The following is a 288,358-nucleotide window of genomic DNA, read 5'->3' on the forward strand; positions in this document are numbered from 1 at the left end:
TGGCTCCCACCGTGGCCAGCAGGTCCCAGGGCCAGGGCCACGCTTTGGCGGGAGGCTCCCAGGACACCTCTGAAGCGTAGGCACAGCCACGGGGGCTGCGTTGTCCCACAGGGAGCCCTGCTCTCACAGGTCTGCACCCACTTTCGCCCGTGCCCAGAGGAAGGGAAGCGCTTAGAGGGGAAAATGCACCCGACGCTGAGCGGCGCAGAACGGGCATCCCCGGGGTGCAGAGGGTCTCCAGCCACTGGCCCACTGCTAACCAGCAAGTTCTGACTGTACTAGAAATAAACTTTTATTTACATCCCCACCTAAGTCCGCACGCTCAAAAGCTCCGTTCACACCACAGTCTGCAGCCTTCTGTCTGACCTGCTGCCTGTCAAGGCACCATGAAAGGCAGAAGGCTGCAACTCACACGCTGTTAAAAACCCCCATTATCCCCAAAAAAAGTTTGACACTGATGAAAAGAAGGATATTTAGCAGTCGTGTAGACTAAAGGAGTCAAATTCTCTGCAGGAACAACTCCGGAGTCAACTAGCATCAATGGAGTTAGGCCAGCAAAGATTTTGTCCCTGTGTGTGCATTTCCTAGACAAAGCAAACATCTTTGTCATTCTGAGCTGAAAACATCTTCTAAAACGGATACTTTAGGATGCAGTGTCTTTGCCAGAATGGAAAAGGCTTCGTTTCACTGTGGGTCTTGGTATCTCTCTCTCTCTCTCTCTCTCTCTCATAAAAAAAATAAAGTAAAACAATTTCCTCAAGTCAAGTCTGCCTCCAACAGAATTCATTATTTATTTTTTAAATCCAGAAATGATTTCAGCTTGCACCCCAGGTGGGAAGTTAAAAAGAGGGAACCGATTTGAAAGTTTGTCACAGTAGGCAGAACAGTCGCTTTGCAGCCCTTGCCTGGCTAAGGGTGCACTGCTTCACAGCTACACTGTAAAGTGTTAAAAATCATCCCCACCCACCCCTGAATATATATATATGTATAAAAAAAAATCCCCGTCCATCTCTCAGTACACAAAAGGACCTCATCACACTGCAAAAATAGCAGTACCCACTTTGGTCAATTAAAACAAACAGAAAAAGCATACGTTACTCTTTTTTTTTTCTTTTAAATCTGTGTACTTACCTATAATAACCAATACAGCTAAAAGCACTACCTACATAGGCAAAACTTGGTATTGCATAATTCGTATAAATTTGAACCCCCTCCCCCCAAATATTAATTGGAAGATGAAAAACATGAAAGGTTAATAGAAAAAACACCAAAATACTGAAAATATTGCTGGTCGATTACAATTTTTAAGCGGCAACTATACACAGCCATGATATGCTTTATAAATGTGAGATAAAGGTATAACTGTCTAAAAAATCCATGATGTCACACTTTTTCCCATCTGGAGTACAAAATATTTTGTCATAAAAATGGTAAAGATTTAAAATGATAATAAATGCAGCAAAACAAGTGTAGTGATGTCAATTTTTTTGTGTTTTTTGTTTTTTTTGTTTTTTTCCGTTTTTTAGATTTCAAGGCAAGGCACGTAATGTGGACATTATATCTTCGTGCAAATTAGGATTACTGGAAAGAGTATTTTAACTGATTATTTTTTTAAAGAGACGTAGAGGCAAAATTTGTCTGCCCATGCACATTATATATCTGTCATTATGTGAAATTTGTTGAACAAGGCTAATTTCTGAAAGCACCATGCAAGTTTTCAGCACCCTGTGATTAGACCTACTTTAAGAGTGCATTGTTTTAAATATAACGTATCCCCATCCTGGTATTCCCAGTTTGTAAACGGTAAGCTTTGCCCTTGTGGCATGGATTTGCCCGTCTCTTTGTCTCTGTGATGCAGATTTTACAGAACCAGAGGTAAAACCTATGGGTTCTTGATGCAACCATAACTTTAAATAAATAAATCCTACCCCTCTCTGGAGGCAGCAGCTAACCAACATAAATGCTGTGTTTCCATTGATTTCTTCTTCTCAAGGACATGATTTGTCTTGATTTAATGCCTTTTAATGCCCTCAAAAACTGAGGGGAAGAATAAATTTGTTCCAAGTAATTTTTCATTCTTTTTTTAATCCCCTCAATTTAGAGTCCAAGGGCTGAAGGACTTATAATGATGACCCCTTAGATACGGTTTTTAAATTGCACTTGCCTCTATAAGTGTTTCTTCAGCGGGGAAAATGTTTAGGTTTTTTCTTTCTGTTTTTACTGTTGCATGAGGAGATAACACTTTTACCTACATAGAGGCATTTCTTCCATAAAGCCCGTGTGTTCATACTGACTTTGAAAATTCCAAACCGGGTAACACACTACAAAAGGCTTGGTGAAGGGCCAGAGTTTAATAAATCCACACTGATAACTAAAGGCTACAGAGCTTATTCTTAAAACGTCTAGAAATCAGAGTGTTGAGCAAATGGCTGGCTCACGGCCCTCGCCCTCCTGCAGCGCCGCTGCTGCCGCCTAGCCTTTGTTTTGTGAGATAACCAGGAATAGTGATCCCATGCGTAAACAACAAGAATACTAAACCAATAAAACTAGCTTATCATGCAAATATTAAGGCATCTAGAAAGTCAGTTAAAATATATTGTCAGAGACAGAACATCTATTTCCCAGCGGACTTCATATAACAAAGGCTACTTAGCAGCGGCTGCATTCTACCCATCAGTGAAATACCATCGACCCTCTGTATGTCATTACAGTTTCAATCATAAGGGAATTAGTGATTGTAAGTGCTGCAATTGCTGGTCTATTTTTCTTCTTTCTTCAGTTTCGTTTCTCATCCTTTCTTCCTTTCTTTTTTCTTTTTTTTTAATTTTCTTTTATTTCTTTTTTTTTTCCCTCAGTTGCTTGTTTCTGCTTGAAGGAAAGGCTCTCCAATTATGTTCAAACCATAATTTGGGACATTTGTCGGCAGGATCGGTGTCCTATTTGATACTTGAAAAGGAACCAAGCTAGCCCAGGTACCAGGACTGTTGAAAAATGGGGAGGGAGGAGGAAAGAGACAAGGGGAGAGAGAGAGAAAATGAAACACTAATTAAGCATCTTGCAAAAAACTGAACACGATGAATTTGAATGAGTCAAGCAATAGTCACTATAAACAGCACTACTTAAGATAAAATAAGAAACCATATTTGTGAACATCAGTTGAACTTCAACTATACAGAATTTTCTTTGCAAAAGCGTAACTTACTTGAAGAAAGGTAATTTTGTCAATATCTCAATTGCAAGTAGTGTTACTATTATCTTACACTAAATTGCTTGTTTAGCTATGAAAAAACTCCAGAGGCAAGTGAGCAGAGGAGATACAGCCAAACCATGTATGTGACACCACATGGAACCACAGATATTGTTTAAGAGCTAACGAGATTCATTACAGTGTGCAAGTTAGACTGCTCTTTCAAGAAGACAAAATAAAGGTTCAGTGTTTAAGTTCTCTGTGCATTTTTCTGCTCTTGCGTACCAGCAGTTTATCCTCAGATCACAAACTGTGCCCCAAAGTGCACAAGTTCCCTGTAGAATAGACAGCTTGGACTAGAAGAGCTTTAGTATTTGGGGAAAAAAATCTTTTTTTTTTTTTTTTTCTTTTCTAGATATTTTTGGAAAAATAGCACAGGATAATACAGAACCCAGTCATGTATACAATTGCTGTCAGTGGTAGCAATGAGTATCACACATTTTTCAACCACATTATGAGAAAGGAAACCTTTTCAAAGAAACTTGAATCACCATTTCAAAAGCACCTATGTCACTGATGCGTTTAAGTCCCAATGACACTCACATTTTTACCAAGTACTCACTAGCAGTAGGTACTGTACCCACTATAAAGCATTTGCAAGATGGGCACTTGAAGAAAGAAGGCCTGAGCTGCGTTTATTCAGTAGCCAGAGCAGACCCTGAGCAGCCTTTTACTTAGATGTGTTTCTGGCAACTCAGAAATAATGGGCTTTTGAGAAAGTCTGGTCAAATTTATTCAGAAGGAAAACGGCATCATTATGTCAGCAATCATTACCAAACAAGGAAAAACAAAACTGGACACACAGTGTGCAAACACTTGCTTCCTTCACATTGTGTCGCATCGAGTGTTTCTCTACACCAGACACGTGTACAAACACAGCTCCTTTCTTGGAAATACGCATTGGGATTAGATGGTAACACCTTTAAAATCTGAAAATGCTGACATCATATTTTTGTGAGGGCAGGACACTGCAAGTTTTCTTTCTTCTGTTTCTTTGGTCACCCCTCTGTAATACCCTCTCCAAGGATGAGCCTGTACACTTCTGGGTAATGCTAGCAGCAGGCATTAAGAGGAAGACAGACCCTTTTTAACTACTTTAAATTTATATATGATAATTACACTTGCTTGGCAGGTTTATGTAATCCTTTGAGTTGCTACTGTGTGAATGCTGAAGAGAGGAATCAACTTATTTTGTAAAATCCAGTAATCATGTTCCTCAGGTGATTCATACTAAAATTAATGGCAATAGTTTCTGTCATCTACTGATGTTCAATATTCTTCACCTTTCTAAATCTCTTCATTTACTATTTTGCTTTACATACCAAAATGTGGAAAACTGGCAGCCCTGCCTGTCTCAGTCATGGCCAAACTTTGAAGGGTGCAGAACTGATTTTATCCTCAAGGAATTATAAAAAGGATGGATTCCTTAAGATGTCTTTAATATGTCTGCAGTAACAATAATATTCGATAGCTTTTCTTTTCAATTGGGCATGTTCTTGAAGATTTTCTGAAAATCCATTTTTTAATCCTTTCTTTTAACAAAATGCTGGCTGTATTTTCAAAATATAAGATCAGCTAATCTGTTTGATTAAAGATTAAAAACAATCTAGTTGACTGTTCCAAATGCAATAGTTTTTGTTGTTGAAGAAATATCTTTTTTAAATTCAAACTCCGCATTTCTATAACAAATGTAAAGTAACTGCAAAGACTTAAACCCATTTATGCATGACAGATTTGTCCAATATGATCTGATGAAAAGATTATGGTTCTAAAAAACATGTTCTATATCAGAACATCTGAGAGACTTTATTGTTCCAACTCATTCTTCATCTTCCCTCACAATTCATGTTTGAAAAGGTATTTCTGGTTCCTATCTCTTTGGATTTTAGTGATGCTAAGAAGTAAATTATGAAATAACAGCAACAACAGAAATCATTTCCAAGTACAGTGCTTTGTAAAAATAGGAAATAGGAATAAAGGAAAACAAAACAAAACAAAAAGCAGACTTGTTTGTTTAAAAGCATGCCTTACAGTATACAGTGCATTACCATCCTGTTAGACAGGATTTACAGTATTTAGCCACTTTACATAAAATATAACAATAACTAAACGAATGTAAATTTTGTGTCAGATTAACACAGTATTACATGTTAAAACATTTTTTGTTGCAAAGGCTAGATATACTGCCTTCAGATTATCTTTCTGGAGAATTACAGTGCACTTCAGTGGCTGGATGTTTATGTGTTTTTTTTTTTGTTTTAAAGTTGACAACCTTCTAATGTCTACAGTGGATAAGGGAAACCAGTTAACGCTGATAAAGAACAAATTACTATTTGTAACAGCTTTTTTATCCAGTACTTCACATAGAGGAGACAGAGTTCTTGATATTTCGGAAAGTGCTCAATAAAAATAAATTGTAGTAAGTGACTAATAGGACTGTCATTGCCATATGACTAACAAATTTAATATAGATGTTTATTTAAACCTTTCAAACCTGCCATCTTATATTATGGCCATGACAAAAATGTAGTGTGCAATAAATTTGTCTATGCTGCTTATGAATCCTCAGGGAGGAATAAATCTCCTATGTCAATGCTACGCAGATCCCAAACGAGTTTTACAAGTCTCTTACTCGTGGCGCACGGGTCAAGCACTGGGGGACACTGATGGTTGCTACGGGGCTGCCTTCCAGCCGCTGGAGGTAACGGTGAGCCCGCCTGCGCCCCCGCGGCGCTGATACACGGACACGCCGTTCCTGCGCTGTGTTTGCAAAAGGAGCCGCTCCTCAGGTGTCCCGATGTCTCTGACCTACGCTCGCCCACTGGGCAGCAGCTAGGTCTCACCCACAGCAAGGAAGGACAGGATTTTCAAAGCGTGATGAACTCAGACTGCATTTTAGGGACTAAACTTCAGGAATTATCAAATTGCATTTTGATGAAATTGCATCCTGGGACACCTCAGTCCTGGTACCACCAGCAAGTACTTAGTGCAAATTGAGGAGGAAACACCAACTAAAACTATTGATATAAACAGTACAATGAAGCACTAATCATGGCTTAGTGCTCTGAAAACTGCAGTGAGGCAAAGAATAACCAGAAGTGTAACTCAGGCTTTGCTAAGCTGCAAATATACAGTTGTCTATCTCACATTCCCACAAAAAAATTCCCATAAAAGTTATAGTAAATTTAGCTTAACGTTCAATTGCCATATGAGCCACTCCCTCCTTTGCAGTTCCCCAGGGCTTTCGTGTGCAACTGAAGACAAGGCTAGCACCCATCATGCGAGCCAGACTGACAGCATAGGAGATCAATATTCTCTGTCAGTTTTCTCAAACTTGCTCTGAAGCTATTTTCTGTAAGAACATGACAGCTGAGTTTCTACCACAAAAAAATCTGTGATTTCTCCACAGAGCTGCCTAGCAAAATCACCGGTTAATGCTAACTACAAAACAAACTCTGGTTTGTTTCCTTCACCACACTGTTTGGTGGCCTGTGTAAGGCCCAGGTAAGCTTTCAGCCCTTGGTTGCAGAGACCTTTTCTTTGTTCACTGGGTGCCACAACACAGGGGAAGAGCAAGGTGTGCCCAAGCTCTGCTGCTGCCCGGTGCAGGTGGGAGCTGGCTGTCCCAGCGGAAGCTAAAGGGACATGCATCTGCCCTCCAGATAAATATCTGTTCCTCCAGACAAAAGAAGTACTGTATGTATGATTGGGAAAAAGGTGTCTACTGTACTCCTCAGCTCATTTCTCCTGAAGAAATCTGTGGAGCCTTGGGCTGACAGAGGTTATAGTATTCTACTATACACTTGTATACACTTGTCACTTGCACATAAAATGAGATCTCTCCCCCAACACCACAAACTTTGTGATTATGTCTTGAACAAAATTACAAGAAAATCACCATCAGACACTGCTTGCAGTTACCTGTGAGATTCGGACCAGTAGCCCTTGCGAGAGAGACTGGCTCACAAGACCACCTTCCTGAAGCCTTATGCCTCAGAGTAATTTTACTAGCAGAGGCAGTGTTCTCTCACCGTATCTAGCTTATCAGTATCAGAAGTGCTATACAGGCACCATTCCTTTGTCTATCCACAGCAAATATAGTTTGTTTATCCATTCAAATGTATTAAAACAGCAAAGAAAAACTCTGCAAGTATCCTAGAGGGTTAACATTCTCTGTTACAGCTTTAACATGCTAATTCAATCAAGGTTTCTGCCAAGAGTTCCTTCTAAAGATAATAATTGCTCTTTCAAGAAGCTCTGATTAAAATATTACTGGAATGGACCACTAGCAGTACCAGTATTAAAGGCATATATAGTCCACTTTCGAGATTATAATCATATAAAGACAATAATAAAGTTTAAAAAACAAATACAATAAAGAATAAATCCAATTAGACTTCGGAAGCATTTTAATATTCTTATTTTCCACAGTTAATATATTTTCAAAATTTTCGAAAGTCTATAAAGAGTATTGCATCATCCAGAGAGGAAAGTCTCCTACTAAAACAGCAGTCTCCTAAAACAGTATTTTCCTCTTGCAACCTTACTGGCATTTGCATGAACATACCAGCTAACCCAAGGTAAACCACAACATGCCAGACCAATCTTTGGCTGAAAGAGGTAGAAATGCCTTTGATGTTGACAGAAATGTCACAAGTGAGTTACCAAGTAAGGTTATTCTAAATCTATATTAAGCAAGTGCGCCCCCACAGAAATACAGGGAACGCTACCATTTCAAATTGTTGCAATCGTATGAACTTTGGTTAGCAGTTGTGCTAACCTCTGTGCCCTAGACAAATTTCAACTCACACATTTCTGCTGAAAGAATAACCATCCCTCAACATCTACTTAATGTAATACTTCTGCTACTCTCTACGCTACACTAGTATCTGCAGCTAAACATCTGCCAAATGTCACCTCCAAGGTGGGTTTTTATTTCAAGAGATATCATATTAAGTATATCCCTGCTTAACTTAGGAAGATTTCCACAGTTGGTTAGGCACATACCATCTGTCTAGCAAATGGAGGAGGTGAAGACCTTCTGACTTATGCCTGGAGGAGGGAAAGGGAGATTCTGCTGTTGTGATGCTGTCTCTTCCTGCAGACCTCTTTTCATGACAGAGTGACAAAAAATGTAAAGAAGGGTCAGGGAGAGGCCACACAGCTGCCTGATATTAAAGTAAGTCCATAAAGTAAGTCCACAGCAGAAATAGGGCCCAGAGAAAAGCTGTGTGCCCATTCTGTGCTCTGGAGCACTTGTGCATGTGTGTTTGGAGCAAGGCTGGGGCTGAAGGAGGTGTGCAAACACATGCACGCACACGGAGCGCAGCAACCGAGGGGACACTCCGCTCCTATAGAGCCAAACCATGGAGAGTGAGTGCTTGAGCGACTTATGTCGCCTACGAAAAACAGCCTCTGCTCTTTCAAATAAGCTTACTGAAACAAATAAATAACAATACAACTACGAGTACAGTGATGGTCCAAGGAGATGACAGCTGTGGGGATGTGCAAAGGAAAGGGCCTCCCTTAAATGTCCAAACTACTTTTTTCCCCCTCCAAATCTATGGTGACTCTCTCTTCAAAAATTGCCAGCAGACATATTTGTAAACTTAATCAAAGCAGCATTTACATGTTTTTCCCAGATTTTTCAATTCCCAACTGCAATTTGTTAATTTCTGTATCTTAACACTTTAAAGAAATTAAATGTTCACTTATCTGTATACTTTATCTGCATAATTAAATGCAGATAATCCTAACTGCAGAAAAAAAAATAAAATGTATTTTTATTGCTTCAAAAGAACATTTGGAGGTAAGATGATCCAGAAGCAGAAATCTGGAGTAACCAAGGGGTTAAAGATAAAATTTACACTTGGGAATTCTCTGCAATATGCTCCTCCTTCCCTAGCAGTGCTGCCAAAAATCATCTGACAGGAAACTTAAGATTAAGTTTGTCCTACCTAAGTGAACAAAGAGTGCTCAGAACAGGCAACCAGTTTACTGCAGAGCGGGAACTTTCTAATCCTGCTGGAATCCGCAGTGCTGCTCAGAAAACATTACTGAAGTTGTTTTCTTTAACATCTTGCTTCAGGATCATCTCATTTTGGTCACACTGCAGTTTTTGCTGCCTCTCCCATAAAGGTTAACTTAAAGCTCCAAACATAATCATGTGGAAAATGGACATTATTGATTCCTATGCTTCATTATTCCCCCATTCTAAGTCCCTGAAGTTCAAGTTCAATCTGGAATTACATCATGTCTGGTTTCTCCTGGTTACCAGACAGCTTGAGACGTGACCACAGCTACAGAAAAAACAAACAGCCTTCTTCACGCTTCGGCTCCCCTATCGATTCAAACATAAACTTTTTTTCTTTCTCTCAAGTATGCTTCAAGTATGGAGCATGGTTAATTTAGAGATTAAGTTCCAAATTAGATTATCTAATGGCATCTTAATGGATTGCTGACCCATTTCCTGTGGGATGGCAGCATGCAAGTCTGGCTTGAATACAATTAATTTCTTAGGAAGTGTTCTGAAGACGTTTGCCTAGATGGAGAGGAAACATAATGTTCTGTGCATCTTTCTGTATTACAGGCTTGGGTGAAACTATTAGCGATAGCAACTCAAATTGATAAAGACAAGGTTTTCCTTTTGTGAATACTTTTACCATCAGGAAAGTTGGCATTTCTGCTCTTAAACTTCAATGCCTGAATTGATACTTTTCTTCTTAAACGCTACAGAACAGAGGCCAGGGAGGGCAGGGTGGGAGGGGTGGGGGAGAAGGCAGGGAGAACCATTGCTCTAACAGGTGTCTGCATTTGCCAAAACATGTGTGCCAAAAGCAAAGCTGTTGAATGTGTTACTTTGGTTGTTTTTGACAGATTCAAAACATATGCAAGGACCTGTGATACAAAAGCAATTCTTACCAATTTTCACTCCCCCCCCCTACTCCTTTCACAAAGCAGAGATTATTCCATTTGACTGCATTATCAGCACTATTATCATAACCCCAGAGTGGTGCTGGGGAAAAAGTGCTGCTTGCAAATTGAACATGTGAACACCCCTACAGCTAAAGCTGAGAAGGAAATTCAGCTCTGAGAATAAAAGTCCCCTCAGGAGCTCCAGGAACAAACCAGCTGTTGTACTGTCCCTATGTGTCAAGATAACAGACTGAAAGCAGGAAATGCTAACCTAGCACATTTTTGCCTGGGTAGTGTCAATGTAACATTAAAGTAGCAGTTAACTCACAAAACTAACAAAGTAAGATTGTTTAAAAAATAGTTAATAATAAAAAACTATTTAAGAAAATCTGAGTTAAAATGCACAGTTTGATATTGAAAATTTGTTTACAGTTTGTGAAAGACTTTGAAATACTCGATATGCTATAAAAGAGTTCGGTCATGCAGTCCCTTGTAAGTTGTCCCATTGGAATTAATTAATATCCACAGAGTAACAGACCACTTGAGACCTTGTCTCAAGCTCTTGTATGAGACTCTGCCCCCTGCCCCCTACTTTCTCTCACTCATGTCTTAAGTTCACTTCTTGCCTACATCCTAGCTCTCATACAGCGCCTCAGACTGTGTTTTCCTTATCGAGCCTTACTAATTCACACAGCCCTCACCTTCTGTTTCTAGGAATATAAACTTATCACAAAATTGCAGATATGCAATTTTATATATATATATATATATATATATATATATATATTTAGTAGGTTCTGGGTATCTCTTTCACCTGTATAGCAAAAATTGACTTAGGCAGTCCTGTAGCACCTGAGACCTTAATTCTAGTGATATGCTTAAACGTTGTTCAGAGTTCAGCAGATATAGTAAAATATATACCATAAATGTTACAAATAAGCAATTACGAATTTACTTCTAGATAGTCAGAGAACCAGGAATCGAACAAAAATTACTTCCAAGTATCTTACCAAATGAATAGGATTTCTTTCTCATTTTTAGGATGTTCACGGGGTATTTTGTAAAAGTATTTCCTTTAAAGACACCAACTAAGAAAAGTATTCAGCTAGCTTTTAATATAATTGTCTATTACGACTGTTTCATTTTGGAATAAAATGGTGCACCAACGACCTGAGGGGATTTATTTTATTTTATTTTATTCAAATTCTCTTTCGGCCACTGCCCATTCATTTGCAAGTACATCACCATTGTCCTGTATCCAGGACTGCAAGTGAAAATAGGTAAATAATTTCATATGGAAAGAAAGGCCCAGCAAGTTTACTTTGAAATATAGATACTACTTTTCTTGTCAAGCAAGGTAGGGAGTTAATAATAAGAAAATCGACAAAAAAAAACCCAACTGTTTTTATCATCTTTCTCTCTTCCCAAGCCTTCAGCGTATAGGTCACTGGTAATGCCCCAAGAGAAAGCTTTCATCTCGGTCGCCTCCATTACCTGATTTCTGTACAGACTGGACAGGTAGTATTCAGGCATTGCCAACTCTTTGGCCTTCTTAAGGTCAAAATTTCTGGAAAATCAGTATGCTTAACATAATTGCAAAATCCTGCTTTAAAAAATGAAACTGAGCAGCATCCTAATGCATACTTTGCAGGAATAAATTTATAAAATAGTTTTGCAGTAGAAAATTTGACTTTCTGAACAATAATATGTCTTTTTTTCTTTCTTTTTTTTTTCCAACAGCAACAATTCCTTTCCAGAATACATTCTTCCTTTTAGTGTTACAAAGGCTCACTACTCATTAATCTACACTTGAATCATTTTTGTTCTTAGATCCTCACTTACATGGATATTTGAAGAAGAATGCTATACTTCAAGGGCCAGATTGTAAAAGCCATCTACTTAGGGAGAATTACGATAACACTTCTTTGTCCTCAAAGCCTGTGCGTGTATGGTCTAGATGTGGTCAGCAGACACCCTTGAAATAGTACAGGTGCAAGCACACCCAGCAGCACTGATGTACAGGTAGGGTCAAGTAGGCAAATAGCATCTGAGCAGTTTTGCATATAAAGGTGGGAGAATCATGCAACATTCCTGCATTCATCATCAGATGTTCCTTGGTCATCAGTAGGAAACCATCTTCCCCCCTTTCTTTTCAAAATTTACACCTAATGATCACGTGTGATGGTACTAAAAAACAAAATTCAACAAACCTTGGTTCAGCACTTCAACCAGTGTAAGTAGGCAATGCTTTAAAGCAGGGTGCAGAGTGATGACTGATTTAAACTATTCAAGGATGGGCAGTTGTGAGATAATTTACTAACTCATGTCAGCGTGCTGGGAAAGTAACATCCTTTGTAGTGGGAGAATAAATCACTCCCTCTGCACTACATTAGCTCAGTTTGGACTCTTAGTAGTATATTGAAATCTGTGCCAGTTACTGCATGATGGGGATTTATAATGTGAATCACAGCCCTTGAGGAGCTGAAGTGAATCCATTAGCTAATCTTCCATTGTATCATTTAATCTATGATGGGGGAAGGGACTACACTGTGAGTTTTCACCAGAATTACTCCAGATTTTCAATATTATTACACAGATAATGCAGAAAGTGTGTGCAGTTTAGTAAGTAAGTCACCATCAACACGTCAGTAAAATAACAATGTTCACAGTATTTAAACTTCGGTTTTGTAAACAATACTTAATTTCAAATTCCATAATTAGGCCTCTGAATCAGTACCCAAAAGCCTCAAACCTTCTAGCAATCCACAGTACAGTATAGCACATTAAAAAGCTTTTTGCAAAGATTTCATATATTCACACTCACATGTACATACATACTTACACAGCCTATCTAGAAGTAACTGCACTCTCATGTGTACACAAATTTCCAAGAAGTATTTAAAATTATTCTGAGGGACCAAATAGCTAATGCTTCATTTGTTGGGGTCGTGATCTGCAGCCTTTACTTTACACGTACAATCCCCACTAAGTGCTGAGTGTTACTGAGAACCCTGCAGGTCAAAGAATTGAAAGACTGATGTACCACCTAATAATGCCTATTTATTTATACACCTATGCAGACACACACACCCCTACTATTACCATAACTGATGACAAAGAAAAGGTAAAAGATAGTAATGTATAATTGATTATTGTACCAAAACCTAAAGCTTTTCTTGCATAAAAAAAAAGGAATTGTCTTTTGTGAAGATCCAGTCCTAATTATTTTGTCATTTACTTTAAAAAGGAGAAGGAGATGGTTTGTATCTCACCTTCATGTACATGTTAGTGACCTAAATCTACACCAGCTGATTAGTGATAAGTGTTTCTATAGATAGTATGATTATTATGATTATCATTGCCCAAAACACCACCACCTCAGAAATTTTACTCACCTATATCTTTATTAACACCATCTTTTCTTTGTAGTAACAACTGATCACCGAGAAATATGACTGTAAACTCTAAAAACCACAATTTCATTCTTTAAGCCTAAAATCAAAGATCATCTGAATGTCTATTCAAGAAATGTACATGTTTTGTTCAAATGCTAACATATATTCCTTAACAGGGCTGCTAAAACAGATACTGTAGCTCAATGTAACTTTTTTAGATGTAGTGTAGGGGGTGGAAATAATTAAAATGTTACCTTTGCCAAGTAATTCCCAATGTATCCTCACTGGCACTGGGGTATAAATGCCTGCTGTTTTGATTCACGGTCCAGTCACAAATCCTCAGCTGTCAATTGAAACCTAGCAGTCAGATATGGATCGAGTACTACAGTTTTTAGTATTTAAATGAATACATGCAAACTAGTACTGTACATGGCAAAAGCCTTACTTTCCAAAGAAGTAATTTTAAAAAAGAAAACAAACAAACAAAAATAACTTAATGAAAAATAAGTGCCTACAGATTTGCTTAAGATAATGCCACTTTAATATGCTCCTCTATTAATAAAGCATAAAAGAGTAACTAGTGTTTAGCACATAACAATTAGCCATTATTAGATTACAAACGGAGCTGGAATAAAAGAAAATGTTAATATTCAATAGTGAAATATTTTAAGAAAGAAAATCAAAATGCTGTATTCTATAAGCAATGCTCTAAATAATGTGTATTAAGTTAAGGTCAAATATAATCAATATCTCAAAGCATGCATTTGGTGAAACACAGACGACATGCAATTTATAGAAAAATTGCTCGAATTACACAAACTGTATGGCCTTATCTTGCTATTTAAGAAGGGTAAAGGAATTTTGTAATTGAAGTTTATTAATTTGGTGTTACTGAGAGTGGTTTTACTTAGCAAGAGGTGATAAAATAATCTAATCTTGTTCTAGACTTGGAATAATAGCATTTAAAATATTTTATTACATTTTAATATAATAAGGAATGTATTAAATGTAAGCTGAAACAAATTCTTCCCAGATCCTCAGATCATCAGTTCTGCCTTCACAGATTGTTCAAGTAACCCTATATAGCTCTGTTTGTTTAACAGCTGCCTTATGGTGCTAGCAGATTTATTGAAAAGATATACTGCTTATTTTTAAGAAAGTAAACTTATCTGGCTTGTGAAGAAAACATATAAAAAGCATACATTTCAATCTCTGTATAGTCATGCTACATATAAATCACTGTACCATCATGTATGATAGAGCACTCTGAATTGAAAATAACTGTTGCTGAGTTTAATTGCATTCAACACAATTCAGCTTTCTCTATGCATATTCACAGTCTTCACGGTGCACAGGCTACAGCAAGCAAACTAAAATAAATTATTTTCACAGGAGCACAATTAATTACAGTCTTTTCCTGTACATATACATATGGTCAGGACAAGACAATATTGCAAATCTGACCCTGTGTGGCTGTTATACTCACAAGCTTCCTGCTGTTAAGGTCTGAGAAATGGAAATGTTAGTCTCTGATGTTTTCATAGGGATTGTTTCTTGTTTGTTATCTAAAGAACTCGAAGGGAACTTCTAAAGGCCACTAAAAGCATGACTAAACCACATGAAATTAACCAGAAAAGGAAATACACAGTCTAAAAGTTTGCTAGAGGTAACTGTGAAGAACACATTAGATGTTTAAAGAGAAGGGTAAGAAAATACTTTGTACAGTCACTTTATAAAATGGTACGGTAAATCCGATTTTAACTGAAGACATAGAAAAATGTATCAGCTCAGTTACTCAGTGTGCATTAGCTGTATTTCTGCTATAATCTTTAAGAATGTGTCATCATTTTCATTGCAGAAGTGTATTTTAAGGCCTTATAATTATAAAACTCACTTTCAGCTGAAATATAAGACCTAATTTTTTTTAAAAAAAAAAAAAAGTGTAAAATTTAAAAATAAATACTCTTTGGCCGAGCAAAAGAAATGCTAGAATCCCAAACTTAATGCTACCGAATGATTTGATGCACTTAGATTTAACTCAAAAATCTGGCAAGCATTTACTTTGCAGTAGAACCTGACTGCACTTGCAATTTAGGGGAAACAATACAGGTTGATACATCACATATTAATAAATCAGCTATTACACTCAACAGTAATACTCTTCCCATAGTTTGTACAACAAATACAATTTTATACAATTAATGTATTAAAGTTGTAATTAAAAAAGATCAAAAATGAGCTTTTCAAATCTATTTCAAAAATGTCTGTAATGGCATACGTCGTAATATACACTCATACACACCCCAACACACGAATAGCTAAATACTGAAATAATACTTATGGAACATACGTATTTTAAATACATGCTGTACAAACATACCTACAAGTACATGAAGATTCATACTATACCAGATATATAGTTAGTATAAACTATACCAGCTATGCCTGACTTGTAGTAATGACAAGTATTAGAAAAACTAGAAATCTGTACGATGTTCTGTGACAAGCCTGGGACTGCACTGGCTGTGTCGAAAACCACCTTCCCAACACTAAAATCTGATTTTTCCACACTTCTTGGCAGCCTCATATAGCTGCCATTTTGTTTTTAAAAGTTAACATGCTAGGAAAATGTTTTTTTTTTTTTTTTTTTTTTTTCTTTCTGATGTAAAATTTTCTCTCCCAAATCGCTCCTGCTTGGAGGTCAGTATGCCTAAGACAGAAGGTTAGGATAACAAACTATTTAGAAATATCACTTGAAGAGTTGGCATCACTTACATTCACTGAGTACTTCCTGGGTAAAAAGGCTGGAAAAGCCTAAAAGAGCTCTAAGACACCACCCGCTGTCCCCATCCCCGCTCTGTTTGAAGGAAGAAGACATCCGTTTGGAGCACCAGCAGGAATGCTGCCCACAGAGGACACACGGACAGCCTCGTAGGAAAAGCCTGGCAGCAGAGCCCTGACGGATGCGCCTGGCTCTGGGAGGACGTGGCGCACTTAAGCACAGTGCTTTGCACTCTGTCTGTTGTCTGGAGTCATGCTGAATGCTTTCTGGCCAGTTACAGGTCTTAGAGTAACTTCAGTGGCCTTTAAAATTATGCCATGGTGTCAGGTGCAGAGGAGAAGGCACTCTTGCCCGCAGCAACCCCTAGAAGAGTTTGTGCACAGGAGATGTGAAAAGGAGAGGCAGGAAACTACTTGTAGGCTGCCTGAGAAAGCTCAAATTCCCCGGCAGATGGACTTAACAAATAGTCTGAGCCAGATGTGTTTAATAAATGCTGAAAAACTTTACTAATGTTCTCAAAAATATGTTTTGAATGCAGAATAAATGACATGATTTGGCATGTGACAGGGTGAAAAGTCTTTCCTAGAAGGCTGCTGGAAAGGCCTGCCTTCCAGTCTCACAGCTTTGCCACTTGGAGCAAAGCAAGCCACACAAACTCTCTTCCAGTAATGTTTTCCACCCACACAACATTACTGGGTATTTTTTAATTTCTTTCTCACCTAAGCACCCATAAGCAGAACATGGAGCTGTGCCATGAGGAGAAAAGGGGGCCTGGCTTCACAGTGCACCACAAGGCCTCACTGGCAGCCGGACCACCCCCAAGACTTGGCTCTGCAGCGCTCTTTTGCCCCGGGATGCATCCTCATCACGACACTCACGAGCAAGGAGAGCGCTCAAGGCTGGCACTAAAGACTACCCAGCTGCAAGTACTTCTGCAGTGAGCCCATGCAGCTTGCTCACCCCCTCCAGCAGCTCACATGAAGGGGCCACCAGCCCATGGACCAGCCAAAACTGGACTCAGCCCGTCCCGATCCCTGTCACCGGCCACAGCCATTCACTTTCCCTGTTCCTGTTTTGCCACCAGTTATGTGGCACCAAGCACAGTCTCGCCTTGCAGGCTGCTCCAAGGCCCTGTAGTGTGCAGCTCTGTTCTGCCAGAGAACCAGACTATCACCATCACTATCTTTTCTTTCTATATTGGGCTATCCTGCAGCATTTCCCATACGCAGCTGTCATGTACATTAACATCTTATAGCCAACAGCTCAACCTCTAATCAGAGTTTGAATAATTTTAAGGGTTAATATTTAAGTGAGTTTTGTTTTCTCATATTTAAAGAGCAGTCATCTAAGATTAATACATACTTCAAGCTTCTTCGATGATTAGTAAAAGTAAACAAATATTTTGGCAAGTGTAATAGGAGACTGTACTATAGTTTCTGCCATTTGAGAAAAGCCCATAAAACTTAACATTTGCATATTGTCATTGTTTTGACTGAAACTTCCTTTAAATGTGTTTCCTTTCCAGCAAGCATATGTGAAAGGTGACCTCTTATCCATTTACATACCTTCCTCATGCTCACGTGACCAAGTTTTACGTCAAACTGTCAATTATGATAAGGCACACAATAAGAACAGCCTAAGTGTTGATAACCTGTTTCCTGGCTTTACTGAGAAGTTCTGTTAAGAGTCTACTTGTGTTCTTCTTCCAGGCTTTTGCTGAAAGCAAAAGCAACATCCACCCAAAATATCTTAAAAACAGATACTGTGCTTTCAGTGGACATTTAAGTTTACAATTTCCATGATGAACAGTATGAAGAGAATTCAATTTTGAATTGCATAATTCAGTAACTAAAGGATGCATCTGGAAAGAACAACTTCCTACTAAAGAGGCAGGGCAGTCCTGTGTGTAGGAAATAAAAAGCTATTTGCAATTTTCTCATTTTACATTTTAGAGACCTGAAGTGTTTATTATAGCTGTATACGTGGCAAAATGTCTCACTAATAAATGCCAAAGCTGTGTGAAAAACATGAATACCGCACACCACATGCAGAAAGCCCAAGCTGTAGTGAAATCCATGCAGATGTGTTAAGAAGTGCAAGGACTAAAAGAGTTTATCAGATCCTCAGTAACTAGGCCAGCACAAGTTAGCACATTTTACTAGCACAGACAGTAATGTTTGAGAGGTCATTGATTTCATGCACCTCAAATAACTATTCCATTTACAGCTATTTTTTAAATTAAAACCAAAAATGCCAGTCCCAGGCCCCAAGCTGCACTGAAACTGAGTAATATCTTGGCCAAGAAGGAAAGCATTAGTTAGTTATTTTGTTCATTCCTATAGAAAGTTGATTAATTCTGAAACCATTAATCTGTACTTCCAGTAAATCTATCTACCTACCTACCTATCCATCTATCTTTTTATGTTCTTTGCACAGCTAAAGTCTGCAACTGCTATTTCTGGCAACATTCTAGGTAGGTTTGAAGCTTGAAATAATATCAATTTATTTCTAAGTGTTCATTATTTCACAAATCTAATGATTTCATTTAGTTAAGACTATAAACATGATGAGGTTACAGAAAGATCATCTGATATCCATGAGAATTCTGGTCCACTGACCATTAAGACGTTTGTTACTGAATTAATGATTTCTCCATTAAAGTTATATAGCCATAAGAATGAAATTACAACTAAAACTTGGCACAGGGACTCTGTTCACTGTAGAAGACTGAATTTGACTAAGTTACCTCAATTTGTTGTTTTTTTCCTCTACTATGGACTTTGAAACCATGCATCTTCAGAAAGTGCACACACAAACAGTGGGTGAATCAGAGAGAGAAAGGGAAAAAAGGGATGCTGCCACCAACGTGAAGATCATTCAACCTTTTTTGAATACAAAACTCAGTAAAGATGTTTCTTAATGCAGATGACAAGCACAAAGTATTAGATTTGACTTAATAAAATCACCTTACCAATGATCAACAGCAAAATTAAGAAAAATGCCCTCACTTGGGTACTAACTCTTACCATTCCCCCTTCCCCTCACTCCACTGGCCTCCCCCAGGTACACTGCTAACACGTTACCAATGACCAACCCCTGGAAGCAGAAACAGAATCAAAGAAGATCGAGTGGTCAGAAACAACTTGCAATAGGTATTTCGGAGCAGCTGGCATTACATGACTTTTCTACAACAAAATGGTGACTGTTCAGATGCCACTCACACAACAGGCTTGTTTTGTTACTGCTACTGTTACAGTATAGAATACCTGGCATTTCCAGGCAGTTAAACCCTAGAACTACCAGGAACCATAGCAGAAAGTGGACTGTATAGTTACAATTCCTTGTTATAATCTCATCTTTCTAACTATCGATGTAGTATCCTAAGTAATGCCTGTAACACTGCTTTTTCCACAACATTCAAATCAGTAAATGTAAAAATATTACTCCCATAGGTGCTATTATACGCTATCTTTCAAAACTGTATTTAATGCTTCCCATCTAAATGGAAGTATTTCAGATAGTTTGTGCTATAAATTGTTATTGGAAGTCCTAGTAAATTGTCACTTTGTCAAAAGTTTTCCATGTAAGCATGCATTGCAAACTGTGTGATTAACTCCTACATTTATCATTGTTATTGTAATTTGTATTGGCTAAATTATGGATCTTTCAAAAACAAAAAGCATTCAATAATATATGCCAATATTTCTCATAACTAGAAAGAATAAATCTTTATAAAGCCCCCACCAATGAAGTAAAAAATGCACTGGTGACAATATTTATTCTTAAGAGGTCAATGTATATTACAGGGTATGGTGAATGTTTAAAAGATCTCTCTGGAACTAAAACTATTGACTTTCTAATTTAGATTTTCTTTCAGTTAATACAAAATGATTGATTGCTTTTATTTCATGTACCCCTTGATTTTCCTTTTCATTCATCATGGGCTGCTTTAAAACAAATGCATTTAGAACCTGCCACAAGAGTGGTCTCTTTTAAATTGTTGTAAAGTAATGAAAGGACATAGTAAATCAATCTCATTTCTGCCTTACAAAAGGATAGACTTTACTCTATTGAAGTCATTTAGACAATTTCAGTTCTCTAACCCCCACTTCCCCTGACCACTTTCTGGATAATAAATGTATATGACACTGTCATCTCTGAGATTCTTTCAGAATTGAAGAGGATGAGGGTAATTAATTCATTAGAAATTTATTTTTTGTATGTTGTATTTATATACTCATTTATGCATCTGAAAAAGTTTCATTGTTCATTCTGTTCTTGCAAGATTTTCAGTAGGACACACTATTAACCTAATAGTGTACGTATTTTTGTGTACAACCATTCAAATCCCCCCCACACACACACACACATGCATGCACACACACACTCTCTTTCCCTCTTCCTCTCTCTCAGGCAAGCATACACACACATCTCTTACATAATTTACAAAACAACAGAGAATTCACAGTAAAGAGGAAACTATGACACAATTTTTCAACTTATGATATGGCTCACTGTTCAGCAATTGATGTACCTGAATTAATATAATGAGACTATGAAGCAATGTACTTTAGAAGGGAGAACACGACATTCACACAGTGGCACTGAAGAAGAATAAATTTCTATTTATGTAGTCTATATAAGAGCTAATTTATTTTTCCCTTTTCCCTTGATCCATGGGGCCACATGTTTTATCATGAAAGGGAGTATAAAACACGGTGCTTGTAAACACCAAAGGGAATGACCCTTGAGATCACTCTCAAGTTTATATTCCTATGACACTGCTGAAATCTCCACAAAAACAAAAATATATAGAAGATGCATTAAATAAGCATTATGTAATTTACATGTGAGAAGGTGTTTGCAACTCTTTCATGAAATTGAAAGAAGGGGAAGTGGGATTAAGCTGTAGTATATTTATGGAAAAATTGTGTCTATTCATGTGCAGTGAAAAAGAACTAACACTTTTTTGTTCATCTCCAGAGTAACTGGATGTCAGAAAACTGCCAAAGAATACTGTGTAAAAACCTCACATGCAAAATTTTCCAGAAAACATATACAGTGTTTAAAAAGAGAGATCTGTGTGTTTTAGAATATAATAAACACATACTGTACATCTGTCAGGAAGAATTATATTATAGTAGTTATAATACATATAACAATATTTGAGAGGTGAATAAAGCAAAATACCAGAAAATTTACTGAAAAACCAATGGCTGGCAAAAACCACTAATTATCATTTAGTATTTTCATAACTGTGTACAGATGTTTCCAGTTAGGTTTCGCTGGTCAAAAAAAAAAAAAAAAAAAAAAAAAAAAAAAAAAAAAAAGTTGGCAAAATGTCAACAATCTTCAATAAACTCCCATATTTACGATTTTCTCTGAACTCTGCATGTGGTGACCTTTAAAACAGATATACTGCCACCTTGCCCTAGGAGTAGGTAAGGATAGGGTGTTCCATATGAAGCATGGTTTAGCCGTATCATGACAAATACAACAGGTAGGTTTTAACGAAAATGATACAGGCATGTGTACCAACTGTTGATAGGTCCCCAAGCATGAGAACAAAATCTAGTGTAATAAATAATGACTATTTAACAGCTTTTTTCTTCCTGTCACCTTCAATTTTTTTCTTGTAACACTTTACATGCTGTTAATTTCAAAGTTCTCTACTGTTAAGATCTAAGAGCAACATATACACACATCATAAAATAAGTTAAAGTTCTAACGAGTCTGAATTTATTTCTGTTACTAGCAATGTAGGATTTCTGCATTTGCATAGCCTTGCTATTGACTGCAGTTAATTTGTTTGTAAACTATCATTAATCTTGACTGTATATTTTCACAGTTTGGGTAAACACTTCATTTGCATTAAATTTACAGCATTAATGAGATGTGAAACTTAAAATGCTACTGGAAACAAAAATGATGTAAGAAACTAGAACACAAACGTGTTTTTATCACATTTTAAATCAGCAAACCAATTTAAAACTTCTAAAGGAGGAATGACGATTGGTTGCATTGAGTGTTTGGTTTTATAACCCATCTTCTGGAATCAAAATGCAGAAATGTAGGAATAAACCTCTAAAAAATACAAAATAGCTTGAGAATAAAATTTCAACAGCTTAATTTTGCTTATTCTTTACTGATTTTGAAATGAGTACTCACTGTTGTTCCTTGTGCACTTTACTCTTATTTCTAACATCCAATTAAAGGTTATATGTATGAGCTCTCGAAAAATAAAGTAATTGAAAGAAATACTATGAAAAGTCCCTTAGGATGGCACAAACCTAAGAAATATAGTATATGCTAAGCTGACATTTCTTAAAGGGCTTGTTTTTGTTTGGAATAAAGCTAGTCTTCAGAAGACAAATACGGAAAGCCTTCAGATCCCATTCTAACCCGAGATAACAGTGGCAGCACGTAGAAAAATAGTATCGCAAAAGCTTGTCTATATCATTACACCTATGTGAAACTTGCCCACCTGTTGCTGGTGTAGGAAGGATGGGTCTCTTGGGCTTAGTCCCACATATCGATTGGCTTGGGTTGTGCCTGAGGCTGTGTAGGCTGATTAAGGAAGAACAAAAGAGATTGATAAAAACGCCAACCTATCATAACTATTACCCTGTGCAGGTACAGTATAGATATGAGAGATCCAGAGTTATGATTTGCAATATATAGGATGTGTCTGTGTTTTTCTTTTATTTAAACTTTAACATAATGCAAAAGAAAAAATGGACCAAATTTAGAAAGGTATGTGCAAATTCCTATGAACTTCAATGGAAGCTGCATGTGAAAATCAAAATCAGAATCAGAATCAGAATCAGAATGATGACTGTAGTTAAATTAAAAATGCTCTGATTACTAAATATCTTTTTTTAAATCATTTAAAATAATTAAAATGTGTATTTGAAAACATTATTGGCCTGATTCTTATTCCTGTAAAACAAAAGTAAATTTACAACAAAATTTGTGGGATTATGCTGTTGTCACTGTTGAGAGAAAAGAACAAAGAAGTACTAGTGTACACTGATTCTTACTGTTGTGTGTGCCTACCACAAAACTGTAACAGAATAACAAAAATTGGAATTAAAAGCTTAGCTTACTTATGTGGCATAAAATTAATCTTTACAGTACTTTGGAAAAAGGATGCAATCTGATTAGTATTTTCAAGAGAAGGCAGCTATTTTTTTATTGTGTAACATAATACTAAACATTTAACTCCTTCATGCATCCAGAAATAACATTTACTCAGGGGGACCATTTAAGAAAATCTCTTATCCGATAACGTAGCTTAAAGAAATCCTTCTCTGATGGAAAAAGGAATGATAGCTGATGCTGGGACTGGTTAACAAGATCTGGATCCTTCACCTATAGGTTATATTTCCCTCTGACCTTTGTCAGTCATCATTAAAAGTCACGATCTCCTCATGGCTATTGGGGGCGTTTATGAAATGAGGTTGGTGGTCTTACTCCACTTTCCAGTGTGGAGGATCATACTGCAACTTGCATCATCATCATTGCCTAGGAGACAAAGCAGAACTGTGAAAACTGAATATAAATACACACAGTAGCTGGAGAGGAACTAGATGGGAGTACTTATTAAATTCACCCATCAGTACTAAAGTCACACAGCAAACACAAGTAAATGAAATTATTCTGATTCCAAGGTCTTTAAAAAGAGGCTTCTTATAGTAAACAGTTTTTTTAACTGAAAAACTGTCATAACAATGAGTTATTGGAAAGAAACTGTGGTGGAGGCCATAGGATTCCCCAGATATTATCAAAGCCTGCAGTTCTTTCTCATTAAAAACAATTCTGCTGTAGCATTTCAGAATCAAAAGCATTACCAATCATCTACCATTGCATTCTCACCAGGCAGAATGATTGTTAAAATCTGTTACCCAACTATATGTTTTACATATGTATGTATGTTGGTATGTATGTATATTTTGAAACAATATATCAATTATTGGAAATAAATTTAAAATTTTCCCTTAAAATTTATTTAGGTATGATTTTCTCCTCGGGTTATGACCTATCTAAAGAAAGGGTTTTTATGACTCATAATAGAGGATATATATTTTCATACATAATTTATGTACCAGCAGGACATGACTCTTCTTGTTTTGTTGCTTCCTTCATCAAAAAGCTATATTCCTTTGCTTCTTGTTACGTTTGTCTTCAGTTATCAACATGTTTTCGAAAGACCTTACCAAGAAGGTGCGCCATTGCACAACTGTGAAAAGCCTCTCTTTGAATATGTAGCATTTCATGCCATCTCACATGCACAACTGGCACATTCAGATAAAATTTTTACATAGTTATTATTATTATCATTATTATTAATGTGCTGTTGTGGCAGACATTGGATCTTTAGGCAACAGATGGCTTACAGACTATTTTGTAAGCGTGAAGAGGCCCTACTTCAATGATCTAAGCAGTTGTTTCAAAGGTGGTAATCAGGTGTCTCAGTCACAAAGAAATTCAAAGGAACTTGGGTGCCAACTTCTTTAAATGACCTTGAAACTTTAATTCAAACTTTTTCGTTAAGTAGCAGGACAAAAATAATGAACAGATTAGGTCTGCTTTCCTATAACAGTCTCTAATATGATTAGACAACCTGAAGCACCTCAGCATGGTTCTGACGTGGTATTTGTTCCTTCTTCTGCGGGTGTCAGAGACCCTGTTGTCATTGAAGACAGATGTTTGGGCAAGGGACCATTACTTCAAACAAGAAGTAGGATCAAGCCATGAATACTTGAAACTAGACATGAACTCACTTTTCCTGCCTATTCTGGACCAAAATTTGAGAATGTGTTTGCCACTAAAGCTAAGTCTTCTCAAAAAAAGACAGAACTGCACTATAAGCCACCAGAGGGGATACAGATCCAGTGTACTACATAATCCTTTGATCAGACCTTCTGCTACCTTAAATAAATCTATCAGTATAACTGTTAATTTACAGTTAAGTAAAAGTTTATCCAAAAGTTACTCTTATCTCTTTATAATAAAGACATAAGCAATTTTCATCCTTTACATATTGGCTGCTCACATGCATTTGAGTCTCATCTCTGCTTCATATTCTAACATAATTATTTAAACTAGCAAAAAAGTACTAAGTAGGAAGAAATACACAATTTATGGTCTCAGTTAATGATAGTTCAAAAGTTAGGGACTGGAATAAGAATTTAAATAATAAATGTGACTAAAGCAAGCCATTTTAATGTAACAGGTCCTAAAGAAATTCATGGTTTTTTATGAATGCTAAATTTTCTTCCAAGTTGTATGATTAGAAGTATTGCCTAACAGTCTTTGCCACACTGATAACCACTAGTAACACTGGACTATTCAAGTCCAAAAAAAAATCAAAGACAGCAGAAGTGCAGAAAGTAGTTAAAAAATAATCTTCTGCACCACTGGGCATAAGAAATTTATTCACAAGAGAAGAAATTACCCTTTCACAGTAATCCCCGTTCTTATTTCCAAAACTGCAATTCCATTGAAGATAATAGGATAAGTATTATGGTCCTGAACATACAGTAACAAAGAGCTTGAAGCTTAGAAGTTTTTTTAAAAAAAATAAAAAAGGCACTGCACCTACCATCCCTTGTGGCAGCAATGACAAGGAATTATAATTTTCTTTTGCCTCATCATTCATTTTTGCTAAGAATGACACAACCTATATCAGCATGCAATTGTCATAGCTCGGATTCAGTATGTGTTGTAACAAGGCTTGATTTCTTGGAGGAAAGCTCACTGAGGAGCCGATTATCCAATCTCTTTTTGGCACTCCATATGTGGGTCATCGTAAAACCTGCTGTCTGGGTGTGCTTCTCAATGTCTTAACAATGTCCACCTTAGATGAACAATCTCTTTTTTCTTGGTAACAGTCAAATAAGCAGGCTTTTCCCTTTCATTTTGGTTGTCATGTCACAAACATCAGTTCATGTAACATGATATATTAGTTGAAATTTCAGGAGGAAAAGCTTTGCAGCCAGATCACATGTTTGCTCTCCATGTAAAATGATGAGCATCCACTTGGTCAAATAGTAGGAAAAGGCGCCTTTTTCTGGCCTCAACTGAAATCACATTGAATCTTCGATGGACATTTTTTGTTTCCTAGACAAATACTTACTGGTTGCTGTAGGTGAAGATGCCTCACCTTCAGTGGATGTAGTGATGGGTTTAGTATCTGTCATGGTCAGGGTCACAGGTCGCACCGCACTGTGATGGGGAGAGGGTGCCAAAACTGGAGTAAAATGGCCAGGCACTTTTCCTACTACTTGACCACTGCTGTTAGGCTACAAAACAAAACCAAAAGAATTCCTTGTGAAATACACACATTGTGTTTAAGGAACCTACCCACCTATTTCAGGATTTTCCAGAATCCTCCTCACCATAGTACGTACATGTTGGAATATGCCATTCTCATAAACTTGTGCATTTCCATGTGACACTTCCAGCAGACAGCAGATCCTTCCATTCACAGGTAGGCACTACATGCTTAACTTGAAGTACATTTTGATAAGCTTTATTTCTCTCTGGGTGCAGAATCTATCAGATTGTCTTATACTATGCTCGCTGTTCTCACACTGACTGTGAATCATAGTAAATCCCACCATGATGAGATTCAGCTGACCAGGCTCAGGCCCTAATGTAGTAAGTCCAAGTGCAAATGAATGATGCAAAACCCCCATTTTCACACGCTGTACCACTCTGGCTGGGAGCATAACCAAGACTTGACCACAGCTGTCCACAAAGATTGCAAGTACTGGAAGGTTAACTAATAATTCACGTTTGGGGGTGGGGAGAGGGTTAGGATATGATGCACTATAATGCCCGTCTCACAGCCTCTGGCCAACAGCCACCCACCATAAAGCATCTTTCACAGAGATGTTTAATAATGGGAACTCTACAAGTCAAGAGTATAATAGGCCTAATCACCTCTTTTTCTAGATAGATCTGTGATATGTAGAAAAGGCAATCTGCATATGACACAATGATGCAGGTCCCGCATATCTGATCTTGGCAATGTGCACTAGTAAACACACACATTTGTCCAATGTATAAACCTTGACAATCTACATTACTGTAAATACTCCAACAGTAAATAACATGCAGTAAAAATCAGCAACTAGTGAACAGTTATTTCAAAAGTGGCAGATAATTTTTGTTTGAAGCTGATTGTGTGCTCCATTAAAATACAGCTACAACATAAATATTACTGCCAATCTTATTATCAGAAGGATATTGTCAAATTTTAGATTATTCACTTAAAAGAAACAGACTAATAAAGGACCTGATTCAACTGATATAAGGAAAGGTTAAAAGAGGTAAGCATGGGTATGGTAATGAAATAATAACTGTGGGCTGAGATGATTACTGCAAATATGCAGAGAGTATAAACACACACAAGAGGAAGGAATTATTTGGAAAGTACAGGAAGTATAAGCCCGGGGTAATGGAATGAAATAAAGAAGGAGGAAATTTAAGATGAATAGCAGGAAAACTTCCTGGCAGTATGATCTATTAGACTTTGCAAATGCCCCCAAGGGAGACAGTGAGAGCCTTGTTCTTTAGGACATTTAAAACTAAACTAGAAAAAAACACTAGAAAATATGAAGTGCAAACAAAGACCAATCCTGTATTCACAGGAACACAGAACAGTAACAGATTATTTCCCTGCCTAAAATCTTGGGTCCTACTATGAAAAATGATAGCAAAAATATACATTAAAGAGACATGGCCAGCAAACTGCTTCTCTAAAGGAAAATATAACCCTTTAAACTTTACTGTATGTACTGTGAGGGGACATGGGAGTGGGAAGTGTAATGGAATCCCAACATTTCATTTTATAAGATCTTGCAAATACAGGAATTGATATACAAATTTGTCAGGTGGTATTTACCACTGTTTGTTCATATTCATAGTTACATAAATGAAAAGTTACTGTCAGGAGTTTACTGACTTGGGAGAAAATGTCAGCTGCCAAAGCTGTTTCAAAATAAGAAAGCAGCACTGATTCAAAGGAATAACAATACTTTCACATTTTAGATTTCCCCAAATCACTAGTATGCTACAAAGAATTTTATTCACTGGATGAAACATAGCAGTTAGGTACATCTCCCTGCGTTGTAGGTACTCGAGATGAAAATGACATATGGCAGAATACATACAAGGCAATTTACAGAGAACAATATGACATAAAAGTTCACTCAGTATCTGCTTGCACGGTTACATCGGCCATAAGTGGGGAAGCCATTCAGTTATTACATAAATCTTTCCTCAAGAATACAAATGAAACCTTTGTATTTCAGTAAATAGTCATATACAAAATGTGTGCCAAAAACCCTATTTTCTTTAAAATCTATTTTAGCAGTGGTCTAGGGAATTTTATTTTATAGGCTGGATTTTAATGGCCTGGCAGCCTCTAAAACCAGGTGTCTTTGCTACCAGAAATCTGACTCTACTTGCCTTAGAACAAAAGGAAAATTGTAACCAATGTAAATTCAGAAAATCTCTAAGTGTCACCTAAATTAGATTCTCCATGCAAAGAATCCAAGATACTTCAAAACTTAGCAGCAAATACTCTCACTCACTGAATGCTGGTTTCCACTACAGAACTGTGGTAACAAAACCGGCTCTGTAACATGTAAAGGAGGCATGATACAGTTTGAAACATTTGTGGGGAAAACTGTTGGAAACAGAGGCAGGGCTTACTGCACATTCATCTCTAAAACTCCAAAATTCTTGCAAGCAAGCCTTGCTTACTACTTTGGACCTGAGTTTCAGTGTGTTTCTTGCAAACCTGCTGCAGAAGCCAGCACCTCTGGTGCTCAGCACGGCCAAGCCACCGCGCGGGCTGCTGCACGGACAGCCAGGGTCTCAGGGCTGTTTGGTAGTTCCTCACTCAGTCAGTGACCTGCGATGGCAGTGATCGGCTACCTTAGAAGGCTTAGTTTATCCAACAAGCTAAAGTATTGAAAAAAAGAACCAAGATTCCCTTACAACGATTACTAACTTACATTGGAAAATAAGAAAGAAGATTCCAAGGAATTTATGGATTAAAATGGCCAGTGTCATCAGCTTCCAAAAGCAGCTCTGTCTCCAAAGCCAGACTCAAATTAATTAAATGGACGCAGCTGGAGTCCAGCACTATTTACAGCCATGTATCACCTTTTACTGTTCCCTAGCGATCCGGTCAATAGGAATGCAACAGCTCACATGGACTCCAGATTAGTCTTTGTGCATATGGTCCAAACAGTGAACCTTTTCCTTGCTGAATTATACAACAAAGGCTTGCATTCCCATATAAACTATATTTTTTCTGTGTAATACTTATCAGTGGTGCAGAACATCTCCCCACTTCATCCAAAATCAGGGTGAAATCTCATCATTATTGAAAACAACAAGAAAATGCTGCTAATTTTAGTGGGCATGGTTTGTTATCCCTCAAGTCTTTGTATTTTTATTTCTTTTTTTTTTTTTTACTGTGTTCTTAAATAGTAGATATTGTTCCATATCTATATTACATGTAGAACTGAATGTAGACACAATAATATTAAATTGAGGTTTGTAACAGCAAGGGAGAAAAATAAATCCTCCAAAGTAAGGAAAGAAAAAACTCACTACTTTAGTTTGTTTCATTCTTATGCTTCCAGCATTTCAGACTGATGCACATTCAATTTCAAATTCAGTTTTAACCGTTCTACCTGCCTATTAACTGTTTTATTGTATCTTGTCACATTACCCCAATACCTCCGGATTGCATTTTGTTATTTGTTGTACTTTTACTTTTGTAATCTCTAATATTTAGTCCTTTCCTTTTTCATGTAACTTCTGCTTTCACATTTTTCTACTGGTTTGTCTATTGTTTGCAAGGATGTAATTGAATTTGTTCTAAACATTTTTCAATATTGCAAAATACTGTATATTGCAATAACTATTCAAGTGTTATTGCTCCATGAAAAAGATAACCAAAAGGTTAAGTCACGTAGCTCGATGCACCATGTCAAAAAAGATAACTTCTCTCCTACGCTGAAAGTTTTCTTTATTTATATTTTAAATTAACCTCAGTTGCATGTAGTTGTAGTTGTAAACAAGCACGTACCTATCAGGATTCAAACAAATATCTTTCTCCGTCAGTAGTCCCAGTAGATTTTTGGATGTGAACCAAAGTCTTCTCTCTGACACACCTTGTCATAAGAAACGGTACAAAAGATACTTTCTTAAACCTTGAGTGTTTTTCCTAGATGTGTTACATTTGAAAACAGAGCTCAGGAGAAACATACTCTCCAAAATTCTGTTACACGAATGTCATTCACAACAACCCTTCTTGAATCATCCATACTTTCATCTGTCTTGTACGCAGCGAATAACAGTGAAACTGTTAACAAAAAGCAATGTTTAAGTTACTGTAACTAGTTTGCAGCCTAAGAGCATAAAATAATCCTAAACAGATCTAAACATCGTGTCAAAGTTACTGTTTAGGTCTGTCTTCAGACTCACACTGATATCACTGCATTGCTTTATACCAAGTTCGCACTTGTAGGGTTATCTTTGCAAACATAAACCTAAAAGCTTTTTAAAAAAGTTTAGATTCTGCAGTATGGTTGATAGCCACAATGGGATCTCATCAGAACTTCAAAACAAATCAATTACCTCATCCATGCTGACGCTAATGTCTCTGGCACCTCGAGAAAGTCAGTATAAGCTCAAGAACGCTGCCTCTCACGCTTGCCTTAAGCCCCTGCCCCACTTCAGGTTTTCAGCGTGCAAAGGCAGACCCTCTTGGCAGAAACAGCTCTGCAAAATTCCAGATTCCGAATGTTATTAAAAACTGTCTGCTAGAAATAGCTTCTGTGCCTTGTTCTCATTTTAACTTTTGTAGTTCTTTAAAAAGACTGGTTTATGAGGCATTTTAACTCAGAAACGCCTGTCTATTGGGACAGTAACTACTTATACAACAAATTCAAATATTTATTGCATATCATTTGATACACATCCATTCTCTCCTTTTTAAAACAAGTTCTAGATTCTAGTTCTGGTACTCCCCAAAGAGAAACTAATGCACTACAGGTTAAAAATCAACTGCAATCATCAGCCAGAGCAGCAATATGTCTATGCGATGGATTCACAAACAGAAAGATGATGCCTGAGGCACAAACCTCAAGCAAATTGCATGAAGGCAGCTGTGTTAGATAAACAAGCTGTGCATTTGACAATTGGAGAAGCAAAGAGGCAAACACAGTGGAAGTCTGGCAAATTTAGCCCTAATTTATGCAAGTATACTTTTTTTTTAATTGTGTCATTAGTGACTAATTTGATTTTAAGATCTGCAATATATATTCTGGCTTTTTAAAAACACAGTAGCTTGAGTCCCCACAGATTAACCCACTCATGTGTCCAGAGCTGAAGATGCATTGCATGCACTGTCACAGCTCTAATGTAACTAAACTCAGACTAGTCCAATAAGATTAATACCTTATTGTCTGTGCTATGCACAGTTTCAGTCAACCCTTACACCTGAAGCCTCAACAGAAATTCAGAATAGATATGAATATGGACTTTCTTAAAACTGGAATTTACCGTAGCTGTCTTCACTACTGATATTTACTAAGAGATTTACAATCAGCAATCATCCAATCTCCTCTCAGATACCTGTTCACAGATTTTCCCAAATACAAGTATATTTACAACTAAGGCCTTCGGTTATATTTAAGGATAGCTTTTTTTTGTCATTTCACTTCTGCTACAAGTAAAAATAAATCTTCCTGATGCCACAGTAATAACAGTAATATCTATAGATGAGACAGCCAAACCTAACAGAAGTTTGAGATACCTATTACAATAATTTATATATATTACTGATTTTTTAAATGGTAAAATATATTTTCTATTTCAATTTGCACAACATCATTTCTTACAAACTAACTGTATATTTGGAATCTTAGATGTAAATGATTTTCAAAAAAAAAAAAAAAAAAATCAACAAAAGCCAGAAATTATCCACCTCCTGTGCAAGTCCTTGGTAGAGGTACTTAGTGTACTGTATTAGGCACTTCAGAAAGAAGTTTTCAGACTTCCATATGAAATTATGCTACTACAGCTAGTTACTATACTTGGAGAACAACACATCTGCATTCAAAACAAAACCTTTCCATAGAAATGCCATACTTCCCAAGAGTGTTGCCCTACTACAATCAGACCATCAACCTGTAATTATAATCAATCTTGTCTCACTGGATTCAGTGTGTTTGAAAATACATTCAGTCCTTTTGTTCAGTTCTGGTCCCCTGTAACGGTAAAGTCCAGACGCTAAACACCATTTCAAAACCCTCAATTTAATTATTTCATTGATAAAGTTGTAGAAGATTCTGTTCTCCACATTTTTGCTCCCCCACTTCCTGTACAAAAAAGTCCTTTATTAAAAGTGGTCTACTGACCACACCTTTTGTATAGGTTTTGTATAGGACATCCTGATGTAATGTCCCCTGTAGCCATCCAGTGGTTATGTCAGTCCCCCACGGGAGACTGCTGAATGGTACAGGAGGCAATGTCATCAAGTACATGGAAGACATATCCTCAAGTATGGAATTCATCTGAGTAATATAATACAGTATCTCTGATACTCGGGTGTTCTAAGAGCCCTACTAGGAAGACTGTAGAAGATACCATAGGGCAGTTCCCAACAGACCATGGGTTCAATACTTGTTCGTTTAACAAGAAGCAAAGCCATGCGGATTCTTTTTCTGCTGTTGGACACTACCGTAGTAACAGGAGTATGTTTTGCCTTTTTACAGCGCTGACAACCAGGTCTTCCAAAGATGAATCTCACTAGAGTCACTCGCACCCTTGCAACCACAGTAGCTGATTCCTACAACCTATTCTACACAGACCTCACTGGGAGATCCCACACAAGAGCCTCAGGTGGTGTGACATGCAGCTACCTGTCTGCTTGGAGGAATTAGCTTTGGAAAATAAAACAAGTTATTGCCCGTTCTTGTCTGACAACATCACTTCTGTATTGCTTTTTGAGAGAAATCAAGATGTTGACTTTGATCTATAAAGTTTTTAGTCTCATTCATTTGAAAAAGCACCAAAAAAAGTATCATTGGTTCAGCAACCCATGTTCAGACATAGACACCACTAGGCATTCTAGGTGAAGAGTCCTCTGCTCTCAGCCACGATTTTACCTGTAACTTCACCAAATCTAAAGTTGTTGACATGAAGAGCATCCAGCTTTTCTTTGAATATTTGTATTAACAACTGGACAAGTGCATATTACAGAAGCAAAGGAAAGGAAATCTCTTTGCAGATAAGTGTTTGAAAGACATCTTCAGGTTAAACAATGTTCATGCACTCTGGAGACTTGTAACTGTGCATTTAATAAACTAAAAATGAGTAAAGTATTATTAAAATATCATTTACAAGTGCAATTAAAACTTTAAAGCCCTTGTCAGTAGATACTGTTTAGCCAGGATTCTCTCTCTGGCTCCCAATTAAAATTAAAAGTATACATTACCTTAGTTCATCTTCATTAATTTCTTGGAAATTACAAGGACAGGCTTGAAGGAAAAGGTTGGCCAAGGAATTCAAAACTCTTAATGTTAATAAATAAAGGGATAACTATATCAAAGAAACTGCATATACATGTATTACTCGTGTTGGTTTATTCTGCTAGAATTCTTCTTGGAACAAACTAAAAACCCTGTGATGAGCCCAAATAGAGCGTTACTATATTCCCTCTTTCTTGCTAAATGATTGCAGTAGTTGTACTGAAGAATGCCAGAGCATCTGCCTGGAATCCCTTAACAGTGTGCCTATCTTTCAGTGAATAGAAAAAAAAAATAGTCAAATAAGGGAGGAAAATAAGCGGCCTCAGCAGGTTTTAGAAGCAGCTCTTCGATAGTAGTTCAGAAATTTCTGTTTTCAGACAAAGCCAAAGCCATTAAAAATATAGCCACAAAATAGCCAACATCACAACAAAGTACTTTTTAATACTTCTAGGAATTTCAGTCAATATGTGGAGAGCAGTTCATCTGGACTGTAGTTCATAACAAGTGTAAGTCATTTACTGGAACAGGAACAGATATTTCCCCAAATCAGAGGCAGTTTTACCATGCCACTGAGATCTGTATATTTCATCAATCATTTCAGGAAATTTGATTTAAGGGTAAAGTTATGTGTCTTTCATAATCCAGTCCCAAAGGGCTTGCAAGACTTTATGTTTACACCTGGTTCAGCAGAAAGGGGCAGCAGGATCCCTACAATGCTGACCTGTGGAACACCTTTCCAGAAGAGGTCTGCAAAGAAATTCTCATAGGTGACAGTATGTACTTCCCCAGGGTTCAGCTTAAATTTTTGCTTTAACATCATTTTCTTCATCAGCTTGCTTACCTTTCTTCTGTGCTTTACCACATCTTAATCACGAAACACTTCCTTTTAGCGCAATAGGGCACTAATTTTGGAACTCTCAGATTTGCCTTTAGCCACACAGATTTTATTGTGCTTGACGACATTTCTGAGATACCTGGAAGTCTGATTTTAATACACTATATTCAGGATGCTTTGTGTGCACACCTGTGTGCATACACATATGAGGCCAAATTTTCCAAGTCATATGCAAAACTGGAACATCCAGTTGGAATCATTTAAAAAGGATACAGATTTTCAAAATTTGAGACAGCTTTGGAAACTTAAAGCTGCTGTACAAACAAATAAATACTGTGGATGAATTAGACACATGCCAGCTGATTAGTTTTTGATGAAACTTACAATAAGTATCCAATATCAATTTAATTATGAATGAACTAGCACCCTGTCATAATATACACACACTCAAGATAGAAAAAATAAAATAAAAAGGGTTCAGTAGAATTAGTTAATGGCAGGTATAGCAATCCTGAAAATCTTGGGAAACTTTCAGACTACTAGTCAGAGGCAAGTCCAGTTCTATATCTAATAAGATTCATTTCTGTTCAATATATTTGTTTATTTATTCTCCAGGCTGAACAAGGGATAAAAAGCAGATACAAATGAAACGCAAAGCCAAGTCTCCCTTTTGTTTAGGATCATCCATTGTTGCACCATATTTCACTGCAGCCAAAGGGCCTGTTTGAACTTCCTGACTGTTCATCACACATAATTTGAAGTATTTAACATTATGTCAAGAAAATTGCCCACCGTTTCCCCTGTGGAAACCTATGGGAGCTCTATATCTTTAAATTAATTTTACTTAAAGTATTCTATTGAATAGCATGACTGTCTCACTATAATCAGTGCAGCAGTAACGTAATTAATCTCAAAATTGCTGTGGGGAGTACAAGACATCTCAGTTGCTTGTCGTAGCAATCTAAATTAGCGTATTACTGAAAGATGTTGGGGAGGAATGGTTCATTTTAGGTAAATGCTGTCAGGGTATCCATTCTTTCTGTTTCTAAAGCTGAAATTAAAACTATCATCATAGCTCTCTTTTTGAAATCCAAATGAATATGTTTTGAGGTGGGAAAGTATAATTAAATTTGATGTGGTATTCCTACAGATGCAGTTTTGCATTTTATAATAATTAAATTTGTTTGAATAAAAATTCATGTTTTATTTAGAAAAGAAAAACTGGTTTGGCTCAAAGCATGCCATTGTATCAGAACAATTCCCCTTTGTCACTGAAACTTCACAGACGGCTGATCTTTTTCTTCCTAGGAAAAAAACAATTATTCTTGCTATTCTACTATTTTGTATAGCCATCCTGTAACTGTTTTATTAGGAGAGATTTTTGACTGGGCATATGCATCCTCTAATGTAGGGCATATCTCAGAGGTGAACATTAAAGAATTAAATTTAAAAGAGATTCCATTAATAATAGTGATTCATGATAAAAAATTGCAGAGAACTGCTGGTGCAGATGACCTGAATCTCATATTTGGTGTTGTTTAACCCTGTGCCTTATTCTCAGGAACTAAATCAAACATCAAATGAAATGAAAAACATTACCCTAATAAAAGGTTATGAAAGGTGACAAAAGTAGTAAATCAAAGAGTTTGGCCTGTTATTCCCTCTGGTGCCACAACACAAGAATAGGAAATATTTTCAGTTTTCTGCTACTCTGAAAGCATCAGCAGAATAAAACGTGTCTTTTAAGGATTATTTTTTTTAACTGCAGATAAAAGAAGTAAGTATGTTCTCAGGAAAAGAGTTGAAACAGCTTATGCTCAATGAATACACTTTGCAATACTATTGTCAAATGTCTGAAACAAACTCAAATACTTCATTTAGATGTTATATTATTTCACTGGTGACTTGAAGCAAAATATTCAACAAATCAGAAAGAATGTCACCTACTCTGCTCTTTTAATGTATAAGAAATCAAAATGTAAGTAAAATCAGCACTAAATAATTAAAGAAATGTATAACACTAAGGGCTTGATTGAACTTTGCATATTATTTCCCTTTATAGCGCCTAATTAAGACATCAGTTAAAAAATAACCCAATCGAACTCTTAAGATTTTCCACACTGAATTAATACTAAGGACTTTTAATGGATGTCTTAATTAGACTTTGTTGTTCATGGAAATTTTACACAAATTAAAATCAGGTGCTGAATGCACTATCCCCAGCTGAGTCGCAGCAAAAAATGCAATATGGGAGTGAAAGACTTTAATCTATGCACAGAGAGCAATTTGTAGTTTAAAGCTGACATACTCTATTTTCACTTTTTTTGTTTCATTTGGATTGATATTGTAACCAACAAAAATCATTCTCTCCATTTAGAGTCTTCCCTTCAAAGTAAAGTGTGATTTTATGGGCAGACACATCTTTTCAAATGTGCACAAAGTCATGCAGCTGGTCCACAGCATTAGCCAGTGGAGACAACAGCCACAGCAACCTTCAGGGCAGCCCACAGAGATGTTATCTGTTATTCAGCACAGAAACTTTGATTCAGTCTCAAGTTGTCTTGCTGTTGCGCCTGAAATGCACACTAAAGGGCTTACTAGTTTTTGTAAACAATGTTATCGCAACAATCCCTTCATCCCTGATACGGCAGCCCTTCCAAAGAAAACTGGTTCCTGGGTGCAGGAAAACCTGAGCGCTGTCACTTCTGTTTATATTCCCAAGACTCTGCTGAAAACACGCTATAGCACAAGCTACAGGACTCCACAGGAGCACCTCAGAGAGGGCAGCAACACCAGATACCAGACCGAGCAGTGAAGACTACCTTCCACTGACACTGGAAATATTCCAAGTATTGACGGACCAAGACTCAACCGCAGCTCATCCTGTAGCGCAGATCACATGTTAACGCTACGTGCCAATGCTATCATGGAAAGCTGTTTCGCACAGAGCTTTTACAAATTACTTCTCTAATGAAAACCACATTAAATTCCCATATCAGAAACAAGTTTGAATCAGTGCAGCAGCCAAGAACTGAACTGTTGTTGCATGTTCTCCACAAAACAAAGGAAAAACCAGTCTATGGGTCCATGCTGTACTCACCACAGTCATGTTTTTGCATCTGGGCAAAGAATTGCCAGGTACCTGTGAAATAGCACAAGCATTGCCCTGACAAAGTTGACCTTCATTGTGGGTCTACAAAAACACCTTTTTGCCCACATGTGTGCGTGTGCACCTATGCACACCCGTGCACCGCTGGCTGGGCCCTGCAGCAGCAGTGCAGCGCCCGGTGGTTGTGACCCAATATCCATAGTGGACGTGTCTACTCTGCTCCCTTTATTCAACTGTGTTTAATCAGAAAACTTGTGGAATCACTTGTATTCCGCCTTGGAGCTTGCTCCAAGAACAGAGCTAGTGAGGTTCGGGCCTATGTACACATTCTTCACAGGATCTTTTTTGGAGCATTCACAGTGTTTTACAGTACCTGGCTAGTCTGTGGACTGGACGGGTCGTAGGAAGGTACATAATTCTTCAGCGTATCCTGAGGATTCAGGTGGGGAGGGTATCTGATTGTTGGATGAGAGAAGTAGCTAGATGGGGCAGGAGGGAGAATAGCCTGTGCTGGAAATGGCAATGGTGAAGGTGGAGGAGGAGTTCGAGTTGAGATGACTGGAAGAGATAAAATAAAATTAAAATTACTTTTCATCTTGTTTCATCTAAAATTCTTCACCTCTGCATTACAGCGAGAAAAATATAAGTCAGTTATAAATCAATACACTGTACTCCTGCTTCATGGTCCTTTACAGAAAAACTTCCATGTCCTTCTCTCACATAAATCTCAGACAACGGGAAGGGCCTGCTCTTCCAAATTCATAAACTCTATGTTTAGTTTTGTGGGTTATGCCATCCTATTATTTCATTTTTTCTTAAACATAATGATGATTATCCAGCATAAAAGACAACCAATGTACAAAATTTTCCTCTCTGGAGCTCAAATATGTAAAACAAGTATTTTACTAAATAAATAAAAATCTACATCTTTATCCTCAGCAATACAACAGAGAACAAAGTCACTGAGTCCTAAGAAATAGCTAGTCATCTCTCAATGTATTGTACTCTACCTGCCTCATGTGGGGAGGGGGCAATAACTGCTAAGCAATAATGCCATGAATAATTAGCTGACCTTTGTGAAAATGCTAATGAACACTCAACTTCAGGGCCTGGGAAACCATTCCATCCATTGAAAATATCCCTGGCAAACAAAAAGGCATCTATCTTATACATATTTTTCTTTGCATTCTCTTTCTTCTCAGCCCCTACAAACATACACTTGTCTATCTATAGACTGTATGTAAAGTCCAAACAAGCAGCAATGTTTTCCCAGTGAAAGGAATGTACAGAATGTCCTGCTACTGCTGAGTCGCCAGGCTGGAAGCAAGAGCATCACTCCACTATGCTACACAATAATCCACATTACACCCTTATTACATATCTAAAGAGCACTTCTCATATCTTCATTTTTTTTCAGCTTAATTTTTAAACGATTTTCTATTTTTGAGCTGAGAACAAGTAAAAGTTAGCTTAGGATAAAATGGCAGTAGGAATGTTTCAAAGCTGCTCTATCTTGTAGTCAAAAGCCTGAAAATCTCAAAAGATTGCTCACTGAGATAACAGAGTAAGGTACCCAGAATGGTAACCAGGTTTCCTGGCAAGTAAATAGCTCCCATACAAAATTAGGTTACAACTGTTGCTTAAATACACCTTAAAATTATACACTAAAGCAGAAATAAAGATCTACACATACATGAGGTTAGGGTCAAAAAATAATTACAGAAGGTTCTTATTTGACATATTTATCTTACTGGAATGACAGTCACACCAGCTCAGTTTAATTACAAACATTAGTTAGTAGTCTGACATGTGAGAGCTGTGCAACACAAGCACAAATGAACAGGAATATATCTGTTCTGTCTCACGCACCATCTCTGATGTGATTAAGTATTTTCTGATGGTGGAATTGTTACAGAGACCAGAATGAGCCCAGATTGACTTTTAGATCACAAAGTGGATGATAGAGAGGGGAAAAAAATCTTTACACATAAATTGAAAGACAGGAACTCACAATCACATGGAAATTACAAACCACAGATTTTTCAAAGCAGCACACGCTACAGAAAAAAGAATGCTCAAATCTGCTTTTCTCCTCCTGTCACCCTTGCCTGCTGAAGTACTGCATCCCTTTATATGCAGTTTGCAAGGAGACATGATGAGCCACTGAGAGATTTCTGAGTGCCAAACCCCAACCTGAAGAATCAGGGTCACTCTCATCTCTAAAATTAAACAGACCATGCTGCTAGAATTTCGCTGTCATTTCTGATAAGCATTCATGATAACTTGCAGGCCATCAAGTGTCTTCTCCACACTTTAAGTGAAGTTACACTATGGATTTCAGGCAAGAGATGATGAGAAATATTTATCAGGAGTTTACCTCTCCGGACAGAGTTCAAAAGAAGCACTGCTACCTTTTTCATTGTATCACACATTCAATGTGATTGTGACTTCTCTTGTGTATGAAATCCTACCTACTATGCCACGTAAACATGATGTAGTCATAGCAACAATAACAGAAAAAGGTGCAAGTGGAAGGAGGAAAGACTAGGATGGTTTTTGTTTCTCTTTCTTTGTACAGTTTACAGCCTATTTTTTCCTTCCATTGGCTCCCTAAGTCCTTTCCAGTGACTTGCAACAGTCAAGCTACCTGAGATGAGTTTAGTAAGCATTCCTGCAAGGATATCTGAACCTCTGTAATGTAATTATCTCCCTTTCCACTCTAAGGAGTAAGATATTTGGTAGCAGGTCTCCAAGAAAATCTACACAAACGCATCAGTATCAGACTGTAGGAAAGGAGGAGAAAGCAAGCAAAAGGAAGGTATTTCTTCCTCCTCCATAGTTCTCACCACTGTGTGCAACTCCTGGGATTCCTGGGTGATGATGCTGGGGAAAAGTGCTCAGTCTTGGTGAAGAATCCTGGGGGGATGTAGGACTAAACAAAGGCTTTTCAGGTTTCTTCATTGTAGGAGACGACATATCTGCAATACAGGAACAACAGAAGAGTGACATTAGTTTAAAAGCCCTGTTTCTGGACACATCGTTTTGTAAACTGAAGATATTTATTTCTACAATTCTTACATAAATGTTGTTTGGTGACCCAACTCCCTTATGACCAATAAACTAATTTTAAACTATTGCCTTCCAACTTGAGAATGAATAATAATCCACTAACTGGTCTTTGTCCTCCAGAACAGAAACCACATTCCTTGCATACCAGACAAGTTGAAAAGTGAAGAAATACATGCCTTCAGAACCTCCCTAGACACATTTCAAATACAGAGAACTTCTCCAAATCATCTGCTCCTTCAACAGCCGCATATTCTTTATTGTATTTTTTAATGGAACACCTACGATCAGGTGCGTAGGGTAACTGCCATAAACATGCCTTTTTATGTCATTTATTGTTTTGTTATTTCAAAACCTATCCCTTACCCTCCCCAAGAGTAGTGAAACAATGTAACCTTTCTAGGAAGAGAGGATACTTAAACTTTTCCTTCATATTTTCCATGTCTCAAGGAGGGCCATCCCACCTCTTCCTTCCAGTTTCCCCATCAACAAGAACATCTCTTTAGAGCTCACTGCATGAAGGTAACATAACAGCAGTGACAAAGAATAATTTCTACAACACAGGGTTATTGGTATAGCATAAAGCAATCTTACTCTTTCTGAAAGCTTAAATTAATTTAAAAACTTTTAGGATACTTAGCACCAAATTAAATTATTTCAAAGTTAATTATAACATTTATTTATTTTAGGACATAAATCAGCATCGTATAAGGGTTCTATTTCAAATCAATGGGACTAGCTCATGTTTAAAGTGAAGCTCATTTTGTAAGTACTTCTCTGGACAGGGGCCACGTTGCAGCTTACTTTTGTACATGGACCATGCCACCCTTATCCTTAAGTGATTTTGGCATTTTTCGTATGGTGCACTGTGTTGCGCTTTTCCTGGAGACATTAAATTTTTTTGGAAGTTGAAGATAGGCCCATGATGAGAAATGGGAGTGCCCTTCTGAAAGCAAATTTATCCAGTGCTTTCTGAACCAGCTGTAGCTTAAGCGTGGGTTTTCACCCTGAGAGCTGCACCTACAGCAGGACCTCTTGCACGGAGGGACGGCTTTGCCTCTCTGCTGCTCTGCACAGCCAACACCTGGGGCGGCGCGAGCACCAGACCCGGAGCAGCGCAAGCTCCCTCGACTGCACCTCCCCAGCTCCCCTGGAGCCTCATGCTAAACCTGCTGCCTCCCCCAAGGCTCGCCTCTTTGAGGAGGCTGCCGAGAAGGGGAAACCGTCGGCGAAGGCAAGCAAGTGCTTTACCACAATTCCATGCTTACTCAGTTTTAACAGATATGGCAAATGTTACTGTGTTTTCGTTTTGCTATCATCTGTTGCATTTTTACATTCTTATCAAGGGCTCTGAGTGCTGCCAGAGGCTCCTCTAGCCATCTTAGACGAATTTGGCAAATAAGCTTTTGTCGAGAGAGAAAATGGAGGGATATTTTATTTCTTTGAATCTATCAGCAGAAAGCAAAGACGAAGTTACTAAATGATTATAGTTTTAGTAAACATCATTTATTCTGTTACGCTACAGAAATCCTTTTTAAAATTGCTTTTTTTTTAAATTAAGTCTGGCATAAGTATGTCATGATAAAAGATACATTAATTCTGGAATGCTCTCAAATATTTCATTATGTCTTTATTTTCTGCTCAAATGACAGACTTAGCTTCTTCATTTAAGTTTGTAGTTACATCTAAGAGCACAAAACTTCTCACCCTTCCACAACAGTGATATAGTTTTATAAATACCACAGGACAAAATTAACCAACTATTGTCTTTGTACTGTTGTTCTCTGTGTGCCTAATCTGTCTGTGCAAAAACACTCCAGTGTGCCTGTTAGCTTGTAGTTTCAGCCTCCCACTATCACTCTGTGTCCATCAAAAGTTGTCACATAACTTAGTAGTTAGCAAATACCTTGATAAATTTCTTTGGGGGACTGAGCTTGGTAATACCACATATAGAATATCACAAAAGAGAGGATGTACAAATAGTTGAATTTTATTCCTAATTAAAAGTACTGCAGTTAAGTCTCCCTTAGGAATAAACAAACTAGAGGTTGGAGGTGAAGGATTTTTCACTTATGTAAAGCCCGCATGCAGCAAAAGACCTCTTGGAAGAAAAAACTGCCTAAATCCTGAAGCTCTGCACATGTCTGCAGAGTGGATTTTTGGAGCGCTACTAAGATTTAATTCGGTTAGTGACTGTTTCTTCAATAAACAAGCATGGACTGTTGTGTTTTTCAAAATCAAAATATTTTAATTGCTTGAAAGAAAAATGCTATATGAAGTGCAATGTAATCAGAGTATCCATTAGCCTCCCAGTGGAATCACTAATTCGAAAAGACTTTACTGAAAAGGGGATTGATAACTATTGCAGCCCTAGCATTTTGCTTTAAATTGTGTCTTTTTTCCTGCTCCTATTTACAGAAAAAATATGATTGAAGTCAGCACAAACAAGGCAGTATAAATTACAAAGAAAATACAAAGAACTTCTACTACGGAGATCATTTTCTCATCAAGGTGAATGTCAGCTAGTAGTCAACAATAAAAAATTCAGCACAGCCAGAAAAATATTCATTACCCTCCGAAACAGAGAGTTCAACATACGCTACACAGCGCACCATGGCAAAGTATTTTCAGCGCGATGTCATACATAGCATATGCAGCGTCAAAGGCTTATGGCTAAATTGCGGCAGCCTCTCTGTTAAAACAACGCACTTTGCATGGGGAAGCCATGCAGACAGCCACTTCCCACCCCCCAGCCCGCCTCTTGTTCTCCCCTTGTACGTGCTGACATCGAAGTGGAGCATTCATGTCCTATTCACGGCGGAACAACAGACCCCGCCAACAGGGGTGCCAGGACAATAACTGTTTGTGTAGGCTGGGAAGAAAGACCCCAGCGGTCTCTTTCTCGACCAAGAGAGCAGGTTTTTAGCTTTAGTAACCACACAAACCACGTTTCTTTGGAGCGTTATCAGTTATAAAAACAAAAACAAAAAAGGTGCAAAAAAGGCAAAGACATTTTTTGGCCATCTTTAATTCTGCTCCTGAAAAACACTGCCTTAAATAAAGCAGAATGAGTTAAGGTAACAATGAGACTTCATATGATTTCACTAGTAGCTTCAGCAGAACAGAAAATGCATATTGTTCTCATTTTAAAACATACCTGCCTTTTTCGACACTGTGAGATGGAGGCTAGTTGCTGCATACAGCTTAATTATATACTGATAACTACATAATGAGTGACAAACAGATGTCACAAAAACAAGCTATTTGTTTTTATGTCTGTGTCAGATTCCAGGAATGAAATTCCAATCCTTATTGCTTTGAGAATGAAAATAAAACAGCTTCCAGGGTGATTTATTTTCAGACTTCTGCAAAAATGTTAAGTATATATGAAGAGCAGAAAGATGCCAAAAACAGTTGGACAGAGTTATCAGAAGGTCAACATTAATCAGAACATACTGTGTCCTATCCTGCTTGGAATTTTCTCCAAATGTGAAAAACAGATTACACTTTAAAAAAATTCCCAGTGCTATTCCAAATCATTCTTTCCTGTATGCTGGTATTACCACGGAGATCTAGTATGTATGCACCCAAACGGTGGCATGATATAAATTGTAAAGTATCACATGAAAGATATATATGTTCACGCAAATAAAAAGAGTTAGATCATCTCATCTGCCAACAAGGTAACTCCATCTATACCGGAAGGCAGAGGAGTGCTGCTGTGAAGCTCAGCGTATGTAGTAGTCTGCTCATCAGCAGCTTGCACAAATGGTGCTCCAGATGTATATCTGCTCAAGACAGCCCAAGGCAACAATTTTGATCAATTCTAATGTGATAAAATGCTACAGGAAAAGTGTGCAGAAACATGTTTACGTCAGCCTTTAATTAAATGGTTGTTCACTTCCAAAGAACCTCAGGAATCACTAATGAGACATAAGTTTTGTCAATTTCCTCATCAAAGCAAAGACCATCTTCCTCAGTCTGATGCAGCTTGTCAGCCAAGCAGTTCCCTAGGTAAATGTCACATGGCACCACAAACTGCAAGCCACCTGTCAGAACAGTTTCGCTGGAATCTAGTAGTGATCCAGGGCAAGTTCAAACATCCACTTGCCCATTTCTGGACCCTGATTTGCTTTCTTGTACAGTGCCACAATATGGTAGCTTTTCTCTTATGACACATGCTGAGGAGCAAAGAAGAAATAAAGAATAAATAAATAGTAAATCTGTTTTAATCCTATTTATTATCTCTTCTTATTAATATCTTTTCTATAGCTTAATTTTGTCAGTCTTTCTTTACAAGGCACCCTCCTGTAGACAACAATTTGTTAAAGTTCATTTACAACTCACTAGCGTAGCATTGCCTCCAGAGAAATCAAGACAAATCCATTTTCAGTTTACTGTTTATACAACTGTAGTGAAAGTGGGAGAGCTATGGAGTTCATAGTCTTATTGACAGGCTGTAAGAGACACCTCTTCATGCTACAGTTTTAAAGAAATCAATCATTTCCCAGAAACAGTATAGCTGTATTAATTTTTGCTGCCAGAGTATACTACACACATCACATCCAGCTGGGCCTCACTCCCCATTGCCTCACACATGTGGTAGGTACCCCTGGGTAAAATGCTTGTAAAATCTCACTAAGAGTCTGAATTCATATCAGATAGCATAGTATGATGATGAGTCATGCCCATTGCACCCTGCGGCACAGTGCAGAATTAGTTTTGCTTTACACCAGTGAGTGTGAAGAACAATCAGAACAAATCTGCTCAGAGTAATCAAATTTCAGAGGTGCTGAGCACCTCTGAACACTGATCTCCTTCAACACTGGAGGCAAAAAAAAAGGTATTGTTAGGTCTGTCCCAAAGGTTTGGCATTAGGGCTGCATGGAAACCAAGAATGGAGGAAGCCAAAACATTTTAATTCATTTATCCTCTTCATGCAAAAAAAATTGTAACATTTTTTGTGCATAAATGGAAAAGAAAGACAGATGCGCCTGAACAACTTGATGCCTGAGATTCTCAAAGCCTGGAACAGAGAAGCGCTTGCCTGCGCTCCTGCTCAGCATCAGGCAGAGATCAGGCTTCACATCTGGTTCTCCCACATCCCAAGTCTGTACCCTAACCATCTGCTTATTAGCTAATCTGAGTTCTGTTCTTCCCTCACTATAAATTTTGGACCAGAGAGAAGCCCTCCTAATACTTTTTATTGAAAACATCAGTTTATTTCCATGAAAAATTCCATTTTGATAATCAATGTTTTCCAGGGTTGAAAATCAATAAACACTTCAGATGAGTGGTTCTGTTGGTGACTTCCTGAGACACATGTAGCAGCTTAGTGTGAAGACTCATGTGTATTCTCTTTTGAGAGAAAATACATACATATATTGCAAAGCAGCCATGAGTGTTTTGAATTTAATGAGCAGTCTGAGTGAAAGTTTGAAGAGAGATGCTCTCTTCAAGTTTAAAAACCTGATCTCAATATTATTTTTGCTTCTATATCAAGTGTAGGAAAATATTTTATGTATGCATATTTTATATTTCAATGGACAAGCATTTGGTAATCTCCCATCTTCAAACCCACCTACTGAGTTCCAATGTTATTTTCATAGGCATACCTCCAATACTGAGCAATCCAGTCTATCAGATCATGACACCGGTTTTCTTACCAGTATCCTTCCCCAAGGCTAATCAAAAATTTTGTTTTGCTGTTTTGCCATTTCACAGCAGGTAAAACATTTTATTCTGTTATGTTTTGTGATCAGTGGTGAAAAGCTGGAGAAGAGAAAACAGAGTTTTTTCAAAATAGAGCTTTTTTTTCAAAGCTGTTTTCAGTACTGCAAACTGGAGAGCAAAACTACAATATTGCAATTCAGAGAAACAATGGCAAAACAAGAATGAATTTTTTACTACAACAACTGAATTACTTCTTTGTTCATTCTCTTTTAAATGTTTCAAATAAATTTCATTATTTCATATCCAGTGTTCAAAAAGTATTGGTATTCTTAAATAGATAAGTGATGCAAGAAATTTCTCCCTCTGTAAGAGCCAGAAATCCTTTAGGAGAAGAAAACATGTCCTTACCATCCTTACCACAAGCAAACTTGTGGAGTACTGATTTCCATTGATGCTCTGTCTGATCTTCACATTTTATGGGCTATATTAACCTTGACAATTTTCCTTTCATAAATAGAAAGGAGTGGAGACAGAAGGTAGAAGTGCTAGAAGTGCTGTGTCTACATGCCTTTGTATCTCACAGAATATCAGGAAACTGAAAAGCTCCCTGTACAGACAAGTTATTGTGTTGATTCACTACATCAAGATGGACAACTGAATTTTTTCATTACATTATAGATTATCCTGATTTTTATGAACATAAAATAAAACAACTCAGTTTGGTTTCTGGAATTTTAAGAATATGTATGCTAGTACTTGAAAAGTGTAACTCCAGTGCACAGTTATTTAAGTTAAGGTACTTGGAAAACTGCATACACATTTCTTAAAATTAACATTTTATATATTTTTTAATTTGTCAGGTTAAGCATTTTATAAATCAGAAAAAGAGGAAAGATGTGGAGGTCAAATTAGAGTACTGATATTGAATATATACACATCAAAAGACCCCACAATCCAATTTCAAAAAATGTTTAACAGTAGCATGGGACATACATGCCTAATCCCATAACCATTGTTTGACAGTATCATGACACACAGGTAATTAACTGCCACACTAAGGAGATTATTCCTGTTTAAATTTACATCTATGCCCCCTAACACTAGGCTAAAGCTATGGCAAACTATCCTGTAAGAACACTGGGCAGCAATTCTGCATCCTTTTCCTCCACATGTCCTATCCTGAAGACTGACAGCTTACTTCTTCATCTGAAGGTAGCAGTAAATCTAGCAGGGAAGCTCATAAGCATTGCAAGTATGCTATGCAGCATGACTGTGTAAGGACAATTGCCCTGTCTCCAGCGAGGAGAAAAATACCATTTTCCCCAATGCACCACCCTGCCGCACAAAGCCGGCCAATCTTCCTCACCCTGTGCGCTGCCCACCAAAAGCCCAGGAGACACATCCCACCCCAGGGAGGAGGCAGCAGGGGCTGCAAGTGGAGGGAGGTGGCAACATCCCCACCGGTGCCACAGCAAGCCAGGGGGGTGGCTGGGCATAGCTTCCCCCCACAACAGCCCCTGCTGGATCCTTGCTTCCCAAAACCTCGTGCTCAGCTCATGTTGCCACTGCCTCTGCAGCAGCACAGGGCATGGGATGCCCCGGGGAAGGGGTCAGGAGCAGCTCAGAGCTCAGCAGGTAGCTACCTGCTAGATGTGTTACAGGCAGCAAGGAGTAATGCCCGTTTCAGAAAAAGAGGTAGGTTAAAAAATGTCAGATCAAAAATATGTACTGCTGCTATTGAAAATGTGCTACAACAGATATCTATTGTCACTTCCAAACCCCTATGAGGTCCAAACGACTCTGCACTGACATAAATAACCCTCAGGCAGTTACTTCAGGTTACTTTAGGTACTTGACTATTTTTCTGTTTTACTTCTACACTTCAGAAGCAGACTGGACCATTTCATCATCAATGAATCATTGTTAAGAGATTTAGTGCCAGGTGACATTCGTGATAAAAGAGCATTATGGGAGACTGTGAGAAAATCTAATTAAAAAGCCAAACATATTATACCAGCTTTAGAGTACATTTTAGTCATTTATTAAATTATCCTACAGAAAGTCATCCAAACTCCAAGGAAAACTGTATAACTACAGCATCTTATTAATGCTGAGAATCCAAGGAACCTGGCCTAGCAAAAGAAATCAATATTGTAACCTTAACTGCGAAAGACAAGAAAAAAAATCATGATTTCTAATGTAATAAGATTAAAAAGGCACTTGAGATAAAATAATTTAAGGGAAGCTGTTGATTTAGAAGCTTTTTTTATTGCTACTATAGTCTATATTTGTAATAGTCTAGGATGGCTTAATAGACACGATACATTAATTTAATTATAAATATATCTGGGGAACAGTTTAGAACTGCTATAAAATACACTCAAACATACTGCTTTGAAAAAGTTTGATGTGGTTTGCAGGAAGGCAGTACAGAAACCTTTTCAGATGTATCAGTGTATATAGTACAGAAACAGAGTATCTATTAGTAATGAGGAAAAAGAGATATGCCTAGGAAAGTCATAGTGTTTGGGCTAAGTTCATTTTTTCCCATCCCATGAATGTACCATGATTGGCGAAAAGACAATGTAGACATCTATGATTCAGGGGGTACTCAATACCGATTCTTTGCTAGCTAAAGATAACCTGAACTACACAGGAGAGATTATAAAGAAAAATGTTTTTCTTAGAATTTCTGAGCACCTAGGGATCTGATCACTTTCAAAAATACCAATAAAATCTGTTTCTCAACACTGGAATAAGACAGTTACACACAGTAACCCCTGTGCCAAAAATTGCTTTTCACATACGCATAACTTCAGTAAAAGGACGTTCAGAGTGACTGTCAAGGCAGCAGGATGATGCCATAGTATAAAGACCTTCGCAGAACTAAGGCTGCTATGCGTGTAGGAAGGATATCCTTTTGCACTTACACTCTCTTTTGCTACATACGAGAAATGTATACACTAGCCCTGAGTGCATTCAATTCACTAATCACATATGGAAAATATTAAATAACAGTCCTCATCACAATATGCTTTCCAAAATAAAAGACAAAGAACCTATAATGAGATTTTGTTACAACTTTATTAAGCAAATAACAGCCATTTCGAGGAGTGCAGAAAATCAAAGTTTTTGTGTACTTTACTCTGTATCTCTCACTGTCTTTCTTTCTGTCTGTATTTTTAAATGTTGTATTAATCCTCATTCACTTTGCAGTGTACACAGACTGAAGGAAAAGTCAGGTCCTTATTCTGCCCAGAGCAGAACACCATTAGCTGCTACCCTGAATATTTCAAGAAACTTAAGAATAAGTTGTCAATTGGTCCTAAAGCTATTCTGAACACAGAAGAATTCAGATCTCTGCTGAAATTCCAGGGTCACTGTCATCCCAAGACTTTTTTGTAAGTCATTGCTCTTGTGGCTAAACAAGAGCCACCTCAGCTTACACTTGCTAAGGAAACTGACACTCTCTCTTGTTTTATTTGTGTAGGGAATATAAACTTAACTTTATTCTCACTCAGTAAGGGAGTATATAAACATCTTTGATGTACAAGCAGCTTTACTCACTTTAAGGCAGTATTTGTGCTACCCTGCTCATGGTTTTCTTTTTTTTTTTCTCTGCCTTTTTAAATAAAGGTGCTTTTGAAAGCTCTCTCATCTATTTCACAAACCTAATGCTTTTAAAGCCCTATTGGTAAGAAAGCACTTTTCATTATGAAAGTAATATTTAACTCTCTTCAAGTGCCAGCACTTTGTGTTGTAAAATTGACACTACAGAAACCCAAAGTTCCCTACTGATTTTAAATTTATTCTATCACGGCAGAAATACTGATTTTTAAAAATCGGACATAATGCCTATTTATTGATCACTACCAACTTCTGATTCCTCAACCAAGAAAGAGCAGACACCAATCTGCAACCTCACAGACAAGACTTTCTTGCTAATGCCGGTGTTACCATGATGCCACTTCGAGCAGCAGAGCTGCCAACAGGACAAGAAGGAGAAGCCACAACTAAGAATTTTCTCTGCAAATATGCCTTAAAGTTATTCTTGGTGATGAGTACCTCTTACTACAAGAATGTTAAGACTGTTGATGCTAGGAAAATCAATCAAGAGTTGGCATTTGACTACCGTGCACATAATATATTTCTAAAAACACAGAAAATTCAGATAGATCGACAAGATATGTATAGTTATATATGTGTGTTTGTGTATGTAAGTATACATTGATTAAAGAGTATTCTGAAATATTAAAAAAAAATAGAGGCAGATGCAACAAGTTACTAACAAGACATAAATCACTTTAAAACATGCTTTGACATACAAGGATTTTGAGAACTCAGACTGAGTCAGAAACACAGAAACACATTTAACAGATATTCATCAAGGTAAACCTCTGTAAGATGAATTCATCTGTTAGATGGAGACTATAAGTTTCTAAAGCATTAGCCTTCAGAAGGAGCCCCCGGAGCTGGAAAAATTCCTGCACTCTGTCCAACACAGGCCACTAAGAAGCCAAGGTGGTCTGTCACCGTTCTCAGCTCCTGGACCACATTAACTACTTCCTCTTTTAGCTCCCTCACTTCAGAAATGAGCACGTCCATCTGTGAGAGTCCGTGAGAAGAAGGCCCCACCAGGACAGAGCCATCGGGAAGGACCCCGATGGGGAAGGAGTGTCCGGCGGGCGGGGAGAGAGCAAAATGGGACAAGTGTCCGGAGGGGTATCCAGCAAAGGGGGCCGGGGCCTGAGGAGTGGAGGGTCCAACAGCTGCTGGCCAGTCAACAGGTGAAGGGGGTCCCGCGGGTTCGGTTTTAATGACAGGCTGGCATCTTGACTCTTGACTGTTGGTGGAGGTGGGTGAGGTGTGAGAGAGGGAACATGATGAAGCAACTGTAAAATTAAAATTCACTTCATTGTATATTGACAGTCAGCACTTCTAAACACCTGACTACTACAGAAATCCACATGAATCTCTCCGCTTTTATCATGACAGCGTGCATTGTTGGTAACGCCTGTTTTACTGATTTTCAATATACCCTGTGTTGTAACACTAAAACAGTAAAACAGATCTCAAGGACAACTACCGAACTTGTCTGAGATTTGTCTTAATGCACTTTTGTTAAGCTAGCTTTTAGGAGGAAAGCCATAGGTGCATACATTGTGCTCTACTCTTCAGATATTCCTTCTTGATTATGGGTTAAGGAAAATACATCTGCTTTACTTACCAGATAATAAATCATGATTTTCACCGACCATTCTTTGCCTATCAGCTATGGTCATTTTTTCTCCACAGTACTAAGAGTTTTGTTAATTTTTTTTAACAAATTCCTTTTCAAAATGTGAAAGTCTTTTTTGCCGGTTTTTTTAACTACATTAAACTTAATTCTGCTCAGAATTTCACAAATACTCAGCAAATTTAACTGTGTAGCAATATCAATCTATTTCACAAAATACTAGTATTCCACCGCAGAAAACCCATTTTGATTGATACAGAAAACATACAGAAATCAGTAACAGCAACCTGCAAAAAAGAAGGCTGGCAGAGACTTAGAGCAAGCGATTTTTTACATCCATATATATTTCCAGTTGGTAAAAATATAGCTGAGACGTCATTCAGACACTACTGAAATTAAAAAGACATTCAAATGGAAAAACTGAGGTACAAGAGAGAATAAATAACTTACACAAGATCTTACAGCAGCCACAATATTGAACTCCTAAATGTTGTATTAGGGCTCTATTTACTAAGTAATGGACCATCCTGACAGAAAACTTTGTACTTTCTTAGGGATTTTTCAAGAATGGTTACGTGAAAGATTTATGACAGGCAGAAGATGAAAGAGAAATTTTTGCAATTATAATCAGATGTCTATTTGCGCTGCTGGAAGGAGAGCTCTTTTTTTTTCAAAAAAGGATGCAAATAGAGTTATATATTTTAACTAATTAAATAATGCATCAAGAACAGTACAAACTACAGACTCTTGCCACAATCATTACAAGTATAAAACTAAAAAAGAAAAGATTGTATGATAAGTTTTTTAATCTGTTACACATGTTCCTGCACTTACGTATAATTTCAAAGTATTCACAAATTTTCTCAAGCCAACGAAGTAAACCATCAAGATAATATAATGGCGTCAAAAGCATTTGTTTTCTTTCATAAATATTTATAACTTGGTTTTGATAAATACAAAATAAAATTTACTTTTAATATTAATAGTGATTAAAATTAGAGTTTTTATTTTTTTTAGCAGAATATAACACGTTAGTATCAGAAATACATAGTTCTAACTCTGCTTCAAAGCAGCTGACAGCTGACAAGAATGACAAGTGTTTGTGACAATGACATGCAGGACAATCCTAGGGCACAGGAAAATGAAACCGCCAGTCATAATCTTTTGTGGATTGTTTTTGACTGACAAAACACCATGATTAGCTTTCATTTTCCAGATGCGCTTACTTGCCTTTACTCAGAATTTCATCTTCCAACAGCCATCTCTCCAGAAACAGACTATAAAACACAACACCTTCGTAGTCTTATCAAAACATATTCAGGATAGTATAATAGGAAGAAGACTGGTAACTGTAAAAGGACAAACTCTGGAGTCCTACAGTCAAAAGTAGTGTCTGGTGTGAGGAAAATTTCATTGTAGTTAAGTTAGACTTCTTATTTTCCCATCTGCCACATCCTGGCCTAACTACGATCTATCCTATAGCCACACTCCTGCCCCTCACGGTGCATGCTTACGTGATTGAGAAGTTGCAGAAACTGTGTGGATTACAACAGAATCACTCACGGAGGGTCCTCTCTGGGGGCCTACTCACCTACTAAACTACATAATATTTATTTTTCATAGCAACAAAAGGTTGATCTAACCTAAGCCACGCCACCTTGATTTTTCATCTATCACATTTTTAATGCCAACATACTTCTGTGGTATCTATTAGATTTTATCCCGTTCCTTTTGCCTATCAAAGGGGTTAGATGCCACTTAGATACTCCTGAAACACTCAACCAGTTTATTCAAACCTACTTCAGCAGCCATTGCTTTGCCATTACTGTCTCTAGCTCCAAACTATCTCTGTCATCCTATTTCTGTTACACATGCAGCTGAACAAAGACTAGCCTTCATAATAAAAGAATCATTAATATCTACATAATTTCTATTCCTATGAAAATGTACAATATGTAAGTATACAGATGAAGAAAACAGATGCAACTCAGATCACAAGTTACTTTGTTCCATTAGGTTCAGAATGAGGAAAATGCAGCTGAAATTCATGATGCTGTATCCTAATACTACCTTACTTCTAAATTTGTTTCTCTAAAAAAAGCTAAAATTGCGTTAGGGCAATTTTAGAGTAACAGGGTGAAAGGGAAGCTGCTCACCCATAACTGTTACCTCTGCATATTCTCATTTATGGAAACAGATGTTTCATGACTGGGGGATGATTCACATTTCTGGTGTGGATGACCTTTTGACACTGTCTAGAAGAGTAGCACCTAGTGGGACTACATGAGCATCCCCTGGTGACACTGGGTGACCACAGATGTGATCCCAGATGCTTTATTCTTAGTTTCACTAAACCTTCTATTAAATGCAGATCTCCGTGGGAGAGAGGGAAGTAGTGCCAATGAGCTATCCGGCCTAGAAACCCTATCTGAGCTTTTCCTTCTATTATCTTTGTGCTTGGGGCTCAGGAAAGCAGAGTGCACACTTTCACAAATGTCAGCTTCTGATAAGGCTTCTGCATCTGAAAGGAGCTTTACACAAATATACGCTATTATGAAGATGATATCAAGCATCAGACCACCTAGCTGTGGAACAAATATGCCAGGAACTGCCCATGCCAGTTCCCCAGGAGACCGGGTACCAAGAGCGACTGAGCAGTCACTGCTTTACACTGTTCCCTCTGCAGTCGGATAAACTCCAAACCTGAGTGAAGCCAGGCATAAGTGCTTAGGTGCAAAAAGCTTGTGCTGCCACCAGTGTAAGGTTTTCAGACCAGCCAGTGGTATGCCTGTCCTTCCACAGGAATGGAAGAACATCTTAAGGAGAGACAAGACGAAATAACTCACAGTGTCTCACTGCCAAGTGTTTAGGGATATAGTAAAGGTTCACTACACCCAGTAGTTCTGGAAGACAGCATATTCTCTTGCTTGCAGAGCAACACAAAAGAAAAAAAAAACAACCCACCTTCAAGCCTACCTCTCATTCTTTCTCAAACCATCTTAAAAATAATATATTTCACTACTGACAAACATGAAATAAAGAAGGCTGGTAAAACTGAAGAAATCCAATGTTCAAAGAATACAGTTCTTTATAACCAGGAAGATCAAATAGCTAAAAAAGGAACAGAGATAGTTGGGAACTGCAAAGTCTGTGAAAGTCTGTCTCAGCAGGACTTGGGTTTGGGCAGCCCATGAGGCACTGAATTTCTAGGAAGCCCTTACAGCTCACTCAGCAGCACAGAAGAACTTCATTTCACAAGTAGGGGGTATGCAGAGACCGCTTCAGAGAGGAACACCCAGCTATTTTTCCCACAATCACCCAAACATATAATTTAAAAAGTGAAAAATTAGTTGAGGTACAATCCTCTCTATTACAAAAAATGGTAATAAAGGTGTCATGGAAAACAGACTAGAGTCACAGAGCAGAACAACTTGGACAAAGAGGACAGTTTCTAGGGACTGACAAAACAGTCCTGCTGCTTTGCTGTTCTTATATTTGGTTGCATAAAGCTGGATTTTTAAAACTCAACAGGGCATACTGAAAACAGAAATAAATATGAAAATACTGGAGACCCCATGAGAGGAAAGAACGGAAAAAATAAAGAAGAGGTAAAAAAAAAAAAACATGGAAACACAGTGTGTGAGAAATAGCCTAACGAGAACACAAATCAGAGAATAGGCAAAAATAGATTTAAAGGAGACCAGGTATCCTCAAACCGTGAAAATAAAATGCAGCTAAATTAAATACTGAGCACATACTAGCATGCACACATAGGTGAAAGAGAAAACCTAGAAAAAACAACAGAAAAAAGTAGCAGGAGAAGCCTAAAACAACATAACAAAAGAGCAGCCCAAAGGGTCAGTTATAACTGAAAGGACGAGAGTAATGGTGAGCAGTGTAGGGAGAAAAGGAAGGCAAATATCAGTGGCAGCAAAGGAAAAAATTACATGTTTTTTTTTTCTGTTTCACTTTTACATACTGTGCTGCATATTTTACAAATTCTCCAGAGAGCTTCAGAGTCTCAGCCAGCGGGTCCATTAACCACTACAGTGTTCAAACGCTCGTAAGTTTAAGTATGTTTTCACATCACAAGGGCGAGTGAAAAGACTACACTAGCATGAAGGTTTATAAAACATCAAGTTAACATCAGGAAAAGTTATGACAATTAACTTTAGTGTTTTGACAGTCATAATTTTCTTCTCTGAGCAAACATGTTCTTTGCTTCTAATGTCCCAAAACACAACTGCACATAACCACACACTTTCCTGTACAGACGCAGTCCTCCAGAGCTATGTGAGGTCTGTTTAGAGAAGGGGCCGGTTGGACCTCTTCAGAGTCACAAAGCATGGGCTAAATCCATATAGAGGAGTCTGCACCATGTTTTCCAAAACGAAAGCTGAGTAAACTAGTGCTGTTTCAACCACGACAGGCATATACTTTGGCTTTTACTGAAATGATTTGACTCATAATTCTTCTGAGATGATCACAACATACACAATAAAAAGCATTTCACTTGCAAAACATCTTTTCAAACAACAGGCCAAGGAACACAGGAAAAAAATATTATGTGATGGTTCATACTTTATATCTTTGATTGTTGTTTTTAACTGTATTTACAAAACTAGCACATATATTATATATATATCACATAGAATAATTAATATTCTTTCAAAAAAGTATCATTTTATTAAAGTAATGGAAAGGTGGAAGCAGAGTTTTGCTGTATGCTTGAATATACTTTGAGGCAAAATGGTCTGGTATCACTCACCTTGATCTCTTTCATGCCATGTTCGACTCCCAGCAGCTGGTGAATTTGGAGATGGATAAAAGTCTCCTGTCGGGCTTGGTTCCATATTCTCATCTATGGAGATAGTTTTGGGTCTTTTGCTGTTGAAATAATGTAAGATTTAGCCATGAGTACGATATGCAGCTAGTAATGGCATAGAAACTATTTGGCTTTCAACAAACATTTCAACAGAAAGTAATTGATGCATAAAAAGGACCAAAAAAGGAGATTTTAAATCTCAGATTAGTTTACTTAGAATATATTATGTAATAATGTGTAAGGGAGGTATGTGCTTACATTTTTCACTTGACTATATTTCAGAGACAGTATGAATGGCCACTCTACAAAAGCCCTAAATCTAAGGGGTTAAGTCTACCAGCATCCAGCTGAACAACCAAGAAACCGGTTCCTGTAACTTGCTATAAAAAGGTTGCATCATGAGAATGTTAAACCCTATCAAGCACCCATGAAAGCAAAATAAAGCACTGGAAAAGTGCTGCTAATAAAGTCCATTTAGAACAGGAATTTTTCTGAATGTGTTAACAGGTGGAAAATATAGTTTACTGTACTTTACCAGGTCAAAATCCTAAGCTTTTCAAAAAGATCTACCTTGAAACAAAGAGCTTTTGTTTTAAATTAGTTTAATTGAAAACAAAAGGCCTACATTTCAAGTTACATTAGATAAAATGAGGCAGCACTTCAGTGAAGGAAAGTCAAGTTTCCTCATAACAATATGTACTGAAACTGCTAAGCAGACTGCCAAAGGAAACCATGATGAAGGCTTTCATGGAATTATTATTATTATTATTATAAAATAATGTGAGACTGAATCCATCCTTTTAAAATGTATTAAGTGAACTGTAAAGCTGAAAATTCAATGGAAGCAAATGCAGGAATATGAGCTAAATAACTCACAAACACTAGATCTCGGTGTGAATAATATTCTGGTCCTGTTAAAAGTCAAATTTATTGTAAATCCTGTCCCACCGCCCAGATACTTTTCATTGGAGTGCAGCATCCTGGTGATGAGAGATCCTACTGCGCTTTCATGATACAGAGGATAGCTTCAGAAATCAAAGGGATTCTTGAGGGAATCAACATGCTTCCCTCAAACCAGGAGGGTAAAGCAGATTTGCCACCTCTGTGGTGCTGCCTGCACTTCCTCAGAGAGGGACAGGACATTTCGAAGAACCAGGAAAGGCAGTATGTTAAAGCAAGTAAGAAATTGGCCCTTCGGGGTAAACTGCTGGTATCAGCTGCACAGAGACCCTGGAGGAAAAATAAGGGAGTCTGTGACTCCCCGTGCTCCTTATCCACAGTGCTGAGAAAAACTCCTTGCAAGAGTGAACCAAGAAACTCATGGCCTTTCCACAAGAAGCTGTCCTATCATAACTTGCAAGGAGGAAATCCAAGAAGGAGCCATCAAAACCAGCTTCTGTGCCTGAATTTACCTTATAGCATTACACACCACTAGCAGGCTCCAAGGTGATAGACCTTCCTGCAACTGAGCAGCAGTTTCAGCAGGTATAATTATTTTCTTGGCAGATTGCTAGTCAGCACTTAAAACCTGACAGAAATTATTATCTGTGATGTCAATAGTAATGATTCACTATAATGGCATCATTTCAAATTACAAGATTATTTAACATACATGTGTTACCTTTGTAACGTTACCTCTGTATACACAAGCAGCCTACTTAAAAAATCAGAGGAAATTCATAAAAGAGTAGGCTGTTGATAGCATTTGTGAATTGCTTTTCCCACACTATTAAAGCTGACTTTGCATTAGCATTTATTTCATGTTTTTACCTGCTTGGTGGAGAGGATAGGGACCTCTGTAGATTTACTCCCGAATTCATGTCATGGTAATATGGCTGGCTCGGAAGCTCTCCAATTGGGAAGTTCACTCCAGTTCCCTGGGTTATAGGCGCTGAAAAATACATCATTACAAAAAGTCAAAGATAATCTTTTATCTTTTTAACACTGGGAAAAACATCATATGTTCTCACATGAATCTAATTTTCTGCCTTTTGTAGAAACCAAATACAGACGAGTTCTGTCAATATTTTTATATCTTAAAAGTGAAATTCCTCCTGCAGTCCCCAGAAATCCCCTAACAGTTTTGCAGAAAACATATTTGTTGTACATAACTGTTTCATAACAGGCAAGCTGTGTTCATTAATGTGAAGAAGTAATACATGCCATGACACCAAGTTGAGCCTTCTGCAGAATGACTTTTACAGTGAATAAGGCAAAGTTTATCAGCAGAGCTAATATATTTTATTAAAACAGTTGAAATAACTGGAAAGAACAAACTTGGAATGTACAAACTCTTCCTCCCTTAGCGTTGTAACTCTTTTCTATTAAAAGTAGCCTTCTCTCCTGATGGCATATTGTGCTGCCTCCTTTTCCTTCCATTCTGTGCCACCACCTACACGCAAACACATATTCACTCAGTGTTACCTCACCTCCTTACACGGCCTGAGTGCCTTACAGAGTCTGTACCCTGTGCATTTTGGCATTTCAAGAATAAATTATATATTATGCATTGTGGGATATTTACCTTTGTTCTCTGTCTCTGCATTGTACATTTTAACTACCTTTGGCACTTAAAGGAATAATTGCACGTTGTGTAATGCATCTGAAGGTTTGTATTTTTCCTGACAGTTAAAGTACAACTCTGTTGTGGCTTGAGGTTAAACAAATGCATGAAAAGAAATCCCACAGAAACCACATGCTTTTAAGTTTATTATTACAAGTATATTGTGTATAACAGTCAGCAGCAGAAGGTATGTTTTCATAAAATAACTACAACATTGATTCTTTTCTAATTTTAATGGCAAAATACATTAAAACATATTTCACCATTGGTCAGCTACAAGCAATATATATTTCATATATACAAATCCTCAGCTACTTAAAAAGGCAAAAATATGTCTTCAGCAAGCACAAAAACAATAGATGTCTTAACACTGCAGGACCACGACAGTCAGTATTTTGCTGAAGCATTTCAAATATTTTTGATTTCTCACCATAGCAAACAAAAAATGACAATCATCCTAAACCTTGCTAAGTCAATTAAATTCTGTAAGCATCCTGTCCTGGCATGAATTAGCTCCTGTACAAAATCTAGGACAGATAGTTTTGGAGATTTCTGCCTCACTGTTTTTGTCCTCAGCTCATCACAAAGGAGATTCTCCTGAAACACTCAACTGTCATCATGTTAGCATTATACTGCGTCATCACTGCAGACACTATTGAACACAACTTTAAATGTTTTTGTTCACAACTTAATGAAGTATTAAGAGAAACACTTTAATTGTATTGATACTAAAAGGATGAAAGAAGTGCTCAGAAAGCAATGTCAAATGAAAATATGTACTGTTTTTACACTATGGCATTAGAGTAAATTCTTAAATGTCAACAAAACAGATCTTTATATTCATTTTCGTTCATTTTGTCTGCAATAAAAACTTCGTCTGTCCATTCAAACTTATAACTGATGTTAGATTTGTATGCTTGTGTGTGTAACATTTCTGATGCCAAAAAGAAGCTAATGCAAGCTGAAATTCAATTATAACTAATATTGTGAGTAAAAGAAATAGACTAGCCTATAATACATTAAATTAATCAGCCTTTCTATCCTTGCTATGATTTTCTTTTAGGAGCTACCAACTAGAAAACAAACTAAAAGAATAATTAGATGGATTAGCATAATCCAAGGATGTGTAGAATAACTTTAAAAAGCTGAAAGTTCAACAAATAAAATATTTTGTTATGTATAGAAATGTTATTGACTGTCCACTATGCTATGCACAGGGACACATAAATTGATTCATTTTTTAAATATTGAAGAGATAAAAAAGGACTGTTGTGTGTTTTATGACAAATGCATACAAAATTAACTGTAATACTGTGCACAAAGTTATCAAAACTCTTTGTAGTGATAGGCTTTTCCTACACATCTTACATCTTTGGAAAAAAAAAGGTAAAGAAAAAGTTCACTTGATTTTAGTAGATCTTGAAAATGATTAGATGTAATTGTTAACTTACTTCTGGACACTCTCACAAGTTCTGACACGTTGAACACTCCGGATTTTACAAAACTATCTTCAAGGTACACTGAAAAAGATCACAACACTGTAATCAGCATAATGAGAAGTTTAATAAATAACTACAGATAAATACACACACCATCTAACTGCAGTATCAACAAAATCCCAAAGCTAGACTAAAAAACACTGAAATTCAACAGAATGGAGTAACAGCTGAAAATCAAACAGAGGTGCAGGAAATTTGAGGAGCAGTACGAACATGATTCTTTAATATGTCAATGGAAATTAACTAGAAGTTTAGTGGACTTAACTTCTAGTTAACTGTCCAGAAACAGCCAGAAAATGAGTTCCTGTCAGCAGTTCTTTCAATCTGTAAGTCAATACTAAACTAAGAGCACAGTCAGGTAAACTAAACAACTTCACTACCAGACAGTGAATAATACATTTCTGCAAAGAAGAATTTGACTCTTGCCTTGTTGTGTAATGATTTTACACTACCATCAAAGTTAACGGATTTTCATCTCTGAGGCAGATAAAGGTTTACTGTTATTTTCAATAAAAGTAGGAACTGGGCAAAACAGTTTAGCTGTTCAGTGGAGTTTTTATATACCTGATAAATCATATACTTAGCAATCTACATTTAAGAAACCATACATAGCTTCTGTTTACTTATTCCAAGATAAACGGACAGGATTTAATTTTCTTGCCATTGAAACTGAGGCACTTTGAAGTACTGCAGTGAAACAACAACTAATAATCAATAGAGTTATACCAGTAGTGCAACTACATGCCACATAAACAGGGACCTGAGAAACCCAGACTTCTGTGGAAATTGCTTATCAGCAATCACTGCATAAACTTCACTGAATTTGAAATTATGTGACACTGTAGCTGTTCCAGGCAGGAATGTCACCCATTTACCATCCGAATTATTGGGATCTGTACTTTAAACAGATCACTGCTCCAATAATATTACTGATAATTTGCTTTTGCATGAGATGGCACAATAAACATGGCTTACTGTATTTCATAAAGTCTCTTTTCTGAGTTAACAGAGCATTTTTGCTTCGGAAATTTGTGACCAATTTTCTATTCCAAAGGTCTCAATGAGGAAAAGCAGGAACCTAAATATTTTAACTAAGAAAACAAACAAACAAAAAAATGCCCTACTGGACTGTTCATAAATTTTGAAAGCAATGGCCAAGAACTGTTCTCTTTAGGTGTGTTTTGGCAACTTCTGCTTTCATCTGCAAATACTTTAGCAAAACAGCACCACTATCATCTGAAAATTGACTATAATAGTAGTACACTTTACTTGACAGATCTGTGCACAGATTGGTACATATGCAGAAAACTTTGCTTACTCTTCCAAGGAAAACAAGGAGGGATGGGGGGAAGGAGGACCTTCTTTTTCAGTCTCACTAGCCCAGCAGAGCTGACTCAGCCAGTATCCCTGACAATATTTACTGCTACGTTTACAAACAACGCACCTTGCAAGCTGGAAAATGTGAACACATCCAACCAAACACAATCCTTATTACAAAGCAGCTTTTCCTGCTATCTTAGTAATACTCTTATACCTATACACTCCTGACCTGAAAAACCACCATGTGAGTGAGTGCAATAGATGTACAGAGTCTCATAAAGCTGTGGAATATATGGAAGCTTTATGTTATGCCATTATCTTTGCTTCTTCAGTCAATGCCATATCAAATATGATATTACTGCCTGTCTTTATTTCTCTTAGTAGCGCTGTATATCTCCCCCCCTTTTATTTACTTCTTTTCACATTCCTCTTCCCCTCTTTTCAACGGTTTCTCTCACCATCTATTACTTTTTTCCTCTCCTATTGTTCTTCATTCTCATCTCTGCCATTTTGCTTGTCTCCAATTTCTAAGAAGAAAAAAAAAAAAAAAAAAAAGGTCGTCTCTCTTACATCCTCCACATTGCCTTGTGCCCTTTTTGCCTGCCTTCAGGTAGGATGAAAAGATGATCTGCTGATGTCTCAAATATTTACTTCTGTATGTGACACAACTTGCAAACATACCATAGAAAATTTCAAAGCATCAATGATTCTTTTTCCTTTCTTCCTCAGTTTTCATTTTTTCAACCTAAGAGAGGGCAAAGTGGCCTTTGATACTGGCCATCTTTTCCTTCTTCTTTCCCTTTCCTTCAGCAGGAACAGTCTGAAGTAGTACACGGATGGGAGACTTCCAAAGAAAAATTTGGTTTCTTGATTTTAGTTGGCCTGTAAGTGAAGCGTGGCTTAAAGCCAGTGTATAAATGTGGAGCCAGCTCTCGAGCTGGTAATGAGACAGAGTCTGTGAACTTCTGTGCTGCTTATCCAAATATCACTGCTTTGAAGCCCAACTTCTCTCAGTCAAGCTAGGCAAACCTGAGAGGAGTTCTACAAAGCATAAGTTAGTCAAACTATTATTTTCGCAGGAACAAGCCCCAAGGCTTATTATAGTAAAAAAAAAAAAAAAAAGAGAGAGAGAGAGAAAACTCAAATGCAGGATTTTATATGTAAAACACTCACGTGTACATGTATATGCTCACACATGCATACACACGTGTATATAATCCTGAGATTTCTCTCACGAATTTTTAGTTTTTCTCACTGCCAATGCTGCAAATAGCTGCATAGCAAAAAGCGCAGTAGCAAGCCTCCCTCCGTGCGACAAGGAACAGGAGGGGGGGAGAAGCCCTGCCGCAGAGTGGTACCGCTGCTCGGCGCTCCCTCAGGAAGGATGCCCTGCTGGCTGATGGACGCTGTCTTTCCCCCTGCCCATCTGATACACTCTTCAGGCTTCACCCGGCCTTGCATGAGCTAAAAATAATCACACCCACAGAGGCATGCAAATGCTTTGCCTGGCATTTCGAAAGAGAGGGAAAATGTGCAGCTACAGTGCGTCTCAACCAACTTAAGAAGTAGATCGATTTTTTTCTCTACATAATGTGATAAAATCTCATAAAAAGTCTGTAGATTTTATTTCACAGGCACTGAGTAACTTCATTTTGAGTCCTAATAGGGAAGGTGGATTCCAGTGGTGCCTCTGAGTACAGGAAAATAAACAGTATGTTTAGTACCAGCACCAGTGGAGTTCAGCAGTTATAACTATTTAGGAAGTCAATCTGTGGTAGATATTTTGCAGAACTTTTCTTGGCTTCTAACTGTGCAATACAAAAATGTTTTGTATTATTAAACTGCTGTAATTTGTTGCAGAAACAGACATTGAAAATATGATGAATAAACAGTAAGACTCTGTAATACTGCACTGTAGAATATTTTGATTTTAATGATGTGAGACACTGTCTTTTACCTTAGGAAGCTGATCTCCCTACTGAACAAGACTTAACATTCAGATTCACATCATTGCATTGTATGCAAGAGAAAGATACATGGAGATACTCCATACAATATAGGTTTTATTGTTATTTGGTTAAGTACTCCCTAATTCACTGCTTGCATTAACATTTTAAATATATTTAAATTAACACTCATTGTATGTGTTTCTGAATGGTTCAGTAAAGCACTTGGTAATACTTTACTGTTCCATTCCTCATAGAAAATTTACTGTAACTTCTGATGGTCCTGATACTGCATTGCTCTCTTTGTTGTTCAAACCCAATATAAGCACAGAATATGGTCATTTACTAAAACTCATCTTGGACACTCTCTGAAGGGAATTTCATAAATTATCATCATTTTTAAAAATCTACATTCTATAACAAGAATCTGCCTACCAAAATCACCCTAATACCTTTCTGTATAGCCAATCAGTAACTTCCAAACACTCAACAGTAGACTTTTTTTCTATATTTCCTCTTTTTGGCTTTTCTAGAGTGAGTATATAAAACATAGCTTCTTTCCTTGGCTTTTTTACATAAAGGACATTCCTAAAAAATAAATTTTACAAACTTAATACTACAGTAACCAGACTGGTGCTATAACAGATAAAAGACAAAAATATCATTCTCTAAGCAGCACTTATGATCAAGCTACACTGACACAGTTGAGAAAGAACAGGAACCTACAGTAATTCTTCTAACTTTTTCTAACTCAGTTCCAGTCCTTAAATGTCTTCATCTCTATTCCTATGCTATGAATTCAAGAGCTGAGTTACAAGTATGGTTTTCAAATATGTTTTTTTCCAATTGTTTAAGCTTATTGGTAAATATTTTCAGTTGGCTCTAACATTTTGTACGGCGCTTGTTCTCAAATTACTTTAAAGTTTACCAGTAACATCTGGCTTTACAAATCTTTAACCAGTCTTTTTAGTATCTTCTGATTTAATTGTACTTTTATGAATAGAAAGTCTGTTTATGCTCTGCTGTATATTGACCAGTGCCAAAACATAAAATTACTTCCTGGTATCACTAAGTATCGCATTTTTTCACTGATACAGCCTTGATTTTGAGCAGCTTACAAGCAAAAATAAGGATCAAAACAATGTAAGAAATATTTTTTATTACTGCATTTTTCTTTTTAGATATTTAAAGAAGAGAATTTTGAAGCAGTAGGGAGACTTACTAGCAATGCAATAGGTTCATCAGCTATGAAAAGAAAGGCTGGAAGCTTCAGCCTGGTCTAGAAAATACTAGTAGAGTTGTAGGAAGGCTGTTTTTTTAAAATTAAATTAGGTGATGTAATGTGCGTGATACTGTTACAAGTTTGTTCGATCTCTGAAACTGCTATGATCAAAGATAAAATAGTCCTATTATATTCTTTTAACAGAGCCTTTGAAAATAGACATTTTAAGGGTAGCTGCTGCTGCTCTCTGCCACATTTAACTTCTTCAGGAAGCTCTTTACTGTCAACAGGAATACTAATGGCATACTGCTACTACTCACAGTAGGACCAGTGAAAATTAGTCTCACACTGAACGTAAGGAAGTTAATATAAAGTCTAGCAAATTTCAATTTTTTTTTTTCTGTATTGCATGCACTTTGAAGCTGGTATCTTGGTAACAGTACCAGAAACAGGTTTCCATGGAATCAGAATTTCTTAAAGGCAGTTAAGGGTGGACAACACAAGCCAAGGAGTGATGTGGAAGATTTCAGTGGTGATGTCAGCTGAAACAGTTGAACTAAAGGCCTGTCTAGGGAATGAGATTATTTTTGTTACCACATGACTGTCTCTGACCTTGTTGTACAGCCACAGTTTTTTTCCTGCAAACTGCAATCATGTTGTAACTGGGACAGGGGACAAACATGTTGCAAAAAGATCCCCTTACTACACTGAACTTTTTAGCAAAGTAAGGGCCTAAGAAAATGCCTTATCAAAAACAAGCAAGATCTTTAGTAAAAATTGTCGAGTTAATAACAAAAACAATGCCCTTGAATGTTTCAGTAATTTCAAGATATAAAGACTTAATTTGATTGACAATGGAGTAATGGAATCCACCGGTTGCCTTGAAACTGAGCAAGAAAGAGGAACTACAACAAATGCATCCTGCCTTTCACTCCAGAGGGCCTCAAGTTCTGTAAAAACTGCAGCCAAGATTATAGAAAGAGGTTGGGGGAATTGGTTTTTAACATTTAAGGAGCTGCATGGTAACAAAAAGGAATTATTTGGTGCCAAAGAGGGAATCTGGAATCCTGACATGTTGCACAGCAGTGTTTAGCAAATTACTGGTCTGTGCCTGCTTTGAAGTAAAAACCAGTGTGCTCACCACTGAACATAACAGTGTCATAAATGAATAGCAGCATCATTTTTAAAAGCACAATGCCATCACACTCTAGCTTTATTAAGAAGATTAGTGCATTCACATGAAAATTTGGAGGTAAGCTTAAGTGAGCAAACGGTAGTAATTAACCACGCCAGAATTCAAACCAGGACACAAGGCTGAAGTTCCGCTCTTGGTAAAAGAGGCTATGCAGGTTTCTGACTGAGATAGCACAGCTGCACGCTGCCCTCAAAATGCCCCGACAGGCTCAGGGCTGGGATACTGATGAAGAAGAGTATCACCTCTCAATCACTGTCATTACTAACTCTTAGAACATTTGTGAAAGAGAACTCCACAGAAAATCAAGCCCTGACCAAGCCCAACTCTGTTTTATTTGAAGATCACTATCTGAGATGGTAGGGCTGCAGGCATACAGGAAACTGCAAGAGTCTCAGAATATCCACTCCCATGCTGAAAGAGCAAGACTCAGAACATATATTTGTTTAAATACAACTCTGCCTGACTCCCCAAACTGCTACTATGGCATCATTGCTTCCAGAAGAAAAGTTGCTTACAATGATGAGGCCAGGGAGTTTCTCTTCTATTGCTATTAATTATGGGGCTAATTCTCCACAAGAGGGTAACTTGTAATACTGTAAAATAATGAAACCATCTGTGTTCTGAGTCATTCAAAACTCAAAGACATTTGTTTATTGCATTTTCAAAAGAGTGCAAAGGTTGAGACCACATGTTACTCTTAAGAGATTATTTCTAAAAGTGTACATTCTAAAATATTAAACCAAAATACCTCTTTCTAGAACAGTCATATAGACAAATTTATTACGCATTTCTTACAGCTTGATCCAAAAGAATGTTCTCCTCATGGCTGCTAGCCCATATTAAAGCTCAGAAAAGCCTTTGGGGCTCTACAGCTGCGAGGAAGATTTGCATATTAGGAGATAGGTGAGGCTGGTTGTAAGCTTTTGGGCAACATTTTAACTAGAAAAAAAACAGATGGTGATTTCACTCAGTTCTTCTTTGGAAAAGGTTCTCAGAATAAAATTTCTGGTGAAAACACAAAGGAAAGACCAATTCCAGAGAAGCAAGGCTGGGGCTATGGATTAATCTAATCATGTCTGATTCAGATCAGGGATCTTAGATGAATGCCTTGACTACGTATTATATGCTTTTATGAACGAAAGAAGAAAGAAAACAGTGAGGAGGAAAATAAAGTGGAGAGGCAGACACCCAACTTCATTGTCTAAAAATGAAGTTGCCCTATATACGTAAAATAATATTAATTTGCACACGGACTTGGATCTGAATCTTCTTCTTTCCTCATTCAACCCAAGCTGAGGTTTTATAGTCTGCATATATAATTTTATGTATATTTATTATTTTATAGTTCGTATATATGTATGAAAACATTCCTTAGGACAGATGAAGTGGATGGAGTAAGTTCTACCAGGAAATATAAAAATCTACCCGATCCCATTTGCTAGGAAATGTAGTCCTAAAACCACCAAACTCATCTGCTTACAACAAGAGCAAGAATCTGAACATGCCTGGCTTCTGTAGTCTCAGAGCTTCCTAACCATCTATGCCAGGGCAACTGGGTTTCCTTTGCACTTTTTGAAAAGTCATCATTTGCTTTCCCCGTACTGGGCAGGAACAGCTGTGAAATCCTGATGGGACCCATATGAGAAGAGAAGAGCCCCCTTCCTGCTCTATCCAAAGTCAACATGTGAAGCACCAGGAGGAATGATATCCATTCTCTCATGTTTCCAGTTCTCTTGGCCTCAAACTGTATACAATTGTCCATCCTATCTTATGGTCTTATCAAAATAATATTTAGCAACAGCAGTATCTCTGAATATAACTTACTCCTATTTCAGTAGCTTATTTAAAACACTATCTTCAGAGATTAAGCAATAACTATACACAGCAGCGTTAACATTTAGGTATAAACAAAGCAATTCTTGCTAAGCAGCAGTCTCATATCAAAGACAGGTAGAAAGTAACTTTACAAACATCAAAAGGTTGTGGCCAACAGGTAGTAAGGAAAGGAAAGAAAAACAAAGCAGAACAACAACCAGAAATCCTCTACCAAGAGAGTTTCCTGGTAAGGAATGTATAACTGAAGACTGAACTGTTACGGGCAATGTGGATATCGTTATCTTCTTAATAGATGTTTTTCTCTTTTTATTCACTCTGGTGCTTTTCTTATGTCCAGCAGATGGATTTGCTGAAAAATCACACCCTCTCTCTTCAGTACACATCTATCCAAATCTTTGCAGGTATTTCAGGAAACACCATTGCTAAAGAAGGCTCATTTTATAGATTTTCTTCAGCTACACACACTGCATATGCATTGGACTAAACGGCATATGGGAAATAAAGGGAGTAAATAATACAGAATAGCATTGAAACTGCCTTGCTGGGTATACCTCCTTCAGTTGCCTGCCTCCAGCAGTAGCCCTAAGTAGATGCGTATAGAAGAAATACAACAGGTATAAAAGGATTTTAGGTACAATTATCCTAGGCTGCAAGAATTTTAGTCGAAGAATTTATTAATTCAGACATGCTTTGTACTATTTAGCAACCCTCAATCAATTTCTGTTCCACAGACATGTCCATTTTCTCTATGAACCCAAGAAAACTTCTAATAGCCAGTGCAGTGCTATCATCACATAAACTTTTAGATTCCAGGAGCTTAATGGCTAATCTGGACAACAGTAGCGTTCAGACTCCTCTCCTCTCTCTCTCACTTGTGTATGGTTCATCAGTCTGTCTGGAGCCTACAGAGAAGTGGCCTTTACAATCCAGCTCATAGAAAAAGGAAGTTTCATACTTCAGCAATATACCAGATCAAAGTTTTTGGAAAATAAATCTTAAGAGGAGGATATCCCTGGATCTTGCAACAAAAGCTACACACCACTTCCACCACAAGCTACCCCATCTTAATACTGTATTATGCTATCAAAATATCCAGTGTATTTTTAGGAACCTGTTGTAAAGAATTCCAGCATGTGCACTTAATGTTCTTTTGTTTGGCATGTGACATTACCCTCCCTCTATGGTTAAGACAGCAAATTACCAGACACCCTAAAGAATTCAGCAGTCTAGCCAAACCTAGAAAAACCCACTTTTAACACCAGCAGCCTCGCCAACTACCACTCAGGTCTCAGCCTCCTTTTTCTTGGCAATGTCTTTGTGAAGGAAGTGGCATCCAAACGCTAACAGTACCAGTCCTTGCCAATGCCCTGGCTCCTTGATACACAGACCTCAGATCAAAACACAATGCAGGAACAGACCATGCTGGCGCTGCCAGCCCAAGGGCTCCTGGCCTGAGACAGAAAACAAACCCCTGAGTGGATATCCTCTGGGGCTTTGAGAGAAGTAATGGTCTGGTTCTAATAATAAGACTCATGTGGAGTTTAATGGGAAAGACTTGGACAGAAGTCCTTCTCCTCGGACAGACTTAAATGAGCGTGACTCCCTCTTGTTCCCCTGAGCAGCCCCAGAAGCTCACTCTTGTGTAGTCCCATAAACCTCAGTGCTTTCTTCCTGTCTTCCTAGTTTAACCCCAGGACAGTATTGCACAGGGAGGCTGAACGATGCTAGCAGTTCATATATCCTCAAACAGACTGATGATGTTCAATTATGCGCCTATCTCTGCTCAAATGAAGGGTTTCAAGGCACAGCTTCCATTTTCTGTCCCTACTTGGCATCCAACAAAAGGAATAATACTGCCAACAGTGGCTGCACGGCATGAGAAAGTGTTACGATCAAATTTCAAGTAGAAAGTTTCATGATGAAATCAGCAGCAGATTTTTCTCCCCTCTACCTCCCTCAACCTCCTGGGCCATTGGAGGTCATGAGACATTGTGGAGCATCTGATCTAGTCCCACAAGGCTTGCAAAAGGAAGCTCCATGGCTCTGTTGCTGGAAACAAGTTTATTCCTTTCTAGCATAACCAGAAGTTGGAGTTCAGAGTAAAGGATAAGCAAATACACTCAGTGAGGATATGATCCTCGGTGGTGAAATATGTACCTCTACTTCCCTAATCCAAATGTTAAATCCTACTTTAAAAATGGAAATTTTTTTGAAAAAGGTGAATATGAGCCTCCACTCCCTGCATTCAGCTTTTCAAATCCAGCGGCTACAGACTGGATTCTTCAGGCTGATGAGGTGTGATGCATTTGGCTTTCTTTTTTTTTTCTTCCTTTTTCTTTTATTTTTTCTTTTTTTGCACTTTCAGAGATCTTTTAAAACAAAAACAAATGCTTGAGAGCTCAATACTCCACGCTTTGCAAAACCATGATTATCTGTGAGGAAATTCTTCAGGCTTCTTTTAGGTGTAAATGTGCTGTGGTGGCTTCTTTGGGGTTTTTAAACCACAAAGCTACATAATTTACGTCATATATTTAATAGAGAAATAAAAGCCTAGTCATATATCCCACACAGTTTGGAGAGAAACAGCATCAAAGTCTCCCTACAAAAATGGTTTCAAACTAACAAACATGCATCATCGCTTGCAAAAAAATTGAGTTAGAAAATAACTTAAAAGAGTTTGACATACATGAAGTTGTTCTACCCTCATACTTCTAAAATACAGCTGCAATCTTCCCGTATTCATTTCTATTTCTCATGTTAGAGAGGCTATATGATTTTTTTGCATTTTATAATGAGCTATGATGGGTCTCCTACTTTTGGGTATTTACTTAGGACACACATGACATGGTGCATGACATTTATAAAATGATTTTGATCCTTTCTGCTGTACAAAGCTGTACAATCACAACACAGGATGTTTTCCTAATGTTCAAACAGTTCCAGAAAATGGTCATGTATGTTTAGAAGTTCAGCATCACACAATTACTTCTTGGTTAGAGTATGATTCATTTAACATTTAGGGAAAGAATAAATTGAGTTAGCTGCAAACATATTTCAGATAGTCACTTCTGAGAGCAGAAAGGAGAAGATACAGCGTGACTTCACTTGCAGGAGTCACTCCTTACTCATTAAGAAGTGATAATATGAGGAACTCTGACACACTTATTTGTCTTACTCTAATAAAATTCATAAAATAAAGATTTACAAAATTTACCAGCATGGCTCAATTGGTTAAAAGGATAAATTCATAAACATAGAAAAAGTCTTTGGCCTAAATAGTGTGGAATGGCAAAGTCTGGTTTTGATTTTCTCTTCAATCTTTTATTTTTAGAGAATCCTTGAAAAGACTGTTTCCATGATATCACTGACATCTCTCTCTCTCAAAAAAAAAAAGACAAATTCCATTAGCATGACCCACAATGTGTTCACAAACTGCTTTGAGTTGATACGTGTCTATAAAAACAGAACATTTTTACATTTTAAACTGCATGCATAAAATAAATTTAAAGGCAAGAAGAAGCTGATAATTAGGCCATAGACTTTAAAGAGAGAATAATTTTGTTTTATCTCTGATAAATGAATAATTGTAGCATTTGGAGATTTTTATGAAAGTTTGGGATTATTTCCTTATTCCTCGGCCTATTGCTGTTTACAAATTTCAAGAAAAGCATGAACAAATGGAGGTAAGGATTCCTTAGATTACATGAATCTTGATGAAACTACAACTGAGGCACTTCCTGTTCAAAACAGCTAAAATAATAACAGCTTGTCCTGATTATATGTACTCACCAGTGCAAAATATGTTGCTGACCAATTATGCTCTCTTTAACTATTAACAGTAGTATCTTTGTTCTCAAACAATGTTAGACTGCACATGCCCTGGAACTTATATTTACCTGGTGGATTCTTGGCAGGATCATTGTGGCTTGGACTTCCTGGTTGTCCAGAATCTATAAAGAAATCACAGAAGTGTTTTACTATGTTTTGAAAGTATCTCACAATTCTATAATACCCTCCTTTGGTATTAAACTAATACTTAACTTTGTTCTTTAAAGGTCATTTCCCTGACTTTCCACATGAAGGCATTACTGAACAAATACACTATATGTAATCCATTTTATACAGAACCAGAAACATTGTGAAAAATGCAATGATCCTCTTAAGAGGAACTCATAGATCACTGAATAAGGACAAGAGAGTCATTCAGGTAAATACTCAGAGTGTAAACGCATCTAGAAGGGTACGTTTTCATTCCCTTTCCCTCCATCCCAAAATATAATATAATACAATCAGCAAAGCAGAGCTAGCTTCTTCTGATGCAATGATCAGAAAGATGTACTGGATCAGGCAACTAAAGGGGTTTGTGGCGACGAATCCTGTTTCTTTACCCTTCCCTTAAAGCACAAAGGCACATATTGCTTCCACAGACTGAAGACCGAAGATACGACTGTCTGTTTTAATACAGCACTGCCTTTGTGTTCACATTCTGTAAGAGTAGCTGTTGTGAAACGAAGTTAATGTAACATAAAAACTAACCTAAACAAGCCCTAAAGACTTCAAAGAGTGCATTTGCCTCTTGCCACCCAATGAATCAAGAGGAGAGTGTGATTCGATGTTAACACATCAGATAATAAATGCTATCCTTATTCATAAGAACAGCTTCTTTTCATCTACTTCTTGCTGCATTCCTACATCAATAATATAATAACATTCTGCTCCAATGCCAGAAAATACACCAACAAATTGTGACATGATAGACAATCTTGCACACAAAGAGTAAGAAATGAAATGAATAATGACCATTTCTTCTGTGTATGGGTATCTGAAGTGGAGCAGTTTCATATCTGAACAAGAGGTTGCCATTACTTGAACAAGCAACACTGCTCTTTAGCAGCCTACGACCACAAAGTAGTCGCAACATAGCACTACAGAAATAGATACTGCCAAATGGATCCTGCCACTGCACAGAAGCACTCAGGTTTCTCGACCAAAAAGTTTTTTGTTGCTCAAATTAAAGCAAAAAAAAGATAAGTGAGGAAAGAAGCACACAAATTGGTGAATACTGGTCCCTCAGTCTCCATCACTTCTTCTTAAAACCAATACAGCCTTTAACTTGGAATAAAAGATTCTCTCCCCTCTTTATGCAAGGCTCATTAAAATCTGTTATCATCTCCTATACAGTTTAGCACATGTGGCTTGACACATATGACTCTCAAACAGATTAAGCTAACACTGACTTGATCCTACAGAAGGTATTACGTGACATGGAAATCCATCTCAAAATTCAAACTCTGAAGATGTGGCAGAAGTTACCTAACAAAATATACTTGTATATTCTCTTAACTCATTCATCTAAACTGTGTTCAGCTAAACTACTGAATTACCTGAATTACAGAAAAAAAGAATTTGAGAATCAAACTGTTGCACTGGAAGATCAATGCATATATGAAATCCTGTTTCAATGCTATTAAACATACAACTAAATTTGCCAATACAGAATGAAATTATCCTTGCACACAGTAAAATGCATGCAGGAAAGCTAATTTCATGTCATGAGATTTCCTCTACTTTCTTCCACTCAAGATAAGCAGAATAAAAACCAGGTCCTCATCAAATCCTGTGCATCCCATGGTTTTCTTGAAAAGTGGCACTTTCAGCGGCCTGCCTCAGTGTACAGCACCCAGGATGCCTGAAATTCTCATTATAGCTGGTCTCAATCTCCCCAAGAAATAGCGCACATGGTACCTCTCCCTGAAAGAGTCTTAAGGAACAATTCATGACTGAGATAGCTGCCTAATTGCTTTTTCTCTGTTTTGCTACATATGCTGTGAAAAGTCTGAAAGTAGAGGAAAGGTATCACAGGGAAAATCAAAACTCCTATTTTTATTTCATTTTTTCAGTGCCTGGTCTTTTTTTGCTAGAGTTCAGAAGGAAAGTAAATACAAACTCAGCTCTCAATTTTAATTCCTGTTTGGTAGATCTAATACTTAGTTTCTATTCTTAGATATACTAGCCTACTTGCTGATAAAACCATATGTGTATTCTTGCATTAAGGTAAAGCTTAGGCCTCCATAAAATCCTGACTTGATTATAAACAAGAGTGTTTGAGAGCAGAGGAATTAGGTAGTTTCAGTAATGTTACATGGGAAGCAATGCTCTCCTGAGTAAATCAATAATATAACACATTTTACAAGTAACAAAAAGCCCCTTAAGCAACTAATAGCTACAGCTATAGATCAGATTTGTCTTGTTGGTTACATTCAAAAGTTGGTTTGCAGGGCTAGGAAAATCTCCTGAATTGCCTGAATGAGTTTTGGGAAAGTCAATGAACAATATGTATCCATCTTGTACACCTGTATCTTTTCATGATAAGACACAGCACACCCCTTCAAAAAATCAGATCAAATTAACCTGAAAACATTTCAGGAATGCTAAAAGTGTGATACATTTCTGCATATGGACCTTCATAAGAATTGAAGTCTTTGTTCCTGTATTGCAGTTAAGGAGGTCCACCCTCCACAGGCCGAACTTTAACATTCTTATAATAGGTATTCCCTATTTCTGCAAACAGTATGTATCATTTTTTTAAATAAGATTACCACAGAGGCTAATTTTACACCGCAATGGTGCACTAATTTTACACAGCAATGGTGCAAGTGTTAAATGAAGTGCTTGGGATAATACAGATTTGAAACCAGATTAATGTTCTTAAAAATAGCCTTCAAAGTTTTCTTCTGCTCAAATTCACTGGAAAATGTGAAAAGTGAAGAATATTTTTTTAGTTCTTGTATAGCAGTTTGCTGTTAGTCCTGCTTTCTCTTTGTCAACATGGCAATTTTCTGGATCCATAAACCCGAGTTAATGAAGGATGTTAGCTAAAACAATTCTTTTTCATATTATAATAAGATAAACTTAGTATGGAATTTTCCAGTCACAGGGATAAGCAGTTGGGTAATTATTATAATTTGCCAGTCAGACTTAGCTTTGTTTTATGTTAACTACTGATCAATCATGATTTCTCAGATTGATTCCTTCACAGTGTTTTGACCAGTAAATGCTACTATTTTCCAGTGAGATCTTACTAACGCTGAGAAGGAAAAGAATTATTATACACTGAACAGAAGGATTAATCTATGTAACTTTTCACTTAAAATGCAGAGAATTTCATTCTTGTTATGAAAGACATACAACTGTGATGGGCTATGATGAACAGATTCTTTTATCAGTATCAGTAATTATAAAAAACTCTCCTTTTGATTTGATTTGATGCAAATAGCCTTACAAAGTACAAGAGAATCATGATCATTATATGAATAAAACAACTTCATTTAAAAGCAGAACAGTGAATGAAAAGAGACACTGGAACAATATTTTTCTAAAAGAGAAAGTAAGAAGCATTTTAAGGAAAGCCATAGAAAGTAAGGAAGCAGAGGACATGGTAAGACATTTTAAATCTTTTTTTGTCTTTATCTATACAATATCATTAATTTCGTTACAGGAGCCCTGGAATCAGAAATTGCAGGCTTTTATTCCAGTGCAATGGAGAAAGACATAAACCAGACTCACTGTCTATCTCACTGCTTCGCATCTGATTTTACCATGACATAATTCTGTGCACAAAAAGAAAGACTTCCTCAGTCAGAAGTTCTAAGAAAATATATAAAACTAGTAGCAAATAAAACCCCATCATGTACCTGTGATGGAACTGAATTTTTCACCATTTTTATTCCAACAGTTTCTTCCAACTACAAGTTTTCTTAATTTTTCTTTTTTTTTTTTTTAGTCCTATTTCTCAAATTTTGTTGTCAGCATATTTTTTTGGGGAAGATTCTTCCATATAGATCTTAAAATTGCTTATTTGCTACTTATTTTTTCACCTACACCTACCTTTCCAGTAAATGACTTTCACATATGTCTCACACGTACAGGAAGAACAGCTTCTGATCTGCTCTTCTTGGAATTAGTTGTTCCAAAAGTCAATGGAGGAAGTATTGATCAGTCATTGCCTCATGGATGAACAGTTCATACCAGAACAGTTCAAACATTTACCTTTAGCTAGTAGATATTCATGTAGTCCTAACACTACAGATGTACTCAATGTAACCTATTGTGGTTTGACACGAACACTACTAAAATATTCTCTTTACCTCAAATTACTCTTTCTTTTTAGAAAGTACAAAATATGAGTCAAGCAGCTGATATATTTTATACTGAGTTGTTTCCCATGTTTTCAGCCCTAATGGTTAACCTTGATGAATATATAAGGGTGTAGACAACTCTCACTACAGGCAAGGTCAAGAAAAACTGACTAGTGGTGAAAAACCTGTCCACTTCCCCTGCCAGTGGAAGAAAGGTGATGCCATGTCACATCATTCTTAGTTGCATAAGGTAGCAGTGAAAAAAGCTGTTGGTTCACCTTCTAGATAACAGAAGATGCTCTCTCTTTTGCACCCAGAGAGGAGCATCTCCTTCAACAAAAAGGAGGAGGAGGAATGCACACTCTAGAAAAGCCAAGTCATGTTGCTGTTCACCATTTTAGCTTCCTGAGAGATTTTTAACATTCCCTGGTAGGTTCATCTCTTTAATGTAGCCAATAAGAGAAAACACTCTCTTTAAAAAGTAAATTTTGTTGTATTTCCCTTATGCCTCCTATCACAGAACCAACATATTTTGCTTTTAAGGCTGTCTATATTAGTACAACTTCAAAGTTCATGAAAAGAAATAGAGACAGGTCCATAAAAAAAGAAAATATTTTCTCCAGCTGTGTCCTAGAAATAAGTAGATTCTGCTCAGGTCTCATCTTAATCAAATAAACTTTCTCAGTGATTTCAATGAACACATTTCACCTTTGATTTGCCACAGACTAGAGACAGCCTTTGCATTCAGTTCATCTCAGTTGACAGGCACTAATTTAATCATTTACCATCATGTAAATACACCTTCTTTGATTCCTGTGATTTGAGTATGGGGGAGGATCAAGGTACAGGGAGATCTGACACCATGTAAGTATCACTTTGATGTTGTTCAAATCTTCACATACCTGTACAGGGTCTGACTTGACAATCAAAAGAGTCACTACCACCACGAATCAACCACTGCCTCCCAGACTGTCATCCTGTCAACCTCACCACCAGACATTGCAGACTTGACTAGAGTGGTCCTACCACTATAGTGGTCCTACCACAGTGAAAATCATAGCACTACAGGACCACTCGGGCTGGCAGGGACCTTGGGAAGTCCTTCATCCAGCCCTGGCTGACGTAGTCTCAGCTGCAGGGGCAGCCCCGGTCATGCCGAGCTTTACCCCACCACTAAAAACTCTCTTGAAAACACTTGGAAAGGACAGCACAACCTCTTCGTCCTGGCCCCACTGCTGGGCTGACCCTGGGGGAAAAATCCATTCCAGACGCAGCTGTTTATCTTTCAGAGCTCAACAGCTTAGAGCACCATCATGGCAGGAAAGCCTCCATGGCAACAGAAAAGTAGTATAACCTCACCTCCACAAAGTGGAGTAACAAACAATGTGGTCAGCAAAACTCCATAAAGCAAATAAATATATATTCTTCCACCTATGTATTTGTAAAGATTACAGTTAATTATTATTTTCATGATTTTAGTACAGATTTACCTATGTCATTTTACCCTGTGAAGGCAACTGACTGGACTTTTAACAACCTCATTTTGCAAAAGCAGCATCTTTCATAGTATAAAATACCAGTCTGATGACTCTAAATTATTGTACAATTTTATGAGCATCACTTGCACCAATCGTAATGACATGACAGTTTGTTTATGATATAAAAAAGTTAATAGTGTTTTATAGTGTTAAATATCTACTATACTATATACTATACTATAACACTATAAAGAGCGCAGTGGAATACATGTAAATATCACCCCTTCCTTTCAGAATTGGGTTGACTTAATTGATTTATTAATTGATTTTTTTTTTTTTTTTTTTTGTATTTTCATAGACCACCACATTTGAAGGAATTACTTCTCCTGAAGACTTTGGATAACAGAATGTGTACAATAAAATAGGGACTGAAAGCATTTTCTTTACTGGATATTGCTCAAGATTATGGTATGAGCCACAGGTCACACAAAACACCTCCAAAAATAAGTAGGGCCTCCCTGTGAGAAAGATATGCTTGCAGGACGAAGCCTCACCTCTTTCAACAACTTCATGAGCAACAAGGTTTGAAGGAGCTTTAAATCTGAGATAGCTTGCTTGGGAGACAGAAGTTGGGTTTTGTTTAAATTTAGTTTTGAGCTTGTTTACTTTGGAGAGAGGACACGTCAGGAACAACTCAGCCACTGACAGTCCCATTTCATCACACCTCCCCACGCGTCCCAAGCACAGACGAGTTTGCCCGTCGTCGGCACGGCTGCAAGGACCGCAGCGTGTTTCCCAGGCAGGCGCGCCAGCCGGAGCTGCAAGGGCACGGCGGCACCAGCCCGGCGAGCCCAGGAGCCCCCGAGCCCCGGGCTCGCAGTGACGGCAAGGGGCAGCTCCCCACGCTTGGGGCGCTTAGAGCCACACAGGTCACCACTGGCTCCCAACTTCACCTCCTGCTCCATCAGCAGCGCCAGCTCGCCACTGCCAAGTCACCCAACTGGCCATTGTCAGGACTGTTAACCTTTCTTCAGAGTGTTTTAATTAGGTAAATAAAAATCGGTAATTGAATCAACATTACGTAATGTGTTTCTGATTTGTAATCTCATTTAAATTAATTAACTGACTCAGCCCTTGTTTAGTTTTTAAAATGCCCTAGTTAAGAAGTGGAGCTCTGGGAGTAAATCCAGTTTTCATATAGTTGAAAGAAATTCAAGGACCTAGAAATACTTATTAGAACCAAAACAGCAATCAGCATACTTAGCTTCTCAGCTGTATGTTACATGCACAGATTTATCTTTTTAATTTAAATTCTCTCTTCTGTTTATGTAAAATAAATCACAACATTTATTTATTCAAAATATTTCTTATACAATTTATAAAGAACATATGCTGCTCTTTTTGGAAACTGAACAACTTTCCCCAGCTGTGTTGCAAGATAAGTTGCGCATGGGATACATACATATGTACATACACACACACATATATATATGCATACACATGCACACACATGCACACATACATGTTCACACATTTTTAAGTTAAAGGATTTACATCTTTTCATGCTTGAAACAAATGTTTGCCATACTTCATAACATTAGCTTAGCTTTTTTTTGACATGCACTTTAAGAAGAGATTTACATAGGTATCTTGTCACATGGGGATATTGTGAAAGAACGAAATTTCTTTCCAAAACTTGCAAGATTCAGTAGGAAAAGATGAGATATGGATGCTTTATTTTATCCATCTGTGAGATACTGTGTATATTATCTATACTCAGAAACATTCAGAAATAGTTCTTGGAAACCAAGAAATCTTTTACATTATAGTACAGAGGGCTTTCATTATAGATTCTTAAGAAAATGAAAGGCAGGAGGTAGAACACAAAAGTCTTATTCAGGGAATTAGAAAAGAAAAAATCATATGACATACTATATAAACGAGAAATTTCATATTCGCACATAAAAATAGAAATTTGTTGGCATGTATCATTGGCCAATTAATAAATTGTCCATTACATTACGCCATGAAATACAAAGAATGACCCTCATTTTCATGCAATATATTTAAGAACTACAGGGTGAATCCTGTTTTCATGGAAATCAACAGGGGTTTTACCACTGACTCCCATACAGCCAGTATCTCATTCTCTCTTAGCATTTTAGGGCAGTAAAGTAACAAGGGTTCAGGGAGACAAAATGTTTTCCACTACATAAGGTAATATTTTTAGGCACAGGATAATGATGACACAACTACAAAAAAAAAAAAAAAAAATCATTTTTGCTCACAAATGGGTCTCAGCCAAAAGTAGTAAAAATCAATGGAAAGTTGTCCCAGTAAGCTTTGGATGAAGCTCTTTACGGGAAATTACTTACGGGAAAAAGTACAAAAGAAAGCCCTATTGAACAGATAGCATAAGACAGAACTGCATTTTTCTTGTAACGACATTGTATCTTCCATTAAAATACACAGTCTTTTAAAAGCCAGATTTTTCAGCCTTGCAAAATGTGACACACTCCTTTGCAAGGCTGTAACATCACCCAGCCAAGAGCCCACAAAGTAGTTTATAGGCACTAACAGCGGCTCATGAACCCCTCTGTTATTCTATAGCGAGAAATTTCCCAAATGGTAAGTACGCTACCACACTGCATGCTAACTGGAGGAAATAAACACCAATTAAACTAAAATGTTTCTTCTTTACATAGCACAGAAACTCCAAAATTTGATGGGAACATTTTAGTGTTTCATATTTCTTCAAGCCAACTAAGAGCAGCATTGGTAATAGCTCTGCCAGTAAGTATAAATGTGCTAGGATCCCCAACCTTCCCCCACTAAAAAGAATGTTCTCTTTAAAAAGGGAGGGAAATGTCAGAACGTTTTTGATAACCTCAATATCATTGCAGTGTTTCCAGATACTGAAACATTTACCTAAGCATCTTGTAATTTTGGTCTATGCACATCACTGTCACAACTATACATCATACACTTTCATTTCAATTTATTTCTAAGTTATGACACAGTAATAAAACATGATTTTTAGCATAACAGAAGATGGAATGCAGTAACAAAAGACTCCAGAAGAGCATGGTGTTATTTTCAAATGCACTCTGTGCTGTTTGTACATTAATAAGTATTTATTTTATCAAGGTTGCCTATTGATGTGCGGTTTTTAATTATCGGGGATACTAATTTACATCTAATAGAGGAGACATATGAGAAGATTGATAGGAAATACTGTAGTCTCATGTATTCTTAAGTAACATATTTTTAGCAAAAGATCAAGTTTATGATAGCTATGCCTCAGAACACAGTATTTACATATAATTTGTATGTTATGTATATATATTCTATATATAACGGATTTAATTTATCATTATCTAAAAATCCATAGATAAAATACTTATATACTGCTTTGCCTGTCCATATTCTGATACATATATTACTTAAAAAATAATAACTGTGAGAAAAGAGAGAGTAAAGGTAGCAGAATTTTGGTACATCAGTGGGCACTGAGTAAGCAAAGCACAAGAAGGGCCAGCAAAACTTACCCCACATATTCCTACTTCTAGTCCAAAAGATTGAGTGAAATTGCATAATACACACAGCCACCATGTTTACTTTCCAGTATTTAATATGTGAATCAGTAATAAACAGATAGTGAGAACAGACAATATAATACTTAAGTAACATTGACCAAATAAATATTTCAGGCCTGATCAATGTCTTGGTTTTCTGTCTACTTTGGCCCTTTATAGTAGACAAAAATTAGAAGTACCTAATCTTATATTTATTAAAATGCAGGACCATCCATGACTGTTGGTTTGTTGGAGTGATTTTTCTGCAAAAAGGCAAGCACTTATTTTTAAACTATGTAACTCTCCCCCCAAAAAGTATTACAGTTTAAACCTTATCTTCTATTTTTTAAAAAGCAATTTTTAATAACATTTTTCCCAGACTCTCCTTCTCCCTATTTGCAATTGTGCTACTGCTGGAGTCATATTGGACCACAGCTACTAAAAAAAAAAAAAAAAAAAAAAAAAAGGAAAAAAAAGAAAGCTGTTGTTTTGTGGCTTTCACAAGAAAGCATCTGCTTTGTAATTCTGTAGCTTTTATTGTATGTTACTTGCCCACATATCCCTCACCTGTGTTAATTTCTAATGAATTAGCATTATCTTCGTAGGTAGATGTTCAGACATAGCTGCAATGCAAACTACAGTTTGAGACCAAGATTTTAAACTTGCTTTCTCTTTCAGTGTGTAGCAGAGGCTGTTTTTGCTGTCTGTATCTCAGCTTATGTACTAAAGGTGTTGAGAGTCACTTTAGGCATTTGTACCTAAGGGGATTATATCCTCAGAAAAAGGACAGTGCTTTTTATCTACGAAACAGATGTACAGATTTAAATTCTAATATTTTTATTTTTATTGCATGGCTTGGTGTTTTGTTTTGTATGAATAAAAACTAAATGCTAGTGGAGGGGAAAAAAAAAGAAAAAGAAAGAAAGAAAAGCCAGCAAAACTGTCACTGGACATGGTAAGTTGCCAGTGTATACAATGCTATTTAACCATCCGAAGTTTCTAAGGTTTATTTTCTTACCACTGTTCCACACAACAGGAGCTTGAGAAATCTATTACGTCTTTGGAGTTAAGAAAACATGTACAAGATTACTGAAAATACAACAGAAACTCAAGTCTCAGATGTGGCAGAGAGCAAAAAGGGCTGCACCATGCAACAGCCAAGACATGAACCCAGAATGAGTAACTCTGTACAGTCAACATGTCTACCAGGACTGCAGGAATGGCATTCTTTATTAAAGACCCTGCTGGATAAAGATAAAACACATCGACTACCCCAAACCATTCTTTCCATTTCTGTAAGTTAGTTGTTCATGTACTTGTGTCTATATGTACTGAAATTATAAATGCATATACCATTACGGTTATCTCATGTATAAACCAGCAGGTTTGGGGCTTTGTGGAGGGGCAACTCTAATGAGTGAGTCATCTAAGTCTCTTGGGTAGTACCAGAAGAATATGAATGAACATGAACAACAGCACTTTCACAACCACTCTTCTTACAAAAAACATTTCAGATTTTTCTTAAGACATCAAAGAAAAATGTAATTTCTTATAGACTTATTCTCACTTTTTTCAGGGGACAATATTAATCATATTCCCCCCAAATGCATGTACATAGTAGGTTCAAGATTTAGTTCAACATCTTATGTGTATTCAAGTACTTATATTTCTGCACACTCATAGTTAATACCCAAGAAAAGCTGACAGCACTTTTTTCTTTTTTTTTGCCTGGACAAATGGGTTCAACTCACTTGACTTGAAGGAGTTAGATGAGACACAGTGCACTGAACAAGTGTTTGGTTGCATATACTGCAATCACGTCAAACCTTCTTATGACAGATTTCTAGCAGATGAAACGGCAGCTTTAACTCAAAACTGCAAAATTCTCATATTTTGCTTTTCCTTCTCCCTTCCAGCTGTCCATCCCCTGCACTCCACATACACACACAGAACTCGTATTCTTCTAAAAATACATTCTTGCTGCTCTCTTTCAAACTCAGTCTCCTTTTGTTGTGGTTGCTGCTGAACACTCAAGAGCAGTGTAAAGTCAATATGTCTGTGCTGTCTGAGAAGCCTAATGTTGGGTTTGGAAAAGTGTGCTATATCAAGGCTAGACTTCACCCAGATCAGCCTATCTTTCAGAAGGGTTCAATTCAGGTTTCCATACAATTGCTAATATTTGCACTGAAATACAAATAAGACCACTGGCTAGTTATACAATAATCGTTAGCTTTATGAGCAGTTACAGGAAGCAAATCTCCTAAGCCCCCAAATCCTTTTATGTTTTCAAACAGCTTTCCAGGAGAGGTGTACATCTAAATAACAAACAGTATCCCTTTAATGTCTACTTAAAAGTAAAATGTGAACAACAATAGAGTCCTTTCAGGACAGCAGTATGATATCAGTAGCAGCAAGAACATGAGAAAATCCAATTCTCTCATGAAATTCGCCTTGGCCTAGGGCTGTGTTTCTCCACCCAGTGGGTGTGACTGACAGGCAAGCCTTCCAGAATGCCCAGTAGTCACACCTCACGCTTGAAGAAAACAAACCAAAAAAAACCCCAAACCGAAACAAAAGGCTGTGATCCCAGGATGCGGCAAAGAAAGAAGCCTGCTCTTCAGCCTACCTCAAGCTTGTTTCAAATGCTCTTCAGCCTGAAGCTGTTCACTGTCAATGTACCCCCTTTTTTTCCCTTTCACTCCCATAGTCCATCTCTGCCTAAACACTCAGATGGCAAGAGAGCTGAGCTCTCTCGTGCACAACTCAGAGCCGCACTCAATTTCTTTGCTGTCCCTCTTATGCATCTCCACTTTACCTACTGAGGCTCTGAAGCCCACAATATGCAGAGGGTCACAAACAGAAACCATCTCACATCATGGGTATGGGAATAGCGGAGAACGGCATGCTCAGGTGACGAGCCTGCTTGTTCAGACCACTGATTAGTGGTCTGATTAGAATATTATTGCTTACAATAATATTCTGGGTTGTCATATCCAAACTGCTCAGCATGGCAGACTTCATTGAAACAAACACTTCACACGATGCTTTCTCATTCCAGTGGCACAAGGTACTTCCACGAGCAGCAGCAGAACAGGGGACCTTGATAGCAGGGATCTGTGCAAGCACAATTACTAACTGCTCTGAGCAGAGCTAGGGAACATCAGGAATAGCAGAGAACTCCACCAGTAGGAAAGCAACAACAGGAAACTAAGAAAATGCCAGCATTAATTTTTTGGCCAGGTTTACAGAAGTGTGTCTGGCACTTACCTTCCTACATACACAATTGTTCAAAATTAAATTCATATAATGAAGTTAAAACACACTCCATCCCAAGCTGGTTTGTCTGCTCTAGGTTTAAAAGTTTGTGTTCCCCCAGGAAACACCAGCACTAATGTATGGCCCCTTTCTTCTATTTTAATCAAATGAGCAATCAAATTGCTTCCATATGCATAGCGACTGATAACAGCATGATGTAAGCATGCAGAAGATGGAAACAGCACATGAAGACAGATTGCCATGACAATAAGAAAAAAAGGTAAAGCTTTATACCAGATTTAGTCTACAGGTCACTACAGTTTATTAGATCGTATGTGCATGTATGTTCTGTCTAACATGCTCTAGGTGACCCTGCTTGAGCAGGGAGGTTGGACTAGATGATCTGCAGAGGTCCCTTCCAGCTTTACCCATTCTGTGATTCTATGATTCTATGTATATCGGAGATGGCCCCAAAACATGAGTCTCAGCAGCCTGACAAGCTTACATGGCTGTGCTGTTTCACATAGACAAGATGGCTCAGTCACAACTCGCTTCAGCATCTCTACACAACTCTCACCTATACTAGTCAAACTATGTCCAATTCAAGTTAGGTCAGGAAGTTCACATAGATCATAGGCAATTACATGAAAAGCTTTGAGCAAAGGCATACGTCAGGAACAAAAAGAGATGATAGCTGCCTTCCTAAATTTATTAGCATAAATTCTGTTTAATAATCAGCAGATGCAAAAAATGTAATCAGTATGTTGCTGCAATAAAAAAAAAAGACGAGGCTAAACATGTATAATAAAAATCACATGTTAAGAAATGGCATTTATTAAGCAATGAAATATTAGAAAAAAGTGTAGCGATAATAGGGCATAACAAGAGGTGTGGTTACAAGGCAAATTCTTTGGACCATATTGTTCCATACATTCAGTAGTGGAGAGCCATGGCAAATTCGCATATCTGGACTGTATGACAAAACATACGTTTTTGTATGCTTCCATACTTCATTAAAGCATTTTTGCAGGATGCTGAAATACATTTCCCCCTTCATTATTGGAGGTTCATGACCAGCATCAGAATGGCTAAAATCCAGAAAGATAATTTCTTAGTTCAAATAATAACCACTTACTATCTTGAAATCTGTAAAAATGGGTGAGAAAGATTAAGTTCTCCTTACAGGCATTAAGTATTGATTTTAATAGCCCACACAGACTGAATACATTTTAGCTGGATGGCTACATACATTCAATCTCTGCTAACAGCAAATACTAGATTGCTGGTCTGCAGGAGAAACCACTTGGTTTGAAGTAGTTTTAAAGTAGTAAAGAGTTGAATTCTTGAACACACATTAGTATACACACAATGTTTCCCTCTCTGAGGCAGATGAGTCAATTTTAAGGTCACAAAATAAACAGCAGCAATCAAGATCATCTTGCTGATTCCAGGCATTCCCAGGAGAGTACTTCCTGAAAGACTCTACAAAATCAAGCTAACACTGTGTGAAATGTGGTAACTGTGCATCCATGTTTCATTTTCAGCTTCATGAGAATTTAACTGTCCACACCCATGCACTGAAGAAACATTCACCAACCCCCAAAAATGGATTATTGTTCAGCTACTTCACTAGTACTCCCTGGTTAGGGAGCAAATACAGTTAGCAGTGTACAAATCACAAACCTAGTGGAGCACAGCAAGAAGGGCAGAGACAGACAATCCACCTTCAGAAGACATAGGTAATAATGATTGCTGATGCCATCCACAGTTAGGGAGTTTTTTTTTTTTTTGTTTTTTTTTGTTTTTTTTTTTTTTTCACTATTAAGAGCAGAGGGCATACATGTGAGTAAATTACCCCCTGGTATTTAATGAATTCAGAATATGTCTTTGTGTGCATAGCGCTAGAGAAGGTTATCCATGTGCAATACTTCACTCCAGGAATCATGCTCCTATTGTAGATTGTCAGTCCTTTTACCCATGGTTTAGGTGCATAATTAACTTTAGGAATAACACTGGATATTAAATTGTTAAAGATTTACTTTAAGATAACTTACAACAACCTGTTCAAATGAACTAAAAACTAACAACCTATTCATTTTGCTACTACACCTTCACAGTCTCTCTCAAGTTTTCTTCTGTTGTCACCATATGTCTGTGACTACTACTCAATCTTGCAACAGGATCTGTATGTCCAAAATAATACGTCTAATCAGATAGACTAAAAAATACAAAGAACTGTATGGGTTTGTTAGGCAGCTGCATAAGAGACAGACAATCAGATACTGCTTATTATTGAGGAGACTTTTCCTGATATTTTCCTCTTCTTTCTCTTGCTCCTTGCTCTTCCTTTAAAGAAACACCTCTCTTTAAAGATGTGCAAGGTAGGGGAGAGGCTGTGCAGATGATGAATAAAGCAAATTGTCTCTTTTGAAGATGGACTGAAATATGAAGCTGTGCTTTGCAACCTGGGCTTTGATGAATCATCTGAACAGAACACTCCCCTTACAATCACGCAACTTTACAACTCACAGCCAACAGTCACACTACATTTATGGTTACTATTATCAGCTTAGCACTTATTCTAAAACTAAGAAATGAAAGCATTAGGTGAGTATCATAGCCATGAAAAGAAACATTATCGAAACAAAAGCATGAGACATACTTTCCTGCTTCACCTTCACAAAGTGAAGAGTGGTCAAACAAAAATCAAGAGAACAAATCTGGTCTTGAAAAAAAAAGGAGAAAACTGTTCAGTGCAAATATCCATCTAATCAGTTTTCAGATATACACTGATAAACTTTACGTTCTGAATAGGAGTATATTCATTATTAAAACTTTCCAATTATAAGTATTACCTTAAACTATATTTTCTTAGAAGTTATAACAGAGTCACAGGCATTAATGTTGTTGCAGATTCATCTGTAAAGACTTGCCAAATCGTAAAGGAATTTCACTCTTAAACACAAAATAACTGTATGAGTAAGTAAAAGGAGTTGCAGGAGAGGTGGAATGAGAGGCTGTAAATCCTCAGGAAAAAAAAAAAGATTATTATAGATCTTTAGCACTTCACATTTCACTACGCTTTAATCAGAATTCCTCTTAAAATGTTTACTGTTCACTGTGTCTGTGAGTAGTTTGCAAAACTGTAGTGTATACATATCTATTGTCAAAAAAGTTTCCTATTCCTGTTGCAGTTATGTTCTGGATACTTAGCAGAATACAAGAGGATAGAAAGAAAATACAAATGTTGGCATAGGTGATTTTAAGCCTTAGTTGCTTGACCTTTTTGTAGAAGCTTTTGGCATCTGTGACTTGGCAGCCACAGTGAAGGCTAAGCCAGGACAAAGAGGAAGACAGGAAGCAGAAAGCTGGCCATGTCTCCTTGGCAGTCAGTATTGCAACAGGGTGAAAAACCACCTCATTGCCAAACCAGAAACAGTGGGGGAAGCCCAGATAGTTGGCAAGTCACATGCGGCTGTATTGTACATCCTAAACACTAAATGCCTGATAAACTTAAGTGCTATGCCAGAACCTAATCTATTTGAACCATCTTCTACTGTGCAGGGGAATACTTCATTTGTCCTTATTTATGTGCTTCCTGAAGAACTGATGCAGCACTGTTACTGGCTTGTAAGGACTGGTAGATTAAAAACTTGCTGTCGGTACATTCATTTCAGCATCTTCCTGAAAAAAACTGCTAAAACAATGCCAGGACAGAGGATCCCCACCACACATGTCCTTTTTCTGTCCCCTCTTCTCCCCACTCCTGGGGCATCCGAGCTTTCACACACACACACACGCACAAAAAAAAAAAAAAAATAGAATTTTTTTCTTAATTCTTGTTACACTGGGGGATATACATTAGGAGAGCAGGACTAACTGATTTCATCCCTGTCCCCAAACATCAGGTGAACGCCCGGTTCAACCCCCTGATTTGGGATGAGAGGACAACCTCAGGTGAAGGCCAGGAGATGAGTCTCCTGATGCCTCTGTATTCACCCAAACCCTTGGACTGAAGGCAGCTTTGTCAGACTTTCAAAACTTTCCCAACCTGGGTGCCTTTATGGTTTTTACATGTTTTATTTTGAGGAACATCAATGAATTACCATACGTCATTTTTTTTACACGAAAATGTTCCGTATGTGCTGTGATTAGCATTCTCACAGACTTCAGCAGCCAAATAAGGGAGAGAATAAGGATCTCCCTGAGGAGATCGTTTCAAAACTACCAGACATCACGAAACTGAATTCCTATTGCTTATGAAATAGCCAAAGTCTACTAAAAAGTTTCTAGCATTTTACTCTTAAAGGCATTTCTGTACCCTGCTATAGTCACATTGTCAACAACTCTGAATAACTGTGCTTCTAGTTAAGGGAATACTTAACAAAAAGAGCTATGTAATTTCAATTTTTCAGAAAGTTTGAGTTATTGATTCCTTAGGAGAAAGAGTAAGGCTACAACAAATGAATTACAATTATCACTTCCTAAGCTAAGAATCTAAGAAAGTCCCCTGTGATCAGGAAAGACAAGAAGTATTTTGAATTCCTGTAAAAGTCAAGTCTATGGGATATCATCCATAAACTATGTTCTCTCCCTTACAGACAGTATTTGTAATCTGATAGGTGACAGAAGCAGGGGCAGAAATATCTTTATAACCAGGCACTAGCCTGTCATTAGCACTTTAACATCAGAGTCTTGCTGAAATTCTATTAGGTTTTTAACACAGTATTTAATTGCTGTGGCTGTTCTTTAGGACTTATGAATTTAATTGAATTTATGTGATGTCAATTTTAAAAAGAATGTACTTCATAAATACATTTATAATACATTTATACATTCATAAATACATTTAATGTGAAAATTAGGGACTGGTAAATCAATTGGAAGAGGAGCTGGGTTCTTCTGACAACATTTCACTCACATTTTGAAGCAAAGTTTCTGGAGTTCACATGAAACTGAAGCAGCCTTGCTCACTAATCTGCTTTTGGCCTATACCACACCCATTTACAACCCTCCCGGCCATTCACGTTTCCAGCGCTGCTCTCAGCATTGCCCCTGGCACCTCCTTATTTCCCTCAGGTGAAGCCTAAAGCAAAATTCTTGCGTGCAGTCCGCAGCACATTTCTGCGTTTCAACTGCAAAGGCCCCCGAGGGTGCTCGGGTGCCCTTCGCCAGGCGCCGGCGGCAGCGGCGCAGCGTGGCTGCCCACAGGCGGAATTGCCAGAACAAAGGCGGTCGAGATAGCAGCCTCTTGGAGTCCAGCCCAAGTTTCACGACTACAGAGGTCTCGGTAGGCTTTCAAGTAAATACAGGCTTCCCACACTCCTCAGCCTGTCCAAACCGAGCTGGTCCTTCAAATCCCAAAGTCTGACATCCCTCGAAAACGTACTAACTTACTGTGTTACTGGGCCACGGCCCCGAACACGGAGCCCTCCACCTCAGGGACAGTCCCTCTGACGTGGGGTGACTCCTCCTAAGGACGAGGAGCTCCTCTCTGCAAGGGGGGGGGGGGCTTGGCATTTCGGCCTCTCCAAAGCACACCGAAGCTTTTCATTCCCCCCAAACTGCATAAAGGAAGCAGAGAAACTTGCCTTAATGAATCTGATGTCAAGCAGAGAGATGCTATCTAATATGTCTTCATATATTATAAAACATTAACCAGTTTCACAAAGTCAATTAACTCATATTGTTATGAAATCCCCAAACCTCCAGCGTTTTGCAGCCTGCAGAAAAGGATCTTTGGCAGCTTTTGCACGTCTAAGGCTTGATAAGGCTTGGGATAGGAAATTATTTTTCTTTTACTCTGCATGAATAATTACCACAGCTATCACACAATTATTGTAATTATATCCGTAAGAACGGTTGTTCAGAATTGTTCTCCGTAATACCGTTCCGTCGTGCTGGGAACATTTGTCTTTGCTAACGATCACCAACACAAGCCTCCTTTTGTAGCTCTTTAAGTGATTTCACTTCTTTCCATTAATATCTTGTTGCTTGCTTTGGGAGAAACCAAAGGAGACAGGCCCCAATTAATATATATTTTTAAAGCAAAGGCTTTTAGTGAGGCCATAACTATGGCATTTTAAAACAGGAATTGACACTTCCCCTTTATGACAGCCTAACGTTTTCAATGTGCCTTGCTAAACAGATAGAAAGCCCCCAAAATACTTCAAATCTGTGTTTCATAAGTTGTACTCTAAGAGAAGTAGCAATAAAGTTTATTACAGACCTAAAGTATCTGCATAAACCCGGTTAATTGAAAAGTGGGTGGAGAAGGCTGCCAAATTAAATGTTTACATTAGCACAGCTGTATTGTAAAAACATTCTGCCCCCTGCGCTTTGTAATTATAAGATATTTCTGGACTGTGTATCTCTGCAAAGTTTATCTCCGCTGCCAAGAGCGTTCTGGCACGGCGCGCCTGCAGCTCTTGGCAGCCGCGGCGCTCAGCGCCGGCAGTATCTAAAATGGCTGCCAAGCAGTTATCCCGAAATGTCGTCGACCTCGCGCTGTCCGGCACGCGGGGCACAGGCCAAGGCTGGCTGTAACGCCCGCCGGCTGCCTTCCGCGAGGCGAGGAGCACGGTTCCCACACAGAAGCGGGGCCTGGCACCGCACGTGTGTTGTGTCATGTTCATAAAAACGCTGGAAAATGGCACTAGGCGGGAAAGAAAACTGATTGCTGGGGATATCCAGTAACTAGCCGTGGGGTGGGGAGAGCGCGGGATGCATTTCTTTAGGGGAAGCCTAATTTTATTGTTTTGAATTATGCATAAATCTTAATATTACTCCCCTGTACCCACTGCACGCGCATGCAGACCTTTGAAAGCACGGCTGCTCCACGTACTGTCACCAGACACCGCTGACATCTGATATGTAGTTGACACTGAATGCATTTGCCTACTTTTAAAGGAAAAAAAAAAAAAAAAGAGAGAGAGAAACACGCTTTACCAAAAAAACAGCAAAATGTACCAAACGCACTACACACTGCAAGCCTTCGCTGTGCCTGTGCCTTTGTATGTGATCTCCTAGCGGCTTCCTCACCGGCCTTGCGTGTGGGCAAAACTGGGAAACCTTACCCTGTGCCTAAATACAGAGAGAGGAGACCGTCCTTCCACCGTGTCCATCAGCAGACCAAACACAAGCTGCGAGGCTCCTTGTGCCCACTACAGTGCTCCGTAATCAGAACCGAAGCAAATTAATTTTAGGCTTCAGCTGAGACCACTTTACTTTCTGACTGCTCAGGGGCAGTTTCTCAGGAGCGTCAGAATGACCTGGCAAGTTGGATATCCACGGGTGACACTGGAGTACGCCATGATGTTTCTCCTAAATTTCCTTAACAAATTTATAAAATTCTACAGGGAACTTATCATCACTCACAACTGAAAACAAAACAGGAGGTGTCCCTGCAAGCAGGTACTCCTGTAGTGGAAGAGCCTCCAACTTATTCGCAGGCAGAAAGTGAACAGAAAGCTTCTCTTGTGGGTGCTGTCCCCGTCTGTTGGCTGCCTTGAGCCTCCCTATCAAATATCATTATATAACAACTTCTGAACAGGAGCTTTTTACAAAACACTAGTCAACTGATCCATGAACCGCTCGTTGTCCATGGCTGCACCGCTGCACCCGACCATTTCATATCAAGTCCAATCAATTATTTATTTAACTTTTTTTTATTTATTTCTAATCCTTTCTAACCTATCGAGCAAATCTTTGTCCCTGTAAATACAAGGGACATTCACTGCGATGGTTCTGTCCACTCAGAAGGCTTCTCAATCAGGGGACTTTCACCCTTTGTTTAATTAGTAATCAGGGTCAAAGTCACACAGCTATGTAATGCTGATGTCCTTGTAAAGTACCGGTGAGCCAGGGTTAAGGCTCCAAAGAGCATGGAGACTGCATTGGCATGCAATTTCAATTGGTTTGTCTTCTATTAATATTTAATAAATGCACCTTTAAACTGCTCCCTACAAAAAACAAAAACAAAAACAAAAACAAAAACAACTCCCCGCCAAAAAAAAAATCAGCTAGCAAGGGATTATGTTCAAAATATTTTATCAGCCAGATATGCACAGGAGCATCTTCTTCATCACCTTGACTTTCCAAAGAATCTGCTGGTGTTGATCTCTTCAATGTAAAACATCCCCTCCACAAAAGTTACACCATTTTCTCTACCTTATGTGCTGCTCACAGCCTATACAGATGAGTCTTCCTTCAGTAAATGTGATGCCACTCTTTCTTCCAAATTCATGTGCATGTTCCAAAAATAAACCTCTACCCTTTCTCCATCTCCCATCCTCCCTGGGCTAGCAAGGCACTTTCAGTTACAACATTAACAAATATAGCCCATTTCACCCTGTGAAAACACCAAGTACTTAGTTTACTAGGAATCTGAAAACTCCCATTTTTTATCTAACTGGACTGGAAGAAATACTAGAAGTGCTCAAGGATACATTTCTATTAATTTATTAAGGACAAAAAATAGATGTATAAAAACAGTCTTTTCAAGCTCAACCTCCAGAGTATCCCTTTATCTGATCAATCTGACGTCACACCAGCAACCAAGGGTAAAGACTAACATATATTAGCATAGAACTCAGGGTTTTGGCATTTATAGCAGTAAGCAAAGGAAAGGTAATCTCCCATCCCCCTGTATACTACTGTATCCCCCACCTTCTTTATACCACTGTACAAAGTTTTGTGCTAAAAACAAAATGAACAAATTTTAACTCTCCTAGAGTTCAAATAACTGTGAAATAACTGTAAAATCCTATTTACTATTATTATTTTTATTAATTTACTATTAAAAATGTGATAACATCCATGCTGTACTGCTGCAGGAAATGCGCTAGTATCTTAGCAATTCCATTTGTGCAATTGGTCCCTACCAATTGATTCACCTTTCCACTGGCAAGTACTAGTACACTACTTGGATTTCTGAAGTATTCAAAGGAAAGAGGAGTGAAGTTGCAATATTTCTTACTGACAGTCATCACTTGCCTATGTTCTCTTCAATTTGCTGAGAATGATTAAGACAGGAAAATCAAAAGGATTTTTTCCCTCTATCAGAGCATCGCCACAGATGTTTCAACTTTATGGAAATGTTGTAAGACCTGCTCTTACCTCACATCCCTCAGCTACTTGCTAGATCTAAGCTTAAAAAAAAATCTATTGGAAGAGAACATTGAAATGTGTACTTAATTCTGAAGGAAAAAAAAAAAGAGGAAAAAGTTATCTCAATCTAATTCTGCTCATTGGATCAACTTACTATTTATCCCTTACATCTAGAGGTCCCTGATATAGCTCACTTAAAGTTTACAAAACCTATACATAAAAGACAAAATTGCACAGCCAGATGCTCAAACGTCAAGATGTCATGATCAAGGGTGGGAATACATTCTTCTAGTTCTCTGGACCATAAGCAGTATAACTTTCCTTCTTGCGGTCATATGTTCGTAACCTGCATCAAATGAGGCTTGTGTCTTAAAGATACGCATCTTGAAGATGTATGAATTAAAGAGCTAAACTGATGCTGTATTGATAGCCAGCCATGCAGTATCTTTACAGGCATGCATGCATAATACCATCTTTATTTTGCAAATCAAGAGTTCCCATTAGGTGTGATGTACAAATGCAAACTTCTATTTTACTTGGAAAATGTATTCCCAAGTCCAAGTTTTCCTTGGGAAGGCAGCTTTGTTCACTCACTACTGTAACTAAACCCCCCTGGCCGTCCTTAGTTAGAACTGGGCCTGTCCACCCTCTGCAGTCCTCTGGTTCTTGCGTTGCTCCACTGGGGTTTCCGTGATGGTAGAATGAGCCAGGGCAGCACCCAGGACTCTGCAGCACAGCATTACTGTACCCAGAAATACACTGTGCACATCCTGGCCAAATCTAAAATAATTATCGCACCCTTTTTCAGTAAGGGTCATTTTCCTAGCAACTACTGATTTTTGTACCTCCAGGTGTTTTTCCGGGAAAGGAGTGTAAAGAAAGGACACAAGATTTTTTTTATTTTTATATCAAAAAAGAATTTACTTTATTGTTTTTTCTTATATACCTAAATAACTGTTATCTTTTTTTTTTGCTTAGATTACATGCAAACTGTTTTTTTAGAGAGCAAGCTTTGAAAATTTCAGGAGCAAATGTGAAGTTTGAAAATAGAATGGAAATTTTTATGCAAACTTAACAGCAGTTAACATCTGCTTATATAGTAAACTATTTAAACAGACAGCAGCATTTTTTAAAAACTTTCTGTTTTGCTACAAATTCTTCATTCTGTCTCTATACACGGAGTTTCATCCACATTTCTCTTTGGACTTTCTACTAATATTTTCACTAAAGCTATGAAATATCTGTCATTGATATTATTTATCAGTCTTAGAAAAATACATCCAAAAACTGAAAATTTTGATGCTTCTCTGTGAAAGTGACCTTTCTTTCCTTACGGGATCATTTTCTGTGTTTGAATAATGGAAGGAAAAAGAAGGAAACCTTGTTTTTAGAAACAAAATTAATGTGTTTTATGCAATAAAAATGACTGTTCTGTCTAAGAGCATTAAAAATTCTCCTGAATTTTATCTTGTTTAATATATTTCACTTTCTTAGTGAATTTTAAAAGGTGTTTCTGTACTACAGAACAAATTCAGTGGCCCATCAAGAAGAACTGTTTGCAAAATAACGCTGAAATCCCATCAGACAACTGGCCTACCAGAAACTGGCTTTTGACATTAATTTTGTAGCTAGTTACATTATATCACATATTCCTATGATCTGTACAGTATATGCAGGCTGTCTACAGCTCCAGGGCAATATAGCCCTTCAAAGTATTTCTCACCATCTGCTGACTCATTTGTAGGGACACAGTTGAGTCCAACAAAAAGTTTTCAATGCTCCTTTCTGTGCATCAGAAAAGACAGTATTCTCTGACCTAAAAGTGGGGTCTCTGGTGAAGGGAACATTCACAATACAAATTTAATATTGTTGCCGTCCTAAATTTTAGGTTACAAAAAGAAAAAGACAAAAAGATGATTAGTAAACATTAAGAATATTGACAATAAGTCAAAGACTTAACATTTATTAGTAGGCAATTGCTTGAAAATATGGTTTTAATTTTTATTCATTAAAATGAATAACCAATAAAATCCCGCACTATGGTGTCCCAGCCTCATAACACATTAATAAAGTTTCTTAAGGGTTTTGGCTGGGGGCCAGCACAGTCCATTAACTCCTTGCAAGTTGTAAAAAGAAGTAAAGTCATTTCAGGCTGCTTTGTGGTTATGAATGAAACAGCAGGCAGTCTGTATGGAAACGTCACTTTGGATATGGCATTGGTAATGGATGCTTTGCTGCTCAATCAAAGCAGTACCAGGATAAGTTAATGCACTGAATCACAACCTAAACCCAGATGCACTGCAAAACTAATTTAGTTAAAAGTGGAGGGAAAATGGTAAAAGACTCCAAGTTATGAAGATCTGTTTATTTTCTTAACAGGCTGTCACACTGCATCTGAGTAAACTTGCCCACAGTGAAACCAAAAATTATGTTTTCATGTTTTCAGTTTTTCTGACTATTTTGTAAGACTGCTTAATAGAATCAATCACATTTTGGGGTATCTATATGTAAAAATATAGATAAGCATATATAGTATCATTTTGCTTTATCTTATCATTTCTAAAATGTACAAACTGTTCTAATCTGCTTGTTTCTCTTACACAAAGGAGCATAAACAACTTCAGCAATTGGTAACTAAGTGGCTGTCTTTAACTCTGTCTAACAATTTGAATTAAAGTGTTATACTTTCCCCTTAAGCTTTATAAGACCATCTGTTCTCCCTTTTCATGACATTACGAACAGTTCCCATTGGAGAAGGAATTTAATATTTTGCATCCTTTTCAGAGGAAAAGGCAAACTTGCATACTGTTGAATATTCTGAGAGCTATCCAAGATTTTTCCAAGCAAGACAGCAAATGAGGTGTAGGATTAGAGCACTTTCCTTAAGGTGTGGTCAGCCTTTCCTCTTGCCATATCAATAAGCACCAGCATGAAGACTGAAAACAAATTTTGAAGAAGTAGTATATTAAAGAGATTTTCTGAAGGCAGAGTAAACAGAAAACGACTTGTGGAATAAAAATCAGTTCACTCCTTAGCAAAACAATTGAAATGTCACAGACTGCTCTTTGATGCTGCAATAATAGTTTCATGTATTCTGACAACAATTTCAAATGCAAAACTAAAAGTTACGTAAAATTTCCAGTGTGCAAACATCCCTGAAGGGTTTGGGAGGGACAACCAACAAATCAGCTGGAGCGATGTATTCATCTTTTACCTCTGACAACCCAAGATCAAGTGTGGCTTAAATCACAAATGCAGAAGCTGTTTGTCTAGCACCTAGTGGGAATGTGCCACATTACAAAACCACAAAATGTGTTAAAATTAGCAGTATCTTCAGAAGAGGCCAAGTAGTGAAACGGACGTATTGTTGAGGCCAAGGGTGAAATGCAGCAGCACTCACTACAAAAGCAGCTTACAAATACTTGACACTGCTATGTCAAATTCCTGCCCATCTGGCAGACACTGGACAAAGCATTTCATCCATAAACAACAATCCCATTTTCTTACCTAAGACTGCCTAACAGTTACAATTGCCTGTACAGTTTTCAAAAACTCAGCTTTGTACCTGGAAATGCATCCAATTTATTTACATTATATGAAACACATTTATTCAGGATCACATCTTTTTGATCCAAAATATAGCAAGCAACCTGGTTATCTAAAGATTTTTCATTGGCTGAAGATGGCAAATTAGAGAAGATGGAGCCAATAAATTGTATAGCCCCAAAAATGTATACTTAAATCTGTGTAGTGAATTGCATTCTACTTTCAATGACTCCAAGATAATTAAAAATAATTCTACTGATTACATCAGAGTTAATCCAGATTTATGTAGCCAATTGCAAAGTATGGCCCAAAAATTGCTTTTACACACAACTGAATTTCAGTCATCTCTGAGATAAGCTTTTTTAGCTGCATACAACTCACAGACACCACAGTTTACAAGTCTAACCTAATAAATCCATACTGTCGAATACACATCTTGAGAATAGTCACATTTAAGCCCAATAGGACAATTAAAGCTGGAAGTAAGAGATTCCATCTCAACTTCCCTAAAATTTAACTTTCTTACAGAAAACAATTTTCAAATCCTAACAACAGATCTATGAATCTTGCTATTACAAAAATCATTTATGTGACTGAAACTGAATGGAGAACTTCAGACGGACAAAATACCTGTATTTAAGGTGAATTATTTCAAGACCTTGGGGTTTTAGGAAAGAACTGACAAATTTCTTTTGATCTTTATGTGAAACGTGAGCTTTTCCTGTAAGCATTACCGTTGAATGGGAGTGTAGGATGGCTCGTGAAAGATGTTCTTAAAACCCCTCCAGTTAACTTACGCAAAAGATTATTTGATACCATAGGGCACCTTCATCTTCCCAAAATACCATATTGCATTAGTACAGCCAGGCCTCGTAACTCACATGCAGAGAAATTCATAACAAATAGAGAATAGACATCTGAACAAATGACTCTGAACACTTTTTGTTTACCCTAGATTCTCAATTTGTTTTCCAAAATGAGAGATGTATAGGTTACACCTGTATGTCCTTGGTAATCTCTCTTTTCTAATAACATCATGGCAACATATGAATATTCATGTCTCCCAACATGAGACAGTTCCAGCTGCTCATTCACACCAGAATAAACTTCAGACTGCTGCATTTTAGATTATTTTGGGTTTAGCTTTTTCCTTGTTTGTGTTGGGGGCTTTGTTTTGTCTAGGCTTCTTTTTCGTCTTAGGGAAAAAGACTGACGACTCCTCATCTGCAGTGAAAATAAAGGAGAAAAACTTTCTCAGAAAGTTTTCTTCTCCTCTCTTCTCTTCTCTTCTCTTCTCTTCTCTTCTCTTCTCTTTTCTTCTCTTCTCTTCTCTTCTCTTCTCTTCTCTTCTCTTCTCTTCTCTTCTCTTTTTTTTACTTTTTTTTTTTTTTATGTACTTAATAGTCACTCTCAGAAGTTTGGAATGTAAGAATAGTCCCAGAAGAGAGGGATTAATGGGTCAAGTGCTCTCGTTGTACCATAGCTAACAATAACCAGCCTACTCAAAATAACGGTAGGAAAAGAACTTATATTAAATAGTATAGACTCTTTTTTTCCCTAATAAAGGAAAAATGCATTTCAGTTTTGTTTAATGCTTTTTATATTTCAGATGGATGACTCCAACCCTTGTTTTACCACTCTTAGGATTTCATCATAGGTCTATGATGAAAAAAATTCAGATGACTTGAAAACAGTCTTCACTAGTTCAGTATAATCTTTTTTACAGATGAGACTTCATGAGGTGTGGCCTGGGCACAAACCATACACATAAATATTTTACTAAAATTTAATCTACTTGTTCGCTTTCTGATTTGATAGCTTTCTTGCTAAATATAACACTGCATGCCAGTCAGTTAACCAAAGCAATCCTTTCCCTGTTCTTCAGTTATCCTGTGCCTCTCACCAGCCCGAGTCGTGCCACCGGCTGCAGCAGGGGAGAGAAGGGCAGTGCAGAGGCACGTGCAAGTCAACTTTCTCCTACTCCCCACTCATTTTGGAGGGAATTCCCTCTCCAAAATCCTAGGGGAGAGGAGAGTGAAAGGTACAAATGATGCTTTGCTGATTGGCAAGGGAAGAAATTGTAGCCAGACCCATCCATCCCAATGGCCAGCCAAGAAAGCTGGAGTTTCAGCAAGAGGGAGAAAAGGGCACCAAGCTGAGACTACCCATGAAAAGTCAGAGGCTCGGGAGGCCTAAGCAGGAAGCACAGCGGGATACATTTCAGATGCTAGCCCCAGCTAGCGCTGGGGGAATCAGCTCCCTCCATCTGTGTGGGGGCAGAATCATCCTAACACCTACTCATAGTTCAATGATAGATGCAGAGTCCTTGTAAAGGTTAAATAACTCTCCTCCCCCAAAACATGGATGAGCCTATCTCTTAAGGACATGGGCAGCATGCACTGCAAAACAGAAACTGGTAAGAGGCTACTTCTGCAGTTACAAGTATCAGATCATGCATGTCCAAAAAGCAATGAAACCTCTCCTCTTTACTGAACAGTTACTCTCAGTTTATAGCTCAAAATCCATTTGCTGATTCTAGATTAATTTCTGTACAGACACCACTCTAGCAGGATCTCAGAATAGCACCCTTCAGTTAATTAAGTGGAATCTCTACCAATACACTGTTAATCCCTCAACACTGCACTCTTACCTGTCCTTGCATAACTTATGCCCAGATATTACAATACTCCATTGACTTTTTCATTTCAGGATGCTTCAGGAACGTCTAATGAGTCACAGTCTGTCTGGGTGCCTTCAGAGAATCACAGGCTTTCCCAAAGCATCTCATTGTATCCAGGTGTAGCAAGAAAATGATAAATAAAATCATGCATTAATCTCCCTTTCCTACAATACCTTGGCACAGATGGAAACTATATCAGACAATATTTTCAAGCTTAATTCTCTTTTGAGACCTTAACTGATCAATAGAATTATTTCTTTTTATTACACTTGGCTGAACTCAGTTTTCTTGAAGTACTCATTTTAAGAAAATGTTAGGTGTGGGCAGGCTGTAATAAAAGGAGAGATGAGTAAGTTCTTAAAGAGGACAAAGATTAGCAAGAACTGTACTCATGTTACCTTTAGTGCTGTTACCCAGGCACATGTTTCATAAATAAAAGAATTTAGGACTATTCTGAGGATCACTCAGAAAAAGCTATGGTTCTATATTTATGAATTTATAAATTTTATATACTTTGATTATCAAGTATTTCTGCTTACAAAACTAGGCTACAAACAATTGGCTATAAACAATTTTTCCATAGAAAGTTAACAGTTGACAGGCAGAAGGAAAAGGAACTCCTTAGTAACTTTACAAGCCATTTATCTTAAGAGGAATTAAATAATCGTAAGTAATCTAGGGTGATCCTTTTTGTAACATTTCAGCTTTTTTGTTTGTTTGTGTTTCAAAACATTGATTTGTGAAAATCAGTTCTAGACATGGAGTTTTTGTCTACGCCAAGTGAAAACAAATATCCCTAATGGGATAAACTGGGCCTCTCCTAGTATAGCTAACTTTCCTTTAGGATTCTTCTGTCTTTCTCCTACTTTCTCTTCTTCCAAATTTTTGCTTTCCTACAGCATTCATATTCCCTTTTTTCCCCTAAATCCCCACACATTCCTCCTTTCAAAATCCAGTATGTTTAGTTAAAGTTTTCACACTTACTCCAAATAGTTTTGGCACTAGAAATTTACTATGGGACTTCTAACACAAAAGTGCTGGGAAATAAACAGAAAGCTCTGTCACATGACTGTATGGCCATCTCTCTACTACACAGTGGGTACACAAGATGCAAAATAAATGCATGCCAAGTGATGTCAATGAATGTGGTTTAAATAGAAGAACCAGCTCACTGAAGGCCTGCACTCAGTGTTTCACCTGGAAACGCTGCAAAAAGCAGCACAGACCCAACTGCCCAGCTAGGGCATGCAAAGAGAGCATCCCCTTCACCGCATCATGCTTCATAAGATTACTGCATGATCTTATTTCAAGTGGTGATTGGCACTATGCATTTCTGATGATAAATACAAAACTTCCACTTTGTAATATTATGAAATATCAGGCCTAGGTGGAAAACTTCCTTGTTCTCCCAGACAGCATTTGTCCTAAAGCAAAAGGCCTGATAGCCTTCTCCCCCTCATTTTTTTTTTATAATAATAATTCTGTCACAGCAGCCAAAACTGCACAGTTTACAGGCATTTCTTCTACTAGAGCTTGAGGTCACTTAGCAGTCACTGGAAAATTATACAATCTGCCTCCTTGGCCCTCAAAGCTGCCATAAGAAAAGATGCACAAACATACTGTTTTTATATTGGTCCAGACAACTTTACACATACCAGCTGGCAGCGTCTTGTCATTATTCATAAATATGGTGTAAAAAATAACTGCTTCCCAGATTTCGTATGAATCCCAAATATGCCCACATTCAGCAGGCAAGTTGATGCTAGTTTTTGCAACAGATTTAAACCTACCGGAAATGCAGTGAGCCACTTAACTGGTGACCTTACTATTTGACTACCTATTCTTTGCAAAAGCTGTAGCCTAACTGGACCTGAGAACAAAAGTGGCCATTATGCAGAAGTGATGGTTACATTTGGTATTGGTTACAGTAATTAAATTTGAAGAGCTTGGAAAAAAACTCAGTAGTGGAATGGTGTTTTGTTTATTTGGTATTTCCCTCTGTAAAATGCTTCACAGCTCTAGGATGTGTACCATAAACATCATAAGTAACTTTATGTGCACTCTTTTTCTGTAACAGTCTAGTAGACTTAGCAGGCTGTGCTACCCTGAAAGAATAAAAGCAGTCAACTCCCACCCAACTTGGAAGTGGATCCAGCAATGTAGGTGTACCATTTATCTAAACCAATCTTTTGTTTAACCTCTATTTCCTCCTCTATTGCTTTTTTCAAATAGGAAAAGGAAAGCACAAAAGTAACTTTGAATTCTACTTATTTTGGTTAACAAGATTACTTTCCTTCTCCCGCTCCTTTAGCACATCGTTGTTTTGGGAAGCATTCCATCTGACATCTAAATCTTTCAAAGAAACAAAAAGGAGCTTGTGGTTTGGCGCTCATTTTGAGTGGACAGCTTCTGGAAGAACTAATTCATTTAGAATATTTCATCATGATTGTAATGGATATTATACAGTTGTAGATTTCTTAGAAATGAGTTCCAGCATGGTTCAATCCTATTTGTAATAGCACCTGAAAATAAGTTAGTTTAATAAATTTTTAACTATTTTTTTTGGGGGGAGAGTGCAGCATAGATAACTTTTAGTACTGTATTCAGTACTAAACAACAGAAAACTGACAACAGAATGTATCTCTCTGCAAAATAGATATCCAGGTTTTTATACGTAACAAGCAGTCTCTGGCACTACATTGTCTCAGAAAATTCTATGAAACTTGCTTGGTTCTCAGGTTTCTAGTCAGCCATATATGCATACCTGCAAAGCAGCTACGCAAAATGCGGTCTTCTTATTCAGAAAACCTAGTTCTTAAATATTCAGGCATATTCAGTCTCCACAAGTCCAGGCATTAGAGCAAGGCCCAGAAAAGTACTCTCTGCTGACCTGAGTTCTCAGATCAATAACCGCTTTTGAACATCTCACCTGAACCTGTTTCTACTTTACATGCCATTTTTTATGCTCTTGACACTGTTACACCAGCACACTGGTGAGAGCTTATCTGATCTTACTCCACATTACACACAGCACATTTTTTGAATTAATTCTAATGGCAAGATACACTGCTTCCAAGTGATAAATCTCATGCAGTGACCCCATAAGCAGGATCTGGATGGCACGGAGTTTACTGAGTGTGACGGTGGGTTAGTCCAGGGCTCTCTTTCAGTATATGAGATCTGAAACCCTAGCAACTCTTTTCTTCTTTCTTTCCATTTTCACCTTCTTTTCTCCTCGTCCTCTTAGAACTGCAAATTCATCAACAGGGTATGACAGGCCACTGCAGCTGGCATCAAATACAGGTTCCCATGATCCCACTGTAGCCCCTCCATAGGAAAACTTCACTTTCAAATGTCAACATAAGAGTGGAGATCTTAGGTAAAGTCTCATTATCAACGAAGCTCACTCCAGAAGACAGTAGACTGAATAATTTTCAAGTCATTTTATTACCATCTGCTAACTCAGGGAAGCTTTAAAAAGAAGAAGAAAAATCTGCTTTGTTAGATCTTCATCCTTTGTCTTGATGGAGCCAGCTATGAAGAATATGTTTTTTATCCTAGAGGCGAGACTGGAAGCTGCATCGGACCTCTGCCTGGCACACAAGGATCTCACGCTCACCAACAGCCGCTCCCAGGGCCAGCATCAGCTGCACGCCCTCAGGAATACTTCAGGCCAAAGATTTTTGGAGAACAGCATGATCTGGCCACATTCTCCTTCCCTTCCCCAGCAACCAGCCTTTGCCCTGGTTGAGGCTGTAAGCAGGTGAAGTGGAGATCCCTGTGATGGCTCTCATCCTCTGGGGATCCTGTAGCACCAACACCAACCTCTGCCTACCCTTGTGCAGCCAGGCTGCAAGGAGGAGGTGGCCCACCGTTGCACATTCAATAGACACTCCCTTGTTTGACTGGAGCAGAGAAGGAAGATCACCCCTACCTGAATAAACCCCCATGCTTATGAAACCCTTGATACCAGATCTGTTATCACAAACCGTTTTGATTTCAAGTAAAAGAAAAGCTCCAAATGAAAATTATTTATTCTTTCTCTGTTGTGCAACGGAAAGGTTTAACTCCCTTAAGAGCTGGTTCTCATTCTGAAGGTGTACTTCCTATCTTCATTGTCTTGTTTTGTTAATGAGAATTTTATAACATGTCTTAACTTAGGAATGATTGCAGATGGTGAAATGCTGTAATTATATGCCTTATGACAGGACATAAAGGTGTATACAAGAGAAGTGCATAAAATGTCAACTTAATCTCCCTCAGATAAAAAGGAATGTTTTACAAGCTGGCAGATCTTCAACTTGGGTAACAAAACCCCTTTCTTTTGCTGACCTAAACAAGAATGGGTTAACAAAAGCAAGAATTAAAATCTCTATTTTCCCCTCTCTCTTGTTCACAAAATATAGTATTACAGGACTTAAGGAATTTGAAATGCCATGATGTGAAAAGGTGTGAGAAGCAAAAGAAGCCTTCCCTGATAATAACAAAACCATCCTATTTGAAAGCAAGTTCATAAGCAGTTCATAATGAAAGCCTTTGAGAGCCATCATATTCATTATATTAATTTAATTCAAAAGCATAAAAAAGCAAAACAGAAATCCTAGGTGAAGGGCAAAAGGCATTATGGTTCTAAAAGTTAAACTAACAATGCACCCTGTTTAAAAGGGGGGGGGGGAAGGAAGAAAGAGAAAAGGAGCAGCAACAAGTGGTACGCAAGTCAATAGTGTTTGTACTGTTTCTGCATGACTGCATTTTCTCATACAAGAGGCACTTCTGGACTATAATGAGACTGTGGTAAAGCATCTGCTTATGGATTAGGGATCCAGTAACGCTGTGAATGTTCAGTTCAGCATAAACTGGTCACTTGCTTAACTCTGCACTCACCATTATCCCCCAACAATACACAAGAACCACCAGCTTGTTAATTCCAGGGCTGATCAGAAATGTATTTTCCCCCAGGTCATGAAAAATATTTTATGATCAGAATGCTGTAACTGTAAATTGTAAATTACAGCTAGTCAAAAAGTTTTGGGCCCATGAACTAGTCTACATCTGAGAGACTGAAAGGCCATGAATTGTCCAAACAATAAAAAAGAGACACATCACACAGCATAATACAAACAATCTGAGATTCTGAGAAGAAAATACAGAAATGGAATATTTAGTCTAAATTTCAGGAAAATCTTTGTGTCTATGAGACATTTAGTACTGCTGCATCTTTTCCAAAGAAAGTGGTGCAGCACTTCCTCCTCCAAACCACAGTCCATCTGTAGAAACAGAAATCTTTGTGATGTGCTTTTTAGAGAGACATTTGATTAGAAGAATTAGGTATTGCAGATATTAGTCTCATTTACTCATTACCATTTTAAGTGGTAGAACATGTACCTAACATATATATCTTTTACATCTTTAAAATTTGCTATACAACTTCTACATCTCTGTAGTTTACTATACGAAAGCAGAGAACCCGTCAATAAAATACATGACATGATACTCCAGAATACAAGCACACCACTGCACATCAGTAATAGGAAGCACATTTTTGCCCACGAATTAGAATTAACAGCCCCAAAATGGTAAATTATATAGGTTTTATTGTTGCTGTCTCACTAAAATACCTCTTGCTTTAAGCTTCCTGCATTTGCCCTTTTTCACTTAAATTGTACCTACGAGCAGCAGACAAACAGGCAAAGTATAAGCTCTGAAAGTAGCAGCACAACACAATTAGAAAGTTTCCTGCACCCAAATGAAAACTCTTATTCAGTAAACTAAACTGCTTGCTCACTAAAGACAAAGTATATAAACTCCTGCTAAAAGGCAAAAGAAAACCACTAATTGCCTGAGCTTAGAAAGCTACTTCCCCTATGGGCAGGTTATTCTGTAACTGTCAGTTAATTAGTTTCTTGCACGTTCCATCGGCTGCTATCAAACACAGGTTCTGCACTGTGCACTAAATTTGAGATCTTGGTCCACTGACCCAAGATGATACAGTAATTCTTGTGGTCATAGAACAGTTTTATCTAAATATTTTATTAACTTCCACACAGACCTGTGGCCTCTATTTAAGTACTCCCTTAATTATGTGCTATTCATCCCTATTTGGGACACAGTTCAGGATGCCCTGAAGAGGGAATGCCTCCCCAAAATGGTGATGAGCTGTTTCATGTCCACCCAGTGGAGGCTGCCTCCTTCACCAGAAAAATGAGTCCATGAGAAGAGATGTTAGTGAAAGCAGCTAAAAAACACAGCATACTATTCCTGCATCGTGGTTTATCTGGTTCAAATACTCATACTGCATGCCCATTTCTTAGGTTTTCTCTTTTTCTTCTCTCTCCCTCTCTCTCTTTTTTTTTTTTTTTTTTTTCCCCGTTCCCTGCAAATGCAATGTTCACATTGGGAAAATATTTCGCAGTTTATCGGAAATGTCCTTTGTAAGGGAAGAAGAAAAGAAGTAAACCTTGAATTACTAACTTTAAAGAAAACAATCCTCTTCTGGAAATAAATGTTCCGAAGATGTATAATGCCTATGTTGCTTCTCTGAAGGAGCTTGTTAGGGATCACTGACCAAGGAGAAGACATTAATGAGTCCAGCCCCAAGCTTGTATAATGTACCCACAGGCCTGTAAAATTAAATCTAAGAAAGCAAGTTGACAGCAGCTTCATCTTGCTAATCCACCATGCCTGCCACAGAACAGGTGAATAGCCAGGATTACCAAATTCAGCAGTGGTTTTATTTACATCTTAACCTCACCAAATGATTCTCAACTGAGTAGACTGTTTATCTAGCAAGACAGGGCAGTCAAGAGTTCCTAGAACTACTAGCTTTTCCTTGTACTCACTGCTTGCTACACCCTCTTCTGGCATCAAGCCTTGCAACAGATTAAACTCCTTAGGGCTGATATTATGTTTGCACTGTCTTTTCCCAGTGCCCAGTACAATGAAACTCTGATCTCAACTGTCATTTTTATAATTTTTTTTTTCAAATATAAAGGAAGCAGGCTGACTAAGGACAGGCTTTGAGGAACTGTGGTCTTATTGTCAATTTCTTCAAAGATTTTATTCACATTTTTCTTGATCTTGGGCTTTTACAATATGTAATGGAAAACACTGACTTATAATATGTATAAATTTCTTTAAAATTAACTTTTTAGAGGCAAATCCCAGACAAATTATCCTGTTGCTCCAGCCTCCGCCACACATGTATAGACACTCTCTATCCTCACAGCTCATTCAACAGAAAGAGATGGAAATGGCACCTTCCTAATTGCTCAGCTTATTTAAGCATTCCCTGATGGAAAAAAAAGTCTTTTTTGATTAAACCTTACAATTATCTTGCAGGAGGGGAGAGATCCTTGAGGACTCAACAAAGCCCCAAGCTTTCCAGCTGTCAGTATTACGTTTACCTTATTTTTAAAATTATCCAAACAATCAAAGTAATATCCAGCAGATTGTATTTTGTATACCAATCTGTTTATTCAAACTGGAAACCTCAGTCTGCTGGAATTCACTTGCAAAGGAATGTGTCAGCTGCACCAGGCTCAGCAGGCCCTATGCATGGCTCATGCAAGCACTTCTGCTGGGTTTGTCCTTTATGATTAGCAGCGAAACAGTTAATTCCTTGGAATCCCAGAGGTAATTGCTCAGCTTCAAAGCCCAAGCCTCCGAATCACAGAGGACTGCAGGAAGTTCACACCTCTTGCTCCTTTTGTTTCAACCTGCATGGCTGCAGACTAAGAGGAGAGTTGTGCACCATTTCACATTTCAAAGGATATCTTCATAGCTACAGAAGAACCATTTTTCTTAGCACTCAGACCTCATAAGCGCTAGCAAGTATTTTTATAAAAAAGTAGGAATAAGAACTCTGAGAAAAGCAAGTGCCCACTGAATGAGTAATTGCAGCTGCCGTAGGTACTTAATAAAAAAAAGGGAAGAAGAGGAAGAAGTCAGAGGTAGTGGTTTTGTCGAGGGTGTTGTAATGCACCATCAAACAGTGCCAGGCCATCACCTCGCACAACAAGAATCAAGTGTAGGCCAATGTGCCAAGCTCTGGGCAGAGTTCAAAACCCCACATACACCAAGGACAAGCTGACACTCTGCTAGAGGAAAGAGGCAGTGGTTTCACTTGTGGTGGAGGACAGCTAAGGAAGATCCTCAGAGTGTTCTACTATTTTGGGGCAACAATAAGGGAAAGGGGGATTAAGAACAAGGGATCTCAAAAGCATGGGGCCACATGAAGTTTTACACGCAACATATACCTTCCACTGAGCACCACTATCTATCTGCTGCAATTCCACAGAGAAGGAACAGCAGTCAGCAATAATGTAGATGATTCACTCAGAAACTCACCTTCCTCTAACCCACAGGATCCCTGATGAAGTACTGGAAGTCTTCTCCTTCAGGGGGAAACCAAAGACAGATCTAAAACTGTATGGTCTTGAGGAACTAGGATTGTTAATGACTCAGTCTGTTTCCATCCATTTTGCAAATCTCTCTTACTACTTTGTTTTCTTCCCAATATCTGCAATACAGTGCAGGGGTGTTAAAAAAAGATATCTCCTATCCCCCAACTCAGTATGAGCCAACATGCTGGTTTAATGCCACTTTTGACTCATTTGTGAACCATATGCAGATATCAGCATAAATTCTGCCACAGACAGAAAATTTTTTAAATGTATTGTATTTGGCAGGTGGGAAGAGACAGACAGCTGTTTGGTACAGTTTCTCTACTCTTACACATGTAAGACTGTTTCACCCAATATTAATTGCTTAGAGACGCAAAAGATGTTACATAGCTTTGTATCTAGCATTTCCACTGTTATTTCTGTGAGCTATAAGAGACGCATGCCTAAAATTCACTTTGAAGGATACACTGTTAACCTTAAAGACTGAGATAGCTGTTGAATTTGATTATTTATTCACTACAAGTTACTTACCTTTCTAACATAAACCCATGAGATACCCAAAGTGCACCAGTCTACTGGGATTACAAATGGAGCACAACACAAAAACCATCAATGTTCACCTCTGTACATTGATAGGATATGTGTTTTCAGGAGACTGAATTCAGAACATCATTCATGTTACTATTTTTCCATATGTTAGAGAGCCCACAAGATATATATTTCTCTGTTACTGCTAAATTCCACAGAAATTTTTGGACTCTGATTGATGAATGAGGATGTATTTTCATATAGTGTCATTGTTTTACTACTTTCCATGTTTATTTGGACAGATTCATAGCACTGGGTAGGAAATGTATTGGTTGGCAACTTCAGTTTTGGAAAGGAAAGTAAACACATGGTGATTAGCAAACAGTAAACTCTACTGTGTTTAATTTTGGCTAAAACTAAAAACACACACACAAACATACACACTAACCAGGGACTATTTTGTATTTTGTTCCAAGCAGGAGCATTTGTCCGTACACAGTTTCCTAACCCTTCTTTGGAGAGTTTCCAGGATTATACTTTTTTGCATTTATGTGTTCACTGACAGTGATTGCAAATGCCAACAAGGCACTATTTAAGAAAAGAATGGTAAGTTACCAGTAAACAATTTACCTAAATCACCAAATTATACAGATTAAAAGAACTAAGGAAAAAAATAAAAAGCCGCAATTGTTTTTAGTGTTGACAAATGAAACGTTGAAAGAGTCGTTTTTAGAAGATCCCAGAAAAAAAGTACTGGAAAGAGTCTCAATGAATCTCAAGGCTAAAGATAAATACACAACAACCACATAAGTTTCTAATTGTCATTGTTTTTCTTTCAGTACTCCCATTGCTCCTCTTGGAGCTTCATTTCTTTATTTACCCTGGGAGTGTTTTTTTTTTTTTTTTTTTTTTTTTTTTTTTTTTTTTTAATGCATTCTCTCTCACTATGTGCAAATGTGCTGCCTTTTCTGGGATTATGACAGCCACATTTAAATGGCATTTAACGGTCAGAGCAGAAAAATAGGAGCCAGAATTTATACAATCAATTTTCAGTTCTGTTGCAGAATTTGCAGCATCACTCAAGGCAAGATAAATATGCTTTTCTCTGCTTAATTTCACTGAACTATAACAATATTTCCCTGTTTCAAAAAGAGTTGGTGATATTTTATTTTCATCTCTGAACAGCTTGAGGTCCTCACAAAAAAAATTATACAAGTATACCGTGCTCTTATAATCTACGACCTACCTCATCAGACTTTTCTAACTACCTTGCAAGTACTTTTCCTGAAGTGCAATTCAATCACATTAGGGCCTCAGGTGGCTGCAGTGTATAGAAATATACATGAAAGCATTTTGCACAATGCTTGCCACACGCAATGTACAAATTGCTAAATAGCATTCAGTACTCAATAAAGACGAAAAGCATTTCCTTCCATGAAGCCCTGCAGCTGAGGGCCTGCATCCGCCAGGCCTAGTCAGTTGATTTCTAAACAAAAGTAGGAAATGGCTGTATCCTAATACTTCATTGTAGCCACATGAGTCAGTGCTTTGGAACTCAGTAGCTATTCTTCACTCTTTTACCAGAAAAAAAAAAAAAAAAAAAAAAAAAAAAAGTACAGATAAACGCTACAGGCTGTTCAGATAAATGATTTGCTCAAGAGAGATGGTTTGGTCCTTAACTTTTCTTTTCACTTCCTAAGCTCCAGCTCTGTAATAACATTTACTCATCGTCAGGAAATCACTTGTGGTGACCACTTTTTCTAGGGCTATGACAGTTCAGTGCAGAATTGTCCTTTCAAAGTCACAACAGTTGCAGGGAAAAAAAGAGAGGTGTGCAGTTTTGCAAAGTGACTCGGTAAGCCTCCTCAGTGGAAAACCACTCTTGCAAACACAAGCATAGGACGGCTATTCACAATAGAAACTAGGATACCCAAGCCACATCAACTACATTTTCACTTATTAGTTAACATGTTTTTTCAGGGTTAATAGATGCCTTTGCATAAAAAGCACAAGTATGAAGAAACAACAAAAGGGCTGCCAAAACCATGTTGCACAGCCTTGACCCTGCTATTCTGACCAGCCTGCACAACTGTTTACGATGCGGGTGACCAGACTAACGTTACAAGAACTGTGCTATAGTTTGCTACTGGGCATACATTGAAACACTTAAAAAAAAAAAAAAAAAAAAAAAAAAGTCTGTCTATTATGGTTTTATATAACTAGAAACCACTTTATCCACCACAGATATGTAGAGGAACCTGCCGTCCTTACACAGAAATCAGGGATACAATATCCAGCAGAAATATCCCAAAAATGTCCTAATCTGGAGTCTGATAAAAATCTATGTTTATGAACATTCCTAGTTAGTATAATTTTACTTTCTTGGAGGTATATGTGGTAACTGCAAGATATCACAGTTTAACCAAAGGAATCTAACATCCTGCACAATCAAAGTATACCACTGCCATATATGGGAAAGCTACCCAACCATGCAAGGGCAATCTCAGTCCAGACAGAATCCCAGGGAGAAGATCAATTAACAAACAGGATTAAAAACAGAATAAAAGCAATCATCCAGACGGGAAAAAAAATGAGTTGAAATGTATTATACTATATTTAACATTACTATAAAGTAGTATTGTAGTTTTTTGCAACTTTAGAACTTATTTTATGGCACATGCTCAATTGTATGTTCAAGTTCAGTGTTTTAAGTCCATTGTCAGTTATAAAAATATTATCATTGCTCTCCTGTTGAAAGTGCTGTGTTTTAGTCTATACCTGTAAGAATAATTCTTGTTTAAAATTCGTTATTCTTTTTCATTTTTTGGTAACACTTACAAAAATTTAAAATCATCATTTTTTTGATTATATGAAAACAGAATACTTATTTTCTCCTATGTAAAGCAAAGAAATTTAACTCTTGCTTTTCTTTTTTTTAAAAAAAGCTTGATCTGACTGTCCTAGTTATAATGGACTTCTTACTCATTTATAAGATATACTCAATACTTTTTTCTTCCTCTAACATCTACGAACAAAGTGCTAATTGCCATCAAAGACTTCGTCAGATTTAGGCAGTCAGACAGGGCACTCTATCAAAACTGAATATGTGGTATATAACAAGCAGGAAACTGTATGAAAGTACCTCATACTTAGCCAAAATCTGCATAACCAGAACTGTTTACAGAGGTACAAAAAACCATGCAGAGCACAGTTTATAAAACAAAAAAGGAAATGTACTCTTTGCAGAAAGTTAAAAGCAAAGTACAGTAACAGCACTATCTTGTTACAAACACTTGGCAGCATGTCCAAAGCACCACGGTCAAAAGCATGATACAGTGCGTGTTGTGTTCCTGCCAGAAGCACTCCCCAGCTCCAAGCCTCTCTAGCCATCATCACCACCTCATTTGGCAATGGCTCCAAAGACTCACTTCATCTACTCTAAATTTACTCCACGTGAAGTAGGCACACACTCACTAGATCTGCATTGTGATCCATGCAGCAAAACAAGGAACGCTGGCAAAGAGCAGTGCAGCATATAGCTAGGAGGCTACAAAGCTGGTTGCACTGTACCATGAAAGTGCACTTGTACATTGTGTCCACATCCTGTTTTCATTTTAAAATTTCAGTGACACTTTTCTTTATTTGTCTTCCTTTCCGAGTTCCTCCAGTTTTTCTACTCCCCCTCCGCCTTTTTCCATGCTGCTGCTGCTGCTGCTACAGTGGACACACAAGTAATATGCTCAGGACAGATAACAAGCAGCATTTTGAATGGATAAAGGAGGCAAAAGGACACAAAGAAAAGCAACTGACATCTCATTGATTAGTGACTGACCTATGAAAAGTCTGCAGGCTCTGTTCCACTTCCCTCAGAGTTTTTACCAAAATTATTCTCTTGGTTTCTCTACAACAACCCACCAAAGGAAATTCATGAATTCTTGCACAACAGTTTTAATTTACAGCCTGCTGTCCTTCTTAAAAGGACAGCACACAACCTGCAAACAGTCTTTTCAAACAGGTTTGGGGACCGTGAGATTCACTTTTCAGCAAGCGTTTTCTGAAAGCAGCTACTCCGTAGAATGAGGATAATAAACAATCTAAAAGTTGGTCTGGTGTGCACCAGAGACTATCTGTACAAGATACAAGTCATCTAAGAACAGATGTGCTACACTAACAAAACCATTTTTTAAAAAATTTCATTGAAGACACCCAAGTTGGAACTTCTTTTATTGTCTCTCAAGATCCTACTGAATACATTTTGGTTCCTCTTCAGTTTTTGCCCACAGATTTGTTAGGACTAACAGAATGGGGAACTATATCCTTCAATGATGTGACTTTGAAAGCTTTAAAAGTGAATAACCCAATACAAGCTCCCAGCCACAAATTGGGGCAAAACTAGTTTTAACTGTAGAAGAAGAGGAAAATACTTCTTTGTTCATATTTTAGTGAAGGATTGAGACATAAACATCATTCAGAGGAGAAAAACCGTTTACCACAGGAGACTTCTTCAAAAAGATTAGATTCCCTGATTACAGTGTGTAAGTACCTCCTCAAAAAGGAGGAAAAAAAAAAAAAAGGTCCTAGAGAGTCTTCAATTTAATCATGAATGGTACAGCAAGAACTCTAAGATGAAGCTAAACAATTCTCAATTTACTAAGAGTGAGAGTGGCAAACCACTGAAACAAACTATCAAGGGAAGCAATGCATACCGCCCTCTAATCAAAGCTGGATAGCTTTCTGGAAACAGGCTTAACCAAATACAAGTTGCTAGGCTAAAGAGAATTGTTACTGGGTTACAATAAGGTCAAACTACAAGATCAAGTGTCCTTTCTGTCCTTAGGCTCCATGTGTTTATTTTCTTTTTTTAAGTAGTCTAGGGAATTTATCCTTTAGAATAAATAAATGCACTTATCTAGCGTAGCACAGAAAAGGAGCAGGAGTAAATGTACTAATCTAGAGTATCTAGAAATAAAATAATTTTAATCTTATCTCCTCTTACTTTTGAGTTGAGCTTGACTCTGAGCATTCTTTTCACATATTTTACATTAAATGAGGATGAACAGTGGCCTGACTCAAAGCAAAAAGTCATCTTTCAATGACTTAATATCATTAATATCATTCAAATACCCACCAATGATCTAATTTTCTTCTCTCATAAGAGTAATTTTTAAGACCTGTCCCTGTATCTCAAATGAGAAATTTATTTCATGTATATAAACTCTCAGTATAAAATATGGGTAAGTCCTAAGTGTTTACTACTACCAGTAGAAGGAAACTGGATTTCAGCAAAGGACTTGAGCACTCCTGTAGTCCATTTTCTGCCTCTTTCAAGAGATGTGACCCTGACTAAGTAACTTAATACTTCTGCCTTAATTTCTCCATCTGTAAAATGGAGATAATGCTACTTATTTACATATCTTAGCATGTAATGAGGATTAGCTGACATTTTAAAGTGGCATGCAGTTGAAAAGCAATCTTTAAATACATAGTTTTATTAAAAGAATCACACGTTCTACAAGTTCTTAAAATTCTTTTAGAGATTTGTTGCAATGATCACTAATAATTGGACTGAAAAGAGAGCTCAAAGATCTTAATATCGTCGTTGTTCTTTTTTAGTTGAATTCATAAATGTTCCAATTTATCATAGAAGAATCATTCTAGTTTCTAAAAAATGACTTAAGAGTAGCTCCACAGGAAAAAACAAAATGTTCAGGAGATCAGGACTGAAGCTCTCCCACCTTTGCATAAACTTTATAGCTGTTATAAGTCCTTCTCCAGTTGTATACATAAGCGATATCTACTGGGAGGAAAAAAAAAGACTACAATGAAAGCCAAGTTTTAATTTAGAATTTAATAAAAATTGATTAAGCATCACAGAGCACAAACAAAGCTGCTCCATAAATCTCTCAGCTCTTTTTGTGCAGGAATGAAAGAAAACACTGTCTGCTGAAGCAGATGACAGATGCTGGCTTAAAGATAAGTATTATTTATACTTCTGTACCAGATTTCTTCTTATGCATATCTTATCATGCATGGATATACAATCAACAAAGCAATTATTCTGTATCAGTCAAAGACCTTACAACATACTTTTACTCCATGGGAATTTATTTTACATAGCTCATGCCCACGGTTCAATACAAAAATAGACAAAGAAAATTTTCAAGAAGATGTTCAAATTATGTCTGAAATATTCTTTCCCACTGAAGTACTGAAACAGTGAAACACAAAGCTGAATAAACTGTCATTTTCAGAAACACACTTATGCTTTGCAAAATGGGGAATGTCTGCAATACCAGGAAGTTTTCATAAAATCAGTTAGTTTGGAGGAATCCTTAACAAACTAATCTCTCCCCTCCCTGCAAAATCTAGAGTATCAGTACTTCCACTATCTATGGGTGGTCTGTTTAGCAGTTTTGAGCATTATCACAGGTATGAACATACATATTTTATTTAAAATCATTGATTTGTCAAAAAAAAAAAAAAAAAAAGAAAAGAAAAGAAAAGAGGTATAACTTCAAAGTTCCAATGCCTTTTCTTTTTGCTCCTTCTGAATCCTCACGATTAGTAGTAGCCCAATGAACATTATATTTTTATGGCTAAATGGTCTAAAAGAAAAGAATGAAAAGAATAGAATCACTTAAATGGCTGAAGCAAGCACATGGTATTATCATCTTCTAAAATTCTACTGTAATTTATCAAACAACAGAAGCTGAGAAATGCAGATGTAAGAGCCACATTTCTGCCCCAGTATACAGGCACATACATCATAATCACAAAAGATGGTTCTGAGAGAATTCAAATTACAATTCTTTAAAATTAAATTGGCAAAGGAATTAACTTGTGGTTTTATTTTTTTTAATTGAGTAAAGTTATCTCTTGAGAATTAGAAATGTACAACTAAAGTAGGAATCATAAATCAGCACTTACACTGCAATATTCATCCAAAATATGCTATCAATTTCTTTTCTTTCCTTTTTTTTTTTTTTTTTTTTTTTTTTGAATTATACATGAATGCACTATAGGAGCATGCCAATTAGAGGACAATGGCTCTTCAAAAATGACTGTGCTACTCTGTTTCTCATATATCTCACCTGAAAATTACACCACACAGGAAAGAGTCTATTTTAGTAAAGAACAAATCTTCATTTCAAAATCTGTCTATTAATATGTAATGTTAGAATGTATGTCTTGGCAATCACTGTTATGATTAAGATTAGAGCAAGTTAAGACACTTTAGAATAATGCACATATACATATACCTTACCTCTCTGTGAATCATGGTTTTCCATTCATTTACTCACTCACAAAGAGTGACAGGTATTTATGTGACTTAAACAGTTTTATATTCCTGCTTTTTGTTTTAAATTCTTTCACTACCAATTTGCTCTGCTCTTCTTTACTCTTGAAAATAAAGAAGTGCTCCAAGTTAGAAAGGCAAGTTACAAGTGAACAACAGAACAAGTGTCTCAAGAGAAGCCTGCTGTTTGAGTACTTGCTGTATTTTTTTTGGAGAGTAAGGAAATTATGCCTTGTTGGTATGCTGGTAGAATCAAAAGATGCATCTCCGGGTGACAGATCTAAGACGAATCCTAAGCGAATCAGGTCCAGGTTATCACAGGTTTTCAGAATGACTCCTTTCTGAGAAGACGGTCAATGGAGGGTATTTACAATGACTGCTCAGTCAGTTGATCAACCACTGTCTGTCAGACAGCCATTTCAATCTATGACTCAAAATAAAGAAGCTTAAGCATGAAGTTACTACTACGTTTTGTAAAATATAAGGGAGAAAAACATCTAAAAGCAACACCAAAATAAATAAATTATATGTGGTCAAAAGATAAGAAGAATATATATATATATATATATATATATATATATATATATATATATAGTAAATATATTATATATATATATATATATAATAAATGCCACTCTCACCAGCTGAGCTCTTCTAGTATGGTCCTGTAAGTCTGAATTATACAGCAAGGTCCAAGCATGACATTCAGAGCAGAAGGTAGAATGGGAGAATACATAAAAATTGATTTTTTTTAATATTTAAATGGAATCCTATTATATACAAGTATCAAAAGAATCTATTGGCAGCCACAAGTATTCTCAGAATGTTATTTAATCACAGTATTTCTCTCCCAGCTTTTTTCCTTATATATAGGAAAATATTTTTCAATTGCAGCAAACCAGAAGAGTAAGCTAACATGAGTTTTAACTAATGTAAAGGTATGCCAATTTATACTAGATCCAGATCTGGCATTGTGTCTACACATGTAACAGAATACAAAGACATTCCAGAACAATAATTTTCATAGAGGGAAACATTCATAAAGACTTCCAAAGAATTTGAATTAGTTCCTCTGAATCATGACATTTGCACAGTTAACTCTTCTTTATAGAGCTCTATCAATAAAGGCCATTGGCATATTTTAAATCATTTATGATTGAAAGAAAAATGTGTCTTGGAAACAATCTCATTATTATGCAAAAAATATTCAGAAGGCCTGCTGCAAAAATGCCTCTCCTACAGGTTTTACTTTAGGACTTCCTCATTCTTGAGGAGACAATATAATAACTGGATTTGTACCAACTCACAGCATCACTCATGAAACTCACTTTTCTTTAATATAGTCTTTCTTGTTTAAAATTATGACTTAGTCATCACAATTCAGATAGCCAACAATCAATCTCATGTTTATGACAATCAGCTTTTCAAAGCTATTCACAAATCCATCTTTCCCTCTACCTTGAAAATCCCCTTTCACCTTTCATAGAGGACACATCAAAAGTCTTATTGGAAGAAATATACAGGAACACATCTGCTATAATAAATAAACATTCCCGGTCTTCCAAAGACTTGCATTTTCTTTGTCTGTCTTTCCACCAGATTTTTGCAGTGTAGGATCTTACAGTTTGAATAATTAGTAGATTGTCGCATTTTGTTAAAAAAAGAAAGAAAACTGTCAGAAACGTCAAGGGAAAACAAATCTAATGGTACTCTCTGCTATTTAGCAAGGGGAGGTGGGCACTGAAAAAAAAGTTAACCTTGTGTCTTAAGCTGAAGACAAGCAACAAGCGAGGCAGAGAAGTGGCATCGTTACCCAGCGATGCATGCTCTCCAAAAGGCAGCGTTGTCAGAACCGAGCCGCTAAACAGTTAATCTGCAGTAACTCCAGTGAAGAACACCAGTGGCAGGCTGCCCATCATTCTTTCAGACAGAGCTTGTCAGAGAAAGTAGGGCAGCTTGTCCAGCCCAGCAGTCAACTGATTGCTAGTGAACTCAATGGGGCTCCCGGCCAACCCCTGAGATTGCTGCCAGCCCCTTGGGTATTCAAAGGCCATGATCCAGCGGTGGCTCACTTTGCCAGAATCACATGATGTCAGTGCTGTTTTCTCCTGACCAGAATAACCAGTCATTCAGGTTGCTGCAAATGGTATGCAAACAAACGGCATCAGCTCAGCAAGGCCCGCACTTGCATCGACCTCGAGGGGCTCCACACGCAGGAAGGCACAACCCACCTTTTCACTGTGTCTTCTGAGGGACTGGAGGGGAGGGGTCTCCTCCTGCCAGAGCTACACAAAAACTCATATGGCACTTGCACTCACCAAATCCAGCTCTAGAAAGCATATTTGCTAGATGTTTTTTAGAGAAGAAGGTGACACTTGGTCTGGCAGAGTTGAACAGAAACCAAGCAGGTATTTAGAGTTACATATACAGAGCAGAAATGAAACTCCTGGAATATGCTAGAAGAGAGTGCATACTCTCTTAATATTTAAGAAAATTAAAAATTGAGAAGAAATACTGAGCTGATGCCTGACGGGTATGTTTTTAATAAAAGATCTCTCTGCCTGCAAGTTGCACCTGGGCCTAAAGATGGACTTGTCCACTTTTATGTCACATATTAAAAAACATATACTATATTGTAGTTATATGAAGCATCTGCAAAGTGAAATGCAATTATAATTAAGAAACAGAATTAGATATGTTTTCCCCTTTACATGTTTTTTTTAACAGCAGTGTCCTGACAGGGAAACTGAGCTGGCAAAGTTAAGATCCTGAATTCAGTCCTCATCTGAAGTTTAGTGGAACTAAATAACACTTTTCCTTCAGGATACAGACACATATTCTTATATCCTGAGCCTGTAAAGGACAGTTCTTCATGGAGAATAACCAGTAGGAAGAATGGAAATCAGGCACAAATGAGGAGAAGCTCAAGAGTGTCTCAATCACCTTCGTCTCAGCAGAAACACTGATAAATCTGTAGCTACCGTTCTCCACCTTCAGCTGAGAAGGTTGATTGTTTCACATAAGATGCAAAGCAAGACATATTTTATCATAGAAGCAATATATAGAGAAACGGTCAACTAAGGCTTTTCAGGGGCTACAAAAATTTCCACAAAGCCAAATTCTGTTACCTTTGACCACTGTTAGGTAATAGCTCACTGTCTCATGCAAAAGAAGCAGTGATGCAAGATACAAGTCAGCGTGAGTACAGTAGCAAAAATGGTTTTAAGCTCTGAGCCAGAGCCTCAGGCCCAACACAGCTGCCCAGAACTGTTTTGGGAGCCAGGAATTCTCACAACACAAAAAACCCACCAAACCTCTGGCTGACAGCGGAAGCGTGTCAGGATGGACTGGTGACAAAAACAGGTGTGGCTAAATGCAGCAAAAGGGAACTGGCCAACCAAATGCTAAGCAAACATTATGCAGTGTGCCAAACCAAGCTCCGGTAGACCTAGGATGGGAAGAGGGTGGGAGTGGCTTCCCCACATCAGCCCTAGGCCCCTGTGGGTCACGTGCCAGTCCCCAAGGATGCGTGCCAGTGTCAGCCTGCAAAAATGCAGGGACTCCCTTTTCATTTTGAGGGCCACAGTCAGTTGCCAAAGTCAATCTGCAAGTCTGTAACTTTTCTGCTTTTGATCCATCCTGGTTCAACCTAGTGTGTTACTCCTCGCTTGTGGAATTATGAATTGGAGCTAAATCATACATAGCTTTAAACCTGAGCCAACAATCAGCAGAAGCACAGCACTCTGAAATAACAACAGGTGTGTGTTTCTCAGATTTCTTTGGCATCAGCAACATCCTCTTCCTTTCCAGCATTTGAGACTTTTGACAAGTGACTCTTCTGTCTCTCATGTAAGAGGAGATGGTGTAAGGTTGCACGTACGGCAACCATTTGTATAAACTTGAAAAAGCAGCTATTACTGTAAAAGGAAAATAATCTGGCCAGTTCTAGAATTTGAAAAAAGTAGCAGCCCTATAATAACCGCTAGAGGTAGAGAACTGTTCATTCAATTTTCAGGACACAAAAATAAAAGCAATAGAAGATCTGTTTAATTGAGAGGGAAAGGGTAGGAAATTCTGTATCTCATTTTTCATCCAGATTCAACATTTTCTTTCCCATGGTGGCAGCCAGACTCATAAAATATTTTCTTTTAAGTCATGTTAATAAGATTTAAATACGTCATACTGTATCAGAGATAATTGATGATGAATGCCTTTCAGAGTAATGTCATCTATTCTTGAGAAAAGCACAATACACATACTAGCTAAGCAAAATCATGATTCATGACCGACAAATTAAATCTAAACACTTTGGGCTAACATTTTGGAAATGTGAATGCCCAGCACTTAAAGCATAGAGTTGGCATTCAGGACTTCACTAATTCCTGGCATTCTCTAATTCCAAGTTGTCTAATCCTCTTGTGCCTCAGTTTACCTCCTATAAAAACTGATAATTACAGAACACAACGATATTCAATTATAGAAAAATTTTTTTTTTTCATGAAATGTGATCCTCACTGCCACTAACAGCTCATTCCATGACTTCGTCTGGTCCCATATGGTGTGAAATCTCTCTACACTGTATACTGTCTGTCAGTTCATCATCTCCCTCTTGCTGCACATCTACTGCTGTCAATCTTGAAGATAAGATTAATTTAATTAGGGGTATAATACAAAGGGTCAATTCCAGATTTCAAGGTCACTCTGGTCTTGGTTCCTCTGATTATTTGTTCTTTGCAGGACAGTGTTCAGCGTAGGTAGTTCATACATAGGCCACTTGCAAGTACTAAATACTCAGTTCTTGAATACTAATAACCACAGCCTGATGTCCCACGCCACAGGACAAGCCCAGCCCTTTGATTCAATTCTTTCTTTATCAGTTGGTATTTTTTCCTCTCAAATCAAACTTCAACTTGGTTGAGATTAAGTTTAAGGAAAACAGGAACAATGGTTTATATATGTATATATATATATATATATATTGCTTAAAATGCAGATGTAAAGTGCTTTTTAATTTCAATAAATTGTACAGTACTTTACTTTCACTTAGTTCATCCAGTAAGGACCGAGCAGTAGTGAAATGTCAGTAAAACACCCTATTCATACAAGTAGGTCAGAAAAACAGTTAATTACCATGTTCTTCATGGAGGAGACTCCATTAACTCTCTTTCAGTTTTTCCAAAAGTACTAAAGAAGAGAAGCCAAGTCAAAGGGCCGAAGTAATCCTGCCCATGGAACAACCTAGCCTTGAGTCAGCCAAAGCGGGTGTCTACTGTTAGAGAAATACTTTCAAGACCCAAGCGTAATCTAGTTACCACCATGCTCTGAGATACATGAACCACTAAACTAAGCGTACTGAGCTCAGTTATTGCCCCAAGCCATGGTAGTTGGGGAAGCTACAGTCTGGGAGACCATGGGCACGTCCTCAGCAGCTCCCGAAGAGCAGAGCAAGAAGAAATACTGGTCCCCCTTCCCTCCCCCCCCCCCCCCCTTTTTTAAGCAATTACCAGGCACTCACAGATCTGCAAGAACAACATATCCAAAGGTGGCAGGCAGCTGAACTGCCTTAGAGCTCTGTATTTTTTTAACTGTTTTTTCTTTTTAAGTTTACAGCAAGATGTTCTGGAAGCTGATGGAGAGTAGAATTTGGAAGGAGAGAGGAAAGGGCATGCGTAACTTAACAATGAAAGCCATATCTTTCTCAGGACAAAAAGAGAGCACTGAAGAGCAGCCTGGTCTCCAAAATCCTTCTTTGAAAGTAACTGGATACCAAGCATATTAGATTATGATACTTAATGAAACAATCTAGTTAGAGCCTCTCAAATTTGTCGTTTTTCATTTATCTACATGCTTTAGTGGGATAAGGCACCTGCCTCTACAGGAATTATGTTTCCTCCTTTCCTTCCCCCCATACACATACCACCACAAATCTGAAGGAATATTTCAATCACCACTTTGATAAAGGAGATCATTTTGGCATACAGGTGATTTCCTTGCAGATTAAGGATATTTACTTTCTTCCTTATGGATCATTCCCAGAGATACCAGAACAACGCAACCCACGCAATTAGTTTTCACAGGTGGCTGTTTTGCCTCCAGTAAAACTGCTTTCTTTCTCCTTCTGCAAGTCATAGCAGAGCAAATGTATATAAAAACATTTCAGATATGAAATAAACACTTTCATAAAAGCAGCTGTGATGCAATGCATCATTTCTGTCTGACCTGAGTTATGGAATGAACTCTTGTTGCCAGGATCAAAGATGGTAAGGAGAGAGTGGAGGATGGGGGGCAGAACAGGGTGGGGGAAGAGAGAGGCTCAGAATAGCACAGTGAAAAATAACCTTCAGTGCTCAAAGGGTAAATGGCAGGTCAGTGCAAACACACGCTCTCTGTTCACTCTGCAGGGCAATCTCTATAACCAGGCTCATGCTGCAGTGCAAGTCCAGATATTTGCTCACAACCTACCCTGCTCAACTGAGATTTATCTAAAAAATAAGCCCCACACACATCACACACCACAGGCAGTAGTGAACTTCTCGAGGAATAATAAAAAATGCAGCTCAAGTTATAATTTCACCCTCAAACCCTCTATTGGTCATTAGCTAAAAAAGTACAGAAAAATACACTCTTTTAAAATGACTATCCCCTATCTTCAAGAACTGTAATTTCCAAGGTACTACCATGGCAAGATAGATCTCTTGAACTAAACATCCGCTAAAACTGTTTATGTAAAGGGTCTCAAACTGTTCAAGAGTAGGAGTTCAGACGTGATTTTTTTCTCAAGGTCCTTCAGGACTGCAATACATAATGATTCTACCATATTGTTTAAACATCTGGCAAGTTTCTTCCAAAAAGAAAATGATCTTTTTATGTTGGAAGCAGAAAACTTAGAAAAAAAACTTAATCATTTTTGCTAAGTATGTCCTTCTTTAATCCCCAATGTACAGGTCTCCAGAGGTCCCTTCCAACCTTACTGATTCTGTGATAGAGACTTCCAAAGTATTCAAACATTTAGGCTCCAGAGCAGACATTGTTTTTCACTAACTTTTCATGTGCAAGCCACGACAATCAAGGATAAGGTCTGCCTGAGACACCCCTTTAGTTGGTACCAACAACCTACTCAGAAATCAACATCCAACTCACTTACTGGCCAGCTGAGCAAGGCAATTCTGTCCTTAAAAATTACTTCTCATATTTTGCTTTCTCTTCAAAAGAAATGTGGTGCATGAAGTAATGCACAAAGTTTTAATTCAAAAGAACATTATGAAAAGGAAAAACTAAAAAAAAAAAATACTCTTTAACAACTCCTTTAGTGTGTTGGTTTCTGTGAATAATCTCAATTTTCACCCAGGGATTGTTCTACAAACCAAAACTCAGCAACTAATCATTACTAGCAAAAGCTCCACCTTACTTAAGGCAGAAACTTTTATCCTTTTCAGGCACACTAAGAAAAAATATCTGTAAATAAACCATGTAAAAATTTGAGCTTGATATTGCTAGGTAGGTGTATGTCATATCCTCAAATTCAGTGCTGAAAACATATAAGCAACAGCAGCCTGCAGCTTTCCTAAAAAAATGTTTAGTGACTAAACTAACAATGGAGAGTGTAGAACTAGACTGTCACTCTAACCAATATTAAAGAGCTCAGTGATGAGATATGAATGGTAAGTCTATGGGGACACACTAACTCTATAGGGATAAACTACTCTATAGACAGTAGATAGACATCTTATACAATTATTAACTGAGACCAGATTGTCCATTTGTTCAAAGGCCCAAATCTATGATCCTTATTCATGCAAAATATTTATGAAAGTAATCTTTTTTGTAGGTACTATTGACCAGAATAGTTCTCCTATGTAATCCGAATACAAAAGTCCAAGTCATTAGACTTGCAGATTACAGAAAAGTTAGAAAGGAAAACACTAAGCCAAAAATTTGTTTTTAAAAAAAAAATGGCAGCTTCATTATTAAAATACCAGCAACATGTGCTTATCTAGGGCCAGCCATTTTGGAAACTGAAGAGACTTTTACTCAGAATAACTTTGAAGAGTTTGCATAGTTAAGAGACCACGAGAAATAGATTCTAGTCCTATTACAGCTACATTTGTTTATTAAAGTTGCACACCTGTGCAAATTGACTCAAGGCAGAAGTGCAATTGAGGACATAATTTGGCCTGTAGAATATCTGTTACTGGTAATATGTGAGAAGGAACAAGCCTCATGCAACAATAACAGCTCAGGCTAAGTTTGGAAGTTGATAGGGTAGAAACCAGACAAACATACTTAACACTGTGTTGCTGAGGCATAAACAGAGAACTTTTTCAGACTGACTGTTTTTTAGGGTTTAGGGTAACAGTACATTTTAACCACTGCTGTACCAGCCTCTGCACATTGATTAATAGTGCCATTCACTGCAGGGTTTTTGAAGATAAACTTAGCTAACTCAAGTTTTATCACGCTGTCAAAACACTTTGAAAAAAATAGAGTTAGATTTTTTGTAACTTGGAAGTGTATCTTTCTTCATATTTTTATTCTAAAAAGATGTTTGCCACAACTTTTGATTGTTTGAATGGCCACTGACAATACCAGTTCTAAAAAACCTAAGGCTTAAAGGCTTTGTGGCTTCATGACTTCATTACCATCTTCATTTCAAAAAAGAGAGAATTAATGCCTAAGAGAGGTCTTAATCATTTTAAAACGTGAAATGGCACAGTCCAGCTGAAGTCAATAAACCTGTACTAAAGAAAACTAGCTGAGAATTGTTAATTTTCTCCATTAACAGCTGCCCTTTCAGTATGCTTAGGCTAGGTTTCTGTCCCCTCACTTCAAATATCTTGAGAAAAGAAACCAAAAACAAAAAAAAAAAAGACTATCTTCTAAGGCTGTATCACGTCAGTAGTAAATCTAATATCAACACACAGTGTCCTTTAGCAGCATAATGTTTACAGGCATCTCATACTTCTGTATGCTAGTTCATTACATTTCTTCCACTCCTTTGAAGCAACTGCTTGTTCAAATCCGGCAGGGCTTCTCCCCATTGCCTAGCAAGAAGGCACAGATATACTGAGACAATTCTCTTTTTTAGATTCAAAGAGGACCACAAGAGGTAGGAAAAGGTGCAGAAACACCAGCATAGATCCTGCAAACCTGACTAGGACACATTCAAAGCAACAGCGCCTTCCAAGAATTTATCTGCTGAAGTCTCGTGTGACTGCAACAAGCAAGCACAAACTCAGCTTTTGCAAAGGCTTAGAAGTTCACCACATTTAGGTTTTTTTTTCACAAGAACCGCCACTGTTATCCCTCTACACCAAAACAACTTCTAAGCCAAATTCAAGACTTTGCTCCAAAACATGGGAGTGCCATAGCCTCTCAATAGAACAGCTATAAAATGTATAGTGATCCAATACATTTTCAGTTAATCTCGTTCTTGGAAATGTCTAGCCCAATTTTACTGAAGCTTGAAATAAAATTCAGCTCCAGGTGACACTATGCATAGAAAACTTAAAGCTCAAAGGAAGAAAGCCTTACAAGGTTGTAAGTAACTGGAAACATAGTGGAAAGATCCTGATTACCTCCACTTGGAATGCCTTTACCAGCTCCATTTAGAGAAAAATAAGTTAATGAACTTAGGAAAAAAAAGAAATAAAGTAACTGTACCTTTAATTCAGACATTTTATAATTGTAGTAACATGAATACAGCAAATGTCTTTTTCTGGGACAAGAGCTGAAAATATCTTTCCAGATCCCTGCCAAACAGACAATGAGTAGTAGCCAAGCTTGATATCCAATATGGGTCTTCACAGGGTACAGTGACAGTGCTTAGCCTCTTAAGGGATTTGTCTTTGAAACAATCCTGGCTGACAAACTTCTGGATCTAAAAGAAGTCAAAAAAGTCTCTTGTTCCTCTGTCCAGCTGCCTGTACAAGAAGTTTAAGCCAGTTTTCTTAACCACTTTTCTTATCCTGAGAGGCTCTTCGTACTCCCTGATTTTTCAGGGGTGTATGGGGCTGGGAATGGGGATCAGCACACTTCATGTTACTGCATTTCTGTCTTTTTCCCAACTTTCTGCACTGCTGTATAAAAAAGACAAGAGCTAGGTTTCGAAGACTTCCATGACTAATGCAGACACTGCTTCTCACTTCTGATGCATGCTAAGAAGAGCCACAAGAAAAAGTCTTGGAGAGGCTTTTTTTGAGACTTCCTCAAGTGCTGCTAAGGAAAAGGCCTTCCTCCAATAAACTCTGCCCTGTATCATACCAAGTGAAAAGGCCATGTAGAAGCTGTGTTCTCATATTATTCATCAAGCTTCCTGAAGCAAGCAGCACATTTGACTTACCATAAGGTGATTTGCTATTGTAAATGAGCTTTTGAGAACCTTGGCAAGAAGCCAACTATACAGGGTCATAACATAACATAAAATATTTATGGTGGGAACAATGTACAGTAAAAACTTAGCTAAATCATACACTCAATAACCTTCCAAAAACCAACAGCTTCTTTAGAAAATAGAAAATAAACAATTTATGCAGTGAGGTCCTATATAATGAATGGGAAGACTCAAATTCAACTATTAAAGTACTGCCTCTGTTGGAGGATTTGTATAACTTAGGGGACTTGTATACTGCAGCCTGTCTCAGAGGCCCCCTGCTTTCTGGGAAGAACAGAAGACCACAAATATTCTAGCTGCACTCAATACTTGTGCGCCGAGAAATGGAGGACTATGCAAGTGGTCAACGCTGGCATTGGATAACAGGGAGCTCTTTGCACTCTTTCCAGCTTTGTGCAGTCAAAACCAGGAGCCTGCCTCACTTTCAGTTATGTGGTACATGGTGGCCACTAGAAAACCATTATAGGAAAGGACTGAGGTTAAGATTTGCAAAAACATACAGGCTTTTTGAAATAGCTTGGTATTTGCCAGCTCACAGTTCAGAATCTCACAACCTGTATAATACTATGAACAGAAACAAAGCAATTGAAACCTACTATAGAGCTAAAGAATGTGTATTTCAAAACCACATAGATTTCCTGTAGATGACAATGGCACTGAGGGAATGTGTTCTCTTACTTGAAGCAGAACTGATTCATAGATTCTTATGACTTTGCGTATATCAAAAAAATCAGTTTCCATTATGATTATATTCCATTTTCTTTTGGAATAATTAATTCAGTTGATTGCATGTGGGCTTTTTCTTCATTAAAAAAAAATTAACACAGAACTAATACTAATTTTCAAAGCAAATGGGAAAATGGTACTGTTACCTGAATCCTGATCTAACCTAGTGAAGTGCAACATCCCACCCCAACACAAACATATTTCTGCAGTAGAACTGAGTGCAGGCTATGGTTTTGCTGCAAAAAGTCACAGCCTTTAACCAGTATTATTTCATTGGCAAAAGTTTTCTATTGTAGATCTGGCCTTTGCCTCATAAGATATTTCAGGAAATATTGGACTAGGAATCTTACAAAATGAAGCCAGTACTTTCTCTCTCCAACTGGAGTAGAAATAGTGTAAAAACTGACTGACTTGCGGTATTTCAGTATTTCTGGTCCCAGATGAAAACACGAAGTGGAGAAGAATGCCAAGAAAAAAATGTTAGTGAAAGTTCAGTTAACTGTTTTGCTCCATTTATAATGCTCTTCTTTCAAGGCTGGCTTGAGTCTGCAGCAAGCTTACAGAGTACTACCTCAAGCAATGCTCATCACAAGTATTTAAAAATAATAATTTTTAAAGTACGGATTTTAGAATGAAGCCAAGGACTGCTCCAGAATGAAGCTGAGCAAAATGCCCACCATATTCTTGTTCAGGATTTTCCTATTCACTTAAAAGCCATTAGCACTTGTTGCCAAGTTCAGCTTATTCTTTACAGTGGACATCGATTTCTTTTAAAAGTCATTGTTTCTCACGCTTGCAAGTGTGAGCATTGTTCTTTGTTCCTATCCATACAGCTTTATATCTGGACATATAAAAAGAAATAAAGGAGATATAGATAGAATATAATAAAAAGGAATCCTTGACAACAAGCAGTCTGAACTGGTTCATATGCTCTCTCTCTCATTCTATCAACAGCAAATTTTATCAGTGAAGGTTTAAGTCTCATCTGAAAGATGGCAGCTCCAGAAACTCTTACAAGAGACAAGGACAATAAGGTCAAAGAAAATGCGTCTCCACTGATCACTAGCAGCTCCACATGCCATTATTTGAATTATTCAGATCAGTTACAGAGATGGAACAGCCACTTCTAATAAATATAGAGAAATATAATGAAAAGGAATTGAACTTTCTCAAGTGAAGGAACTTTTTATTCTATATTCAGTTTAATCTCTCTTGTTTTATTTTTTAGATTAGTATTGAGTCATCATATTGGTGCCCTAGGGACTGTTAAAAGTATTTTAATTTAATTTAAGCCTCTTTTGACTTAATTTTTTCCCCATGATTATGACATATTGTGCAACTGAGAAATTGAAAAGAGCATTAGGAAAACAAGGAACCATGCTGCAAATATTCAGTGAACCATTCAGGGGGGCAAACGTTCTTTAATATAGACCAGTCCAATCATAAAGGTTTGGGTTTTTTTCATTTTGTTCTTTTCAGACAATATTCTCACTGACTTAAAATAGGTAAGATGGAAAAAAGATCAAAATGAAATTGTATAAGGGCCTCAGCAGTAAAGTATTTTAAGATATATTACTTGCAGGTTGTCCTTTTTTGTCCTTGTAGAGAATCTGAGAGTGTATTATTAATTTTCAAAGAAATCTTAGAATGTATTTTTAATTTTCAAAGAAAGAAATGTAATTGCTTGCTTTCCCACCAGATTTTTGTATTAGTAGGTTTCTGGGGTTCTGAAGGGGATTTTTTGTTTGGTTGGGTTTTTTTGTTTTTTGGGTTTTTTTTTTTTTTTTTTTTTTTTTTTTGAGGTCTAGGTAGAAGACAGTTTTTGATCCCTTGCGTGCATCTGGCACTACAGAAACTGGCACTACCTTGCAATTCAGTGGAGGACCAGTACCTAGATGCTCACGTTTAGTGCACTCCAACCAAGGGAGCAAAACCAATGGGAAACAATGGAATTAGTAGCCAAAGTCAGAGCCAAGGTGTGGAGCCTGAACTTAAACCTCTGCTCCCTGGATCAAGAAGAAAACTGACAAATTGGATGTTTCTGGATCAGGCTGCTTACCACATGTACATACATACATATAAGGCATGCTTTCCCATTCTGTCCCAAAATACTTGGATAAAGGTTACTATCAAATAATGCTATCTTCTGTTCTCTCTCTCTCTCTTTTTTTAATCTGTACTGTATCTTACACTAGTTATATAAATCCTAAAGGGATAATGTTTCCCGCAGGCATTCAAGCTTCCATACACTTGTTGAAGGAGCAATATGAAAAAAAAAATAAATAAAAATAAGGAAAAAAATTCTTTGCAGCAAGTTACTCTCCCTGGCAGGAATGGGAGCCCCAGGCCCATCACTGACAGAGATGCAGTCTTTATAGAGGTTTGGGCCCTATTTGGGAGAATATTGCATCAATATAACCATATTTGAGGGAATCAACAACTTCACTTTTCAACTTTTCTCTCCAAACAAGAAATCAATTGTTTTACCCTACTGAAATTATTCTAGAGTTAAACAGGCAACTACATTAAGTCAGCCATGATTTCAGGAGATATAATGCATATATAGTAAACCTGTATTTTCAGATTGAACTATTTCAATTACATGATCTTTTAGTCTTTTATATACACATGTTAAGAGGACAATTAACAACACATATCTCAATATCAAAACAAGTAATTCAAAGTACAGAAGCATTAGCTACCAGTTACTACCAACTTTTGAATTATATTATTCTTACATATGATTTTGCAGCAGTAAAATGTGAATTGTTTCACACATCTGTAAAAAACATTGGAATAAAATTTAAGTGCTTTAATTTGGGAGCTGAGTATCCCTTTATTATCTTGGGAAATATGTAAATCTATTACATTCTGACTGAAAAAATCAGATCTAACTGAGTAAAAAGAAGATGCTGCCATCTTTAGTAATCAAAACTGCCAAAATTCACAAGTCAAAATCATTCTAAGTATTTAAGTATGCATATTTTTGTAGAATATATGGATGTGCTTTAAGATCTGTTTTTTCAAAAAAGAATATTAACTACACTTTAAATGGCAATGAAAGGACTCAAGACTTTTATATATTGACTTGTACTAGTGAATTTCCATTGTTAAGAAAACTATAAGACAATCCTTTGTCTGCGTGTAGCATATCTGTCTGCAAAAGAAATAACAAGATACTTCCTCAGGTAACTAATACAATGTAGAAGTAAGAGACCCATAACACCATATTTTATGAAGTACTGTTACCTGAGTCTTGCGATAGCTTCCTGCTGTGTTTAGTTTAAGTAGCATCTATTGCTTTAAGTCATTTATACCATACAATCCACTGATTTCTGCCAAGTGAGAGATTTTCTTTCTCCATAGAAAGACAATCTGTGCATATACAGATGTGAAAGTCGGGATAGAAGCTCCAAGTGTTTTAATAGCACATTAGCAAAAATTATCCCTCAGCAATAAAACCCCAGACCATTGGCTTGAGATGAAGTCAAAGAAAAATGAGATTATAGAATTTGAGAGAGAGGAAGGGGGGGAGAGGGGGTTTGAAAAGCTGGGGATCATAGAAGGAAAAAAAAAAGTGCGGAGAGGGTAAAAGACAGATCAGCTTAGTTTTCAGTCTAAATCTACTTGTCTGTCACATACAAATCCAAATTGTCTAAGTGTTTTCTTATGAAAAAAATAATGAAAAATTAGGGGGCTATCTAATATTTCTATTTTTTTAATAATGAAAAGAACTTCATCTGAAAAATTAAATTGGGAGGTGACAGGAAACAAAACAGTATTTTGTCTTAAATTTGCACAACCTAATTTATAGTAATAAAGCAGAACCTAGGAGTTCTGGTAAATGTCAGTGCAGTCATGTTCATTACATATGTTGATAGGTATGAAGGAAAGTCTCTGTAGGCCCTTCAAAAATTGCGCACAGCCGATTTAATGCAAACCAGAAGTCACTGACTGCTGGATGAACATTCGGCTGCATTCCCATATGGATACGAAGACAAAGCGGGGAGGGGGCTTCCTCCTCATTTATTTACAGTTAAGGGGTGGGTCTGTAGGAATGAGCAGGAGGCCAGCAAACTACGGATTTGGTTTATGGGAAGACACCTCCCACCCGCGCACCCTCCAGCCGCGGCGGAGAAAGCGCCTGGGTTGTGTGTAACCTCCTCCCCCATCTAGCATCTGCCTTGCCCAATCTCGCCTGGGCCCGCTCCAATAACAACATCTGCTTGGCAGCTTTTCAAACCCAAGGATAGTTATCTAACTGAGGCTTTTGTGCTGCACTGTTTATTCTATGTGAAGAAATGCCTCCTTAGTTGAAAGAGTACTTTAGAAAAGCTGTGCAGCTATTAGCAAGTGAAGCACAAGGCTAATAACCCCCACCTGCTCATCAAATTAATTATGACATCTGAGTCATTATAACTCAGAAAGCACACACGACTGCAGGCTTGTCACATGTAGAAATAAACACGCTCCCCATCGGGGCAGGGGGGAGGAATAAAAAGGCAAAAAGGTCTGGAAGAAAAATAACCCTCCACCCTTCTGGTTTTAAAAATGCTTATTATTAACTTTCCAAATGAAAAATTCAAAGGAAAGAAGCTGAGAGTGGGAAAATTTTCCTGCAGAACACATCTCTATACCTCCATATGGACTTTGTGAAGGAGAAGAGGGACAGAAAAACAGGAGATTGACACAATATCTTTACCACGGGACAGTAAATCAGCATATTCTTTCATGTGAAATCTTGTTTCCATAAGACTCCATAACAAGCTAGTGGGAGAGGTATACGTATCATCTTTTCATCCCTGGAATGCAATTACTCCAGATGTAACTTGCATACCTTCAGTCAAGATAAATTTTCAGACTGGAGCACACCTAGCAAGGGCTAAGGTAGGGAAAATACTGTGGAGGGGGGGAAATAAGCTCTAAGGCAAACTTTGTTTAAGTCTCTAGCAAACAGCAAAAGGAGTAAAAATTTCAAAACATAAAATGTCTGCAAGTCGGATTCCACAAAGCTCAGACTGTAAAGAATAAAGCCCTGCCACAGCTAATTTCAGATGTTGCCCTATTAATCTGATTATTGAAGCTACTGTATCACTATGCCACAGTTCATGTGGATGACAGTTTCTTTCTTTCAATCACAAATATGAATTCAGCTGAAAAGGTTAAATCATGCATTTGCTTGTTAAACTTCTAAAGGTCTCTGGCGTTTGTAGACATTGTATGCATTTGCTGTATTTTACAGCTCTTTTCTGGAAAGGATTATGATTTTCCACTATAAAAGATACAGCCACACACTTCACTCTTGAAAGTTCTTCAATGTGAAGTGTAATAGCTTTGCAGACTTTTTGTGTTTGTTAGCAAAATAGACCGATAACTAAATAAACCATTAATACATCAACGTATTCTGCGTGTATCTGTACATTAACATACTGAGTTTAAATTTACTGAATTGAAAATGTTAGACACTATACAGATAAATTCTGGAAAAGCATTTATATTGCATTAGTCCCAACTCATGCTTTGTCAATGATATTTCCCCCAAAACAGCACACAATGACTGAAGAACTGAATAACTCCTCTACTACAAAGAGTCTATTTTTAAGAAATGTCTCCACTATATGTATTTTCTTAGTCAGTTAGAGGGACAAAAAACATTTTCTAAGCAAATCGTGAAACATAGCCTGAAAAGTAGATGTGATAGTGCTTGCTACAGGTCAGCTTCACCTACATCATTTCACCCATTAGTACATATTTTTCACTGTGTTAGCAGCAACCACCACCCTTTGCAAATAAAGACCTCCAGCATTATTTCTGGTAAAAAAATGCTGTAGAGTTAACTTTCAGACAAGACGATACTGGCCTGTTAGCCTCTTCATATTTTTTAAGTAATATGTATGCTAATTATTGAGAGAGCCATGTTGGAACCTCATCTTACATATCCACTTTTATTTGTTTTTACTTCAGTTACATATTTTCCCTATTCAAATAGGAAATATTTCAAAAATAGAAGATTTTGGTTGATTTACTCAGTTTTGTCACTTAGCCCAAAGCTGAGTTACATGAAAAGAAAGTAAGTATTGAAAAGGTAGTCCCAGCTTTGCTGTGCCAAATCAGGAGACTGTTACTCATCCCAGAAAATAAATTACTATCACTTGAATGTGTCAGTGCTGCAGAACCAGAATAAAAGAGAAACAGGAAATATATTCATCACACAGGCAGGCTGTTCTGCACAACTTTATATGCTTGAAAGAATGAGTCTCACATCCAGTCTTCGCAAAAGTTCCGCTTGATGGGTTGATACTGAAGGCTATGGCAAAACTCCATTGTAGGATTTGGTCTGTAGACAGAAAAACTGAGCATGCACCTCCCTGCCGCACTCACTCTGCCACAGAGCTGCCTGTACTGCTGTCACTGCAACTTGTTCCTGCTCTGTGGGATCCAAGGTATGTGCAACTCTTTCACACCATACGTGTGACATAAACATGGCTAATCTGAACAATCTGCAGACTTTACCTTTTCTTTACATGGTAAGAATACTGTAAGACATACTGCCCTGCATACGCATTTAAGCACAGCTAGGAAGCATGCTGTTAGTCTGGCCTGGAGCTAGCACATTTCGGTGTTTCTAATAAGAAAGGAAATTTTGTTTTGAAACATTACATTGACAACTAAATTGACAATACTGTGCATGACAGAAGAAGGTTGACTGGTATCATCAACTTACAAAAGCCTAGTAAATCCAGATTCTATCAGAGTTCTTTATGTATTATTCTAAAAATATTACCTCACCAGAGACTGAAGAGGCACAGAATTCATGTGTCCCAATTTTAAATTTACTGAACTATTACTTGGGGATGCAACAGCATAGTGGGAAGGGTTAAAGCTAAACATGTCAAAATATTTTTAAAGTTATTTTTTAATAACTCTTTCCCAGAATTACGGAATTCCTTCACCATGATGAACAATAACTGTGTATTCTGGAGAAATATTGCTAAAGTATATGAAAGATTGTGCATCCACACACAAACGCACGCATGCATTCACATACACATTATGCACACCAAAGCGCAATACAGGAATGGTATGCAGGAAAGTGTGGTCTGTGACAATCATACATGAAAACATATTCAGCATTGAGTTTTCTGGCAGGTTACTAGATGCAGCAACATTGTCACTGAACTCTTAAAAATATCAAAGCACATGCCAGAAGGAGAGAGTGCATCTTTCTTAAAATTATACAGTTCCTAGATCTTTACCTAGCTCACTGCTGCTCTGTGCACTTAATCTCAGCACACATCTCCACCCCTACTTCCTTCCCAATGGTATGTGGTCTTGAAAACACAAATGTTCAAGTTTCCTGGAGCTGAGCTAAAGAGGAAAAGTCCCACTCCCAAGAGACAAAACTAAAGGCTCTTGGCGCCCCTGAATTTGTTAATTACGGTACAGCATAATATGGCATTTCACCATAATTAGCAATGGGGAAACAGTCTTTTTTTCACCTCCAATGACATTTAACAGATTAGACAGCGAATTCCATATCCTATCTACAAGCGCAAAAGTCTCTGGACAAGACAGCGCTTCTGTGCTTATGTGGACAGGGAGTGATACTTTTGTGTGGCAAATCAGGAAACAAACAAACATAAAACAGAACACATTCATCAGTATGAAACAATCTGTTCAAAACCAGTCAGATCTGCAAACATTGTTAACAGGCATGATATTAACATGTAGTCAAGAAACTAATCTTGTGATTTGTTGTTTCCTAAGAAAAAATCCTGTGACAGCATCTTCCTCTTTAAATAATTATTGATGAAATCTGAGAGAAGATATAGCAGTGTACAGATATGGTCCCTTACTGTCTCTCAAAATTCCTTTTAAGTTTGGAAAAGCTCCTTTATTTCAATTTACGATTTGTAAGCATGCCAATTTGGGCGTTACTTCTGTGAGCAACGCAGAGCTACTTTCCTTTCCTTTATCTGTCCATCCAACTATTGCCACTTGTGCTATAAATCATCTTAAAAGTGAAAAATCAGACAGAGCACTACAAACACTTACTCCTGCATAGCCATTCATGAAGATACTTGTAGTTAGTAGTCCCATTTCCTGAGAACTCCTGTAGCAGTTTCAACTTAATAGAAAAGGCTCAAATGTATTATGTATTCAGTTCACTCTGTTTTTGTGGTGCAGGGGGTATAAAACACAAGGGGAAGTAACACATAAAACATGCCTGATAATGGCTCAAATGCCCCAACTACCAAGCAAGTCATGCACAGACAGCAGCAGTATAGTTTCCTCTGGCTGATCTATCAATGTGCCTTAACGATTTTCTAAAGGAACCACATCAAAGGGGGAAACAATTGTTCAGTTAACCATGCCTATTCATTCTTGGGTTTCTCTGTGGAGATTATCAACCATTTCAACAGCACTTTTTAATAAAACAGACACCAGTCCACCGGAAACCAGACTGAGACCCTCAATCTTCTCTTTTACAATAGACAGACTACAATCTTCAGTGGGCACTTGTGACCAAAATTTTAATCTAGATTTTAACTGGTAGATCACAGTGGTAATTCCTAGTCTTTTCTGGGCAGTGTGTACATTTTTAGACTGATACTTGGCTGCGTCCACTAACATTAATTAGTATGTGCTCCAACCACAAGAGTGGCTGGAAGGAGTATTACAAATGCAAGCACTGCAACAGCCCTCCGCTGAGCCGCATGGGAGCAGAGGAGGAACACATCCAGCGCTAGCAAAGCTTCATCTCTGCAAAACAAAGACAGAGGTTTTCCAAGTTTTTTTTTTTTTCTTTAATGTTGTATTTCCATACACCCTACTGCTTTAACACAATCGCCTTAGGTACCAGAGATGAGGAGAAAATGTGATAGCCATTGCACCACTGCTAGATAAGGAGTTTGACAAATGTGTTGTCCTGCTTGGTTTCTATTTTGGTTCTGAATCAGCTTCAGCTTTAGATTATACCAACAGAGGTGTATGTTTCTGGTGCTGGGTGCCAAAATTATTTTAAAAAGCAATGTAGCTCACTGTCATTAAGCCAAACCAAAACTCAGTCAGTGCCAAACGTGGCACCACTGCCAACAGTTCACTACTGTTAGATTATACCACCCATTGTGGGCTAGTGCTTCCTCCCCGTGCAGTGAAGCAGCTGGACGCAGTCCTTCTGGAGGTGACACATCAATGCTTTACTCAGAACTGCAAGTGCATTTTTGGACATGACAGAGCCCCCACCCACCCACCCAAATCTCTAACTAACAATTCATTTTAAATTTTCATATTCAATTATGAGAACAAAATTTCATTTACAAAACTAGACCTACACTTTGAAAATGAAGCCCCTAAAAAATAAAGAATTTATTATTTTAAATGAGAACACGAGCGAATCTTTTTTGGGGGTCTACTAGAGTGCCCAATTTTTTATTTTAAATTTATAGATTTCAATAAAAGTATTTTTCCCCTGTCAGCTTAAAATTAACATTACAAGGGTAAAAATTCAAAAAGTTGAGCCTAAACAGCAAGTCAAAGCAAAATCTATGCGCCCAAAACACTTTAAAGGCTGGTCCATGGCTTCTGGACTCTTCTATACCTCATTATCAGCATTTATTGACAATTCCAAAACCGCTGAAATACCACAGTAATTTCTTATTTTAGAAACAAGGTAATACTGAAGTCTTCTAGACAGCATAATGCAGTAGCCACGGAGAACTGCAGATTTTATGCTGATAACCACTGCAGTGCTTTTTACCCAAGTGCTTCAGAGTGTCTTACAAACGTGATTAAGCCTTACCATGACTGGGAGATAAGCTAATGTATTGGAGTTTTAGTCTGAAAGCTGAGCAGCTAAGGCACCTACTGATGTCCAAAGGAGTTACGCCTTTGACCTCCATTCAGGCTGGAATTAACTGGGAGCTCACTAACAAAACTGAAGAATTTGATGGAAATTACCAGAGAATTATTTGTATAGGACTCAAATTCCTTACCATTGATTGATAGAAGCTAAGTCACCTCTTACTACAATTCATAGCTTACACTGTGAATGAGTGGGTACAATATAAAAATGAATCTTCAAAGTATTTGACAAATCCATAAACAAGTCCAAACAAATGAGTACTATAGTTGTTATCAATTAGAAGAAAATGTCTTGAAAAAAGTGGAAAAGCAGGCCATGAGCCAAAGTTTTTATATTATTTCAATACCTCTTTCCTGAGGGAAATTTTTTTCACTGGTTTGAAATTACAGATACGTAGGAAAATTATGTTCATTTTATTGCAGACATTTTTGTGGTGCTGTAACTGTAAAAACAGCCTTAATTATGACATTCATTTTCCTGTCACTGTTTGCATAGACTTGTACTAATTTTTATTTCCAATTCTGCTGATGATTATCAATAGCCTCACAAAAGTCATAATTGGGGAGGTTTTTTCTATTAATCAGAATTAAAGATTCAAGGAAGAAAAGTCCTAAATTTTATTTTTGGCATATTCAGTGGACTTTTAGATCAAATAACTCATTTTTTCTCTTTCTGCAAAAGACTGCCAAATATGGGCAACATGCAAACAGCTAAAATCTCTCTGCAGCAACCCATCTATATCCTTTACACAGGAAAAATATGTCAACCTTGCTATTTTGGGGGACCTTGCATTGCTTCCAAGATGTACTTCATTCAATAGCTTGTCTACACTAGGCAATCACTGAAGTATTGTCCAGAGTTAGCAATGCCATCATATTACTAAACTCTGCCAATGCAATAAATTCCACTGCAGAAACGCACTCCACCCCAAGCTGAAAATTTTCTACAAGAGGTGGTACAAAGTTTTCACTGGGGAGTAGAAGAGTAGCTAGATTTGCAGCTTTGTTTATTTAGCTTACTTTAAACTACTATTCCTATGGTGAGAAAACCCTAAAACTACTTAAAGGATAATATACTACTGTCTTAAAAATGAAGATTCTCTATTATTTTTGAAAAAAAAAAATGTTGGCCTGCAAAGTGGTTGTATTTAGTTCTGGAATCCCTAGACACAACACAAAAATAGGCAAATGCAGAGTTTTAAGTCAAAAGTTTTGAAATTAAGAAATAAATCCTGAAATATTAAACCACAGTTTCCCACATAGATGCCAAATAGCTGTTTACCCATACTAACAGGGATTTCTCTCACACATGCATGATTTAGGCTCACCCAAAACCTCAGCTGAAGAAACTGCTGACACGCCTCATCCTCTTTACACATACACTTAACGTTTGAAAACCGTGTTCAAAGCAGTGAGGATAATTGTTAAAGCCTTTCCTTCTATACCTAGTCTTTAAGAAATTCCTTACAGAATAAATTCGGTAATGTAAACATTTTGCATATCTGATATACGTTTGATTTGTTATAACTAAGTTTGAAGGAAGTCAAAAAGGAAGAATCAGCGTGTCTTATTTCCTTCTTCATTAGCTGTTAACGGAAGGCTTCAAGCCCCATGGCATATGCAGTTAAATCTTCTTCCAACAGGAAAGAACATGCTGTCAGGCTGAGAACGCCAAAACCACCTTTGACTTTTTCTGCTTGTGAGAGAATATGTTGTACAAGCCAGTCAGTAGTGCCCAAGTGAAAAAGCTTGAACACTTCTCACTTTCATTTTTCATCATCTTTTGAACAGTGCATGCTCATCAGTGAAAATATACAATGAAAGATCTCATGTGACAAAATTTCTACATCTAAGGTTTTGAAATCTAAGAAATATGATGTCTATATGATCTTATATGATGTCAATCACTGTTCTACTGAAGTATAGACACTAAGTATGAAGCATGAATAGATTACACAGACATCTGCTTGATTTTGGTGTATATACAGTTTGCAATCACAAAATTACATTAGTGCATTAGAAGATCTGTCCACCTTAGAAAATTTACCAAAACAGCTATTTTAAAAATAATCCCCCTTAAGAAAGCTTGTTCTGGAATAAAACAATCTCTTCCTCTTTGAAACCTCTTTCTTCACTTCTAAAACACCTGTGCTCACAACAACAGCTTGTAGTGGAATAACTGTTACTGAATAAATTACTTAGGATTTTGTGTATTCACTTCCAGAGTGGCAATGAAGCATGAAAGAAAGAAAATTAGTCTTTTAAAACTAAAGGACACACTCGAGTTCCTTTGAAAAACGTAATGGACGATTATTTTTGTGCTATGTTTCATTGCATTGTATGTCAAGCTAATAGAACATTACATCTGTTTTTTAAATTAAATCTTTTAACCACATCAGTTCCCAGACTCAGTTCATCCCTGTGACCACCCAAACACTTCCTGCCAGCATGAAATAGAGATCAACAGAGCAGTGGGTCAGACAACTACAAGGGCCAGAGCGGGAGAAGGCTGCTAAGCAAAGCTGGGTGGAAGGGACTGATGGGTGGAAGGTCCCGTTTCACAGCAGCTCTCCATGAGGTTGTCTCAGCTGTTTTGTGGAACTGCACTCTTACATTTATCTAAATATTTTAAAAGCTTCACTATGAAATAAAAGATGTGCCAGAGCCTAAGAGCATAGGATTAGCATAGGAACAATGGTTACTATAGGAGGAAAAGAACTCATTTCTTGGCTGTGGAATTCATTTTATGGAGGAGTTTGTACTCTAGTCAGAGATTTCTAACTACCAGTCAATACCATATTTTAAAACTCCATCTGTAAAAAAGTAAACAAATAGGAAAAAACAAAGCAACTGAAGAAAGCAATTCTGACTAAAGGGCACTCTTGATCACCAGCCCGTTTCATGTTTATTGTCTCCATGGATTTTCTGTTAGTAGAAAACAGGCCATTCGTTGCATAAAAAAGCTTCATAATACATCTAGAACCCCTGATAAATCAGTAGTGATACAAAATCATCACATCCCCAATTCAAATGTAACGCACATGGTTTTCTGGCAGAATTCACCCTGAGCTCCTCCAGACACTCAGCACACACACACACAGGCAAACACTATAGAATTTTTGAATCAGTAAGTCATTTGGAAGAACCTCCAGAAGTGTGCCGAGGCATGTATCTGGTGTTGTGCCAAATTATGTGCTTCTGTTTGTGGCTTTCAAATAGGGATTAGACAGATGCACAAGCATGTGCTATTTGGCAAGTAGTGACAATAGCCTACTCTGAAGTTAGTAATTTAAGCTTTTTTTAGTTTTACTAGGTGAAAGAAAAAAATTAATGACATCTTGTTTGACTCTGTTCTTATATCCGTTTGTCATCTTCCTGTTCATCTACCAAAGACACGAAGCCTCTGTAATTCCAGAATGGCCCCTTTGGATTGTTATAGTGCAGTAATTTCAAATTAAGGGTTCAAATGTCAAGTGCATTTACAATGGAACTTGTAAATTTACATTACATACTATTTACATTCATGGTTATTCTAAGACACCTCGAAAATTCCCGGAAGCCCCACTGTGGAAATCGCTAATATTTCAATTTCTGGCCACACACCCATTTGGAAATTAGCTAAAGGTGGCAAAATTATCTGGAATATCAAAGTCTTGTGCCTCAGCTGTGCCATCGGTAAATAGAGACTTTTGCACAATATATACCATCAATCCAGGAGCTTACCATAACCAACACCCACAGAGCTCTTTCTCTTCTTACTTACTACCATAAGCCTCAGTGTCATGCCCAGGGCAATACTTCTTAATTCTCTACGCTTCAGAGCTTGAAATATAGGAATTTCAAAGAAAGCCTCATTCTAGATTCTGCAGTCACAACAGTCTGCAAATGCAAGGCTTCAATCCTCACGTTAGTCTGAATTTACCAAGAACACACATACAAATGCATGGTCTTCTATAAAACACCCACAAAATGTCATGCAAGGTCAACCCATTTACAGTCTGTCACTTTCTTCATTTTATAGGTAACAATAACAGTTGAGTTACGCATGGAAAAACGTACAGAAACCAGGAAACTTAAAAAAAAAAAGGTAGAAAGGATTAGATACTGACAGTGGCCCATTGTTAATTGAGTCCCATGTGTGAAAGCTACAGAAAGATTAGTTTATACAGCTGCTGCTATTTGTCATAACATTGCTAACAAGGTACACATGTTAGATCTGAGCCTCTCCTTTCAGTCCCTAAAAGAGAATGACCACACTAAATTCTACGACAAATATTAACTGAGAAGAACCAGTGTTACTTCCTGGGGAATTCACCTATCTCAGATTATTTTTCTTATTTTATTATAGCAATGAGCATTTTTTGAAGGAATTTTCCCTCAAATGAAAACTGGGTATTTGGAGAATACAGAGGTAGGAACAGAAAGAAAGTGAGGGTCCACTCGTGATAAATTCTCCTCTGTACCTCCAAACACAGGCTTTTCAGGGCTGTTTTGAGAGGAAGGAAGTAATGTCGTCGTCACTGCCAGCTGAAGCCAAGACCTGTACCTCATAAGCATCCATAACTCCATAAAAATGCGGTATTTTCCTTTGAAAATAACGGGAAGAGGCTTATTCCGCTTTCTTACCAATCCCAACGCAATCGGCGGGACTGCCGGCGGCATTGGCGGGGTACCGCGGCGACCAGCCGACGCAGAGAGCTGGGCGAGCTAGAGCAAGCCCGTCCGGCCGCGCGGGCGGGCTGCCGGCCGCCGCAACGCGGGACGCGGGCGACCCCCGGGCGCCCCCGCCGCCGCCGTCCCCGCCGCCGCCACGCCAGCTCCTGGGCCAGGCCGGGCGCCCCAGCGGCCTCCTCCCCGCCGCTCGAGCGGCGGCGGCGGCGGCCGGCACCGCCCGGTTCGCACTGCTGCGGCGCCTGGACGCGCGGGCCCTACAGCGCGCTCGGCTGGCTCAGACCGCGGAGAAGGTTCGCTTGTGCCTGCTTCTGGAAACGCCGTCTAAATACGTCCTCGCGGCAGCGCCGGGGAACGCCCAGGGAAACGCGGCGGAGCCTCGCGGCCCACGTCGCGCCAGGACGGCGGCGCGACGCGAGGTTAACGCGGGCGGGAGCCCCGCGGAGCCTCCCCAAACCCAGGGGAAGCGTGCGGCTGAACACCGACGGCAACCTCGGTCCCGGCTCCCCGCGGCTGCAAAAGCGGTAAAATGGCCCGCCTGAAAGGGGACACTGGAAAGACGCTGGATGCAAGAGCTTCCTTTGGAGCTGTGCCATGGATTTTTCTGTTTGGCTTATGGACAGTCACTTTATCTGAACTTCAACGCTCCTACGGATCTCTAGATGTTACTTACATACGCATAGACTTCAGCAGCTTCCAGGCAAGAAAGGCTTCTTGGATGTCTGCACAGCTCTCCCACGTTTGGCTGAGTTTTTTTTTCGCAATGGAAATAATGGACAATTTTCACCTATTCATGTGTTGTAGGGTTTTGGTATTTGTCAGGGAATTAAATACTTCAGGTGCTGAATTCAAGTGTGCCTCAGTAAGAAAATAGTATTTAAATAAGCCCACAATTCTGGCAAGGAGTAAGAGCAGAACATAAACCACGACAAATAACCTTACTCTACCTAGTCAAAGAGTGTTCTAATTTGACTGCCAAATAACCAAAAATACTTATACCTGCAAATGCATCTGTGCAATAGAATTTAATCCCCAAATGTTAAGCCATTCATTGTCATGGAAAATCTGTCATGTATCAATCCCAATTATGCTCACTTTAACCCTTCAGGTGGCTGTCTAGTTTAAATTTGTTTAACAAATGCAAGCAAGTAAGCCAGATATATGATAGTGGCTATCAAAGTTCATCTCATTTCATAGCTGAACTTCAATGTGCTTGCTGTAACTCTGCTTACGTACTTACAACACCAGTGGTAAAAAACTGCATGCTTCTCTACAGCACAAATGCCAGGTTGCTATAGATAGTTATTATCTGTAATTTACAGTTTTGCTGAGTCAGAGGGAAGAAATGGTAAATAAATATAAGACGAAAAGTCACAAAACACTAAACTTCAACTACTCTTTATGTGGTTACATAAACACAACCCACAATGGTAAAACCCCTAAAACCAAATTTAAGTAACAATTATTATAAAACCAAAAAGAATGTACAGCAATGATTTTACCCTGTAATTCTTATTGGATGGACTGCATCAATGGCATACTTTAACTTCACTCTCCGAGCTTGCTGCTAAGCTAGGAATATGGATGTAATTATAGTTGTTGGCTTTTAACTCTCTCTGTAAACCATGTAGAGATGAACTGCTATTAGTGAGCATACTTACTCCAAATAATTGTGTTTTAACAATACAGGTAAAAGACAGGAAAAATACAAAAACACCTGAAGGAAAGCCAACCACAGCAATTATAAATACCATGCCAGAAACACATCAAGGTCACTTATAGCCTACACTAACTTGCTGCAGAGCAAAAGTTCATTTCATTCACATCAACAAATGCATTTCCATTTTACTAAGCCAGATAAAGAATAACTTAATGTTAAAAATAACTGTTTGATACTTTGCAAAATAGAGATTAAAAAGCAGCAGCCAAACATGTAGGTTCTTAAAAATCCAGACTTCACTGGATGCCTCAAATTTCTCACCTTTCAACAGATGTATGAGACAACAGTATCTGCCATGCATGTTGAAATATTTACTTTACTTAGGAAAAAAAAAAGGTAAGAAAATTGTCTTCAACTCATTGAGTCTGTACTGTAAGACATTTTCATTTGATACTATTATATGAATTAATGCTCCATCATACTTATTTGCTCTTCAAGATTAACTTGTAAGACATTTTCATTTGATACTATTATATGAATTAATGCTCCATCATACTTATTTGCTCTTCAAGATTAACTTCTTAATATTCTGAAGAAATATAATCTTGAACTGTGTAATTTTTTTCACTTGTTCTATGGAGAGGTTGAGTTACTTGCAAAAGAACTGCTCAGGCTTCCCAAAAATATCTTTACCAATGAACAGCATACTACTAACTTTCAGCACTTCTCAAAAGCCACCACACACTTTTATCATTAAAGGTTTAATTTAAAATGCTATTAAGGATCAATATGGCTTTATACGATTTATATGGGCCATCTGTAGACTGGATAGATTGGAAAAAAAAACATTCTAGTTAATTTTGCTTCTTCTGTCTATGCACTTACATAGTTTGACCATCAAAAACAAATGGAAGAACTCACAATTAGGTCTCAAGAGTTTTGAAATGCAAAAATGAAGAAACAGAAATTGGTTTAAAAACATTTATAGGTTTAGCAATAAAATTAAACTAAATGATAGATCTAAAGAGAATTCATAGCAACATGTGCTAGGATCCTAGAATTTGTTAGGAGCAGAGGATTTTACAAATTATCTTATTTGCGTAAAAAGCAATGACAAGATTAGGAGAATAGGCATGATCTTCCAAAATCTCTGGAGTGCCAAGCATTCCCAACAAAACTCATAGAAGTGAACTTCTTCTCTAAGTTAATATGCATATTTTGCTTTGTTTATTTTAAAGAAATAAAATTTAACCAAAAGATACTTCATTTCTCTCTTAGTAAACTTGAAAGCATTTCTATTTTATCTGGGCTGCCTCCTGCAACTTAGAGCTTGGAATATTAAGTCTGGGTAACCAACTACTACACTTAAGAAATTCAAGGTAAGTGTTCATTATGATTAACAAAATTGTCTTTCTAAAATAAAATCTTAACTATTTTTCCTGGTTTTCTCTACTGACAGATACTTTGACAACTATCACAAGCAAAAAAATGTTAAAGAGTAAGCATTTACAAAGAGGATAACAGTGACTCAGTGACTTTAGATTTTAGTGCCAGAGGTAAGATTCATAAATATAGTAGTTGTCCCAAATAATGTGCGATAAAATATACCTATCTCTTCATGCTTGTGAATAATTATTTTCTTAATCATAGCATAAATATCCTAAAATGTGTTCAAACATATTCTCAGAATTGAATGAACCAATCACTTTAATGATTTGTTTTCTGAAACAATAAGGTAGTGCCGAGAATCACAGAATGCAGGGCAGAGTATAGCTGTAATATATTGAGCATGGCTTTGGTGTACAGACTCCACATTAAGCATCTGAAATACCGTTATCCTCCAAAGTCACAATCAGGATGGAGGTCTTAGTGTGCTACGTGCCAGTGCCCCACTTGGGCCCAAGAGGACAATGATCTTAAATACTGGCATTCCTCATCCTCTTAGAAGTGGAGTTTCAAATCTGAATAAAAGCATTTCTAGAAGTGGCCAAGATAAAGCAGCATGTTTGCATAAATAGCAGTTGTTTCATTAAGGTAGCCAGAAGACAGCATGTTATTTTAAGAGGGAAATCAAGCTAAACTTTTTTTTTTTTTTTTTTTTTTTTTGCATTCGAGAGATCTTCATATTCAGCAGCAGCCCCTTAATGCAGCAGGATGACAAGACATCACGTTATCTTAACGATTTAATGAGGTACATTGGTTCTGATGAAGAAGCACATTAGTTCTGTTTGCAAGTCCTGCAAGAGACTTTTAAGCTCAAAAAAAAAATCTACTAAAATTATAAAGGAATTGAAATGTTTGTAACAAAATTAAGATTTAATCTAACACAAACAGGAGGGAAATTTATACTCCAAAGCACTGACAGTATTCCTTGAGGGGGAAAAAAATAGCATATGTTCACAATTGTGTTTAAGCAAACCGGCCTTATTCACTTGGCACTTTGAGAATATTTGTTCTGTACTGATCTGGAAATATTTCTTCTGCTTGAATTAATCAGTTCATCAGTTTCTTTAAGCAGAAGAAGATGACAATATTTCAATACAGAAAATCAGCACATGGATGTTCTTGGTATCATTTTTTCTTTCTTTCTTCCTTTCTACTACTTTTAGATCACATACTTTCTAGACCAGGGACAGCACCTAACACAGTGAAGTATTCAAACAACTAGAATTACAAATTTCTACTATAGCAAAAAATTAATGACCATATAGATAGGAAAAAAATAAAATTTTCAAAATTTCTTTACCTCTTCTACAGCAAACACTCTTCTGTATTTGAACTGAGCTCATGATAGGACACTTCCCTACTAAGTGATATTCCACTGAGACATATTTAGCACTTCTCTGTCCTGTTTTCACCAAGCAGTATTTGTCACTAAATGACAAAAGCAGTTTCTGGAAAAATTATCAGAAACACATTGTGATTCCTTAAATTATTATTTTTATTAAAAAAAATTCAGAGGATAACTAATACTTGACATCTCTAGAACTCTTTTTAAACTGGAAGTTAGCATCATATCAAAAGTTTTGTGGCATAGGACATATGAGTTCTGATAGCAAAAAAGTGCCTTCTAGTGCATCCTCATTTTCCCCAAATCTTTAATATTTAATGTCTAAAAAAACAAGTACATAACTCATTTTGCCTTTGGTCCAGAGACCTGTTCCCTGCTGGTTTACATTTTGCAATTTTAGTTGCTTAATCCTCTCCATTGTACTTTAATTTTTAATCTGTTTTTGTATAGTAGCTGTAAGTTGTGTAATCATTCAGCATAGGCCCAAACATCCATAGACCTCAGTACAAAATCTGGAAAATATACACTAAAAAGTATTTTTCCATTTCAGAAGAACAATTAAATCCAAGCAAAGTCTTTAAAAACACATTAAATATCATTAGGAGTATAATTCCCAAAGACTTCACATGCTAAAACCAAAGGCAATATATGGGCTTAGGGCAAGTAGGAAAGAATTATGGAAATTATTACTGTGTGGAATTGTGGATGGCATAGAAAAACCAACTACAGGAAAGCACCTGATCCACTAATGAAAAGCTTGCTTAATTATGAATCCAGTACGTTTAAGCTAACTTGACTCATCGTAGCTAGAAAAGATAGTGAGAAGAAACTGCAAAGTTACTGCCTGTGAACACAGCAACATCGCTGAGCATCTCAATATTTTCATGTTGAATGCAACAAGTTTTTTTGTAAAATTTATACATAAAGCCTATACCACATAGGCTAAAAGACATCATTCTCACTGTAATTCTTGCATATTGGTCAAAATACAAGCACAAAACACTACCTTTCAGGCTTTCAACATAATTGGACTAGTTTCAGGAAGGTGAAAAAAATCACCTGAAATATTTAAAATTACAAGGAAAATCTTCAAGACTATGCCGTGGTCTAAAGGAAGGGCAGGCCTCTGCCCACCAACTCTGCCACTGTGTCATACATGTAGACTTGCCCTGATTTTGAACTTCACAGAGGTCTCCCTTTCCACAGCCAAGGCCCAGATGAGCTCCCAACCTCTTTCTCCTACACTTTCTACAACTGTTTTTATTGTATCATCTGTGCTTCAAGAGATGGTGAAAAACATTGTTTTTCTAATGTTAGTTGGGCACACCAAAGCCTACAAGCAAGCATACACCTGAAATCTCCAGACTGCTCCGCAGCAGATGAACCCATCACCGTGAGTGACTCCACATACTCCTGCCATACAAAACCAGGTGCACAGGACCTCAGAGTCAGCCAAAACACCACAGCGCCCTGCTTCCTTTGCAAACTCCACAGGCAGAAGTCACAAAAGATATTCAGCTCCAGCTGCAGAACGTAGTACCACAGCTACGCAGGTGCTCTCTGCTTTTAGAGAAAGCAAAGGAAGTCAACTCTATGCACCTTGACACTACCACCATCTGATTTTACTCTGACTTCTTTCCCTCTCGCAGTCTTACCAGTGGACTATCCACAAAGTGCATGATGAGTGAATTCCTTCAAATTTATTACCTTAGTTAAGTCAGCCAGTGCTGAAGCTTAGCATAAGCTTGACATAAAGGACCTAAAAAGATCTTGAACTTTTATTGAAGACATTTCTGTCTCCAAAAACTCCAGAAACAGAACACTGACAATCATTAGCCTATATGCCTGAAGCTTCTTTCTATATCTAAAAAGGTCTCAACAGGAGGCCAAAATCTGTAGACTAGCATGCTATATAGGTAGAGAACAGTGATGATGATAGAGAAATGCATAGAGATGGTAGAGAAATGAGGGTTTTTCCCTCAGACAAATCAAAATACATTGCAAGAAGACACAGGAGAGATACAGTACATAACTGGGAACTGCTCTGGATAATAATATACTTCATAACATCAGAAAATAATGTAACTTTTTTGCTGTTTTCTTCTAGGCCATATAAAATGTTTCCTCCAAGTTTTCTTTAACAATCACAAGAATATTACAGTCAGTGCAACAGATGCTGGTCTCCAGGAAGTATGGCCTGATCCTGTAAAACCTGCTTTCTCATGTGAAGACCCTTTGAAATCAGTGAGGTTTATGTAAATAGGGATTTGTAGGATTAGAGACACAGTCTAGAGGCTCTGCAGTACTTCATTCATATGTGCTCTAGTTTTGTGGCTTAGGAACCCAATACACCAGAATAGATCCCGAACCAACCAAACAGCTTTTACAAATGTTATATTAACCTGAACACATTCCTTGCAACATGAACTGAGCATCAGATCTTTACACTGCGGTAAAATAACCCCATCTAATGAGGCTTACAGAGATCAGACTCAATACACATTAATGTTTAAAATATCTACTCTGTATTGTCCACTGTATTTAAGAAACTAGGAGAAAGAAATAAGTTTTTTTAAAGATTTTTTTCTTTTCTTTTTTTTTTCTTTTTCCTTTCCCCAAATGGAACAGAACACTGGATACGTATATTGTTCTTTCCCAATTTCAAAACATGGAACTGGAAGCACATTCTATAAAGTAGCTTTGGGTTATGATGGAGATGGAAAAAGAGAGTATAGCTAAGTCACCAGAACTGTCTAAAGCAGGCCTTTCCAGGTAAGTTTCCTTCAGTATTGCTGGCAATGGAAATGGCAGCCACACTTGCTATCTTTTCATTCCTAACTTAGTCCTGGCATCCTGCACAAGTTTTGGGCAGTAGCTGGGTTATAACTGGCAGGAAAACAACAACAGTTCATGGCCACCAGCAGCCAACAGGTGATAGGCATTAAAAAAAAAAAAAAAAAAAAAAAAAAAGAGAGAGAGAGAGAAAGAGAGAAGACTAATGAGTGGTAACTGCCTCTGCAGAGACACTTATTCTGTGAACCTGCGAAATTCACTCAGGAGACTGCTATGCAGAAATATGCTAGTATGTACCACTTTGAAATAGGTCATGTGCTACCCATGATACATAGAAACAGACTTAGGAATGACCGAAAGGCATACATGTCAGTAAAATACGTAATGACAAGGAAGTGTGCCAAATGCCTTCCACCCAAAATGAAAACTATGGATCAAAAACCAATATAGATTGCTATATATATATTATTATTTATTATTAACATTCTGCACCACACATAGAACTGTGAGATGTTCAAATGAGCCTGATGTGGTTATTCCAATGGGCATATTCTTCTAGACTAGGTAAAGTGGAGATACCAAATCAATGCAGCTGTGCTGGTGTTAGGAGATAAGCGGGCTTGCTCAGACCTCACACTGGTACCTCTATGTATCACTGTATCGTAGCATGTAGGTACACTTTAGTAGGATGAAATTACAAAATTCTAGAACTTTTTTTTTTTTTTTTTTGCAACTTATATGCAATATGTAGATTAATCACTAAATTCTATTCTGTGTATTCTGACATCTGTTTTCAGTGCATTACAAGGAAATCTGGGGCTTCATACATATATTTGCTATAATAAAACTGTCAGTAATCACTGCTTTCCCAAATACGGTCCATAACCATTACTATTCACTGGTTTCGTCTGCATGATCTAATATTGTTGTTTTATAGTGTTTCTTCTCAGCTGTGTTAGTTGGCCCCAGGCACAGGGTGCCTATCAATGGCAAGAGAAGTGTCATGAGCATGTGAAAGACAGAACATCTCGTTATATCTTAATATGAAATTTAACAAAAAGTCTATGTATAGCAGTCTCTGTAGGTTTTTCACCAGATGGAAGAGAGTTCTTGTTAATGTTCATCCTACTGTGATAAGCTTCAGCAAGCCCAAGTTACCATTAATATGACTTAAATTTTGACAAGGTCAAACCTTGCTGGACTATATTTAAAACACTTTTATCTCACTGCAATAGGATAATGTGTTCTATTATTATATACTTCAGGAGTATAAGACTCTTCCACTGATGCAGCCTAGGCTCAGAAAGCATTGCTCTACACTATGCTTCAAGTTAATTATTGCTGAACAGTAGGAGACTAGCACAGGACTACAGACACAGTTCCAGGAGAATTAGTCTGCCTTTTAGATCAAAGAAAACTAGAAACAGCAATATCCAGGGAAGCAATTATAAAACTGTGAAGTTCTGAGAGGAAGTTTGGGTGATTTTATTTGTTCATTATTTCTGAAGCCAAACTCCAAAAAGGAGCAAATTTGACTACAAAGTTGAAGTTACGAGACAATGAAACTATCAAGAACATCAAGATGTCACCTGAACCACTTGTCTGCTGGACAACTTGATCAAGTTTTACCATGCTGTTTTGGTAAATGTATCTGAAACCGGTCCTTGAAGCCCTCCAGTGATGAACATTCTCCTCTGCCGGTATATTCTGCATTCATTACTAGAAAGTTTGGGGATTTGTTTGGTTTTTTTTGAACACAAGTCTTTCTAGATTAAATGAAAGGCCTTTATTTCTTGTTCATAGGGAGGCTGATAGAAGACTAGAAAGCTTCTGACTGGCCCCAATTAATACACACTTTTTTTTCTGATGTGTACAGTTGTGTCCAAAACCGAACACAGTTAAACACCATTACACCATTACTCCTTCCAGTGGATGCAGTTAGTGGTTTTGTAAATCTTTCTAACAACTGCTTTCACTCTCTTCCGTTTCAGTTCCCAATATTGAACAATTCAATATTACTTGACCCTGCAATGATCCTGGTCCTAAACCTGAAATAGGGTTTTCAATGTACATGTTTATTGAAGGACAAACAAAAGATTAATTGCTGGCCCTAATGCTGTGTTTGTGAGTGCTAAGAAGTCATTCCAAATGTTCCAAAAAGGATTAATCAAGTATAACAAGTCTATTTAATTACTGAAAGACCAGTGATCCTCATTTTACTATAAGCAGCTTTTCCTTTATTTGAAGTCTGTAAACAGAATCGAATAGTTGTCATTGCATGACAACTACAATTCATGTCCCAAAATATTCAAGTTAAAGCACCAGTATAGTAAAAAGAATACAAGAAGCTAGACTCCTTAGATACAACTGCATTTCTGCATGGCATTGCAGGATTAGGCATAAATTTTGAAATATTCCATCATTCCTTGCTATAGTCAAAATATAGAGACAGTTCTTTTTGCTCTGTGTAACAATACAATATCTACTTCCTTAAAAAAAGAAGTACCAGCAACAAATAAGCCAGTTACATTAATTACACTTAGCTTTTTAAGAAAAAAAATCTCTCAGGTTTAATAAAATCAAAGTAGTCAATGACATCTATAACATAAGCCTTTATAGATGGCTGAACTGCAGACAGTGAACTCACCTATGAATGCATATGTGGTAAAACCAAAACATGATACAGATTACTTTAAATTATGTGTCTGAATCTAGACAGCTCAATCAATTTTCCAATTCTCCTTTCTGCTCAAGCTGGTTACTCTTTAACTAGAAGACAAACAATAGAATGACTTTTAATTTTAACCCTCTGTTAGCTGCAAACTGCACTCATTCAGTATCACCTGAGGAAGGCACATGTGCAGACTTTTTTCATTTTTATAAAGTAATGACACTTCCTACTCTTTGAAGCAGAGACAGTAACTTTCTAAGTGACAACATGCTACAGCTGAAATATCATGATAAGGGAAGGAATGAAGAAGGCAGTGACTTAAGGAGGGAAAGTAGATGGCACAGTGAATCCAAAAAGGCGCAAGGTCTAATTAAGGATTCGGGATCACCTCACTAAAATCAATGTGGGCCTCAAGCAATTCAGCCCTCCAAATGAAGCCCTGGAATAAAGTATTATAAAAAAAAATACCAATCTATTATAAAAACTGGGCAATTGGCTCCCTCTCAACTGCCTTTCAACCTCCACCTGCCCAGGCTATCAGTAAAAGGAAACAGGATGACCAGTGCGCTCTAGACTCAGGTGTACTGTTACATAAGCTTGGGTTTCAGACTAGACTCCTGACCATCCACCATCCTGTTTCCATGCAGGTGTGCTCTGGTCTCAGCTGCTTGCTCAAAAGACTAAAACTTGGATGTTGGGGTGGAGGGGTGAAGACTGAAGCAGACTGAACCCAAACACCACCCCATCAGACACCACAGATGCATCCTTCAGCTATGAACATGCATCTAACTGCCTCAAATGATTGTTTCTTTCATCTTTCTGTCTAAAGTATTGCTTCTTTCCATGATGCCTGAGCAACTGAGACCATGTATGTGGACTTCTAACATGTCAACACAACTGCCTGAGCATGCCAAAACACCCATACCATGGTCTCATCGTGGAGGGCCAGCCTATGGGATCAAACACATGCGACTGACAACTGCTCCCACCAAACAAACTTCTGTGTCTTCTGTGGCAGATTTACTCCACTAAACTGTTTTTCCCCCACTGCCTCACCCATGGCGCAGCACCACCGCAGGGCTCATGGTGGAGGAATGCTTTGTGCCGGCCTTCCATGCTTGGGCAAGTTTCTTCCGTCTGGGCATGAGAAAACCAAGGTAAGCCATTTCTTTGCAACACTGAGCCCATTTTGGGGCTGGGCACAGGCACGTGGATTGCGCTTGCAGAGAAATACAGGCAGGATTGTAAATTTTCAGCTGGTACATCTCCGAGTATTTTGCAACCCCCCACTGAGGTGGTGCTACACACGTGGTAGTTGCCCCTGGGGACCTGAGGTGTAGAGAGACTAAGCAACCTGCCAGAGGTCATCCAAGGACCCACTGCAGGATGGAGACCAAGCCAAGCATTTTGAAGTCTCTGGCCTAGCACCTGAACACTGAGTCATACTTTACATTGTCATTACAGTGATACCGTTCAAGTTCCTTGCATCAGCATTCCCACCCTCTTCCTTCAAAGGAACCACATAACAGCAATTAAAAATCAGAGCTAGACTGTAGTGCTTCACATTGAAAGAAAATATTTGGTCATTTACAAGTGCATGGAACACAAGTGTATGTACACATATAATGTTTTGGGTTTTTTCCAAAAAAATTAATCACTCAACAAAGAAATCAACTAGACTGAGGAAATAAATACGATCATATGATGCAAAAGTCACATATAGTGCTGTGAAAGTAAATATATTTTAGATGAAGTTAATTAGAATAAACCTACTTGCATCAACACAGCTTTTAGGCTTAAGAACAAGCTAATTATCTAAAGTCTACTGAATTACAAATTTACTACCATTTTATTGTAGTAATTTATTGCACTATTTAATAGTGCCACTGTTACCATATGAGTTTTCTTAAATCAGCATGGCCATATCGTGCCATTAGGGTTTTTTTTGTTGTTTTTTTTAATAGATCCATTCAGTGGTTTCAAAAGGCAAGGCTTCCTAAAACTGCTACACAGTACAGCAGCTTAATAAATGCAATACTCATCTCAAAAAGTAAGCTATCCTACCAGTCAAACTGTAGGTTGTTGTGGAAAGCACAAAGCCTGGAGGAAAGACTTTACATTAGAATCAGGGACATCCACAGTAGGCACTCTGTCAGGATATGGGGCTGATGACTCCCTGTCACAGCAAGAGTTCTTAAGTAGCAGTAGTTTCCATCAGAAACAAAGTTTTGCAAAAAATGCAAAAGACGAAGATCACTTTTCCCCTCTTATATAAGAGGAGAATAAGTTGTAAGGTTAGATATAGCATCAAACATAGTGCAAAGAAGATTTTGCTTTAGACACCACAGTTACTCTTGAATACAGAATGAGTCTTCAAAAAAGCAGTTTTCATAAGAAATATAGCCATTTATGGCTCTGACAGAAAATGCTCCTCCATTTAAAGTCAAGAAATTATTTTGATCACATTTTTTCCTAAAAAATGAAATAACGTGTAACATGTTCATATGACATCTGCATCATAAAATATTTTCAAAAATGAACCTTCTTTCCAACACGTCCCACTCAAATAAGGCTCACACAGTGAAATAAGAGCATAGAATGGTAAGGTTGGAAGGGATCTCTGGGGATCATCTAGTCCAACCCTCAGCGTAGCCCATAGAGGGACTGAACCCACAACCCTGGTGTTAACAGCACCATGTTCTAACCAACTGAGCTAAACCTGCCTTTTTGACAAACAATTGATGAAGACCTCCAGGTACTTTCTCTTGAAAAAAAGCATTATGAATCTTTGCACCCTAAAAGATCAGAATTCCACTACAAGGAGGAAGAAGTTTCCCTCCAGCTGCTGGAAATCCTGCAGCCGCCCCTCCGGCGAAGGAGGGCTGTCCGGTGTCCCCACCGCTGCCGGCACACCGAAGGTGGTGATGCCTGAAGGCCGCCTCAAGCAGCGGAGGCAGCGGCTGCGGCGCGACGCCAGCAGCCCGCCGGGGTGCGAAGCCGGTGCCCAGGCCGTCTTGTCACCTCTCGCCGCAGAGACTCGGAGGAAGCGGCGGCACGGGGGAGCAGTGGAAAGGTCGAGCGGCTCGTAGCCGTCTTGTGACCCAGACAAGCCAAGGTCAAGAGATTCAGGTAGCAAACTTGGCCCGGGCATAAGTTACAGCGCAGATGAATTGCTTTAACAAATCAGCTCTGGTCAATTAAACCTAACAAGACGTGCTGCATCACGTAGCAGGGTTCTTGACACTAAGGCCAGGAGCTGAGGCCAGCCTCGTAAAACACGTCCTTTAACATGGCATAACAAATCTAAGGTAATCCATCCAGAAACTGCAGATGCCAGAATAATAAAATACAAGTTGTCCTGACTAGAAGATGCTTTCACTCTTTTAAATCAGAGACACCGGGGTACAGTCATCCTTTCAATATAGCTGGCATTACTTTCAGTGGCATTAATCACGCAATGGAAAAGTGCTGCTGCGGTAAATATGCTTGCTATCTATCAGATACAAGGCACTTCAAAAAAAATCTTCTAAGCAAAATCAGCATTTTTTGTTACTTGTTTTATCAAAAATTCAGGCTGAAAATACCAAAGTATTTTCATCCAATATAATCCACACACAAAAAATGCAGTCTACAAATATTTTAATTGTGTTTAATTTTCAACCCATGGAGTCTGTAATTACTGGATTCAAATATGTGCACATTTCTTTATTTCTATTTTAAAGAAAAAAGTACCAGTAGTTAATTCTGTGAGATGTTCTTGATGAATATTTTCTGAAGAATGCAGCAAGATATCTTACTAATGAGTAAAATATAATGCTATATTTAAGATAAAGATATTATATATATCTTTCACTTGTACAAATTCATGCCTTACAAAAATACGTGTAGAAATTCGAGTTAATAAAAGACTGAAGATGGAGAGGACAAATATATAATCAAGATGTCCAAGAACTAAATATTCAAAATTCATTATTGTCAAGCAGTTGCAAATAATATGGAATTATACTTATTTGTGCAAAACATTTGAGTTAACATATATTAGAAAACTTTTTTTAATTTCCCAACAGACACACTGAGTTTCTTAAACCAAGCTGACAAACCGTTCACGTTTGTATTTGATTTTCCAGTTTACTCTTTAAGGAAGAAAAAGGGAATCCTTTTGTTCAATTTCCGTATGTATTTTCTTGGGAGGAAATAGTTAAAAGACACCCTGAAAGCCATAAAGATGCCTTTACTATCGGTACCTCTAAAACAGGGAAGGGCATAGAGAAATTCAAGTTTCCTCTGCTTTGGAGACACACAGTTACTGTCAAAGGGTGTAAAGCTCCTCTTACGGGGAAGAACCCTTAATGACTGAACGGGCTCCACTAAGCTCTCACCCTGTTCATTGCCCAGTGCTGTACGTACTACAGAAACTTGCCCTTTACTTAAATCTATTTTTTAAAGGAAAAAAAGTTTAAAGGGTCCCAAGCACCTTATATTTTACAGAGGACCTAGTATTGAAAGGATTCAGATGTCTCTCTAATTTTAAGTCACTGTTTTTGACAGGTGGAGAGGCACAGGGGGTGGGAGGGAGGTAACACCTAGGAGGCACAGGACACACAGGTGAGAGCTCTAGTATTCAGGCTGGCTAAAAATGTCCCAAAACACTATCAGTGGTGAACACATTTTAGACTATCAGCCTTCCTTCAGATAGGCTCTCCCACAAAAGTAAAATTTGAAATGCCTGTCTCACATTGACTGTGAAAAAGGCTAAAACAAAAGCTATATGCCAGTAATGATGTCTGTAAGAAACTGCTAAATAAATATGTTTAGGGAAAAGAAAGCACCGTATACTTCCAAAAAATTCTTCTGCTTGGGAAAATAAAAGAGCTTTCAAGCAAAAGCTGGTCTTTCTATAATGCAAAAAACAGGTGGGAAAAAAAGATCAACAGCTATACTAGGAGACTGTTCAATCATTATCCACCTAGTGTACAGTACACCTAAATCAGTTCTCTTTTCTCTTGGACAAAGCTAATAATCTAAGATTTATTTCTCCTTTACTAGCTTCTGAGCCTCTTAAACCTCCCCTTTTAATCTAGGCTGATTTCTATGAGCCAAGTTATTAGCAACTACTTGTAAAAGTTTGGAGTGTAAAAGGAAAAAAAAAAAAAAAAAAAAGGAAGAGAGAGGGAAAGAGAGACTAAAACCATGCAACATGAAAGTGACCTCCTGTTACCATCCAACAAACTCTGGCTAATCACTTAGGCCTTTTTTCCCTTTCACGTTCATTTAGCATCTGAAACGTGTCTCCAGGTCAGAAATTTCTTCTCTGTCCCAAAATGGAAGTAACAAGCCTATTCAGTAAGTTAGCCATTTAACTTTTTCTTGAGATCATCCAATTCTCGTCATTACAGCAGAGCAACATACCACCTTGCTGTTGAGATCGGGATATATTTCTTTAGGAAGCCTCTTGAGCTGTTGTGTTTGGTGCTACAGTGTGCTGCTCTAAGAATCAGAGCTTCTAGGAGCCACCAGCCCTTGGGATTTCTGAAATACTCTTCTACTGAAGACACAGAGCAGAAAGAGCAGCAGGAGCAGCAGGAGAGAAGAAACAAAGGCTAGAAAAGACGTGGACTCGACAGCAGTTTGGTGCAATAAACTTTAAAATCCAGCCTGCTGGGGTGCTAGTGTTTATTGTAATGAAGTTTTCAAAGTTCTAACAGATTCAATATGCATGAAAATAAGCAAATTTAAAATATTAATTTTAACTTGTTATTTGAAGTATTTATTTTACAAATTTGTGGACTTATTTATAGGTTTGAGGAAGTCCTTTTCTTCCCAACATTGTTCTTCTATTTGCAACCACTGTGAAGTAAGAATCTTCCTTTTTGTTTTCTGTTGTTGTCTTTGTTATTTTAGATGGTTTTGCTATTGATCTAAATGTGATTCATAAATTAACGCTGATTTCTTAATTTTCAGCTGATTGCACAGAATTTACTTAACTAAGTTTCTTTTGTATTAAACACAATTATTTAATCCTGTGAAAATGACCCCCTTGGTGTATCACGTAGAAGAAACCAGAAAAGGTTGAATAAAAAGTCCATTCTTAAAATATATGTATCTCATTCATGCCTGGAGTGTTAAAATTAAATATACAAACTTCTTTTTTCTTTCTCATCAATCTGTCTTAACACCCATAGCCCTGCTCTAATAGAAACTAAAAGAAAAAAACCTACCCATTTTGAATTTTCCAGTTCTACTATTCAAATCTCACTTCACACATACACATTCTGAAAAATGAAAAATGATGGGTGATCTTTCCAAATGTTTGATTTGCTACATATCCACATGCAAAATCTCTATACTAATCACTCAGAAGCATTATTATGCTCATATATAAATCAAATTAACCTCTGTCTTTTAATGATAAATGCATTTCCTGTCTGGTATTTTCAGCATATTTGACGTATTCAAAGAAGTAATCATCTTATATTTTACATTAGAGAATTAGAAAAGAAATCAGTTTCATGTTTTTTTCAGTAGAGAAAAAAAAATCTAAATTGTATTTTCTGCACCCCGATTTTTGGAATTGTTCAAAGTATACCAAAGCTTTATAAAAGTTTATTATTCTCTGTTAGATTATTACACTACAAAAAGCTTTTCTCAAATGAGAATAGATAAAACATTAAACTCTTGCATACCCTCCTGCACTGGCTCTTTGATTCAGAACTGAGAGTTGTTTTAACACAAGGGATCGGCATGTCATTTCAGCATGTAGCAAAAAAGCTAGAGCTATAGGTGCAGACAGAAATAAGTTCTATATCCTCTTGTTCCCAGCATAACTACCAATTTGTTGCGTAAACTCTAACAAATCACCTTGTGCCTTGACATACCCCATAGCAAAACAGGTAAAATGTTCAATTGTATGTTCCCATGTAAAGCATTCGGATCAGTAAAGCTAATGGAACTAGGAACAATTAGCAGCTCTACAGATTGATTGATCTTTCCAGGCCTAATTCTTTTATTAATTGCATGTGGAAGCATCAATGCACACAAGAAATGCAAACCCTTGTCCAAAATCCATCAGGTTGGTGTGACATTCTCAATACATGAATATTATATGAACTGTACAGAAAATAGACTATTCAGGAACTATTTGGGGTGTGATTTTAACTGGAATTTCTTATGTTCTCAGTGAACCAGCTAGAAGAATTTCATGTATCATTTTAAAATATAAAAAGTATTACATTGATACTCCTGTAACACCAGGATAGCAAACATCCTGAAAAGATGTTTACTGAAAGTAACATAAAGCATTATTTAAGAATGACCACACAGCCTAGCTCAGAATTTGAGCTCCTATAAAAATATATCCACAAGACTCTCTCCAAGAAAACGAAGCTGAATAAAAATATCAAGTCATTGATACACCAACATTTTGCGAGCTCAGTCTTACAATACAGATATATCACACTTAAAAACTAGTTATAATGCCTTGTGAAAGGAAGATACGGTGTTCAGTGTAACACTGTGCCTATGCATTGCTGGGACTGTCCAAGCAAAAAAGCAATGCTCTCGTTCAGTAAAGGATGACCAATATGTCAGTGCTAAGCTAGGCTAAAAATCAGTTTCAAACCAACGCAGAGGCGGCACAGAAACTTCTGCGCTCCGGCAGAAGTTACCCGAAAAATGTGCTTAGCAGCGAGCACAAAGCACACTGCAGAAAAATCAGCAAGCCGGAGCGAGTCCCTCCAAACCGCAGCCGGCTGCAGCCACGCGGTGCGCGCGCGGCGCCCGCCCGCCGCCGCCGCCGCCGCCGCTGTCCCGCGGGAGCTGCGGGCTCCCCCGCGCACCGCGCACCGGCGAGGCCGCGCGGCGCCCGCCCCACCTCGCCCGCGCGGAGCCGGCCCTCTCCCCGCTTCCCCCTCGCCCTTTTTCTTTCCTTCCCCTTCCCCCCCCCGCCTTTTTCCCGAACAGACAGGACACAGTCTGGCGATGCAGGGACTGAGGCAGGCCAGACTTCCTTCTGTGCAGCCCTTTGGGTAGAACTGCTAATCCTCCTTATTAATTAACGAGATAATAGTGGTTAACCGGAAAGCAATATTAACGCTAACTATCTCGCAAACTTCCAGCAGAAATGATTTAGCCTTTTCACTGATTTCCTGGTAAGAAAAAATTGTGCAGCTGGAACTGCAACAGCATCTTGATGTTTTAAGAACTTAAAAAACTCAGAAGTTGTCTGAACAGCACCAGACTAAGAAGATCTGAGTCTATTTTTGGCTCTCCTTCTTGCGTAGGTTGAAAGATCGTCCCCTCAACTTCAGATCTGATCAACAGCTGGGGAGGGATGCGGGCTCCCCCCAGTTATATCACCCTTAGACGAGGACAAAGGAGACTGTAAACAGTAACATGACTGATCTGAGAAATGTACTGTGCGAGGCGCACGCGTTAAAACACTTAAAAACGCTCAGTGCATTTGCCATCGCTTCAGACCTTCAGGCTCCCAAAACATTTCTCAGGATCTACTATGTTTCATTCAGTATAGCAGCAAGTTTGCATATTACTTATGCTGCAGAAAATAAAAACAGCAGAGACAACGGAATTCTGCAGATGAGACGCATTGCTGCAGAAATGTTTTAGAAAAACAGCAATGCAATCTTTTTTTTTTTTTTTTTTTTTTCCATCAGCCATTGTAAGACTAAGCAAAACATTTATAAGGAGAAGGGATTTATATTATCTGGGTTCTGTTGCAGCAAACAAGTACTGCGGCTTTCATTCAGCGACTGTCAAAAACTTTCCAACGTGCCCACTGCAATGCGGATGCCAACCAACGAATCAAAGGCATTCAGCAGCGAGACAAAGAGGGTCTGATGCCAACCTCGGTGCCACTGGCAACCGTTATTGGCACCGAGCAGGCTGTCTGCCGTTTTTTTCCTGCTCTCCTGGCACTTGACGAACAAAATGGCGCTTCCCAGGGCCGCGGAGGCAGCGCGAGCCCGGCGCTGGTGGAGTCAAATGCCACCAAATGATCTGATGGGGGCTGAGCACCTTTCGGACCGAGCCGTGGACGCTGCCCGGTGCCTGACAAAAGTACGTTCCTGTCAACAGAAACAACAATCTTGGCATTTTCGAGGTTTGGGCTTAAAAAAAAAAGGGGGGGGGGAGGACAACACTGGGGGGACCCTGATGCACAGAACAAGCAGATCCCCATAGAAATGTGCTGTCATTAAGGATAATGCTGATGGTAAACATCGATCGCAGTGCGTGGGTCCCACTTTATTTCTCCGTTTCAGTCAAAGCAACTACATTGCAACCTATGTCCAACTGCTTTTTTTTCAAGATCCTGAAACACAAGAAGGTGAGAGAAGAGGGGGGAAAGAGTCTGAAGGCTGAGGGAGAGGAGAAAAAAGGAGAACCTCATGAAGCTGGTCAAAGACAGAGCTTGATTCGTTGGTCCTTATTTCTTCCTTCCAGACACACATGGAACTAGAAGCTCTTTATATAAGGAACCAAAAGGATTATTGACACTTCTAGATCTGGAAATTGTCAATATATTGTAACATTACCCTGCACTGCAATGCGGATGCCAACCAACAAATCACAGGCATCCTAGGCTAAACAAAGAGGGTCTGATGCCAATCCTGGTGCCACTGGCAACCATCACTGGCACTCAGACTATCCTTCCTCCTCTTTTTTCTCCCCCCCCCTCCTTTTTTTTCTTTTTTTTTAAGCAACAGAAAACACACTACTTTGCCCCTTTATTCATTTTATTTGCTAATTCCTTCTTCATATTTCTTTCAGGGACTGAATTGTTTCTATTTGTCTGCTTAGTTTTATTTGACACCCTTACTTAGGTTTTCATATTCTAGAAGAGAAATAAAAAGCAAAACAGAATGAATAAAATGCAGCATTTTGATTGACTTCATGCTTATCTTTTACAAAGCCTGGTATTCTTAATCAACTGCACTACAAAGTGCCACAATTAACCTGCTTTCATTGAGGACAGAGAATCAAAGTTTGACAAAAGGAAAAAAAAAATACTAAGATAACTTAATATGACTTCCTCAAGAAGAGAGCCACCAGATGTTAGCAGAAGATTTACTGCAAAGCAGCAAGAGAGATACAAAATACATGCAGTTTACAATAAACAAAAGGGTCTGCTAAGGGTGACTTGATACAAAGAAATCAGCCAGCTTCATCTGCCAGTGTATTTTCTTCTTATAGCTTCTTGTAACTTGGAAAGTCATAACATTACAGTATGCTTATCTTACTCATTCCTATGTAGATAAATGTTTTGAATATACTGCTATCCTCAGTCCATTTAAATTAATAAAATCAGCAATTGCTCTGCAATTTTTTCTCCTATTTCGAATTACAGGCTTCCCACAACTTAAAAAACCACACTACATAAGAGTACGCTGACCCCAGTTTCCTTGGCTCAAGAACTAGTTGAACTGTTTTGCCTCTCTTTGTAGTTTTGACTATCAGAGAGAGGTAAACGCATCAGAATTAATCAGTGATCTATGTCTTTAAATGTATCTGTTCAAAATACCACTTGGACTTCTCCTGCACAAAGTGGTTGAAACGTACAAATCATACATGGTTAAGAAGATACTTTGTTTGATGCTGTAACAGCAAGCTTTCTTTTTATGTTATTGGGAATCAGATTTACCAGACTGCGCAGCTACTTAAGTCACTGCACAACATTTAAGTGTTGTATATATTGACTACTCCTGTGGAAAAAAATGTAATAAATACAAGCAGGAGGAAAGACAATGAACAAAATTTTTACACAATGAATAATCTAAAAAGTTGGACTGTAGTTATATGTTCACATAAACATAAAGCACTATTTGGATAATTAAATTCCAAAACATAAATTCATTAAAAGTAAAAAGTTTGTGTTGTGTATCTTTTCTCAAAAAGAATGAATACACACAGATGATAACAAAAAACTATAACCAAAGAAAAACATGTGCAGTTTTGCTTTTTCTGTTATTAATAAAATCAGTTTGGTTTATTTTTCATTTAAATCCCATAGTTACACAGTGAGCATCAGATAGCAGCCTCCCATCTGCCCTTCTGCAGGCCATTTCTGCCTACCACCAGGCCAAGTTGTGAAATGGCCTGCCATCTGCGGCTGTTGAAACTTTCCCTAGTTTGGATTTGTGGCTAAAAAAGAAATGCTTTATTACTGCTGATCAGTCAGCAATACGAATACTTCTAGAGGATGAAACAATCATCAAAAAGAACTAAAATGACCCTTCACAGAGAAAACGCTTTTCACAAGGCTTAGAATCTGAGAAAACCTTTATCTGCTCACGTTCATTTATGATTTATAGGACCAGCACATAAATATTGCTATCTGAATATGTAATATGATTAGCAATATTTCCCCTGATAAATAATTACCATTGGCTGATTTTCTTTTAATTCAGTAAATGTAAGTTGAAGTAGCTCTTGCTTAGTATACCTGCAACTTCCCATATTTTAGTTATCTGTCAAACAAAATCAGTATACCAGTGTGATTACAGAAGTATAATTTTCACGGAAAATTCTCTGGAAATAGAGCGACAGAGATCCATGTGGTAAGTTTCAGACAAGTAATGTGAGCTAGTAAGGCAAAATACGAATAAAATGTACGTATTGTATGCTGTGATTCTGAATGCATACGATATTTACTAAGCAGTATGTCTTTGATCAAGTTACCTCATGTTTTATTTTGTAATGGTGAAAAAATCTACAATTGCTTTTCAGAGTAATTGCAGATTTTTCAGATTAAGGACAAATTGTTAATTATTAGTAACTAAAAAGAAGAGAAGAAATATTTTTATTATCTATGCTTTTGTGCAATTGCACATACCTGCATCTGTTGCTAACAGTACTGGGGGAAAAAAAATCCTATAAAATGGAAGAATGTTTTCTGAAGTTGTAATTGAAAAAAATACACAACATACTGCCACTCTTTGACAAAAATGGCAACTTCAGAGGAACTGAAGTACTTCCTTCGTATGTCCTACCCTCTCTTGAGAGAGAACACAGCACATATGTCAAACATATATGTCATTTACACAGGTCTGTAAGAGAGTGTGCGTACGTATATACGTATACATGCTGATTTACATATTTGCATGTACCCACATTACATACATCGACCATGGAATAATGTTTCATTGAAAGTCTACCCTTAGGGGAAACAGGGCAACTTGGAATCAAAGGCTGATACACTAACATAAGAAACATGACAGTCTGCTTCCTACCTTGTTCCTGCACGTAGTATGCCAAAAACAAATCAAGCTCCTTGACTGATACTGTTATGTGATGTGGCTGGACACAAAGTGCTGGATTTGTGCAATGTGGGGATTTCATGAGTCGCTCTCCATCCGTACTTTCCAAGGGGATGCCTTTGAACAGGATCACCATGACTAGATCCAGACGCCAGACTTTGTCAGCCTGTCGCAGGCAGTCGATTCTCCTAATCTTACCCTTCTGGTCAGGATTGGACAATACACAGCATGGGTGCTTCTTCCCAGTCACCGTGAGCACAAAATCCTCCCGGAATTCTTGGCGAATATCTTTGCGCAGCTTGGCGAGGAGCCTGGATGCCCACTTCTGCTTAATTTCAGGCTTCTCACTAAGTAGCTCATCCTTGACTGCTCTTTCCTCATCCTTGGACATCCGCTTCTCGTGTTTTTTAAAGTACTTGCGTTTTCGAGCCTGAAGGTTGAACCATGTGTAGGCAATTGCACGGACATGTGGAAGAAGTGCCTCAATGAACGGGTGAAATTCATCCTGTGGAAAGAAGTGGAGGGAAAAAAAGAAAAGAAGAAGAAAACTCAAAGTCAGTATGTTCCCACGACCAAGGCAGCATCACAACAGATTTTCGAAAACCTTAAAGCGAAATCCAAGATGAAGACAAATAAAGACTAAAAATTTACTTAATATTTACGCAAATTTCTGCACAATATCTTGTATGCAATTATTTATCGCTGTCAGGCAACAGACAAAAGTACGCAGAGAATCACATTTTCCCCATATTTCACTCTTTGAAAGAAGCATGTGAAGATTTTATTTTGTATTCCTCCCCTTACTTCATCCCACAATGCTGCACAGACTACATCATTAAAAAAAAAAAAAGATGCTATCTAGATGTTTTATTTCTAACATCTAAATATCTGAGTGAGCGGCTAACATCAAGAAAAGTACCATTGCACAAAGAGGACACTATACGATTTTAAAAAGTCTGAGCAGAAATGTTCAGAACGCTGAGGCGAATGCCACAGTTCATTTCTCTTCTCCGTGGTACAGAAACACAAAGCATATACATGCTCAGTGTAATGCCACACAGTTCCCGCTTTTGGAGCATGCTCTCAGCAAGAGACTGCTGGTGGCACAAAGAGCATGCGCCATTAAACTTGATCCATTTTCTTATCAAACGTCCAACATTCCAGCACTGAAACAGCACCATTCCAGTGGTGGTAACTAGAGAAACCAGTATACAGTAAGGGAAAGTGGGCAAAAGACACAGCATGTCGCACAAAAATCCTGAACAGAAGCCTCTGTAGTTTCAGCTCTTCGGGCTTCCCTCCCTCCACCCCAAACTCTGTAAAATTAAAGTTTATGAAGTTGAGAACAAAAATTACATTAATGTTCTTCCGGCAGCTCCACTATGGGATTTGAAGCCCCACAGAGTCAGTTAATTTGTTAACTGATCACATGAGTGTGGCAATTATTCTAAACCCCTTAAAAATCAATCTGAGGTGTACAATGAAAAATGGCAACTTGGCACAAACTTTGCATTCTTTGTGCTTCTGCATGCTGTGGCAGAGTGACATTACGAGTGCACCACTGGTCAAACACTGCTTTTGTGAAATCCATGCAATTTATTTACAGTTCTAAAATATCCCTTCCTGTCATCTGGCTTCACCTGCAAGTTCTTATCTTCTGCCTAGTAGCAGTATGTATTGCATTAAGGAGGTAATGCTTAGTTGTCATCTACAAGTACATCCTACAGCAATTAAATTAATTCATTTTGTCTACTTAGAAGTATCATCCTACACATCCATGTTAATATCTAAATAGGCCTTTCCAAAATGTAATGCCTCTTTCCCCTGAACAAATCCACTGTCTAAAGCAGCATGATCTGCTTATCAAACATTGCTATATTTTGCCTTGGAAGGGAGACCTTAGGGGAGGTATCTCTCTTTCTGTGTGTACGCATATTTGGTTTCAAACACTATGCAGATTGTTCATCGTACTGGGAGACTCAGTGCAATCAAACGAAGACTCTACCTTTTTTATATGATTACATCCAAGAGTACAATTAACAAACTAGTATTTTAGCCAGAGATGTACGCTAGACAGAGAATGAATTATATTTAATCAGTAGGCTGATTAACTCCATTAGGTAAAAATGATGAAAGTATAACTAATGGTCTCATAATTATACAGAGTTCAGCCTGCCATTGTGGAAGCTTACTGGCCTTCAGGCCAGAAATTTAGTATTTAAATCTTCAAATTTCAAACAAACTTCCAAATTTCCTGAATGTTAAAAACATACTAGGTCTAGTAACCGCGCTTCCCTACCAGCCCTCAAATCAAACAGAAAACAACAGAAAAGTTGCAAACGGCTTATCTGTGGCCATGTTACCTCCACAAAAAAAAGCGAAGAGACAGTATCAGAACATAATTCAGGAAATTAAATGATTGCATTACATTATGATGCTTTACAAAGAGCCACAAAGGCAAAAATTAAACTGATTAGTAGTTTTCAGCAGAGGTTTGAACAATTCTAATACTATATTGGCACATAAAACTAGACCGTGGAAAGAGTTAAACCACAATCTGCTCTTTGTGTGGGAAGGCAATACTGCTCTGAGTAACCACAGCCCAGGATAAGACTTCCCTATCTTCATGTGCTTTCTGATGCCATGCTTTTTTTTCCCCTCATTTATACCTACTACAGAAAGTTTATTCTGTCACCTACAGTACTCATCTTAACCAAAGCAGTTTAATAAAATGTTAATAAAATTTTAATTTAACTTAAGCAAAGAAACTGCATGGTGTTAAATCTTTCCAATCCATTTCAGACTGAATAAAACAGATTTACTACAGATTTGGGGAACTCTAACAGCTGGGGGCTAAAGGTGGGGGCTGACAGGCTTTGGGCTAAAAGTTTTTTTGACCCAGTATAATTTCTCCTACATCTAAAATAGACTTCAGCATTTATACCTTAAAATGGCAATAAAACTACTATTGAAATAGTCTGCGCTATTAGAATATTACAGATCTGATTTTTCTTTTTAATAAGAACATGACAAACTATTTTGGAACGGCTTTACCTTTAGTGACTGCACATAGTATTATCAACAATAACTAATAGTATTTTAAAGGTATAAATACTGTATATAGTGAAACATCAGATTTTAAATTCAGATCTCGAGAGGTTGAATGCTTTGCTTTTCAAAGAGCGATTTTTTTTTTTTTTTACTGTGTTCGGGCTTTTCCTTCATAATACCATTAACTCCTAAAGCTATAAATATATCTGGAAGAGTGTGAAGGAGAAGCACAGCAAAGAACGTCCTGTTCTAAAGCAATATTATCAGATATCTTTGAGAGATTCATTGTGCTTCTGGATTCCTTTCAAATGAAACATTACTTGACAAGAAGAAGTGCCCATAAAACGATCCTAAATGGAGATTTGCAATTAATCACACACATTCTCTACTAAACCTTCTAAAAAGCCATCTACTAAATTTGATTTTTCTTCCCTTAATATTCATATAGGCAATAGTGGAAAATGATTTTTATGTGGCACTTACCCTTGTTCCATACTTGCCCTTGCAATAAAGCGATTTATGGAGGTAAGATTTTCGAATGTCATAATAAATGGCTCAGGTGAACCACTGTGCACTGACAATTTAAACTAAAATACAAGTTACTTGGAAATACATATACAGCTTGTAAATAAATTTAAAACATGCCAATAGTCTAATTGTGTTATAATGATGACAGACAGGCCAAGTTTTCTTTTTGTAATAGGTAAGGGGAAAAACATAATGCCTTTCTCCTTCCTTCCACTTTTCTAAACTTTGTATAAATTCAACCAAGTTGGAACTGAGGACCATAAAATAAATATATAAGACAGAAGTCTAGAAATTTTATACAGAAAACCTCATGTACTCAATTTCCCTGCATTTCTCTGCGCACAGTGAAACAATATATTCCAGTAAGAGAAGAAAAGGACAACTTATTTCAAGTTTCCTGGACCACCACATTATAAAAATAAACCACAGTAAAAATATCACAGGAGACTAAGCACTTAAAGGCATGCGGTAACTGCATCCTATCGTGCCTCAGCAAGAGAGATAAATGGAGTTTATACTCATTCCAAAACAGAGAAAGAGGGGCACATTGGGGAGGAAAAGAAAAGGACCAAAAATTTAAGTTGCATTTGCTAAGTCTTCCTTATTCTTTATAGGTATTTTACACCTAATCAAACTTTTATTGAAATGGTGATGGGTAACATTCCAGTTAAGACAACAAGCTTGTCTTAAAACCATACTTTTGGAGGTTAGGCTTGCTTCTAAAAGGTGCTACGATGCAGCCTCAGCACAAACAGAGCTACTCGCTTTAGCAACGAGCTTGGTCTAAACAGGTGTACTGTGTTTAGAACTTTTACCAAAATATTTTGTTCTAAGCACATACTACCACAATTAATGTGCCTCTAAACAGGCTTACAGACAGAGAAAACAATAGAGAGAACTCTATTTTAACTCAATCGCAACTTAAAATAAGATTCATCAATCTTTTACCTCAAATAAATAAATAACAAAAGTATAAATTCTCATTTCTACTGTAATCTTCTTTTTTATTATTATTTAGAGAAAGGAAAAATGATTTAAAGTGTCTTATTCATTCTAGACAGAGATTTCCAAATCAAAATCGAATTGCTGCAATTGTGTTCAATGCATGTATCACTAAATGTGAGCTGTTTCTACCTAGCACATGATACAGCATAACTGGAAAACATTATGTAGAAGTTATTAACACGAGAAAGCAAGAAACTGCTTTCTTTACTTACTGCTGTACAAGTGCAGTATTATAATTTTGTATTTTTGTACGCCTAAGTATGGTATTTTAATACAGACCTGCAAAAATTATGACATCTATTACAACTTCGAGGGGAAAATTCCCCCCAAAAAAGCAAACACATAGGGAAAATGTCATTACAGTAGGAAACAGCAAAATGAACTATCCAGTGTATTAGAGGTGGAACTGAAAATTTACAAAGTAAAAGCTACTTTCTTACATTTTAGCCATAGGAATATATCTTTTTGCAGAGAGGTCTTAGTGCCTGTCAGCAATTTCACAGAATGGACAGTCTAATCATAACTAATTTTCACCGGTTGGAGATTCAACCACAAGCACTAATTTCTATGTGTGTACCTGTGTTACACAAAATGCTTCTTGCGTGTAATATTATTTTTTTCTTTTGAATAAGAAATACTTCAATAGTACTCTTTACTAGTTTTGCTCCACTGAAGTTCACGTTTACTTGCTGAAAATATCCATATCTAAGTCAATCACACTTAGATGCCAAACAAAATATAAACAATAAAAAATGTGTCAGCCAAAAAGCTACAGGACTGTATCCAATCACTGAATAAGCCTTATCATTGTTTTCATCTTCATTCACAATTTATGAACACTTGAGTCCTTTTGCATTACAACACTTTCTAATTGTCGAATAGCTTAAATTGTATTTATTTATTCACTTTGAACTATCAGCGCGTTACCGGCTGCTTAATGACAATATACCAATACAGACGATACTTTTGCGCATTTTCCTCTTCTTTGGCTATTTGTTGCACCAATGTGGAAGCAAGCAGTTATCGCCTAATCAGTTTACATCACATCCTCCTAAGACAGACTTTCCCGAAAGCTTCGGAAAACGACCCCTGGCTTTGCAGGCGCGGTGCTCTGTTGGGAGCCGGCGCCCACCTCCCACCGGAGCGCGCTCCCGGGGCGCCTTCCGAAGCGGCGCCCCCCGCGCCCCTCAGCCGCGCCTCGGGGCGGCGGGCACCGCCACGCGCCGCGGCTTCCCCCGCGCCCGCCGGGGCTCCGGCTCGCAGCCCTCCGCCTCGCAAGCGGGCGGCTTCTGGCGTCTGCTCTCGGCGATGCCCGCTGATCTACGAACTGCAGTTTAACGGGGGAGAGGGGTGCCGGGTCCCTGCACAACCGAACACGAAAACGCTCCGCAGCCCGGTCACCCCCGCTCCGGCCACCCTCGCTGCGACAGCGCATTAACTGAACACAGCACAAGACTGCTTTGCACCAGACAGTGCTCCCTTTTTTCTTTCTTTTTTTTTTTCCCTGGTCAAAAATAACACTTTTCCTCTTAAACCCTTTTATTAGGGTCGCATAAACTGGCGAGCTGAAAAGACGGCAGACCATTTGATTCCAATCAAATCAATACTTTTCAAACCTGCTTTTTAGCGTAATTATGCTCATTTCCATTTTGTTAGCCTTTGACTTCTTATGCACTAACAGTTAACAGTATTTGTCTATGGGTGACACTTTGAATGAATCTCCCCAAAACAATGGCCTGGTACAGTTTATTCTCTACTGTTCTCTTCTGCGAGAGGAGTTTGGCTCTGTCAAGCAGTCACAACTGTCCTTTAACCCGTTACAACTACTAGCAATGACTCATTAACAACTTACACATAAAAATAAAAATCATGTGAAAATAAATATATATATATAGAGAGAGATAAATAAATAAAAAAGGCGTCTATACCTGAGTGAGACAGATTGGAGAATACATCATGACTTCGCTTTGAGAACGCGCTGCCCGGAGAGCCCTTAAGAAAAGCCTCAAAAAGGAGTAATTTCATCTATTCATTTTACAGTCATCTGAGACTCAAGGAAGATGAAATCAATCAGGACGGGGCTCTGCCCTGGATCACCACAACTTCACAACAAACCCCAGTCCTCCTTAAATAGCCAAAGATTCAAGTTCACTCCGTGTGCTAGATTTCCCGGGGTGAAATCCAATCTACACTTTTAACCCTCTTGTAGTCGGCGGCGCAGGAGTCTTGCTTTTGCTGCTGCTGCTGGTGGTGGTTGTTTTGCAGATGGGGGGGGGAGGACTCGAAGGGGGGTGGGCGGGAGGATTTTTTGTTTGGCTTATTTTTTTAATTTTTTTTTTTTTTTTTTTTTTTAAGAAGTTGTTGGTGGGTTATTACGGCACTGTCACCACGCTCTCGAAAAGTTCAAGGTTACAGCCCGGAGCAGAGGAGGAAAATCCCGGAGCGATGGCAGGCGAAACTTTGCACGGCAGCGACCATGTGTGCGGGAGCGAGCCGGCGCAAGAGTGCGCGTCCCCCGAGGGTGGGAAATGCTCCGCAGCGCGCAACCGCCGGGCTCCTCTCGCGGCAGCCTCAGCCTCCTGCTCCCGCTGCCTATCCGCTCCCTCCTCCTTCCCTCCCTCCCTCCCGCCCGCTCGCTCTCTGCGGGTAATGGTCGGAGACTGCTTTCCAAACGCCCACTATAATAAAAATGATCCCTTCAAAATTCAAACGATAAATCTCTCCCTCTCGCTCCCTCACTGCTCGCTCGCGCGCCTTCTCCCCCTCTCCCTCTTTCTCACAGTTCAAAACTTGGAAGTTGAAAAATTCACCGGTTACACCCTCTGGACCCCGTTCCAGCTCTCTCCCCAAATGAGACTTACGGATTTTTTTTTTTTAATTATTTAATTACACAATCATCGCTTACACTCCTCCTCCTGCAAACACATTCCTTTTCCACCAGATCCCCTTCCCCTGCCCTCCCTCTTTATTAATCACCATCCAACACTGCAGAAGGAACTACCACGTTTTGCAAACATCCCTCATTTTCCCTCTCTTCTGGTGGGAGAAAGTTGAAAGGCGGGGGGGTAGCGGGGGGGGGGGGGGGGCTCGTCATCTGCATGAGGTTTCTTCTGCTTGCCCTCCTCTCAGGGTAGGACTGTGTCCCGTCCCGTGTTCCCCCCCCCCCTCGGAGTGCCCCACGTCCCCGCGGGAAGCGGAAAATCCCCGCAGAGCCCCCGCGGCCGCCGCCCCCTGCCGCGGCCCGCGCTGCGGGGTGCAGGCTGCGGGGTGCAGGCTGCGGGGTGCGGAGCGGGCGCCCCCCGGCTCCGTGCGAGCCCCGCCGGCGGCGGGAGGCGGGGAGCAGACTCTGGTGTCAGCCCCCCTGGGGCAGCTCTGGACGGGGGGCCGGAGCCCGGGGCCGCGTTTCTCGCGGAGGGAGGCGGAGAAGGAAACTCGGTGGCGCGCCCGCGGGAAGGGCCGCGGCGGAGCGCGGAGCCGGCGCGGCGCGGCGGGGCGGGCCGCAGCCGCGCGGGAGGCACCGCGGGCTGCCGCCGCACCCGGAGCGAGAGCGTTTCTTATGCCCGACGGGCATTTCACGACGGCACATCAAGAAAAGTAGGCAGGTTCAAGTCAACCATGAAATGGTCACTTTTTAACCCCGTCCTGTCCTCATTAGGGAAATGCTCAAACACAGCCCATTTTCAGCGAGGGCTCTTAATGAGGGGAGCTTGCCAAGTCTACCAGCTGCAATTCCCATAAATTTACAAACCAAGAGAACACGGGGGAGGGGCGGGGGAAGGAGAAAACCCCTACCAGACAGGTAACGTCCAAGGAAACAGCAAGAGCCCAACACATTAACCCTTGCAGGATCCTGCACCACATCCCCTTGCCTCGGTATCAGGCTGCACTGGCAGAGCTGGCTCAGATCTGCAGGGTTCTCCTTTCCATTAACCGCATTGAAAAGTAAGTTCAGAGCAGGTGCTTAGGCAAGAAGGGATGAGGCAAACTTGGGGTTAACCACAGCGAGCACATTTATTTTCCTATCTGGTGCAGAATACCCCCCAAATCCTATCATCTTTTCCTTTTCCCAGACACTGCAAAAAGCTGATAACACCAGCTTTAAATGCTGGAGTTTCCCTTTGAATAAATATTCAATTTAACTGGAGTTAATTTACCATAAAAGACATTCCCCTTGGCACAAATGCACTGATGTCCTTGAACACACCTCTTTGAGCACTTGAACTCTTACGCAACAAGCCATTACTGCGGACCTGATTTAAAACCGTAATAACCTCTCTCTATCCCTTCTCCCTCATGCCTCCCTCCCCCCCCAAGGATGGGCAAGTCCCCAACCCACATCGCCTAAGGCTGCCTCTGCGAGCTGCACAGATTTGAGAAGACACCCCTTCCTCTTGCTGGGCTTGCAGAAGGCCCTGTGGCCTCCCAGGTCCTGGCCAAGGGACCCTTTGGGCCAGAGACCTGTGCACCAAAAGCAACAAGTGAGTGGCAATGTCCCTGGAGCAAGGAGAAGCAAAGGGGTGCAAGGTAAGGGCAGACACCGAGCTGAGTGCTTCCTGCAGCCCGGGGATGGGGAAGCCCCGCTGCCACCGTGGGGCAAGGGGTCCAGCCGATAGCAGTTTGTGTCCCCACAGGAGCGGGCTGAGAGCAGGTTTGCATCCAGACAGCAGCAATCTCCTGCAGAAGGGCAAAGGGGGCTAGGCATGGCCCCAGCACACACGCCAGTGCCTCACCAGAGCAGCACAGCTGGGGGTCACGGCAAAGCCAGCCCCCCCCCCCCCAAGAGTTGGTCAGCTAGCAGGCACTGAGCAGGCCCCTCATGTGAAGGCATCTTGGGAGAAAGCCTGGAGCTCCCACATCCCTCTCCTTTCAAGGCCCACCTTCTTCTGAACACCACCTAGGAAGCAAGGTGGGCATGGCACAGGTTGCTGCAGATTTGTCCCCAGTTTGTCCCCACAGGCTCTGAGGGCACCAGCAAGAGCAAGCTGAACCGGGCACCAGAAGGGCATTCGGCTTAGCTGCTGCAGGTTAACCCCAGAAAGACCTTGCAAAGGAGGAGGCCTCACCCTAGGCAGGTTCTCTTGAGAAGAGAGCCGTGCACTCTGTGGAAATAATAAAAGAGAGCAACTCTCCTCTGGATACTTGCCGAGCCTCATGAATACCACACTAGCGCACACTTCAGAGAAACACAGTACTAACGCGGCAATGGTAACAGCCCCAGTGGCTGGGCCCTGGCATGCAGGGAGACCCTGTGGGAAAGTAGTTTGACTGTTTCCAGGTCTTGGCTCGCATTAACTCCCACCCCCGGTAAAAATCCTTTTTTCCCCCCAATACCCACTACAAGCACTACTACTGTTGCAAGTTCTCTGTCCCTGAAACTGGTGTACAGTGCTTTTTGCTCTCACTGGCCACAGCTACGCCAGCCTCCACACCGTATCTGCAAGTTCAAATATCATTTCAATGCAGACAGTTACAAAAATAAAAGCCCACCGTCTGACCTTCCCGCAGAGTAGCACTGGGATAACGCATATCTGGGCACACAAACACCGCTGGGCACACACGCTCAGGCACTGGAAAACTTCATACAGCAAATACGCAAGTCCAGAGGGAGCCCAGGAACAAAAGGCACCTTTTCATGTCAATAACCTGCGAATGGCCCTCCCCAAAAACGAAAACCTGCAGTCTCCAGAGGGGGTCTGCCCCCTCCACCACTCCCATAGCCTCCAACCCAGCACAGAGGCATCCAGCCCCCACTGCAGGATCTGAGTCAGCTTGGGAACGAAAACCCAGAAAGGCTTTTCAACACCCTGGACAGACAGGAGGCTCCCCAGTTCCCCCCACCCCAATTCCCTCCAGTGCAGTTTTTCCACCAGTGATGCAGGTGCTAGTGCTGCTGGACTTAGATCCAAAGCCCAGTTTCTCCTCCCTCCCTCACAAACAGCACTCACAAACTCTGCCACATGCTGCAAGGTGGCATTGCCCTTAGATTTCAGAGATAATAATGTTAAAAAGTGGAAAGGCCAGTTAGGCTACTTGTATCTTTCCTAAAGCAGAGGTTAAGCTGGTGCACTTTGTCTGGACACCGTTTGAGTTCAAGAGCATAAAATAGTTATTGTATGTCAAAAACCAGAGAGAAAGGCATTGCTAACGCTGAAGTAACCCATATAATGCTTCACAACCTATGATTCTCTCAGGACACAAGCTAGCAGACTGGCTGGCTATCTAAACACACACATATTGAACTGCTAAGAAATCACAATTTCATGAATATTCGTACAGTCTCTTTGTGAAAATTAGAAACGTTTGATTCAGGCACAGTCCATTTAATATAAAAGATTGAATATCCAAGGACAATTCATCCAGCCCCAAAATCTGCATTTAAGAGGCCTCTGTGATCCGAAATAAAAGCTTTAGAGTGCTTTATATATCTGTTCCAAAATATCCTAATCACAATACCATTCACTTTTCAGTTATAACTGCTGTTAAAAAATGCAGTTCATAAACATGCCTGTTAGCTAGACAGATTCTTACATACACACAAAAATACTGCATAGCATGAACAAAGTATAGATAGTTTATATGTCAACTGTGTGCCACAAATAACCCAAACCTTACTCTGTTATCATAGTGTTACTTAATTCTATGTGAATGACTAGTCTTCATGTCTTGCAAGATTTCTTGTGCCATTGCATTAAACAGCAGAATAAAGTTTGGATGTGCATGATATAATCACAGCCTTGGTCAGTTTTCTTTGGTAATGTGTGTGCATATATATATATATTATTTATTTATTTATACTTATATACATACAGACACATACACACAAGTTGGGTAGAAAACATTTGGGGGATAAACATAAGTAGCTAAATAAGCAAACTGACAATATATTGGTTTATGAGAACTCAATCTATACTGCAGCTGAACTGTAAGGTATTTATATTTTTTTTTAATAAAACAGCAATCAGTAAAACTTCTGAGTCAGTGTAGTATCACACCTATAAATATATGTATCATAATATTTACTAGGACTTGGGGATTTTTTTCCTAAATGATCAGATGAAACCCGCACTCTATATACGAAGTGTGTATATATGTGATCAGAAGGAAAGAAACACCACTGTCTTTAAATATACAAATACATACATAGAAAGAGCGTGTGTGCTTGACCCCTGCCTACATACGGTTTGATGGGGGCTGTAATACTTGAGCAGCTTATAGCTCCCAGACCAGCAAATGAAAACATCAAACCTCAGACGTAACACTGCAAACCACAACGTTTTGGGTTAAAGAGCTCTGCAGTTTTTATCCTTGCTGCGGGTCGCGCTCTCAGCTGTACAAAGCGTGGCACCCTCTTCACCCCAATACAGGACATTCCTCCAAAATTCACAGTAACTCGTCCTAAATGCCCTGGACATAAACAACAGCAATAACCCAATTTCAGCTGCCTCTCTTTTTGTCAGTTATTTACATTTTTACTACGTTGTGGGTTATTGTTAAGATGAATTTAAATTTCTGCACAAATCAGAATTTAAAAGTTAGCCTTTTTTATTGTGATTCAATGTTAAAGTCATATGGGTTGTGGCTGAAGATCGTTTCAAAGAAAGTTAATCTTGTGTATTTTGGCACCTTTTCCCTGCCAGCTACTGTACTAAAAAAAAAAAAGAGGGAGAGAGAGAGCTGGAGATCTTGTCCGTCCCGTCTCAAGTTCAATGGCAGCGCTTCCCAGCCGCGGGAGGAGAAGATGGCCATGTTCACAGCCCTAATAATAATTCAGATCACGCCACATCGGCATCTTGTGTCAAAATCGAAACCGGCTTCCCCGCCCCCTCCAACCTGAGAGCTGCCAAGTCCTCACACACTCCGCATTCAACCACAACTTAATGGATGGGATATTGTGCATTAAAATGTGGCCCAGACACACAGGCGAGAAGAAGACAAGAGGGGAAGCAGACAGACACATACACACAGGCACGCAGGAGAAAGGAATAAATTAAAATACACACACAGGTCCCACAACAAAACAGCAGTGGAAAAGAAAAAAAGACAAAAAGGAACAACAGGAAAACCTCAAAATTAACTTTAAAAAACAAGCCAGAAATGCCACTTGAACACTGCATCCTGCAACATAGCATGAAAGAGAGTAACATAACCCTCCAGAAACGATTTATCTAGCAGACCGTACACCACAACAATGCCATTTCCCCAACATTATACATTAACGGTGCAGCCCATTAACTATGAAAATCACCAAGGCAGCCAGAGAGAAAACAGTATACTAAAAAGGGAGCAAAGAAACAATTTTCACAGCAACAAGAAAGAGGGAGAAATAACAGTCCGCAAGGTACAAATAAAGCAGCATTTGCATTAATCCTTTCCAGTATTTAACTGATAGTTGCCTGCCAGAGACGAAGGGGGAGGGGGAGAAAGTTGAAGCAGGAAATGTGCCAAGTTCAGCACTTTTGGACGCAAACTCCCATCAACTGATTCCTGGCATAAAAGTGTGACCCATATACAAAAGCTGCCAAAAAAGCAAAATATAAACAATCCACCACTTACATCTCATCCTGTAAAACAGAAGCGATATCAGCGTTTAAGAAGAGGCTATAACATCCACTTTGAAAGCACAGAGACACAATCTTAGTCTGGAGGAAGGAAAAAAACAAAAGCCAAGCAAGTTTAAAATATATGTATTTTTTTCAATGCCAAATACCATTGCACTGTAGTGTATGAAATAAATGGGATCCTGAAATCTGTAACGCACACCACTGGGCCGCTGGCTTCACGTTCCCAGGTAACAAAGCTACTCGAGGGCTCGAGTGGTTTATTTGTTTTTTGTTTGGATTTTCAGAAGTGGTCTTCTGTCTTTTGTTTTGATTTTTGAGGGGGGGGGAAATAGTCATTATTTGCTCAGGCTGCCTGCTGGCTCTATTTTTTTTTTTTCCTTAACCGTGACACCGAACGCGAAGCAAATTCTTAGCCAGAGCTACGGGGTAAAGGCCGTGAAGCTACAGAGCAGGTTCGGTGTCTGAAACCCAGCATGCGGTCCGGGAGAGGCTGAGACCCTTTCTTTTTTAACTTTTATATAAAATGTGCGTGTTTTTATATACATATATATATATATATATGTATTTACACAGACAGACAGACAGACAGACAGACACAGCTTTGCTTTGCTTCCCTGCGGTGCGCGGGGCCGCCCTCCGCGCCTCGCTCCCCCGCGGCCCCGCCCCGCCCCCTGAGGCCACGCCCCCCGCCCCGAGGCCCCGCCCCCCCGCCCCGAGGCCCCGCCCCCGCGGCCGGGCAGCGCGGCTCTCCGCTTCCGCCTGGCGGCTGCCGCACGCAGCGGGGCCGCGCGCCGCCACATTTGCATACTCTCCGCGCGGCAGCCAATGGGCGGCGGCGGCGCGGGGCGGGGCGGGGCGGCGGCGCGCGCTCCCCGCGCGCGCGCGGGCCCGGGCCGCGCAGCGCCGCGCCGCAGGCACCTGCGTGCGGGGTGAGCGCGCAGGGCGGGCGCGGGGCGGCTCGCCGCGGCGGCGCTGTTCGGGCCGGAGGCGTAGGCAGCGTCCTGCCGGCTCTTCGCTGCTGGCAGTGCTGCGAGCAAATGACAGTGCAGGGGGGGATAACGGAGCGGGAACGGTTAAATCCCTCGCAAACGCTTTAGAAAATTCTAAATAACTCAGATTCCGGATTATTTTAGCTTAGCCCTTGCGGACCACGCTTGACGAGTACATTTCTTCACACATACTTTTATAAAATGCTCTTGCAGACTAGTTATATAATTCCATGGTTTCAGATGCCTATCACATCGTACCGCTCCCCGAAGGATTAACTTCACTCCAGAGGAATTGTTCACCAGTTCAAACCAAAATGCAGTAAAGCACCTCAGAGGGCAAGGATTTCATATGCAAGACTTCCTGCAGAACAGGGCTCTTGCAATGAAATAAAATTGCGTGAGGCAAAAGAGTGCAAATAGTTTTAATTAGTTAAATAGCATCCATATTCCTGTTAAAAATTGTTTACTGAGCCCGAATTCTAAAGAATCTTTGTAACTGCCTTGAGACCATCAATGGGAACAAGGGGGGGTCTCTCAGGAAGTCTATTTTCTTTTGTTTGACTGAAGAAAAACATTCCAAGCTACTGAAAATATATTTTACCCTTAGAATGAAACACAAATTGCCATGAAATAGAAAAAAGAAATTAAAAAGCTTGTAGTCTTAAAAACAATGACTGTTGAGTTTTTTTTTTGTTTTGTTTTGTTTTTTTTTTCCTGATTATTTTGCAAGGAAATCAAATTTGAAAAAATGAAACTAAGGATGCTTTCAGCAAAGGTGGAAGCAATTGTTCATGCTATATGTAGCATACATTTTGTAAACTTTATGACAGCTAGTGAGTCGAGTGGAGAGCAGACCTTTTTCCATGCCAAATGAAATCGATGAACATTGGGTTTTTTTGGTTTTTTTTTTAATAGAATTCAAGTCTGCAGTCAAAGAATTACAGACAACTAACATTTGCACTGGTCATCAATATTTACCAAAGCTTATTATGAGAACTTTAGGGATTTTTCATGATAGAATTCTAGACCATTTGTTGTTCCTTAGGTTTAATTTTTTGTTATTGTTACTTCTGCACTTTTTATTTATTTATTTATTTATGAGCCTGTACAGAGATTAAGCCTAACTCTGCAACGGATCTAACAAACTGGCAGGAATTTTTTCTCAAATGAGAGAAGTAAAAGCAGGATGTAATCCAAAAAAAGAAAAATTGCATAGCTCAAAACTGTAATCATTATTCAACTTAGATTAAACCTAGATTGCTTGTCAGAGGTGTCTCTCTCCAACTTATTTTTAAATTCTAGAATTGTGTTATGTACTATTTCTCTTGCCTTTGATTTCTCAGTGTTACAGCTCTAGTGTGTCTTTATTATGTCTTTCTTTTTTTCATAAATATAATCAAAGGCTCACTATTTCATAAGAGGCTGACCTTAAGTTCCATTTATTCTGGATTTTGCAGTCTTCTAAGGTTACGCATTTGCAAATGTTCCTATTACTTCCTATTTTTTAGTGTTCATAATTGATGAAGTATGATGAGAGTGTAAAAACACAGTTTTCTTCCATGGGTTATTGTTACATATTCAAGTATATATCTGAATATGAGTAGAAACCAATTTGGGCAGAAGAATACTCACTTGCAGAATTTCTACTAAAATAAGTAACATTTGAAAATTATTTAACATCTTTATAACAGAATTAAGAACATTAGCAAACAGAACTATAAGATCACAGTTTTCAAGACTTGTTCAAGGCTACCCAAGGAATTCACTGTATTAAAAACTCTGCTTATAGTGTTGAGGTTTCCTCACTACCAGCAAGACAGAGAAATAATACGAGTGTCTGGCACATGGATGGTCCAAGAGTCAAGTCCATGAGTAGCACAGTCACAGAAAAAAACAAAATAACAATCATATTTACTGACTACACAATAGGCATGCTCTCAGTGTGGTTCAGCTATGTGCATGAGAGGTACTGCAGTCCTCATACATAACAAGGCATCTAAGAAAATCAGGTAGCTTTGACTACATATGTCATATTGCACATTTAGAAAAACTGCTTTAACCTCACCAGCTTTCAAATCGAGACTTCAAAATTTTCATGGAAAGAAAAAAGGCGCTGTTTGCTGCTCCAACAACAATTCGTTCAGGCTCATCTGAGTAATAAGCGATGGAAATTTCACAATTTGCACATGTGCACGACACTTGCTCATTATTTCTGAAAGTTCATATTTTTGCCATGCTGTTCTTTATATGCGCCCTGGCCCCACTGAGCCTCCTGCATAGTTTCCTAGCAACTAGATAGAATTATAACTCTGAGCTTGGCACAAGCAAAATGGATTCTTCTGCGTCTTCCCCCAGGCAGATGCTCTGTGGTCTAGGGCAAAATGCACTGGGCAAAGAGATCTGGTATTCCAGTCAGGAAGCTCCCAAAGATTGGTATTAATAACTCTCTGTACTTCCAGGCAAAATCTAGAATTCCTGCTCTCGAAGGGTGAGACAAATATCATTCATTCCAGCCCCACTCTTACATACTAACTAAGGGAGAAACCACAAAATTCATTCATTTTATGGAATTCCATAAAATTATTTATAAAATCCCAAGCTCTCTGCAAACAGTGCAAAGTTGTTACTGATTATTGCAGACCAGATTTTTCACTTTGGATAATAAGGTAACATAGCTTTCACCCATTAACTTAACACTTTGTCTGACAGGCAATATGGACGTTCAGTTTTAGTAAGCAGCAAGTCTTACTTGCCTTGCCCAGGAATACAGCTGGAGAATTCCACTGCACAGCACCTATTTCTGCCTAGTTAATAGTCACACATTATGTACTTTTTAAAATGCTATTCCTCTAACAAAATACAGTGTCGCACCAGCACACCACCACATCATCACCAGATTATGTTAAAAGAAGAAATTACAAAGTGAAGCACTCAAAAGACCCCCCCAAAAAAATCCTACATGTTCTATGCCATAGTCTGCCTTCAGCTGTCCTAAATAATACAGAAAAGTAGTATTTCTTCCTCCAAACGCTTGTCTCTCTCCATATACAGGATTACTTAGGAACTGTAACATCATTGTTTTTTAATAGAAAAAAAAAACACCTCAGTCTTAATGGTGGCATTTAAATGGCATACAGAGCCTTCTGAGTTCTCACCTCATTAAGGTGAACAAGAAGGGAAGGAGCGTACATCTTTGTTGTTACTTTTGCCTTGCAGCATTTTCTGCCAAGCTATGTGAACAGACCAGCAGCATATTAACTGACTTTGTACCAGCTGTATTTTTGTAGCAGATCTTTTTTTCTTATTATTATTTTTAAGTTTAGAAATTGCAGAACATTGTGAAATGGAGCCAAGGCAAGCCCTTAGAGGACAATTATTTTGGTTCCCTATTTTTTGCAAATCAAGCTACCAGATCCACATCACCTTCCTGCTCCCATTAGGGTCTCTTCCCATTCTACTTTCCATACTCAGCTTTTTTTGACACTGCTCCTATAGCACCCACGCAGATGTGGCAGAATATTTCTTGCCCTGGACACAAGCAAGCTTACCTGCGCTGGCCAAACCCACCTGTGAATGTGCACCAGAAGAGCTGCATGTGGCCCATGCTTGTGTAACAGGCTTTTTAGCTATTTTGCTATTTCGCTATTGCATGGGTGATCAGATTTGGCCCTAGGATAGGTCTGGTGGTGAGATTTCTGAGCACATATTCCAAGCCTGTTAGTGCTTTGTCAGTCTGATACTGTATCTTGAAGTGGTGAGGGAACAGCCTCTCTGTCATAGGTTATTTCTGCTGCTGGGCACTGATGCGGTGGACTGGAGACACCTGCTGCACGCTGTAGTTTCTATAGGATCTTTACGGGCACCCACATGGCAGTGTGTGCAGAGGAAAGCGACTGACTCAGCATGTGGCCTGTGGACATTCAACATTTCTGCATGAAAAAGCAAGTCTGCATGAAGCTTGAGCACAAGATTTTCCTGACCCTCATCTCTAAGATCCACCCCTGAGGATAGACATTTTTGTCCAAGGACAATGATTTTGCCACCAGTTGGCTTTTTCCACTCGACATCTTCAGGTTTGTTTCTTTTTGGTGTCAGCCAGACAGCTGAAGATCTTACAGTAAGCATAGGGTTTTTTTTTTATGTGATTGATTCTCTTGTTCCCATTACTAAAGTGCCTAAAAGAATAGCTGAGGTTGGAGAGAATGGGCTTCACAAATGCTGTGCAACCCATGTTAATACTGCAGAGATGTAGCTTCTCTAACACAGAGAAAACCTAGTTATCTCAGCCTGAAACATGGGCTTCCATCAGCCATAAAGCAGAAAAATGTACCAGCATGATGTCTCAGAGCTGATATTTACCAGTTTGAACAGCAGGGACCTTATTCTCTCTTCAGAGTACAGATGTTGGCAAGGTATATGTGTCATTTTAAGAAACCTTCTCACTCTCCTCATGCTGAAATCACTGAACAAGCAGAAGACTTCATTGCATACTCTCAGCTGGCGCGTAGGGGTAAAGCGTGAACTCAGCAGGCTAAAGGAAAGTTAGTGCTGCCTCCCAAACCATTTTTGGATAAAAATGGGGCCACTCTCATTCCTATGCCTATGGTCTGCATCATCCTGCACAATGTCTCCATTTACATTAAAATAATTAATATAAAAAAAGCCAGTAAGTGCCAGTCATACAGTCACACTGGTAGTGAACAGGATTTCTGAAGAAGACCCCAGATCTGTGCACTGTGTTGGAGTGGGGAGAAATACCTACTTCCACTAGGCAAGGTACTACTTTCCACTGAAAACCTTGTACTCTCTGGAGATTTCACTGGTTGCATGGGAAGATAGCATGCAAGAAAAAGCCCCAGTAAAGTGCTGGAGCTGGTTATGCTTCACCCTACACTGGCATACTGGTGTGAAAGCTGCAGGAAGCATTGTCTATCAAAATAGGAAGTCTTACTGGCAAAAACAATAGTCCTGGTTTTCTTAAAAAAAAAAAAAAAGAGAGAGAGAAAGAAAGAAAGAAAGAAAAAAGTTTAAATCAATATTAGAGAGAGACTGAGGCAGTGACAACGGCCCTTCAAGTCCATCAGATCATGGCCATATACATGTGCAGCAAGGTATGTTGTCATATTTTGCTGAATTGCAGTTTTTCACTAAAACTTGAAATAATAGCAGTCTTTCTCATCTCCGCCTCTGAATGTGCCTTAATGCCAGTGTTGATTTTGCTTACACCTACCAAAACGCTCATGTTGGAGGGTAACCAAATCCTTTGATGAGCCGGTTGTGGCCAAGAGCTAGTCAGGCACAGCAGCACGTTGGAGGTGAGATGAGTACTGTAGAAATGTAGCGAGCTGCATGACAGAACTACCGCAGCGGACTGCAGGTATTTTCTATTGTACAGAAAGCCATGAGTAGGAAGAAGAGTGGAACAAAATAGGGCTGGGAATTGAGTAGCTGTGAATAGCGGCTGAAGTGGGACTTTTAGAGTGCTAAAGTTCTGGGCGTTAGCAGCAGCCACTCCACAAAGTAAGCCTCTCAGAGCTCTCTTTAAAATGAAACCCATACCCCACCTGTGCCAGCAGCTGAACAAGCAGCCCTATCTCTCAAGGACATGTAAGTTTGGAGCAAGGAATTTTATTTGAAAGCATTTAAACTAAAACGTAAGTCTTGCTTTGTGCGGTAAACATAAGCTAAATTCTCTAGATGGCTGCTTTTTGAGCTCAAGGGATGACTTCCTGGAATGTTAAGAGTTTTTACTAGACACAGGAAATTTCATCTCCAAAGGTGACATTTTCAGAAGGCTTTGAACAAATGGAAAAAAAGGTCATAATGGAACTCCTCTGCAGCTTAATCATAGCCTGTAGTTGTTTGAGTACTCTGAGTATGGAGACACATGCACTCAAGATAGTAAGGTAAGACTATTAACCTTTTAGTTAACCAACCCAAGTGATTAATGGAGTGATACATATTGTAGTGTGGTATGTATTAACACAAGCAGATGACAGAGAAGGGCAACACTCAGCTCTTGAGTAGAGGAAGTAGAGAAAGTCAGAGGAAGATGCGACTGCCAGCAGCAGGAGGTCACTCCAGGCCAAAACAGCTCTGCTTCACTGGGACAAGGCAAGTCTTGCTGAAAGAGCAGTGCAGACCAATAACACAAAAACAAAGCAAATTCCACCTATTTCTTTATCTTCCCACCCACCATCTTTATCATTAGCCACCCCTGTCCTTCTGCTCCTTACTGAGCCAAAGACAGGAAAATGCATTGGAAGTAGGAGATGAAGTGGCAGGAGGGGCATGAAGAAAATACTATGAGAATCTCCAGGATGTGAAAGAAAGTCTTATACAGGCCTCACCGAAAGTAGTGGCAAAAAGGACATATAGGCCAAAAGTAGAAGTAGTACCTATTGTTCAATAAAGAATAACACAAATATTTTGTCTGTATGCATATGTTTCTGCTCCCTGTATACAGATGGAAATGCAAATAGGTAGACTAAAGGAAAAAAAAATACAGGCAAGCAATGTTTTCCCTTTCTAAAAGTATGTGGATTTTTTTTTTTTTTTTTTTGGTATCTGTGAAAGAAGTTTTTTTTTCCTAATGGATTTACTTTCCTTCCATGAAGCACATCCTTTCATGTTTTCTGTGACTGACAAAGTTTTCTGGGAAATAACTGAGTTTGTTTCTGCCCTGCATTGTGTCTACAATTCTTGTTGCCTTGATTCATAAAAAGGATGTTTTAAAATGTCTTTTTTCATTATTACTCCTTTCCCAAAGGCAAGCTATGGTAATATAATGGCTGACTTAGGAATTCACGCTTCATCTGCACCACCAAAACTGCAGCATGTCCTCATACCTCTCCCTGATTAGAGGGTGAAGACTAAAGCCAAATCACGCAGCATCACCTAACAAGCGATACACACGCGGAGGACTGTATCCCAGGGCCAACGCCGCCCCAGGGTGGCAGCAGCAGGAAAGACTGCGGTGGCCACCTTGCCTCTCCTGCCACCTGCCAAGCTTGGCAGCCGCCAAGGTGACCCCACACAGGTCGTGCAGCTGGACAAGAGGAGATCACAAACTGCTGTGGTAGGGCCAGTGCCTGCCACCCATGGGCTGTCCCCTTCCTCTGTGAGGTGCACTGGCTTGGCCTTTCTATTTTTTTTCTGTTTATTTTAATTTTATTGTATTTCCTACACTGCGGGAGGGAGCTGCAGCCAAAAATAATGTTGCCAAGCCGAGGGGATTGGCACACACTGCTCAGAGTCTGCAGCAGCAGCGGAGGCTTTAAATAGACCGAGCCTCGGCTGCAAGCTGCTCCTCGAGGGCTGGCAGCGTGGGTGGTGGGTGCAGACTTTGGGCTAAGCCCTCACTGCCCCTGCCCTGCCCACACTGCTCACTGCTTGCAAAGGAGCCGTGCTCCCTCCTCGGAGCTGCTGGCTGTCCTGCTGCCCCACGGTGTGGGCGGAATTACCCCAGCCAGGGGGTGGCAAGTGGCCTGTCCCCTCCGCCCTATATTGATTGTCCCTGGCTGCCTGCTGGCCTCTCTGACTCAGCTCCTTGCTTGCTCCTGGGGCAGGCTGGCAGGCTGGAATTGCCAGGGATGCCATGAATCCCCTGGAAATAACTCTGCAGTTACTAGAAATTGATGTGTGGGTGCTCCGGGGGGAGCCTGTGCGCCAAGTGTTACATGTGAAGTGAGAAGTGCGCCAGGAGTTATTCCAGAGAGGCATTTTGAGGGGATAGCTGCCATGATGCCATGAAAACTTCATGGTGCTGTCATTTCATTAGGCAGCAACCACTGGTGATTTTTTCAAGAGAAAGTAAAAATGCAATTTATTTCTCCTTACTCCTCCCCCAGTCCCCAAATAATCCACAGGAACAGCTCTCGCCGTCCCCCAGTAAACACAAACTTGAAAGCCCCAGGCAGGGGCCAGGCTAGATTGTGCCCCAGCAAAGTGTGGCCAGCTCTTCCTCCTTGGGGCCCCGCAGGGTAAGAAGCAGCTCTGCGTCAGGGACCAGACCTCCCCCCCGCCCCAGCATCCTGTTTTGCAGCGGCGATCGATAAAGCTGCCTCCTGCAGCAGTGCGAGGTGTAGGAGGGTCCCCAGAACAGCTCGTGTAAAGCCTGCAGCCCACGAAGCTCTGCAGTGTGTGGGGGGAGGTCTCGCCTCTCTCCCTCTCTCTCTTTCCGCCTAGCACTTGGCGTGCAAAGCAAGCAGCAGCTCCTGCAAAGCTGCACTGCCGAGCTGCTTCTTCTCATTAACTCCTTCCTCCTCCCACTGCCTCCCGGCCCCTAGTCTCGCAGACCCCTGCAGGGGTCCCCTCACCTTTCTTACGACATTCCCAGATTATTTTGCTTTCCCCGAGGGAGACTTATCCCTCCGGCTCAACCCTGCCCTGTGCGGCTGGGGCGGCCGGGGCAGCAGGGGCTGCGGGCGCTGCGGGGGCAGTGGGCAGCACCCCAGCGGCATCTTCCCGCGCCGCGTCCAGCAGCCTCTCGCCGCCCCTCTCCCCTCGCTGCAGGCGAGCCTGGCTGGTCGGTCCCTGCACTTGCAGGGGCGCCGCGCCGAGAGCCCCTCTCTCCGGTGGCCGGCTTTCTTTCCTAACTTCGGCTCCACTTCCTCCTCACACCTCCAGGTCTCCCCAACACCAGCCGCCTGCCTGGGAAGGGGCCAGTTTCTCTCTGTTTCACCTGGTGCATGCACATTTCCTCAATTCTGCTGTGGGAACACAGCTGGGTATTGCTCTGCGCCTGCGGAGCACTCCTAGCTGATACCAATCGCTTGCGTAGGATGGAGCAGAAAGCAGTTACCATGAAAATATATACAGGATACAGCAGACATGTGTTGGCCATTTCCCCTCTGACATCCTTGTGTTACTTTTACTGCAGCAGCGCTTACGAGTGTCCGCCCAATACTCTTTCGAGGACATGACACAAAGCAGGTAGGGGTGCCGCCACCTCTGCTTTGGGGAGCTGAGAACTTTTCTCTGTTTTACCGACGGGCACACAAACCACAGAGAAAACAAGGAAATGTGCAGCCTCTTAGGTTTCGCCAGCTACAGCTCCCCCTCCCATCCCCACCAGCTCAAGCACTGCGATATTAGGAAAGTTTCCACTTGCAATAGCAGCTGCAAAAAGTCGACTGAGCAAGCGGCTGCTATTTTTTTCTGGTATTAGTGTATTTAAACACGAAGCAGTGAGCGCACTGCACCCTCTCCCCCTGCCGCCCTTCCCCCGAAAACAGCCTACCCGAACAAATACACAAGGAAACAAGCTCGGAGTGCGGCCACCGAGCCCGAGCAGCGCCGCAGCCGTGGGCTCCGCGCTCCCCGCCCGCGGGACTGCTCCTCAGCTGCTCTCCGCCTGCGCTGCCTCCTTCCTTTCTCTCTTTCCAAACTTTTCGGAGCTCGCTCTGAGCCGGCACAAGCCTGTATTTATAGACCTGGAGCCCACGGCTGTGTTTTTCCTTGTGCCTCCTTTGGCTTGGGCTTAAGTCACTGGCAGGGAAGACAGAAAAGAGGCAGGCAGGCGGACAGGCAGGAGCACGGAAGGGGAAAAGAGCTAGAAATCCCGCGGTCGGGACCTGGCGGGAGGCTGGGGGAGGCAGCAGGAGGTGCGGGACTCCCCCCCTCCGTCTCCTGGTGGACGAGAGAGAGGTAACTGCGCAAGGGCTGCTCCCAGCTTGCTCGGTGGGGAAGGGAAAGCCCCCTGGCTCCTGGGCAAGGGGGCGATGGGGACCGCCGCCCCACCGCGGTAGGGGCTCGGGAGGAGAGAGAGACTGCGCGAGTGTGCGCGCCGCGGGCAGCGCTTGCGGGAATCAGACCTCTGCGGCAGCACCAGGCAAATAAACAAATAAATGTGCCCAAAGGCCGGCGCGGCGGCAGCTCGCTGCCGCCCGCCCGAGCGGGGGAGGCCGGCGGACCCGCGCCCGCTGCCGCCGGCGCAACTTGCGCGGCCGGGGCGGCGGGGGCGGCCCTGGGGGACACCCGGGAGGGCGCCCCGGGGGGGCGGGGGGGCGGGGAGGGCCCGGGGGGAGCATGCAGCTGGGAAACTTGCAAACTGCCTCGGTGCCAAAAGTAACCCAGGAGAGCCCCGGGAGAGACCCCGGGAGAGCTCGGCGCTCCGCTGATGGTCAGATACTGCGCAAAAGCCGGCGGGGAACAATACCGCTCAATTAGGCTGGAATGGGTCATTTTTTCTTTGACATCTCTATTGTGCTTTAAACAATCAAACCTAAAAACAAACCCCACTTCACTCACAAGAATAGGGAAGTAGTGGCTGGCTGGAGATGCATTTACGGGAAAGGGCGAAAGCTTTCCCTGCCTGCAGAAAGGTGACTGGGAGGATTAAGAAACTGCTTTTTTATTCCTAGGGACTGCAGGCAAAGAAGCTAGGGGTAGGCTTTTTTCGCAGTGTGCATGCTGAAGTCTCTAGAATGGCATCAAAAATCTCAATAACGCGAACTGTTTATTTGTCATGTTGTTAAGCATTTTCCTCAGCGATGTGCGCCGTATTTGGTCTCTAATCTCTGAAATGAGTGTGAAATCAGTTTTGACATCTTTAGAAAGCCTGTCCTGCAGGTAAGTAAAAAATGTGAAGGTGTGTAAGGAGCTTTCAGTCCTTCGGGCTGAAAATGAGACTTTGCCTCCGAGTGGCAGAACGGCTGGGACTGCCGGATTACACTTCGCTATACAGTTTGGCATTATTACGACCTTGTTCAAAAGCATCCTGATGTGCCATGAGGAAGGTATAAAATTAGATTAAAGTTCCTAATAACACATCAAATCCTGCTCTGAGCCTCTGCTCTGGACCCCGGGCTTGTTTAAATCACTGTCACTTCAGAACAAAACCCGTTCACCCTTAGTGTTTCCGGCTGATTTTTTCGTTTGATTACATTAATAATCTAATTGCTATTTCCTACCGGCCCTTCCAAGTGAGCAAATCTACCCCTTTATAACACGGGTGGGGGCTATTATTTTTTAGCTCCTTCGCTGGAACAAAATGTTCTAGCACTCCCTTCTTTGAATCTCATTGCGGTCTGACTACTCTTTGATATTTATGACCACTGGTTTTCCTTGTCAAACTACCTGTTATAGGAAATGGCTTCCATAACTTGGCAAATCACTCCTAAAAAGTAGACAGGAACATTTGCTTAAGTAAATAAATGTTTCTAAAATATTACAGGGAAAACCCCGAGATATTAACCTGGTAAATCTTACTGCAGGTACTTCCCTTGTACGTAATCTGTGATAACTCGACATAGATTTTACCTTAACGGTGTACTCTGCTACCAAAACAAATAAGAGCTGATCAAAATATTGCCATGCCTTCTTGTCTCATTGCTAAATACATTTGGTCAGCTTTTGCTGAACAGCTTTTGGGAGTTCCACATGCACTTCATAAATACCGCTAAAAATGCGTGTCCTATTTTAATATCATCTTAGTAACCTTGCTAACCCCTCCCAATTGCTGTTCTGCTATGCAACTGTAATTTCAGTAACCGAATATTTTAAAGTGCTTATAAATATTTCCCTCCGTTGTCTGAGGACTTCAGCTGAGGCTAATACTATCATCTGTATCCCTCTTAACAACATCTCTCAGTGTTTTTAGCTACAAGCTACCCAACATAAAAGCAAATAGCGTTGTGAAGAAACACAACAAAATAGGTGGGAGAGGGAGGGCAGAAAAAATACACTTTTGTCAAGTGATGTCTCTTTAAGGCTGGATTACAGCAATTCAGGCTTTAAAAACTGCATTTTCAGAGCCTTGAGAGCACACATTTATACATGTATATAGATACAGTCTGAGATGCAGAAATGGTAACAGGAGTTCTAAGCTTCGTAGCTGTAGATTTGGGAAGTTCCCATGCCACTCACACACATATATACACACTGCATTGAAATTAGCAAAACCACTGCATTGAATTAGCTGCCTGATCACTGCGATCTTCTTCATGTGATTTCTGTCTCTTCCAAGAGTATCGTCCCGTACAATGCCCTCGGTGGCCGGGAGCCAGCGACAGATCCGAGTCAAATGAATAAAAGAAGTGCAGACGACTCGTCTTTGTACAGAGAAGTTGAAACGTGTTTGTGTGGAGAGTCTAGAAAAGCCCCAGTTTTACGGCTCCAAATCATATCCTCAGCAGCAGAACACGATCGCTAACCACAAGAGAAGGGGACAAAATCCTGCTTGAGGAGTGTTGTGACAAGGAGCAGTAACTGTTTTATTATAAAAATAGTGTTTGTTATGAAGAAACCATGAACGAGCAGACATCCGGATACACATTCCCTGCATCTAACAAGACTACTGTCTTCGTGGTTTTGTGTGCTGCTGTCCTTCTTAATCGTTATTGTCTTTTTTACTCATAATTATGTACACTACTTGTCACTTGCCATAATTTCAGCACTCTCCAGCGCTCTGAAACTGCACATAAAAACAACAGAAAGGGATTTTTTTTCTGTATATACACATCGATAAATTCAGTGCCTATCCTAACAATATAGTAACCTTTTAATATACATTTATCGAGTCCACTTATTAGACTAATTCTTCCGTATTTTTGGTGCACCTTAGTTGTTTTTTCCTAGACCTTGAAGAATGGTAATAAACACATTTCTGTATGTAGGAGAAACCTACAAAAATATAACGCAATATTGGTATTATTCTTGAAGGTAGAAGCTTTCTCTTTGTATCACTATTTATCTCACATCCAGATGAGATGGTTTACATAAAACAAGCGAATTCTTTGGATATATATGAGCAGCTACGACATGCACCATGCACTTGCACGGTTTCTGTGTACAATGACAGTGCCCAGCCAGCCTGTGTTCTGTAGACTTTCTGCTTACATTTTTTATGTCATCAGCTCTACTGAAGTAAATGTCCAGGATGGAACTGCAGGCTACAACTCAAAGCAATGCTTCTAAAAAAGAAAACTAGTAAAGCAGGGAATGATCAGTGGAACATTCCTTGAGAATACATTCCCAGCTTGACAGAATAATAAAGCCTCCACAAAAGACTAAATATAAAATAAGAAGTCCACAAAAAAAAAAATGCAAAAAACAGTTTGGGGACAAGGTTGGGACGGGGGGACATACGTCTTCTGTTTATCATGGGTGAGGGCTGGAAGCTTCATTTCAGCGCTACCTCACGCTAATCCCTGGATTAGCACAGCGAAAAGGGTATTTTTTGCCAAGGTTGCAGGCCCTCCCGCCCCGCCTGCCCTCGCTGCGCGCACGCCGCTAGGTACACCGCTGCGCGCAGGCACAGCCGCTGCGCCGGCAGCGCGGGTAAACCCCGCCGAGCCGCTCCCGGCCGCTCCGGGACCCCGCAGAGCCCAGTCCGCGGGATTCCCGCTCTGTTCCCGCCGAGGCGCCCCATTCCCCCTGCACCTGTGCGGAGCGATGCCCCCGCCGCCGCCGCCCCGCGGGTCCTGCGCGGCTCCCGCCCGCGCACCCTGGGGGCACGGCGCCGGCAGCTCTCCGCGGCAGCCGCCGAGCCTGCTCTGCCCTTTATTAATTAGTTCCTTCGCTTTGCTTATTTGCTTTTTAATGCAGACGGTCTTCAAAATCCCACCGGAGGAGCTGTGACGGCTTGCGAGGGAGCCCGGCGGCAGCAGCGCGCCCCTCCGCGGGGCCGCCCGCGTCCGGCGGTGCAGCGCTGCCCGCGGAGCCGCCGCGCCACAAACCCGGCGGCGCAGGAAGGCGTTATTTTTAGGATGTCCGAGGTTTTCTTCCCATTTAGAGAAAAAGCCCTCCAATTCGCTCAGAGCCGCCGACGGCTCTTTGCGGCAGGGGCCCTGCTCCCCCAGGCACCCTGGGCCTCCACGCACACGCGGACTTCTGCGCGGCCGCGGGGGCTCGCTGCGGCGGCGGCCCCAGCGCGCCAAGCTGGGCCGCGCAGGCCCGCGGGTGGCGGCGCGGCGCGCACCGCTGCGCGCAGACCCGCGGGTGGCTGCGCGGCGCGCACCGCTCCGCGCGCCCCCTAGCGCCCCCCTGCGCCGCCCGACCTGTGGGGCGGCGGCTGGCCCTCGCTGCCGTGGGTCCAGCCCTCCGGGTGTGGGGCCTGGCCCCTGCCCCCCTGCACGGTGCATTGCCCCCAGGTTGTGCCTCTCAGCCCCACATCGCCCCCTTGCACCGCTGTTGTTCCCAGCGGTGAGGCCCTCTCAGTCCCGCTGCACCTCCAGCCCGCAGCTCATGGGGGTCGCAGGTGGCTGCCAGCCACATTCCGGCTGTCGGCAACTTCCACTTCCTGCCCCAGTGCAGGAGACCCAAACAGGTGCCATCCTCTGCCCACGGCTTTCCGTGGATCACATCTGGCTTCTCCACGCCGTGTTTGAGGGCATCACAAAAACGGGCTCATTTATTTGCACAGAACTTGTACTCTAAGCTGGAGAGAGCATTAATCTTGCATTACAGAAGGGAAACAAAAGTAAAAAATACTAACTGTTTGGATGCATTGTTTGAAATAATTAAAGCCTTATTTTACTTTCGGTCAAAGTCACTATTTCCTGAGTGCATCCTGCCCGTCTCACTGTGCTCCATAAGTACAATAACATTTACAGACAAGAGTCTGTATTAAGGCTACAGAAGTCACCTCAGTTCTTAGTCTTCCAACATGTAAGTGCTTCAAACTGTTTATTGGTATCATTGCATGTTTTTTTATTCATTAAGTAAAATGAAAATAAAAAATATTCTATAGCATCATCTTGGCAGGCACATGGCTTACCATAAGCCTGAAGCTGCAGAGATACTTAGGCAAAGCTTTTCCACAGAGCTGTAAATTTCATGCAGTCTAACTTTGCTCCATGTGCTTATTAATGCCATCTTATTAAGAGAAATTTTTGTTTGCTGAGGATTTTTTTTTTACTTTCCTTTCCCTCGCTAACATCTTAATCAGCTCCAATCTTACATCAATCAGCTTTTTATAAGTCATCAACCTTACTATGTACTGCAGACCTGAAACCAAATCGTAAAATGCCAGTGTCATCCTATTTTATGAAACAGAGAAACTAACACCAGGATGCTATTACCTCAGCTAGGTAAAGAGTCTGAAAGTCCTGATCTCTACTTTACTTTTCATAGTTGTAGTTAGCAGAGCTGTGCAACCCACTGAGCTCCTACTCTAGTCATGAAATGAAGTACAGTTCACCAGCAACTACTGACTAGCAGAGATTTGGACTGAAATGTTCTTTTAAGAGCAAAAATAACAGAGATCTACAAGAATAAGAGGTACAGATAGCATGACCTAACAAGGAAGGATGAAGGACTTCAATTTTTCTTGTCTTGAAAAGAAGGTTGAGGAGAGCTGTGGTAGAGTTCAAGCATAGATTTAATGGTGATGGGGAGAGGCGAAGGAGCTGACTGACATTTTTTCTTTGCCATTTGAATGTGTCCATCCCTAACACTTTCAGTTGGAGTAGCTATCTTGTTGTCCTGAACATCTGGAAACTGAAGCATATATGCAATATTTAGAAATGGCAGACGGGGCAAAGATGGCTCTCAGCAAACCTGCTGCCACCAAAGATGCATTAGGTTTTGGCATAACTTATCACAGCTGGAGGTTACTCCCTTTTATAATAGTCTTACACTTATGACCACAGCATATGTTATATCTGTTAATTTCCTTCTCTTCTTGACCCATGCATGAATAACGATGCATGTCTCTAACCTAGTCCACTGAAGGCTGCTGAGCATTTAAGAAGCACTATCAATTGGGAGTAAAGACTTCTCCTAGAAACTCCAGTAATCCCAGCTGCTGTGTAGGCTGCCACCTCTTCGCAAGGACAACCTCTTCAGAGCAGAGCATCGTTGCAGGGAGGGCCTTACAGGGAAGAAGAAGGGTCTGAAAGGGTTACTCAAGTCTTAGTCCTATGCACAAGGCTCCACCCAGTCTGGTAATGGGGGATGTTCAGCACATATTTCTGGGCTTAACTCACAGTATCTTAACATTACCCCTGGGATGAAATATACCCTCTTTTATGAGCTCAGGAGTGGTAAAATAAGAACGTTGGTGAAGCATGCAGAGGTCATCCTAATTCATGAAAATGAAACAAGTTCCCTCCAAGAATGATTTACAGTGTTTTGTTACAATAATTTGGGACTGCTATTATTTTCTATGCGTAATCTTTTATGGGTCTTTTACGATTTTGTTAAGCTAGGAGTTCATTTGTAGGGAACATTCTCCTGCTCCCTCCCTTGTAAAGGCTCTAATATGCAAAGTCAAGTTTCATTTTTATTTTTTGCTTTGCAGTTCACCTCTCAAGAAGCTATTTGATTCTGAAGGAAAAGAACCTCTCCTATGATGGTAAACTGAGGGAGGAGGGAAGGAAAGCAACATTGGAGGCTTGGGGGTCCAGTGCTCAGAGGCTCCTTGTGAGGCATATTCAGTGAAAATCACATGGCAGCCCTGAGGAGCATACTGAGACAATATTCTCACCTTTGAGGGGATTCTGTATTTCACTTCTCTCAGATGTATCTTCATCACATCCACACCCAAAGACACTGGCAAAGATGTGATGGTGTAGCCTTCAAGAATCTTTCCCTGAAGCAGACTGACTGCCTCATCCTGTACCCACAGCAGAAGAGGCTATTAGACTGCATCCCTGGTTTCCCAAGTGGCCTAATCTGCTGCTTTAATCAAATAAGTAAATCCCTTATCGCTGGAAGGGAGACATGTAGAATTCAGGGGGACTCAGAATGGTGAGACCTTCAATAAAAATTAAATCGATCATATGACTAATTTTAAGTGAAATTCAAGAACAAGGAATTACAGCAAGATGGTGAACTATATTTAGATTTCTCAGAGGCTTTCTAATCACCTCTTAGTCCAAAAAAAAAGGTACCATTGTTATTAAATAAATCTCTGTATCATTTCTGAAAATGTAGTCAGACTTAGAAAGTAACTGGTCCCTTATTTCTGAGGAAAGCTCAACTGAATGGCTGATACTGGCGGGTATCTTTGAAGTATCTGTCTTTGTAGCAGAGTAGGAAGCTTCTAAGATGATTCCCCATAACTGTAGTTACAGAGAAAAATGAGAAGCCTGATGGTACATATACTACATACACTATTAAAAAAAAAAAAAAAAAAAAAAGCACAAGAACTTCCACTAAAAGCCAGAGCACGTACTTCTGGACTTTTCTTTGTCATTTCATCCCATCTGTTAGGTATATAAGTATCAAGAGGGCTACTCTTTTTTTCAGTAAAAAAGGTATAAAAATTGGTGTGTCACCTCCCTTTCATTAAGAAAAGGAAGTGAACACTAAAAATAGATGATGGATATATTCATGGCAGTTTGCTGTCCTTTTGCATAGAAACATAATTCCAGAGGTTTTCCTAAAATGGAAACTAGGGGCCAATAAAAGCAATTTTCAGAGTCCTATTAGCTGCCAAGTAGAATCATTATAGACAGTTAGGAATCTGCAAGATTTCACACCTAATTCTATTGGACTTAAATTTTAATTTGCCATTAGAACAAAACCTCTAATTGAGAGCAGAAACTGCTTATTAGATCTTTTATATGAATCTGACTCACACATTGACAAAAATCTAAGGAAAAAATCTCTCTTGCATACATATGATGATGATTCCTCTTGGATGTTCTGTACCTAAGAATTCCTCATGATTTGCTAATAAGAAACAGGGAATGAGAGGAAATTATCTTCATCTGTTTCTCTCACTCATAAAACCCAAAATAGACAAGTGTTAGAGCAATTGCATATCCTTGCACCTTCTCCAGCTAACTTTTCTTGCACAGGCCTCAACTAGCAAGCCATTAAAGAAAAGAAATATGTATAGAGAGGAACTTTTATAGCTCAGATATCATGAAAAGTCTGTAGTAAGTACAAGGGAAACATGTAGAAAATAGTAAAACTAAGAATTAGAAAAGTAAAGGAAAAAGAAGAAAGAGGAAAAGGGGCGCCTACCGAAACTTCTCGCTCCAGACACTTATGATCAAAGGCCACTACTGCCATTAGACAATCAATCTGCAGTTGCATACATAAAACTTTGGCAGCATATAGTCTCCACTGCTTTCAACAGAAGCTTTAGACATCTGAAACTGGGCACTCTCCCAAAATTTAGATCCAATTGCATTATACATTCCAGAAAAGACAGCACCAAATCAGAGGCCCTCTTTTACCCATTTTATTTTCAAGTCACAGTATATGAAACATTATGCTCCAAAACCCTGATTTAACCTCTGGGGTTAGCTATGTTTGTGTCCTCCAGCTCCATCAAATGGCCCACACTTCTAGTACTTAATTACTGCCTAAATGTTTTGCTCTTTTAGGAGAGATTACTGAAACTATGTGCTGGTTCTTCCTGGCTAATTCATTCCAAAATCACTCAGTCACCTAAGACTTGTTTATTTTGTAGATAGAAATCCACAAAGGTATACCATTTGGTAAGTGTAATAAAACTTGTCTCATTAGATAGGTGACCCTGAATCTCCGAATTTTTCTTGCTCTTCAGCTTTAAAATATCCATGTCTTTTATTCTGGGACATTCTCTTGCTCTTGATTCAAAACCAGCCCTAGCAGCCAGCCAAAATTTTGGGAGCCTCCCATTCTCACTCACTCTGCAGTCAGAGGTTTTTCAAGCAGCTGCACTAGATTTTTTTCCAGGGAAATGAATTCAAAGGAATTCTACAATCACAATCAAAGCACAGAGAACAGCCTCAGTTACTTAATCCTAGTCTATTTACTCTCTAGATGCTTCTGTCTTCCTCTGATTAAACACCTCTTTAGAGATAACTTGATCTCATTGTATCTGAAAAATATAAGACCTGTCCTACATTTACTAGATTTTACAACTCCAGAATATTCTATTTCTTAATACTCCATTTATCTTCCATTCTTTTATCAGAAAAAGTGCAGTAGCTGTAGATATGCAGGACATCACTGACCTCTCCCACATCCCAGAAATGCCCTGTGGAATGTGCAGCGTCCAGTGAAGTCCTGCCGATGAGATTCTTCAGTAAGAAAAAGTCAAAGACCAAATTCCACTTAATAGGATACACACAGAAGTGTGGTGAGATCCAGAGCATGCCCATGAACTCATCTGTGTGTTTATGATAGGAAGCCCCCCCTTCTCCTCCTCCCCAGATAACCTTCTGATTTCTTTTTGTTAAATCTCTGGCGGTTTAAAAGGCATCGTGCTTTCCTAAGTCTGGGCCTTCCTCCTCTGTCTCTTCTTCTCTCTTCCCCATACAAGGGCCTCCTCTCTTCGCTCACCTCCTACCCTCCCTCCAAATGGCAGTCTTTCCATACTCATCTCTGCAACAGTACACGGTCCAGGCTCTGCATCTAAAAAGCAGGAATAATGTCCTAGTCTCTTCATGTGTTGCTGCACTGGAGAACGTAGTGCCTTGGTCTGAGATGTTTGTACAGCCAAGAACACTAAAATACTTGCTCATTTGTTTTGTACTTTCAATGTAATTTGAGTAAAAGAATTTTGTGAATGTTAGACTATGGGAATTTTTTTCTGTTGTTTATGAGGTTGAAGTGCAAGGCTTCAAGGCAGATCCAGAGTCATCTTAGCAGACCATCAAATCACAGAGAGCTGTCCATGTTACACAAAGGGCTGTATTTTCTTTTTTAAAACAGTGAAAATTTGTAGAAAACACAGTGTGCCTGGACTTACCTGGAAGTATATCTAACTTGTAAAATTAGTATCCTTAGTCCAGTCAGTGCTGCCTGTTCTAATTAAATGCATGCATAGTCTTATTTTGAGTGGCATTTCCAGAGAGCTCCAAGCACTTGGCACTTCCTTTCCTAAATCCTTGCCCTTCTCTGCCAAGGGCAGACATCATGCAAGTACCTTCATCATATGTCCAAGGACTAGGGTACATCCCAGGATGTGGATACTTGCCCGTCTTGGGTGAGTGGAGACATACTGCTTCACCTTATGCCTGACTGTGTACCTGAGGCATGTGGACATCTGTTACAAGGCAAGGTCTAAAGTGTTATGGCATTTCAGTTTTGCTGTGATCTGTCTGACCAAAAGCAGTTCCATCCTTTAATGATACAGAGTATGTTTCTCTTTCCATTAAGTCAACAGCAGAATTCTCATTAACTGAAGAACATTAAATGAGAACATTCACTCAGTGCCTATCAAGGGAAACAGATGTGATAAAAGCCAAAGAAATTGTAAATAGACCAGCCTGAACTGAAAAACTTGATCCAGACATCCCTAAATGTTGGGAAGTTCAGATCTTAATCCAAGCAGTGCATTGGCTTTATTGACAAGACTTTAAGAAATTAACCTGCTGATTTTCTCTAGCTATAATTTTGTGTAAGGAAAGCTTAGCCCTTAAGACATTGACATTTTTCCAGATTGCTAGCCAGATAATCAGAGCACAGTTGGCTTTCAGTCAAAAACTATACTGGGCAAGCTGGAATTTGGAAGAAAATAAGGTAATTGCTGTATTAATTTATATAGATCATTAAACAATTTAGTTAATTTACGGTTTCTAATTATATGCTGCTATATGTTGCTTGTCTGTATCTCAGAGTCTCATGAGTAATATCAGAACTGAAATGACTCTGTAAAGTTCACAGAGGTTTGCCAAGTTCCAATTAAATGTTGCCATCTACTGTTAGAATTAAAAAAAACATAAATGGGTAAAACTAGTGCTATAATTGTGAAAGAGCTCAGTGGCTATTTGGATCCTATTGTGTTGATGCACAAGGGATTTTTCTACTTGAATGCACAGGCAATAATATGTCTGTAAATCCTCCTGTATGTCAGTGGGAGAACAGAGTTCATTGTCTGCAAGATCTCATTACGATTACTTTTCAGCTTCTAAAAATGTTGTAATAGTTTCCAGATCCAGAATTTATGGGATTCACCATATTGAGAGAAAATAGGCCTCACTGAAAAGTGTATGCTAAATGTTCTTGAACCGTGTGCTTTTTGACATAACACATAGAAAAGTAACAGTAATATGTTTAACAGATTTCTAAACATTTTACTTCTCCAATATTAAAAGTTAAAAACAACATCTCCTCATCACTGACATATATGAGAGATGTAGATCTACATCAAGATTTAGCAGGAACATCTGCATAAGGACATAAAGACGAATCAATTACAGAATACTTCTGTTCTAAGCTGACAATACAAAGGCTGCTGTCGGTCTTTCACTTCAGGTACAGCAGAAACAGAGTAAAAAAGGGATTAAAAATCTCAAAAGGAGACTATTCCTCAAATGCAGAAAACAAAGAGAATTGTGCATATTTCCAAAAACGGCATTGGAGCAGGTGATAGATCTCAAGCAATTATGGGATTTTTGGATTCCTGGTGTGTGTGCATTAGCTGGAATATTACATTTGCTTCTCCACATCCTTTGGTTGTGCGTTGAAAGGCCTTATTCAATTTCTTACATCAGAGTTTGAGGGAAAAAGTATAGTAAAATATATACACCTAACAACAAGGCATAATATGTTTCAACCAGAATTTCTTGTAGCTTTCAAAATCCTTTGCCAATATGTTTTAAAACATGTTATTTTATTACATTTTCAAACAAACATCCTGTAAGCATCCCCGTCAGGAACTGTAAAGAGGTTAGAGGTTATTGGAGCTATTAGCCAGAAAACAAGAAATCTGAACACAGAAAAGGCAAAAAGAACACATATTATAATGCAAATTTATCAGTGCCATCTACAGCTGGAACTGTGAATTGTAAATGATTTTCAGTAACTCTAATATGGAGACTTGGTGTTACTTCTGCCAGTAACAGTATTCTGGATTGGCTTTTGTTCTGTGGCAGAGCAAAATGAGAAAACTGAGGAATATTATTCACGTCTATTGCTTCTGAGTTTTTTAAAAAAGTCTGTCAAATTACATAATGTTGATGTACAGGCGTATGAACTTTGATTATTCAAATTCTCTTTTAAAAATGCAAGTGCAGTTAATGTGACATGCAATATAGGATGGATTGAGAGACATTGGACAGTAGCCTTGGCCCCTGGAACTGTCTACGGAATAGTTTGTTTTGCCTTCTTTTTTTAAAAGCATGAAGGAAAGGGTAAGTCAGCCAAAAACAATATTAGAAAAAACATACAGGTCTCTCTATAACAAGCTGTGCAATGTAGGCCAAAGCTCTAAGAAATTTTCAGGATACGAAAAAGGATAGAGTTAGGAAAGCCAAAACTTAGCTGGGTTGAAACTTGTGAGAGAGCGAGAGTGAGCGAGAGACATGAAGATCAGTAAGAAAAGCTCCTATAAATATCTGGGCAGCAAAAGAAAGACTAAGGAAAATGTGAACTCACTGCACAGTGAGGAGGCAGATCTAGTGAAAAAGCAGGTGGGAAAAGCTGACCTGCTCAAAGATTTCTTTGCCTTACTTTTTACTGGCTAGGTTTATCTTCAGGTGTCTTAGGTTCCTAAGCCTAGCATCAAAGACTCAGAGAATGAAGGAGGAGATAGAGGAGGACTGAGTTAAGAAGTATTTAAGCTGATGGGATACACACATGTGAATGGGACCAAGCATGTATCTGAGGGTGCTGTGGCAGCTGGGGAGTGTCATTGTGAGGCTATCTTCAAAAGGCTGTGGTGTTTTGGAGAGGTTCCCAGTGACTTGAAAAAAGTAAGTGTCACATAACCATATTCAGGAAAGACAAGAAGGAGGACATAGAAAACTTCAGGCTGGTCAGGCTCACCTCAGTTCTCAGTAAGACGATGGAGCAAATTCTCCAGGAAGTCATATCCAGGTGATTGACAGACAATAAGGTGATCGGAAAGAGCCAGTATGGATTTACCAAGGGCAAATCACCCTTGATCAATTTAGTTGCCTTCTATGACAGCCCATATGGATGAGAGGAGGACAGTAAATGCTGTTTAGCTTGATTTAGCAAGGACTTCAACATAATCTCCTGTAGTGTCCTTATAACAAAGTAGATGACATACAGACTGGATAGATGTACAAAACAGTAGGTTGAAAACTGGCTGGACTGCCAAGATCTTACTGTGATCAGCAGTATGAAATCTGACTGGTTGTTGATTAGTCATGACACTGCTGGAATCAGTAATAGGTCTAAAATCATTTAAACAGGTTTGTTAGCATCCTAGACAATAGAACAGAACATACCCTCAACAGGTTTGTGAATAACACCAAATGAAGGACAGCAATTGATAAGATGAAGGGCAGGGCTGCTATGACAGGCTGGAGAAATTGGCTGACAGAAACCTTATGAAGCTCTACAAAGGCAAATGTAAAGTCCTGTGCTTGGGATTAAATAATCCCATGGTCAGAACAGACTAGAGAGTGACAAGCTAGAAAGCAGCTCTGCAGAAATTTCATGGTTGTGGATCCTAGTGGAGAAGCTGATCACGAGACAGCAGCATGTCCATACAGTGAAGAAGGCCAGCTATGTACAGTCTCTGTGAGCAAGAGTATAGCCAGTGGGTCCAGGGAAGCAATTATTCCCCTCTGTTCAGCACTTGTGAGTCTGCATCTATAATACTTTGCCCTGTTTTGGACTTCCAGTATGAAAGACAATAACATGCTAGATCGAGTCCAGTGGAGGGTCACCAAAATGTTTATGTTTGTTCACATGATGCAGAATGAGAAGCTGTGAGAAATGGGACTGTTCAAATGTAAGAAGAAAAGGACTGGGGAGAGATCTCATTACTGTCTTCAGTTAGCTAACAGAAGGAAAAGAGAAAACACAGCCAGACTTTCTCAGAGCTGCAGAGTGGTGGGGTGAGAAGCAAGAGGCAGGTTACAGCAAGGGAAACTCTGATCTGATGTTAGGATTTTTTTTTCACGTGAGGATGAAAAGGAACAGGTTACCCAGGGAGCACGTGGAATCCCCATCCTAGGAGACATTAGAAGTACAGCTGGACAGGCCCTTGAACGACCTGTTCTAAGCTGGCTGTGCTTCAAGCTGGGGTTCGAACCAGATGACCTCCAGAGGTCCATTCCAGCTGGACTGATCCTATGTTTTGAAGATGAAAAGGAAGAAGATCATGACTAAGATATTCAGATTTATTGACCTATGGCTGAAAAGGAAGTTACAAGATGAATATGAGCTCCTTGAGCCTTAAAAATGGGTGTGAATAAAAAGTATTCACCATTTTTTCTAACTTCCATTCTTTTTAGGAACTGAGTCCGGGAGTGTGCTGAAATTTACTTTATTTGTTACTTTATTTGTTGTCCCCTTTTTTTGTTTGTTTTTTTTTTTTTCTTTTTTTTTTTTTTTTTTGTTTGAGTCTGCTATTTTGGGTTATAATTGTCCAACTATTGAAAGAAAGGCTGTTCATAGCTTGCTAATGTTAGCTCTGGTAAAAGAAGTATCTCACTAGGCATGAGAAAATGTGCCTGCTCCTAACAGATTCTTGCTTACTCATCCTTTATGCAGCTCTGCTAACTCTAGGCTATTCCAGGAAGTCTCCTGTGTTAACTCATTTGCTTTCAAGTGGTATCAATAAGTATGATTTTAAAGTTAAAAAAAGCTAATGTTTATCTCTGAGTTACCTAATCCTGGTGACAAGTTTTCTGGAAGATACCATAAAAGAACTCCAATAGCCGGTGTGTCATTGTTTTTATGAAGATGCCCCACATTTAACATTGTCAGTGTAAACATTCCCAGAAAAAACACAGGGAATTTCTCGCTTCACTATGTCTATAGTGTTATTTTGTTATGCCTACAAGTATTATGGCCTATTCATGGATCAGCTGTGCTACTCACTCTCTTTCTCTCCATCAGGGAATGCATCTAGGGGTAGCATCTCTTTCAGTGGAACAGAAGCACAGCATGAAGAAGAAAGCAGTAGCCAGTCCAGGCTGATGCGTGAGGGCACACAAAGCAGAGTTCACTCTAAGGGCATGAATGAGAAGCAAAACTCTTTATTTCTTCAGAGGGACATGTAAAGCAAACACTGACCTGCTGGTAATGTTGAGTAGGCAGAGGACGTGCTGGGGATGGGAGAAAGCTCCAGAGAAGTGGACAGCACCAGTACAATGTACAGGTGGGCTCACATAAGTGTCTGCAATAGCCAGAAATTTTGCTGTCAATTAGAGACCATCAGAGCCAATGAGAAAGAAGGTATTTCATGGTGGAGAAAAGGTAGATATTAGGTTCCTTACAAATCAGTTGAACTAACATAACCTTGCTGTCTTCCAGTGTTGTTGATTCTAAGTTTTCAGATAGTTTGAATGAATACCTTCAAACCTGTTAAGGTATCAGCGTAGCTGTTGTTACAACTATGTAAGACTCAGAAGCTCAAGGAGAATTTCTTAGCAATTCTTACTCCCACAGGCAAAAGTGTTCCTTCTCCCACGGGCAATTGCATCCTATTCTCCTGTTTCAGAATGTCTTGCCTTATTAAACAACAGCTCTCTTCTTAGTAAGCAATGAGTACAGATAGAGAAGCAAGAGGTAACACACAGATCTAAACCAAGCTGAGCAGACAGATGTCCCATAGCTGTATAAAGCAAACAGTTCCCCAAAGTCACACTGACATACAGTTATGTGCCTTCTTCATTTTTTAGATCTTCTGTATGTACACATTATAGGTCAAAATTTAAGTCACTTGAATAAAACCCAAGAAATCCAGATATTAGGCTACTTTAAAAGACAAGCAAGAGGACTGAGATACAATAGGATTTATGAAATCTATTTCCCAGAGGGTGTTAAATTATAAGTGCAAAAAAAAAATTCAATTTAATATGGAACATGCATGTCTGTTTTTGAGACAAGTTGATCCATCTAAGAGGACTTACTAGGCTTAGCTGGTCACAGTCCCTGGTCAGGACAGAATGTTACAAACATCTGTGAAACTTTGCAACTTAGAACAGAAAGATGTCACACATTTTGGAAGCCCCTTGGTTCATACATAGTAGCTAGCATATGCTGAACCCAAAGGACAAACGGCATTTAAGAAAGATAAATTATGACATAGCTGATTTTTGTTTCATGACAAACTTTGAAAAATGTGGACTTTGTTGTGGATTTTATGAATTGCAGTGTTTCTGTGTGTCATTATTTAATTCTGATTTTCATGAAATTTGATGTTTTTCTTTAAACAATTGCTGAAGACTAGGAATTACATAATTATCTCAGTTTTAATTAAGAACACTCCAAAAAGTAATTTCTGTTTGTTCTCTGCTTCTGCACAAGGTCCCCTGAAAATGTGATCTCTTTGTGACTTTTAGGTTCAACATCAAATCTCATGTTTATTTTAAGCTTCTCTCATGCTTTTGAAAGACTGGGCTGAACAATACTTCTGCTGTGATGGAAAAGATAGATGTGAGGAATAGCAAGCACTGAATTAAGGTCTTCAGGGGTGAAAGATGTATAATGTAGTTTACTATTCAAAACTTCAGTTTCTTTTCTCATAAAGGGAGATGTTTTTGTCTTTTAATGACGAGTGAAAAACTCATCTCAAAAAAGGTCTCCGTTCTTTAGAGACAGAAATCATCATCAGTGATTCAATATGCCTCATAATTCAATACACCTTCAATTCCTTACTCTTTATTAGTGGCTATAACATCCAAGATCAGTAAGAAAATCCCCTTCCCCAAAATAAGTGACAAAAATCCAGTGCCCTCTATTATGCAGGACTGACACTGATTCATACTCTTCTCTGCAGATCCAGCAGAGGGAGCTCATTTTAACTATCAAAAGGCTTAATCGAACACTAAATTACATAAGATTGCAATAGAAAAGCATTGCCTAACCAAATATAGAAAGGAAAAATTGGACGAAATCTACTATTTATTTTTAACAGATAAATAATTTTGAATTATCTTCATGCAATGTAACTAAATATAAGCACAAATGTGTCATCTATTAATGCAAAAACCTCTTAGACTCTATTTTTAATAGTAATAATAACATCATTGTCCTTCATATTGTGTATCTCACCTTTAGTCAAAATGAGATCTAAAATAAGGACCAATTCCATCATTTGAATCATAGTAAAAATGTATATAACGACAGAGCAATTACAGTCTTTCCTCTTCAACGTATTCTTTGTATAAGGGTAATAAGATCTCAGAAAAACTGTGAAATTGCATTAGTTCATAGTTCTAAAGGTTTAAAACACCTCTAGGCATTATCATTGCCAAGACTGCTGTGAGACATTTGAGTTGGAACCACATTCAGGACAGTGTTAAAATTACTTACTGTTGTGTAAATTATCTACCTGTCGTATTCTCTCATGCATTTCATCCATGATTTACAAAGCATTTTCCTACCAACTATGATAATTTTATTTTGTAATCTGTATTTTACAGATATGGAAAATAAGGAATTATAGCTAAATATCTTCCCAAGGATCAGGAAAGAACTGGAAACAGAATTCAGAATTTAGGGCTCTGTGCTTTGCTCTGCTCACAAAATATCACAGCAATGAATATCCTGCAGGGCAAGGAAATTGTTTGAGAGTGAACTGCAAAATAAGAGAAGAAATAAGGAAACTTTTATGATATATTGGATGAGCATTTCAAGATTCTGGACATCGCAGAAAAAGAGAATCTCTTTCCCTGCCATAGGCATATCTTAACCTCTCCATGGCAGTTGCATTTATTTAAGACAGATCATTCAATAGTTTGGTTGGTAATTACTTGGTTGCATAAATATCTAGGTCCTAAAAACGTAACTGCAGGGACAATAGGAGAAGCATAAAAGGAGGTCTTATACTTTAGTTAGCTTAGGAATATACCTGATTTCAAAATGACACTGGTGTGTCATTTGTATAACTTGATAAATATCTAAATATCATAGATAATGTGCTGTCTCCTTAGAAACAAACATTTACCAGTATTAAAAGATGAAATCTCACAGTGACTTTGAGAGATAAGTGTAACTATTCACATTTTACATGTGGAAAATCCAATTATTAGTAGGTCAAATGACATGCCTGCGGTCAGCTGATGAAAACCTACGACTGTTTCTCCCTATACCTTCCATATTACAGTCTGAGGATGTATCGACCATGATATTCCAGCCACAGCAAAGCCAGGTTAGTGTTAGTTATTGTGCCTTGTCACCATCCTCCAAAACCAAAGGTTTCTATGCCTCACTCATAGCTGTAGTTTTTCTGGCTATGGAAGATGTTTAGGGGAACACGAATCAATCTGAGCACCAGATTAGATGGTGACCACATGGACAGTTACGTGGGTAGATCTCACAGATGAGAGGTAGGAGCACCTAAACCTACTTCAGCTGCAAAGAGTACTTGAACTATGCAGGTATAACTGCGATAACATACGTACACTTTACACGTCCCAAGCCTTATAAAAACTCTTCCCTCATCACATGTTATATATGATTCTGATGTACATCAGGAACGGGAAGATATTGTGCAGAAAGGTTGGTGAACATAGCATTTCTGCTTACAAAGAATACCTTTTCATTTTTCTTTTAGCTCCAGTATAAATACTTCTTATCAAAAAAGTATCTATTAAGGACAAATTCTCAGTCAAACAGTTGGAAACTTCTCAACAGATGATCTGAATCTTCTCCTTCAAATACTCAGAAGTATAATAATAACTGGTAAAATCATGATTAGAATTGTTTGTTTATAATATCATTTTAAAGGCATCAAATAGGTTTTTAACAGTATGTCAGTCTCAAGAATCAGATGTTATTAGTAAATGCCCCTAATTAAGTTCTCTAGTTTAGATTATGATATCATCCAAACCCTGGACTGATTTTTAACTTGGTAATCTCTTAACCTTTCATTGTTTCATTGATAGCAGCCAGCCAATTGTTTGAGCTTTTTAAAATCAGATATTCTCTAAAAATGTTCACTCAGAATAAATGAGAAAATATCAGATAAGCTGAATGCAGGACACTGATTAGATTTCTCAAAGGAGCCAGAGATTTGACATTATCTTGCCTGTTCCTTATAAACTCCTTTTGGATAGATTTTAATTAATATGCAAACTTAAGCCATATAACTTTTATACTCAAGAATTTTGCAGCATATCTGAACATGAAGAATATAGGATCTCAATAATTTTTAACTGCACGTAGCAAATTAAATAAGACAATAAATGTATTTTTTTAATAATATAAATGGATGTTTCTTTTTACAATCAGCAGATATGATAGAAGACCTCATTTTAGGAGGTGATGTCTTTCTAAGTTTAGCGCTGACTGTACTAGAAAGTTCTGCCACCTCCAAGTACAGGTTAAAGGGGCCCTACTAACACTTACTCTCATTCTGTTATCCAAGTTCCTACCGAGCAGCAGTTTCTCTAACTCAAATAAGGTATTATACAAAGTAATTAGTGTAGCAATACTTGACTCCAAAGGTCACACCCCCATGTTTTAACCCCAGTTAATCCACTATTAATTTTTTTTTTAAATCTACTCTTACGTCACCAAGAATAGAAAATGAATTTATATCGAGCTTGTAGTATACGTTGCCAAGCTACTACTTAGGGTGCTCTCAATGCAGCTAACAAGAGGCATAGTTGAATTGACAAAAGTGATCCTCAGAGATGCACTGGCATAATTAGGTGGTACATATAAAAAGAAAACAAAACCAGAGCTAGCTTTACATTGAGATCCAAAAAGATGCAAGGATATGCACGTATATGGTCAGCATTTAGGGAAATAAATCTGAGCTATGTCAGGCCAACTGGGACACTATATTAACCTCATTGACTGTAATAATATTTTACTGGCCTAAAACTTAAATTTGAGTCTTATCCACCTTATACAGAATGCACTTACGGCGTAATTTTGGTTCCCTACCCAATACACTTGTGAAGATGTTGTCAGCAATAAAACATTTTATAACTGAAGGAAACATCACAGACAGAGGAGGAGGAAAGACTTTTTGAAAGCTGAGCAATAGTAAGAGTAATCTTGTACAGGTGACATACGTGGACTTGGACAAGGGATGTCCTGGGTAACAGAGCAGTCCCAGTGGCACCAACATTGTCTTACCCAGAAAAAACATTGGTAATAAGAATGGCAACATTCTTAAAGAGCTCATGCAAGAAACTTAAATATGTCTTTAAAGGAGGTGAAGCACCACTTTGAGATCTTACAAAACTATACAGAAATTTAATCATTTTTCCAATTTAAAGTAACAGTTCATAGAACTAAACTCTATAGACTATCTTTTCCTTTACTAGTTCCTTGCGATCTGTGGTGCACATGATTTTATGCTGGGAATCATGGGCTACAGGCAACAGCTAAGTGAAGAAAAGTAATCTTTAAATACCCCAAAATTAATTTCAGTGAGATTCCTTACAAAAACATTTTTGTCATTCAGCCTGCATGGCACTGGTAGCATTTTTCCTACAACAGCAACGTGTACAGCCTGATAGCTGAAGATAAGTGCTGAGCTGAAACAGAAAAACATAGGAAGAATTACTTCAGCCAGAGATGTTATGAGCCGGCAATGGCAGGCAAGCACAGTTACTACTCTGTTTTAGTCACAAATATCCATCATGGCAGCAAGGCAGATTCCCTGGCAGAGAGCGGCTGGTTCTGATCCACACACTGTTGGGGTTTGTCAGATGAGGAATAGATGCAATATAATACTAGAAGGATAATATTTTGCTGTTAATGACTATTCATGTCTTTCAGGAAGTGGAGCACCTTGTTGCTATGATGAAGACTTCAGGAAAAAGACCAACATCCTTGGAGCAGAAGAAACAGGAGTTTGGGATATACACAATAAAGCAAGGAGAAAAGAAGAGAAGCCATGGTTGCCAGTCAATCTTGACCCTAGAGGGGACAATGACAACAAAACCAAGGGGCAGAAAACAAGTCATTTGGCTACAGAAGGACAACAGAGAGGTCATTTAAATCCTTATTATATAATTCTGCTTAGAGAAATCTCCGCACTAGAACAAGAATATTTTTAGAGCTCTAAATAATACAGATATGTTTTTTTTTCCCACAACACATCCTAAACCATATTAAAAAATAAATGTTCCAGGGATCATATGTACCTTGATGGTGAGTGTCTGTCAGTCTAATTCATTCTGAGTTATTTTATATTTTATCAAAGATCTTTTGAAGAACAAATGATGATCACATGACGATAGCAAAAAGAAAACTGCAAACAAACTACTAAATCAGTTTGTCTTTATTGAGCTACCTTTATTTATTTATTGAATTTTTACTTAACTTTTCCATATGCGAAAAAGGAATAAACACATAAGAACTGCAATATGAGCTGAATGTTTCTGATCACCAAGTTATAAGAAATCAGTACAAAAATATCTTCAGTACTTACAAACATTTGTAACTTCCATAATGTTGCCTCTGATTCCCGTATATCTGCTCCCTAGTTCTTACACTCTTCTGCCACATCAAAACTGCTAGAAAATTACAGCTGGGTTATAATTTTAGCACTCTTTTCCCAGAGTATTTTAGTTTCTGTATGATTTTTTACGTTTTATATTTCAGTACTATATATCCTACTTCTAGAGATGAGCTGAACTTGTGTTTTGAAACAGTCAAGACTAGTCCAGCTGATGGAAACATGTCTTAAAAGACCAAAGCTTCCAAATAAGCGTGCTCTTTCATATGGAGCACTTGCCAGGAATGTCATTCCAGAAAACTGATTAAAAAAGACAGACAGCTTTGATAGTTTATTAAGTAAAATGGTTTTTTGGTTACCTTTATTATAAGCAAAGTTATACTGGTCCCAAAATCAATACAAATATCAATTGTCTAGTTCAATGAAATCAGTATTAAGATGAATAACTCTCTTAAGCGCCAGTACATGAAGAAGTGTGTTTGAATATTTCATTTGTCTTGTTACCTCTTAGTCATCCTTTCTTGTAGATCAAGCAATGAAATGTTAAGGAAGCAATCAGGTTAAATGTGGTCGTCATAGAAACTGTCCACTATTGTCTTAAAGATATTTGACAGACGAGTGCCTTCTGAAGAGTACACTCAGAGTAGTTGCTTGCATCCTGTGCACTGTGACACCCAAAGGGCTGAGGATTTTGCAAGTGGGACATTTAAACAGATGGACTTAACTGTAGTCCTCCATAGGTGTGCAACAAATCTAAGGATAAAAGGCAGGATTTTAACCCAAGAATCTCCAAAGAGTGGTCTGTTCTGATCTGACATACCCGTTACTGAGAAATGAACAACCTCTAATCTATCTTTAAGATGGAAAAGATTTCAAAAATAAAACAAACAAACAAACAAACAAACATAGGTTATGAATGAAGATAGATTTTGACATATTTTTTACCAAGCAGACCCAAAACACAGCCTAATGGGATAGATAGGTGTTGGCTTTTAGTCACTGTCACCATTGCACTCTGGTTTCTTCACAGCATTGTGGGAGACAAGTTCTGCACCAGAAGAATTCCCACTGAGCAGGGTCATAGGATGCATAAATATGCATTACCAATTTGCTTACACTCACAGTTTTTGATTTACTGATTAGATTTACTTAAAGGCAAGTTTAATATATAATGAAACAGTGTATTGTTTCATACTATGAAAATTCATGCTTAAAACATTCATCAGCTCTTAAATTAAACCCATGCTAACATTCATTTAAATGTTGGATAACAGTATTTAAAAGTGATTTAAAATACTAAGATACCCATCATTAACCTCAGGTTTTGCTAAAGCACGTTTTTATTTAATGTCTATTAAAATAAACCCCTTAATACACTTCCAAACCAAGAATTTTCACTATATAATAATATATTTAATACATATTCCAAGCATTCAGAAGACTGAAGTTTCATACAATCTATCCATACAAAACAACATAGATAATTGAAAAATTGTAATAATAAGGGGATCTATTTCTAGTTTTTACCTAGTTGCAAAAACAGTACTATTTTGCAAGTGTTTAGTTCAACTTGAAGGACTTGTCAGGTGCATTCAGTGATAACCTGCCATCAGGGTGACTGCAATGTAGCATGGTTTAATAAGGGATTTGTCTTGAAACAAGCTCAGAGAGGCTCACCTCTCTTTTTCAAATGATTGCACTGGGGTTAGCAGCTGAGCTAGCTCTTCTGCATCCTCAGCACAGTCCAGGAAAAAGCCTCTTACTCTGAGGCCTTTTCTCTAGGTACTATGTCATCATTCAAGAAGGAAATACCCCATCTTATATATCCACTGGTTCCATTACATTGATATAATAATGTAGAAACAGAAGCTCAGCCCAATGCAAATCAGAGTTGTGATACACAAGAAAAGAGAAGCCGTAACATAAGAGGAAGACAGACGACAGTGCAATAGGAGGGGTACTGGAGGTACTAGTACAGTCTAAGGTATGGTGCTGCTGAACTGCAACACTAGTATTTCCAGCAGTACTGAAAACTGCAGTGCAAATGGCCTCTTAAATACCTTGTGTCACAGGTCTGATCCATGAATAAGTTAGGATGCTTAACTGAAGGAAAGCCTGAGATGATTTGTTGTCTCCAAATAGCTAGTGTCCTGAACACACACAAAAAAAGATGTACTATGTATTTTTAGTCCATAGCCTTTTCTTGGAGGAAGAAAAACATTTGTCTCTGATTTTTATCTTATTTTGGCACTCCCTTTTCCTTGGCTTTGGAGTTGCCTTTTCTAATGTATGGCAAGCCTACCATTCATGAGCATAGTTGTGTTTCCTCTGCTACCAAACTAAGCTCAACCACTGATTCTTTTCAAGGATTATTTTTAAGTGGGGCCAATACTGGAAATCCAAGGTGCCAGAGTATTTCAAGAAAGCCTATTCAGCACCAGGAGGGCAAGATTTCCCAATTAATCAAACTCTTAAGACAGCTGCATTTTAGGAACCACAGTCAATTAAAGAAACATAACAACATGCTATCAAGTTAAAAAATCTGAAGGCACATGCTTTATATTCACGCATGCAGACACAGTCTAATGTGACAAGCTTGCCCCTTGGAGCTAGCAGGAACTATTCAGATTTAAAAGCTACAAATGCAAAAGCTGAAATGAAGGCAGATACATACTCACTAATTTCGGAAACATGTCTGAGTTTAAAACGTCAGTAGCTTTAAAGCTCACTCTTTATCTCAAATGACACATTATATAATACAAACAGTATAGTACAACATAAACAGTAACTTGTCATTGGGTTTTCTGATAGTAATCTGGTTCTCCCAGGATATGCCATATTTTGTTTTCAATGAAAGAGAGGTACAGAGGATCAAAGGGATGGGGAAATAGGTTACTGGGCTACTTGTAGGCCTTAAGTGAGATGCAGATAGGCATTTAATCAACATAAGACCTTGCATGAGCACTACAGATTTAAAAGTCTTTTATTTGGCACATACAGTCTTACAAACTCATGCCACAAAAAAGCTTTATAAATGTGTTTAGGTGCAGAAATGTGAATTTCTGCACAATTAAAACAATTTAGACCCTTGAATCAAAACCAAACCACAGCAAATGCTGGGACAAAATGAAAGATATGAAATGGAATTAACTTGCAGCACAACTATGGATATTTCTGTTATTACACCAGCACATGCAACTAACCACACTGGGTGGAGTCATTACAAAAATGGAAAGAAAAACGAGAATAATCTGAATAGACTGGCATGCTGTCATCTCTTTATTTATTTCTGCTTAGTAGAAGAAAAACAGCCTAGTCCTTTTTTCAGAACCGCAGGGAGTTTTGCTGAAAGAATATAATCTAGATTCATTCACCTTAGCAAAATGGGAAAAGAGAATTTCCATGCGGTTTCACTAATCTGCACAATTAAACATTCACTCCCATGATGTGGGGTTTCCAACTCGCAGCTAAAATGTAACACATGTACGAACAAGACAAGATCCATGTTTCAAAGCCTTTGCCAATTCTTGAAATGTAAATATAGACAATAAAAGTTGTCCTAAATATTTTTGTATCAGCTAAGATGTTCATTCTCAAGCACAACTATAGAATATAGAAAAGTTAAAACAAAGCCACTTACAAGCACTGACATTTTATTTTAGTTGACAGGTCTGTCTTTTGTTTTCATTTTTTCTTTCCATGTGGCACAATACTAGTCATTCACCTCCACCAGAATTTCATGCTACTGATTACAAAACCCATTTACCCCCACAGTTCATCCAGTTTTCAGTCCACCTCACCGTCCCTTGACATAGTCTATGCTTAATAAATTTATGAAGAGATTATGGGAGATTGTGACCTTACTAAAGTCAAGGTAACAACATTCACTGCTCTCCTATTATCTGTCAAACCTGTCATCTCTTCACAGAAGACTACTAGGTTGGTCAGGCATAATTTCCCCTTCAAAAATCCATGCTGACTATTTCCAATGACTTTCTTGCCTGTCATATGTTTGGAAAAGTTTTCCAGGATTAGTTGCTCTATCATCCAGAAGATGAGAGAAGGGATCAAGGTAAGGCAGACTGATCTGAGGTTGACCAGATCCTCCTTCTTGCCCTTCTTGAGGACAGGAAAAATATTTGCTTTCTCCAGTCCTCAGGAACCTCCTCCAGTCATGGTGACCAAGATAATCAGGAGTGGCCTCACAATAACACCAGTCATCTCCCTCAGCACAAGCAGGTGCATCCTGTCAGATCCCATGGCCTTATATATAGGTCATTCTGGATGCCATCTCCAGGCATATGGAGGATAAGAAGGTGATCAGGAGTAGCCAGCATGGATTCACTAAGGGGAAATCGTGCTTAACCAATCTGAGAGCCTTCTATGGTGGAATGACTGGTTGGGTAGAAGAGGGGAGAGCAGTGGACATTGTGTACCTTGACTTCAGCAAGGCTTTTGACACTGTCTCCCAGAACATTCTCCTAGACAAGCTCTGGAAATGTGGGCTAGATGAGTGGAGAGTGAGGTGGATTGAGAACTGGCTGAAAGGCAGAGCTCAGAGGGTTGTCATCAGTGGCGCAGAGTCTAGTTGGAGGCCTGGGGCTAGTGGCATCCCCCAGGGCTCAGTACTGGGTCCCATCCTGTTCAACTTCTTCATCAGTGAACTGGATGAGGGGACAGAGTGCCTCCTCAGCAAGTTTGCTGATGCTACCAAGCTGTGAGGAGCAGCTGATACACCTGAGGACTGTGTTGCCATTCAGAGAGGCCTGGCAAAGCTGGAGAGATGGGTGGAGAGGAAACTCCTGAGGTTCAACAAGGGCAAGTGCAGGGTCCTGCACCTAAGGTGGAATAACCCTAGGCACCAGTACAGGCTGGGGGCTGACCTGATGGAAGGCAGCTCTGCAGAGAAGGACCTGGGAGTGTTGGTGCATGACAAGTTGACCATGAGCCAGCAACGTGCCCTTGTGGCCAAGAAAGCCAGCGGTATCCTGGGTGCATTAGGAAGAGTGTTACCAGCAGGTCGAGGGAGGTGATCCTGCCCCTCTACTCAGCCCTGGGGAGGCCTCATCTTGAGTCCTGTGTCTAGTTCTGGACTCCCCAGCACAAGAGAGACATGGAGCTACTGGAGAGAGTCCAGCGTAGGGCTACAAAGATGATCAGAGGGCTGGAGCACCTGCCCTATGAGGAACGGCTGTGAGAGCTGGGCCTCTTCAGCCTGGGGAAGAGAAGACTGAGGGGGGATCTTATCAATGTGTACAAGTACCTGAAGGGAGGGTGTCAAGGGGACGGGGACAAACTCTTTTCAGTTGTCCCATGTGACAGGACAAGAGGCAATGGGCAGAAACTGAAGCACAGGCAGTTCTGCCTGACCGTGAGGGGGAATTTCTTCCCTGTGAGAGTGACAGAGCACTGGACCAGGTTGCCCAGAGAGGTTGTGGAGTCTCCTTCTCTGGAGATCTTCAAGGTCCGCCTGGATGCAACCCTGTCTAACATGCTCTAGTGACCCTGCTGAGCAGGGAGTTTGGACTAGATGATCTCCAGAGGTCCCTTCCAACCTTACTGATTCTATGATTCTGTGATACATGCCCCACTTGTTTAAATTTTCCATAACTGGATACTCTTCCATCAAGGCTAAGTCTTCTTTGCCTCAGATTTTGCTACTGGTCTGAGTGGCCTGGGACTGCTGAAGGCTAATCAGTAAAGACTGATGGGAAGAAGGCATTGAGTACTTCAGCTTTTTCTGTGTTCTTTGTCACCAGCATCCCTGCATCATTCCACAATGGTCTCATTTTCCCTCATCTTCCTTTCACTGCTGATACACCTTAGAAGCCCTTCTTGTTTGCCTTCATGTACCTTCCAGATTCATCTCCAAGTGGGCTTTGACTTTCCTAACCCCATCCTCATGCTCATAGAGAGTGTCTATATTCGTCACGAGTCACCTGCCCCTGCTTCCACTTCTCATATGCTTTATTTTTATGTTTACGCTTATGTTTAGTAAGCAGCTCCTTGTGCAGCCAGCTCGGCCCCCTGCTGCCTTTACCTGATTTCCTTTTCATCACAACGGACCAGTCTTGAACTTGGAGGAGGTAATTCTTGAAAATTAACCAGCTCTCATAGATCTCTCCTCCCTTCACTGCCATCTCCCATGAGATTCTTCCTAGCAGGTCCCTGAACAGGCCAAACTTTGCCCTCCTAAGGTCCAGGGCTGTAATCCTCCAATTTGCCTCTTTTATATACGTAAGGACTTCTTTTTTTTCTAATTAACAAGATTACGAAGATACTTGCTATTATAAATCCTTTTTCCAAAATCTGACGCAAAGTGCTAGCTTGCGGGGACCGCAGAGTTGGTAACACTCTGTGTTGTGGCTGTCTCAAAATCCGAGTCACAGAAGGAGGGAAACGGGTGTTTTAATGTTTTCTTTTTAGCCGTTTTTAAAATGCTTATTGATCTTTGAATGTCAGAGCACCTCATTTTCCTTGTTGCTAGAGATGGCACGGAAAAGCAGACAAAAACATTTGCAGGTCCTGAGTATTTTGCATCCGAACACGGCTCTCGACCCGCCACAACGGGCCGAAGGACTTCCCCGCCGCACCGCTACGCTGCTGCGGTCAGAAGCAGCAAGATCGCTCCTGCGCCACCACAGCCCTCGCGCCCGACTGCCGCTGTCCCTCGGCCGTCGAGCTGCGCCGCCGCTCGCCGGGGGCCGCAGGGCCGCCCCAGGCGGGGAGCCGGCCCGCGCTCGGCGGCAATGCCTGCACGGCTCCGACAGAGGGGACGGCAAGCGCGACAGGCCGCGCGCCTGGCCGTGATCGTATAGTGGTTAGTACTCTGCGTTGTGGCCGCAGCAACCTCGGTTCGAATCCGAGTCACGGCACGGGGGACAGAGCGTCGTTTTCGCTCCCGTGCTCAGGGGCTCGGCACCGGGGACAGGCGGCTGGGGACATCCCAACGCTCGCTCTGCAGCAGCCTCAGTACCTGGATCGCAGGACAAAAAAATAGAGGAAGGAAGCAGTAGCAATACAGTGACGCCATGTTAGCTCGCTGCTAGAATAAGCCGGTTGAGGCTTTTTAGCGTCTTTTTTAGTCTAATTTTGTGTGATTTCATATCATTTGCACAGATGTTGTACTACATCTTACATGGGACAAAATTTTCATTGACTTTACTCTGCCGGCTTTTTAACTTATCTCCTTCCTCTCTCCCAGGGAAATTTCTTTTTTTTTTTCTGAATTGCCCACAAAGATGCCTCATCGTAAAGGAATATCCCAGAAGAATTTAAGAGGAAAGAGCAGCAAAGAAGGCATGAAATTACACGCAATTATTACGATTTTTTTCTGAATCTTTGCTCTAAGAATGATGCGCTGTGAGGCCAGTAATCAACAGCAGTAAACAAGAGGCATCAGCTCCAGGTCTGAAATTTGATTAAAGAGAAGTAAAATATTTCTGGGAGTGCCGTAAAATGTTTGCGGAGAGAGGGTGATGTGACTGGGATGGTTCTGAGGAGGGGGGGAAAATGGTCCGACATGTCTGTCTCTTTGGCTCAGCATTCTTCATGTTTCCACTGCTTTGTGAATGTGTCTATTTACTGGCAGGGGAAGGTTAGGAATTAGTAGTCATCCAATATGGGGCTGGGGTGGAAAGGAGGTTGGCTGAAATACAGAAAGAAATACATTTTCAAGAAACACTGTGAAGTGCCTACATACAGGCACTTTATTTATTGAGAAGACCATACAGGGCAGTTTTACTTCTAGTATGTTGTTAACAGAAGAGGCTTAAAAACTTGTTCATGAACTTTATTCTATTCTAGTTCCATCATAAGGCATCTATACATCTTGGCACATAGACTGACTACCATTCAGGAAAAAAAAAAAAAAAAAAAGAGAGAGAGAGAGAGAGAGAGAGGAAACATAGGTTAAAAAAAGAAGAAGGAAACAGATATTCCTTTAAGGGAAAGTTTCCCCTAATGAAAATGATGTCTGTCCTTCTGAGGTCAAACCTCAATCAGATGTCCAGACACAGCCTTCCCAGCTCTTGGCAAACTTTCTCCAGGTGTCTGTCTAGGGTTCAGTAAGGAAGCAAGACTATCTTGAACCTGTTAAGATGAAAAGGAATTGCTTTTAAAGCAGGACTCGTATAACTATGAAGACCAGCAGGGAATATTTAATTCTATTAAACCCATCTCTCAATGAACAAGAAATGAGAAGGACAGTATGGTGAAACAAAGTAGTACAATAGCCAGTCAAGCAACCTCAAATCTCTTTTCTGTCTCCCTGGAAAAGGAGGGAGACATATAACCTCCCTCATGGTTTTGATATTAGTCATTCTGGAGTTCTTCTGTAATTTTTTTTTCAGTCAAATTTACTTCTCACACACAACTTCAAATCATATTTCTAAAGAGAATTTCCCATAATATACTAGATTTCTCGCTCTTGCTTTAGATAAATGATTCAGACTTTTCTGTCTGAAGTCCAACAGTAAAACACTAATTTACTCCATGTGGTTTTAATACAAATGCCTTCATGTTTATATCATAAAGATGTTTTCTACTCTATGCCAGTACAAAGGTCAGTACACCTTCTCGCTTCAGCTGTACAGCAAATAATAACAGCTTTGCAGATCCCAGAATAAATACATCTTTCTGTGCCAGAGTTTTCTAAAGCGATTAGATAGACCTGCCATGCCAAACAAATTAGTGGGAAAATTATGGAGAACTAGAGAGGAGTTTTTGATGCTCTTATCAGAGAATGAGACAAAATTTATTATTAAAAGGAGCAATGAATTAGGAGCCTGGAGCCACAACATCTAAACTGAGGATGCAGCGATCCACGAGAACAAAACAACCAGAAGTTGTGCGGTGGGGGTCCTGCTGGAATTTAGCCAAATCTAAACTTTTAATTAATTAACCTTTAATTTTTAATTGAATTTAAAGAGATAACAGGGGAAAAACCTCAGGCATGCAATAAGCCCAGGCCTCTATTGTTTTACAAATGACAGTTGTGTAAAGCATCACACACTATCACTGTTTTGTATTTTTACATCCATTTAGCATTGGGTAAAAAACAATGTGAGATGAAAGGATATGGAATATGATGACTACTGTATATAAATGCCCAAATGCCTAAGATAGAATTCAAGAGAGGAAGAAGACAGAAAACAAAAAAGAGTGAGGTAAAATATTATTCAGACTGGTTCAGGACATTTGAACCAGTTTGGGGGTTTGTGCTGAACTCTCGATCAAGCAGTGAAACCAAGCCCTACTCGGCAGTTCCAAATGTACTGCAGAAAGTTCTGGGTTTGAAATATGAGCCAAAGCTCAACCCAAAGCAACGCAAGTTGAAAGGTTCAAAAATGCATTGCACTCTTCAAATGCTTGTCGGTCTAGCTCTCTCTATTGCTGTGAGGAACTGCTGGAGCAGCCAGACAGTTTCACTTAGAGAGCAATACAGGTTTTCTTTTAAGAAACACTGAAAACAGATGATGGAAACAGCTGTGGAACTGCAGTATCGGGCATTGCTTATGCACTTATGTTTGCACAACAGGCTCAGGAATATCCCCTCCCTGCCAAATTTTTCCCAGTTCCTACCCATCCTGCAATAATGCCCTGTAAACTCAGAGCTGAATTCCCAGGAGTAAAATCATCCCACCTGTAAATGAATTCCTAGCATTCTTCGCTAAAGCTCAACCAGCTATTTAAGCTTTCAGGAGTTCTCTTTACCACAGAAGATCTCCTTTCAAAGAGTCTTCTTGATCAGGGCCCCTTGAAAGGTTTTCAGAGGAGACCTATAAAATATTTAATACAAGCTGCAGTCCTGTAAAGAGAATGAAAAGCAGAATTAACTTGATTTGATGACTGCAGATTCAAAACAGCCACTGCTTTCCACTCTGCTCAGCACATGATATGAATGTCATATAGAGTATAGAAAACTCTGCTGTATTCATGAAAAATTTTGGAAAAAAAGAAATCTACATTAGCTGCAATTCATTTTCTCCCATAACTTAAAACCACCTACAGTTTTAACCTTAATCAAAAACTAATGTTAAAGAACAATAACAAGAAATAAATCTGTCTGCTCAAGAACCATTGGTGCATACATTCCATTAGTTTCAGTGCCAAGATGTGAATTAGGCAGGTTAGGGATATGAAGATAGGCAGATTAATGAGTTAAAGATTTTGCATTCTGCACAAAATGTGTCATGTATGAGAACAACTGCAGGCAGAAAAGGATGCAGAAGAACTGCTGGGAGAGGCAACCACTCTCTCTTCCTGTCTCACTTTTAAAATATTATTCTTCTTTAGTTCCCACCAGATTAGCTCACTTCTTAAAGGCAGAGAAGGCTGCAAAAGTGAGCTCTTCCCTCTGGCTGTCAAAGTAGTCTTAGCCAAAATTTTCAGAGCTTCTGGTGCTTCAGAGAGTCAGTAAAAGGTTTATGTAAAATCAGATCCTTACTAATATTTTCAACATGTTTTCAGAGTATTATTGGTAAATTATGGTTACCAACTGAAAAAAATATTATCTGGACATGTCTGCTAAGAATGAAGAGTCACATACTTTGTAAAAACACATGCAATTCTTGGTGCAATTCAAGGTTCAAAATTGGTTCCAGGACTATATCTCTGAGTTTCCTGCTCTGCAGTCTTGCTCTCCTTGGAAACTGTTTTGTACAATTTTCTTTTATTTTTCCCTACTGAGTTGGGAAAAGCCATAAATATTTGCTCAGGAAGCAGAATGCTGGGAGCCACCTACCTTATTATGTTTATATTCCAAAATTCAATCAGCTTTTAGTTTTGACTGTCTTATGGGAAAAACATATATAGTTGCAGAGGGAGTCGGTAAGAAAGATATTATCTGCCCACAGTATTGTTGCTGTCACTTTATAGTTCTAGCTTTGAATTTTAAGTTATCAGTATCCTATATAAAAAGGCATCCACAGGAAATGGAACGATCACTTTTTGAGGCAGGTCATGGTCAAAAAAAGAACATTTTTGCTTTGTCTAGTGTCCTTGTAACAGGGTAATACAACTTTTCCAATCTTTAGCTTCGGATAAACACTGGTAGAGGAATATATACAAGGAAGTAGCAGGGAGCTTTGAAGTTTAACACGGGTGAACCTGAAGAGTTTTGGCATCCTTTGGATAATGCAAGAGCAGAGTAGTTTCTGGCATGGCAATTTTTGGACTTCAGTTCTAGGACTTCAGTCACTAGGATGCTTTAAAAATGCCTGTGAGATGTTGTTTTGATATTCAGTGATGGAATCTTTGGCGTTTATAAAATCTAACAGAGCAAATGACATTTATGAGAGATTTCAGCAGGGACAGAGTATGAAAGATCAGCTTCCTCTCTTTTAGGCTAAAGAATGTTTTTTTAATTGCTTTCTTTAGAGAAATCAGTCATGTCTAGCTTACCAATTAGATCAAGAAGGCAAGAGCTAATTACTTTGATATTCTCCTAAAAGACTGAGTCAGAGGAGGCCTTTCCAATCAAGGGGAAAATAGTCAGATATTTTTAAGCAATACAAGAGAAAAAGTCTCGAGTCTGAAGGAAGTGAAAGGATGTCAAGAGTCAGCCAGCCCACCATGCTGACACTGGGATGCCCAAGTCTGCAGGCTCCAGGGAGATCTCAACTATCTTTCCAAGACTGCAGGGCTGCAAGGCTTATGTTCTCCTGGCAGTGATGCAAAGAGAGTTTTGTATCATTTTCTTACCAGGTAAGGGGGTAAATACAGTTTCTGCCTCACTCCAGAGAGAAAAGCAACTCTGTGAAAAGCAGGGCCCATGATATGAAGACTGAATCTGCCAGAGCCTGGCCAAGACATTATCCATTACATACAGGACTGATATCACAGCAAACGCGAATGCAACCATGAAAGAAAAATAATGCCTGCTCTTGAACTGACTCCTTATGTATTTAAAAGACCAATTACTGGAAACTCCATACAGTAGCATCCAAATAATCAGAAAAACTCCATGATAAGGAGCTTTTATCAATCTAGTTGTTACCCACTGAGTAATTTTATTGTTAATTTATCATCCATTACACAAACTACCATTAATTACTGTAGTGTAATTTATAAAATTGAAATGGTCATTTTAGATGTCTTCATTCTGAGAATCTGAGCTTTTATTACTCCATGATGCAGGACAGCTAAATTACATACAGTTCCTATCACAGAAACAAATGGTTTCCTGGAAGCACTAACAAGTAACTGTTCCTCTTGTCTGTCACCAGCAAAATCTTCCTGCTAACAACAGTTTATGCCTGGTTAAGCAGGCTTTCCACATCTAGCATTATCACATTTCCAAGCAATACAGGCTGATAGCTTTATTAGTGTACACATATATACACATTTATATGTATATGTACACGCATTTTAATATATATGCATGCACACACTTATATATGTATGTATGTACATATACTGACAAAGATCAAAACTTTCACTGCTCAGTGCAGATCTGAAGTAGCTGGAATTAATAAAAATTATATGCTCACTATGTCAGTGTTTATCACAATATCCATAAACATTTAAATAAAAAAATCACACTTGCAACAAGATTGCTGAACTAATACTAGTGACACATACTAGCTTAGCAAAATCTTCTTGTGAAAGCTGCAGAGCCTATAATTATTTGTCATGTTACTATGAAGCAACACTAATAGTTATTTTTGATACGTGATCTGTAATTACATTTCTTCAAAACATGCATCTTTTCCTGCCGTGACTCGGATTCGAACCGAGGTTGCTGCGGCCACAACGCAGAGTACTAACCACTATACGATCACGGCAAGCTAACTGAAATCTGTGAAAAGTGACAGTTTTTTTCCCCAGCTGTTGTCCAAAATCTTATACAAGTGGTGCCACCTACAGTTTGCACTGTTTCAGCAGCAGCTGATTCCAAACATTTTTACAAGCAGTTACACATTACAGTTTCCTCAAAATTGCTTCCAGACTTAGTTTTCCTTTCTATTAATGACCCATGTTTATCCTGATTCTCTTAAAACAGTCTCGAGAGAGTTATAACAACACTTCTCCTGTCCCTCAAATCTTATCAGAGAGAGCATTTTTCTTTTCCTATTTCACTACTGGTGGGGAACGGGAGGTCATAATCAGAAAAAAGTCTAGCAATGTACCAAATGGTAAGATTTAGGCAAAAGAACAGAACCTACTTAATCGTAAACTGCATTCACTCAATCAGACCAAATATAATACATTTCAAAAGCAATTCTTTGTATTAATGGACATCTTCCTCCTCACCGCTATAATAAGCCCAGAACATATAAACCACCTCTGTGTGAATTTGCATTATCTTCTGTGGAAGGAGGTGGCCATATACTACAGATGAGGTCCAGGGAAGGAGTACATACCATCTATCAATTAAGACAATCAGTTAGCATCACACTGAGGCAACTGCAGAGAACCTCCTGCCTGTTGTCAGCTGTATTTATGTACCCGTTTACTGTCTTTATCTACTTAACTGTCAGTTGCAGAACTATTAGCTCAAGTACATAAAGAGTATTCAAGAAGGCACAACAGCAAGACAAAATTCTCAGTCTTCTGTGAAATAAGAGCTCCAAAAGAAATCAAACAGTACAATGTAGAGAAAGATAATCTTTATTTATATAAATGGGAAAAGAGAACAATAAGGCAAGGTCTAGAGCATGCAAGCCCTAGGGCACACAAGCTCTGCCCTGAAAACACAGCTTGTTTTTTTTTCTCACACTCACCCTCCACACAGTTATTTAATTAAAAAACCTGTGAACCTGCCTTGCAAATCTGACCTGACCAACAGCCTGCTGCAGCACAGTGCACCACTAATACTCCAAAGAAGGGGAAAGACATACAAAGAGACTTTCTAAGCTGCCTTAAACCAAATCATTCAAATGTCTTCAGTCAGCATGCTGCTGTGCAGATTTATGGTGAGTGGAGGTCTGCATGGTGGGGATCAATCCATAAGGAGAGTCCATGAAAGACACATTCAACTGAGACTTTTAAAGGCAAGCGCACAAAACAAGTCAAAGGCAGAGGCTCCTTGCACTGAGCTCTAGAAGGAGAAGACAGGATCAGGTCTGGAGCCTGGTATGCAGTTGAGGTCAAACTAGTCCCTCTGTGCTTAGTTTAGTTGCTGCCTTACAACGCTATTATGGTTAGAATAATTAGGCACTACTACATAAATAGTCAAAAGGAATAAGGAGGTGCTAGGACTCTTCCGCCCCTGCTCCATCCTTGCTTGTCAGTTCTCATGCCACGGTTGTTGTGAAAGCAGATTTCAGAGCATTGAGCTACTGAATCTCCTAGCAAGGAAGAAGTAATGGAAAAAGCAATGCCCTGGCAGCATAGTTTTATTCATTATACTGTGAAAAGTGCCCTTAAAGCCATCACACATGTTGTCAGCCATAAAAGGTCACAGCCTGCGAAGCCCTTTCCACCTTCCAACTTTAAAGAAGTATCTGAGGAGTTTCACAATGATTGCCTGTTCTGGACAGATGCTTCAATGCACTATGTCCTGTGATACTCACTGGTACTCCAAAGACCTTGATTATATATGGTGGAAATAAACCAGGTAAGTATTTATCAGCCACTGTCAGGACAGGGTATCAAGTGCTTTCTATTAATGAAAAATCTCTTTCTATTGAAAAATATATATATATCTCCTGGAAAAGCCTGAAGACTGCTGTTTAGAAAGAAGAGTGGTAAGCACAGGCTGAACTCAGCTGGAAGGGTCTTACAGAGATACGCCAGCACCATCACCCAGCTACCTGTAGGTGCACACGCACACTTTTGGAAGATCACACTGCTCGGTATTGCACACATGCCACATGGACAGGCAGAACAGTCCTGGAAGAAAACCAATTCTGTAGTAACTTCTGTGAATTTTCTTGTTTTTGTTAGTCCTGCATAACTAGATCTTTAAGCATATTTACTTCGTTCCTATGCTCAGGAGCTTAAGTGACCTTAATTTTTCTGTTTCAACTCTTCTTATGATTGAATACTTCATCTGAAATGACAGCAGCAACTTCAATTTTATGTTTGAGTTCCTCAGAACATCCAGATTTACTGCCCAAAGCTGGAGAAAGCCCAGTAAACATTACAGTCACTGTGTTCTGGGCAGCATCCCTTTTCAAAAAAAGGAAATTAAATTAAAATTACTGAAGGACTTCTTGAGGTGCTTTATAGCATGGTACCCAAGACGTGAAGGAGTTTTTAAATGTTGTCTTACAAACAATCAATACGTTTTTTGCAGCTATGAGGAAACAGACAATCCTTTCAACCTCTGGGACCTTTGTCTTTTGGTGGTGCAGTGTCATCTCCCACAGAAATTATATGGGTGCCTTATCTTTTATAGCACTGACATAGCCTTGTTAGTTTCCCATGAAAATTTATCATGTGATTGTTTTAAATCCAGACCTCAGAGAGACAAAAAAAACACTTCCAGTTGCGTGTTGTAGAGAGCCTGGAACATCTTGTAATGCACTGTTTTGCTAACAATGCATTACAATTACATTGTTTTTATTTCATATCCATATATATGTGAGCATAAAATACAAGTTACATAAACAAACATTGCAAATTTAATCAATATAGATCAGCCCACATACCTTTGAGATGATACAACAAGGAATAAAAACAGAGTAGCAGATGATCCTTTTATTAATTGTACTACATTTGTATCACTTTCCACCCAGCTTCGGTGCAAGTTATCATTATCTGCATTATTAATTCTTTCTTCATTTCTATTCATCTTTTTTTACTGTTTTTTTTTCCTCCTGCAGGATGTTAGCAGATGTGTTGTACAGTACTTGCACAGTCATTTCTTCCCAAAGAGTCTGCCCTTAAGCCCAACCTTGCAATCTTTACTCACCTTGGAAAACAGCTATCAGATTTTTACCCACATAATAGAAAAAAAGATTATAAATCTTTGCAGCTTCCTCATTTTTTTGATAAAACTTTTTGTTTTTTGTTTTTACTGAAAATGATAATTTATCAAAACAAAGATTTCTGAGTTAACAGAAGATTTCTCTTATCTAGGATTGAAGCTTTTCTTTTGCTCAAAAAGCAAAAAAAAAAAAAAAAAAAAAAAAAAAAAAAAAAAAAAAAAGAAAAGAAAAGAAAAGAAAAAAAATAGAATATGCCCCTGACAGAGAGCAGTTTGATGGGCAGGTCTTGAAGAAGGAGAACTAGAAGTAAGTACAAGTGGCATCTCTGCCTCTCTCTCACTTCCCAAGAGGATCCTGTGCTTATCAGATTATTAGTTGATTTAAGGTGAATCTCTCCCAGGGTCTCTAGTCTGAACTCTTACCCTTGCTGTGATCATAAGCAAGTATTTAGGCAGACTAGCCTTCAACCTGCTCATCTGTGCTTTAGCTGAGTGTCTAAAGCATCAGGCCATGCAGTTTATTCTTTTTGATCCGGTAACGAATTAGCGGTGCAACTTGACAGCAACGTTGGAGACAGGCATGCCCTCTCCACACCCCTGCCCTGGAAGGCATGGATGGCATCGACATGGGAAACAGGAGGCCCTGAACAGGTCAAGTGCTTAGTATGTGCCTAGTTCTAGCACATACCAGGATTCCTCCCTCTGTTTCACAACTGCCTTACTAAGAAGGAGATATTTCTTCTCATCTTAAAGATAAGAGGTGCAATACTTTTACTTCCTCTTGAGTGAGAACCTTTAACTCTCAGACTACTGAGTAACTTCATACAGCTTAAACATCTGTTCTCACTACATGACAGGGAAAACTTGGGTTCTAGGTCACAACACAAAATCAAGGAAATACTCCTTTCCTAGTTTAAATCGTCACCAGCCAGATCTTGAATAAAAAATTTTAAATGGTTAATTGCCATTTGTATAGGAGAAACAGCAAGACTCACTTGTTATAGCAAAGCATTTTAGGATCCACAGGTGAAAAAGTCTCTTTAAGCACTGCTTTTTACTATTATAAACAGAATTTCATTGGCATTTTCAGTGTCCAATGTTCTGCTCATAGATGCCTTGAGGCAAGAAACTCTATCCCCACCCACAGGCATGGATGATGCATCTGAGTGAAAATAAAACATTATTATAAGCTGACAAAATTTGTTTTTGAACTCCTTGTTATTAAAGACATAAAGGATTAAAGAGTTCTTACAGCAATACAACAATAGTAAGAACATTAAATGAAAGTTGTCTTGGTTAGAGACACAGTCATCACCAAAATCAGAGAAGTTGCTTAGAAGAAATAGTGCACAGCTGGAGTTCTGACATTGCCTAGACAGTGATGCCTACCACCCTTCCAGGGGAAGGAGAAGGCCAGAGTATGTCTGCTTTTCAGTTTTTATTACAGAGTAAGCTTACCCAATTTTAGCTACGATCCTCTCTGACTGCATTTTTAATAAACAAGAAGAGGAGGAGGAGATAAGTTACATGACACATTGCAAGCCCTTCAGGTCAGCAGCGGCAGGCCTTCTCTCTTGCTTTGGGCTGGTGCCATCACTTGCACAGGTCTAGAGCGCTAATGGGATGCACTGGACTTCTCCCATCAGGCAGAACTGTAGAGTCACAAGACAGTTTGGTTATCGCCACATGTGCACACGTGCACATGTGTGCGGGGAGGGTGAGGGACTTTAACGTACAGCGGCTGGAAAGGGTGAATCTACTTCTCTTGTCCGCGCCTTTCGCTGTCTTTTCACTGAGCCTTTGGCACAGAGGCAGGGAGGATGCTGAGGCAGCTAAGACTTTCACTGTAACAGGATTATAGAGAAGCCAGGGCTGTCTCTGATGGGTATGAGTGTGCCATTTGGCTACTGTATCGTTCTCAGACAGATTCTGCACAGAAATACACTTTAATCTGCGTATAAATAGAAGATACAATCAGTGCATATTAGAATTAAAGCCTGAGCTGGAAAGACTCTTTTAATTCATTGAACTACTCCGTCAAAAGCAAACTTGTTTTTCTGTTCTTCTAATATTGCCTCTATTAGCATTACAATCAGTCTTGTTTTCCTTGTAATTTACAACACAAAGGCTCCTATCTCAGAAGGGTCACCTTTGGATTCCTATTTTTCTTCTTGTTCAGATCCATCCATTTTGTGAGGTTTTTCTTTTTCCCTCTCCACATCTATAAGTAGTCACAAATGCAAGTGTCTTGTATTTTCCCCCAGCCAACATCCCATAACATTTCTTCATGAACAAATCCATCTCTTCCCTAAGCATTTTGTTATTCTTTTCTGCAGCTTTGCAGTTTTCTTCAGGCAACAAAAGGCCTAGTAAGAATCTAAGAATTTAACACTTCAAATGTTTTTCCACCAGAGCCATACTGCCAAAAACTCTACATCTGCTTATAGAAACAGCAAAATCTTGAAAGCCAGAAAGGCTGCATCTTCAACCCCATACATTCCAATATAGCTACTTACAACACAAAGAGAGCAAACGACATAGCTAAGACCTTCAGGAGAACAAAATTCTATACCAGAAACATTACTTAAGTCTGCTCACAGTTGTGTAATAAGTCTTGTAACACTTAACACCTATTTCAATGAAGGAAAATTATAGATTGCATTCCTACAGCTGAATTCACTGTTTTTCTGAATTGACTCTTGCTCTTTAAAATTTGTACCTACTACTCGCATAAAACATGGAAATTGAAGTGGATAATCAAAATGAGCACTGTGGCTTACCTGAAGCAGAGCATGAACTAGCACTGATCCCTCTCTTACTTAGTTCATGAATCTGTAAACTCTCCTCAGGGGTACAGGGCTAATTTCCTGGGAGGAGAGCAAAAGTTCCCCATGCCTCCAAAAATAGACTGGGAATAGGAAAGGTCTCAGGATGTTCTGCTGCTGTCAAACACATGTTCTTAATTATAAACAGCACATATGCACAGCTTCCCATTTAACACTGCTCTTAGCAATTTCTGAAAGTTGAAGTGTAGCTAAAGGAAAGATTTTTATATATTATGTTTCTTGAAATATATGTGTTTTTTTTTACTGTAACACAACAACACACTATCACCTAAAGCTTGTAGACTACCTTGTTTGTCCAGAGTTGAAAACTGAATGAACAGGAGGATGGACATTTCATTTTTCACTACATTCAGCAACAGGCTATCCCTTCTAATGAAGAAAAGGAGGGCTTTTTAAAAGCTGGGATTTGACAATCCTTTCCACTACGCTGGTTTTTACCATCTCTTAGTACTTGTTTCAGCCTTCTAAACTGTAATGTTTTCTGTGTACTTACTGCTGCATGGTAGGCAAGTCTGTGGGAAACACTGCTTTGCAAAGGAAGAAACCATGTCTCCTGTTCAACTCAGAGATGAGCAAGCATCCAAGGGTAATTGGAACTAATTACAAGGAGATAATACTGAGCAAGACAGTTGAACTAATAAAACTCAGCTAGAGTCTGTTAACTTTTTAATACTTCAGCTGTTGTTATACATGCCTTGACAGCAATTTTCAGCCAAGTATTCATTAATGAAGCAGATATTTGATTGGTCTATCCTTAGAGCAAATGCTTTCCAGAAGTATCAAGTAAGCATTAAGGAGACAAATTATGAGACTTGATGTACACCTGTTGGAGCAGAACTGGCATGGTTCACACCCCCACGTCAATCTGAGAGGTCCTGCTGTTGGCTGTTAAACCCCAGGAGTTATTCCAGGGGCAAGCCTCACACGCCTTGAGGCATGCCGATTGCTGTAGCCCTCACCTCCACCACCACCACTGCAGAAGAGCATCATTATCCTCTGTGCGCACTACTGGTAGAGCAAGCTGCCCCACGTTTCTGCATGCTGAAGGCACTAAGCCACAGGGTTACCTCACTTCAGCTGTAGGCACTTGTCAGCCTTAACTCACCAAACTGTCAGGGCATCATCAGCACGGAGTATTAGCACATGGCACCCCTACAACTGAGGGCACAGCCATCCCATAAATCTTTCTGTTACTACAAGAAGATGAACTGCTATGTATTTCTCTCACAGCGAGCCATGGGGAAATCTATTTGGCCCTTTTGTGAGGGGAGAAGATATACCGGGCTGTAGGACAGTGCTGGAAAAGTATCAGCACTGAGTAAATTATCCTGCAACCAATGGAGGAGGATTTCCAGCCTACATATACTTGTTCAGTGGGGTTTTAGCTCATAGCTCCAAAGAGTTCAGCAATCCTGCACAGAGAGTCTCTTGGATGCCGAGTAAGCTGGTGCTCCCTGTGAGGGGAAGCTGCACTGGGAGCAGCACCAGGAAAGCACGTTATCAGAAACCTGTAGCCATCAGTTCTGCTACCAGCTGCTGTGAGGGTGACTGTGACGGTGATAACGTTACAGCACAAGATGGGAAGCATCAAACCTGATCTGACTAGGGAGAGCACACCAAAGACTCATAAAGGGCAGATTCAGATAAATAAATAAGTTGTCAGAAGAGAAAGCCTGAACCAAGCAGTAATCCCATTCAAGAAATTAGAATATGGTGGGGGATTTTTTCAGTAAGGACAGGGAGAGCATGTCCCCACACTTCAGATGGTCCCCTTTAATTAGGTAATCTTCATCCCCTAGACTGCAAATTCCTTATTGTTCCTGCACACTGCCACAGCAATATTCAGCTTACACCAAATACTTATTTTCTGAAGTTTTGAAACAAGTTATTTCCTAAAGCTCGATTTTGTTCATGAAAATCAACTTCTGTTGCTGTCAGGGAGTATAGAATAGATGTCCTAATTCTTCTCTTTTTACAGGTTTTGAGAATCTGGATTTATCTGTTACTACTTACTTTATACTGTTTCCTCTGCCCATTACTCTCTCTTTCTTCATTAGCATAATTATTCCACATACTAATTTCGTCTTGTAAATCAGTACGTATTTGGAGGATTACTTCAAGTTCACATTGTATCAATTTACCTCACTTCATCATTGCAACAGATTTTGATGGAATACATTTATTCACACATATGTGTCTAAATGGGACAGATGGATGAAGGATTTATGCAGGAGTTTGTTGTGACACAGCTGAGGAGCATGATGTTAGCCTAGATTGTGTATCAGACCCTAGCAAACATATGAACAAAATGGGGCTGAAAATGTGATTAAAAAAAAATGTTTCTTTTCTTGAGAATACTCTAATCAATAAAGTGAAGATAAGTAAAACCTTCTTCAGTTTGATTATAGTCAGCCTTGCTGAAGCTCAGGTCATGTGTCAGTGATATATAAAAGCTTCATAACCTATAGGGCAGGATCAAAAACACTGCAGCCACAGGATGCAAAGCATCCATATGCCATATGCTCACTCAATTCAGATTAGCCCCCCAAAAATGGATCACTAATGGCAGGATCAGGTATTTCTGCCTCCTCCCACAGCCAACACAGACATCATGAAGGCAGCCTCAGCTCCGCGCTACCTGCTGCCGAGGTTGGAACCGGAGCCGCGCAGGTTCCCGTGCAAGACCCCAGGCTGGTCCCCATTTCTGGAGCAGGCAGGCGCACCCTAAATTCCTCCCCCATGACCACAGACTGCCAAGGTGTGCCTCTCATTCCCCTCCCACCATTACAGCAGTGTGAATAAGGGCTGTGAGGTCTCATCTTCCCTGCCGATCTGGATGATTCTTCTGTAGCAAGACATAAGGAGGAATTAGCATCATGTAAACTGGTGTCCCAGGATTGTCAATAACTGATCCACACCTGGACAACCCTGTGTGCTCCACAGCAAGCTATTGCACTTTCAATCAGATTTTTCATATCTACTTTTTTTTATGTTTCATCCTAAGACATATTGCTGAAAAGATTGCTGTATGCAGTGACAATCCATCGTGAAAGAGAGATTTTACCTGTATTTTCTATGGCTGTAGCACCGTAAGTGATTATTGGGCTTTTAAAAATACATTGGATTATTTCAGGAAATGTGACCACTAGCAAAATGTGAGCACTCACGAGGTCATTCAAACAACCGTGGAGGAGGCTAACCAACTCCACATAGTTACTTCTTGACAATCTTACCCTGTAACCTTTACAACATAAATAAAGGTAGCAACATGACCAACGCCAAGCATTCAAAGAAAGGCACCAAAGACACATAAAACAGGACTACTTCTAAAATTAAATCTTTTCTCACTTTTTTCTAAGGCCTGAGAATGCAGTCAGTCATACATTTCTCTAAATATGTAAGAGTTAGCAACATTTCTTCTTTTTTAAGGCAAGAGGAAATTTTCCCACAAAATTTTCCTAATAACAGGACTTCATGAGAAGGACCATGCAGGGACAGACTCATGACAGAATTATATAGGCATTAAGAGGAGATATAATTTAGATATTAGACATTGTTTTTATTAAATATTCCATAAAATATTTTTTAACCAAGATTCAAAAGTTACTCATGTATTTTCCCTCTTATACTGCTGTCATAGCATTTGAAGCAAAAATACATCATTTAGAAAATAAATTTACAATGGCCTAGGTAACATACAGAATTAAACAGTGCAATGAACTAGTCTCCTACACTATCATTTTTCATTTTCAGTATTTGAGTTTTATTTAGTAAGGAATCAGAGAATAGTTCTGTTCATTTAACTAAATACAAAGATTGTTTTTTTCTTTCATTTTGCTACGTAACTTCTACAGTTCTGCAGATAAAAATAAAGTGCATAGCCTTCAGGATTATTAAAAACATTATTGACCACATCACATATATTGACAAAATATATCAGTTGCTTGTGATTCTGGCCATGCTTTAATGGCATAAGGTATAAAACATACTCCGTGCTCTTTAAAGCATCTTTATTTCTGTGTGTAGATCCTCAGGTTCTCAAATTTGAGCTCTCCTCTCCTTCAAAAAGCCTTTAAAATTTATTTCCACAAAATGTATCCTGGAGGTTTACTTATGCCACATATGACTTTGAACATTTAAGCTAGTTTTTAATGTTGTTTGAAGATCAAACAAGGTTTAACCAATCAGTACAAGATACAGAGGATTTATCAGCAACCACACTATGCTGTTCCTTTAATACCTTTCAGCAACATAAGTGCTTACATCCTAATAGGTTTTTAGCTTAAGATCTAATCATCCACTCTTGAATTAAGATGCTTGAATGAAGCCAACTCATTTGGAACTAAGCACTTTAATGTCAACAGAGACATATGGTATTGAGACTGAATTACAAAGGATCTCTTCTGAGCCATCTACTACAGAAGCAAGTCTGAGACCCCAGCATTATTATTAGTTTACTCATTTATTTGATAGCAAATAATTGAGAGTAAGATCTTCTTAAGAAAGTGGAAATGGTCTAATAATTGCAATCTGGTAGCATACTACATTCCCGTGTGCACTGATTAAATCTCCCCCATCTATATTTTATGGCTCTGTGCTCATCTGCAAAATCCTTTTTAAACTGACAGAAACAAATAAAACTATCCACTATGTATTCAAACACAGTTACTAAAATTCTAATTCAGCAATGATGTCAAGTCATCTAATAATTATTAAAACACTAGACATTTCCTCACCCTGAATTATTCAGATGTTACTCTCAGATAAAGTGTTTCCTTTAAGAAGGTTTCTATGACAAAATTCATGGCAATATTTGATAATATCCATCAAATACAAAGTAAAGAGCAGAAGTCACATTTTATTTATTTATGAAGCAGTTCCAGTGTTCCTAGTCTGAAGGTGGTACTGAGGAAAATATGATAGAGTCTTCTCATGCAATGTCAGTAGGAAAAACTGAAGTGGTGATCCTTGTGAGTCTGTGTTTTTGGAACACAAAAAATAAAAGCTGATTCAAAGTGAACTCAAAAGTAAATATGTTCCTGAGATAGTCAATTTAGGCAGAGAGCAAAATAGACGGTAGATTTGATCTACCAGTTTTAAAATATCTTTTGACTGTGCAAGGTTGGAAAAGAGGCTGGAAAGAGAATGTATTTAAATTTCACTGTGTATCTGACACAAATCACAATGTTTTGTTGTAATATTATAAACAGTTGTAACTTAAATTTGTAAGGAAGGTACAGTTAGATAATAAAGTTTCTCTATTTTTTTAAAACCATAGGTTATTGAGGGCTTCAGCAGAGACTAATCGTCTCTCTAAAGAAACTGCAATCTATCGTATAAACCTGTTTCTACGCTTGAGTCAGTAAGACTGTAACATGTACAATCTTATGGTCCAAGGGCCTCCTTATTTCAGAGGTGTACAAGGTCCGAAAGGCAAGAGGGCACCACAATAACACCTAGAGAACATGATCGTAGAGATAACACAATGCAGTGCAGTGTGACAGGCAGACAGAATTCTCCTTCCAGGAAATTGTGCATGAGTAATGTGAATTACACTACCTAGGTCATGCACTAAAATGCTTTTTCATAAGGATTTGCAGCTTTGCAAGGTTAGAATACTTTCCTGCCTTTCTAATCACAGAGCGTTTCCTATAAAAACTTGTTGACATGGCCTTAAAACCTGCTTTGTTTTTGCTGAATATTATTTAAAAGTATATTCTGTTAGTAGCTGCAGATCTCCATTTACAATATTGGAATCCATGTTATTAACTAGTTAGGAAGCAGAAAAGCTGGTTTAAAAATCACATTAACTCCCCAAAGCTCTGCAAAGCAGAACATTCCTATTAAAAACTGCTGGAAAGTGGAAAGGTTTATGCTATTATGCAACATCAGCCATTACGAAAGTGACATTAAGAATTATCTGCATCATAGTGCAGCACAGATTAGTAAAACCTGCTTAAAGAACGCTCCTTGCTGCACATCTCCCTACACACTCACACAGGTTTTTTTTGTTTGTTTGTTTGTTTTTGTTTTTGTTTTGGCTGGTTTTATTTGGTTTTGTTTTGTTTATCATTTCCAATGTACGTATCTAAGGTGGATCTGGAACTACCAGTTAATGCTTAGTGAGGGTCGCGGCAGGACCCTCACTGACATTAGATCATTAGATGCTGTACAGGCCAGACCACAAAGCCAGCTTCTGTTCTCAGTTCATATTCAGCACCACTTGCACATAGAAATATATCCTGGAGAGAAATTTGTCCTTTGCCTAAGGATAGGAGAGAGGCTACGGATGCAATGGGCTGTGAGAGGAGGGGAGCTTGTTTCCATGAATCATTCCTCCACAGAGGACTTGGAGAATTTTGTGCCACTTTGGTCAGGAGAGATCACTTTTTGTCTTGAGCTCTGTCCCATATAGGCGGATTGCTACCTTGTGAGTTTCTGAGGGTCAACATAACACCCTTTTGATTATTTGCACAGTAGTGTGAGCCATTCGAGTGACAAGCTGTACTAGTGAAAATGCAGTGCGGTTGTGGAGGCAGGGACTCTAGGAATATTAGGAGAATAACAATGACAGACAACAGAGGCTGGTGGATAATGTTTATGCATGTGTCATCATGATGGGAGCATATATTGTCTCTGATATATCTGCAATGTTAAAATGAAGCATAAAAATAGCTGGAATTGTTAGTGGTTTCTTCACAGGTGACAAACCATATCAGATGCTTTCAGAGGTTTTGCTTCCAAGAACCAGAAACATATTTGTGTGTGTGTGTGTGTGAACGAAGATAACATGAACCACACCCTTGTATGATTTCTGATCCAGCTGTATTCTGCCATTAAGTTCCTGCATGAGAATTCATGACAACTGAAGTATAAGTGAAAGAAAAGCATTTGTAAGAATATAGGTGAAACCTGCATTTCTGATTCTCCCTTTGAAGAGCAACTTTACTTCTTCACAACTTAATTTTTGTGTACTAATTGTTGAGAGGTTATGGGAAAGATTAAGGCTAAAATGAGGAAGAAGGAAAGAACGGGATGAATAGCAGCTGCGGTGAAGAAATCTACCAGACGGTAATTGTACATGAGTCTTTAAATATCCACAACTTCATATGAAATCTTCTTTGGTTTAGGAAAGCATGTGGCAGAAAGGCATGCTTTCACTGCAGAAAGCATTTACGTGTGGTTCAGCATCATCAGACAGCCCTCTGTTCACTCGTGCTTAGCCACAGTCACTCAGAGGCACGCACACACGGCATCAGCTTTCAGCCATAAAGAAGATATTAGCAAATGGTGGCACTATACCCAACATTAACGAGCTAAAAACACAGTAAAACAAAAATGCACCACTCTGAATCCATTTCCAATTAGGATCCACTTACTAACTTTTATATATAAAAATAATACAATGTACTGTCTTTAAAAGACTATGGACAACAACGAAAATACATGGTGACAAAGGCAATTTCAGGGCACAGCCCAATTTAAAAATTGTTCTCTCATTAGCAACTAATTTACTTGCGGAAACTGCACAAAATCCCTTAAAATTCACTTATTTTTCATTTCACTTATAAGTGAAATGAAAATTATAAGCATGAAAATGCTTACAATGTGAAAATGCATACGAGTTTGTTGTTACTTTCAAAGGAAGTGGAATATACAGCCTATTTTCATTTTATTCTGAAATACAACGTAATTGAGACAATCACAGACATCAAACACTTCCATTTATAATTATGAACCATAATTTGCTACCACCAATATCACAGCTTCACAAATAAAATAGACCCTTAATTCTGAGATCAGAACAGAGAAATGAAGATGTTTATGCTGTTAAGAGTCTGGCTGTGACTATATTGAAAAAAAAAAGGCATAGAATAAACCAGTGCGCATGATTTTATAACATCTGGTTTCCTGTTCAATCAACACATTTAAAAAATTTTATTCCTTACAAAAGATTCCTTTCTGAATTCCAAGTAGGATTTCACATTTTGCTGCAATTATTATGAATCACCACTTGAGGGACCCTAAGACTCTTTTGTCTTGTGATGCCTACGTGCAAATTATACATGCATCGGACCGATTGCTTATGTTAAAACAAAACATCTTAGGAAAATATCTGTGTACTTTTTATCAGAGAAAAATGTACATAATCTGGAGAAGAGCCTACTGTTGGAAACCAAAACAATCTATTTAGACAGTGAAAAAGACTAGCTAGAAGATAGCAACTTCATGAGCAATACATTTTTAAAAAGGAAATTATTTTTTTAAATAAAAATATTATCAGTGATATAACCCAGCATTTTTATGACATGTCTAAGCAGAGGAAATTTTTCACCTCATTCATTCTGCTGACTTTTTTACGTGTATGATAGACCTTCAAAGCATGTATTTCATTAGTTCTAGGCATCAAACTCCCACAGACAACAAGAGAAACCAGAGCAAAGATCTGTATCACAAATCAGAGGTGACAATTTAACCTAAACAGAGAAAACCTCATGGGAATTTTTGCTGATTTAAGACTAAGTACAATTAGATCTGGAGGTACTCAAACCATGTTCCCAAACTGAGTTTCACTGAAAGCTCTGAAAAAGTGAAGATTTCCTTATTTGTAACACGACAAATCAGGCTTAAGAATTTTACTATACGCAGCAGATGAACCCTTTGTTCGGAGTAAAACAATAGACAATAGGTACATAATGCCAGCTCTGAGGCATAATAGGGGTCATGTGGAAACACTAGCTCAGGTATCAGAAGCAGAACAGCCACGTGAGCCAGGCACAATGCTGCACTGCCAGGGTTACACTGCTTCCAGGTCCAGAGGGAAACTGTTCAGTGAAAGTTGAGGAATTACCATTCTACACCACATTATACAGCAAAGAAATGTTTTTTGTTTCCAAGCCTGTATTCAGATAACCGATTTTGTTTTAAAAAGGTATGTTCTTAATTTAACTAACTGGAAGTCGTATCTTAGCAAGAAAAGGCAACTTACAGATGGTGCTCACCCTAAATTAGTTGGCTGTCAGATATCCATCACTTTTAATTTGATCCACTAGTTTAGATCAAAAACAAAAAATGCTTTAGTTTTTCTACCATTTAAAGTAGATTAGCTGACCTAGGGAAAAGAACATGCTATTTTTTCCTGTGAAGACAAGCTCAAAGCTTTTATTTCAAATACTAACTGAATTTAGAAGACTTTCAAGTTGAGATTGTTCAGGTGAAGAATAAAATACAGCTAAAAGACTTGAAAGTGGAGTCAAACTGAATGATAAGCCAAACCAACTTGAAAATGGAGAATAATCACTAGTATAAGGGTATAACATTATCTTGCTGAAATTCAGCATGTTTCTGTATGAATATGTACATATGTAAACATACAAACATACATCTGTCACAGTCCTTTTGCACAGCATGAAGGGTCCAAAGGAAAAGGCCTTAGAACAACTCAGAATAACCGATTTATCTTACTGTTTGTGCCTAAATTGTGCACTAAATTGTGCCTTCTTTGCCTAGCCACAGTGGCAGAGAGCTAGCACAGGTACAGGGAGCTGAAATTTTTGCAGCCTAGTATACTTTGTCTGAGGAAAAAACAGATATACATGCAGCAATACTGTTTCTGTAGAGTTAATTTAAATATTGCTACAGTCCACAACCCTTTATCTGCTTTATATACTTTGCAGTGCAGGAGCTATTGCTCATACATAGCACCAAGCACCAGGAGGCCTTATGCTAAGCTTACTTTTGTATACTATGTAAGTATAAATATTTTCTACTACCAGCATTTGACACTGTCTATAGAAAATACTTTCAGAAGAGACAGAAGGGATATATCATATTTATTAGATATGAGGATAAAAAGATGTAACGTATCTATTATGCCAGTAACCTCAAATGTAGAGGGACATTTGGAGATCCATTCAAGCTTAGATGGTTTTTGCCAACAGATTAGTCTATTATGCTGTAATCTGTTTTCTTTGATAATCTCAGATATTAAAATGGAACATACTATGAAGTTAAGACCAAATAATGGTGTTAAAAAGATTCTGCAATTTCTAAAAATGATACACCAGCCCAGATTTGTTTAAACAAAGTTAAGCAGAAAGAGAAGTGCCATCTCATCAATGCGATGTATGTGGTTTTTTTTTAAATAAGAAGAGGCCATGAGAAATTGCTAGAATTTGAGACAAACAGAAATATATCCTCTTAGGCTGTCTACCTGGAGTAAATACCTAATCAATGCTAAAAATAAAGCACCAAAGATGTTGTTCAGGCACACACTCCATCAAATGCTGGCAGACCTGTAGACGTAACAGAATGCTGAAATACAGTAGATGCAAAATCAGAAGTATTTGTGACATTAGTTTTTAATCGTTTTTTTTTCACTCATTTAAATCTGTTTTTTCTTGTTTAGCCAATGAAGGCTTGGCTACAAGTCTGCACTGTTTATGTGCCCTGCTTAGCCTGTATTTCTCATATGTACCATTTGAACTTTGTCATTTAACCAAGTCCTGTAGAGCTACATCCTTCTATTGCCTTTTGCTGATTATTTTGTGGCTTGATCCAGTAAGGAACGTTGAATGCCTCACAGTCACTATTCTGCAAGATTAGGCTATTCTTTTGCTCTGTGGTAAGAAAACATTTTTCAGCTCCACATTCTCTCTTTGAGGAATCTCATTTCACTTCACCATCTCCTCTGCTGGACAGGAAACATCATATTTTCAATTTTTATACTCTTTCCAGTATAGACAACGCCCTTCATTCTAGGTCAAGTGTTTCTCTCAGAAATCTATGGATTGTATCCACAGAATAATATTGTGCTTTCAAATAAATTAAAAGTTTCATTTATGTTGACATTTTGTTGGAGAAGTTGAGAGTCCTTCTAGTCCTTTCATATTTTATAGAAAACAGAAGTATCCTTCTGTTCTCCATGTTTTCTCACAAAATCTTCCATCTTACAGAAAGCTCTTCATACCCCCATCTTGTGAACAGAGATTATTTTTATAGTCTCTACAACAAGAATTAACATTTAGAAGGATAACATTAATATCCAGAAGTCCAAAGTTTAACTTCTCTTTGCTAGAAAATGATCTGACTCAGCGAATTCTATTATTGTTCTCATACAGCTTGGTTCAAAATCTCACTTTCAGCTGTCAAATCTTATAGTGAGTAGTTGCAAAATTCTAGCTTTGTTTATGCTTCCAAATCTTTACTTTTAAGCTTACCAATTCTTGAAAGCGCCCATTCTACCTAACATACTCTGAAGTCCTTTACTGATAGGTGACGTCCTCTTACCTTTCTCCCCCATTGCCTGCACCAAAATACAGACACCAGCTAAGCCTCCATGGTTCTCACTAACTTTCACCGTTCCTACAGTGACTCACGACTCAAGATAAAGATGATAAACACACAGTGCCTTAAAAATATATGGTCTTTAATATTCTAGCATCTCCCCTGCATCACAATCCACTGAAATGTTTCAGTAACATTTACATCCATGTTTTCAAGTTATCCAAGGTCACATTACTAGTCACACACCTGTCTTACAACAGGGTTATACACCTTCTCAACAGGTTACCTGGGGATTTGTGGGAGAACCCCTAGGATGTGAGGCCATGGCTGAGGAACCAGCCAAGGGTGGAGAAAGCACAGCTGTCTGTAGAGCTGGGGACTGTGAGGCCATTTTTCAGAGAGCATGTTGGTTTGTTTTCCCCTCACCCTTCTCAGCTCCCGTGCAGAAGACCAGAGCAGCATCCGGACAGTCCCCACCCTCCCACTGCTAAACATGGGAATACCATACTGGCAAGCTACATCAACTGAGTAACTTTTATCAAAGGCAAAAAAGGCGATGCCAACTTTATTTTGCTTTTCCATTGACAGATCAATGTAAGGGTTATTTTCTCTTATTATCACAGTTAGCATTCTCTTAAAACAAAATCTGTCCTGTTACTTTTACTTGCACAGTGCCAATAATACATTACTTCTTGGTTCCCATTACTCCATTGGAAAACATCACTTAGTACCATTTTAATTAGATGATCCAATATGGTTAAACAATCTACACTACCTCATATCTCCTTGATCTTTTTTTTTTTTTTTTTAATTCAATACATAAACACATAGATTTTGTGCATAAATATAGATACTGGAAAAAATTCTGTTTGCCTTCAGTGTCATACATGTTCTTTTCTGATGCTCTTCTTGCTTTTTTTCAGTTTATCTTCTGCCTGCAAGATCACACCTTTATGACCCTCAAGACCTTGCTTGGAGCATGGTGCTCAAAGTGATAGAGAGAAGTAGCTAGAGCTCTGGGAGGCTACTCAGTCTCTGACCAGAGACTAACAATATGGACAAATAGTTCTTGGTGCAAACAGAAAGAGAGAAGGGGAGAATGGAAGGAAATGTTCAAAGAAACACTCTCTAGAGACATTAAACAAAAAGAAGAAGGAGTGAAATATCTGGGAGAAAACAGAATCAAAGATAAAATACGCATTCATCCTTAGAGACCTCTGAGTCTATCTAAAGTTCTCAGATATATAATATTGCAGCATTAAAATTTGCGAAATTCCCTTTAATTCCTGCAAGACGGTTACCTGGTTGAGTGATATATGAATCTTCTTTGGTGTTTATAGTCAGACAAAATTTGAGGGAACATTTAACAAATATAAACATAGGAAGCAAAAATAATAAAGGAAAAGGAACAATGCAATACAATTGTGCATGTTAAATGTGTGTTTTGTTTAATTAAGGCCAAGGAGAGGAGTTAACAGAGAGAAGAAAAGACCCCAGTCCCAACAGCTGGATTGGGGGCAGCCAGGCTGGGGTGGGAGAAGCTCAAGGAAGGTGGTGGGCGGCAAGCGAGAATGATGAGAAACTTTCAAGCATTGTGTGTGGAGGATCTGAAGTGCCCATGTCACATCATGTGAAAATCTCTGAGCAGCTGACTGTAGCAAGGGATAGACACAGGAGTGATTCTCCAGACAGAGTATAATGCACAAAGGCAAGCTCTGTCTCCTTGCTCATGTTGGTTTGTACACCTTTGAAAAGAAGGATCAGCACAGGCATGAGAAATTTATTCACAAATACATGGTTTTTTGAAACCTTGGCTTTCCTCTCTTGTGTATGGAGACATACATGTATATGTGCATATATATACACACACATATATGTGTATGCATATATAATACGTATGTGTATGTGTATATATGTCTGTAAAGACAGCTCTTAAGTGATCCTGATGTTTAAACTACTGGAATAGTTACTGATCCTCAGAAAGGTAAAAAATGAGTTTTTATAGCTTCAGATTACTCCTGGACATTAAGCTGCCTATGGCTTTGCAGGAAAAACTGGCAGTCCAGGGTTGCAAAGAAATACCACTTTGGTGTAAGATCCCTTAGAGAAACCCCCATTGCTGGGCACTGGGAAGGAACTGAAACATAAGCGTTTGCACATGTGCCCTGAACACAGGGGGGTTGCCAAATTCTCTGGTAGAGATTTAAACCCAGAACAACTATTGCTTTGCACTTTGTAATTTCATGTGCTCATCAGACATGCATATAAGCAGCTAACAATATATTTGTTTTAGAGATGGAGTAACTGAAAATCATGGATGTGAAAAGTCTTGTCTTGCAGGTGTAGTAATTTAATCACTTTGAGAAATGAGGGACATTTCTTTACATGCCGGTCACCTGTGCTTAACCTCATCCACTCCGACTTGCTTCACTGATTCATTTATGATGAACTGCCTAGCTGCCGGTTTGGCCTTCACAGCAACTGATTTTATTTTGCAGTCAGACAAGTAAGCCAAAGTAGAGATACTACAAGTTGTTTCAGAATCATGAAGTTACTCTCAGAATAATGTGTACACTCATTTTCCAGATTGAGGTTCCCATCATGGATTTTTGCATGCAGATGAGCTATGTTGTCCTCACAATAGAATTCCTGTCGCAATAAAATAACATCAACTTTTATTAAAAAGATGAAAGAAGATGGAGTGATTTGACTCTAGTCTATCAATTATCACTATGAATATACAGTGATACAGCAGCTGGAGAATGAAATGATCCACAGAACTTAATACTGAATAAACTTCTGAATGTATTCAGTTTCCGTAACACCCTGATGGAAACCTCAAAACACAGCTACTGATCACACTGCATCACATCATGCCATGTACATGAAAAGGCAATTCTTTGCCCAGAAGAATACGCGGACCCCATAGGAAATCTAGTCATGAAGTAAACAACTGCGACAAGCACAAGGACCTGACAAAACGCTATTGATGTTTATATAAAAATACAGAAATAAAGAATGCATATTTTGTGGTAGATACCCTATTCTGGTAAAGCTCCTTTTCCTTCTTCATGAGGTAGACCTCATATTGATTTGCTGCTGATTTTTCATCTTAGAAGTGTCTTTGTATTGCCAGGCAATGTGGATAAGACTGCTAATGCCTTTCTCTTTCCCTCGTTTTCAGTACACATGGTACTAAGAGCACAGAGAGGACATGGCTGGGGTTACCTTATGCACCTGGCCACCATCCCTATTGTCCCCCCAGGGACAATGTAAAGTAGGGAAGCCTTAAGCCTGCTGTAAATGAAATTAGACATGTAACAACTGGCTAGCTGGATTACCTTTTGGCTGGAGAAAAAAGGTGTCTTATATTTGCTCTGGCATCTTTTCATTCTGAGCTAACTGAAGCATATTTTGTTACAGTTCAAGTTCTTAACATGCTATAAAATCTCACAAAAGAAGAAACTGTCCCTTTGAATTTACTTAGCATACCATTACAAATAAACAGGCAGGCAGAGTGAAATGTGTGCTAGGTCTCAACATGAATTAGGGGGACACCATGCTGTACAGAGACGTGCTTAGTCCTCAGACGACCTATCCCCAAGAGATGGAGAAAGACCTCTAGTACACCAGTACACTTTTTTGTATTACTTTATGTACAACTACCAGCAGAGATCTATTTCCCCCCTCCTTTTATTTCTTTTATTTTCCCCAGCATCCTCTTTATTAGCCCAGAAGCCTAAGAAGACAAGGAAATACGCAGGAGGAATACCAGGACTCTACCAATGGGACAGTTAAACAGTATTCTCTGCAGAGCAGATTCAGAAAGGTCCATAACAGTTTTTAAGAGCCTGAAATAGCAAAGTGATCTCTCAACAAAGCCTAGTGTCCACTGAGCAGAGAAAAAAGAGCAGATTAAGCCCAAAAGTTTACATGCACCCAGTTTAATATGCAGTCATATTTAAATGTCTGCCACTTCAGCGGTTGTGGTTCAACTAACAAACTACTGCTTGAAAGAGTGAAAGGCTGCATCAGTACCGGAAAAAATGATCTGATACTGTGTGTGGATAAGTATCCCCAAAGGACATTGCAGTTACAGAGATGAAATCAGCTGACTTCAAAGATAATGCATTACCTTTATAGGTGTGTATGGAGATGACTTAGTCATTCAAGTCCACCTAGTATTCACATGTATCCTTTCTATTTACTAGTATTATTTTGAACACTGTATTTTCTTGCATGAAACACAAACAGACTCTCTTGGAATTTGCATGGCTAAATTCACATCAGTTTCTAGGAGTACATCTTTATGAAGCAGAAGATCAAAATAATCATGACAATACTAAGGTGATCTTTCCAGTCTACTGCCTATTGCAAACTGCTTGTATGGATTTATCAGAGATAATTTTGTTGAAAAGCACTCAGAAAGATGCTATTAATAAAAATCGCACAGCATTCTACTGTTTTTGATCCTCTGATCTTTCAGGTAAGCTGCAGAAACAGAAGACTATTCATATAAATACAGGTTATTCACAAGAATAAAATGCAGAAAAATTAAATGCAACTTCCAGAAGCAACCCAGATTTTTGTAGACATCTTGGTATTTTTCAGAATACCTTAAACACACAGGGCAGCTAAAATGGACAAAGTTGGTGACTTGAGAAAAAGTTGTGAGATATAAGAACAAATCTTTTCAGTTAGGGGAATAGCATGAAATTTTTAACATCTAGGCAGAACTGACTAAACCACAAATAGAAGGCATTTAAAATGGAACATTTTTTGCTTTCCTCAGATATCTTCTTCCCTACAATTCAACCACAAGAGAGTTTTTGCAGCTGTATTACAAATGCCTGACAATTGTGGTTGGAAATAGCAACCATTCTGTAACTACTACAGGAAGGCTGGGTACAACCTTGCTACAAAGCATTTCTCCGAGAAACAGGGTAATGGAAAACCAAAATAAATAATAGAGGAATATATTGAGAAAACATCTCTAGGCAGAATCTATGGAAGTATTTATTTTCTTTTCTTTTACAGCAGGCAAATTATGTTCTTGTCCTGTTTGATTAAGTTGGCAAGAGCTTAGTTTAGTATTTTGTTCTCAGTATTAGACAAAGAACAGACATTTGTTCTTACAGAGGGAAAGAAGAAATTTCTGCTTCTGATTCCCTCTCAGTGGAAAAATAATTTAGCTACCACATCTGGGGTACAAAGACTATGAGCAAAAAACAAAAGTATGTTTGTAGCGTTAATTTATGAGCTTTAATATCAAAACAGACAAGAGACCTGTTTCACTCATTTTTCTTCCCTGTCAAATTTATTTCATTCACTCTGCACAGATGTTTCCTGTAGCTTTCTGGCCAACCCCTTTTCAGGCTCTTTTAAAGTATTTTTGAGAGAATTCTTTAATGTCCTGATCTTGTCTTGACTAAGTCCCTTAAAGTAGACCCCCCAAAGCAACATACCTGCAGGCTTGCGCTTTTATTGTGAACCTTGCAAAAAGAACACTAGGGCTTCTTACACATTTCTGATTTTTGCTTCCAAACTCATGAAGCTTTGTGCTTTCCATGAATAGTTTCAGCTTGGTGTTATTATCCATACATTTTAGCAACAACTCAGCTGTATGAAAGACTAGTCGTGGTTTTCCACTGTTTCAGATATGGCTGAAGCAAAACTGTCTGAGAAAACAGGACAGCCATTTGGTGTCCAGCTTTCCTGAGAGCAACCTGGTTTCAGCAGGACGATGAATTTTCAGATGACTGATAGTGGGAAGAGATATGAGGGAAGACCCTTACCACTGAAGGCCAGAATATTCCTGATTTAAGATCAGGAATAGAAAGCATGAAGTGTTAAGGCTGTGGGAGGGGGGTGTGAAGGATGGATGCAAGGGACAGGAGAAGCCTTGGCAGCAGGAATCAGCCTGAGAAGATGAAGAAAAATGTGTCAGGCACTGTTGAAATGATATGGTTAGGAGATTTAAAGAAATGATGAGGTATAAACTCACATAGGACACAGAGGGAGGATGAGGACAAGATGTTTGACAACACAGAAGAAGACATTAAGTGGAAAAGACAATGTAGAATAGAGTTCAAACAATGGATTTTTGTAGGTGCATTAAACACAGTTGAAAAGACACACTTTAAGAAAAACCCTCACACTGTGTTCTTCTGGAATACTGTAATTTTTTTGAAGTCAATACTGCAAGTTCATTGTAGGCCCTTAGGCTAGAGCCTCACAGACAATTACTAATCTCAGTAACACTGAGGAAAGGGAAGATACTTGGTCTCTTCGCGTAGTGTTATGATTAGCTCTACCTTCTAACTGCAAAATACAATTCCTGGTATGTCCTTCTCATAAACAAATGAGGAACAAGGTATGAAGGACAGTTTGGTGTATCACAAGTAATCTTGTAATTGTATTTGACCTTCCTATATTTCTTTGACAACTGTGAAATTGCTACCTTAGTTGTAAGATCTTCATCCAGTGGTAACTTTTGGCCATGCCAGGGCAATTGTTGAGGACTGAACTTTCTACTTTTGCTGGGAACAAGTGTTTTTTAATTCTTTTATCAATTCTGGCAATACTAACTGCGTATTTCAAAAACTTTGATGTCTCCTAGAACTTCCTACTCCTGAAATCTTGTACGAATCCCTATTTAAAGTTACAAAGTTAGCAATACTGTAATTATCTGAATTAGCTCCAGTCATTATGTCCCATTTTGGGAGATCTGATGGTGAAGACTTTTAGAAGACTGGGAACAATTCCTCCCTTCTTTGCCTCTTTGAGGAAAAAAAGTACTTAACAAATGCATTTGTTGTTTAGTGGTGTTTTATCAGCACTAGTGTCAAGTCATCACACTAAAGCACATGAATTATTATCAGTGTTCAAAATGAGGCTTTGTTTAAATGGAAAGAAATTGTCCAGACTGACAGCAGAATATTTAGAAGGCCCCTGTTTTGCACCCGTCTGCCTAGGAATACAAGGGAAATGGTTCATGTTTGGTAGAGGTTTGTAAAGAGTGACATTCATTTTGGATATCTGTCATGCAGAACTAAGAGCCATATATCCTCTCTTAGTTTGTGCTACTGGTTGAGGACTCCCACAAACAGGATTACTGTTAAACACAGTATATCCCATTCCCTCCATCGGTCAGGGTAGATTACAGGGTATAATCTCATCAGCAGAAGAGCAAACAAGAAGATGAGTGTGGAACAAATGATTGTTTCTTTGAAAGTCTGAGTTTAAACAGCCGCTCATTTAGTTTAAAAGGGTGTTAGTTGGAGAAAGGCTACTAGGACAACAGGACTGAAAGAAACCTCCCGGGTTACTGAACTCAGCATCCTGTTATTGCAGATGTTCTTTCATATTCAAGCCACAAGAGTGACTTTCTCCCCATTTGTACATTACTAGCTGCGTTCAAAACGAGTGAATAGGAAGTGATTGCAGGCTGCCACCACTAATGCTGCTGCTTGCCACAAGTCTTGGCAAAGTGGTGATACATCAAAAACAAGCTGGCAGCTTGACCATAAAGAAGCGCATGGAGAGACTGTGCTTGCTGAATCAGTGGGAGCTCTGGTAGATCAGAGTGAGAAATGCTGACAAACTGCAGTGTTCAAGCTCCTGTTAGGTAAGCCTAAACCTTACCTGCTCTATAGATAAAAAAGCTACACATTACATCAGCAGTGCAAACACTTGATACTTTTTTTCTAAAATCAAAGAAATTGCTGCTAACAGTCTATTTTTTTTATGGCCAGCTGTGTTCCAAAAACTCTACTATGCTCTCCACATTATTTATTTAAATGAACATCTGAAACACAGCATATTTTTTGTTCATCTGTGAACACTTAGGTTGTCCCTTTGCTGTTTTCTAAGTAAACAGACACATGTGGAGTCATTTCTAGTTTTTAAGAAAGCAACAGCAGCTCGTACACATGTGTACACACAATAACAATACATTTGTGCTGTTGTGCAGTGAATAAAGGACAAGATAATTACATCCTGTCCAGCATGCTGATAAAAAGCATTACTCCAAAAAAATATGGTAAATTCTGTGATAAAATCAGACAGGCCCAGGAATAAACCACCAGATACTTGAACTGAGGACACTCGATACAACTGCTGAGTCAATACCGTCTTTGTTGCTTTCAGCTTTCTTTTGCTGCTTATATGAATAGAAACCTTTTCTCTAGAGGGGCCATGATGGCTACAGTGGTTGAATTCACTGAAATTGCTTCATTTTAACTTATAAAGGAATACCTGTATAATTTTGACTTTGGAGGAAAGGGCAGAAGTCAAATCTCAATCTCAAATCTATGAAGTATGTGCACGGAGGATTATCAAAGGGGGAACAATTGCTCAGACAGGAAAATACTACACCAGTAAAGACAATTTAAATGATAGCAAATATGACTAGTCCTGTTCCTAAAAGGTCTGAGTACCTCACTGTTGATACTACATACGCTGAGCAGCCAGCAAGGTACCTAATTCCAACCTAATTCGGACACCAGCCCGAGGGCAGCATTTTGAAGTAGTGCCTCATACATACTTTTTGTGGTACTGAGACAAAAACCTACTATCTATATCAAACTTTGTGAGCACAAGAATTTGCCATTCTGGATGAAATTTCATAGGATACATACATACTCAGCAAAGAAACAAAGTCTAAGCTTCTGTTTTTCATAAAGTGGTAAGAAACAAGCCTGACTCACCTTTAGTGTAAGATCCTCCTCAAGGCTATCCTTCTTGTCATATTTTAATGATTTTTGCTTTCTTTTGCAAAGTTAGATGCTTTTTTCCTTATTTATTTAAGCATGAGAGAAAGCTTTCTCTGTTTCTATAAAGATATACCAATTGCTTGAAAAATAGGAGAGAACTCATACAGAAATAGTGAAAAGAATGGGTCATGGGCCACATGTTAACCACAATACAGGAGTCAGAAAACAAGAAACATAATAGGAAATTAGAGCAAAAAAAGGGTCAGTATATTTGCAGGATGGGCTGCTCTCTGCTTACATATAGTTCCACTGAACTGTAATGTGCCTCAACTGCATGTTAATAATATAAAGAGTTTTCTGAATTGAAGGCTTGCTGTTGATTTTTAATTCCAGCGCTAATTACTAAACCCAGAAACCTCAAGAAATTGGGACTATTTGTCAAATAATCCCCTTTAACAATGAGTACTGCAGGTTAATTATATACCATGTCAAACAGTATTTCTGCATATCTTTTATAAATGTATCTCATCTCACTGAGTGATGCTTTAGCCCTGTATAACGGGACTAAGTCATTTGCTTTTTTTCACAGCTTGTAACATTTATATTTCTGTCATATATCCTCTTACTCATCTGCCTTCCAAACTAAGTAATCCTAGTCCTTTTAATCTCTTCTTGTAATTGACATACCCTCCTGTGGCTGTATAATTTACACTTTAGGGACAGAGGAAGAACAGCAGCAAGGGCTTTCCGAACCAGAGCAGCTCTTGCCTTCCTCTCTGTAGACTTAGAGGGTTAGCAAAAGAAAAGAAATCCTCCTTAGTGCCAGTCATTAGATGATTATGAACAGCTTTGGCTGTGAGTGAATGCTAAGAATAACCAGAGATGATAATACCAACAAAACCGATGGTGACTTTTGGTGCACAGAATACCAGCCCATCAGTTTACATTTAAAAATAATTAAAAAGAGACATTAAAAATTACCATCTTGAAAACCTTTCTCAGAAAAATACCACTTATCTGGAATAATCTACCTGTTCATTCTCACCTAGATCCTATTTATAAGCAGTCAAAAGAAGGAGAGCTTCTAATCTCATTCAAAGTGTAAATAAGTAAATAGGCTTTATTATTAAGTTTTTAGCAGAGGGCTAATGCTTGGTTATTATGGCTAGTAACTTGGTGGACCAGGTATTTTATTTTTCTTGGACAGAGTTCCAAAATCTGTTACTGAAGTTCAGCTAGACAAAACTGACCATGTTTTATTGCCATTAGGTCTTTAAATAACGGTTGTGTAACCGAAGTATGAAATATCCCATGCTAGCTTTGCTCACTGCAGAACTAGGCTGCAATCTCAGTAACACAGTAGTCAAGCTTTCTTTTTTTTTTTTCTTTTTTTTTTCAAAGAAATATATGACGCCTCTTTTTCTACTCCAGGAGAGGTGCAACCAACTTCCCTTAAAAGTGAGGGTATGGTATATGCATATGCCAAAAGGCAGAAGCATCTGAGCCAATAATGGCAAGAAATAATAGGAGAAAACCTATTCACACAGGAAAAAAAATATGAAGAGTTCAGGGTGCCATTCTGACAAAACTTACCATATGTCAGGTCCTGTTCCTCTTTATCTGGAGTACTGTGTGAATATTCTTCATCTGCATCCTTCATCACATGCTGTTCTTGAAAATATTCATTCCTTTATCTTTTTATCTTTGTTCCCTAAAGCTCTGATTTAAATTGGCCCTTTATGCCTGTATTCCCTGATCTCGGAGCACTGCAGAATCTTTGGGGAGGATGGTAAATCCTTATGTTTCCTTGCTGTGCATTGGCCAATGCAGCTCTGCTGCTAGAGTTTCATTTAATATAAATCTCTTTTTTTATTTCAACCAGCTTTACCTTTAGGGGACCAAGTGTGTCAAATGAGATGCACAGGCAAAAGCATAAGAAACTCCATAAAATTAAGTACTGCTTAAAAAAAAATCCTTTTCAAAAGCACAAAAAATATCCTTTTTTACTTCTGTTGTATTCACTGGAAGGTAATCTCACAGTATTAAGGAAAACCTCTTATTTTTGATTAATCCTGGTAGTCTGTGCACAAGTCGGAAGCAGAGAGTAAACAGCTTTGAAGCAGATATTGCTGCTCACCTGATGCTCGCTGAAGTTTCAGATTAATGACAGAAGTGAGCTCTGTGGGCTGCCCTCCTCTTCCTCATGATAAGGCTTTCACTACCCATTTGGTCACAACAAACTGGCTTGTAAGCTGTTCAGAGTCTTCTGTGCCTCAAATTGCTTGCAAAACGGAATTCGTGACAGTCTGTCATGTACTGTACTAATATGACACTTTTTTAGGCACTCTTTCTCATATGTACGTCTACTCTGTACAAGAGGGGACATTTAAACATTTATTAGAAGATATGACTTATGCAGTGAGCATTGAAAGAGCCTTGCTTGGGAGTGGGAAGTGGCACCGACTCTATAGCACCACCCAGATTTAAAGAACTGTAGAAATGTTGTTATTCATGAGTCTTTTATTAAAGTCATGTATTGTCTGGTTAGGAAGAGACTACCTCTTGTCACTTTATTTAGTCTGGGCTAAATAATTCCTAAATCAGTTGCTTTCTATAAAAATGCTTTAGAGCTCAGTATCCACATAAATCACTCAGTCAACAGCTTGGTAACTTGATTTCAGAGGAATTTGTTAATAGACAGAAGAAAAGTAATATTAATCTCAGGGATTTCTGGGGAAGTTTTATTAGAGTTACAATTAAATTTTTTTCAAGATCACACACACACACAAAAAAAAAAAACAGTTTTGAAATGACACTTGAAATGATGGTAACTGGGCAGGGCAAAATGACAACTCCTTAACTTGTTAAACTGGAGGTGAGACCAGATTTCTACAGTGCCCATTTAACTACCCTGTTTTAGATATCCACTAAAAGAAAAGCAAAATCCTCTCCTGGACTCCACCAATGAAACAGCCATTAATCATGAAGCGAGCCTATGGCCACTTGCTCAGATGGAGACATCTACACCACAGAAAGCTACTTTCACCACATAAATCCCTCCCTGGGTGTCACTAGGCCTGAGTCAAAGCAGTTCTCTAGCAACACTTGTTGTCTGGCCTGTCTCCAAGACAAATTATCAGGCAAAGGCCTACAAACAGTGGTAACTGCTATTATCAGATTATCACCATGGGATTCACCGGGCACGTTGTTTTATGGACATGGCTTCCTCCAGTTATATCTTGGGAAAAAAATGAGCAAATCTGAGGGCTCCTGGGAAGTAAAGTCATGAACACTATTCCTTTCTTAAAATGTATTTTCATCTCAGTTGTTTCAAGCACAATTTTATTTGTTTCAAACTGTTGTTATATTGAACTTATAATTACACACACTTAAACCCATCAACATTTAAAAGAGAGTTGCATATACCAGTGAAATATGCCATATTTCAGAACAGTGTGTGTTAGGGCATGCTCACTCCTCTTTTAGTCCCACGGTGGCTTGGTTTAAGCCAACAAACCATAACGCATCGCCAGAAGAGCATATGCACCCAGCTACAACATCCAAACTGAGGGTATAGCTTCCAGCTGAGCAGCTGTGATTTCCTAAAGTGCGTCAGAAAAGTTGCTTGCAGTTATCTGACCACACCTTTTATTGGTTTGTATCTACCATTTTTAGCCACTAGATGAGAAAGAGTCTAACTTCTTCAAAAATGTGCTACTCATGCACGGACATTTTCACATCTGACTGTAAGCAACTGAGACATTTTTAAAAGTAAGAACTCTGTTCAGTTTAATGTTGTTAATATTTTTGAATCTAGGCATGTATTTAATGACAAAAGTCTTCACACGTTACTCATGCAAACACAGATTTGAGGTGTTTGGGAATTCTTGCTGAAGCAGAATTCTACTCGAAATGGCTCATTAGTCAAAAAAAAAACCCACTTTCAATACAAAATTAACATTCTAAACAAAATTTAATTGGAAAAATTTTCTTAGAGGCAGAATAGAGCTTCTCATAAAATGAGGAGAGAGAAAGAAAAGCAGCATCAGCATCTTGCTGGCTGGAGTACTTCATCAGAGTGTGGGAAAGCCACTTTCCAGCCTTTGTGCTCCTTCCCTTTGACTGGCACATAGACCTCCTACATGGCAGCCTTTGCTCCATTTGGTAGAAAACTTGAAGTGAGTCTCTGATCCTGCTTAAAACTCTTCCACTTTCCAGAAAGAAAATATATACATTGAATTCACTAACTCTTTATCTATTTCAGGTATGTGAAATGGCAAAAGAGAGAACTAAATCTTTGTCATGTGTTTTCATGGCTGTGATCCACACACACGTTAGTGTCTGCCCATCTATGATTTATCTTCTCTCAGCCTCCTCACCTGTCTTCCTCTCCTCTTTCCATTCCTAAGAAGGAAACAAACAAAAATGGTGGGTTTTTTGTTTTTTTTTTTTTGTTGTTTTTGTTTTTTGCTTATGTGAATATTTGAACATTGGAAAATTTGGACAGGAAAACCAATTCACAATCCAACTGCTGTGCAAAAGCACGAGCAAAACACATACACTAATGCTTTGTGTGGAGTGGGCGCTCTGCAGTTGTTACCATTATGTTTTCCAATGCTCAGCTTCCACCACAGAGTGCATCTGTACTGCACATCACAACCATGGGCACAAAACACACTCTGTGTGGGTTAGTGCAAGAGAAATGAGTACAGGAAACATGTAACTGTCATAAGATAGGGTGAATCAAGTGACAATTAAACCTGCTTCTCATTCAGAGAGATTGTGATTATATTTAAAGACTTTTACAGTACGCTGCAAGGCATAATATGGATATTCTCGTAATTGCTACTTACAGCAATAGTCTGTAGAGGTCAACATTAATACTGTGGATTACTATTTTGTTATCTCTGATGATAGAATTTTATTTTCACTTTCCAGTAAAAGTGCTTAGAAGATCATAGCATTATAGAATCACAGAATCATAGAATCAGTAAGGTTGCAAGGGACCTCTGGAGATCATCTAGTCCAACCTCCCTGCTCAGCAGGGTCACCTACAGCATGTTGAACAGGGTTGCATCCAGGTAGACTTTGAATATCTCCAGAGAAGGAGACTCCACAACCTCTCTGGGCAACCTGGTCCAGGGCTCTGTCACTCTCACAGGGAAGAAATTCCCCCTCATGGTCAGGCGGAACTGCCTGTGCTTCAACTTCTGCCCATTGCCTCTTGTCCTGTCACATGGGACAACTAAAAAGAGTTTGTCCTCGTCCCCTTGACACCCTCCCTTCAGGTACTTGTACACATTGATCAGATCCCCCCTCAGGCTTCTCTTCCCCAGGCTGAACAGGCCCAGCTCTCGCAGCTGTTTTTCATAGGGCAGGTGCTCCAGCCCTCTGATCATCTTCGTAGCCCTATGCTGGACTCTCTCCCATAGCTCTATGTCTCTCTCATACCGGGAAGCCCAGAACTGGACACAGTACTCCAGAGAAGGCCTCCCCAGGGCTAAGTAGAGGGGCAGGATCACCTCCCTCGACCTGCTGGCAACACTCTTCCTAATGCACCCCAGGATACCATTGGCCTTCTTGGCCACAAGGGCACATTGCTGGCTCATGGTCAACTTGTCATCCACCAGGTCCTGACAGTCCAGGACTTCCAGGTCCTTCTCTGCAGAGCTGCTCTCCATCAGGTCAGCCCCCAGCCTGTACTGGTGCCTAGGGTTATTTCTCCCTAGGAGCAGGACCCTGCACTTGCCCTTGTTGAACCTCAGGAGGCTCCTCTCCGCCCAACTCTCCAGCCTGTCCAGGTCTCTTTGCATGGCAGCACAGCCCTCAGGTGTGTCAGCCACTCAAGCATTCCTTGCCTTCAATAACGGTCTCTTACTTTTCTTCCTTTTGACAAGAATATTTGCTTGAATATTTGTTCTTGTCATTGACATACTTAGAAAATCAATATGCTTGAGATGTCTATGGGAACAGGGACATCATCACATACAAGCTGTACTGTTGAATAACATTACTAAACACACCTATCCTTTAGTTTGCAACCTAGTAAGCTATGCTTTTGGGAGGTATTTACATATTGAATTTCACTAAACATTGTCATCCAGCTTTTATAATATGGTATTGAGATCAGGATGCAAAGGAAGATACAGTTGAAGCTAAACATTATCAATATCAAGACATACTTTTCACAAAAATGAGGGGAAAAAGTCAGCCAGAAAATGTCTGAGCAGCCTGCAATACTTAAAAATTCATTCACAAATGACTGGGTAGATTACTGTGTCAAATTTCTCATGAGGTGCTGTTGGGAAGACAACATTACACTATAACAGTGTGTTTTAATTTAAGATTGATTTATATTCTGTGTTCTGGATTTCATCTCTACATGAATAGTTGTCATACTTGTCTGATTCTGTAACAGCAGGTGGTATGTGAGGGATGCACATAACAAATACACTGTTCGAATATATATAATGTCCTCATACTCTTCTAAATTAGATCTGTTATGACACACAAATCAGATCTACTTTAATTTCAGTAACAGATAAGGCATTGTTTTTGAAACTGCACAGTCTAACCAGGAAGCGTTTGGTGCTACTGAAGAACTTGTATAGTACACCTACCGTAATACTGTAATGCAGTAGTAAAAAGTAATAATCAGTGTATAAAGAAGGTTTGACAATATATATAAACTAAAGTATATCTGGCAAATTTTTGCCTACTCAGATACTTAAAATGTTCATAAAATCTATTTCCAAAGCCTTCACTGACTACAGAGATGCAGGGAAGCAAAATGTTGCATATTTGGTTGATAGTTTAAAGCAAGACTATACTATGTTTATTATATAGTCTAAAGCATAGCTATTCAACCTTCACTTTCGAAAAGAAAACTCTCAGACAACTCAATAATACAGTAATTATTAGGTTAGAAGCCCGCTCATCAAATGTTAAAATATTAAAAGTCAATATCATTTTAGACTACTGCATATCCCTTGAAAGGTAATTTTTCCACTCTACTAATTTAATTTTGGTAGCAATATCATGAACATATTTGTACAAAGTCTAGTTTCCTTTTAGCATGAAATAAACCTAATTTGGAAAAAAAAATCCTTGGAAAGTCTCTACTGTAGAGTGTATTAGTCACCCTATCCCTTACACACTAAGCTCTTTGGCATTATAGCAGAAATCATCTGTTACATACTGGCATCAAGCAAAAGCAGATTCATAAACTCTGCCCTTAATCTCTCTTTCAGTTTTCTTCCAATTAGAAACAATCTTTCCCTGATACTCTAATTAATACTTACACATTAAAATATTAGGCATTATAGGAGAAATCATCTGTTATATTCTTGCATCCAGCAAAACTGGGTTTGTAAGCCCTTGTCCTTAATCTTTCTTTCAATTTTCTTCCATTTAAAAACAATCTTTCTCCAATACTCTAATTAATGCAAATGATATTCATGATTAGTTAGTATTATGCTAATCTGAGCCCCAAATTTACCTAAATCTGCATGGTGTTGTCTGAGTACCAGATTGCTTTGGGTTTCTAAGTAAAATTACATTAGCCTGCCAGCTGTACAAAACAACATGATAGAGTAGAAATCCAAGCAAATCATCAAGATTACATTAGTTTTATTTCTTAATGAACAACTGTTTGCATTAGGGATTACAGACAAATTATGGTTTTCCTCTCTGTACCCAGGCAGCCAGGCATCTGTTGAGAAGTTCCCTTTTTTCTCCTGTCCCTAAATAGACTGAGGAGTGCGAAGGCAGAGAGAGGAGTCTAACATTTCATCCGGTTGCATTTTTTCTGTTACAAAGCAGTCATCACTCTGGGGCCCACTGCTAACCTTGAATTTCTCTCTTCCATTGCTGTCTGGAAGGCAGGAGAAACCTGTTATATTTTGGTGGTGGTGGTGGGTTTTTTTAGTCCCCCCCCAAAGGAGACATCAGTCCCTCAGCTTCTCCTCTCCTCCTACAGAGGCAGGCACCACGCCTCAGAGCCGTACCTGTTTGCCGTTACATTTCACGCCAGTTTCCAGAACCGTGCTGTTGCAGTCCCCGTGGCCTTGATGTCAACAGTGTGCCACCAAAAAGCATCATGCGTGGAGCACGGTGCACCAGGCTTGGGCTTCGTAGCCCGCGCTAACCGTGTGTGTAAAGATACCGAACTGTGTAAAGCTGGGCGATAATGAACTTGGCACCAGCAAGACTGCTAATCTTTAACAGGTAACAACCAAGCACGGTTTTGGAGATGTACACAATTTAGCAGCCTGTTCAAGTTTGTCCCTGTTTTGTGTTAAACTGCTCTAACATGCTTATTATTACGTTCTGCTTGATTTAATTATGCTGCTAGTGTACAGGTTTACTCATTCTTCCATGCACTAATCTCGTCTCCAGAACTCACACTGTGACAGCTCATTATTGCTGGTAAAAATGTAGGACACTGAGGGGAAAAGAAAGGCTCTGATATATTCATCACTGTAAATCTAGACCTTCTGATTACAAGATACAAGTAACGAGTTAATTGCAAATCAATCTGTACAGTGCAGGACAGTAAAGGGCCAGTAAACCACCCTGTGCATTTTGTAAGACAGCACCAAGGAGCAGCAGAGAAATTCTGGGCGATTTCTTTCTATGTATGTGTCAAACCCTCTGTTAAAATTACAGCCCCTCTTTGCCTACCCAGAGCATCAGACGTATATGAGTGTGCTTAAGCGCAGTGCCACTGTTGTGGAATTTAATACGAGTCCCTACCAAAATATCCCCGAGAAACCAACTTCCCTTTCACTTCCTTTCAAAGATCAGATTAAATAGCTATAGATATTTTTAGCAACAATATATAAGTAAGCAAATTATTTAAACTGTCAGTAATGTACATACCTGGCTTTTTTTCTGTACAAATTGAAGGTTCTCAAAATTAGGAGAAAAAAGGGGAAAAGATCATCCTACATGGTGATTTTTAAATGCTGACAAAATGCAAATAAATCTAAAATTATCCGTGTAACAAATGTTAACGCAAAAGGCCATTTCTCTTCCAGAGGAGCACTACTAAGGCTGTTGTGCTATTAAAAACCCATTTGAGAGTTTAGTAAAAACTGTGAGTGACTTCTGAAATGCTGTGGAAAGATTCTTTGTTAGAATATGTTTGAGACAGGTGTGCTGCAGCTCTGTATTCACTGGCTCTTGCTTAATGCACCAGGTTGAACTGCTGCAAGAGGAAATCAGGCCTTCTTCTCGGAAAGCTGCCTCAAGCTAACACAGACGACAGCCTTCTCCTCAGTGCTCGTCATGTTTGGTACTTCTGTAGAGACATTTTGTTGCTGTTGGTATCATAAACAGATTACAAAAATAGTCACCAAGATCAGTCAAGGAGGGGACAGTCGTCACACTAGATACTAGGAAACTTCCAGTGACACATCACTACGTTATAACTTGGGATATATGGAAATATAAATAATGTATACTCTGTTCCAGCACTTGTCAGCCAGACACATTGAGATAATTGTAGTAACACTACACAAAAACACATCCGGATGAAATGCTCTGAAAATCAGTGTACCAAACTGATTTTCTTTGAGCTATCTGTCATTCAAAACTAACCTGTGCCACTGATATTTATTGTTCTAATGCAATTAGTGTACAAGCACAAATTTCTTGTTATACATGCATGTGTGGATAGCCTTCTTAATGCTTACACTAAACCAGTGACATAATGCAGTTTTTACAAGGATTTTTTTTATACAGTTATGTTAATCATGATGTAATTATCTGAGCAAGAATGGAAGGACTTCTGCTCCCTTCTCTCACTAGCAAATTCACCAGATCAGAGGCAGTCCTAGCCTTCCACTTAGCTCAGTTACGCAATACCTCCTGGGTTAGAAACTTGTTTGGTTGAAACGAACAGATTTTTACAACAAGTTGTAACATGAAATTGGAGTCAGATGGATCACTGATGAACTGCTAAAATGAAAAATACATTTTCATCGTAGTGCTGGTGGTCAAATCAACTAAAACCACTGCTTAAGCATTTAAAGGCATTTCAAATGATACAAATTGCTAACCAAGTTCAGACTGTGGTACACATGTCCTACGCTCACCCTCCCCACTTCAACCCGCTAGTTATCAGTACCAAGGACAGAAAATTCATGACTTTAAGATCATGCTATTGTCTTGTACAGCTGAAGTCTGTGCCCAGGTGTAAAATGAAAACCTGCCATTTTTGTCTCCAGGATAGATCCATTTAATACTTTTTCTAAAGGTTGTGCCCATGCAAAAGTATTCAAATTTGACTGATGGGCCTAAAAACCTGGCAATATATTTATGTAGGCTTACATATAATCTATTCTCCCATCTTCATCTCATAGGGCACTAGACTGCTGTTACAGCCATAAGGCTCCTAGCAGAAGACTCTTCTATGAGAGCAATGGTTGATGAGATAAGAAACCCTAGTTCTACTGTAGGCAGCAAACAAATAAAACCTTCCTAATATCTTCAAAGATATAACTGAGAAATCCTTGCTCTGCAAACATACGTGCAGGAAAATACTGTGGCTGGGAAGCTGATACAGTAAGCAATGCTTAAGAAACCACCAAAGTGCCTGCAGAAATGCTCTGACAGATAAAAACCTGATCAGCCTTTCCAAATGATGCATTAATCTTTCAGGGTTTTTGAAATCATGTTGACTTTTATTATGAGGTAGCATAGTGATACCTTCTTACATGGCACCAGCATAGTCATTTATTTCCAATGAAAGATTCCTGCAGTATTTCCTTCTGTTGTTAGCCAATGGGGAATTTTAAAAGGGTTGTGCAAGTGGGTCCGTAACACCTAAAAGAGGTAGTTAGAATAAACAAACATTGTTCTCTCAGCACAAATGTAATATGACTTGTGTAAATGGGTCAACTACAATACCACAAAATGACGATAAAGCATTTCAAATGCTAAAATGGCTTGACTTATAAGATTCAGTGTTAAAGGATGCGATCTGATCCTCATTTCAGCTTTTAAGGGGAAGATACGAATTTTATTGTACTCCTAATCCTCAAACCCACATGCTTTTCCTAAGAGACTTCTTTTATAGGTAGAACATTGCATCATTGCATTGACTGACCACATCATTTTATTGGATCAAATTAATTATATGGAAGAAATCAAAAGGCCTATGTCATATTTTCTTCAGCACTGCAAAAAATTCAGATCTGGACCTAAACTCTGAGCACAGTCGCTCCTTGACTTATGAGGAATTTCATTCCTTTCCTTTGGGATTTAATATTCTTTGAGATCCCCTAACAACTGAGTAATCATTTAAAAGGACACTAAATAGAACATATCCCAATGAATATTTAGTATCTTTGAGAAACTGGTCATTTGACAGTGACAACTTCACTCTGCTTATTGAAACTCTTCTGTCAGTACAGGTGCAAACTTCTCTGTGCAGGGACAGGAAGACCTGAATATTCACACCCCATTTCAAGGGACAAGACCTGTTAAAAATATTTGATTATGTGTTTGTGTTTAGAATTCAGAGTAGCTCTGTTAACATTTTTAAGACAGTTAAAGGTATCACTGTATAACTGCACAGAGTGGTAGAGTTGTTAGTAGCATCTGTCAGAGAAGTCAAAAATTATTTTCTAAACTTATTTGTTTCAGAGGTTTGAAAGAGCTGACTCAATTTGTTCTCAACCCAATCTTACTGCTATACACTCTCTGTCCTGATGTAGTAATCTGAGACATTATGTCAACTGTAGCTGATGCTTAGCAATCTACCACTTCTAGCAAGGACTAATGCAGCGACTTCTTTTCTACTCTTAAATTTTTGCCAACACATCATATGCACATGAAAAGCTGTAGGCCTGGAATGCAACAAATATTAATAAGTTTGCAACACATGATAAGCCAAATGTGTCAGAGATTCATCAGAATCACCTTCTGAAAACATGTTGGAGGTGGGAAGGGTGCAGAACAGTGTAAAGCGTGAAGGGCTGTGTCATGGCATGGGAAAGGAGCTTAATTTTTAAAAAAGTAAACTGATGGTTTCTATGTATGCATATGAAAGATATTAAGTGGGTTCCTGTGAAGTTACCCAGGGGACTTCTGTATGCAAGGACCAATCATGTAAGACACTAGGCTTTCTTACTTAATGGAAAAAGAAATACTCAGTTTGTTTCGATTTTTGAATATTTTGAATATCAGCTCCTTCAAAGTATGTGTATTTCTTCATAGTGGAATAAAAGGGAATATATAAAGGGAAGAATAGCTTAAAATTTTGAAGCAATTATACAGAGAAGAACAGAATCTACATCCTAAGAGTACCTGTGTGAATATTTGCTGTTCGATCTATATCAGAGTTTATTCAATACCTTCTATTTCTAAACTTGCACCATTTAAATTGCAAAAATACATTGCAGGAACCTTCACCTGTCTGTCTTTATTTCAAGTCTTCCTTTACTTAAGTTTTTTTATTCAGTCTTACTTAAGATACAAGCTTACTTAAGATTTAACCTTTACTTAAGTTCCTCTATTCAATTATTATTGAATCTTAGGGTCTTACATTAGCATCCTGAAAACATATCTTAATGATGTATTTTCAGTTTTGATCAAATTTTCAATCTATCTGTTTCAGAGTATAAAAACCCAGCTTTATTTCATTAGAATTTTGACTCAACCATCATCAAATAACGTTGAGGATAAACTATCTTAAATGCTATCTTGAATGCTTAGTATAGCAAAAAAAATCTTTGCCATAAAGAAAAAAAGAGATTTACTAAAACAGGGAAGTGAAATAACAGTCCAATAACTTCAGAACAGAAAAAGCAACTTTATTATGAGTTGCATAAGATTTCTGCAGATCCTGCAGACGTTTCACATAACAGCAAGGTTCCGCATCTTAAATAGCACATACACTTGCTGAACCATGAACACGTGTTTGGATAAGTCATGAAGGAGAAAAATTACACAGCAGGTACATGAAACACTAATGTTAATTATATTTTGAATACTATAAATACGTGTATTTCAAACATGTTATATAAAATCCAGCCGCATCATACATGCAGTAGGAGCACGCTTTAGAGTTAATTGGGTCTTTTCTCCTGGTCTGGGTGAACTTTGGATCATGCCTTAAGCCTATGTTGTACACATGCACACAAACATACAACCACACACACATATGTGTAAACATACATTTATGATTCTGTTGATGTAGGCCTTTCCTCATACGAAAAGTAGGTTAAAATCCCCAGTGTGAACGGACAGAGGGAGTCATTGTCAGACTCCCACCGTGGAGCTCTGGCTGGGTACAAGCACACAGCACAAACAGGAAAAGTTTTCTCACTCGGAAGACGCTGCAACTACTAAACATCTCGGAGAAACAAATCTAAGTAGAAATACATATTTAACATGCAAGAGACTGTAGAAGAAAATAAACAGAGGAATTAGAAAAATGCGTGTTTGTTAGTAAGTACAGATGCCTTTTTGTTGGCTATATGGACACAGTTTTTAAAACCCTGCAACAAACAAGTATTGAATAAAAGCATCAGCACCTTCACTCTGCACTAGTCAATACTTAAGTAAGTTAGATTCCCTGTTACACCTAGGGTTTTTCTTTATAAAGAAAAAAAAAGTCATGACTTGAGATAATCCTTCCCCTATTTCATAACAAAAAATATTGGACTTCAAAAATGAAAATAAATTAAAGTTGCAGTTTTATAGATCTACTGACAGTTATTTCTGATTTTAAATGGTCTAATTCGGAGAGCATGTCTCAATAATTCAATAAATCAATCCTAAGATAGAAATTTATTGCAGACTGAATTATCACCATTCTGAATAAAAGCTAAAAGGAAGTATTTACAAAGTAGCATACATATATACTGTGCATATATACATATATATATATACATGTATATACAGTATGTCTCAACAAATTTGTCTCAAAGACAAATTTAAACATCTTTCACCTAATCATACAGAAGAATAACAGTTCCATTACAGGGTTAATGCAGGATTTTGTGGTTAAGTATGTACACTGCTTGGCTTTGCATTTTTATGTAAGTAAAGTAAACTAAACAACAGCTTATGAACGTAACCTTGAGCTAACCCTTCCTCTCACCCACCCTCCCCTGAAATTTATAGAATTAAGATATTGTGTTTTAGGTCCATGAAAAAGCACAGCATGTTCAATATGTCCACAGTTATATTGACATTTGTTTCTAAATCATTTAATTAAAAGTCATTATTGAGAACAAAGGATTCATAACAAGCTGTACATCTGAACAACCGATGGAGTTGTTCCGTTGTGAATATCATTTTAATCCAAATTAGAAAACCACACAGATGTGCTTCTACAAAATATTAACATACTGCAGCTCCCTTTTGGAATGTGATTAACATTTATGTAAAACCAAAAAGTATACTAAAATAATACATTTAGAATTGGAATAATTCTTGAAATACTAACACAGAGCACTTGAATAGTTACTTCTCACCTCTTTCAAGACTGTATGTACTATTAATACATCATGCCATAATGCTGGTGTGATGTCTCTCTTTTTAAAATATTGTCATTTTGAAAGTCAAAGCACAGAGCAGAATACAAAAGTGATAACCTTTGTGTTGATAAACTTTTTGTTCCAAGATTTTAGGATGGTCTGTTTTGATCATAAGATCAAGACCTTAAGCAAAAGGAAATGTGCAATATTTGCAATAAATTTGAAGTTCCTAATTGTCTCTGGATTGTTATTACCATGAATTTATGATTTTTAATCTTTTTCCAAATTTTCAATAGACTGAGCATTTTTCCTTCTCCCTCTCTATGTACATGCATACATATATGCATACAAAAATGGGATTTTGAGATTATGGAGAGATTTTCTAAAAGATATATATATGCACATATTAAAGATTTTGGGGCAAATGATCTGTTTGACAATGAGAAAGGTAAATTTGTACCTTGGCACAGATTTAACAAAATAGATTTCTATAGGTCCCAAAGGTGCAAATATTGGAAATCTTTCTCACAAGAAAAAAACAGAATCTGAGTAACATCACACAATTTTGCAAATCACTACTTAGATTTAAATTTTTAAATCTGCAAAGTAAACTGCAAAGCCTTGTACATCTGTAATCTTGAACTTTAGTGTTCAGAATATTCAGTGTTTCTACAGGTATCATCCTCTCAATCACCCTTTTTTATGAATTCTCTTTGCTTCATAAATGGAGATTTTTTTAATAAAAAAAGCCTAAAATATTTGTCAGCTGTAATGAATAGTACTTTAGATATAGGTTCTTTCTCTTCAGTGAATACATACTTTCTCCCATTACAAAATTAAATGCAGAAACAATGAAATAGGCAACTAAGTCTCACTACAGCTATCTACAAGACTCAGTCAGTCAGTTAACAATTCTCAGTATATTTAATGCTATTTAATATATCAAAAGTTTACTTTTGTTTGCATTTGTTTGTTTATTGCTTTCATTGTAAAACTTCTACTCTCTTTTATTTTAGTAAATATATCCATATTTAGGAGAATGCAGATGGAGAGTGTGTAACTTCTGTTTGTTTGTTTTTCCCCATCAAATAAATTTGTTATTATTGCAAGAAAATAAAAGAATCCAGATGAAATAAACAGTAAGATAGGAAACAATAGAGTAGTTCTGTAATACCATAGCTGGAGAATACAGACTTTACTTATTATGACTCATTTCATTTAATCCAGAAAAAGAGAACATTAGTTTTTAGAAATATTTTCACCGTAATTTCTGTTTTTTTAAGAAGTCATTATTTTAGGAATATTAAAACTTGATTCGAAGTTGAACTCCATTCTGCATAATGATTTTAAAGTAGATAGCTGATCCATAATGAAGCAAAAAGACTATGTTTGTTTTGATGCCTGTCATAATCGTTTTTGTTAATGAACTTTTTTATAACTATAAGCAATCATCTTAGTACACTATTTCCTGTTCCCCATATGGCATTTGCAATTCAATGTTTACAATCACTCAGGAAAAAAAAAAAAAAAAAAGACGCAAAACCCCCCAAAGTCTGCCTTTTTTGTTTTTTCACTCAGATGTCCAAATCTTTTATTTACTCTGCATATTCCAGATAGGAAGAAAAATTATGCAATAAACTCCGTGGTAGTTTTTTGTATATTATGACATTTAAGCTTGAGGTATAATGACCTTCTCTGAGAGAAACAATCCACATTGTATATGAATTTACCTTAGCTCCTATAATATTAATTTTATAAACAGAGACACGATGCAAAGTAAAATGTATAGCTAAAGTATCATTTGATTTCTACCCGCACTTAAGTCATGCATTTTTAAACTCCTTTTTAAAAAAAATTTGCATAAAATACATACTCATAGAAGAACATTTATATTATCTGTATTTTACAGATTATAGCTCAGGATAAAATACTGCATGCAGTGAAAGTATTGATTTTCATTTCCCTACGGAAGGGAAGCTGTGCCAGCTCACTGAAAGCTAGCCTTAGAGAAACTTTATTAAAATTAATAAATGCTACTTAGCAAGAAAAGCCTTTATATATGCATGATTAAGGAAATCTAGTATGCAAACATTTTAAAGTATCGTCATCTAAACATCTGTCAGCCACTTTAATAGCTCATTTCAATAATGTAAGCACATACAATATAAAACCTGATTAAATATTTAACACAAATCTAAACATAATGCTATAAAGCATAACTCCCAGTGAAAAAGCTGGTTCACAAAACAGCTTTTCATCATTTTCTTTCTTTCTCTGTTCTTTTTAAAGTAACGTGATTGTTTAGACTGCAGTAGTTCAACAAGTAGCAAAGACAGAAAAACTCTCCTTCCCCCCAAAGTACAGAAACAATCACAAGTAGCAAACATAATTTAAATTAAATACTCCCTTCATGTATGATACCCTCACTGAAGGCACGTATCAACATCCACCTTTGGAAAAATAATGAAGTCCTTGCAAAGCAGTGCAGAGAAGGCAGTTATAATCAGAAAGCTGCCTTCTGTCCAGGCACTGGGATGTGCTATCCACTGGTGCGCCCCAGACCCACCGCCCAAGAATAAAGTGCCTATTGTCTCAGCACTGTACTAATTGTGAAAAAAAAAAGCCCAAGCAGTAAGCATAATAATTATCCATGCAAAAGCAATCACTGAAGGAATGAAAAGGATAAAAATACACGACCAGACAAAGCAACCCAAGAATGAAATTAATATTCATAATGGAATGTCAGCCAGCAGAAGGTCTCTTTCATGGCATGGTTATTGCGTACAAGAGACCATTGTCTCCACGCAACAAAATCAGGATATGGAGAAAATTTCATGTAGCTCTGGTGAAAAGAAAAGCCCTTTTCTCCCCAAATGCTTGTCCCAGGTCTCACTAGTTTGATCAAAGAAAGTTTTAGACTTCCTTGCTTGTAACACTGAAAAAAAGTTGTCTCTCAGGGTCCACCCTTCCCTGAGCTAAAAGTTTTTTCTTTTCTCCACCTCCCCCCTTTCATTTGCAGCTGTATAAATATGGACAAAAAAGCCATGCTTGCCCAAACAAAGAAAAAATGGACTGAATATGCATAGCCTCATTACCTAAATTTAATTATGACAAGCGGCATATTAATCAGTAGTTGCTCCAGTTACTGCATTCATTGGAAGGGAGGAGGACTCCAAATTAAGGGGAAGCGTGGGAGACAATCACATACTGATTAGGAAGCTGCTCACAACATGATACAATACACTTTCTAAATAATTATTCAGAGGAAACAGAATAAAGAGGCAGACTGCTCTGTTCTAAGACCAACTCAAGAACAATTAGCCAAGCGCATGATGACATGGCTGCTTGCTTTTTTCCCGTGACTGCTTCCACCTCCACATTCTTACACCAGCTTGCTTGGCAGGCACAGCAAAATCTGCATTTCACTTGAAAAAAAAAAAAAAAAAAAAAAAAAAAGACGAAAAAGAAGAAAAACCTCATGCGCTCCTTGCTGCTGTTTTAAAAGGAAGGCCCATTCCCTCACGATAGCAGAGAAACCCTATCTAACACACTGTGGTGTTCAGGAGCTCCACGGAGTCACTAAGCTGGAGCCTGAAACTTTGCGCACTCTGAACCTCGCGACACGTGCATTGCAACAGTGAAGGAGGAGTTCGGAAGGGGAAAAAGCTGTCAGGGAGAGGGAAAAAAAAAGTTATCACACCAACTTACCATCCACCAGGTCCTGGCTGACATGTCATAACATAGCTGCCATTTTATGGAGCTGTCCGACGCTTTCCCTGCCATTACGCTGTCAGCAACCTTCATCAGATGCAGCTCAATGGAAGATAAGACACCTAATCAAGAAAACATCAGCAGTGGCTTGCTGGGCTACATGTAGGCCAATCCTTATCATGCTGCATCATGGGAAAAGCTCCTTTATTAGCAAGAACTCCAACCTCACAGATATAAAGACAAGGATCAGGGTTTTTTTTCCTTCTTTTTTCCTTTTTTTTTTTCGCTTTTTGTCTGAAGGGATTGGTGAAACTAGCCTGCGTTCTTTGCGTATCATGTGCACAAGAGTTTAGTATCTCGCAAGTGGGCGGCTAACTGCATTGCCAGGCTACGCAAACCGACGTTTATTTGCATTCTTCTCAGTTGTATATTGTTTGATATGGTTCGTGGTCAGCTCCGAGCACGGGGAAGGGGGGCACGCGAACGGCTCCGCGCGAAGGTCCCCCCGGCAGAGCGGGCGCCCGGTGCCGCGGGGGTGCGGCGCCCGGGCGCAGGCGGGCGCGCACCCCGGGAACACACAGGTAGCAGCCACAGCTGGATGCGACAGAGGTTGCCAAAGGCTACAAACTCCGCTCTCCCACTGGACATATGGAAACACTTTAACTCTTTGCAATCAGCGTTTAACGAGGGATGGGGAGGCTGGTAAGCCGGCATGAGAGCGGGGGTGTGGTTCGGGCTTCGGTGCCACCGACCTCTCCCCCCTCCCGTCGCAGGGATGTTCCTGATCTCCTTGGCTGGGGATGACCTAACTGGGGAGGGGGGACCAGGAGGCGGGGAGCTGTTTCACTCACGTCTCCCTCCTGCTCCTCTGCTCCTGGTCGTCTGCCCAGTGCACCTATGGCTAGCACGGGGACATGGCATTTTTCCTGCAAGGTTTTCCACCAAAGGTTTTCTCCCTCGTGGAAAATTTGAGATTCCCTGAAGGAAGGGCTGACTCAGAAAAACATAAAATTCTAACTTGATTTTAAGCTATGGGAAGAAAAATATTCTAACTGAAGTGTATATGTATAGGCATGCAGAGGAAATCAATAAATCCCAGCAAGTGGCTCACATTAAAGGGGATGGACAAAAAGAGCAGGATTTGCCAGTCTTGCCTGTAGAAATCAGCATCAGCTTTGCTTCCGCATTGTAAGTGCTAAATGTGCTGTATTTACAAGCCCTCTTCAGCCAAAAATCTCATTTCAGACACAGTCTTTTACAAATGACATCATCAAGTTAAAATAATAACAGCAAAATAGCAACTATTTGATGCATTTAGAGTCTCTGTACTGATCGTGTTTTCAATTTATCTTTGACATTTTGGTCCGCGCAAAAGTCTCTGCAGTGGGCCAGCTCCCTAGGGGTTTACGCCTGTTTGCTGGGAGTAAGATTGCCAGACACGCGGGAGTAAGGATGCATCATGCTGTGGTGCAGGCAGCCACCACAAGGACTCCCCGGTGCTGCGTATCGTCCTGTTCGTTCTGTGGAGTATGGGAAGAGCCGCCTACGGTCAGGTGTCGTGAGCCGGCATAACAAACTCAGCACCTGGGAAGCATTAGCTGTGGCGGAGTCTGTCCCTACCTTCTGGCCACGCAGCCTAGGGATAAGGTCCTGAGAGCACTAGGAGCCTTATATCTTCCCTGAAAGCTGTAGATAAAGTAATCACAGATGTGGATGATATAGAAAAGTACTGGCTTGGGCAAGGTATAAAGAGTTTTATCTAATCTTTGGAAGAGAGTCGTGGTTGGGAGGCCTAAGTGGTCTCAGTGTGACTCTCTCTCAAGGCTGTTGCTGACGCACTCGCAACCAAGAGGGACTGCAAAGACCAGCTGGCTGGTGGAAGTGTGAGATAAATCACAGGTGTCAGGAGGAGAGCTATTCCTATTTGTATACATAGCCCCAGCTCCAGGCTCCTGTTGCTAGTGTTGGGGATTTCCTTGACTTCTGGTCAGTGTAGAGCTGTGGAGACAGGGCTGGCTGGTGGAGGAGACTATGTCTGTCAGAAACCCCTCTCTGCTTTGCCTGCAACCAGCAAATGTGCTCTTGGTTATGGAAACCTGGGAACAGCACAAAAGAGGCAGATTTTCTGCAGTTTCCCAACCACCAAAATCTGGTCCTAGATGAAGAGATCAACTGCTTCAGGCACTAATCATCATTCCAGGGGCAATTCACCGACCCTCAGCAGTGCTGTGATGGCTGCAGGTGGGAGCACACAAGGGTATTTGCTTTATTTGCTTATAGGAAAGATAATTATTGATGGTGGTCCTCTCTCTTAATGTTTGTATGCCACTTCTTGCATGAGCTGGGGACAGAATGGGAATTTCTGGCTCCTGAGACACAGTACATGTACTATGAGTGTCTCCTGACTATGAGTGTACATGCTGCTCCTGTGTTCTTTCACGCCTTCTGGGAGACCTGCCTTTCCCCTAGTTGCATCTTTCTTCCAGATAGGACATTAAAAGTGCAACAATATGGAGTAAGAGTCTTTGTTTCTTGTGCTGCTTAAAAATACAGTCATATATGGTACTGGGTGAAATATCTAATTTGACAAAATGTTTCAGGTGATAGTTTTTTCTCATTAGGAAAGTACATTTATGAGGAAAACTTTAACTTTGGCAAAGACTATATAGTATTTCTTAACAAATAGTAATGAAAATGCTTTCCAAGCTTATTTAAACTTTCCTTCTGACAATCTTTTCTTTAATTAAATGAATTTCTTAAAATTTTCAAGTGAAAATTGTAGTGTAATGTTTGCTATGATTGACCTCAGGATTTTTTTTTCATAACAAATTCTTCTACATTGTCCAAAGGAATGAAAAAAGATGTTAAAATACAAAATTTGGTGGAAGAGAAACCTGATTTCTGAACAGCTTAAGTAAAATAAAATGTAAGCAAACTCACCTGTTTCTAGGTACCTGTCTTCTTAATACATGAGGAAAATAAGTGCCAGCTTGACTTTTTCCCAAAGGTTAGGTTTTCCTAAAGTTATTTTTCTCCAGGCTGGCTCACCTTTTCATCCTACTCAAGGCAAAATTCCCTTTCCATATCCAGAATGGAGCTAATGAACTACACCACTCATAATGAGCCACCAGGAATTAATTAGTTTCTCCCCAATGCCTACTAACAGGGAGAGTCAAACAAAGAATTCATAGTATGCTGCTCTGGAGGGTATATGCAGGTATGCAGTGCTGACAGAGAGACTCAAAAAGCCTCACAGATTTAAGGAATGACAGAGAACAAGATCAACATTCAGATTCTGGGGTATACGTGATTTTTTTTTTTTTTTTTTTTTTTAACAATTAGAAAAGGTCCTTAACTTTCTTGCACAGAAAAATTCCAGGAATTTGATCTTGTCTAAAAAGCAGAGCTTCTAAAAAATGCCTGCTGTTGTTCCAGGTCTAGAATAGCACATTTTTTACTACTAGTTAGAGAGATGAGTAAGATAGATCAGTTGTTATAGGCTAATTGCCTGGATGAAATAGCTCCATTTCACAACTTTTAATAGTAATTTTTAAGGCAATTCTGTTCCATCATTTCAGGGAACAAAAGACCTAGTGAAGGGGCAGAAGAAACCCATCCAAGGCATTATTATCTTATTTAGCCTTTCTGTTTTTTCTATTTGACTTGAATAGGGAAACAAATAAAGTTTTTTTTTTTTTTTTTTTTTTTTTTTTTTTTTTTGGGGGGGGGGGGGAATCAAATCATGGTGGAATTTGCCTGAGAAATATCTTTGCTGAATGTCGGAGTAATGAACTTTGCTATTCTTAGCAAGTCCATTGTTAGACATTTTATAACTAGCCATATCCACATTAGTGCTTTATTTTTTTGTGAATAGACACACTTCCTCTTTTCTGGAGCTCCAGAATACCAAACTGCTGCTATAGTCCCCTACAGGACTGTGGAGAGCTCCATGTCCTGGCTGGTAGAGACTAAACTGTCTGCAAATTTCCAGAAAAAGCTACCAGTAACCACAGTGACATCACTGAAAGTGATAGAGGAGATTCGTAAGGAGTCATCCTTTCAAAACACCCTCATTTTGCTATCATCACAAGCATCTGATAGTCCTACAACATAAAACTTCTCAGAGCAGACAGAAAGTGGAGGATGGCCGATGACGCCTGGAGGAACTGGTGCCTGTTCAAGATGAGAATCTGTAGTCACAGCAACATAGTCGAGCTGATTTGTAGAAGACGGGAGACCTGGTCCCCAGACTCCCAGGTAGTTAGAAAAGAAAGCTATGCTGAACAGTTTGTGAGCAATTTTTTGGAGTAACAAATAGTGAATACAGATTAACAAAGCAGATATGGCAAAATATTTAAGTGAAATAAATTTTACGTTTTAAAGTGCAAGTCAGTCAAACTCAGAGTCAACTATTACCTTAACATGATAGACTAATTAATTAGAAAGTGTGCCGCAGAACTCCCGCAGCTGGTATATCTCCTGGTGCACTGTGGCACGTCACAGCTTGGGCAGCAGCCAGCAGGAGGTAGGGTCGTGCCCAGGCCTCTGGAGATCAGGTACGTGAGCTAAATCATCCTCAGAAAATGCTTCAGTTGCATTCTTTAATAAAAATAATTCATGAATAAAAATAATTTATAAAAATAATTCATGGAACCAAAATGCAATAATCTGAAGTGCTAAAATTCTAACATGTGAGATGGTTTTATTAAAAAAAGTAAAATTACAAAATGCACTATGTGACCTTATCTTCATTTCTAAAAGATCTCCCAGGAGAAAATCTGTTACTCAAAAATGGAGGTGGTGTTACATTTGCTGTTTTCCAAGAAAGTTGTTTGATATTTAAGATTTGTGGGTCTCATTGTGTTCTTTCACTGTTCACTAAGTACCTTGTTTCATGGCGATTACTGTTCCGTACAGGATAACACTCCCTACATCTCATTTGTGTATTGGGTTTCATCCCTATTAACAGTGCTAGAATCATAGAAATCTGAATTATATCCCCTGAGATTCAGTGCTAAGAAGCCCAGTAATAAATGAAAGTCATTATGCTGCTTGTTCTGGAACTCCTCAGAGAAGGGATGTATGCTTTCCACCCTCCCTTTGAAGAGAGAGGCTTACTGATGTGCTTAGCAAATACACTGCACTTTTGTTACTGGATGCAGAACAAGCACTTTGCTTATAGCACAGCTCTGGTCCAGGGCCTGGCAAAACAGCTTTATCTGCCAGGACCAACATACCTACTTGGCTCTCACATTGCGCTACCGTGAGGAACTGCAGAGGGCTCTGGGGAAATCAAGTTCCGTTCCCCAGACCTCACTGCAAATCTGGCCGAAAGCAAGCAAAGAGCAAAGCTGATTGCTCCCCTTCTCAAGAGCATCACAAAGTAAAGGCTGAGCAGCCAAATGCCATTTCGAGGCACAGCTGCCCCTAGCACAGCTGACCCTGAACAGAGCATTGCTTCCAGGTGCCCCCATGGCCACACTGAGCAAGCCATGGTTGGTAGCAGAGACAGGGACAAGGCTGCCGCTCCAAGCTGCCACCTGCTTTTGGGGCAGAACATCACTTGTCCCATTCAGAAACTTGACATGCATATACAGTTCCCAGTCATCACAACTGCTGTCGTTCTCTCAGCTGTCTCTATCCCATTTCTTGCTCATCTCACAGTTTTTAATCCTGACTTCTCCAGTGTAATTCAGTTTATTGTTAGGGATGTTAAATGCTATAACAGAGTCTAGATGGACCTCTTGGATTTCCTGTGCCTCAAAAATCAATTATCTTAGAAAAAATTATTGAGAAGTTTTTTGCCCATGCTTTGATAAATCATTACTGCCTTTCAGTTTCATTTTCCATTCACTTTCACAATTTTAATTGTTCTCAATATTTCTTTCTATGTTTAGCATGGGTCAGAGAATGGGCTTTGTGTTTGCTTCAACAGCAGTGTAGGACCCCAGGCCTGGGGGCCGGCTCCTCTTTCTCACCTCCTATCCATCTTATTCCCCAAGAAATCCTTCAGCTCAAGGCAAGTGCAGAAGATGACCTTGTCTCCTCCCACGAGCAACAAGGTGTTGTTGGTGTTGGGATGCTGCTGGGCTGCCTGCCTTTCCTTGCTGGAGCCTGCCAGTAACAGGTTGATGTGCTTTCGTGGCTGTAGGTTCTTACATGGCTCATGGCTCAGTCTCATGATTGATAGACAGGAACACCCTTGTGTACGTGTTCGTGTGTGTGTACATATGTGTGTGCGCATGAAGAGGCCCAGATTGTCCACACACAGGAATAATGTATGAATTGACCTAACTACTCATCCTCACCAAGAGGACCATACAGCTGCAAGCATGAAGGTCCTTGAAAGGCTTTTGCAGGGACTGTGGACATCTGTGGGGCCATGCCCCCCTGCTTTCTCTCTCTATCAGCTCCTTGAATAGGAGGTGGCTGCTGAGGGCCTGATGCCCGTCTCTGGAGGAGGTGGCCTTCCCTCAGGGGTAGCCTGGTGGTTGCTGCAGCATGGGGCAGTGCAGAGTCGGGGCTGTCCCTGCTGTGGCACAAGCAAACACTGTGGAATGATGGTGCCTGGTGGTGGATCAAATGATTTAATCTCAGTGGAAAAATAACCTGTTGTTACGTGAGGAAGAGCCTTCTTGGTTTGGGTGCCACCAGATAACTGTGGTGGTGAGAACTTCACTAGGTTTACTCAAGTTGGTGTGGTTACTGGCATATCTCTAAGTAAGAAATACAATTGCCCTCACCACAACCAGCTGTTCAAGTATGACAGGGACGAGCATTTTCAGGCTCATTCACATTCTCCTGCAGTTAACAGCCTGAAAACCTTTTTTGCTTATCAAGAGAAAAGCATACAGGCAGGATGAGTTCAGCTGTATGTAGCCTTTGGTTTCTGCAGAACTGCAACTGATCTCACTAAGTTATATTACATGAGGGAAAGAAGAAAGCAGGAAGAAGGGATGCTGGAAGAAAGGAATGTTGGAAGCAAAATAAAAATCAAGGACCTCCATTTCCTGTTAATTTCCCGACTATACAATGTTCTTCAAAACATCTTCCAGAAGAAGGGACTCTTCTTATCACAGACTCACAAAATGGTTGAGGTTGGAAGGAACCTTTAAAGATCACCTAGATTATCTTGTGTTGGTGGTAATCATAATCCCTTCCTGACACAGGGCAAGACTTCTGACTGTTCAGCACAACACCCAGCACCACGCTGTGATGGATACAAACGCACTACCTGGATGACTTCATTGCTGCGGGAAGGCTGCAGGCAGGAAGCACAGGGCAATTGAAAGGTGCCTGCCATTATTCCCACCGTGTGTCCTGGTGCAATACCTAGTCACAGAGATGGCTTCTCGTTTGCCTTCCTGGGCATAAGTCCAAATCCTTTCACATCCTCAAACAGATCGTCAGAACATCCCTGTTAGCCTTGTGAAGGAATTACAGCTGCAGCCTGTGTATACAAGTTTTACTTGCAGTGTCTAGCCAATCCTTTTGTGCCAGCATGTCTGTCCAGCTTTTAACAAGGTTTTTATATGCTGTAAGTCTCTCTTCAAGGAGTGGGGGCCATCACACTCTTTCTGCTCAATTTCCCCTTTTTTAAAAAAATGTAAGGGTTATATGATGTCAGTCAACAGCTGGTAAGTTACTTCTGACCATGCTGATTTTAGCCCTTTACTGCTCAAGTTGGAGCTTCTGGTGGGTAAGCCAGGTGGGCAAGTGTCAATGCAGATATTTTTCACCTGGAGTTTTGTGTAGGATTAATTGCAGGATTGTTGGAAGGTAAACAACATGTCTCTTGCCAGATAGTAGGGCAAGAGTTACCTCTTGTTGATATTTCCCAACAAAAGCATTAGCTGGAATGAGTAGTTTTTAGTATCCCCATGACTATATGACTTAGGTCTGCATGCATGTGTGCTAGATGTTAGCAATGTCTGGTACTATGGCGATTTAATGCAAGTTTGTTCCTGATATATTTCCTACTCAGGTGTTTCTGTGTCTTCCTTTCATCCAGCATTTCCTGACATAGGTTAGCACATTATGAGTAGAACATGAATAAATCTGAACAGCTGACAAATTCTATACTAAACACTGCCAAACACTTACAGGAGAAAGCAAGTATAATGAATCTGAACTTCAAAGGGAAGACAGTGACACAGCACTCAGGAGAAATTGTCCTTATTTCTTGCAGTTTACCATACTGATGGAGAAGAGAAAACAAGAGGATAGTTTTGCTGTAGACAGAGAATAGCAAGCTATATGTAAAAGTAAAGAAGTGTAAAATTTTACTCAGTTTCCACCTGGGAAAATATTTCTGGGATCACCACAGAAACGTGGGGTTTTTAAAGCTTGTTTCTGAAAGGCTCCCATACAATAACAGAGCTCAATATGCCTATTCATCTTGTAATTCCAAAGATGTATAAGACAAATTAAATGAGTCTATTCAACTGCCTACCCAGGCCCTCAGAGTGATAATAATCAAAACAAGATATTCAGTTAATGATTCAGATGCTTGCCTTCAAATGCCCACTGATTTTTGTGAAAGTACTGCACGAAATACATGGATGGAGTTAGGACAGTCTTAAAAGGACTTGCTGATTTCACAGACCTGCTGTTATTGTGCTCCTCTCTAGCAATTTTCCAGAACTTTTTCCAGTTTATTTTATCTAATTTTAATAAATAGCTCCTTACACAGCATTGGTTTGCTACCACTGTAATACAATATAGACCCTTGCATTGATAAACTTTCAGAATTATAACTAGAAGTACATTTTAATGTGTTTGTCAAAACCTTTACTAGATCTAACAATGATGACTGTGCATTTAAAGTATAATGGTACACTTCCAGATGCAGTGATACTACCATTTTTTTCTTTTAAGCCATAAATTAGCATTGTTTACTGCACGTCTTTTATGAGAAACAAATTCCTCCTCTAACTACTCCCATAATTTTTCTCCTAAAAAACCTATGAACTGAAGCAAGATGCTAAGAAAACATCCTTTGTTCTAAATCATTCCACAAATTACTATAATAAAATTTTCCATTATTGGCTTTCTCAAACAGAAGAAATACAATTCTTGAGATGTGTTTTGACTAAATACTACTCAGTACCACATGCTTTCAAGCCTAAATAATGATCTACTTGGAAGAGTTGTAGTTTTGTTCAGACTTGTCCAAAACTGTGAGTGTCCATTCACACCCATACACACATACTAATTTCAAATTAGTCAAATTTTGCTTCAAATAATTTTCCCTCATTTTTGAGGGTTTAGAATAGCTATCTAAAGATAGACATATCTCAGAAGAATTTCTAACATTAACCTGTGGCTTTTAAATTGTCATTTAGTTCATTTTTTTGGAAAATGACTGCTATAGTTTGATGAGAAGATCCTCTAAAGACCACAGATACAAATCTGAGTTGCTAGCCTGTTCAGACAGAATTATTTTGCTCCTTTGAAAAAACATATGCAGGGGAAATCTGACCAAACTGGACAACAAGACTGTGGCTGAAGTTCAACAATTCCATCAACACTACATCATCTTCTTTTAAGTCTCTTTTAAGTTTTGAAATAAGTCTGATTTTTAAAAAGCTGACTCTCTGGGGTTTTTGAAAAAAGACCTGAGGAAAGTAGATTGCATTTCCTCGCATGATGCTTGCATTCATAACTCAGCAATTCTGCAGGAAAGTCCTGAGGAATTGTTCTGAATAGAACAAAAGCATCTTAAGAGACTGGCTGTAGTAGTAAGGATAAAGAGATTAGTCTTCGCTTGCAGGCTTGCTAACAATGGTATTGCTTCTTGCATCTCTCATTACAACTCTGAACCAGAAGCATTTTGACATTTGAAAGAATTCTGCCATGCTTTAATGGAACTGCTCTTTAAGCCAGCAAGGCCCCAACCTCATTCACGAAACTAACCCAAACCAGATGTGCATCTTCAGCCATTCATGTTTCTAAATGCCTCTACATATTTACTTATACATTTCCTATAAATGCATGGCCAGCTCACACACCTTTCTGTCATGTTTGGGAAGCGTTTATCTAAACTTTTTTTTTATAGCAATACCTTTTCATCTTTCTTATGTACAGTAAACAGTACAAGAGTCAACAGCACAGTTCAAAAGTTTTTGTAATATGTTTGCTCCTAATTCAAATGAATAGTCAGAATTATTGTTTCAAGCTCTCAGCAAAGGGAGATGGAGAAAAGAGTTTATATTTTGAAATAATTCTTGTCGAGTTGCTCAGGATGTAGGCAGATAATTTCAAGTCATTTTGTTAGAGCAGATTAAAATTTTGCTGCTTCCTTCCTAACCTGCGGTACTGGACTGTGTGCATGATCCTTGGATGCAGTAATGATAGTTCTAGTTCTCTCCATTTCAAAATAGTCTATTCCTCCCTCCCCATTACCATATTTAATACAGCTCTACCACAATTTAAGGCTCAGCAGCTTCCTCAGTAGTTACTGGGCTGTGATAAACTTTATCTCTTTGACCTTCTGAGGACTTCTGCCACCTACAAGGAGATGCTGCTGCTGAAGCTATGAAGAGGTGTCTGGGGTGCAGGTTGGACCTGTCTGCTTTTCAGGAACAGAGAAGAAGAAGGAAGGAGGGCTTGGAGCCACCATGCCACTCAGAAGCTTCTCCAGACCCTCCTCCCTGAATTTTGTTCTGTGGCTGATTTAGCACTGTCTCTTCCACTATCTGAAAACAACACGTGGTTCAAAAAACTGCTTGGTTCCTTGGATGTACTCCCTGTTCTTTGGGAATCAAGTAAATCAAAGAACACTGGGATCCTGGAAAATGCATTGCATCTCCTTCCTAAGCCATAAACATTGCTGCAGCTTCTCCCTGCCAATAGGTACAAAGGGATAATCTGCTGTAATTGCCCCTGCAAGACAGTTTTTCTCTAGTGCTCAGTGTGTCAGATCCTACATTTGACTGCTCCAAGAAAAAGAAATGAGTAGTTGGGTTTCACAGAATCACAGAAGCATTAAGGTTGGAAGGGACCTCTGGAGATCATCTAATCCAAACTCCCTGCTGAAGCAGGGTCACCTACAGCATGTTAAACAGGGTTGCATCCAGGAGGGCCTTGAAGATCTCCAGAGAAGGAGACTCCACAACCTCTCTGGGCAACCTGTGCCAGTGCCCCGTCACTCTCACAGGGAAGAAATTCCCCCTCACGGTCAGGCAGAACTTCCTGTAGTTCTCTTGTCCTTTTGCATGGGACAACTGAAAAGAGTTTGTCCTTGTCCCCTTGACATCCTCCCTTCAGGTACTTATACCCACCGATAAGATCCCCCCTCAGTCTTCTCTTCCCCAGGCTGAACAGGCCCAGCTCTTGCAGACGTTCCTCATAGGGCAGGTGCTCCAGCCCTCTGATCATCTTCATAGCCCTACGCTGGACTCTCTCCAGTAGCTTCATGTCTCTGTTGTACTGGGGACCCCAGAACTGGACACAGTACTCAAGATGAGGCCTCCCCAGGGCTGAGGAGAGGGCCAGGGTCACCTGCCTCGACCTACTGTCAAAACTCTTCCTAATGCACCCCAGGAGACCATTGGTCTTCTTGGCCACAAGGGCACATTGCTGGCTCGTAGTCAGCTTGTTGCCCACAAGGATCTCCAGGTCCTTCTCTGCAGAGCTGCTCTCCACAAGGTCAGCTCTCAGCCTGTACTGGTGCCAAGGGTTATTTTTCCCTAAGTGCAGGACTCTGCACTTGCCCTTGTTGAACCTCATGAGGTTCCTCTCTGCCCAACTCTCCAGCCTGCCCAGGTCTCTCTGAATGGCAGCACAGCCCTCTGATGTATCAGCCATTTCTCCCACTTTGGTATCATTGGCAAACTTGCTGAGGAGACACTCTGTCCCCTCATCCAGGCCATTGATGAAAAAGTTGAACAGGATGGGACCCAGTACTGAGCCCTGGGGGATGCCACTAGCCACAGGCCTCCAACTAGACTCTGTGCTACTGATGACGACCCTTTGAGCTCTCCCTTTTGGCCAGTTCTCAATCCTCCTCACTGTCCGCTCGTCTAACCCACACTTTCTGAGCTTGTCTAGGAGGATGTTATGGGAGACAGTGTCAAAAGCCTTGCTGAAGTCAAGGTACACAACGTCCACTGCACTCTGTTTGAGAAGTTTTAAAGTGAGAGGATAGGGAATTGTTTAATTCCCTACTCATAACATGATTTTTCAGTGCCTTTACCTTGAAGTAAAGCTCAACAACTAACCTTTAAGTCTTGCCCAGAAGAATTCTTACACCTCAGTTGTTGAGGATATTGTATCACTGGCCAGTGGAGAGACATTTGGTTCGTATTTCCATTCCTAGCTGTTAGTGACGAATTACTAGAAACTCTCCCAGCTCATATACATGTTATATGTAAATTTTGCTATAGAAATATGTAACCAATGATAGAGCAGTCATTTTGGATACAGTAAGGCACTTGCACTTTTCCTGCAGGCACTTTCCAAACTAGATAATGAGTATTTATACAAAACTCCAAAATTTTAGAAATAAATAAATTTAAATTTCATTATGATCATCAAAGACATTCTCATCCATTATTCTCCTCACTATTTTAATCCAAATTAAAAGGCAGAAAACTAAATATAGCTTCTAATATGATCTTTCTTCTTAGTCTAAACATATGTCAAAGGTATACACGACAGATATGCAGATATCTCAAATTGTACTCACTATGCACTCCTGGATTTTAGTTTGATTCCCTTCTTAGTTGACTTCTGGGATGGTCATTTCTTCTAAAGTGGATCTTGGTAGGATTATCTATGCTTCTCTGACCTGGATAATTCAGTGTAATGGGAGGGACAGTATCCAAAGCATCCTGCTTGTAGTAACTCAGTTAGATAGTAAGATTAACAATAAAGACTGATTAATGCAAGTACTGCACATTGTCCAGAAAAGGCCTGGACCACACAGATCATATGGTTGTTACCATCAGGTGAAGGAGGAATGGAGATAATAGAGGAGTGATAAAGCTATCTCTGTCATTTTAGGTGCTCTCACTACCCCCACTGGATACTGATCCAGAAAAGCAAGGGTCCTCCATAAGTGCACTATTGAGTCTACTGGCTCCATGCTATTGCCCATCCTTAGGCATCTATAACAGCACAAAGTTACTCTTCACATTTCACTGCTTCTAAGCAGTTTATTGCCAGACATCTAAAATCTGTTGTTCTAACCTTTGGAACAAAGAGTAGAGGGTTTATCAGGGACTAAGACAAAAGCTGAGTAATGCTTACAATACTTTACATGCAGCCAGGGCTAAAAACATTTGAATCAAAATCTTAGATGAGTTGCCTGACAAGTTTTATTGCCTGATGATATTGAGTAGCACAAAAATGCCTGGAAATATGAACAGTGACAATATTAAAGAGGAATGACAGAGTGAACCTGGGTAGTCACAGGCTAACTTCAATCCCAAGCAAAATAAAAGAAAAGGAGATTCAGTTAATCAAGAATTAAAACATTTGCTGTAGAACTTGTTATAATCAGTATGTATGAAATGGGAATTAAAAAATCACTGTTTATGGACCTATTGAATTTCTTTCTTAAATGAGTGTAAGATTTATAAAAAGATTACTGCATGGATATTATGCACTTAAGACTTTTGGATACGTTCTGCATTATTTTTTTAAAATAGTGTTACTCAGTATTAGAAATGCTTAAAGATAGATCAACAAATCCCCAAAAGTAGTTGTCTTAGAGGAATTATAACTAAATGAGAATATTACTAATGCAGCGTCATAGGAGGCACTGCTTTTTCATCACTGAACACATGAACTAGTGCACTTTAAAAAAAATTTGCTGGTAATATTTGTTAAGCACAATGATAACTGAAAGGCTGATATAGTGTAGTCATATAAGGAAATTTAGACTCATTAATTAGCTGAACATAATTTAATAGAATTTGTCTTACCAGAGCTAAACACAAAGTTACAAATGGGAACAAAAAAATGCAGCTAAGTCTGGGTAACCATATCTTGAATTTAGAATTGTAATGGAAAACATCCCAGAATATGTTGTAGCAAAAAAGACTGATGTGATCTTTGAGTAAATCAGCAGATCAAGTTTGAGAAGGAAGAGGATTTTACTTCTCTGGGTGGCCCTGACCACAAAAAGGCTATTAGTGAAATATCATGTCTATATTTATGACTTTCAAACATGATCATGATTACAATAAAACTGTGTTATTGCAGAAATCACGGGATGCCCTCAGTAAGATTGTAAATGTACATTCACTTAGTTTATCAAATAAATATATGGCTGAAAGGCAACTTGATTTTACTATACAAGTAAGTTTAGGCAAAGAAAACATTGCCTGCTTGAGGATTCTTCCAGTTAGCAGATAAAGACATGGTACATGCCCAATACCTTCAAATGAAAACCTTAAAGTTTCAAGCTATAAAGCAGAACAGTGAAAAACTGTAAAGGGAAAAAGATGATAAACCAAAGGATAAAGCTACCAAGCTTTATTCAGTTTTCAAAAAAAATTCAGTTTTTTGAAACCTCCAAGAGTGCTCTTTCAGGAGATGTCAGGGGAAGCAAATTAAATTATGATGTCTGTTTTTGGTAAGTCTAGTTAAGATCTTGAACTTGGAATGTATTTATGCATCTGTTGTGACAGATGAACAAAGACTACAAAAAACACTTTCAAGAAAGAATGCCTTTAAGACACTGCAAGGACTGCTTTTATGTCTGACCAGATGTACTACATGTAATTGCTTCATCAGCCTGAACTCTTTGCAGGTAAAAACAACCAAATACAGAGTGACTAGAAAATTATACAGTCATCTCTGGACACAGTTGCCTGTACTATCCAAAGAATGGCCATTGCTCACAGATCCATGGGAGAGTTAACTAGTGTGGAAGACAGAAAATACATTTGTGTTGGAAAAGGAGTATAAATGCAGTATTTGAAGAAAGTCTTTTTCTCTGCCACCTTTGATAACACATTAACAAAAATTTCTTTTTTGTCTACTGAGAAAAAAAACGCAATACTCTGTGTATATGAAACAGAGTACTTCATATTTTCTACATATATAGGCTAAAATACTAAATTCTATGCAATCATTAGTGCAAGCTAATGTCCTCCTCCCTCCTTTAAATGCTCTTTCGTAACTACCTGCTGGGGAAGAGCAGGTGAGTGCCTTTGAATGGTATTTTTTTACTCCTTCTTCATTTTGTAGGTTATTGTACATCAGTCCAAACCTTACATTCCCTGAGGTCCCTCTCTTCCCACAGTTACTTTTCTGTTCTTGTGTATATGTATATGGCAGCCAGACCTTGTAGAGAAACAGGAGTAAAATTCCCATTTGCTGGGCATATGAATTGTTCTTTATTTTTCTCTTAGACAAAGACTCCTCTGATTGCTTCCACTTGCTTTACATAAATTTATCTTCCCTAACAGTCCTTTACCCCTCTTTACTTTGCAATCAAAGTAGCCATCAAAAATATTTTATAAAACACATTCTTTTTGAAATCATTCTGAAAATAACTGATTTTACTATCTGGTATCTATGATAACTATTATATTAACAGAATAAACTGGAAAAACTAATTCAAAATACTTTCTGTAACTAAAATATTGACATTATATGTTTTCTAGGCTTTAACAGTTTTAAACACAGTAAAATATAAGATGATTAATTAAACCTGTATCTGTGCAGCTAATTAGGCACCTATCCATTCTAAAAAGAATATGGGGTATTAATAAGAGAGACTTCTGGCAGTGTGGAAAGCTGGAAGATTGACAACAATGAAGAAAAACCCTTCAGAATTTAAAAATTAATGCACCTGTTTACTCACCAACAGCTTTTTATTGGCACACTTCAAGAAATGGTCCTCGGAGGAGAAGGTCATTCCAAAAATAAAAACGATTTGTTTTGTTTTGGATGGGGCTACTTTTATTTTCTAACAGCACTTCAAAAATGTCTCAAAAAAAGGGGGGGAAAGGGAAGGGCAGTACTACATTCCATCTTTCCAGAAGATAATTTTTGGAATTGTGTGCTTCTGCATAGATGGCATAAATTAGGATTTTTTTTTCTTTAAAAGTGACCAAAAATAGTTTTAGGATTAGCTCATTTAATGAAGTATCTCAAAGTGGCTTCCCTGGTATCTTACCAGAGCATAAACCGAAGTTGCATTGTGCCCTTCAGCTACAATAGTTCCCAAATTTTCCACCTGACTTTTCATTTTCACAGATCTTGTAGAAAACTATTCTCTGACACTGGTATCAAGTTTGCAAACTTAAATGACAGACAAAAGGTCATGCTAAAGTTCTCTATAACCTTTGTGATCTTCAACATCATTTAAAATACTTCACATTTCATTTGCCAGAGTATCTTGTAGAAACAGATTATTTACAGCATCCAAACATTTTATTAACAATGTTGTCCTTACTACAACTCTGAGACAGAAAGTGGTTTTGGTCTCATTACAAATGAGCAATGGAGGCACAAAGAAATGGAGACTAGATGCAATGAAGAACTGTTACCCGGTCCCAAGCAAAGGATGTGAATTCTGGACTTTAAATTCCCAGTAAGGACACAGTGAGAGTCAGGCCTTTGTGAACGGTCATCCAAAACACCGAACATACATGCTGCAACTATTGAGTTGGCAAGTGCACAGACCATCCCACAGAACTGCTCCAACTGTAATTTCTTGCTCTGAAGTATGCCCAATCACTTTCTACAGCTGTAATTTAAAGAGGGCTGCTGATGCAAGTGGTGAATCCTTTCCATGCATGCCAGCTGTGTTTGGGCTGGCTTGCTCAATGGTCTTCATGAAGGATCACTAGTGTCCTGCGAGAGTGAAGCAAATATGCAGCTTCTCAGGCTGAGGTGGTGAGGATGCAGAGCTCTGGGAATCAAATTAGGGATTACCAACTCAGCATCTGTGTCACAAGGTGAAGCAGCACTCAAAAGGTGAACAAGGCTCTGGAGCAGAGGTCTGTGTTTCTGATTTCTGGCACAGCAGCTCCACTCAGCTCCCTTCTGGCACCTAGGTGTCTTGGCCACAAAAATTGGAAGTCACACAGAAAACTTCAGACAGACCTTTTGAGTCCCAGAAGTGTGGTCTAACACAGTGGTTCATCACTAGCATTAGAAGCCATTTAGCATCCATTAGTTACCAAAATAAATTATCAAATTTCACATTTATAGGGTTCTGAAATTACTGCATTGTCTATGTTTATACAACCTAGAAGAAAAAAGAAACATATCACCCAAGTGACAGCAAACACACTGCGGATGCAGGGATTTTGGGCACAGGCAAAAGCAAATCCTAGCTTCATGGTATATAGAAAAGGCGATGTTGTGAAACATATCCTGTACAGAATTGTTGTGCTATATTTGAGGACAAATTATTACCTAGGCTTGAAAGAATCATTATTCCTCAGCAGCACCTGTCCAGTTCATTTTATGCTCAGTTCCATGTAAGTAAAATACAGCTGCATAGTTATTGCTGCACATATCTGATCTTACCTTAATCCTTCACCAAAGGGAATATTTTTGAGATGGAAAGTCTAATGAGAAAAACATTATGAAACCAGAGCACATACAAAGAATGTGCTGTGACTGATACAGGTTCTGGTCTATTTTCTTTTGAAATTTGCTTAGCTGTATTTTATCCAGAGTAACACAACCTACATCTTTCCTCAAGCCTGTTTACTCAGCTGGATGTCGACAGCGTCCAATTTTCCCTCCAACTGCCACTGCACACTAATATAATTGCAGCTTATATGGGTAATCGGTCAGCCTACAGCAGTGTTTGCATGCATTTGTTCTTCTACACTACCGGGCAGTCTCTTAAAATGAATTTATGGATTCAAAACTATTTAATACTTTGTTTCATTCAGTTTATAAAGGACAAAACACACCCAAACTATTTCCAGGAGCTTTAAGTATTAAAAATATTAAAATTTACATATTGAATTATTTTTATGGGCAAGTGGGAATAGATTGCCATTTCCACATATCAAAAAGAAGGCACACACACACAGTTCAGTTGTTTTTAATTAGCAAAATACTAAAATAAATACATTTAGTAGTAGACATCAATCAGATTTGGAATTATTATGTGGGGAAAAGAGGCCCAGTAAAATTCCAGACAAGAGAAACTAAAACTATTGGCAGCCAGAATTAATAGCTTTTTTCTGGAATACGCAGAGAACAGAGAATTTTACAGATTGGCTTTATGCTGTTGTGGAAGGATCAGTATGAAAGTGATTTTTATTACAGGTATTAGCAGAATCCAGTTCTTGGCTTGAAAGAGAAGACGCAAGTCCTGTACCACAAACCATCATCATACAGTTTGTACTCCCTTGTTCATGAAGTGACACAATTCAGCTATCCTTGCAGGCCTTCCTTGGCTTTTTTCTTCTGCTCATTATTCCTGTGGTGGATCATCCCAGGTGCCTGAAATCCTCCAATTTCACTTCTGCTATAGCTGAGACTACTGCTCACACTGTACACATCAGCTCCATTTTTATTTCTCTGTGCTAGACTTTTCTGTGGCCCCTAATACTTCTGCAGCTAATCACATTTATAAACCAAAATGAGTTGTCTTCAAGCTGGGGCTGTACAACCCAAAGATTTCTTTTGAATACAGTAACACACCTGTGAAGTCTAATCTTTATGGGCCTTTCTCTTTTTAAATCTAAACCTAGTATCTCATATAAAGACACAAAAGTCTGTGAACTTTCTCTGCATGAGACTTTATGACACCACTTCATGATGTCACTTCACATGTACGCAAACTGAAGGGTTACTAATTGAGATCCACTTACCAGCTCAAAAAGAAAAATAGAGTTCCAAGAGTGATTATGAGAGATAACATCTAAGCATGAAAAAACACACAAAAGTCTCTAAAATTCTACATTTTTCTTTTGAAGAATGCCAGTTTGCACAACTTTTAGGTTATATCTACATTAGAGGCTTCTGCTCTGAAAGGGTAGTGGAGACCTGTGGTGACTGTTCTGGCAAAAACTTGCCAGAAAATGTACTAGCTTATCGGCATTGTTTTCAGGTTTACTTGTTTTTACATTGCGTAATTGGGGAAGGGAGAAGTGTGGGAGAGTGAGGATTAACATACCAGTTTATCTGTATCCACATCATTTAATCATTTAAAACAAGACATTTGGTCAATATTGTAATGAGTAATGTTGTACCAACAGATACATCTAGTAAACTGGATTTTCAATGCTTCCATCAACACTCAATTGTACATGTAAAAACAAAAACCAAAACCCAGATAAAATGTAACAAAAAAAAAAAAAAAAAATCAGTGATTTTTTTTCTGAGCAGTCATTTGAGATTACATTTGAGATTGAGAATCTTGTTCTAACAAAAAATATTGAGTAATGAGTTAAAACAGAAAATGTGAAAACAGATTTGTAAAATATTAGCGAAGTATTTATGCAACTTCAGAACAATGTAAATGAAACTCAGAGCAGAAAGAAGAAACTTATTTTCTTTTATTTAAAAATAAAATTTCTAAAAATACAGTACATAATAGATCTCAATAGGAATAAAAAAAATCCAGATTGCAAATCAATCAGAAAAACAAAAATACGACAAGAATAAACTAAAGAAAGAAAAACAAAAGACAATACATTGTTTCCAGGTGGACATACTTTTCAACATTTAGATTTGATTAAAAGAAAATCAGATTCAGTTTTCCTGTTTTGGTGCAGTTCAGTCATTCACATCATATATCATCTATCCATACAATCCTGTGTTAAACAAATAATTCTGAACACGCCAAATATGAACATTATACAGCATTGTTGAGAAAAATCAAAATTAAACAAAGAAAAAAAGTAAACCACATTCAAAATCACTTATGTGACATAAAAAATTCAGAATACTAATTTACAAATATCAATATTAATTTGCTACTTGATACGATTTATTCTGGCACTTAGACTGAAAACTGCTAAGGAGACAGAGTGATAGTTTTCTTATCTACAAATCATACTGCATGTGAGACTTGGGAATGTGCAGAGTAATACTGATTCACCTACAAATGCACATACACCACAATTTTAGTTTTATAGCTTCTAACTCAAAAAGTATATATTTTATAGTAAATCCAAATTATTCTTACAGTAATACAGGTATTAATTAGATAGCCCTTGTTGCAAGGGAACTGACTTTAAGCATTCTGTTGTAGTTCAGCAAGACAGACACAAAATGTCATTCACCAGTTTTAACAGGACTGAACTCTGAGGCCTAAAGTAAAGCATAGTAAAGCATAGGTACAAGGTCTTCAGTAAATCTTAAAAGTCCAAAATGCTCAGTCACTGTTAAAATAGCACAATTTTTTTTTGAACAGCAATGCCTTCTGAAACATCCAGTAAGGATTATGTAAAAAATAGCCGAAACAGACTCTGTATTTTGAAGTTTGATTTCTACCAAAAAGCAATCCCTAGCAGAATCCTCTGTCACCTAAACAGTGTTGAAGTCCTGACACTTTGAATCAGAATTAGATTCAACTTATTAGAGTAAGAAAAATAATTAATTTCAACTTTGCTAATGCAGAACACAGCTCCCAGTATCTCTGCAGTCTTAACTACCTTCAGCCTTAAAAAACACATATATTAAATAGTTAATAGGAAAGAAAGTTGCCTGATTTACTGTGAAGTAGTTAAAACAGCAATTCTAATTTGATATAAACAACAAACCAAGCACAAATTTTCACATTTAATATGCTTTAAATAACTTTAAACAGTAGTAAAATTATACCTTGTAAGACCTTTGTATTCTAAGGACATATTTTAAAATAAGTATTTGTAATAATTTGTGTTGACAAATACTTTCAACGTTTTTTTTTACACACGTAATTTGCTAATGACTGTAAACCTGATGACTGCATCTGTATTTTAATAGCCATGTTGATATTATTAGAGTTATTATTGATTGAAGAAGTCAATGTTTGTTGCAATAGTACACCTGTTGTTTTAATAAATATGCATTTATTAATTAATGAATAAAATAAATTTATAAAGAATTCTAAATAAGTGCTTAGAAATTGACTGATCTAAAGGAATTAGAAACAACTGATTCAAAGGAATTAGTTTTAAGAAGTGCAAGTATGTGCGAAATCAAGTCTCTCAAGTGGACTAACCACAAAAGTTATTTTTGAGGCAAGAGACACAGATCACCAGTTGCTTAATATTATTGTGGCAGCACTGGAACATTGCATGTAGTGGTTTAGGTTGGGAAATACTTACTCAGGCAATAGCAAGATAAAAACAATTTGGACAGTACATACAAAATAATGCTCAAGGTATACAGAAAGCTGGTACACATCCAGCTGTTCTTTATCACACCCCCCAAAAAAGGCAGTGTTGTTTAAAACACATAAAAGGTGATGACTTCTTTCTCTTTATTTTGGTGTACAAAACCCCTAAGAGATTCCAAATCTCAGTACTGTAAGCAATTAACTGCTTGCTCTCAACCTGAGAAAGAACAGAACCAGAGAATTTGAGTGCCAGAAATTATGTTTGTATATATATATATATATATACACACATAAGTATATATATGTATACACACACACATATACACATATATACATATATATATATAAGCAAGAACAGAAGAAAAAAAACACTCCATATCTCCATACCCTCTCAGGCTATTCTACTACATGGTCTTCTCTGGTCAAGAACAGCTGAACATGACTGCATGTACATCTAGTCAATGGTGCTATACACCATGATGAGAAAGAAAATAAAAGAACCATCAGACATGAGAGAGCCTGAAAGCTGAAGGATGATCAGAACTCATTCAAAGTAGCAACTTTTCCATGGTACAGAATTCAACTGTATCAGAAGTGATTTTGTCTGAGTAAATGAGTACTAAAGCATGGCCAAAAAAGTCTAATCTCTTATCTCAATCACATTAATTATTGTCCACAAGCAGACCTTCTTTAGTCAAGCAAATGGTCCCTGAAAATATTTTCATTTGCACTCTATGTTGACCCTTTACACTGCTT

General features: G+C 38.8%; 2 protein-coding genes and 2 non-coding genes across 8 annotated transcripts; 2 read left to right on the forward strand and 2 right to left on the reverse strand.

Moving 5' to 3' along the window:
• Nucleotides 1-768: 768 nt before the first annotated feature.
• Nucleotides 769-171,247, reverse strand: NFIB (nuclear factor I B). Of its 5 annotated transcripts, none has more exons than XM_062600624.1 (12): nt 170,580-171,247; nt 164,041-164,572; nt 72,122-72,175; nt 60,659-60,727; nt 58,415-58,535; nt 56,588-56,706; nt 40,691-40,822; nt 38,218-38,402; nt 26,505-26,643; nt 22,824-22,906; nt 13,812-13,900; nt 769-2,981 (listed from the first exon to the last, which is right to left on the reverse strand). In XM_062600624.1, the coding sequence occupies exons 1-12, from the start codon at nt 170,607-170,609 to the stop codon at nt 2,852-2,854; spliced, it is 1,683 nt and encodes a 560-aa protein (XP_062456608.1). In that variant the 5' UTR covers nt 170,610-171,247; the 3' UTR covers nt 769-2,851. The 5 variants fall into 5 exon arrangements, with proteins under 5 accessions (XP_062456608.1, XP_062456607.1, XP_062456605.1 ...); XM_062600623.1 differs by having other exon boundaries at nt 26,478-26,643; XM_062600621.1 differs by lacking the exon at nt 13,812-13,900 and having other exon boundaries at nt 2,880-2,981; nt 170,580-171,246.
• Nucleotides 171,248-187,121: 15,874 nt separating this feature from the next.
• Nucleotides 187,122-190,839, forward strand: LOC134153516 (uncharacterized). Its single transcript, XM_062599763.1, has 4 exons — nt 187,122-187,135; nt 187,388-187,849; nt 188,681-188,773; nt 190,170-190,839. The coding sequence occupies exons 1-4, from the start codon at nt 187,122-187,124 to the stop codon at nt 190,228-190,230; spliced, it is 630 nt and encodes a 209-aa protein (XP_062455747.1). The 3' UTR covers nt 190,231-190,839.
• Nucleotides 190,840-216,232: 25,393 nt separating this feature from the next.
• Nucleotides 216,233-216,304, forward strand: TRNAH-GUG (transfer RNA histidin (anticodon GUG)). Its single transcript has one exon. It is a non-coding gene; the product is annotated as a tRNA-His (tRNA).
• Nucleotides 216,305-222,142: 5,838 nt separating this feature from the next.
• On the reverse strand, nt 222,143-222,214 carry TRNAH-GUG (transfer RNA histidin (anticodon GUG)). Its single transcript has one exon. It is a non-coding gene; the product is annotated as a tRNA-His (tRNA).
• Between the last annotated feature and the right edge of the window lie 66,144 nt (nt 222,215-288,358).

The sequence above is a fragment of the Rhea pennata genome, chromosome Z (genome assembly GCF_028389875.1).
Source record: "Rhea pennata isolate bPtePen1 chromosome Z, bPtePen1.pri, whole genome shotgun sequence".
In the NCBI taxonomy this organism is placed as follows: domain Eukaryota; kingdom Metazoa; phylum Chordata; class Aves; order Rheiformes; family Rheidae; genus Rhea; species Rhea pennata.

Coding starts and splice junctions, on each gene's coding strand:
- NFIB (XM_062600623.1), bottom strand. CDS start 170,609: ATGATGTATTCTCCAATCTGTCTCACTCAG. Junction 72,176..164,040: donor ATACTACGTGCAGGAACAAG/GTAGGAAGCAGA, acceptor ATTTCTTTATAG/ATTCTGGACAACCAGGAAGT. Junction 2,982..13,811: donor TTGGGAATTACTTGGCAAAG/GTAACATTTTAA, acceptor ATTTTTCAACAG/TCCTGGTACCTGGGCTAGCT.
- LOC134153516 (XM_062599763.1), top strand. Junction 187,850..188,680: donor TCCTGGTGGACGAGAGAGAG/GTAACTGCGCAA, acceptor CATGTTGTTAAG/CATTTTCCTCAGCGATGTGC. Junction 188,774..190,169: donor TTAGAAAGCCTGTCCTGCAG/GTAAGTAAAAAA, acceptor GTCTCTTCCAAG/AGTATCGTCCCGTACAATGC.